The sequence below is a fragment of the Ursus arctos genome, unplaced genomic scaffold (assembly GCF_023065955.2).
Source record: "Ursus arctos isolate Adak ecotype North America unplaced genomic scaffold, UrsArc2.0 scaffold_22, whole genome shotgun sequence".
Lineage (NCBI taxonomy): Eukaryota > Metazoa > Chordata > Mammalia > Carnivora > Ursidae > Ursus > Ursus arctos.
Genome location: NW_026622897.1, coordinates 7,174,267 through 7,462,624, shown reverse-complemented (window position 1 = coordinate 7,462,624; position 288,358 = coordinate 7,174,267). Strand labels below are relative to the sequence as shown.

Sequence of the window (288,358 nt, the reverse complement as noted above, 5' to 3'; positions counted from 1 at the left end):
TGAAACCATAAGGCAGTGTCCAGCCAGCCCACATCTACCCAGGACACACAGGCTCTAATGGAGCCAAGCCTTTCCACCACGTCACTGACGTGTGCCTTATATGCTGCACAAAACAAATAAAACCTGTATTCAGTGAAAGACAAAAATTCTGCATATGATTTTCTTTTTTTCTTAAGATTCAATTATTTATTTGAGAGAGAGAGAGAGAGATCAAGCAGGGGAAGGGACAGAAGAAGAAGGAGAGAGAATTTCAAGCAGGCTCCATGCTGAGCGTGGAACCCTGAGATCTCAGTACCCTGAGATCAGGACTTGAGCCGAAACCAAGAGTCGGATGCTCAACCAATAGAACCACCCAGGAGCCCCTATGACTTTCTGTTTTAACATCCAGAGGACATTTATATCTGTGGTACCAAAATGTTTTCATGCATTGTACTAGGTGATTTTCTGACAGACTCTCAGCCATTTGCTCTCTTGGCCTCTGCGATTTTTATTAAGAGAGGGAGGAAGCTAATGAGATATTAAGTATAGCTATAAATGTCACTTGAAACAAGGAGCTACGCTGTACACATGTTTCAGGCTCCTTAGAGGAGAGATGTCTGAGAAGCTATTCCTTCAAGACCTTTCCCTTGGTAACTCAACAACTTCTCTTGGGAGCGAGTCTTGGTAATATCCTAGTGGAGACAAAAAGCTTACTGGTTTCCCTCTTCCAGGTTGTATGTTTACATTCAACAGATCTTTGGGAAATAATGTTTTAACCCAAAGTGGTGTTATTCAGAATACTTTTGCCAGATATGTCAATAGGTATGCCTGGAAAAAGGATCCATGGGTCAAGAAGTTTAGTGAATTCTGAAATCTGTGCCTCCTTTGTAGTGATTCAAAGTGCATCTCAACAGTTAAGGCTCTGAGAAGTCCTGCAGTTAAGAAAATTTCTTGACGTCTGTAACCCAGGTTTTATCAAATTTTTTTGTTTGCGTATTTCTTTCGAACCCTATGAAACAATGTTCCAGAGAACTAACACTTATAAAATGCTGGTTAACTCACTGGCCCCATTCAATGGGCCATAAATCCTGGTGACAAAGCACGAGGTATGTGCAGTGGGAAAGGAGGGAGTAAAAATGCAGACTTAGAGATCCATGAATCCATAGGTTTGCAAAGCATTATCCCTAAACTTAATAAATAGGGCTCTCAGATACATGGGTGACTATTTGTCAGATATATTAAGGTGTTATCACAATCTACTAAATATGAATCTGTGTAGAAGCACCACTGAGATTTTAGTGGTTTGTTTTGGACCTTTTTTCATTCATCAGAAACTGAAAATATAGCTATTAATAATGTGGGATATCCATAAATTTTTTTGATGTTAAAAAGGGTTCCTTGCACTAAAGAAAAAAAAAAAGAGGTGGGGAACCACTGTCTTAACCCAAAGGAGGGACTCTAATGGCTGGAAATTCAGGCAAAGTGCCAGCAGATGGGGAGACTCTGAGAGCACAAGTGCCAGTTCCTCCCAAAGCATAACACACAGCATCATTTGGTCCACACATGAGCGGCCTGCTGTGTAGAATCCAGCGCTGTGGCTAGATCTCCTGGAGGCCGGGGTTCTGTGGGGTGCTTGGCACAGCATGCACAGTGAAAGTGGTGTTTCTGGATCCCAGCTGTATAAATTGCTGCAATGGCCAGATGTGACCGAACTGACCCTGTTTGTGTGCAGCGCGCACATGCAGCCTCGGGGACCCTCAGGGACCTTGCTGACTCTGGGAGTCTATGACAGCAGACTTCTGCAAGTTGTGCATCAAAAAAGTAAGACAGACTCTCATGGAAAAGGAAAGTGTATTCACAGATGCCACTCTCTCCAAAGAAAGGGCAAATGCAGGTCTACCCAAGGAAAGCAAGTTCTACAACGCCCTTAATCACAAGGACGATCCCTCCGATCAGCCCAAAGAGTATGGCCAGCATGGTACAACCTCATCATTACTCCACAGTCATTACAACCCTGGTGCTGAGATGATCATGGTGATTATCATAGCATGTAGTTATGCTAATAGCATATTCTGTGGCTTGGATCACTTTTTTCCCCTAGTCCAGCTGATAGACAACATTTAATTTTGTTCTTGGTATAAGAAAATCCTCACTGCTCTGCAGCATTTGGGCTTCTACACACACTCTGGATGAACTGAACTTTAAGAAAATGTCCACATTTAAATCATAGCCCCTCACTCTGAGGTCGAAAATGCCAGCTGACCAGGAACACAACCAGATGCAGCCGGATTCTGCCTTTGCTCTTCGGAGCTGGTGTGCACGCCCTGCGGAGGTGGGTGAGTCAGTGCTATTGGCAAGGGCAGAGCTCTAACTCCATCTGGGGAGTGCAGGCCTATCACAGGCAATCAGGAACTCTTGGACTCTAGTTTTTCTTAACGACTCAGTAGTTGTTGACCTGGAAAGAACCCAATTCAGAGGAGCAACTTTTTATTTAATTCCTTATTTTATCCTTAGCTGCTTGCTTTTGACATTTTCATCTGTGACTCGGGATCCAAATTCTTTGATATCTTACTTTGCCAGGTTATTTCTCCCCTCGATGGTTTTAAATTGCTCTTGTCACGTGGGGTCTACAGTTTCTGCTGGTTTTTCTATGCTGCGTATTCCAAACTGTGGTTCTAAAGTTTTCAGTTTTGAATCTTGTTTTAGGGTCTCTTGAAGAAACACATTAGAGCTTTAGATGGCTACCAGTGAAAAGACCAAGGAGACAGAAATTTCTTTCAGAAGGAACATGATTTCTTCCTGGCGTTGCCTAGTTTTTATTTTATTCATTTGCAAATAAAAAGATGAACATTTATAGCTAAAAGTCCCAGCCTAAAAGCCAACTAACAATAATAAGACTGTCAACATAACAGAAAGCACCAGATTAGTACAATATGAAGTGAAGGTGGTCTAGAACAGAAAGGAATAAATGAGTCAGTGATTCAGAATTCCTGTCTATACAGAATGCCAGGCATCTGGAAGAAAACCGAACATTCCAATTAGAACTTAAGGGGTTTTCAAATACTTAGATTAATTGTAAGTAAGGTTTTTTTGGGCTTTGTTGTTGTTTAGTTTTAAGTGCTGGGTATTTAGTGGACAATAGCCTTTCATGAAAAAGTTTTTATTCACAATCTTGGGAATTATTAATTCTTTACTCATTGGGCCATTTACCCAGCAGTGACATCATTTTAGATTTTGACCATGTGTACATGATACCAAATGCTTTTTGAAGGAACTGATCAATTCCTTTGGCTTGGTTATTATGTGGGGTCTCATGGACGTGTCTGCTCAAACACAGAGCTCTGCTGGCCTGAGTAAAGGTTTCAGATGAAAATATGTTTGACTCTCCAGGGATCTGAATAAACCAGTTGAGCTTTGTTTAATCCAGGCCTTATTTTGTTACTTGTTTCAAAAGAGTGGAAAAATTATCCCTTTTAGGAAGTTGGATTAAAGTATTACCAAGAGGGAGAGGCCCTGAGTGAATGAGTAAGGAATGGCTGAGGGGAGATATGGTGCAGTTTTATGTATGTCCTTTTTAAAAGGCACTTCAGAGGCATTTGGAAACTGAAAAAAGAGCTATCGATAGGGGAGCTGGTTCCTGGGGCATTCGATGTTGACTGGGAAGCAGGCTGGCAGAGTGACGTGTCTCTCACACTGTGTCCCTTCCACAGACCATGTTCCTCTGAGTGTTAAAAGATGTGTTAAGGAAAAGGTACATCATTCTCAAGTAAGTTTGGAAACTGCTGGGTTGCACAGAACTAAGCAGGTTTCTTTATTGCAGAACTTGTCAGAGCCCTAAGTGTACTTGTGCATTGTGCATTTCCAAAAAGATTATAGTATCAAGTTTCCAAAGGTACCTTAAGCACAGGACAGTCTTTTAGAGACGTGCCTCTTAATATCTCCTTGTGAGATGTTTCTAGAAACCTGTTTTAGAAAGTTGTCGCGTAGTGCAAAGACTTGGCTTTAGAACCAAGATCAGAGTGTAAATCCCAGCTCCATCTCCTACTAGTCATAAGATCTTAGGCAGACCACTTCCTAGTATGAGTCTCAGGTCTGTTGGTGTAAAATGTAGATTTTGATCAGTACAGTACAGAATTTTCATAGGAAGAGTAATAAATAGAATTGAAATTATAAACAGTAAAATACAAAATAAATATTAATTCATATTATCATTCATTCAGGTGATGCATTATAAAAATCATCCTTAGATATTTACATTAACAAGTTTTTCATGTAGAAGGTTTAGTTCTGTTTTAAGGACATTGCCAATAAGTTGGATATTTAACTGAAAAAGATGCACTCTTATGCTTGACAATGTTCTGCAGAACAGTTCATTTCTGAGTACCCCCAAACAGTTAGCAAAGTAGCCCCAAAGGAGGACCTTACTTTTTATTAAAAAATAGTTGGGAAAAATTTGCCCAATTCTACCCACAAAAATGTTGCAACCAACTCCCTGAGTGTTTGGAAGGGACACAGCCAGTTTAGGATTTATGTCTGCTCTTTAAAGTCTGAAATAAGCTGAATTGTGTAAACATTTTGGCACTGTATGCAGGGAGTTAAATACATTACTCTTGGCATTATTAACAGGTGGTGTGGGAATAAGTTGCTATGGAGAGTTCATGCTGCAGTGTCAGCAGAAGAAAATGTATTTTATAGGCTTATAGGGAGAGGGGAAGGGGGCAACGAAGGTTCCATGAGGTCTGATGCATGAAGATGACTGAAAAATACTTTCCAGCTGTCACAACTGCACACGGGGTCGGATGATTTCTTGTAGTGTTATGAATGTAAACGCTATTCAATTAACTGTTTCAAAAGCATAAAGGTTGTTTCTAAAAGAGAGCAATTTCTAGGCACCTGAAATGCTTGAAAGCCTGTTATTTTCCAAGTCGTTCAGTCTCTGGAGAGAGATCGCCTCCCTTCCAGCGAAGGCTTGCTAGTGCTCCGAGGATATAAAAATAGACATACAAGGAATATATTCTCTTTAATAAGCAGAGCGCCTGTCAACTTCTACAAAGCTGAGCTCGGGTCAGGATTCAGTATACTCACAAAGCACCTCCTTCTCTTCCATCCACCCCAGTTTCCAAATAATAATGCAAGAAGGACAAGAAGGAAAGAGCTTAAACCACAGAAAGACAAACCGAGGTTGGGATTCAGAAAGGATGTTAACCACGGCATGGAAGATGAGGAAAATGACAGAATCTCCTTTCTGAAGCGCATAAGGCAAAAAGACCCAACTTAGGATGATTAAAGGGTCCCTGCAAGATCTCTTTATATTTTTTTCGAGAATGAGCAAAAGGAAACCATTAGCTGTTGGAAGGGAAGAACTCTAATATTCTCCATTGTGGTCTAGGTAGGGATAGAACCCAACAGAGTGCCTGACAAGAGGAAAAACAAGGGCTGGGAAGGAAAATACACTGGGTCCTGAGCATGAGTGGGGCTGTGCAGAGAGCGAGCCAGCACTGGATCCAGGTTCGGGATTGTTCCCTGTGCCTCGTTCAAGTCCAAACCACCTAAGTGTCCCCTGGCTCACTCTGCAGGGATTTTTGCCAAGCAGGTGATGAGTTTTCATAGTCCGTATTATTTCGTTATCCTCGCGTGAGGGATGAAAGGCGATTTTTTTATGAAGCTCACCCTGTGACTACAGCTCTCTCACTCAGGAAGCCACAGGGCCCCATTCCAAATATCTGTCTACCAGCACTGAGGAGTTCCCAACGGCCTTGGAGCTATTGGCTGTCCTCGGTTTTACAGCACTACATGCTCAGTGGCAGTAGGCTTAGGACAATTCAGTCCAAGGTTAAGAATGTTGGCTTTGGAACCTAAGAAAAACCTGAGTTCAGGCTTAAGTCTCCGTTCTGCCACTTAACTTGCCATGTCCTGCTGGGCCAGTGACTTCACGTCTCTTCACCTTTGCTTCCTCATCTGTGACATGGTGACAGCCAGTCCCCCCTCCCAGGGATTTTTCAGGATTAGATGAGACAAAGCATGGTGACTGGTACTTAGCGAACACTCGATAAATGGTAGCTCCAGTTCCTGTCGGAAGTGGTACTCTGTGAAGAAAGGATGGCTTTGGGGGCTTGCCATGGTTTTGTGAAGACACAGGCCCCACCCCAGGATGAAGTTACCCAACATCTCTTTTTATTACAGAAATGAGGAGAGAGGAGACAGGAAGAAGCACTGACACTTATGCCCAGCTTTCCAGATCTTTAACTCCTATAACTCTCCTCTCACCTCCATCTCTAATTGCAATCTGAGGCCCGAGCCAAGCGCTCTGGTCTTGTAAGCATTTATAACAGCTGAGCTGGGTGAAGACTCGTGCTTTCATCCGGTAATTTAAATAACTATATTTGAGTTTCTCACAGTATGTTTGGGATAGCACAGGACCTGCCAACATACATCTGTGTTTTTCCAATGAGAATTATTCAGTTGGCAGAAAAACCACCCAAGTCCTTGAAACCAGGAAATATGATTACAGCATTTGAAATTGTCATTTAATTTGTTTTAGTATTCAATCTGTCCTGCTACATCCAGAAATTCAACACCTAAGCAATGAGCAAATGAGGTCAATTTATATTTATTGCACTTGCAATGGATGTATAATATATGTACTGTGGCCCCTCCGGGCACTGAGATGGGCCATGAAGAGCCTGAACACGAGGGCTTTAACCACAAACACAAATGCAAGGCTTCCCCAGGTACCTGCTTCCTGCCACGTGGAAAGCCTCTCTCCTGGTCCCCAGGTCTTGGCCTGCCACATGTCATCTAGTGCTGTGAACTGCGCTTCTGCCGCACAAGGGTGACAGATTGGTTCTGTGCGATGCCAAAGCCGCCCATCCAACTGAACAAGGATGTTAAATTTTTTTTTCTTACGTGTACATGATGTTAAACAATTAAATGAGTTTGCTTTTCATTAAGTTGGCAGATTTAGAGGTTATTAGACAGAACTCAAATCCCAAGTCTCTTAATCCCTCATTGTGCCAACTAAAAAATGTTGAGGTTTAGCACTCTTGTGGCTCCCTCCTGAATGCCTCCCAATGTCACATAAAATTGAAATTAATATTAAAATCACTCAAATATGGTGCTGTTGTAGCAGCAGAAAAAAAATGTGGTTGACTCCATTTCAGCCTTTTGAAACTGCCTGCTTATGATCCATCATCTGATATTTACCATCTTGTTAACTAATAATTTGCAAAACTGTGCTCAGCCCTACTCCTAGCCTAGCCCACCAATCCCCTCCCTGCTAAAACCATGAACTTCATCCTTCTCTGCTCCCTAACGTCTGGTTCATTTTAGTTCAGTCCTCACTGATCACTTATTTTGTGTGAGCATTGTGTAAGGAGGGCTGGGGTCCATGACAACAGGCTGGTAGGTTTGGATGAGGAAGAAACTACTCTTCTGGAACCACATGGCAGATGTGGAATTGGGGAAGTGCCTACTGGTGACAGGCATTCATGTGCATTATGCCACTTAGTCTTCCCAATAGCCCTGTGAGGGCATGGATGATTATTATACTTCCAGAGAAGAGAAAACATGCTAAGAGGAGTTAGGCAGTTTCTCCAAAGTCACAGATAAAAGCGGAAGAACAGCAATTTGCACCCAGATCTGACAGAATCTAGTCCAAGCACCGTCCACCACAAGCTGAAGAATCACCATTCTCCCAGTCTCCAGGGGGAAAGCTTATCCTCCCTTTAAACTTCTCATCTCTCTTACTACATCAGGATGCTTCAGCAGCCAGCTGCAGAAAATCCCAACCCAGGGAGCTTAAACAATAAGGAAATGTATTATCACACATAACAAGAAATTCAAAGACTCATCTTCAAGGTGCCATCTTCACTTCTCTGCATTCCCTTGGCTCTGCCATCTTCTGTGCTTTGTCTGATAACAAGATGGTGGCCCACAGATTCAGACACCACATCCAGACACCACAACATCCAGAGAAAGAGAGTGGGACATGTCTACTGGAGTTTTCTCCTTACAAGTAAATGAGACATTTTCCAAAGCCCGAGGACAGCTTACTTCACTGCTCTGGTTAGACCTGGACACATGCTCACCTCTAAACCAACCCCTGGCAAATAATTATAGGTTAACCAGGATCTACTTACTGGTGCTTGGGACAGATGGAGTCAGCGCCCTTCCTCCTGAAGCCCAGGATTAGGTGGAGGAGAGGAATTCACTGGGAAGAAATAAAATAGAAAGGAAATACTGGGTCCACTACACTCCCCATCTCTCCAAGTTCTGCCTCTTCTATTTCTTAATATTTCCCATGTTTATTCTCTTATTCCTGTGGCTCCAATGAAGCCCTTTTAATCTTCTCCCTAGGCTATTCTAACAGCATCCTAACTAGGCTCTCCATCTCCAATTTCCCCTTGTGCCTATGCCACATTAAGCTTCCTAAGGTGCACTATGATCAATTGCCCCTTTTCCCCAGAACCTACAATGACTGTCAAGCAGGCACTAAAGACCTTTTAAGATTCAGACCCACTTTCTCTTTCCAGCTTTATCTCATGTAAATTCTCATTCACTAATCAGAAGGAAGTACAACTCAACTATTTTGAACAGGTAAGAGGATAACTTTCAAAAGGACAAGGTGAGGGCCAAGGAAGCTCAGAGATACCTTACCTTTAATGTTGATTATAAGCCACGTGTTAGGACATTGGTCCAGCGTGGAGAGATGAGGATGAGCCCCATCCAGTATAACTGTTTCTAATGAAATGCCTATTTGTCCTGCCTTTAGGGTGGGACACCTTCAGGAACAAACTCCACCATGAAATTCTAAGAAGAAGATCCTGACATCCTTTCAGAACTCTGTGGGTCTGGATCCACCCAGATCCATGCTGCCATCCGTAGGAGACACCTACTCTTTTACCAAAGCAAGTTCACCAGCGACTCTTCTGAGAAGCAAGACTTGGAAGGGATACATTTCATTAGAGAAGTCGTGGCCTTTGTTCTTTAGTTATCTCTAACATTGGCATAAAAAATGATCTATTACAGAAGTAAATTAAGATAGCCTGGTTGGTTGAAATTCTCTTCAAATCCATTCATATGCTATCATAGGAACATGTGTTCTCCATGTCACTCTTCCCTAAACACACACACACACACATATACACACACACATGCATGCATGCTAGACAGCTGTGACTTGGGAGTATGGAATAATGTACTGAGTACAGACACCAACCTGGTAAAAGAATCTTCAGAAATTTTATGCATTTCATGATTCCCACCAATAATTCAGAGAACATACAATGTGATGTCTCTAGCCCAGGTATTTAAGACTTATGCTCTCATTTACTTTCTGCAGCCCCTCCTGGGTTAGCCCCACCACTGCCCTACCTCGTAGTCTCTACAATGACCTACTTCTCAGGGAAAGCAGCTGAGGGGTGAGAGGGGAGATAAAATGATTGAGTTTCTACATGTGACTCTTACCACAGATTAGAATAGCTCATCCTGGGGCAGAAGGAGGAGAGGGCTATCTTCAGAGGCCTCTTTTGAGGGTGGAGATAATAAATCATCTCCAACTAGGACCAAGGCACTCCAACTTCTTAAAATGAGGGGACAATACTCAGAATCATAGTCCCCTCCCTGATGTCCAGAATCATTAGATAAAACCCACATAACAAGTATGGGAGAGCCACAGAACTCCAGTACTACTACTATAAATGTTCTAAGGAAAAAGGCACACAGGTTTGCCAATCCCAACTACTTCTTTCTTTTTAAAAGATATCTTCACATCCAAACGAAGTTGATGGCTAATGATTGAACTAATTTTCAAACTGACTGAAACCTAGGACACTTACCAACTCCCATGTGCTCCTACCCACCCCCCATCACACACAAACATCTATAGTAGAATGTCTATTATAGGCAAAAGAAGAAAAAGGAAGAAAAAGGTATTAGCGTGAAATTACTTGCAGCATAAAAAAAAAGCTTAGTAACAGGGAATTAAATCCAAACATAAACCTGAAAGGTTCAGACTGTTTGCTCACTGCTGTCTCTACTTTTTTATCGTCTGCCAGATAGAAGGGTCTGGCTCTTGAATTAACCAGTCCTGCCTGCTCCTGGCTGTTCCGTTTTTAAGTTCTGGTCAAAACTGAGTCTAGAGTTAAGGCTCAAAGAAACAAAAAATGATTACCTATAAACTGGGAGCTTCTGTCCAAATCAGAAGATTTGGAGTTGGAATTGAGCCATCCATGGAATGGGACCCTCTACTGTTTGTTTTGTGTGAGCTGAGGTGTGACAGACAGTATAGTGCAGATGTTAAGTTCAAGGTCTGGGGGAGCCAAACAGGACTGGGTTGATTCCAGCCTTTGACACTTAGCACTTATGTGGCCTTGGATAAGTCATTTATCCTTGGTCTCTGCTAGTGGATACAGAGAGCAGATTGGTGGTTGCCAGAAGCAGGGGACCGGGGGCAGGAGAAATGGATGAAGGGGATCAAAAGTTACAAATTTCCAGTTATAAAATAAATAAGTCATGGAGATGTAAAAAAAAAAACAACAGAAAAAAAAAACTGGGTATAGTAGGAAATCTATTAAAAAAGCTTCTACCAAAAACAAACAAACAAAACTTCAAGAAGCATGATACTTAATGATGAAAAATGAAAAGCTCTGTTTTTGAGATTTGGAAGGACAATGATACCTGCTATCATTATTTTTATTCAACATGGTATTAGAGATTCTAGCCAGAACAGTTAGACAAGAAAAGAAAATAACAGGTATAGAAATAGAAAGAAACAAACTGTTATTACTCACAAGTTATTTGATCCAGTACATGGAAAATCCTAAGTAAACTACAGATAAATTATTAAAATTAATAAAACAGTTTAACAAAGTTGCTGAATAAAAATCATACTGAAGTGAATCACATTTCATATGCCAGGAGCAAATAGAAAATTAAATGTTGTAACCATTTACAATGTTGTCAAACATATGAAGCATCTAGGAATAAATAGAACAAGATAGTTATAGAGAAAATTATAAAAGAATCTTGATTGAAAGATGCTTTGGTGTTCACAATTATGTTTGGTTTTCTTCCATCCTATATACTTTCCTGCTCCTGGTGTGACCAACGTGACTTGCTTTGAATGAAGAAAGATGAGTGGAAGCTTTACAAACTAGCATGCTATTCAGCTATCTTTCTTTCCCACCATCCCTACAACCAGATGTTGATGCTTCATCAGCCCAGGTTCCTGAGGATGACACAGATGGGTCCCCAGCTGACCTACAATGGACATGTAGCATAGGCAAAAAATAAACCTTGTGTTAAGTCACTGAACTTTCAAGGTTGGCAGTAACGACAACATAACCTGGCCCATCCTGTCCAATACAGACACTAAAGAATCCTCAAATAAATAAAGAGATGACCAAATTCAAGGATTGGATCACAAAACTCAATAATCAAAAACACATCAATTCTTCTAAAATAGTATAAATAGAAATGAATCATGGAACTTTACGTCAAAAACTAGGGATGTACTGTATGGTGACTAACATAACATAATAAAAAATTATTATTAAAAAAAGAACTTGATAATCTGATTCTAGTAATTCAAAAGGTCAAGAAAGGCAAATCACTCACAGACGAACAAAGGTGAGGAAACTGTCATTCAAGATGTATTATAAAGTTACAGTAATTAAGACACTGTTGAATTGGCACAGGAATAGAAAAAGATCGATGGGACTCAGTCAAGAGCCCACAGTCAGACCCATACATAGATATACACTTAACCTATGACAGAAGTCAAAGCAATGAGGGCAGGATAGACTTTTCAACTCTTTCAAGAGAGGTACTGGGACAACTGTTTATCCACAGAGGAAAAAATGAAATTTGACCTCTACTTTCTATCATCCACAAAAGTCAATTCTATGTGGATTGAAGATATACCTATGAAAAACAAAACTATAGACTTTTCAGAAGATAATGTAGGAAAATACTTTCACAACCTCATGTTGTAAGGATTTCTTAAGATATAAAAGCACAAACAGGGTAAGAATAGAAAATTTAACATAAAAATTAATAGCATCTATTCTTGAAAGGATACTATAAAGAAGATGAAAGGTAAGCCATAAATAGAGAAAATTTTTGCAACACATATAATTAATAATCTACTAATATTCAAGCTGTACAAAAAGAAACCTTTCAAATCAGTAAGGGACAAAAACCCAGTAGAAAAAAAATGGACTAAAGACTTAAATGAGCACTCAATAAAAGAGAAACTCAAATAGCCAATCAAATTCTTGAAAAGATGCTCAACTTTGTTAGTAATGAGATGAATATATATTAGAACAAAAATAAGATATCATTACGCATGCATCAGACAGAGTAAAAATCAGTATGATAATATCAAGTGTTGGCGAGGCTGTAGAACAATGGAAACTCTCATCCAGTACTAGTGGGCTAGTAAAGGGGTACAACTCTTTGAATTTTTGTTTGGTATCAACAGGTAAAGTTGAATATGTGCTTACAATCCACTAATTCTACTCCTAATTAAATACACTAGAGAAAATTCTGTCTGTGTACATTCAAAAATGTGTACCAGAATATTTAAAGCACCACTGTAAACAATGGGAACAAGCCAAATGTCGATCATAAATAGGCTGGATGAACCATGGAATAATCATAAATTGGAAGAGCATACAGCACTGAAAAGAAAGAAATGACTGTTACTTCACAAACTGGCCCCTGTTCATGGAGGGCAAGGAGTGACCAAAGAAAAGCCAAACACTCCAGGTCAGTAGGCAGAAAGTTTAACAAGCAAGGGAACTTACATATGAGACTTGTCTTGAGCAGCCACAAGACAAGTAGATCTCCACACCTTCCCACCAGAGTCTTAAAAAAAAAAATAAAGTTTATGTAGAGGCCTTAATGGGATTCAGTCTCATGTACTGTACAGATGGGCCCAACGACACCTTACTCTCTCAAGTACAGGTCCTTGAAAACAGCTCTGGCTGTGGGAATGGTAAAACGTTTCCCCTTGATAACCTCTCCAATTACATCAATAAAATGGATAAATCTCAGGAATAAAAAAATCCTAGAGAAGTTCCTACAATGCAGAATAATTCCATTGATATAAGCTAATAAACATGAAAAATTATCTAGAGATATGAACATTTTTGGTAAGTCAGTAAAGAAAAAAATTTACGGTAAACATAAAAGTCAGGAAGGTGGTACCTCTGGGGAAGAAACAAGGGAATACAACTGGGAAAGGGAACATGACACTGTGGGAGGTAGGCTTCCAATGCACTGGGGATATTATATATATATTTTTAAAGATTTTATTTATTTATTTGATAGTGATAGAGACAGCCAGCGAGAGAGGGAACACAAGCACGGGGAGTGGGAGAGGAAGAAGCAGGCTCACAGCGGAGGAGCCTGATGTGGGGCTCGATCCCATAACGCCAGGATCACGCCCTGAGCCAAAGGCAGACGCCTAACGACTGCGCCACCCAGGCGCCCCGGGATATTATATTTTTAACCAGGGTGGCAGGCACATGGGTGTTCACTTTAAGCCATACATATTCCTTTATTATGTGTGCATTTCACAAGTTTTTAAAAAATCATTTTGAAACGATTATAGATTCAGAGGAAGTTGCAAAAATAGTACAGAGAGGTCCCTGTATTTCACAATTTAGAAAAATGCCTCTCCCTCTCCCCCCTAAAATAAAAACCAAACATCAAAAAAAAAAAAAAAACTAGTGAGGAAATGAGATTTGTAGAATGCAAATTTTGCTGAGCAACAAGCTTGGGGAAAAGCTGGTAAACTACAGTGATTTTTTTTACTTGTCTTATTTTTCACCTTGCAGATGAAAGTGTCAGGGAGCTATGGACAACATTATCTAGATAAAAAGAAATGAAACAGGACTGAAGAGACGGTATTGGAATGTCACATTTACGTAGTTGAGAAGTGATGTGATTTTCTAAGGTGACCTAACTTCAATTGAAATGTTCTCCCTAGAAAGGCAAGAGAACTTTTATTTTGAAGCTATTTGGAAATTATTTCTTCTGAAACTGACATTAAGATAGAAACATTCATGAGTACATCCAAGATATACTTATGTGGTCTTGAATACATCAAGCCCTCTGGATTTTAGATGTAGAAAACTGGGTTAGCCTTGAGACAAAACCCCCCATTTTCTTTGTCAGTTCTCCAGAAATTAAAGATGTTACTAAAATTAGGCTTGCTCTTAACCAGAAACATTTACTTGAATCAAGAGCAACAAGCACTTGAGCACTTCTGGTTCAGCCTGGGAGGAAGTATTATTGGTGTCCTCCACAAGAGACAGCCAAATGACCTGGATTGAAACCCTGACATGGCTATGTGAGTTTGGTTAACTTCTCTGAGCCTCTGTTTCTGTCATAGGAAAATGTGAATAAGAAGACCTACCTCAAAAAGTTGTTGTGACTATTTGACTACTAGAGTGCCTAGTACTTATTGTTCAAAGTGTTAGCTGCCATTTCAACTCCTACTGAGAGCTCACTTTGTCAACAGAGAAACACAAATAAGCCTACCTATTAAGATCTATCTTCTCACTAGCATGTCATGATCAATGGAATCCCTGACCTTGGTGTCTCACCTGTGAGCCTTCCAAAGGTTTGAGCATTCTTTGTATGTGTGAGGGAGAGGGGTAACAGTCTGAATTATTTTATGTTTGGTAGATTTTTTGATAATCCAGTAGCATGTGTTGCCTTCTAGCAACAACGAGGTCTCTGAGGGAATGAGACTCAAGGCAGTTACATTTCAATAGAGAGAAGAGCTATTCAAGAACAATTCAAAGCTCAGGATATCATAGAGCTTACTGACATCTCTTCATAAACCATGGGGACGAAGACAGAGACGGTAGAGCTAGGATTACAGCAGCAATCACTTGCCCGACAGTTCTCTCCCATTTGGCCAGGCTAACATGACTCCACACTTCCCCTTCTCCATTTGGCCTAGTCTCCTTTGGACTCCACTTAAAAAGGAGGCCACAGGTGAATTCTTCCCTAAGCATCTCCCCTTTCTGGTCTCAGATACTGCCCATGTGCTCAATCCCCAGTGTTGCCATTGAATCTGTGTGTGTCTATTTGCTTTTGTCTTGTTCCATTATCATCCATAGGTGACTTTATGTGTCAATTCCAAGTGCCCTGCTAAATCATGATCCTAATGGATGCCAGAGGGTCTAAGCCGCGGTCATCCTTGGAGGTTGGCCTTTTGTAGTACTGACCTCACTTGTAATGGAAAGTAGAATATGGTAACTCACGTTTCACAACCAAAATGTCCCCTTCTCTCATTCTCTGCCCAAAGTTCATTTGATTAAATAAGGTGGGAATAATTAGGATAATGCAAGGTGGGGAGGGAAGGAGGAGAGAAGCCTTTGCCCTCTAAGCTCCTGATCAGAAATAATGATGTCTGATGTTAAGTCTACATTCTCTTTACTGATTGTAATCAGAAAGAGCCCAAGAAATGAGTTTAATTATTAAGAGTAGTGAGACGAATTTGTCATCAAAAATTAAGAGCCAACAAATGCTGGTGAGAATGAGCACTGTTGGTGAGAATGTAAATTGGTACAGGCATTATGGGAAACAGTACAGAGGTTGCTCAAAAAATTGAAAATAAAAATATCATAGGATCCAGAAATCTCACTTATGGGTATATATTTGAATGAAACAACCATATCCCAAAGAGATGTCTGCCCCTCCACGATAATGGCAGCATTACTTACAATAGTCAAAGCATGGAAACCACCTAAGTGTCCATCAACAGATAAATGGATAAAGAAAACGTGATTGATTGATATAAATATAAATAGTTATGGCACACACACACACACACACACACACACACACACACACACAGAGTCATAAAAAAAAGGAAGGAAATCCTGCCATTTGCAACAACATGGATGGACCTTGAAAGCATTATGCTAATCGAAGTAAGTCAGACAGAGGAAGAAAAATACCATGTAATTGCACTTATATGTGAAATCTAAACAAAACAAAAGTCATAAATACAGAGAACAGATTAGTGGTTGCCAGATGTGGAGGATGGTGGGAGGGCAAAATGGGTGAAGGCAGTCAAAGGGTACAGACTTCCAGTTATAAGATAAAGAAGTTCTGGGATGTAATGTACAACATGATGACTATCGTCATCATACTGTAGTGCATATTTGAGAGTTGGTAAGAGAGTGAATCTTAAAAGTTCTCATCACACACACACACAAAACTTGTAACTATGAGTGGTGATGGATGTCAACTAGATGTATTGTGGTGATCATTTTGCAATATATACATTTATCAAATCATTATGCTATATACCTTAAACTTAGAGTTATATGTCAATTATATCTCAATAAAACTGGGCTTGGGGGAAATGTGTCCAACCTGAAGGTGTGGAAGCGGCCACGCTCCTGCTAACATGGCAACTCCTTGCTGTCCACCTCGGCATCCTGGCGTTGCCAGCCTTTGCCCTGGGTTGAGCAGTTCTTCCCTGCCTTTACTAACTACTTTCTCAGACCTGGTTTAAGCAGGAGGAGTTCAGGCTTGAGTAAGGACCCACAACTGGGTCATCAAAGTGCTAGAGGGTAGTTCAAAAACTCTTGTATTCTGTGAATGTGCTATTTTGGGACTCCTCCTTTGAATTCTTACTTTCTTGACAAGTTTCACGGCTGATTTGGTGATGGAGCCTCAGGGTCTAACGTGGCCTGAAGCAGATGCTTGCACCCTCTTCTAGCCGAAGTCAAAAGTATCTGGTAACTGAGAGCCCCAGATGGTAATACCCAGCATTCCCTGTCCTACAGTGTCCTCTGTATGTCTAACTTCCTGGGACAGAGTTGGGGATGAGGCAGTGTTTGAGCACAATTCAGACTCCAGACCCTGGCAGTATTCACATTACTGCCATTGACCACCTGGGCCCTGGCTGTGCCCATCAGACTTCTTCAGGATACTTTCTTCTATCTTCTGGGCCAGCATTTCCCCCTCTCCACCCTGCACTGGTCTACCCAGTTCCAGGGACACAGAAAAACCCTAAAGTTTGACTCTGTTAGCCCCAAGGAAATCCCATGGCAACAAGTTGTTACCCTCTGAGATTTTACATGAAATGAATAGATGTGCTAGTATTGTTACTAATAAAAATATCTACCATTTGAGAAGTGTTGTTGTGTTTCAGAAGCTGCTTTGCTAAAATAACAGCTTTGTTCACAAGGATCTTGTATTTTGGGAAGAGATACAGATAATTTAAGCTTAATCCATTTTCTTTTAAAAGCGAGGTAATTACATGAAAAGGCAATTTGACAGTGTCGCTTCAAATTTAAAATTCCTATTCTCCTCGAACCAAAAATCCTGTTATTTTTCTCCTCTAGACTGTTTTGTGGCCCAGACACAGATATATGTGTACATGGATGTTCACTGCAGCGTCGTTGGTAAAAGCACAAAAGGAACAAACAGCCCAGTATCCATCAGTAAGGGAATGGTTTAAAGAAATCATGATATCGCTAAACAATATGATTAAGACATTAAAAAAAATTACATAGATCTACATGTACAGATAAGCTAAGTGGTAAAAAAAAAAAAGAAAGAAAAGAAAAAAGAAAAAAGCAAAGTGGAAACAGTATGTACAGTATAATTACAGTTTGGTTAAATAAAAAGCTCTGTGTGTGTGTGTGTGTGTGTGTGTGTGTGTCAATGTTTTTATGTGTGTAGTTAGCCTTGACACATAGACACGAAACTGTTAACCTTGGTTACTGCTGGGCAGTAAAGAGGACTTGCATGTTTCATTTCTTAAACTTCTGTACTATTTTCATATTTATAGATGTATCAACACTTGTAGTTTTCAACAAAACACTGAAAATAAATGCAACTTTGACAAAATATAACAAAAAATAAAATCATAAATATAAATAAATAAATGTCAGATAATTACAGATAATGATAAATGCTGTGGGGAAAAAATGTGAAAGGGGTTATACTATATATAAAGGCCAACATATGGGCCTTTTTGTATAGAGTGACCGCGGTGGGGGATTAATGGCGCTATCCAGGGAAGAACCACCAACCGGGCAACATCCCAGACACCGGAACAGCTAATGCAGAGGCTCTCAAGCCAGAAAGAGCTTTTCATGTTCCAGGAAGAGAACAGAAGTCTGTGTGGCTGGAGGCAAGCCACGAAGAGAAGCAAAGCCCAGAAAGGCAGGGGACAGCTCATGCTAGGCTTTGTGGGATTTTATCCTAGAACTAGTAAAAAGAAAGGTTGATCTGATTTATGTTTTAGGAAAGTGCGTTTTGGCTGCTGAGTGGAGAACAGATTACAAGGAGTAAAAACCAGGAGGCTCTTCAGAAACCACGAAAGGGATTATGGGGATTTAGATTAGAGAGAGTGATGGCAGGGGTGGTGGAGCCAATGTAATAATCCTCGGTGTTTCATAGAAAACTGAGGCTCAGAAGGCTTCAGGGAACTTGACAAGACTGCACAGCCAGCAAGTTGCACGCAGAGCCAGGATTCAAACTTTTATCTGTCTGATGCCAAAGTATGTGTTCCTTCCTCAGCATTTCCTTGAGTGTGTGTTTTCTCGTCTGTAAAATAATGGTTTTTGGATTAGATTATCTATGAGATGTCTTCTGAAGAGTTCTAAAATATCAGAACTTTCCAGTGAATTCATCAAAACAAAAGCAATCAAAAGCAAATTCCCTCTGCTTAGATATGTTTGGTCCTTGGATACAGTCTCATCATATGTGCCGCTCTGTTCAGTTTTTGTCTCTATGTGGTGAGGAAGCATCCACAGTGTAGAGAACACCCACGTGGTCTTCAGGTTTCAGGAACGTTCAAGATAAGGGTGAGAAAGAGACCACGTCTAGTCAGTGCATCAGCAAGGAATCTCAGGTGTCTGCAGAAAGGAGTCCAGCCAGGGAGGAGGAGTGGTGGAGGGCAGCGGGGAGGGAAGGGCTGAAGGGGAACAAGGTCATCAGAGAATCACTGGGAATAAATAACAAGACATAGATAAAATGAGCAAATCCATCACCTCTAAAATCCTTTAAAAGTCAGGCTGTGGATCTTGTTTTTTGTGTTTAACACACTTTCATTATTCGATAAACATATACATTTGTATAAAAGTATTGAACACTACATCAAAAACTAATGATGTACATGACAGTGGCTAACTGAACATAATAAAAAAAGTATATTATTTTTGTAGGATAAAAGAGTTCTCAACAAAAGAAAGAACAGCCAGTTTATGGTAACTGTTACTTTAAAGTGAGGATTTCAGTAGCCTGGCTGTACACTCTGGATATTCTAGGAGAGGCACGATGTCAGATATTTTGGTGGTAGAGCAGTGAGAGAAAGGATGACGTTGAGAAGCCACTTACAATAGTGATGACCGGCTCAGGTCCTGCAGCCAGACCACCTTCCCCAAAATCCCCGCTCTACCACTTACTGGCTGTGAGACCTTGGGAAAATTACAGAATCCACCCGGCCTCTGTGTCTTCATCCACAAAATGGGTTCAAGAGCCTCATGCCATAGAGTAGCTATGAAAACTAAATGAGTTAGTTTATATAATTTATGTAAATATCTATATATCCAGTTTTGCAGTTTCAGGAGGCACGTCACTCTAGCACTGGGACTCATTTTTAGCTTTCCTTTTCTTTTGAGAATTTCCTGTTATATTTGAGACATTCTGAGGGAAATGAGTAAAATGTGCTGCATAAATAGGAAAAAAATCATTTTAAATCAATCAATGCTTGAAGGCAGAAAATATTTTCTAGGTAAGTTAGTTTACTCACATAAGAAAGTATATTTATCTTGAATTAAAATAAAACTTTTAATCTGCTCTAGAATCAGACTATGGTTAAACTCAATCTCATATATGTTCTTTGAAGGAGTTTAATTAAGTTTTCATTTCTGTTTTTTAATGTTCCTGTAGCTCTGGTAAGTTGTGCGAAGAGGACCTCTAATTAAAACATGCATGATTAGTGATTACAAATGTAAGAAGAGAAGAAGCACATCCCATGGCATTTCCTCCTGATAAAATTCTTGCACACAGCCCTTTGAAGTTCACTTTCCCCTTTGTTGTGGCAAAAGCACTACAGGAAAGAGGGCCACCAGCAGAATGCCTTTATCCTAAGTCAAGGGCAGAGTTTGGCCAGCCTTTCAGTTACCTGAAATCCTTTCCTTTCATCAGAGGTTTAATATGGGTGAGTCAAGGCACCTTCTTGTTGTTTTCTTGTTCCAGGCCCCTTCAGAGCCCGCCAGGTCCTTCTGCTATGAGGTTAGACCTTGGTACACAGTCCACATGCTCTAGGAGACTGGAGTATGGTCTTTTCTTATAATTGAAACTCTAAGTAAAAAGAAACCTTGGGATTGAGGAGCTCTAGGGTCAGATGGGAGTTCTTGCCCATCACACCATGATTTTTAGTGAAGTGACATGAATTTCACTATGCAGGATCATATATAGAGAATTTTATATTTTCCCTGAGCATAGTTTCCTAGTTGAATGAAGTGTCTCATAGCTGATGTCACTATAGCCATTACTAAGGGAGTTCAGAGATAGTAAAACCATGTTGGATGGGATGCTGCCAGTGCATTAAGTCAAACGTCAGGAAGTGCTATCCATCCTGACTCATTCTCATGCTTCAAGACTAAAATGATTAGCTTAAGGGAAAGTCCTTCTGAGAAAAGAAAAGAACTTCCAGAAACTCAGAATAAGAGGGCAAGCAGAACTCTATCTATTTCTATGATTCTCAATAGCTTCTTCATGGTCTTACCATGTTTGCCCCCTAAATTCTACTTCTTATTTTGCTACTGTAGGTCTTTGGAGACCCTTTCGTTCTTTCCATTGACAAGGAAAAGGCACGCTGAAAAATCAGTTTGCTTGTTCTTCCTCTTCTAGAAGGGCCAGAGGGAAAATGAAAACAACCAAATCTCTGGTGATGTTCACTTGTCCATCCAGACTCCTCTGTGTGTTAAGGAGCCTGGGCTTGAGCTCCCATATTTAGAGCCTCTCAAAAACAAAGTACAACATAGCACCTAAGAGTCTAGGTTCTAGAAGGGACACACATGGATTTGACTCTACCACTTGGCAGCTATGTGACTTTGTCCCAACTACTTAGCTCTGTTAAGCTTCAGTCTCCTCATCTACAAAGGTAGGACATAATAGCACTTACTCTGTAGAGCTGTCGTGGCAAATATGATAATGGACTTAAAAGAATCAGACATAGCAATGTTAGCTAGTTTTATTATGTTCTATGTTCTAACAATAACAATCAAATTAAACTGCTCTTCCTTTTCTTTGCTCTGCTCCAGCCACAACAGCCCTCTTTTCTGCCTTCCAATTGCATGGCCATTCCCGTCTAAGACCTTTTGCTCTGACACCTCTATTGAAAGGAGGAAGAGGCATCAGAATGCAATGTGCATGATGCCACCTGAGTTCTGTCACACAGAGGCCCTAGGCTGTCTGGAAATGGCTGAGCTGTGATTGTTTTTCTTTTTTTTTTTTTTTTCTTTCTTCTTCTTCTGTGTGTGTGTGTGTGTGTGTGTGTGTGTCTGTGTCTGTGTGTGTGACTGGTGAGTCTTACAAGGAATAGGGAAACCATAGAGCTGGCCCTTAATCTGTCATCAACTTCTGACAGGAATCTTCTTCTCCTTCCCAGGTCTTCATATGTTCTTCTCAACATTCTACTTCAACTAAAATGTCATCTCCACAGAAAGGCTCCCCTGACCTCCTGAGCCTAATCATTCTCTATACTATTTCCCTGTGTGCCTGAGAGCAGTTGCCACTCTCTGGGATTATCTTGTTTACCTCCATATTTGTTTGTTGTCTGTCTCTCTCTCTGTGATAATGTAAACTCCATGAGGACAAAGCCTTTATCTATTGTATACATGCTGTATCCTCAACGTCTGGCAACAAGTGCACACTCAGTAAATCTTTGTTGAGTAAATAAATGAATCAATAATTCTTGTGTATTCCATGGAGGTTGACGCATTCTTCAAGGCCATGGCCACTGCAGGTCTGAGGCATCCTCCACGTGTGCAGTGACAACATGACTTCCCTGTCTCCAAGCCTCCCCTTCTAAGACCTCAGAGGGTCTTTTCCTGTCCTGATTCAGTGCGCGTGCAATAAGTCAAAAAGCCAAATATGGGTCTTGCTCCCATTTCACAAGATCTGGTATTTATGATGTGGAAATGGCCTTTGAAATTATGCATTAGGGATGTCTGTGCACTTCAGATGATCTTTCAGGGAACCACATAAAGATGCTGAGTGGTTCTGAGTGAGGAGAAAAATGTCCTTTGGCTAGCAGTACTCTGCATGTTGAAACTCCCAAACTTCAACCTCAAGAAGAGGGAGGAAAGAGAAGGGCCAAGAAGACAAATGCCCACCAGTGAGTTGTCCATGGACTTCTTGCACAGGCCCTTGGAAAATGCATAAATGGAAATTAATTGAGATAATCTAAGAAATGCTGAGGGAATGATTCCTAATTTGATGTCAAAGTTAGCAAGAGGCTTCAGTGTGGGGTTTACTTTGCATTGCAGCTCTATGGTGAGAATTTCCTCATGAATGGCAAGCTCCTCAGGATTTTGACATCTGTCGAGATTAATATATTTTGTTCATCATTTTTCTTTCATAATTCTTACTTCATTGCAGCAAAAAATTAGCTGCTTAATTTTGGAGGGAAAAGTTGTGCCCACATGTTTGCACCTCTAATGATTCTCTATTTGAAAAGGATAGAACATTTGGAAGGGGAAAAACTAGGATTGGGCTCTGAGGAAGGGCTACAAGATGAGAAAAAGGGGTGCTTTGGAGTGAGTCCCTGTTCTGTCCCAAGCTACATTGTTTGTTTAGTACACTTTCCCTGAGCACCTATTATAAACCAGATCTTGCTCTAGATGTTAGGAATACCAGGATAGAGGACAAAGAAGCAGACCTAGCCATCCTGGAGCTGACAGCCTGACTGGGGAGACAGACAAGTAAACAAGTACAGTGTCATGTGACTGGTATCACTAAGGGATATGGAAACATAACAAGGAGAGCAGCTAACCAAATCTATCAGAGACAATTCACAGAAGAGGTGTTGGAGAAATGATAATCTGTCATCTGGTGAAGGCAGCAAACTTGTGAACCTGTGTTTCTTGCCAAATGAATCAGGCAACATGAGAACATTAAATTATTTGAGGGGATGTGTGCCAACATCACTCCTGTCTCCATCTTTACACATGTCCCCCTCTTTCCTCAGGCTCCAAACATCCCGCCCACCCACTAGCCCCTCCTCCCTTTTGCTCTCAACTGAGATGTCACTCTTTGGGAGGAAGCCCTCCCTGACACCCACATGACAAAGTGCTCTGCTCCTTGTATGTACTTCCACACCCGTCTGTCTCTCCATTGGACTATCACTACGTGCCAGGCTGTGTTCTGGGTGCTTTATATATATTAACTCAGCCATTGTCTTCACCAACTTATGAAGTATGATTACTACACCCACTTCATAGATGAGGCAACTGAGGTCCAAAAAGGTTAAGTAATTCACCTTAAAACATGACAGAGCCCCAGATGCAAACCCAAGAATATAGCTTAGGTGTCTGCTTTTTTATTATTCACTCTGTAGCTCCTCTTAAGATAAATCTCCCTGTTACATCCTGTTCTCTTTCCCCTGCTCCAAGCTTCTCAAATGCCTTACAGTTATATTCCCAATGTCTAGCTCAGGGCCTGATGCATAGCAGGCATTCAATGACACATATTGAATATATTTTTTTTTAAGAATACCACATTGTCTACACTATTCATAAAGGAGCCACTATCTCTGGCAATATTGTAATGGATGCTGTGAGAGCCTGTCCTCCAAAGTGATGGGTCCTCTAATAAACAGATTTCTTTCTTTCTTTTTTTTTTTTTAGTTTCAGAGGTAGAATTCAGTGATTCATTAGTTGTATATAATACCCAGTGCTCATTACATCAAGTGCCCTCCTTAATGTCCATCACCCAGTTACCCACCCCCCCACCTACCTCCCCACCAGCAACCCTATTTTTTTCCTAGAATTCAGTGTCTCTTATGGTTTGCCCCCCTCTCAATTTTCACCTTATTTTATTTTTCCTTCTCTTCCTCTATGTTCATTTGTTTTGTTTCTTCAATGCCACATGAGTGAAATCATATGACATTTGTCTTTCTCTGACTGACTTATTTCACTTAGCATAATACCCTCTAGTTCCAGCCATGTTGTTGCAAATGGCAAGATTTCATTCTTTTGATGGCTGAGTAATATTCCATTTTATTATATATCAATCAATCACATCTTCTTTATCCATTCATCTGTCAATGGACATCTGGGCTCTTTCCATATTTTGGCTATTGTAGACATTGCTGCTATACACACTAGGGTGCATATGCCCTTTTGAATCACTGTTTGTATCCTTTGGATAAATACCTAGTACTGGATGCGGAGAAAGGGGACCCCTCTTACACTGTTGGTGGGAATGCAAACTGGTGCAGCCACTCTGGAAAACAGTATGGAGGTTCCTCAAAAAATTAAAAATAGAGCTACCTTACAACCCAGCAATTGCACTACTAGGTATTAAACAGATTTCTTAAGACTCAGGACCTAACTCAAATGAAAGGCATCTGGACCTCTGGAATACAAAATCTGGAGAAATATCTGGGAGCTTTTTGCTATAGGTGCTGTGTGAAATCCTCCCAAGTATAAGTAAGGTCCAGAAGGTTTCTTTTTCATTAAATTTCTTTTGCTAAGATAGTTCTGTAACTCAGAGTGGTACCCACCTGCCTCCGCCCTGAAACAAGGTTTTGTTTTCATCTTTAGTTTGTGCTTGTGGTACAATTCAGGTATAGAAGTAAATCCGATCCAACACTTGCTGTGTATTATTAACTGCCGTCTGTACGACAGCTTCCAACAGGAAGGGTGCGTGCTTCACTGCCTTCCAGCTGAGGCCTTCTCGCTACGATATGTCATGCATCATTTTGCCTAGCTGCCTTCTCTTTGCTGCTTGATCTATTAATTCCTGGCCTCACTGGCAGTTCAGATTATATACCCCCATCTGGATCTAGGCATGCTCAGTGTCTCTGGGGAACCTTTGGGAATCAGGCTGCGTAGATGAGATGTCTCCTGATTTTTTATTTTTTCTGATATGTCAGAGGTGATCACATTTCAAAGGTACTCAGAAAATCATGGCCAGACATTTGGTAAAGGTAACAATAGCAATAGTAAAGGAGCCCTTTAGTGCAACACAAAGCATTTTTGGCTGGGGGTTTGAGAGAGATTTTGCACTTAAAAAAAATAATAAAATCAGCTAAGAGTCATTGGCCATTGCTTAGAATTCAAAAAGGATCAATGCAAAAAGCAAGATGAGGAGAACTTTGAAAGGGTACTATTGTAAAAATAACAATCTATAGGCACCTATGATCTAGTCTGGAAAGTAAATGATGTCAGTCAGGTAGTTCTGATTAACTCTATGTCCTTAACTGAATGATGATACCATGTGGATTATTAATTCTCAAAAAATTAAATTGAATTCTATTATCTTAGTCCCCAAACCAGGCATCATTTATTGCTTAATGCTTAATCAATCTTTGTTACAGTAAGTGCTCTAGTGAATTTAAAAAAAAAAAAAAGGAGCATCATTTCTCACTGGGTGAAGCTTGAATAGACGGGATAGAACACTGCCCAAATCTGTTCCTATTTGCTCTGACTTTGCTCATAGTACCACATGTTTAGCACCCAATAAAAATGAGTCTTAGGTGCCGTATTCTCAACTTGCTTCAAGATCCTATCCTTTCCAGGCCCTCACATAGACCCCGAACACTTGCTCTGCTCTCCGTTTTCAGAATGAATGCCTAGAGTGGCTTTTCTGACTATAAATCTTCCATTCTGCTCTTAAGCAGAGTTTCACTTGGATTTACGTCTGGGTGACCAGTGTCCTTACAACAAGTCTTGGTCTCGGGGACCTTGCCTGAGCCAGGCCCCTACAAGGGGGAGATCAGATTTACTGGACCCACTCCCTATACACCTTAGAAGCTGTCATATTCCCAGTGTGTTAAATAGTAAGAACACAATAAAAGTGATGTTTTGATTATGAGTTCAGAAGACCAGGAATTTTAAAGAGAAGGTAAGGAAGAAAGAAGAAAGGCTTCCGTTCATGGATCGGTCAATACCGAGAAGCCTTAATAGAAGAGATTTGGACAGATGCAGTTTTGTTACAGAGCGTGGCTGTTCCATCAGAGGACTATTGGAGGTTCTTGAAAGATTAATGATTGTAGGGGGAAATGGATGCAATCCCCTTAGGCATTAGCCTTGGCTTGGGAGAGGGAGGCCGAGGAGGTGTAAATGATGGACAGTCCCCTAGCTCTCCACTGGAAGTCAGAGACAGTGCGCAGGAATTGCAATGCTTCCAAACCACAAAACACCTTCATAAAGACGTTCAATGGAATGTGCCCAGGATTTTTTTTTTTTTCACACAAATGATAAATTGCCAAGTCCCTGGCTCCAGCTCTTACTAGGCACTATTTTAACACTTCCTGTCCTTGAACAAAGCTACCCTGAGTTTTGTGCGGCATTCTTATCCAGACGCCTTAAAGACCACTTCATTTTGGCTCCTCGCCTCGGGCATTCCTCACAGGCTTCAGCTCTTCTCAGTGGGGCCATTTCTTTCCCAAGCTTATTTCTTTTAGAATGAATCATGTTCAAATAAGTAGCTTGTAAAGCCACCTTTACCAAGTGACAGAACTGTCACTTCTCCGAAGGCCTCTGGCAGCGGGGTTTGCTACACTCTCTATTCCCTGGGTCCTTTATCTTTTGATAGTCTTCTGCTCTGAGAGAATTGGGTTGACTTCCTCCTGTTTGCCCAAGGGATTGAAGGAAGCAGTTACCCTCTGGAGTTTCTGGAGTCCTTGAGGAGGTCATAAAACCACACTCTTCATGGTCTAAATTTTTCCAATATACCTAGCCCCACTGAGGACAGTGGCTTTTCACGGGTTTTCCTCTGGGGTTTTTGCAAACATTATTTACTCTGTGTATTAGTTTCCTACAGCCACAAACAAATTACCATACACTTGGTGGCTCAAAACAACAGAAATTCATTGTCTTACAGTTGTGAAGGCCAGAAGTACAAAATCAAGGTGCTGGCAGGGCTGCGCACCCTCTGAGGGCTCTGGGGAGAATCCTTCCTTGCTTCTTCCAGCTTTTGGTGGCTGTTGGCATCCTTTAGCTTCCAGTCTTTGCCTATGTGCCTCTTCTTCATGTGATTTGTCTCCTCTTCTGTCTCTTATAAGGACACTTGTCATTGGACTTAGGTCCCATTCAGGTAATGTACAATGATCTCATCTCAAGATCCTTAACATAATTATACCTGCAAATATCCTTTTTCCAAATAAGGCAACATGCAGAGTATCTGGGTATTAGGACATGGACATATCTCCTTGGGGGCCACCATTCAACTCCCTACTCCCCACATTCTAATGAAAATTCTCTATACACAACTGACACTTACCCTCTCATGTTCACAATAGATGTCAAATGTCCATTTTAAACACAATGCACATTGCCATTCATGGAGAAAGGTGCATGCGATCTTTGCAGATAAAAGCAGCTAGAGCTGCTGGTGGCTCTCAAACTGAGGCAGGTTAGTTGAGAGCTATCTGTGGGGAGCAACAGAGTTTCCCTAATAGATCTGGCTTCTGTCAAAGTTTGGGTGAAGGCTAAGACTTCTCCACAGCCATGTTTAGTTTCATCCCAGGCCCAAGTCAACATTCAGAGGCCTCTTCCTTCCTATCACTTCCTCCGCTATTGAAGTTCAAAACAGATCTCTGCAACACTTTTTTTTTGGTAATCGTTAGAACAAATAGACTAAAAATCAGTACGGCTACAGAACATTTGGACAAAATGGGTTTTGGACAGAAAACTCCCCATTAGGGCCTCTGCTGACTATGTGTGATACATGTTGGTCTTCTGTTATTCTGAATCCTTACTAAGTGGGTCCTCTGTTTCCTACACTTTTGAAGAGCTGACTCTCAGAAATACATGGAAAATGATCTTTTCCATCCATTCATCCAGCAGATCTATATGAAACAGCTCATTTATTTAGCACTTATTACATTGTGGAGGATTTAAAGATGAATCATAACAGCACTGAATCCTGTACAAAGACATACAAAGTGCTTTCTGGCATACGATCCCATTTGATTCCCCCAAAGAATCTCATTTGATCCCCATAATTTCACAAATTATGAAACTGGAGCAAAGAGAGGGGAAGGGAATACCCAATATTCTACAGGTAGTGAGAGGCAGTGCTGGACCACACGTCAAAACACCTCATCCCCTAGCCCTTCCTTGTGCCATGCAAACAATGCCTTCAAGATGGGTATCAGGTAAGGGAGTTTATCAGTCAGGGTCTCAGGAGGAAACACAACTCACTCTAGATGATACATATGAAAAGACTTTAATGAAAGGACCATGTACAGAGGCGTGGGTGTGTTAAAGGAACTGACAAGGACTGCTGAGGCACCCAGATAACCACAACAAATGGTGAGCCATTACTAGTTCTATGGCTGAAAGAACAAGGGGAGGAAGGAGTGTAACTGAAGCCTGATGAGAGCTGAAAAGTAGAAGAAGGGCCGCTTGGCAGAAGCTGCAATCTGGGAGAGATGTAGTGCTAAAGCAGGACAGAGAGGGAAGGGCTCTTCTCCGCAACCTTGATCTTCCTACTGGTACCTCCCACGAACTAAAGTCAAATGGAAACTGGCAGACAAGGGAGCCAGCTGACAATGTGTTTAAGGATCAGTATCCCAGAGCATGGAACAAGGTGCTTGTAGGTGAAGGCGGGGGTGGTGCAAACAGAGAACCAGCCCAGAAAGAAAAAACATGTACATAAACAATGGAATCCAGATCAGGGAGAGAATTTCCAAGTTATAGGTGGGTAGGTGGGTTAGCATGAGCCTGGCAATCAGGGAAACCCTCATCAAGAAAAACAGTGGCTGGGTCTTGAAGAAAAGGTAGAATCTAGAAATATAAAAATAGGAAAGACAGTATTTTTTGGCAGAATGAACAATAAACAAAGGTGCACAGACACACGGTACGTGTGGAGTTGGGAGCACGTATGTGGGGAATAACTCACTCTTCTGTTTGGAATATGAATATAGGAAGGGGAATAAGGTAGCAGGTAGGGTGGGCCCTGGAAGTGAGGAGCCTGAAATGTGCTGGTATCATAATACCACAGTCAAAACTCCTGAGAACCATCTGGTTCCCCAGCTACGGTTGGATGGTGAGGTATAGGGCTAGCTTCTCTTCTCTTGAAGTAACATCTTTGTCTGTTGTTTTTTCTTTTATAGTAGCTACTGGTCTACTATTTTTTGGTAGCCACTTATCTCCTTAAAGCAGGAGAATCAACCCTCTATTTGGAGATTGCTTATTTATTTGTTTGTTTTGTCCTAATAGAAGTTTGGAATGTGTAACTTTTACATAGCCATGTGGTCCAGATTCCCGGAAGCAAGTCCTCTACCAGAGTCCAAACCTCTCTCAATCGGGTTCCAGTTGCTACAAGTGCTAGCAGAATTCTGAACGGAGGGAAATGGGATAGAGATTAGAGATGTTGCAATGTGCCAAGTCCTAGGATGTTGTCAGACAGACACTCATGAGTGAAGAATTATTGCAAAGTCACAGATTCCCACACAAATGTCTGTGTTCACAGAGTAGTTTATCAACCTCAGAAAAACTGGTTGGTTTTCTGATGCCCAGACTTCTAGAAGGAAGCATTATATCAATATCTTATGCATTTGGGACCATATAAGACACTGAATTGTTTTTCCCTTATCTCATTTGGGTCAGGCATCATGCAGATAAGAGCATGCAGTCTGCAGAGGACCCTGACTCAAGTGCTCACAAGCCGTGTGATCTAAGACCAGACACGTAATCTTTCTGAGCCTCAGATTCCTCATCTGTAAAATGAGCAGGATGATGTTCATGCCACAGTGGAAAGATCAAATGATAAAGTCTGCTGTCCTGCTTTTTAAAAAACTGCAGCAACTTGTATAAGCCATAGTTTGTTATTATTGTTATGATTTCTTGGGAATATAATTTAGTTTATCTGATCAGAAATTATGATAATGGGGTTTAGGAGGCCACTGGCTATCTCTCTGTATCTTGGACTTTGGTCTTTAGACATGTGGAAAATGATGCTGTGTAATTCAGTTCTTCAAATATTGTCTGATTCTCTGGTGAAGTGCTGGGGACGCAACAAGTATAGGGACGCAAACACAGTCCCTATACTTCTGGGGCTTACAGTGGAGTGGATAGATGGATAGATAGTACATAGATACATAGATGGATAGATAGATGTGGAGACTGATAGAGATAGCAGGTGTGCATGCAGACACAGGTGCAGGTGCAGCGGTAGATAGAGATGGAGACAGAGATACAGAAAGGGAATGCCTTCTCTTAGATGGATTTTGCTAATGAATAGCCTTTGCAAATAAAGCTTTGCTCTCCACAGCTTCCATGACAATGGATACCGTTGTGAGAATGGAAAATGAGAGGTTCTCCCAGAAGAACAGGTTTATCAACAGCCATGCTTGACTAAGTGCTTGAGATGTCATTTCCCTCATAGATAATTGGCAGAAGAGTTCTTAAATCTTTACTGCAAGCAGATAAAAAAGGTGGTTCCCTAACTATGGATAAAGGAATCTGTCCCATTTTTGTCCTGGTTAGTGAAGGCAGTATCATAGAATCTTGGATGTAAAAAGGAAAATCATTTAAAAGACTAGAGAATGAAGTCTAATATTTTTACCTTATGAGTTTTTCCTGGGGTACTTTAAAAAAACTAACAACAACAACCATAATAAAAAGGCTAATTCTTGATGCCTGGGTGGCTCAGTTGGTTAAACTCTTGCCTTTGGCTCAGGTCATGATCCCAGCGTCCTGGGATAGAGTCCGGCATCGCATTGGGCTCCCTGATCAGTGAGGAGCCTGCTTCTCCTTCTCCCTGTGCCTGCCACTCCCCCTGCTTGTGCTCTTTCTCTGACAAATAAATGAATAGAATCTAAAAAAAAAAAAAAAAAAAGTCTAATTCTTACTTTTTAGGTAGTGGTGTCATTTGGCAGTACATATCTCAAGGCACCCTTTAGAAACACAGACCTGGCTTTACAGACCCTAAAAAATGATCCATTTCTTTAACAGAAGGTATTCAGATTAAAAGAAACAAACTCCAGTAGAATTAAGATTGGTCGAGGCACCAAGGATAAAAGAATCTGGATTTGTTAAAACATCTTAAGGTATTTTTATGGCAGAAGAAAAAGAAAGAGAGAGAAAGTCAGACAAGATAAGATTTAGATTTCTGACCTTCAGTAAGACCCAGCACTTGATTAACTCCACCTGGAGAAGAGAAGGCTTATGAGGATTCTGAGCTATTCCCAATGAGATACAATGTACAAAATGTGATTTTAGGTTCTGTACATAAAATTTCAGTGAATTGTCTCCCATTGTGCTAACTAGCATGCCAAATGGTAAAGAAAAAAATCCAAACATTTACCTTTGACTTCGGGATCTTTGGGATGTTTTCTCTGAATGAAATAATACCTAATCTGGGCACTTTGGATACTACAAAATAAAATCAATATTTAAGGAAGCATAAAGGGGGTAAATATCATGAAGAAAAGTGTATGATACATTTAAAGCATCGGTTCTTAGAGGAACCTTTTTCTTTTTTTTTTTAAGTAGGCTCCACGTCCAGTGTGGAGCCCAGCACGGGGCTCAAACTCACAACCATGAGATAAAGACCTGAGCTGAGATGAAGAGTCAGATGCTTAACGGACTGAGCCACACACATGCCCCCCTGGGAGAACTTTTTAAACTGCAATGGTAATTTCTAGAGAGGGAATAAAGTTGGGAGCAGGGTCAGTGATGAACAAACAAAGTGTGGTAAATGAATGGACACAAAAAACAGCCATTTTAAGCACTTCGGCGTCCCTCCCATCCCCCCTCCTGCCCCATGGGTAAATCAGGGATTGCCCTCTTGGTGAAGAAGAGCACTGAAATAATTATACAAAATGTTATGACCAAGAGGACACTTAGAGATCATCTAGTCAAAGGTTTGTAAGCTCTTTTTTTAATCTATGGACACTTTTCCTCCAATGAAATCTTGCATGGAAGCTACACGTGTATATGAAATCAATCAAAATGGAGCTTCTCTAGTTGAAGCAGGGACTGGGAGCCCCTACTCAGGTTATCCCCACCTCTGCAGACAGCAGGACACTATGACATGCAGTTTGAAAACCATACATCTCCTCATTTTATTCATGTGATATCATGACGGTTAGAGCCCAGAGGGGTGATGTGATGTGCTTGAGATCATACAGTAAGCTTGCAGCATAAGTGAGACTGCAGTCCTACCTTCCAAGTTCCTCATTGTGATTTCTTCCCACTGCATCGGTCTGTATCAGTCTAATCATTATTATGAGGCTTATTTATATTTTCTTGTGGAAATATTTCATATGTCCCACAGAAATTTTAAGCAAGTGTTTGAGTGTCTGAGTCATATTTTTTTAACTGTATCCTTCCTTTGAAGGCTCACACAAAGCTCTCTCCTCAAGCTCTTCTTAGATATGCAAAAATACCAGCTGCCATTTTTAACAAACTTGCTGACATGCATACCTCCCAAACTATGACAGCATAGGAGTGGGAACTGATATTTTGAGATGGGGCATATTCCACTTTTTCCCCCCTGTAAAAGCCACCAAAAACCCTAGGTATAAACTCTAAACCTCGGTCTTACCCCCATCAAACCAGAAAGAAGGAAAGCAGTAACATGAACTGCTTCTACCTTCATTCTTTTCCATGTCCCATAAGCATCTTCAATTTGAGTTGTGAACTAGTACTAAAATAACCTGCAAGCGGGTGAACAGCTAGAGATACCAGTATTAAAGAGCCTAAATAATTGGCAAATTAGACAATCAGACCCAGGATGGTCAAGAATTCACAATTGCTTTGAAGAAATATTTCTTGGTCATCTGCTCTACACTGTTATCTTCTCTAAACAAGAAACTCCCTATAAATGAAGTTTTCATACCCAACAACCCAAGAAAGATTGGAGGGGAGAAGGGAGACAATCATGTTAGCACATGATAGCCCCTGCCATTTAAACCTTCTGTGTGATAGGACTGAAGCCCCCACTCCATGCGGTGAGAGAAGCCTCACTGTGAGTAAGACACTGGGTCACAACACACAGCTCCAGACCATGACTTTGTTAGGATATCCATCTTGTCTTTTATCATGACCTGAACATTGAGCCTGGGAAAAACATGACAAGAGGCCTGTATCAATGGGGGTTCTCCAGAGAAAAAAAACCAATAGGAGAAATTTATCTACCAACTTACTTATTTTAAGGAATTGTTTCACATGATTATAAAGGCTGATAATTCCCAGGAAGTTCAGTCCAAAGGCTTGAGAACCAGGAGAGCTGATGGCATAAGTCCCAGTCTGAGTCTGAGTCCAAAGTCAGGAGATGACTAGTGCCCCAGCTTGAAGACCATCAAGCAGAGAAAATGAATTCTCTCTTACTTAGCCTTCTTGTGCTATTCACGCCTTCAGAGGGCCTCAACCCACATACAGGACAACAATCTGCTTTACTCAGTCTACTGATTCAAATGTTAATCTCATCCAGAAACACTTCTGCAGATACACCCCAGAATAATATTTAACCAGGTATCTAGGCACCCCATGGCTCAGTCAAGCTGACACATGGAACTAAACATAACAAAGCCTGAGAAAGGAGGAAGGTCCTCAGCGTGTGCCCCTGAAAGCTTGTCACCACAGACACAGACACGGGTCCATCTCAGCAGGTGTCCACCTTACAGAGCCCATTTTGGAGCCCAACACATCTGTGGATGAGGGCACTGTGACAACTCCTAGACTTGACTTTAATATTCCTCTTGATTGAAGCCATTGTCCATATGGGAAGAGATATAGAAAGGATGAAAAAAGAGACTGTCTTTTTTCCATTGGATATTCTTTCCTGCTTTCTCAAAGATTAGTTGACCATAGAGTTGAGGGAAATATAAATCAAAACCACAATGATATACCACCCCACACCAGTCAGAATGGCTAAAATTAACAAGTCAGGAAACAACAAATGTTGACGAGGATGTGGAGAAAGGGGATCCCTCTTACACTGTTCATGGGAATGCAAGCTGGTACAGCCACTCTGGAAAACAGTATGGAGGTTCCTCAAGAAGTTAAAAATAGAGCTACCCTATAACCCAGCAATTGCACTACTGGGTATTTGCCCCAAAGATACAGATGTAGTGAAAAGAAGGGGCAGCTGCACCCCAATGTTCACAGCAGCAACGTCCACAACAGCCAAACTGTGGAAAGAGCCAAGATGTCCTTCAACAGATGAATGGATAAAGAAGATGTGGTTCATATATACAATGGAATATTACTCAACCATCAGAAAGGATGAATGCCTACCATTTACATCAACATGGATGGAACTGGAAGGTATTACACTAAGTGAAATAAGTCAATCAGAGAAAGACAATTATCATATGGTTTCCCTCATATGTGAAACATAAGTAATAGTGCAGAGGACAATAGGGGAAGGGAGGGAAAACCGAATGGGAAGAAATCAGAGAGGGAAACAAAACATTAGAGACTCTTGACTCTGGAAAACAAACTGAGGGTTTGTGGGTGGAAAGGGAGTTGGGTAGGCGGATGGGGTAACTGGGTGATGAACATTAAGGAGGGCATGTGATGTAATGAGCACTGGGTGTTATACACAACTAATGAATCAAATGAACATTATATCAAAACTAATGATGTATTATATGTTGGCTAATTGAATTTAAATAAAAACAAAACAGAAAAAAGAAAGGATGAAAAAAGTGTTCTGGAACATTTTTGCTCATTGGTTCTTTTGCTCTTTTGTTCTTTGGTTAATAAATTTGGGGAGATGTGGAGATGCAAATTTGGAAACATGTATATCTCACGATGATTTGGCAGGAGAAAGAGCATGCTCTTGACAGCTTCTTGACTTGGCTTCAGTGGCTTAAGAGGACACCAGATTTCATCTGTGAAAAAGGTCCCAGAACATGGAAAAGACTCAAAGGCTGATTCTTCTTTAGAACAAGTTGATTATTTGATGTTAATGGAAATTCTAACCATTTCTCCTAAGAAGCTGCTTCAGAATTTAAGAGCCTAAAGGAGTCTGTACCCCTGCAATATCTGGCAAGAAAATGTAAGGCAGGAGGGCTTTTATGATCATTTTAAAGAGGATTTTTGCTGTCCTGGTTAGTCTGAGTTGGCCTCTTAGATACATGATTTGGCAAAGATCCATAATTCACTCATTTTCCTAACTTGGTTCAAGCAAACATAATTTTCCATTGACCTAGAATTTCTCCAGATCAGGACAGACCTCAGCCCAACAGAGAACAAGGGAGCCTGAATGGCAGTTGAATTGAAATACAGTTGATGCTTGAACAACGTGGGTTTGAACTGCACAGGTGCGCTTACACACAGGTTCTAATTTTTTTTGATAAATACAGTAGAGCACTGTAAATGCATTTTCTCTTCCTTATGATTTTCTTAACATTTCTTTTTCTCTAGGTTACTTTATTATAAGAACACAGTATATAACAGACATAACATACAAAACGTGTGTTAATCAACTCTATATGTTTTCAGTAAGGCTTCTGGTCACAGTAGGCTATTAGTAATTAAGTTTTTGGGGAGCCAGAAGTTATATGCAAATTTTCAACAGCACAGGGGGAGGTGGCACCCCTAACCCCCACGTTGTTCATGGGTCAACTGTACTATCCCTTTAATGCTGCATTACAATGTCTATTTAGACAAGGATTTTCTCCGCTTAGTAAATAACAGATTTTTGGCATAACCCATCCCTAAACCACTTGTCAAGAACCTGTGGCAGGCAAATTTATCTCAAAACTAGCTTAAATTGACAATGTAAAACAGAAACTATAAAGTTGGTGAAAGCCTTTCTACTGTGCAGAAACAGCTAGGTCTTTGGCTCTACACCTGGATGGAAGCGAAAAATCAGAAATATTAATTGTCTGAAAGGATTACCCTGACTCCTTCCTCCATTTTCCTGAGCCCTTCAGTAGACTCACAAAGGAAATGGTGTGTTTCTGCTGGACTGGGTGACTTGAGGAACAAATCTGAATTATAAAGTGTTATGGGCTTTTGGAAGAAAGAGGTGCTGTCAGAATAAAGGATGTTGTTCTTAACTTTTTCCGTGGCACTTGTATATAAGTCCACGGTTTGTGACCTGTTTTACAGTTGGCTGACTGCTCTCTCCCTCCCCCAACCTCCGCCCTCTTATTAAACAAAAGAGTTGCATGTTCTGGGAAGTGTTGGCAACATGGCCATGCCACTGTCATCCAGGCTGTGCTGTGATGTGGTGGAAAGAGCCCCCAGTTGGAGCTTGAGAACAGCTCTGGCCACTGTGGGGTGTGTGTGACGGGCTCTGGACAAGGGTCACCCCAGCAGCCAGTGCAGGTGGAGGGCAGCAAGGGACAGCTGCCAGAAGAGCCGTGTGCTGCAGCTTCCATCACAAATGCTGGAATATCTTCTTTTCCCCTCCTCCTCACCAAGACCCTGGGCTCTCCACTCTCTGTTAACTACTTCTCTCTTCTTCCAGCTGTAACCAATGCACCCCTATTTCATTCCATTTCAGCGTCATTCAACACATCTTCATTAAGAACCTACCATGCAAGCTACGGCTCTTCACCACACCTCAGTCCACTGTTCATGCTCGCTTCTCTCTCAGAAACGGCTCTGGACAAGGGCCGTCTGTGTACCCTTAAGCCAGTCCCAGTTCTGTCTCCGAGGCAACTGAGAGTGCTGATCCCCTGTGTGTCTCATGAAATCTGTTCATCCTTTGCCTCCCTTAAGAACCGTTTCTTGTGGTGTTGCTCCTTCGTCTGATGCTGCCTCCTGGCCTCTTCCTTATTTCCTGTCCTTTTTAGACATTCAATGTTGATATGTCCCAGAGTGACTTCCTAACGCTCTCCTCTTTTAATTCTGCACACTGCCCTGGGTTACCTCATGTCTTCTTAGGGCTCCAGTCATCATCTGCAATGCAGAAAACCCGGAGGGCTACATTTCTAGCCCGAATCTCTCTTCTGAATTGCAGACATATTTAGTCAGCTCCTTGCACAATACAACCACCTATTTCAGTTACTATAGCTGCATAGCAAGTCATCCCAAAACTTAGTGGCATAGAACAACTATTGGTTGGGTCAGGAACTCAGGGCACAGCAAAGACCGTTGTTTCTGCTATATGATGTCTGGGGCTTCATCCGGGAGGACTTAAAGACTGGAGTGATTTAACAGCTGAAGAATGGAATCATCTGGAAGCACCTCCACTCATATGTCTAGTGGTTGATATCTGTCATGATGTCACATGTCTGTTGGCTGGGATCTCATCTGGGACTGTCAGTCAGGATACCTACAAATGACTTCTCTCTGGGCCCAGACTTCTGCACAGCATGGCAACCTCAGGGTCACTGGACTTCCTACAAGGCAGTTCAGGGCTCCAAAGGTGGATATCCTCACTGACAATAAAGAAGCTGCATCACCTTTTGGGACCTAGCCACAGAAAGCGCTTAGTGTCACTTCCCTCACTTGACATGGGTACAAGGGAGTCACAAACCCGCCATATTCAGAGGGAGGGAATGAGACCCCATTTGGTGACGGGGGGGGGGGGGGGGTGGGTGGAAAAGCTGTAGGAGAGCACGTAGAACAGGAGGTGTTCCGTCTTTAGAAAGCACAGTCTGTCACATCACTCCTCTCCACCCCCAGCCTCACACATGCTCAATCTACACAGATGTATCGTACTGCCACGTACACTCTCTTCCCTCCGGGCCTTCACACATACTGTTCCCTCCAACCAGAGCATCTTTTCCTGTCTTCTAGCTCCCACTAGTACCTGATTTTTTATCTCACTTCTATTTGTCCTTCAAGCCTCATCTCAGATGCCACTTCATTCAGATCCAAGTTTGTCCTTACAAGAGTGGCAGTGTCCCCCACCTCATCTTGCTTTCCTCCCTGTCAGCCCCCTTTCTCATTCAACAACCAGATGTGGAGGGACATCCCATGCCTGAACGCTGAGTCACTAACCTGAGTTCAAAGTCTGGTTCTGCCACTTGCTGATTGTGTGAAACTCAGCAATCTGCTTAACATCATAAAACTTAGTTCCCACATCCCACAAATGAGAAAATTATTATATTACCTTTTACAGCTGAGGATTAAATGGGATGGTGTAAAGATATTGGCCCATAGGTGCTAGCTATTAACACGATCCTCAGCATAGCTGTTTGGGTCAAAGATTAATTTTAAGAACTGGTGTTGCAATGCAAACATTTCCCTTCCAGCTCTAAGAGCTAGATTGCTCAAAAAAGTAAATTTCTTGAGCTATACTTAATATACAGCCATTTATTGTCTCTATTTCTATACTTTCTTACTTTAATGGTTACATTTAATGTACCTTCAGTATTTAGACAGCCATTCTTAGGTACAAGCACTTGTATAGTATGTCCTATATTTGGTACAGCTAATTATTTCTCACCAAACATATACTTTTACTCCTACTGATGTTAGGGAGAATCCTCTGCTTTTAAAAAGACACTCGCCCCAGTTGTCTCTCTTACGAAGGGTACCTTTCTTTCTGCTTGCACCACTGACCCCAGAAGGGCAGCTAATTCAGCATAATTACAACCCACATGACTTCTCCTTCTCCCTTTGGCTCCATTAACCACTGTGCTTGGTGCTCACCATCCATGGTTTTGGTCTGCTCTGGGGATTACATATCGGGTTCCCCAACACTGTCCTTGGGTAGAAAATAGGTCCCGTTGAAATACTTACAGTGAGAAAAGCACATGCTTCTGGTGATACTGCAGTGGTGTTTTTGGTTTTGGGGTGTTCTTGTGTTTATTTCTGTTTTTGCTTTGCTTCTTTTCATTGAATTTTTCTAACTTGCCAGGCAGTTACTATTTATTGCACAATTTGGGTGGTTGGTTGTTTTATGTATCACTATGCCAAGGAAGAGAAGCTTTCAGTGTTGTTTAATTACCACATGTAAAATGACCCAAAATCCCAGCTCCACACCTGTTTAAGCAGAGCACAAGAATAAACAGGAGCAATGGAGAAGACATTATAGGGACACAGATATGGGTTAAGCCTATGGATAGAGCCATTCAAAGACTGGAATGAGTCGCTTGCCTTAGGAAGCAAGGAGCTTTCTGTATTGGCTCACTGAACCACTGGTTAATCAGCAAATTGTAAGGAAAATTTAAAAATCAGTGAAAAGTTGGATTAAGATATCTTAATCTTCCAAGATTTCATACTAAAATGCCATGAAGATTTACCACAATTGCCGGACAGCACCTCTAGGCTTCACCGTCTGGGTTCTAGAGAAGAATAGACTTAGAAGAGCCACGTTTTCAGCTGAAGAATTTAGTGTCCTCCGGTTAGTGTGAAGGTAAATACCATAAGTGTGACTGGGCCCCACATACACAAAAGGAGAACTCAGAAAAATAACTTATTCTACAGCTGCTTGAATCTTCACCAGTACCTAGAGCCTGTGCATGAGAATTATCTGAACTTATTCTTTCAAATTCCAAATCATGTTTGTCACCATCTCCAAAAGTGTGCTTCTGTCCTCGGTCATGTCCCTTCGGTATTCAAACTAGAGATATACTGATGGGTTAACAGAAGAGTCAAGACAGGCCAACAAGAATGAGCACACAGGAAATTAGAAAACTGGTGGGACAAGTACAGACACATCATGACCTTGTGTCTTTAAAGTCCTCAAGACATTCTTGCAGGGAACAGTGTTGGGTGATCTGGGCCAGGAACCTGTGTGCCTCTTGTCACAGAGTCGTCTGCAGTGCAAGAAGTTGGCTTCATAATTTACAGCCACAACCCACCAGTGCCCAGAGATCGGCATAAGAAATTTAAACAGTGTTTAAAGTGGGAATATAGTCACAGGATTTCAAAGCCGAAGAGGAAATTGCCAAATATTTAATTCAATCATTTTACTTTATATGTTTCAATGTAAATGTTACTTTGTCAAATGAACTTTTTCTAGATTTCTGGACTAGACTAGGTCTCCAATTATATGCTTGATGACACACTGTACTTTGACTTTATAGTATTTAATATAATTATAATTTAAAAGTGGATCATGTAATAATTTGTGCAGTAGTATCTCTATCCCCAACAATCTTTATGTTCCAAGAGGGAAGGGATTGTGTCTCTTTCTTAGCCCATGTATCCCCATATTCTCATCGGAGTGCCTGACACTTAGTAAGTGCTGGATAATATTTGTTTAATTAGTTAAATAAAAGTTAAGCTCAGGTAAACTAACAGAGAAAAACTAAGTGAATGTCACAGGCCCAACACACACCTCATTCCCAGTTCCCAGCTGTAGCTTGGGCAGAGAGAGAGAAAATGAAAGAGAATCAAGGAAGGTTATCCGGTACCTTGTATTTCCCAAGAATCTAAGAAATAATAAAGTATATACATTTCATCCCATCTCTGCATATTTGCCATATTTCCTACCTCACTCACCCAATAAGTATTTCTCAAGTGTCTGCTAGAGTCAGACATGGAGTTAAATGCTAGAGATACAAACTGAACAAAACGCAAAGATGTTTAATTTCATCTTGCTTGCTTATATTCAGTCTGCAGGAGCAGTTTGTAATTTACAAAATCTATTCACAAGTTAAAGCTTTCATGTTGCCTCCTATGCCTAGAAGTCCATAGAAAAATGTCCAGGATGCACTCAATAAATGGGTCCTCTGACATGATCCCGATAGCCAGTGCGATTATCATTAGCAGGATTTAGGCCAGATATCCTCTCTAATAGGGTGGGTTACCTCAGAAGCAGAGTCTGAGACAATAATATGAGTGCCAGGGGTGTAGAAAATGGGACAGAGAGGAGGCTAATAAATGGTCCACTATCAAGCAAGATTCTTCTGTGGGCAACTGGGGCTCAGTCCTACCGGGGAATTCTGGAAAGCCATAAACCATGTAGAACACATCTGAGCTATCCCACGTGAAGGGCATGGGAATTTGAATATTTATCTTGCATCTTTCATCTGGTCTTTGGCAGAGGGCTGCTTCCAGGGGAATATTTCCCCCAGCAGTTTGGGACCGCCTTCCAGCCAGGCAAGTCCACGATGCCCTTAGAATGCTCACGGTGGCGCAGACTGAGGGCATACGGACAAGGTACTCGCAGTGTCAACTATATTTTCACCTCTAGCCAAACAAAGTCTCAATGTCCAAAAAATTGTGCTTTGGTTTTCCCTCTTCACCTTCTCTGTTTCCACTCTTCTCCTCTCAACACCCTGCAGTCCTAGAAAGCTGGCTGGTGTCTGGTATGAGAATGAAAGACAAGCCTCTGTCTGGTGCAGGGATTTCCTGTGCTCAATGGGTGACAAAGACCGTGCAAGGGAATGTCTGAGAGCCATGTGGGTACAGCCCATTATCTTCATACCTATTCTTTGCATAGCAGCACATAGATTAACAATGCCTTTAAAATGTGGACCACAGGGGCGCCTGGGTAGCGCAGTCGTTAAAGCGTCTGCCTTCGGCTCAGGGCGTGATCCCGGCGTCCCAGGATCGAGTCCCACATCGGGCTCCTCCGCTGTGAGCCTGCTTCTTCCTCTCCCACTCCCCCTGCTGTGTTCCCTCTCTCGCTGCCTGTCTCTCTGTCACATAAATAAATAAAAAATCTTTAAAAAAAATAAAATAAAATAAAATAAAATAAATAAAATGTGGACCACATCATCGGAGAATAAATCCTTCCCTTATGCCACGAGGCCCTCTAGGATTTGGCCCTAGCCAAATAAACCTAGTAAAATAAACCTCTCTGACTTCATCTCCTGTAACTTTGTCCTTGCTCACTCTGCTCCAGCCTCACTGGCTTTCCTTCTCTTGATTGAGAATGCCAAAATTTTCCTGCCATAGACTCACACACTTGTGGTTCCTCTGTCTACAACACTGCCTCTGGGTCTTTACATGGCTGGGTCCTTCCCCTCATTTACATCATGGCTCAAGTGTCACTTCTTCAAATAAGATGGCCTTAACTATCTCCTAGTCATTACCTATCCATCAATCCTATTGCATATTCTTTATAGGACTTATCACTTCCAAAATTTTTCTTATTGTTTATTTGATCATAGTTTATTCCTCAAATACACATACACCCCAACTAGACTGTAAGCTCCACAAAAGCAGAGACTTTGCTGTCTTATTCCCTAAATATTCAGTGCCTGTTCATCCATGAACATTTGTTGAATACGACTGTGGCCTAGGTCACTGTCCCTGCTGGAGCACACAGGGGAGTGAAAAGCAATGCAAGAGTCTAAGAATATCCATACAGACATACCTCTGTCTGACTTTTATCAGCTTCAATATTCTCCTTTAAAATCAGTTTGCTATATATTGCTGTTTCCTTTGACACAGGATAATTATATTATTCAGTAACCAGGATGCCCACTTTCACCTCTCCTATTTAACATAGTACTGGAAGTTCCAGACCGAGCAGTTAGGCAATAAACAAATAAAAAAAAATACGGTGTGCAAATTGAAAAGGAAGAAATAAAATGATCTCTGCAAACACCATGGTCTCATATATAGAAAACCGAAAGACTCCACAGAAATACTGTTATAATAAATAAACAAACGAAGCAAAGTTACAAGATACAAAATCAACATAAAAAATAATTTGTATTTCTACACACTAATAATAAACAATCCAAAAGGAAAAGAATTTTATTTATAATAGCACACACACATGCACATAAATATCTGGAAATAAATTTAACTCAGGAGGCAAAAGACCTGTACACTGAAAACTCCCCAAAAAATGCTGAAAGAAATGAAATACAGATAAATGGAAAGACAGCCCATTTTCATGGACTGGAAGACTTAATATTGTTAAGATGTCAATATTACCCAAAGCACTCTATAGATTTAATGCAATCTCTGCCAAAATCCCAGCAGTATTTTTTGCAGAAATAGAAAAAATCCATCCTAAGATTTATGTTGAATCTCAAGGGACTTTGAAGAGACAGAAACAATCTTGAAAAAGAAGAGCAAAGTTGGAGGCCTCACAATTCCTGATTACAAAACTTATTATGAAGCTACCACAATCATAACAGACATATAGACCAATGGGATAGAATAAAGAGTCTGGAAATGAACGCTTGCATACATGGTCAAATGATTTTCCACCAGGGTGCAAAGACCATTCAATGGAGAGAGGGCAGTCTCTTCAACAAATGGTTTTAGAAAAACTGGAGATCCACATGCAAAAGAGTAAACATAGATCCTTACCTTATACCATAGACAAAAATTAATTCAAAATTAGTGAAAGGCCCAAACCTAAGAGCTAAAACTCTAAAGCTCCTAGAAGAAAACACAGAAGAGAATCTTCATGACATTGAATTTGGCAATGATTTCTTAGATATGACACCAAAAGCATAGGCAACAAAAGAAAACAGTAGATAAAATGGACTACACACACAAAAAAGAAAGCTTCTGTGCTTCAAAGAACACAATCAGCAGAGTGAAAGGGCAACCTACAGAATGGAAAAAATATTTGCAAATCATATGTCTGATAAGGGGTTAACATCCAGAACATAAAGAACTCCTACAAGTATGGGGCGCGTGGATGGCTCAGTTGATTAGGCATCTGACGGTTGATTTCAGCTCAGGTTATGGTCTCAGGGTCATGGAATCAAGCCCCGTGTCAGGCTCCATGCTCAGTGGGGAGTCTGCTTGTGGGTGTCTATCTCTCTGTCCTTCAGCCCTCCCCGCCTCTCTAAAATAAGTAAAATAAACCTTTAAAAAAAAGAATTCCTACAAGTCAACATCGAATAAATAAATAAATAACCAGACTTAAAAATGAGCAGAAGACTCTAGTTGATGTTTCTCTAGTATGATACACAAATGGCCAACAAGCATAGGAGAAGATGTTCAGCACCACTAATTATTAGGGAAATGGAATAAGAACCACGGTGAGATGCCTCATACTCGTTAGGATGTCTACTTTGTAGGGATGTGGAGAAATTGGAACCCTTGTGCAACCCTTGTTGGTGGGAATGTAAAGTGGTACAGCCACTGTGGAAACAGTATAGCAGTTCCTCAAAAATATAAAATAGAGAGTTAACTACGACCCAGCAATTCCACTTCTGAGTATATTCCCAAAAGAACTGAAAGCGGGGTCTTGAAGAGATATTCATACAACTGCATTCATAGAAGCCACTATTTACAAAAGTCAAGAGGTGAAAGGAACCCAAGTATCCATCAATAGATGAATGGATAAATGAAATGTGGTATATACAGACAATGGAATATTATTCTGTTTTAAGAAGGTAATTTTGTCAAGTGCTACAACATATATGAATCTTAAAGACATGTTAAGTGAAATAAGGTAGTTCCAAAAAGACAAATACTATATGATTCCACTTATATGAGTTAGCTTATGAGGTACCTAGAGTAGTCAAATTCGTGGAGACAGTAGAATGGTCATGGCCAGGGGTGGGGGAGAGGGGGAAATGGGGAGTTGTTATTAAAATGGGTATGGAGTTTCAGTTTTGCAATAAAAAAACATTCTGGAGATTGGCTGCACAACAACGGGAATATAATTAGCATTACTGAATTGTACATTTCAATTGGTTAATTTTATGTTATGTGTATTTTACAATTAAAAATTCGTAATTGAAAAAAATTACTAGCTTCTTAATTCATGAAGGAGAAAAGAAAGAGCCTACATACCAAATAATATTAACTCAAGCTTATAAAAGATATAAAGTCAGTCTTTAAAATGTAATGTCCTCTTTTAGGTGAAAAGCTCTTCTGGAAGAGACTTAGAATCTTACACTCCAAGCTCCCCAGCTCTTTAGCAGATCCCAAAAACTTCTGGACATTTCTTCAAGCAAACCTCTCTTACAAGACAGAGAACTGTATACTTTTTAGCAGGTGTTAAACTGAAGAGTAGCATGTAACACAGGACAAATAAGGGAACAAGTCCAAAACTCAAAAAGTAACTCTTTTCCAACATTTATTTAGCTGAAAGTATGTTGTGGCCAGAGCACTATTCTGAGAGTTAGAGGACTTGAGTTTTAGTCCCAACTCTGCCACAAAAGAACTTCCTGAGCTTAGACAAGCACTTCATTGTCTCCTTTGTAAAAAGAGCAATCGGGCAAAATTACTAAGGACGCTGCCCACTCCTCCTCAACACACAGGAAGACATGTTAGGCATCTATTTAAAGCAGAGATTAATCATCTTGCTTGTGTATTCTCGAACTTATAAAAGAGTAGCAAAGACAATTCAGTATACTGAAATCTTCAAAGAATTGCTAGAGAAATCTGGCAAAATCCCATCCTGTAACACCATTACTGCTATTACAAATTGACTTGAAGCTGTGTGGTGTAAACTGGAAGTTGGTGTCACAAAATGCAATTATGTACACTCTGCATCACATATCCCTACTGAGGGTAATTATGTCTGCACTCTGGGACACGGAGGCCTCTTCCAACTACAGAGTGTATCACTGGTGGGGTCATGTTCTCGGGGAAAGTAATTTTCACTTGGGTAGGTTTATCCCCAGAAACTGCTCCCAGTCTCTGCTAATGTGAGTGTTATGACAGGACTCAGGCCCCACCCCTGGTGCGCAGGAGGGGCATGGCAATGTTCCAGGCAGTCCAAACAGAGCTCAGGGCCTCACCTCCCACCTGCCCCTCCTCCCACCACTACCTCCTGCCATGTACAACACTCCACGGAAAGGACTGAGGAAGAAAATGTGTATTTCTTTTCTTTCTGAAAAAAAAATAAATAAACGTTCATATCATGTTTTAGAGTCTCCAGCGAAGTTTTCACATGCTTATCTTATGTAATCCTCACAAGAACGAGATGAGGTAAGTGGTATTTTACCCTTTTCATAGACAGAGAAACTCAGACTCGGAGGGTTGTGTGGACTGTCACAAATGACAAAGCCCATAAATGGGGCATCCTTACCAGAGGTCACTAATGAGACCTGAGATCTATCAAGTTCTTGTCTTCAGTCTCTGAAAACATTGCTGCTGGGTCCAACCAACAGTGTGTACTCAATGCCTGTGGACTTTATAGCAGACGGTCACAAGCTGCTTTTAATATAAGGAAGAACGGCTGGAATACCAGCTCCACCTCTTGCTAATTTATAACTGGGTTTGAGTTACTCTTTTCTTCATTCATTCAGCAATATTTACTAAGTGCCCTCTGTGCCAGGGGATGAACATGCTAATTTAAATAGCATGGTCAGGAGACTCTAAGGCAAGATGAATTTGGGGTTTCAAACAAAGAGAAGCCCCCTGAGACCGAAGCATAGAGAAGGAAGAGAAGAAATAAGAGAACTAAGCTGGGCCATATTATAGAAGATCTACAGGCCAAAGTAGGGAGGTTGGATTATTCTAATCACAACAGGAAGCCACTAAATTTTTAAGCAAGAGAGTACCACCATCTGATTTATATTAATTGCTCATAATGCAACTTTTCTAAGCCTGAATTTCCTCATCTACAAAATTTTTATAATAATAGTAGCTACTTGATATTTTCATTGAGAAAACTCAATTTGACCAATGACAGTTCAATATATAATAGCTACCATTATTATTATTATTATTGTTATTATTATTAAGAGATGGATAACATTTACATATGATATCATAATAAGGAGTATAACAATCAGAATATACTATATAATACTCATAGCTCACACTAAAGGTGTAAATTTGCGTATAGACACACAAATTTCTAGCCAACTTCAGTTTGTGAAATCCAATTAGAAAATCTGGAGATATCTGCTGCTTTGTGACTCAGCCTTATTCCCTGGGAGACGTGAAGGAGAACTTAAACTGTTTCAGTAGAGATTATCTTGTTCTCTTCCCTCCAACTTTTTCTTCTTTCAGGTTGGGTCTCCAGAAGGCATCTTTGGCTTACTTGTACCATCCCCATCAAAAACTGTTTGCTATTCACCAAACCATTTCCTCTTCTTCTTGGAGTCAAAGCTGGATTGCCTTTCCCAGCTGCCGTTGGCCCCTTAGCAGTACCCTGGAGACTAAATGTGACCAGAGGTGATTTGTACCACTTTCTGCTCAACCTACCCTGTAAAATCTTCCTACATAATATCCTCTGTGCTCTTCCCCTTACCCTGGCTAGATGTCTATGCCCAAAGCAATGATGGAAACTATGAATTAAAGATGGTGGAACCTCCGTGAACCTGGGTCCCTAAGTGATTTGCAGAGCCGAGTCCTCATGCCAACCTGGAACCACCTGGGACTTGCTACATGTTTAAGTCCAAGGTAATGGGATCCTGCACTCCATTTCTACAGTCTGGTTATTTTAAAAATCTCAAATGTTTGCGACCTAATTTCTGAAAATACATCGTTCTTAATAAGAAAGCCCTCAACTGACCCTCATAAGACCCTGAAGGGTCTTCTCTGTTTTGATGGCATATTTTTCACCTTCCAGCTGCCTCTGTCCATAAGCTTCTCTCTTAGATAGCAACCTAAAAATTGCTACGCTGGATTTGTATCTAGTTCAGTGATGAGTATACAGAAAAGGAATGCAGAACCTCTATTTAGGGACCTTCAACCATAAACTTAACTCCTCCTTGAAATTATTTTAGGTTCAGCCCACTCTGTGTGCTCAGTGCACTGTGCTTCCCCCAGCAGAGCTGTATTTTTGGTGTGTCTGTCTCCTCCTCACAGCTCCCGAGGGTACACTCAGTGTCTAGTGCAGCTTTGCGTCCTCAATACCTAGCACTGTGACTGGCCCCTAGGAGGTTCTTAGGGATTGAATTAATTGAGGGGGAGGGTGTTAGAGTTTTCTAATTTTACTGATTTGACACAGACATTAAGCTCTTCTGCCCCGGCAGGTGTCATTAACTAACATCCAACAACTAACTACAGGCAATATCTTAGACTCACTTTAGCAATGTTCCCAAGGCAACAGTTCTCAGTCATCAGTGCCCCCACCCAAGCTTCCCAACAGGGCTGTGATGTCTACATCATGTCCACAATGCTTTCTTCTGTATGAATCATGAAGCTCTAACTGGAGGCAGGGACAGTGGTGGCTTACCACCATACAGAGCCTGGTAAACACCTTTGCAATTCCTGGCCTGCCCTTGGTGCTAACAAGAATGTGAGTGGTGCCCATCTTCCCCTTGGTACAGGACTAGGCTTCCACATGTTAGAGGATCACTTAAAATAAAAAATTGGCCTTGTTCACATTTTTAAAGACTTTTTGGCTCTCCAGCAGTCTTATTTGATTTTGGCAAGGGGAGAACAAATCACCATGGTCCTGTTCACTATAATTTTGTTGTTGTTGTTTCAAATTTGAAAATGTCAGAAAGAAGTGGTAGGGACCTTGAGAAATAGTGCTCCAGTGGAAGGGCAAAGGCTTGGGAGTTTGATAGATCTAGATTTGAATTCAAATGCACCGTTTTCTAGCTTTTGAACCTGGGCAGCTTGTTAAATTCTCTGAGCCTCAGTTTTCATGACTGTAAATTGGGAGTGAAAATAGCACCCACCTCAAAGGATTGCTGATAAAAAAGTGAGATAATGTATATGCTTAGCACCATACCTATCATGTAGTAAGTAACCCATACACATACTAACTATGATGATTATTATAAGCATCATTTTGGTTTTTTTGTGATTATCTTGGTCCTTAATTTTATAATTGAGTGAACTGAGGCCTGAAAAGATTAAGTGATTTACACAACTAATGAGGAGCAGAGAAACTGCAGTAAATCAGATTATTCAGAGCCTCACTCTGGGGATCTGCCCATCACAACACGAGTTTATCCTCATGCCCCAGGTTCTCAAGATCCATACAATGCTCCGTCCATTTGGAATACGATTCCATTTGCTTTCAAGACTTTCAAACATTGTCAGGAGAGAGTTTTCCTGCCTTCAAGGCGGTCTAATCTCAGCACAATCTAAAGATGTAAATAAAATATATTCCAATCACACACTGAGTTGGAAAAACAGATGTTCTAATATTATTTCCAAGATAATGTCCATAGGAAGAACCTGGAGATAATTAGGAACCTTTCTAATAGGTTTTGTAGGTGAAGAAAGTAGACACTCAAGCCAAGTAAATAAATGAATTCAAGGGACACTAGGATCAGAGATATGTAGAACATATCTCCCTCAGGGAGGAGCATGGGGGAAAGCCTGGAGAAGGATAGTAGCCACTGATGGTGAGAAAACTCAAGAAGTGAGCTACTCACATACCACAGAAGTCTCACACTGAACTCACATTCAATGTGTCTTTAACTGAATCCATTATACCCAGCTCCTCACTAGGCCTTCTGTCACTGACTCTGTGGATTGCCTTTCCAATCTCCTGTCCCCAAGCCAGAAATCTTTGCTTCACCCTCAAATGCTCCTTTTTCCTCAAACCAAGCCATCAACAAACTCTGTTTTTACAACCAAAAAAACTCAATCCAGACTTGGAAACTGGCCTCACCTCTCATGTCCCCTGCCATTGTTACGTTGGAGCATGGGCTGTACCTGTTGGAGATAGTCCAGCAGCCTCCTGTCTCACTCCCCTCTCTTCTAGAAGTCATCACAGCATGGCAGCTGATACAGAAAATCAGCCATCCTTCAGTCGGGTCATGCATGTGCTTCTGTTTCAAATGGAAAAAACAGACATAAATAAGGCAATTAGCACCAGAGAGTGGGAGATCTTGTCAGCCACTAAATCAGTGAGAACATTTTGTTTTGTTTTGTCTTTAAGTAATAAACATCTATATCTGATTGCAGAAGAGAATCTTAGTTTTGTTTCTTAAGCTGCAGGAATAACTAAACATTTTGATGTTAAGAATTCTCCAGCTCCTTCCACACTTGTAAGATAGTAATAAAGAAATTTTGGGGTTTTCATGTGAAATAAGAATGAATTAGTTGGACAATAAGTCTGAAAGAAAGATGAAATATTTCAATCTCTTTCTCTGAAAGACAACACAATCTCATCCTGGTGACAAAATGGAGACACGTGATATCATTAGAGAATAATACAAGTTGCCATTTGTAGTATGAAGTGCAAAAAAAAAGAAAGAAAGAAAGAAAGAAAGAAAGAAAGAAAGAAAGAAAGAAAGAAAAGAAAGAGATAGATAAAGCCCCAGAACAGTACATGAAACTCATCTGTGAACAACTTGTTCCAACTTCATAATGCTGTGTATTTCCAGAACATTAAAAACTGCTTCAGTCCATTTTTTAATGCTTGTCAAGTTTCCGGGTCATTTTAGGTGAACACTATTATCTGTTATTTCAAAACACTGCAAATCATCATCCCAAGAAAATGTAGAATTTCCTAGAATTTAGCTTGTACTGTTTTCAAACCGTTTGTTCTACTATAGTCAGATAATGGAAGAAATATGCATCTTTGGTCATGACTATTTGCTATAAGGCAACCATGAATGCTTTAGTAAATTGAATTTTCTTCAAAATCAATTTTCTTTTTCTTATTACTAAAGCAATCCATGCTAACTATGCAGAAGAGACAGAAAATGTCGACTAGCAAAACAAACAGAAAGAGTTAGAATCATCTTTTATTCATATGCATATACGTATTTAAACAAGAATAGGGTAACATAGCACACCATTTTGTAACCTTTTGCCACTTAATATATTATGAATATTTTTCCTTAACAAATACATTTCTGTGGTGTTTTTGATGACTGTATAATATTCCATATGGAATATTTCAATATTCCATATTGGCCCATGATGCACCAAATCCAGTGATTTTCACACATTTCGGACTCAGGACTCTTTATGCTCTTAAAAATTACTGAGGACTCCAAAGAGTTTTTGATTATGTGGGCTGTAACTATCAATATTTACCATATCAGAATTATGAGATATTTTAAAATATTTTACTAATTCATTTTAAGATCCCAGTAATAAACCAACTATATGTTAACTCAAATAACACTCTTATGAAAAATAACTATCTTTCCAAAACAAAAAACTTATAATGAGAAGAATAACATTATTATACATTTTTGCAAATGTCTCTAAAGTCTGCCTTAAAAGAAGACAGCTGATTTCCCATACCTACTTCTCCATTCAATCTCCTGGTGATATAACACATTGCATAGCCTCTAAAACACTGGTGACAGAATGAGAGTAAAGAGGACAAATGATGTCATAGTACTATTAGGAAGAGAATGTAATCTTATGGATCCCATAAAAGTATCTTGGGGACCTTGCTAAAAGAGTCTTTGGGACCCCCAGGAATCCCTGGACTATGTTTTGAGAAATGCCGATCTAACCAACGTCCAATTTGTGAACATCTGTAGTTTATAAACTGCATGATAACAGCAATACTTTCAAGAATTTTGAGTACTTTATTTGTTTATTTTTTAAAGATTTTACTTATTTATTTGAGAGAGAGCGAGCATGAGCAGGGGGAGGGGCCAAGGGAGAGGGAGAAGCAAACTCTCTGCTAAGCAAGGAGTCCAAACCCCGCCTCAATCCCAGGACTCTGGGATCAGGACCTAAGCCAAAGGCAGAAGCTAAACTGACTGAGCCATCCAGGTGCCCCTGAGTACATTATTTAATAAGCCAACAGAAAGGTTAGGACATTGCCAATCATCAACATGCAGCAAAAAATTTTCAATCATTGAGAAAATAATAACCATCTATTAACTACCTTGCACATAGTAGACCCTTCACCAAGAACTTGAGGCATTTTTGCACTAAATTCCTACAACACTGTGAGCTGAAGTATCCCATTTTTTAAAAAAGATTTATTTCTTTACTTTAGAGAGAGGGAGAGTGGAGAGGAGGGGCAGAGGGAGCGAGAATCTCAAGCAGATTCCATAAGGAGCACAGAGCCTGACACAGGCTCAATCTTACCACCCTGAGATCATGACCTGAGCTGAAACCAACAGTAGGCTGCTTACCAACTGGCCATCCAGGCACCCCTGGAGTATCCCATTTTTAATGATGAAAAAGATTCAGAAAGTTTAGCAATCACCTATGGTCTTCCTAACTGGAAAGCCCATACTATCAATCCCAACATTATATACCACCTCCCATGAGGCAGAGAGAAGGGGAGGGTGGGAGATGTGGCGCAGGGGGAGTGCAGGTGACAAGTGGAGGGGTGAAGTATCAAATCATGCTGGGTTAGCATATTGACATACCCATTTCATGTTGATCTGTCAGAGCTTAACTAAGGAATTGGGAGAATTTGATTTTTCTAATACTTTTAATTTTACCTACGAGATAGCTGAATCACTCTAGATGTAGCAGTGACATAAAAATCAAAACATTTACATAGTCTCCATGATGCAAATAGTTTTTGTGTAGATGTTTCTGTCACATGTTTTTTACTGCGCCCTCTTATTATTTCCATATGTTTGCTTCTTCACACCACTGAATAATTTCATTGATGCACTGATAACAGTAGTAACACATACTAGCTTCCCTTGTTGAGAGGCATCTACGTACTAACCCCAGGCTAAATGCTTTGTATATTATCTGCACTTTATCTTTACAACAATTCTGCAAAATAGGTGTTAATTATCGCCATTGTACAGATGAAGAATCTGAGGCTTCAAGAGGAAAGAGGCTTAAAGTAGAGGAAACTAGGACTGAACCAAAGCCCGTGTCTTTTTTTTTTTTTTTTAAGATTTTATTTATTTATTTGACAGAGAGAGACAGCCAGCGAGAGAGGGAACACAAGCAGGGGGAGTGGGAGAGGAAGCAGGCTCCCAGCGGAAGAGCCCGACGTGGGGCTCGATCCCAGAACACTGGGATCACACCCTGAGCCGAAGGCAGACGCTTAACGACTGAGCCACCCAGGCGCCCCCAAAGCCCGTGTCTTTAACTGCTCGCCGCTGCCTCCGTCTCTTTCTGCTCTATAGCACACAGTAAATGCCAAAGGACTGAATGAGGAGAATGTGAACCCACTACCACCTGCATCCCTAGGCACCGCCAACCTCCAGTCCAAGAGCCATGAGCCTCTCCGCACGAAGGACAGCAACTCTGTGCTCACATCCTGTTTGACTAGGTCCCAGGTACAAGATCTGGCCAGTGTCTGCCTTCTGATCCACAATGGTGACAAGCCACTGAGCACAGCATGCACTGTGATTACTTCTTTCTTTTAAAATAGCATCAGTCATTTCAGAAAGGCTGGATTATACAATATGTTGGAAATTCATAACATTTCTTTCTGGAGTTGACACTGACCACTGACTCAGATATCTATAATCAGGTTCTGGCCCTGGGCCATGTTTTTAGAAGAAAAACAAATTCCTGTAAAGCATTCAAAGTGGGATGATCATAGCAACCCCATGACAATTACAGAACATAAGGATGGAGCTTCTAAAATAGGTTGAAATGTATAAAATACACTGAAACTTCTAAAAGAGCCTGAAAGGCTTTGGAAGAAAAGTTCTGTGTAAGATTTTTAAAAAATTATATATAAAGCCAAAGACTCTAATATGTATATGCAAAACTATTTATTCATGTTAGCACATGAATGAAATGTAGCGTACTGAGAATATTTAATAGAAGCAAAAAACATCTATACAGACCAGATATCATCTTAGGCCCCTTGTTCTTAAAAGATCTGGAGCAACAGGAGTTGAGCCCAAATCCACAGCCTGGGGAGAATCCAGAGCCTCCTCCCCATTTTCTATGACTTCAGGGACATCCTTTCCCAGGCCTTACTCTGCCTTTCCATCTGTACTGTCTCAGTTCCATATCCTGTCCATCCAGGCACAGAATACAGCCCCAGCACTACGTCTCCCTGACCCCCACACATACAAATCCACCTGCACGCAAGCACTGTGAAGGTCTGAGGACTTCACTAATGATTTGGGGATTAATGGCATCTCATGCCCTCCTACCTCACCTCTTCCCTCCTTTCTTTTTCCTCCTCCTTCTCCCACTGGATTAATAAGAGAATTCTTTCCTTTCACACGTAGAGAAATTTGACTTATACCCAGCTGTCTCGGTTCTCTCCCTCTCAAATAAATGCTATGGCTTTCCTAGGAGGAACTGGAAAATCAAATTGTCTCCATCTCCTTACATATGTCCATGTCCATCCACAACGCATGAAGAGTCCATGGCTCTTTGCAACTGTGTTGCATATTTATGGGTTAGGACTCCTTGGTTTGCAAGGGGTAGAGAGGCAGATCAAACTGGCATAAGCACACAAGAGAACCCACAGGCTCATGCAATTAAAAAATCTAAGAGTCCGCTAACCACGAATAAAGCTTGATGCAGGGGCTCAATGGAGCCAGCAGGGTCTCCCTACATCACTCAGGTCTGTTTCCCCTCTAAGGCAGGTCCTCTACAGGTGATGGGCCTTTAGATTCCAGTCTTGGAAAAGGCTACAGTCTATTACTAGATCATTATGCAGTTGGTCACATGATGTCTGTTTATGCTTGGTGCCTCGTACATTGCCTGGAACATAATGAGAACCCAATAAATATTAGCTGAATTCAATTATTCGTTTAACTAATATTTATTCAGGGCTTATATGTGTCAACCTTGAGAATACATTAGCACACCAAAGTTTCTGCTCTCATCCAGCTTAGATGCTGCTGAACAAAGTCATAAACAAATTAGTTAATTTCACATAGTGAAAGTGCTGTGAAAAAATTAAATGAGGCAATACAATAGAAGGTGACCAAGGTGTGACAGAGGGCTCCCTTAGAGAGGGTTAGGGAAGAATCTCTTTGAAGAGGCAATATTTGACCTTACATCTGGATGGTAAGAAGGAGCCAACTATGTGAAAACAGGGAAGAAAATTCCAAGCAAAGAGAAAACCAAAGCAAAAGCCTTATGGCAGGAAAGAGTTCAGCAGGTCTAGTAGATGAGAAGATCAGTGACACTGGAACATTACAAATAAGGACAGTGCTATCATATGAGGTCAGGGCGGTGGGCAATTGACAAATCAGGGGGGCCGACAGCTCATAAGGGGTCATTTGGATTTATTTTGGTGCAATGAGAAGCTATTAGAAGATTCTACATGAGAATGATGTGATCTGACTTACTTTTTTATGGTAAAATACACATAACACAAAATTTACCATCTTAATTTTTAAGTGTACAATTGTTGTGCAACCAATCTCTGGAACTTTTTCATATCACAGAACTGAAACTAGACCCACTAAACCACTCTTCATGTCCCCCTCCCTCTGCCCCTGGGAACCACCGTTCTACTTCCTGTCTCTATGAATTCGACTATATTAGATCTCTCATATAAGTAGACTCATACAACATTTGTCCTTTTGTGACTGACTTACCACCTAGCATAATGTCTTCAAGGTTCACCCATGTTGTAGCTTGAGTTTGTGTCAGAATTTCCCTCCTTTCTAAGGCTGGATAATATTCCATTGTATGTCTATACCATACTTTGTATATTCATCTGCTGACGGACACTTGAGTTGCTTCCACCTTTTAGCTATTGTGAATACTGCTGCAATGAACATGGGTGTACAGATATCTCTTCAAGACCCTGCTTTCAACTCTTTGGGGTATATACTCAGAAGTGGAATTGCTAGATCATAGGTAATTATATTTCTAATTTTTAAGGACTTCCATACTGTTTCTCATGGTGGCAGCATGATTTTACATTCCCACCAACAGCGCATATGGGTTCCAATCTCTCCACATCCTCATGACACTTGTCATTGGCTGTTTTTCACATTCATCCTAATAGATGTAAGGTGATATCATGTTGTGCTTTTCCTTTGCATTTCCCTAATGTTTAATGATGCTGGGCAGCTTTTTATGTGCTTGTTGGCCATTTGTGTATCATCTTTGGAGATATATCTTTTCAAATCTTTTGCTCATTTTTCAATCGGGTTGTTTGGTTTTTGGTTGTTGACTTACAGGAGATCTTTATATGTTCTGGATATTAACTCCTTATCAAATATATCACTTGCAAATAGTTTCTCCCATTCTGTAATTGCCTTTTACTCAGTTATGCCCTTTAATGCACGAGTTTTTAATGGTAGTCCAACTTATCTGTTGTCGGTTTTTTTTGTTGTTGTTGTTGTCTATGCTCCTGTTGTCATATCCAAGAAATCACTGCCAAATCCGATGTCATGAAGCTTTAACCCTATGCTTTCTTCTAGGAATTTTATAGCTTTAGCTCTTACATTTAGGTCAACTTACATTTTTAATATATCACATGGCCCCTAGTGGGAAATGGACTGCAGAAAGGCAAGAATGGAGGCAGGGAGATCTGTTAGGAGGCTCTCCCCATAACAAGAGATTATGGTGACCTGGACCAGAAAGGCAGCGTGATGGTTTAATCCAACTGAACAAGCAAACACTGAGTGTCTTCTGCAACTAATACCAACTGTGGAGAGTTTATTGTGTGCTAGATGTAGCAGAGGCTGCTGGCTACTATTCATGTTCCTTCTCTTTTTTTTTTTTTTTTTAAAGCAGTTGTTTTATTTTTTTTTTATTTTATTTTTTTTAAAGATTTTATTTATTTATTTGACAGAGATAGAGACAGCCAGCGAGAGAGGGAACACAAGCAGGGGGAGTGGGAGAGGAAGAAGCAGGCTCATAGCAGAGGAGCCTGATGTGGGGCTCGATCCCGTAACGCCGGGATCACGCCCTGAGCCGAAGGCAGACACTTAACCGCTGTGCCACCCAGGCGCCCCTCATGCTCCTTCTCTTTACTATGAGAACATCGGTCTTGCTTATGACGCCAAAATTGTCTCCTGAAATATCTGCCCTCTCAGATTCCTTTACAATCAGGAGAGGCTTGTTGAGGAAATGAGGAAAGTTCTGGGCTGTGACACATAAACAGAAGTCTCATAGAGATTTCTGGGCAAGTTATGGCTTTCCTGATAAAGGCATTATCCTTTCCTTCTTCCTTCTTCCTGAATAGGACATGAGGCTGGAGGTGGAGTGGCCATCTTGTTATCATGAATTAACAAGCATAAAAAAGAAAGCCATATGCAAAGAAAGGCAGAGCAGAAAGTTCGCAGGAGTCTGCGACACTGGCACCATCCTAGTCTCTACAACAGCCCTGCACTGCTTCCCACGGGACTTCCTGATATCCCAGGAAAACAAACCCCAGCGTGGTGAAGTCGAGAGAGTTGGAGCTTTAGGACACGTGGCCAAACACAAGTCTAACTCATACACAGACACAGTGCTAAGCATTTAGACACCGTATTTTTTTGGATCCTCAAAACAACTTTATTAAATAGGTTCTAGTAGTTCCCATTTTATAGATGGTAACACTGACACTTACACACAAAACTGTGTTCTGTATGTGAGACACTGGCTGAACAATAAGAAAACACAGAAAAACATAAATTCATGAGCAATGGCATCAGAAGATCCAGACATCTCAAGAACTATATACAAGTAGAAAAAAATAAATAATTCAAAAGGAAAATGAACAACAATGATCATCTCACTCATCTGGCACACTCCTACTCATCTGTAAGACCCAGCAGAAATGCCCATTCCTCAGTAAGATCTTCTGAGACCCGCCCCCCAGGTCTGCTGTCAGTGCTGCAGTCCTCTCTCCTCACAGAGCCGTGTAGTCACATCTGTCCTGTTATTGTAATTGATGTGCCTATACCCCCTGTCTCAACCACCAGCCTGTGAGCTCTTGAAGGGGAGTAACCAGGTCTTTGTCATTCAGATCTTCCTACAGGCAAACCCAATACTTGGTACAATAGGTGGAGTGCATGGTTTTGAACTGAATTAACTAACGAAGTCCTCATTCATAACATTTAAAAGGTGATGTTTTCTGATTTTCACACTGAGAGCCCCTGCAAATGATGAGGTGCCTTGAAGCAACTCTGAGAACTGACAACAAATTACAAATGTTACAAATTAATTATTAGGAGGAATCATGAAAGAAATAAACTGCAGTAAACTAAAAATTGCAATAGTGCAAATCAGGAGCTTCCCTGAATTTACGTGGAAAGACGATGTCTGCAGAATTTACAGCAAACTGAGCAACTGCCTCAGTTTGCTTTGATTGTCAATTACCTGAGAATGTTTTTTTAGCAGCTGTCCTCAGTAAGACCAGAGTCATGACTGCCTTTTTGCTTTTCCTTTTTTCTTTTTTTCTTTCTTTCTTTCTTTCTTTCTTTCTTTCTTTCTTTCTTTCTTTCTTTCTTTTTTTCTTTCTCTCTTTGGCAAGGTCTACAAAAATAAATGTTTGAAAACTTTAATTTATGACAGGTATCAAAAGTTAGATCAGGGTTCCCACTAATCTTGTAGGAACACATATGCACTGTTTACTGGAAAATTATAAAAGCACAAACAAGATTCCAATAGGAAAATAATACTCCCACACATCAGGCAAGTGGGGTCCTGTCTTCAGCTCCACACTTCAAAGGCTACTACACTCAGACTTCCTCTATCTGCTCCTCCCCAGTAGGCAAAAAATCCACAGAGCCTACTTCCATGTTCTTGGAACTCCAGAATTTCCTACACAAATGACCTCAATCCCACTTCAGGGACCAACTGCAGTTCTTTCCTGGGTCAGTTCTCTTGAGAGCAGACCAGGCTAGGCCCAAAGGATGGCCAAGAAGTGGCTACTGGTGGTGTGTGGGAGGTGAACAAAGCTGAAACATGCAGGCAGTATGGCCCCATGCATGCTCCCAAGGTTCTTACTGGGCACCTGAGGCAGGGACAAGATGGGCCATAGGCTGTGCTCTCCCTGAAAGTTGCCCTCTTCCAGTGCAGAGCTCCAGGCTGAGTAACAATGGTAAACTCAAACCTGGCCTCCCAAATGCTTATAGGGTATTTTTGTCTAAGTAGGAAGATAGAACACCTTTTATTTAAGTTTGCTATCCTGATTTTAACTTTAAAAATTAAGATGTATGTAGTAACTAGACTTCTGTTTGTACTCTCACCCCAGGAACTAATGTGAGCAATCAGTAAAGACAGAGACAACAAGTAAAATTGAAAGAGGAGAAGATAACACCTAAAGGACTAACAGATTTAAAGCCTTTTGCTCCAAATTCACAATAAGCGTGCGCTCTGGGAGGGGAAGGACCTCAGAGCCTGCCTAGGAGCCCTTGACAGAAAATAGATGCTCATTAAACATCTGTGGAGGGAATCAATGAGGAACAGGCATGTTCACTGCACGTTCAGTTCAACAGCCAACACTGCCTAGATGCTATATTTTGGGGTCCCTAGAAGGAAGCTCACCATGAGCGGCACCACCTCCCACTGGGCTCCAGCTCCTCTGCACCCCTCATGCAGTTAGCAGGAGCCCCATTCTCTTAACCTCTGACCTGATGCCCCACCAGTATCTTTGAGCTCTCCCCTCCTGCCACATCAGCAGCCGACACCATGAACTCCCAGTCCCTGCTCATCCCCCAAATTCCTATAGCAATCTCCATATACCTCTCCTCATTAGAGTGAAGCCAGTGGCTTTTTCTTCCTATTAAATGTGACAAAATGTACTCTTTTCCTTTCCCACAGCCCCTAGCACAGGGCTTCACAGCCAACTGACACTGAGGCAAGTTTGTTGACTATTCACTGAGTGAATCTGGGATGCTGCAGACCCATTTTGAAACAGTTTTAGGTTGCTGATGCCCTGCATGAACACTTTGTGTGCACAGCGTAGGTTCTGGGGTCAAGCTGCCTGGATCCCAACACCCACTCTGCTACTTCCTACCTCCGCCACCTAGCACAAATCAATCTCAAGTCTCCTCTGGAAAAGGGAAATGACGCCAACTGTATACGGTTGTGCTCAGAATTACATGAGTCTGTGACTAACATAATAAAAAATATTATTTAAAAAAAAAGAATTACGTGAGTCGTATGTGTAATGCAGAAAGTGCTCAGAACCATGCCTGGCCCATAATAAGCACCTGATACATGTTAACTCTTATTTTTATCTTCTTTAATCTTTTCAACAACCTTACTTGGTTAAGTACTATTGTCCCCATTTTACAAACAGGGAAACTAGTGTTTGGAGGACTCAAGCGAAGGTCTAGCGTCACAGAGCTAGTGTGACAAAACTGAAATACGAACTGAAATCCCCCCACACCGGCCCTCAAGGGACTGACCCCTCCCTACACTGTTGTGACCCACAGGACAGTCACTAATGCCCCGTGACTCAGGGTGACAGTAACAATGGTGCAGACACCCAGGCAGGTGCAGACAAATCAGCCCAAACTGCCCTGTGGTTTTACTCTCTGGGAATAGGGAAGCACGGCTGGGGTAATTCCTCAAATCACGCAGCCCTTTTGAGTCAGGCCTGGGAATAAATGTGGACTGAATATTTGCTTCCCACGATCCTTCAGATCTGCCCCTCCACTTCCTCTGGCACGAGAAGCAGGCTGTGCCTGGAGTGCCCAGATTTGGTTGCACAACACGCCACTTGGGCTATATAAAGAGTCACATGGCAACCGCAGGAAAAGAAATTTGAGGTTTTGCAATGTGTACCATGACAGTTTAACATTTAATGGTTTTAGTAGCATGGGGCTGGCTAAGAATCTCGTCATCATTCGATAAATACCTGAGAGCTTGCCTACTTGATGGAACACTCCTGACCTTGACAACTGGCCACATCGTTGCTGGTAAAAACCACCTCTGCTCCTCCTCTCCAACATTTTCATCCCCGCCCACAACAAATGAAGCCTTTAATCAAAGAGCCAAAGAAAGTGGAAGAAGCTGTTTTTACCCTAATATGAGGTTTTAAGTTCTCCAAGTCGTAAGGATCTGACATACTAAATTTCTTTGTGGTAAAAAACTGTTTCATTTATTTAGAGTGAGAGCGAGTGAGCGAGCTGGTGGAGAGGCAGAGGGAGAGAGAGAGAATCGCAAGCAGACTCCAAGCTGAGAATGGAGCTCAACATGGGGCTCGATCCCATGACCCTGAGATCAAGACCTGAGCTGAAACCAAGAGAGTTGAACACTGAAATGACTGGAAAGGGCCCCTGTTTTTTTTTTCAACAGGCTCCCCTGTTAAAAAACGATTTTGTAGAACATACACACTGTGCACCCCTTGACAGGGAAACATACCAGGACACTACAGTAATGATTCCTGATGCCAGTAAAAAGCACGAATGAGTACGGATATTATTTTACTTTAATCTTTTAGAATTTCTTATTTTCAGAGGCTTTCATTAATCATTTAGTTCTCTCCTGTTCGGGTACTTTGACAAATCAGATTTAGCAATTTCTTTAAGGTCAAATCTTCAGAAATAGGCTGTCACTTAAGTAACAGTAACCAAAGCTAAATTGATCCAAATTTAAAGGGTAGTACTGAACAAGAAATAGGGTTCAATTTTTCTAAAGTTAAAAGAAATAACTAGAAAAACTTTTTCCATTTGAGTTCTATGCTTAGGTGAATTATGCAAATGACAACAAAACAGGCCAATAGAAGAGATTTGTTTTTCAAAACAATTTTTCAAATTATACATCATAGTTCATTGACAGGCCAAGAAATCAATTTAGTTGGTCACAAATAGCATTCTTTTTAAAAAGGAAAGAGAATAGATTAGGGTAAAAATAATCAGCATGCATTGCAGCTGGTAAGTATAGTTTTGCAAATTTTTTCTTTCAATTATTTATGTGTGTGTGTGTGTGTGTGTGTATTGGTAATGATTTGCAATCTAAAATGTATTCTTTACTGCGGGTTGCTGTAAAATGGTTTGAAAGCCCCTAGAGTACATCTCACAGTTAACACATCTTCTGCCCAGTCTTCTATACTATGTATCACTATAGTTTAGTACACTCAACAAATGTTTCTTGAATGCCTTATATGAGAATTAACATTCCTGTCCCTGACCCGGCACCCCGAATTATGTAAGAAAAATTCATTTATGTTCACCATCCTACAGTAAATTTCAACATGGATCAAAATGAAAAGAGTATTAGAGTTAATTCCCAAGTAAGCAAAAATTAAATTAACTAGAAAACACCATTGTTCAAACATACTGGTTGTTATTTATAATAACCCTTTGGAAACTTGAAACTGAAAACTACTTCCTTAGCTTTTTTTTTTTCCATCCTGTGCACACACTGATAAGTTATTGCAGGGCAAGGAGTGTTTGGGGAGGATATGAGTTAGCACAGAATTTTTCATTCAAGGAAAAAAATGTTTGTTTTGAGAAGAAATGTCATGTAAAAAATTGTACAGATTCAAAACTTTTTTTTGTTTTAATGTTTTTTTATTATATTATGTTAGTCACCATACAGTACATCCCCGGGTACAGATTCAAAACTTTTAAGCAATGTGTGCTTTCTGAAGCTTGACCGTGTCGCTTTCAGCATAATTTTCCAGTCTATTTAAATACTATGAACTTTAGTCATTACTTAAAAATTTACTTCAAGAAAAATTCCATCTCAATTACATAGATTCACTATCACAAACTTTTTAAAAAAGAATTTCTTTAGTCTGTAGCTTAGGACAATATCCAAACTCACTGATACTATAAGATTGTGCATTTGTGGGGGCTTTGTTCAAAAAATTAGCAGTGTTAGTAGAATGGTTGTTAAAACTTTTAAATCACTTTAATGTTTAACATTTAAAATCATTTTGGGTGCCTTAAGTCCTTTGGTGAATATCTCGCACAGGATAAGCTCTGAATAAATGTTGATTAAGTGGCATGTTGGGGTAGTTAATAAGTAAAATAATCAAGGAATCACAATAAAAAATAGCTAAAACACACTGAGCCTCTGCATGTGCCTGGAATGGGTTTAAGCACTTCATATGTGTTATCTCATTTCATCCTCGCCGAGTATGGAGGCAGATGTGATGCGACATTATGCCCGTTACACAGATGAAATCACCCTCTCAAGGTCTCACAGGTGGTAACTGGCAGAATGAGATCTGGGATTTGAGAGGGAGGGAAACAATCTTGTTCATAGTAGAGGTGAAAGGATAAGCGCATTGTGCAACTATGAGATTTGAGGGGGCCTCTCAAGCTAAGACAGTGCTCAAAGCAATTTCCCTCCCTCAGGCTCACACACCTGACACTTGGGTGTCCCGGATCTGTCAGTCATGTTTCTCTTCTACTGGAAACCTGTAGACATGCCCCTGCCCAAGGAGGCAGAGCCAGGCTGTTCTCCGCAAAGCACTGGCTGCCGGATGAATCAAGGGTAGGCGAGGTGGACCAGACACCCACTAGGTAAATTAACAAAGAGCCTCACCCAACAAGGGTAGTAATGGTGAGCCAATCTAGCCAAGCTAAGCTCCTCTGGGGTTTGACCTGGGAAGGATGAGAAGGCAATGAAGAAGAATGTGGGTAGAAGCAGAGACAAGAGAGCAACTATGTAATGGGCCACGAGAGAGACAAGGAGGTGAAAAAGAGACTACTACGTGGTTTTCTTATCCACGCATAGTTATATATTTAATTTTTGAAAAAATTGTAAATGATTCTTTTTTACTTAAGGTACTCACTAAGTTTCTTCTCCTAGCCAGCCTGTTTAAACTCTTGCTGTGGATATGAAACACAGAATTAAAACCATAGATGCTACTCCACGAGCATTTATTAACAATGATCTCATATTAACTGTGTCACCCAGACCTTGTCAAAGGTTGAGAGAGGTCTGTGTTTTTTCCAGTGTGTTCCTGGTATATGTAAAATTGTCAAAACACCTTTAGGCAAGTCGTAGAAAAGTTAAAGCTTCCCAGTGGACCTTTTATCCCTCGCTCTCATCAGTGGATCTCTGTGACCAAATAAACCTCATCCAGAGATCAGATCGAAATTCAGGACTTGAGGCTCTGGGTGAATGTGAAGCCGAGTAATGCTTTTTTTCTGCCATTCTGACAAACCTTGGAACTGTTTCAGGCAGGAGAGGACAAAGCCCAAATGGAAAGAAGGGGACCCAGGATGGATGTGTGGGGCGGAGGGACGTCTGGTTCCAGTTCTGGATGCAGGAGACTCTCAGCAGGGTCTGAGCACAAGTGCTGGGAACCCGTGAGAAAGACAAGGTTAGGAAGGAAGCATGAACACCTCATAAACATTGGGAGATGACAGGAAGAAGGCAAAATTAAACTGCTCACTTCACATCTTTGCTAGGGTCTAGCTCTCATCACACAAACATTTTGCCTTGGGTTCGTCTCATGACAGTAGACCTCATAACTCAAATTTCATAACATCAACATCAAATTTACAGCTTACAAAGGCTTTCACTCACCATGCTTAATTTTTACAACCATCACAGCGGGACAATATTGCTATTAACTCCATTTTACTGATAAAACAGAGGCCACTGCTATTAATTTTGGACAACACAGTGACAAACCAACTCCAAATCTGGGGATCTTTTCCAATGTGACACCCTGGACCCAGGGATGAAAACCTTCCCCAGACATCACTTCTGCCTTTGCCTGTCCATGTGAGACGAAGATAGAAGAAAAAAAGAAAATATCATTTCTCCAGAAAATAGAATCTTGATTCAATATAAATGGATGTTTCTGCTACAGCTATTTTATATCTAGGACTTTTTAAGGATTTACCTTCAGATGACTCCATCCCTTCTTAGTGCCCAACTATATATAGCACTTGTTATTTTGACACAAAAATGAATATTTCATTTAGGCAGGCTGATTGAAAAGGGTAACACACTATCTTGGTTGCCCTATTTAAAAAGAGATTCTTTATGCTTTCTTGAGGTTAAAAATAGCTTGATTTTGCAGTGAAAGCTTGATAGCACACATATACCATAGGAAGGGTACCCGACTGTGCCCCAGAACTGGTCTTCCTCGCTCTTTCTAGTCTGTTACTTGCTTTCAAGCTCCCTATCCAACCTCACAAATTCTTGATACAAAACAAGTAATTTTATCTTTTACTCATTTTTGTTTGAATCTCCATAAAAGTGCATGGAATTTTTACCAAAAGGAATGACAGCTAGCATATATTCATGAATTCATGGTTTATAAGATGGTTGTATAAGCATCACATACTAATAACACCTGGAGATCATTATTATTCCCTTTGTGTAAATGTTGATACTCAGAATAAGAAAGGTTGAGTAACTTGTCCAAAAGTGTCACAGCTAGTTAGTGGCAGATCTGGAATCAGAATCCGGAATAATGTGCTCAGTGTCTTCTCAATATTCCATGCTGATTTCTACATCAATAGGAAATCCAGTCAGGGCAATTTACTTAACAAAGAAGCAACAAAACCCTATTCATTTATTCATTCACTCATTCATTCATTTAACAAATATTTTCTGAGCCCTTGCTATATGCACTTTTCTAGGTACTGAGGCTATGGCATGGAAAAAATAAACTCTTCTATTTCAGTCAAGGATCCAAGTAATTATTAAGACACATACGTGTGTGTGTGTGTGTGTGTGTGTGTGTGTACATGCACCCACATAATACAAGACAGAGATAAATACTAAGGAGAAAAATTAAGCATGGATGGAAGAGCAACAGCTCCTTAATCACATACACCAGGAGAATACAGGACTGATTGTGGATGCTTTGATTTTGTGGTTTTAATAGCAAAACCACCGCAAACAACCCAACAACAATGAACAACCTATATTCATTTTCATGAAAATGGATAATGTGTGACATATTCATAGAATGTACTATTATATAATAGCAAAACTGAGTGATCTATATTTATAAGCTACCACGTTAATACTATAATTAATGTATATTAAAACATTATTGATTAATTACAATAATACGTCATTAGTTATAATTAATATAATTATGTGTTATGTATTATTTATATCATTTATAATAAATCTTATTAATATATATTTTACTAATGTAATTATGTGCAAATATAACAAATTACATAAATCTATAAGTTATCTATTACATAAATTGTAGGTGATTTATATAGTAATATGTAAGTTATATGTAATTAATATTTAAAATTGTAATATAACAATATTAATAACACTAATACCTTGATGTTATAATTTTAATAATAAAAATATAATGTTAAGTGGGGAAAACCAGGCAGTCTCAAAAGACTACATATGGTATGATGTCATTTTTATAAATCAAAAACAAGCAAAACTGAACAATATACAGTTTAGGGATATATATATATATATATATATATATATATATGATAAAATTATTTTTGAAAATTAAAAACGCATGGGGCACCTGGGTGGCACAGTAGTTAAACATCCAACTCTTGGTTTCAGCACAGGTCATGCTCTCAGGATCATGAGATGGAGCCCTGGGCGGAGCTCCGTGCTGAGCGTGCAGTCTGCTTGAGATTCTCTCTCCTTCTGCCCCTCCTGCTCATGCTCTCTCTCCCTAAAATAAATAAATCTTTTAAAAAAATTAAAAACACAAACTCTAAAGAGAAAGTAGAGTTGAATCAGAGAAAATCACACAGGGCTGTTTCAATGATGTCGAGAATGTTCTAGTAGCTAGGATGGGTGGTGGGCTTGTAGATGTTCATTTATTATTATGCTTCAAAATTTAAACATATGTTACATATATATTATTGCATATTTATCAAAATTCATATAATAATAAATAATTTTAAGAATTAGTATAGGAAGAATAATGAGAATTGTCATGTTTGATAGTTTCCGACTGTTTATATCAAAAAGTAGCATTTTATGTTTGAGTAGCCGAGGTCCAAGGATATTGGTACAGTATATTGAAGTTCACAAAGGTCTTTCTCATAAATTGTCTTTTTAAAATCTAGAACAGCAGTTATTATTATCCCTACCTTAAAAGCGAGTAAACCAAGGGAGAGCTTAAGTGATGTATTTAATTCCACATAGCTAGCCAATGGCAGGATGTCTTAATTGTATAAAATTAATCCTCCTATAACCATTGGGAAGCATAGGGCTTTCCTGTTGAACAAGAGACTAAATGAATCCTAGAATGTTAGAGTGGGAAGAAGCTTGAAATCAGACTTTTTCATCTATTTCACAGATGGAGAAACTAAGACCCACATATTAAGGATTTGCCCAGAATAACACAGCTAATTTAAATGAAAGAAAGTATAGTCGACTCATATTTTCTGACTCCAAATCAGGCTGTTTTTCAATTTGCCAGACTACCTCTTAAGTAAATAGACATCACTATTTTGTAGACCATGAGTTCTTTAAGTGCCAGGATCTCACAGAGATCTCGCAGAGCCCAACAGTGCTGGGCCCACAATGGGGGTTCAGTAAATGAGTTGCTGGCATATTTTTAAAGAAGGCTTGTGTATGCTTTCCAGATGAGAGGGTGGGGAATAGAAGAATACCTGTACAGAAAATTGCTTTAAATTAACAAGATCATTGGTAAGTGGAAACCAGTATGTTTTCCCACAAACTTTGCCATTCTTTCCATAAATCTTATGTTTTCTGTTTTGCAAAACAGTAGAGTTATTACTTTGCTTTGAAAAGAACATACACACACACACACACACACACACACACACACCGCCAAGACAGGAAGAGCAAGACTTGATCTTGAAAGCTGATGGGTGACTTGTGTTCTGGATGCCAGCAAAAAAAAGCTGGGAAATAAGGTTTTTCTCAGGGTTTTAAGGATTCTTTCCCAGAGTGAACCTCTTAATCTGAATTCATAGACACTCCAGGCAACAAGCCTAATATCAATTTGATGGATGTTGAAGTGTATGGCAACATCTTTCTCTTGGTTTTGGTTCTTTCCGTAATTATATTGCATTATTATTAGAGAGATCCTTGATCTGTTCCCTGTCCTTCAAGCAAGATAGTTGAGAGTGAATCCTAATATCAAATCCAGAACACTTGGTTTGAATTAGAAGTTGTAGGAAGATTCATTTTCAATATAAAGTCATTTGTAAGAAAAATATTCCAAGACACTGTATGTGTAAATTACTAGCATATGCATTCTCAGTGAATCTTTTTTCTCACTCTTTTGGTCCTGTGAAACAGCAGGAAAAAAATATATTGCCAATAGAAATATTTGTGTAACTTTATTTTTATTCACTTTGAGATATATCTTAGAGTACAAATTTTTGAGATGACCTCAGCAAAAAGAGGCTACGTATATCATATATGCTAACAATTATTCTATGGTTTGATTTTGCACAAAACAAGAGAACCCATTTACTAGAGACTTGGTATTGATATTTTTATAAAGAAATAAATGCCAAGCAATCATACAATATTACTCTAGGGAAGTATTCTGGCCTAAGGGTTTAAAAATATTTTTATTTGTATAAAAGTACAAAGTAAGATCAATTTTGTTTCCTTTTCATTAAATAGCAGTAGGCAATTTGTCTGCATTGCATTTGAGAGATACTTGTCTTTTTGCTTTTGGCAACATATGAAATTGTCTTGAAGACAGCAATGGATAGGAAAGGAGACATCTTTTCATATTTGCATCAATATTTTGGATTCTAGAAAGCATTGCGCTTAAAAAAGGCTCCAATTTGATTTTTGACTTTTTAAAAAGCACACCAGAACAGAGTGAAGAACTAAAAAATGTATCCAGTAATTTGAACTCTAAATAGTTTACTTGGTTACTTACTCCATCCATTCACCCAACAAATGTTCCCTGAACTCCCTGGTGCCAGGCTCGTGTTCAGCCCTGGAGATACAGTGGGTAACAAGATGGACAAAGCCCTGCCCTCTGGATAGTAAATGATCCTCTCAGGACTCTCACTCCTCCCAATCATAAGAAAATCATGTTCTATTCAAGGACAGAGGGAATGCAAGCAAGAAAGCCTCCGAAAAAAATGTTAATGATAATAATTCTGTAAGGAGTGCTTGTGCTTTACATTATAAAACCATTTCTGTCATTACATTAGTCAAAAAAATGTGCCTGAGACTTACTGCTTCTAAGTCAGGAGGCTTCAAGCTGATTATTAAACGACTGTACTATGTACAGTCAATATCAGTGTAAGTTCAAGTTTTCAAGGGTAGCCTTATAGAATATTTTCCCATATACAGAATCCTTCTTATTGGGGTAGCTGTATACAGGGCAAGGAGAGGGAAGCTGAACAGAGCATCTAACCCACATTTCCCTAATGATAATATACATATAATTTAAGAAAGACTATTATAGAGAGCAAGATGAAGGAACCTATATAACATAGCATTTCTTTTAATCACTAAACTTTAGTTTATGATAAACTGTAGTTATCTCGATTCAATTCAACCCTGATCTTCCCTACTTCACTTCAAAGAGAAAACACTGGCCTTAACTTTTCCTTATGAAGTCAATAGATCCTTTTCTGTACCCCTTCCCCAGAGACTAGAATCAAAGGGGCTACTGGTCCCATTCTTCAAGGCTGGCTCTGAGTGCCCAAACAAAAGCCACGTAATAGTATCTGCTGATCCTGGAAGGTCCTAATCATGCTGTCCTCCACCCTGATAACTAGCCTGTGTCTTTCTGCTTCCACCAGCAGAAACATAAAATTTCCATATGCCTTGGAGGCCTCATTTAGAAAATGGGATTAATGCTGATTCCTATCGTACTGTGCAAGGCTCTCCCTAAACACAGTGAGAACTGATGAACTAAGAAAACCCCCAAGTGCTTAGAATACATAATTTTCTAGCATAAGGCTTACGCACCCCAATAACTTTTCTTTCAGGGATATTTCATGTGTAGTGGCTGAAATATACTGAAGACGTATCACACTACATTTTAAATGGTACTATCAACACTGGGTTTTCCTATATGGCATTACTGCTAATAAGACAGCAAATGTAATTATTACAAAGTATTACACAGATTTAGGAGTAGGTGGAAAAAACATTTAGCTAACATGTCTCCTATGGATGCCGGTGATGTATTACCTATATACACCTGTCCTAAAATCAGGCGCTGCCCTATAGCAAAGCCGATTCCAAAAAGAACAGGATGACATCAGTTCATGCCAGACAAATCTATATAAGAGAAGGATTTATAGACCCTCGCTGTTGACTTCTGTTTTAAATAATAATGTAGTAGTAATAATATATTACATTAATTACATTATACTAATTATATTAGCTAATATTTGTGAGCAGAAAATGTGGAAATCACTCTTTACACATGAGATCATTTAATCTGCACAGCAGCCCTACTGAGGAAACTATCATTAACTTCCTTTTACTTATAAGGAAACCGAGGCGCAGATAGATGAATTTGCCCAAAGTTATGCTGCTAATAAGTAATGGACTCAGACCTCAAACCCAGGCAGTCTACTTTCACCATGCAATAGAACTAACACCCAGAAGAAGAAAAAGTTCTGGTATTTGGCATTTATTATGATGGAGAGGGACAGGGTAAAACCTAAAGAAAAAGACTTACAGTCCCTGGAAGGGGGGAAAGAAACTAACGCAGCATCTTTCAAACATTCCTTTATAGGAAATTCTTCATAGGAGAAACTAAAAACAGTTCCGTGATTAAATAGGTTTACAAAATACTGGCTTAAGCCCAGTGAAACAGAGTTTCTCGCTGGAGTGTGTCTCTGAGTCTTAACACACAGATGCGTACCCCGAGTCTCTGAAATGGAGAGGTGGAAAGGAGCAGTTATGTAACTGAGAACACTTGTCTTTTTATGGAGCATGTCTGAAGAGATGAACTGAAGTCTCCCAACACAGGTTTGAGAAAAACAGATCTAATGCACGAACTAGAGAAGCAGAGCCTGGTCAAGGAGAGCAGAGTCCGGGGTGAGGGGAGGGGCCGCAGATGCCAAGTCGGTTGCTTATCTGGAGGGTCAGTGAGCAAGCCCGCTCACAGTCACTTTGTGGGTGGACTAAGTCACCTCATAATAGGTATTAGTGAAATAGATAACATAGCAAAATATAATATAATATATTTTTATCACTGAAAGTTCAAAAGGAATCCAGGAGGTCAAGGAATCACTCTTTCGTCAGTTTCTTCTCCCAGGAGGAGGGAGTGAGGCTGTTTGCTCCCTTGACCACGATGATGGCTGGAGTCCACCAACTGACAGCCCGAGAGGCAGCAGGCTGGCACAGCCCATGCTGGAGGGGACAGAGAAGCCACAGAGGCTGGGCCACTGTCCAGTCTGCTAACATGGCTCGCCGTTTTGGAGGATCCATGGGACCAATATCAGAGAAGGAGAGAAGGCTACAAATGGCAGCTTTGGTGGCCAATTCCTGTGGAGGCACCAACTGGAATGTCAAGGGCTCTATAAGTGAACACATACACAATTCTCCTTAAGGCTTCCTGAACCAGGTGAGGGGAACTAGCTGAAGACGCCTCAGTTCTCCAGGTGGAAGCCTGAGCCAGAAAAACAGGAACAACTGCAGCTACCATTCGCAGAGCCCTCAACCTGGTGCTGGGCACTGCAGTTGTCATCTAATACCTTTCAGTCCCCAAACCACCTTAGAGTGTGGATACTCTTCTTCTCATTTTACAGTTAAAGAAACCAAGGAGAGTTCAGTTTACTTGTACAAGGTAAAGAACTAGGAACCAGAGACAAATAGCAGTCGTGGTAAGTTTTACAATTTGGTTCCTATAAGCCCCTCACCTCTTGCATAAGCCCTCCCATGAGACTTCACCCATCTCAAGCTGAACTCTTTTTCCTGCTCAAGGTCAAAATAACCTGACTCCAGCCTACCTTTTTGTTCTGGATGTTATTTGCGGAGACACAAACTACCCCAAAATTTAGTGGCTTAAAACTTATGAGAGGGGTGCCTGGATGGCTCAGTTGGTTAAGGCTCTGACTCTTGATTTTGACTCATGACCTCAGGGTCGTGAGATCAAGTCCCGTGTCTGGCTTCATGCTCAGTGGGGAGTCTGTTTGAGATTCTCTCTCTCCCTCTCCTGCTGCCCCTCCCCCACCACATGTACATGCTTGCTCACATGTACTCTCTCTCAAATAAATAAATAAATAAATCTTTAAAAAAAATTTATGAGATAAAATTATATCTCATGATTTTGTGTGTTAGGACTTCAGACAAGGCTTTGCTAGATGGTTCTTTTCTTTTATGAGGCATTTACCGGAGTCATTCAGCGGTATTCAGCTGACAGTTAAGCTGGTCTGAGGTCACTTGTCCGGTACTTTAGTATCTCAAGGAATGGGCGGCCATCTTGTTGACCTGCCACACTCTCCAGCCTCACCTGACCTACTCTTCCCTCACTCACAGAGCTCCAGCCACACAGGCTTTCTTTCAGTTCCTCAAATAGGCCAAGGTTATTCCTTTCAGGGCTTTCTGTGTGCCTATACCAGGAGTGATTTTATCCTCCTGGAGCCTTCTTTGTCATTCAGATCTCCACATAAACGTCACTTCTTCATAGAACCATCCTCCTCACCACACTGTGGAGGCCTTCCCTGGTCACGCCTCTACCTCCCTAACTGATTTTCATAGCATTATTGCCATCACTCTGAAATCGTCTATTTTTGTTTTTGTTTTTCCCTATTTCCTCCAATTAGAATGAAAAAGGGAACAGGGGCCCTGTCTATCCTTCTGGTTCCTACATTCTCAGCACTTAGAACCATGCTTGGTACAAAAATAAGTCCTTAATAAATATTTGTCAAGTCAAAGTATAAAATAGCGAGTTGGGATTCAAAACTAGATCTGACTGACTTCGGTACTAAAACCAGACTGTCCTTGTATGTATTCCAGGCAGATACGGTCAGCCTAGGCCCTAGGGCAAAGATATTGCATAAAGGAGACGTAGTTGAGAAAGGACGCACCAGCAAGGAAGCTCTGGCCAGACCAAAATACACTGAACACTCAGAGAGAAGACCCCATTCCAGCATAGCCCAGACATCTCTTTGTCTGATTTCATTTCAGCCACTCTTACGCTGACTCCTGGAGATGAGAAATCTCCAAGGTGCGCTGCTGCCTCAAGGCCATGCGCAGCTCAGACCTTGAGGCTGGCTGGGCCCCTCCAACACTCGGCTTTGCTGGGGCCATTCTACAGAGTTTTGCCCTGGCCAGTTTGGAATTGGGCCACAGCCATGTTTGTGCTGAGGCTTTAGGGAAACATGGTTTATAAACGCTTGTTTCCTCTGAGTCACTGCACAGACTTGTCCCTTCAGTACAAACATTCCTTTTGGTTTTATAACTGGGGAAAGAGGGGGTGGGAGCCAAGGCTAACTGGATCAGGTTTGAAAGGAAAGGGGAAGTGAGAAAATTTAAATAGAGTTTTCTATATTAGTGAGAGTCACAAAGGAACCCTTATCTGGGTTTCAGATGCATGCACAAAGTTTCATCGTTATTTATTTATTTGCTTTAGTTAAAAAAAAAAGTTCACAGAGTAATTTTTTCCCCTCAAGCTTCCATAAAAATGCTGGAAATGTGGCAAAAGTTTTACAAAAACAATTTTAGAACAATTAGCACACATATAACCATGTTTTGAAGTTTATATTAAATGCCCTTTCCTAAATAAAAAGGAGTTTTGCTTCTAATTTCCTGGCATTGTTGACAATATTATCCTTTAAATAACCACCTATTAACTTTTATCATTACTGTGAGTTTTCTGTGAATTATGCATTACAGACCAAAAGAATTAATTTTTTACTTTCTGCCTTTTAAATAAATTTTTCTACCTCATAACTTAGTGCCAGGCTTCTCATCTATAGAATTTGGCTAATGATAACAATACTTCCTCATAAATAACTCATAAAGTTCTTATGAAACTCAAATATAATTAAATAATGGGTATAAAAATATGGTTCCTAATTCATTCATTAACCACTTGACTTTGTGTAAACTATCATCATAATAATCGAGCTCAGACATTTAAGGAGCATGAGTGAGGTGTGGAGTCCAAAGCCTGGCAGGGGGAATTATGAGAGTGCAGTCATGATCCCTCACCTCAAGAGGATTACATTTCAGTACAAAACTAGGTATGACTCCTCTGAGCCATGGGTTCTTCATCGGTAATTAAGAGTCCTGTATGTGAGAATACTGAATTCTGTGCTTGACAGATAATTCAAGTACCACAAATAAATTTTATAGCAGATTCTGTCAGCATCCTGTCTGTATACTCCCCACAACCTCCAATAAGACCACTGTTTCCAGTTATAGTGTGTGTGTGTGTTGGGGCAGGGGGGGCGGGATATGGACTCCAGCTGGGTGCCCTACAGTCCAACTCAATTCTGACACTATCTACCCAGAGACAGCTTCAGATGGGCTCTGTCCTGCAAGACTGTTCCCACCTTGCAACCCCCTACACTTCAGATGACAGTCACAATTTCAGGTTGTCAAATGTGCTTCTGATTGGCTGACTATAGATTGAAGGTTCCAACAATCCCTTCCTTGGGTTCAATTAATTTGCTAGAGCCACTCACAGAATTCAGAGAAACGTTTTACTTACTATATCACGGGCTCATTATGAAAGGATATAACTCAGGAACAGCCCTCCAAACCTCATCCTTTTGGGTTCTTATGGAGACTTCATTACAAAGTCATGATTAATTCAATTATTGGCCATTGGTGATTGATTCAACCTCCAGCGTCTCCTCCCTTCCCAGAGAAGGTTAGAGGGTGGAACTACAAATTCTAACTCTCTAATCATGTGGTTAGATTCACTGGTGACCAGTCCCCATACTTTGGTTACCTACGTGCAATAAAAAAGTCACCTCACTGACATAACAAAAGACACCTTTATCACTCTCTGTACTTAGGAAATTCCAATGGAATTAGGATTTCTAATTTCCAATTGAAACAAGAAAGAAGACCAAATACATATTTCTTATTATAAATTACAGTATCACTGCCACTTAGGGATCTGTAGGTTTTTCCAGAAGGCTGCTCTTATCACCACACACAATACCCTCCCCACCTCACACACAGCAGGCTGGAAGTACACCCCCACTCCTAGAAGCCTTCAAGCAATGAATAATGGGAATGAGTGCATAAATACCCCCAGCTCCCTCAACTCTCAGGTGGGATAATTCTGAGGCATGTGTTTTATATTTTTCCTAGAATTTTCCCGTGAGAATAAGTTTCAGTCACCCTCTTTGGTAGCTGGCTTAATAACATGCCGTTCTTCACTGCCTTCCCTTTCCTGTATCACTTCCTCTTTCCCCTATTGGTGTTTCATGGGATCTTCTCCCTCATACAGCATTTGCACTTGAATCCTTGTCTTAGGAATTAGTTCTGGAAAAAAGTCCACACGGAGAGTTGTCTTCTGTACAAATTTATGGTTGAATGCCCAGACGAGCCAGATGGCTTTGCACAAAATTCAAACTCCACTGTATGACCACATCTTGCTATCTTATTAATCAGTTATTGTTATTCCTTTATAAATACCTAGAAATATAGTAAGCAAATTTATATTTAAGTTCTTTCAGATAATAGCATCATTTAATCTGCACAAACAGCCCAAAAGACAGAGAAAACTGAGACTGGAAGAGAGGTGCAATGACTTGTGAAAAGTTTTAGGGTCAGTGAGTAAGAGAACTGGACCTCAAGCCAAAGTCTTGTAACAACAGATCTTTTTCTCGCTAACCCCAGACTGCAGGGTGAGACAATGTAGTTGAGAGCAGACTTCTCTCCATGACTGGAGAAGGAACTCTGTGTTTTCCTGTTAAGGTCAGGAGTACCACCTGTGTTTATAAATGTGAACTTTTCAAGCTGTCCTTTTTATATGAGAGAATGGTCGTCATTTAATACCTCTGCAAAGGACTTTAAGTGGCAGTGTGTTCTGAGGAAAGACAGAGTAAGTATACTAATCTGATCTTGATTGTTTCAGAACACTCTAAGCTATGAAGATCTAAAGTATCTTGATAGGTGAACTTGAAAGGCCTTAAGTCAGAGGCATTGAAGGATTTGGAAGTGAGGATGAACTTGACGGCAGTAGGCTATCAGGAAGCACAGCACGGCTCCTGACTGCTCTGGCATTCTCCTGCCTTGCTAAGTGAAGCTTTAGTGTCTCTTCCATGGAGTGAAGCCCATATTATCAACCTCTATTGCCGATATTTCTTGTTATATGAAAAGATTTGAGAGACAAATGCGTGTTCTTCATTGTTAGTACTACTGAGTACCCACTCCATTGCAATCATAATCGCCGTGAGCTTGGCTAAAAGGCATACAAGGAACTCAGTCACATGGTTCAATGAGAAAAGTGGGAAACTGACACCAGGACTGAGGCAAATGGTCCCTGAGCCTCGGACTTTGCTGTTTAAATGCCAGTATTCAAAACTACAAGGTCCTCCAGAACCAAAGCAGTGGGTGGACCCACTGTCAGGGGAATATAGGAAGAGGTCATAATACACTCAACCAGGTAGGAGCAAAACAGCTCTATCAATTCAGAATTCCATTCAGAAGTTGGGTGACATGGAAAACAGAGTCCAGCCTGGCCATGGATTCCACATTTTGTCAAATTCCACCAGTCTTCAGGAAGGGGATACAGCCCTAGTGGGAAAATGGACTGTTGAGCAGGAAACCAAAGCATATGCCTGAGTGTTCTGATGGGACCTATGCAGGCGGCCTGCAGGGAAGACTATGGCTAAACGGGCAAGTGTCCAGAGCTCCCTCCAGGCATGTCATTCATGGGTCGATGTAGCAGCATAAATTCTAGACTATGACACCTGGTTGAGATGGGATATAGGAGAGTGGGTAGGAAGTCTCCTAATATACTCTTTACCTGGACTGTTTCAGAACCTCCACAGCGATGAGCTTCTTCACTGATTACAGGGACTGAAAGAGGGGAAGAAAAGGGCTCTGTGAGGACAAGAGAGGGATGTGTGCTTGGCCCCTGTCCTCAAGGAGCTAACAATTTTGTTAAGGGACCAAGCCATGCTCTATGAAAGAGTCATGAACAGTATCAAAGAACTTTATAACTGAAGGACAAACTATAAAACCCAACGGCCAGTGATGGATTGATTAGTTTGGGCTGCAGTAACAAAAGGTAGTTTTGTGGAGAGAGAAGCCGGTGAGATTGAGTAGCCTCAGAGCAGTAGCTACACAGTAAATGACAGCTACACTAAATTCCCTTACTCGAAAGGCTTATTGACATGTAGACCTTTGGAAGAGCAACTGATTTGGCTCACTAACACTTCCTATAAATAGGAAGAGCTAAAGTTGCTCCCACCCACAGTTTCCAAAGGATTCTGAAACAGACACACATGGTATGCAGAGTGTCATACTCTACCATCTCTCTCTACCATCTCGTCTCCTGAGAGCTGAGGAGAACTGCAACAGGATGTGAGCTCTGAAGCTTTCTAGACTTGGCCTCAGACCACTATTTGGGGGTGTTTTGTTGATTGCCCAGGAAAAACTCACAAGATGCACTCCAGAACAGTACTCTGAGGAAGGAAGCGGCAAGGATATTGTTGCCCTCACCTATGAGAAGATATCGTACTTGGCATCTGCCAACAGTGTCTCTCTGGGTTACTGTGGAGACCCAGATCCCATACACCGTGAGTTCCCCTAACCTTTCTCATATGAACACAATGCAGAGTAGCCTTTTCATTATCATCTGAGCCATTCCAAGACCTCAGAGGGAGCATAAGGGAATGGAAACCCTAGAGGAAAGGAAATGACAGAAGCTCTAAAGTTGCAGAGATCGGGAATCAAATTTTGCTCAGCTGGGTACCCTAAGGCCAATTACATAATGTCTCTATGAAATGGGAAAATTATTTACATCTCTAGTTAGAAGAATTAATTGAGATAATTCAGGTAGACATTATTAAGCAGCTCTTATGTTCCAGATTTGCAATTAGATACTGAGATACAAGGATGAATTCATTCATTCATTCATTCACTCATTCATTCAGAAAATGTTTACTGAGTACCTACTATTAGCCTAATGAATAAAACAAAACTCCTGCTTCTGTTCTGTTGAAGGATATAGACAAAAAACTACACTTAACCCCATAAATATGCACAATGTGTTTATAGTACAATTAATCCATTTTATAAATAAAAACAGAGCAGGATAAGGAGGCAGAGACTGAGTGAGGAGGTGTAGGCCTACTCTAAATGGAGTGGCCAGGGAAGACTTCTCTGAGGAGAGGACATGTAAGCAGAAGCTGAATGAAGTAAAGGAGCAAGCCGAGGGATATCTTATGGAAGAGCATTCCAGCACAGAGGAGAGGAGACGTGAGCCTGATGGCAGGAGCATGCCTGCCATGTTCAAACAAAAGCTTGGCTGCCCCTGCAGTTGAAGCAAAGCGGGCAAGAGTCAGTGTGGCAGGGCCAGACTGGGTCTTGGAGACACTGGGAAGAAGTTGAGTGTTGTAAGAAGGTACCAGAGGATTTTGACCAGGGAAGTGACAAGACAGGGATTTATATTGCCAAGGGATCACTGTGAAGTTGCAGGGAGAAAAGGCTGGAAGAGGACAGATAAGAACAGAAGCAGGAAAAGCTGGGACAGGTTAGGAGAGAAGATAATGACTAGGACCAGGAAGTACTGACAGACATGCTGAGAAGTGATTGGGTCTGAGACAGATTTTGAAAATAAAATTAGTAGAATTTACTGATGCATTGGATGTGAGTGTGAGAGGACTCCAGAAAAGTCAGGAAGGACTCCAAGGTTTTTGGTTTGAGCAACTGGATAAAAATTTGCACAATTCACTGTGACTGGTAAGGGCAAGGAAACCAACAGGTCTGTTTTGTACAGGTTGGACTTAAGACACCAAACAGAGATGTCCAGTAGGCATCTGGGTATGTGCGCATGGACTCGTGGGGAGAGATAGAGGCTGGTGATATAAATGTGGGAGACTTCAGGTGATATAAATGTGGGAGCCCTCAGGATAGAGGTGACATTTAAAACCATAACAGATGAGACCATCCATGAGTCAATACACATGAAGAGAAGAAGTGCAAAAAACAAGCCCTATAGAACTCCACTGTTTAGAATTCGGGAGAAGAGAAGGAAGAGACAAAGGTAAATAAGTCTTATCCTCAAGAAGCTCACCGGTATGTAAAGTAACTAGCATGATATCTGGGATGTATCAGATTATCAATGAACATTGCTTTTTCTGCCTTCACCCTTGGTAGAGTCACAGGACTTTAAGCAGATGCAGGTGAACCTGTGAATTAAAATGGCAATAACATCTATTTCTCACCAGGCATATCTGTGCATTGGGGGAAGGAAGCCTCTGTCCCTGTTAATTACCAGACTCCTTGTCTGCTGGCAGCCCTGAGCACCCCAGTAGCTGACAGCTGTTGCAAGACTGCATGACTGAGACACTGGAGCATTTGCTCACTGAAGGGCAGAACAGCAGGAGGTAGAGGTGGGAAGTAGACTGAAGGTCAAAATGTGTGTTGACCTGTTGATAGAAAATATTACATTTTAATATCTACTTCTTCTTAATGAGCTATGAAAGTATGTAGATAAAAAGGGACATATTCTATATCCTTCTTGCGTTTGCTCCCTAAGGACCCACTGGTATTGGGAAACAAAAAGTCAAAGTGGAAGATAAAACAGAGCATTTGTTTTGAAGCCACAAAGATTAGATCTGGCAAGCTTCTTAAGGCCCCTAATCTCACTTTTGTTCTCCATAGAATTGGGCTAATAATAATAATACCTGCTTTGCAAAGCATTTATGAGGTTAAATGAGATAGTGTATATAAAAATACATCATGAAATGCAAAATGCCATATATATGTTTGTTGATAATTGCTCTAGCTGTTATGTTTTTAAGGCATGACGCAGTGGTCTTAAATATGTCCAAAAATTCTTTAACACTCTTCCTTTAAAAGGTGAAATCTAATCCTCCACCCCTTGGATGCAAGCCAGACTTGGTGAATCACTTCTAATAACCCAAATACAAAGGAAGTCATGCTAAGCAAATTCTAAGTCTAGACTACAAAAAGGAAGGCTTTTGCCTATTGTTCTGTCTCGGATTTCATGATCTGGGAGAAATCTGCCACCATGTTATGAGGATACTCAAGCAGCCCTAAGGAGAGAACAAAGGCCTCAACACCAACAGCCAGTACCAGCTTCAACCCTGGAAGTGTGTAGTCCAGCCCCAGTCGGTGTTCAGATGACCGTGAACCCAGTCAACATCTTGACTGCGACGTGGGAGACTACGAGCCAGACACGGTCAGTCAAGCCACCTCTGAGCTCTGATGGACAGAATCGTGAGAAATAATAAATGTGTTTTCAGTCACTAGGTTTTGGGTAACATGCTACCCAGCAATAGAGAACTAACGCATACAATCACATCAGTGTGGAAGGTGAAATTTTTCACCAATGGTTTGAATGTACGGGTGGCTCAGGTGAAGGAGAGAAGAAAGAAAGCTGAACGAGGACAGAAGCAACGTGAACTCTGGCCCCCCATCAGTCATGGGGGGCTGCATCAGAGCCCTAACTTCATACACTTTAGTCTCTGCTGTCTTCACCCCTAAAGTAAAGAATACTTTCTGGGAAGCCTCTAGCTTTCTGATTTCTCACTCTCTGAAGGCTAATTTGACTCCTGGGGTTATGATGAGTTGTGTCCTGATCTGAAGATGTATACATTTGAAACTTTCTGCCTCGGAGGCCTCACTAGTGCTTACTTGTCATGGGGCCAAACAGTCTCATAATCTCTTGATGTGTTGGCCAAAGCCTACCTCCTTCAACCAGCTTACAGATACTTGAAATTCCACAATTAAGAATTGATTCCTTGCTTAGTCTAATATTAAAATGTACATTCCAGCAAAATCCCCTGTATTAATTTCCTATTGCTACCATAAGAAATTACCACAAAGTTAGAGGCTTAAAACCACACAAGTCTCTTATCTTCCAGTTCTTGGGGTCTGAAGTCCAAAATTAGTGTCGGCGTGTTAAAAATCAAGGTGTCGGCCAACCTGTGTTCCTTCCGGAGGCTCTAGGAGAGAATCTGTCTTCTTGTCTTTTGCAGCTTCTGGAAGGTCCTTGGCTTCTGGCTCCACATTACCCCACCTTTTTCTTCTGTCACCATACCTCCTTCTCTGACTCTGGACCTCCTCCTTCCCTTTTATAAGGACACTTGTGCTTATATTGGACACACTGATAACCCAGGGTAATCTCCCCATCTCAAGATCCTTAACATCACATCTGTAAAGTCTCTTTTGCACACGTAAGATAATATGTTCCAGGGATTAGGATGTAAACATCTTGGGGGGGGGGGCATAATTCAGCCTACTCTACTTACATACTGTGACTTTGAAGTTATTTATCAGTCAATCTCCATTATGCAAGCTCTAGCAGAGAACTTGAAATTACTCAAAAAAATCCTTTAAGGTGCCAAAATACATTCATAAAGTCCATACAATTTATTCATAAGAGAATTCCCTCAGGCTTTCACTCTATTAAGTCTGATGAATAAAGATAAAGCATTTACTATGTATAATATTATTAGATGCTCTAAGGAATAATAAGAAGTTTAAAAATTAGTTCCTGCCTTTTAAAAGACTTGCTATCTAAGAAGTATAAGACGAGCACATAAATAAGTTTGTACAAAGCAAAACATGATCAAGCTATCTCAACTATACAACTTTCAGTGGAAGGCAACACAAGGAAGACTACTATCAGATGAAAATTTTAAGAAAACTGTCAGGAGAAATGAGAGAAAGGAAACAAAGACAACTTTAAGTATTGAAACCCAGGTAACTAAGTAAAATGAAGGAGTTGCCGTCAATATAATCATGGAAGTCAGAATGGCCACAAGGCATAGTGGTGGGGGGGCTGTCACAGGAATGCAATGGGTGCAGTTTGAGACTTATTCTAGAATATCTAGGTCAGGATACCAGCAGATAGTTGGAAATGAGATATGCCTTCAGAGCCCAAAAGAGAAGCTCAGGCTGGAGATAGAAATGAGAAAGTCATTTCTACAGAGAAGTAGGTGAAATCACTAAAAGTACGATTAAAGGGCCAAAGAAAGAACTTCTAAAAGACAGGAAGATAAAGAGGAACAAGCGAAGGAAAGAAAATAGGCAGAGAAACAGGGAAATTAGCACAATGAAAATGACAAAAACTAAGGAGGAGTTTCACAAGAGAAGAGGAGGTTGGCGCTATGATCAATTTTCAGTCACTGGTGTGAATGCAGGTTTGGAAGAGAAGCTCACCATTATAGAATATTTCCATTCAGAGGCAATGGATGAAAGAACCTCAAGACCATATATAACAGTAAATTACTACAAAATAATTAAGAAGTTATGAGTCTTGACAATTTATGATCTTTGTTTTAATATAATGCATTTAGTTGTAAATTTATATGCTTTAAGTTTCAATAATTGTGTGTTTAACAAGCTCAGGTAATTCCTGAAAACAGACGATTGGCAATTGCAAGCCAGAAAGAGCCTGCTGCAGCACATCAATGATCAAACTTAAAAATTTCCAAATCCATTCAATCATTGATTCATTCATTCATTCATTCACATTGATTTCATCTCTGCACTTTGCTGGGCACTGAGCCAGTTACTGAGAAGACAAATATAAATAAAAGACAGTCTTTCCACTGGAGAACCTCAGGTTAATGGGGGATACATACTTGTAAACAAACACAACGAATAAGTATAACAAGTGCTATGATAAAAGTATATGTAGGTCTGACATGGGCACACAAGAGGGAATAACCCGTCCAGCTCCATTAAAAATAAAAAGCCATACTCTAGCATAAATTATAAAGACCTCTATGAGCTGGTCTCTCCTTATCTCAGCTCCCATAATGCTCTCCTTTGCATCTAGCTGAGAGTAAAAGGCGATGTTTGGGGCACTGGCTATGTAGTCAGGAGGATCTGCATTCAAATACACACTCCACTGCTTATCAGTAATCAGTGAGTAAGTAATCTTCCTCCACGAAATGGGGGCTAATAATACCTACCTCACAGGTTGTTGTGAAGACTGATGGCAAGGATGCCTAGAAAACATTTAGCAAGTACTTGATACCTAGCTTGCAATAAATTGTAGCAGGTGTTCTTATTTTATCGGTCCCCCACTGCAAGCACGCAGTTTTCTGAGCACAATGTGCTTCTCTGGGATCTATGCCTTTGCCTGGTGAATTCCTGCTTTCTCTTCAAAACTGAATGCAAACATCTGCTCTCCTCTGCCAAGAGTTAGTCATTCTCTCCTCTGTGTCACCAGTACACCAAGTAAATACCTCATTGTGGCACCAATCTCAGGATAACTCTGAACTGAGGACCCCTCGAGGCTAGGGACCATGCGCTATTCCTCTGGGTCTCCCAATGTCTGACACAAAGAAGACACAAGATAAAGGCTCAATGAGTGAGCATAGTTAATAGGGAAAGACAACAATGTAAGTGAAGAAGAAGGAGTTAAGATTCTAGAGACTTCATGTGTTTTAAACGCTCTTTCCATTTGATCAGTAATTCTAACTCTAGGAATAAATTAGGAAATAATCTTGAGAGAAAATGTATAGATACAAAAAGGGTTTTTTTGGTTTTTTTTTTGCAGTGTTACCTACAATATCACAAACCATAATGAAGAAAAGAAGCTAAATATCTAACAACAAAAACATGATTAACATTGAAAATTTTGGGGGCACCAGGTGACACAGTTGGTTAAACATTCGCCTTTTGGTCTCAGCTCAGGTTGTGATCTCAGGCTTGTGAGATCAAACCCTGCATCAGGGTCAGCACTCAGCATGGAGTCTGCTTAAGATTCTCTCTCTCCCTCTGCCCCACCCCCCATACTCACCCTGCCTCTCTCAAATAAATAAGTAAATCTTTAAAAAAAAATTGAAAATATTTATGATATAATGACTTGGCAAAATATTCCACAATCTTTAAATATATTGGCTATAAAAAGCATACAATGACAAGGGAACATGCCAATGATACAAACATAAGTGTACAAAGAAGAATGCGAAATTAAAATTATGATCTAAATGCACACAAATGCACATGCACTTGTGCATACACACACAGAAAAAGGACTGGAGAGAAATAAACCAACCTGGCAAACAGAGCTTGTGTAGATAACAGGATCATAGGTGGTTAGTGATTTATTTCCTTTACTGGGGAAGGGACCATTTTAAAATTCGTCTTCTACATTTTTATAAATAATGTATTACTTTTACAAAGTTTTAAAATTATAATGCACAGGGCACCTGGGTGGCTCAGTCAGTTGAGTGTCTGACTCTTGGTTTTGGCCCAGGTCATGGTCTCATGGGTCATGGGATCGAGCCCCAAGTCAGACCCTGTGCTAAGTGGGGAGTCTGCTTGAAGATTCTCTCCATCTCCCTCTGCCCCTCCTCTCTTTCTCACTTTCTTTCTCTCTAAAATAAACAAACAAACAAATAAATAAATGTTTTTTAAAATTATCATGGGCTATTCAACGTGTTTTCCTGAATTTCTCCGGGAATGTTCAGTGGCCTAAGGGCAAGATGGGAGGAACCTGATCACCGGACTTCCTCGGAAGTGAGGAGATGTGGGGATCCTAAGGAAAGCATCATAGGCTTGGCCCACAGTTAGATCCAGTCTGAATAAGGAAGGATACAAAAACCAGAGTAGAGTCATGGTCTCAGGAAATGTGGTGAGAGAGGAGAATTTTAAAGCTTTCTATCTCAGAAATAAAGTCATTCTGAAAGCAAAGCTGACATAAAAGGAAGGATTGTTTGTCAAGTGTCTTACTGGAAGACACCATTCTAATAGGCTAATCATCCCAGCCCACAAAAGGTTAGAAGAAGTTAGTTAAAGGAAGAGTAGTGAACCAGATGGGATGGCTTAAACTGCTGGGTACAGCTTCTCCAGCAATGAGAAATAGGAGCTACGTCTGCAGAGGCGGGAGGCACAAAGACCCAGAAAGCGTTGCAAACAGATGAGGACCTCAAGAAGGGGCAAATGATGTACACTCATGAACGGGCATGAAGGACACCATTGTATCACAGCGTGGTATGAATTACGGTAGAGCAACTTGTACTTGAAACAATGGTCCCCATACTACAAACAGGAGCTCAATGTCTTCCTTTAAAAATTGTCAAAATCAATGAGAAAATGTATTTGAAAGCACTATGTGAGGTGTAAAATGCTGCACAATTAGTCAATTATTTGCAATCCCCTTAGCATACGAAGACAGGGAAGCACATAATGCATCTTTAAATGCTACCATCCAAGGCAATTCATTTTTTTAATTGGCACTTAAAACATATAATTTTCATTTCTCTGGAAATTTTATTTATGTATGTATTCTACTTATGCCTCATTTTCTAATATTGCTGAATAAAAAAGACATTATTGTCCCACTGAGATGATGTCTCATAACTTAGAACAAATGAGTTATTCAGGTTCTTTCCAGAGCAAATTTGGGGGGTGGTGGAGAGAACATAATAGCTCAGGGCATCTGGGGGAGGGGATGCCACAGATGTGGAAAGAAGGAGGAGAAAGAGGCAGTAGGGTTGTCTAAAATAAACTTTCCTTATTCCCCACTTTTGCTAAGTGTTGGCTAGTGACTGGCTGCCAGGCTGCATGCCAAATCCCAAAGGACAAGTAAATAAACAGTTAATGCGAGTTATTCTGCAAATTTGCACATGCCCACCCACACAAGCACTAAATTAAACTTTCCCCAACTGAAGTCAAGCTGCAGGCAAATAAGAATTGATTAGGTATCCTTACTATGACTCTGGCTATGGGGAACATTTTGGTTGTCAAGCAAGCAGATAAGTTAATTTGAACCCTTTTTCTGAAGTCAACTTTACTTGTTGTCCTTGAGGAGAAGCTGCAGACAGTGGTGTGGTCAGATTTATGCTTGCAGAAAAAACAAACCCAAATTCCCTGAAATGTCTTAACTTTGACCAGCTCAAACTGGATTTTATTGCTGTTTGATTTCCAGAGGGCCATGTGCCTGGCTGCCCAGGGGAATAGACAGTGCTCAGAATGAATATTGAAATACCGAGTCATTATTTGCTCTGGGGGACTGCCAGAGCTGCCTGCTGCCTGGGTTTTAGGGGAGCCGAATAAATGGTTCCTATTTTAAAGACCCAGAGTAAAAGAATTCTCTGTAATCCTTTCCAGAAAGAACAAAATGAAGCCACTGCAAACAGTGATGAATCAAAATAATATATATGATGAGAAAGAGCATTTTTTATTGTAGCCAAAAAGTTGGTGGTAAGGCCTAGGACCAACAATTCTAAGTGGCTCCTTCACCTGCCCTGCCCAATACTTGCGTGCAGATGAAATTAGCAAAAATTAATGCCAAGGGCAGATTTGAAAGGGGGCAGGGAGTACTTTAGTGGCTCTACCAACAAGCTCCAACTTCCTGTCTGAGTAGCTTGAACAGAGGGGGCGAAAGGGGGTAGCTGATTGTAGATGCGTAAAGCGTATGCCTGTTTTAGAGCTCACTGCATCTTAGCTAGTGCCCTCTGAATGTCTAATTTATCACAGGCAGAGGCCGTTAGGCAACAGAGCAGGAGAATGGGCTAAGGCTTCCCCAGCCACTTTTCTGAAGATTGGCAGTTCCAAAGGTCATCCTGCTAACATGGGAAGTAATTTCACAGGCTGGTGGTGATTCTGCCTTGGGTAATCATAGACAAAGTTGAGACCAATCATGATATTTGGGGTCCCCCACTATGTAGTGATAAAGGAGAGTAATTCTGTTGAATTCTGATTACTTTGGAGGAGAAATGCAAAGAAAACTAATTTTCCCCTTGGAGGTAATGTGCTCATTTGAGGCAAATGGCCCTTACCTGAGGCAGATCCCAAGCTCCTAGAAGGAGTATATATCCTGCTTTCCTTTCAGGTAGTAACATTTTATTAATTACAAAAGCACATCATAAAACATTAAAAAAAAATAAGGCTTCCTTACTCAAACCCCTGCTCTTGTACACTACAATGCACAGGGAAGTGGGCCCCTGCGTAGATGGGACCAGATTGGAATGTTGGATCAGAGTGCAGCATTCACCATGGAAAAGATGGGACCCTTGATTTGAGTGAAAGCCAACTCTGGAGTTTCCTGTAACCATAGGAACCAGATCAGAAGCACACATTAATGATAAGCAAAAACAACTGGCAGCCTGCCTAGGCATCACTTAGAAGCATTAGCTTCCCAAGGTGAGTGTTGCAAATAAAGAGCGTGCAGAATGATGGTTCTGGGACAGGCGCACAGTTCGGCGGCACTCCTTTGTTCTCACTGAAAAAAGCACTTCTCACGCTGCCACGGTGCTGAGGGTCTCACCAGCACTTGCAGATACAGAAGTGCTGTGCGAGAGCAGGAAGCAGAGCTACTCCTGGACTGATGTCCAGGATTCTGTGCCTCTTTCTTATCGTGTTCCAGTTACAGATGTATAGTTCCCTCATATGGCCTTATTAATCCAGCTGTACAAGTCCACTGAGATGTTGCAATTTCCACCGTAAGTAACAGCAGGGTAGGCCCTGACAAATCTGAGGACAAGGCACTGGCTTCACATGGAGCACGTGGGGTTTCAGGAGCCCTACAACAGGAGTTTACAGGTTCCCAACCCAATTAGGATCATCAGCGAAACGTGTTGAACAGAATACAAGTGTCCGCTCCTGAAGACATGGGTTCCAGTCTAAGTTTGCTCACTTATATCCTGTGTAACTTTGGGCAACTTGTCTCAGGCTCAGTTACTTACTCCATCTCTCAAATGAGGATTATCAGTTTCCATGTTGATGCCTTCACAAGATTAAATGAGATATTGTATGTTGGGGCATTTGTTCTGCCCCATCAAAAACAACCACTTTCTTCTGTGCCCTCTTAGTCCACTTTTTAAAAATGTCTCTTATTAAACAGCCTGCAGCCTAGCCCTTATTCATAGTTTTATGTAAGTCTATCTCATTAAATTGTGAGCTCTTTGAAGGGAGAAATACGTTAGATTCATGTCTTTGTGTCTCCAATCCTGAACCTAGTTCATTCACATGGATTAGCACATTCATGTAATTTGTATTATTAGGGACTCAATAAATAAATAAATGTTGAACTGAATTTAACTGCCCTATTTGCCCATCACCTATATTTCCTACTCCTTGTAGGATTGAGCAAAACTGGACAGCGTGGGCAAATGGGAATCTGGAGTAGATTCTAATCAGAGTTTGGGATAGAGTTGAAGCAGTAAACCATAGGATTGGAGGAGTTGTGTCTGTCATGACCTTCTAGACAGGCGAAAGGTATATAGTCAAATTCAAACATTTGAGCCACGTTCCTGATACCACTAATGCTCTTCTTACCGAGATGACCCCCAAGAAGATCCTTTCAATAATTATATTTGCCCAAATTTATTTCTCTATTTCTAGACCCAGGTTGTTATCTCTTTTAGAAAACTGTACTCCAATGGATAGGAGAAGAAAGATTAGAAATGACTTTGGAAGTGATAAGTGAATTTGTATCTTACCCTTAATAATTATTTTTATATTACACATTTTTAATGAAGATAACCACCCTTGATTTCTCATAGCTGAATTCACAAGATAATGTACTGGAAAGAGTATCTGCAAACTTCAAAAGACTCTGCCACATAAAGCTATTGTTATAAGAATAAAAACGTAGCCAGCCACAGTTGCCTCTGTTCCATGTCTTTTAATTTAAGGAATTTGTAAACTTGGATTCATATCCTGGAGCCAGCTCCTAAGTCCAGCTGTCAGGAACGTCACAGCTGAGTCAGGGTGTTTGGTGGGACCATCCTCCCATCCCCAGGATCTCCTCTCCATAGCTGGGGCCACCCATTAGTTGGACCTTTGCCCATCTCATACCAGTTATGCTCTCGAGCATAGGACAAATCTAAACCAAGTTTCTTCGGCTGTTTCTGCGGGTTACACATTCTTGACTTTGCAATCATATGGTACTGCATTATCTTCTGTGAGCATGGCTTTTGTACCCAGCATTGCTCTGGGAAATACAGAGTGCCCTGGCTAAAAGTGAGTCCTGGAGTGTTTCCAGTAATAAAAGGGCAATTGATGCTTTAGTAGTAGCTGGCATTTCAAACTTTGCAATCCCAGACAAGAAATACAATCTTTCAGAAGCAGGGCTCCTAATAGCAAACACTTCTTTAGTACTATATACATGTGCCAGGCACCACTCTAAATTATTTCTAGATATACGAATTTAGTTAATTCATACTACAACACTATGAGGCAGGTACTTTTATTAAACCCATTTTATATGATGAGGCTGGGACACAGAGAAATAAATTCCTTGCCCAAGGTCATACAGCTATGCAGTAGTCGTGCTAGCATCTGAATCCAAATAGTAAGGTTTCAGACTCTTAATTACTAGGTTCTTTATGCATAGAAAGGGAGCATGGAAAAGCAAAAGACAAATTCCAAAATCTCATTATAGCAAGCAATTTCAACTATTTTCTCCTCATTAAGACTCTTTCAAGATGCAGTTTTGTCATCTAAGTCTTTTTTCCTACTGTCTTTCTGGTAATGACCAGCAATCAAATGGACAAAAGGAAAAAAAAAAATCCTTCCTCTTTCCCTTTCTTCTTTCCTTCCTTGCCATATTTATTTACTAAATCCTAATATTTACTTGTAATTGACTTCAGAGTGGAAAATGAGCTAAAGAGCGTCCAAAAATAGATCACAACCTACAGGTGGCAACATGTAAGTAGTAGGTCAAAGTTTCAGGTAGAAATATAAAGAAAATTACCTTTTGCAAGGAACACTGAGGAAGAAGAGTTAATTCTGCCTGGGGTCCCAGAAAGACAGAAAGAGAAAGAAAGGAAGAAAGGATTAGGGAAAAGTCCAGAAGTAGATATTAATCCCAACAATTGAAAATTCTTTCAATTCAGCAGTTACTTATGTAGAATCTATTATGAATCTAGCATTATATTAGGGGCCAAAAGAATATTAAAGATAATATGACCAGGTCCTTACCTCAAAATACATACAATTTTACTGAGGGGTAAAAGTTATAACCATAAAATTATTAGAAGTCCATGATAAAGTGCCAAATGCATCATGTAGATGAGAAATGCAATAGAAGGTAAAAGATGGGAGCTATAAAGATAGCTAGCTAGTCACAAAGAATTTCATGGATATAGGACCTCACTATATGGGTTTTCTGTCCTAGCCTTATCATGGCTCCAACTTATTTACCCACCCTTCTTTTCTCTTAGCTGGAATTTCTCCCTCTTTTTCCCCATTTTGTTACATTTATTTTTATAAGCCAATTTAAATCCATTTATTTATTTATTTATTTATTTATTTATTTATTTAGATAAAAGGGTAAGGAAAGGGAGGGAAGGAGAGGGGGAGGGAAGAAAGACAAGTATTTCCGTTAACCCCTGGACCTTATTATGCTCTAAGCTATGCAGTCCAATAGCATAGTATTATGTAGGCATTACATAAACCTCAGCTCTACCACTCATAGGCATGCGATCTTGGACAAGTTGTTTCTTGAAAAAACCTTGAAAAGTTTGAAACTATTTTCTATACTAAGATTTTGGAAGTTTTTGTGTATTTTGCTTTTCTATGTCCCCTATTTCATAAACCACGTACTGAAGCCCCAAGTTCCTCATCTATAAAATGGAAATAATAAGAAAACTTTCTTCAATAGGTGTATTGGGAGGATAAAATGAGTTAATTACATTAAAATGCTCAGGGAAGCCTCTACACATAATTATTATTCTTATTCATTCAACAGCTATTTCCTGAACATTACTATATTCCAAGAATCGAGCTAAATCCTGGGAATATATAAATAAACAATTTACAATCCCTATGTTCAAATGTTGCACAATCTAGTGGGAAAAACACTAAACAAATAATTTTAATACAGCTTGGTATTTGCTAAATTAGCAGTATGAACAGCAGTATCTTCATGGCATACTTTTCCAGTGCAGCACATGAACGGACTCACTTTTTACTAGCCATCTCAAACTACTGACTAAAATTGAGCTTGTGGTCAACTAAAACTTCCAGATTTTGTCCTAGGACCTACTACTTATTCAAGTCTTCTCCTTCCTATAACATGCAATCAAATTTTTATGTGTTTTTTTTTTTTTCTGTATAACATTTCGTCTGCTTTAAGCACATCACTCCAACTTTTTAGGATGGCTTTAAATCTAAGTGTCCTTTCCCACCCTAGCTCCCCCTCAACCCACCACAAGATTTGCTTCTTCTGTAGATTCAATGAGCATGTCTTCCACATTTTCACTAGGTTTACTGAAGAGAACATTCATGAATAGAACCCCATAGCACCATGAAAGACATCCTTTCATGTTAATACCTAGTTATTAATCATCCTTTTGAAATTCAACCAACTATAAATTTTACCTCACTGTGCTATCAGTGAATCCATGTTTTTCAGTTTTGCTCACCAGAATATTTAACTGAGGTGCCATGTTAGGTAATAAGAACTATGGCGTTTTATTAAAATCAAGATATATTCCCTGTGTAGTACTCCCTGGTCTACAATGAAGGAAAATAAATCCTTTTTTATGGTTCACTCTGCCTCCTGACAATCGCCATCTTCTTTTCTAGTATTAAAATGCCTAATGATTATCCCACCTCTCCAACTCCCCATCCCACCCCCTTCGTACCTCCTAAATTGTGAGCTCTTCTAGGTCAACACCATATAACTTTTTGTGTATAGTGCCTACCTTAATTCTTGACATATAACAGATAATCAATAAATAGTTGTTGAATAAATGAGTGAAACCACCTGTCCTATTTGGTTTTGGTTCAAGTTTTAACCAGGATATTTCTTTGCTAAATTACAAGAACTATTCCATGCCAAGTATGTGATCACACTTTGGAATTTATTAAGTTATGGGTTATTAATAATAAAAATAATTTCAGGCATTAACTTAAGAATGATGTTGTAATGTTAACAGATAACAAAGAAAAAATTAGAGCACAGTTTCTGTTTTACTTCTGCCTTTTCAGGGAAAATTATCTCCATGTTGAGAAGGATAGAATAAAATGGGTGAGGTAGATATAGAGATTGTAAGAAATAATCTGCCACTCCCAGTGAGTTCGAGTTCCCCAGTGGATTAAAACCAGGGAACTCAGAAATCTTGCAGGCAAAATCATTGTATCCATACTAGGGAACTCTAAAGTAGAGAAGGAGTCTTAGCAGATATAAGAAGTAAAGGTAAATAGAATTCTAATTTTCTAAAGGTGAAAGAAATTGGATTGGTATTTTATTCGATTTATTCAACTTATTTATTGGTATTTTATTTAATTTATTCTCTTTGTCCAGATTTGGTCATCACTATTATAAAGGTTATTTAATATTATAAAATGAGTTGGGAAAATTTTTTCTATTTTTTTTCCCACTGTTTTGAAGTCTTTGTATAAGACTGAAATGATCTGTTCTTTAGAGTTTGGTGGAACTCGTCTATAAAATCATTTCAAAATGCTTTTATTCTAGGAAGATTGTTGATTCCTGGTAGTGTTGTGGGGTGTTTTTTTGTTTTGTTTTGTTTTGTTTTTCATTATAGGACTTTTTAGGTTTTCTATTTCTCCTTGAGGAGTATGTTCATCTTGTATATGTTTAAATTTTATGGGCAAAATATAAACATATTATTCTCTAACTAACTCTGCTGTACTGTATTATGACCACTTTTCATTCCAAAGAGTTTCTTTTACCTTTTTTCATGATCAGTTTCACCAAGCTGTGTCTGTTCATTTTCAGCTATATTGATCTAAATGATGGTATATTTATTTTCTGTTTTCTACTTTCTGCTTTTATTATCACATTACTTTTATTTTCTTTAGATTGGTTCTATCATTCCTTTTCTAACTTAAATTTTACCGTTAGGTCATTAAATTTCACTTTTTCTTCTTTTTTTGATAAAAACATTTAAAGCTATAAAATTCTTTATACCTGCTCTTTTAGCTATATCCCACACATTTTGAATCATATTTTTTATCACTATTTAGTTCTAAGTATTTTCTCAGTTTTTTGGAGGGAAAGGTTAGTTTATACTTCAATTATGGTGTAGACATATGATATCATCTGTAGGATACTGATCCCTTGATAGTTGAGGGTTGGTTTCTTCTACCTAGAATGTACTCAATATTTGTAAATTCTTCTTGTGTGCTTAAGAAAAACCTAGTTGATCCTCATTATTTGTAGATTTCATATTTGTGAATTCACCTACTCACTAAAATTTATTTGAAATGCCAAAATCAATACTCATGATGCTTTTGCAGTCGTTTGTGGACACTCACATAGCAGTGAAAACTTTGAATTGCCCAATGTGCACATTCTCAATTGAGGTCAAACAAGGTGATAGCCAGCCTTTTTGTTTCAGCTCTCCTAAACTAAATAGGTATCCTTTTTAGAATCTATTTAGTGTCACATTTTTGCATTTTTGTGCTTTCTGATGGTGATCTTTCTATCTAAAATGGCCTCCAACCATAGTGCCCAAGTGCTCTCTGGTGTCCTACAGTGTAACTCAAGTATGAGTTGCAGTGCTTTTGACATTAAGCTCTGTGGTAATGAATCAACAGTTTATATAAATAAGGTGTCTTTAAAGAGAATACACATAAAATGAGCTTATGTATTATTGATCAGCTGATAAAGATGTCATGTCAGAAGCTTACAGGAACTTATCCTTGTATTTCTCCTTGGACCCATGATTCAGTATTCACTACGTGTTGTTGAGGGGAGGTAGGTAGGGGTGGGCAAAATAGATAAAGGGGATTAATAGATAAAACTTCCAGTTATAATTAAATCATAGAAATGAAAATATAGCATAGGGAATATAATCAATAATATTATAATAACATTTTATGGTGACCGATGATGACAACACTTATGGTCATCACTGAATAACGTACAGAATTGTCAAATCAATACGTTGCATACCAAAAACTAATATAACACTGTTATGTCAGTTATATTTCAATATTTTAAAAACGAAAAGAAAAACAGTGCTGCTGTGATGTTATAGACCATAACTACCACCAATAACAAGAATCGACCATATATACTCGCTAATTGTTGGGTAAAGATTTCTAAATATACTGATTAAAGTTTTAAAATGGAATATGTGGACACAGTGTCAAAAACATGGCAAATCTGGACAATAGCAGGTTATTTCACAAGGTCTCATAACTTTAGGAATAAGATTAAGGAGGCCCACTCAAAGGGAATTGATTAATGGATCAACATCTTATTTTGAGGGAGATTTTTAGTGGCTGGCTCTAAGGCTAAGGCCCTGTCCCTTCAACATATTTATCATGGTATAAATAAGAACAGTTAGAGGATATGTTCTTAGCAACTTCTCTAATCCTACTAGTTTCCTATATTTTTTCATCTTCTTGACCTACCAATTTAAATTTTATCACCATTCACTTCCTTGATATTCTTCTTCATTCAAGACGCTAAAAAGTGAAATGCAGTTTCACTGTTCTCTTGCTATTTCTAGGGACAAGTATACAAATCCTCTTGTTGGGGCATCTGGGTGGCTCAGTCGTTAAGCATCTGCCTTCAGCTCAGGGCGTGATCTCAGAGTCCTGGGATCAAGCCCTGCATCGGGCTCCCTGCCTGCTTCTTCCTCTCCCACTCCCCCTGCTTGTGTTCCCTCTCTCACTAGCTGTCTCTCTTTCTGTCAAATAAATAAATAAAATCTTTAAAAAACAAAATAAAACAAATCCTCTTGTTTTAAGAGTTTTGAGTATTACTGCTATAAGGAAATACAAAATAAATCTGAGAAAGTTATCATGGCTTTTCCAAAGAGCTAATAGTTAGGGTCCCTAGAGTGTGTTTAATTCATTTTGACTTAAAGAACATGCTTCTGAACATTGAGCATAGGCCAGGCATTGTGCAAACTGCCTTCAGGGATGTGAAGAGAATAAAATGATTACACTGCCTTCAAGCAAGCTGATGTTTCTGACTTCATTAGAGTTTGTGATACCTGCTGGGAGGCCAGCAATCCTGAGGCATTCCTCCCAAAGCCAACTTATATGAGTGTTGCCTTTTCTGAGTACCTCAGGCCTGTGTGATTCTCATTACAAAGGATTTCAGCACAGTGAGGGAGCACTCCCTGGGACATTTCTTCAGCCCTATTTACCAATGTATAGATGACCAAAACATACCAACCACCACCACTACTCCCACCAACAATAACAATTTGTAGGCAACTTGAATCTAGAAGAGAAACCAAATATACAAACTGAAAAGAGTTAGGATCTAAAAAAAAAAAAAAAAAAATGAGAGTTAGGATCCAAATATAACAAAGTTACATAGCCAGATGTCCACAGGGCAAGGTTAAAAATGGACAATTTTTGGTTATTTAATTATGTGACCTCTGTACCAGTTTATCTTGTTGATTTTTAGGAATAATTACTTGAAAGCTACACTGGGGGCTGAAGAAGGAAAGAATGGGTATACAGTCTCAGTTACGCAAGTTGAAAAGAGTTCTGGAGATGAATCGTGTTGATGTTTGCACAGTGATACAAATGCACTTAATACCATTAAACTATACTTAAAATGGTTAAAATGGTAAATTTTATGGTATATGTATTTTACCACAATAAAAAAATTTAAAGGAAGAAAACTATACCAAATGTTGAAGACAAGGCAAATATGTAATTTTCAAATTTCATTTCCATGTCATAGGATTCTGTCCTCCACTCTCTAATCCTCTCTGTGTACACTCTCTAGGTGATCCCATCTAGTCCCAAATGTTTTAAGATAAAGACTTTGACATTTTTAGTTCTATTTCAGGAATTCTTAAACTTTGGTTCCTTGAAACCCTTTGGCAGCCTGCTAAAGTCATTCACAGGGTAACATTTTTAAATGTATAAAATAAAATACAGAGTATTACAAAAAAATAAATTTTATTAAAACTCAGTTATCAAATATAAAAAATATTTATTATATTGCAATAAAAGGTACTTCTTTTTTAACTAATTAAATAATGTGACACAGCAGAGGGCATTAGCCTTAGAGCCAGCCACTAGAACTCTCCCTCAAAGTAAGATGCTGATCCATTAATCAATTCCCTTTGAGTGGGCCTCCTTAATCTTATTCCTAAATGCAATAGTGAGTATAAACAATATCCAAGATATTTGCAACTGCAATAAGATATGAAAATATCTCATTTTTACTGGCGAATATACCGTAAGTATTGCTAATATTACTATGGTTTATTGCCTATAATCATAATTGAGGGAAATACTAAATTTTAATTTAAAAATATCCAGTAAGACATAAGATAATGAATCATGATGAAGTGGGATTTATCCCAGGAAAATAAGACTAGATTACTATTAGTAGAAACAATAACTATAATTTACTACCTTACAGATAAAGGAGGAAATTATGTAATCATCTCAAAAGATGAAAAATACCAGAAGCATTTGATGAAATTCAATATCCACTCATGATTTAAAAATAAAACTTTCTTCAAGCTAGAAATAGAAAGAAATTTTCTCAATCTCATAAGGGGCATCTATGAAACAATCTACGGATAACTCCACAATAAATACGAAATATCAAACACCCTCCTCCTATGATCAGGATGAAATAAAGGATGTTTGCTCTCACCACTTTCAGTCAACATTGTTTTAGAGATCCTAGCCAGTGAAATAGGCAATAAAATAAAGGCATAAATGTTAAAAATGAAGGTACATAACTTAATTCACAGATGATTAAGTATATAGACAATCAAAAGAAATCTTAAAAAATAGCCACCTGAACTGATTACTAAGTTCAGCAACATCGCAGTATACAAGGTCAAAACACAAAAACCAATTGCATTTCTATATACTAGCAACAATCAATTTAAAATAAAAAAAATTACCATTTATAATAGCACAAAAAATATGAAATGCTTAGAGATAAATTTAACAAAATATTATAAGACTTGAAGAATAAAAACTAAAAAAACAAACAAACAAAAAACTACATGTTCTAGAGGGAGGCTGGGAAGATGGCAGAGTAGGAGGACTCGAAGCTCACCTCTTCCCATAGATACAACTAAATAACACTCACATCAGTGTAAATAACCCAGAATACAACCTGAAGTCTGGCAGAACAAACTCCACAACTAAAGGTAGAGAAGAGGCCACATGGAAAAGGGTAGGAAGGGTGGAAACACAGTGGGGAGCTGAAAAGGCCCCAAGTGTCCGCAGCCAGGAGACAGCCACGGGCATGGAGAGGAGAGATAAACAGACCATTACACTGGGAGCCTGTACTGGGAAGAAAATCACCATAACATTTGGCTTTGGAAGCAAGAGGGGCCAAATTTCATCATTTCTTACAACAAGCATGTCCTAAAAGCTAGAATTTTAAAAATCAGAGGGCTGGGCTCTGGGAGAACCCAGTGGGCATTGGGAAGGTGAGTCCCTGCCCTTAAAGAGAGAAAATGACAAACAGCCTGTGGAGACCCAGGATAAAAGTAGCAGTTTGAAAAATGCCTGAAGCGGACTGGTATCATCTCAGAGCATGTCCCCAGAGGCAGGGATCCCAGGGAGACCCCTGCAGGATCACAGGAGCTAGCAGGTTTCACTTCCCTCCCCTGCCGCTCAGCATAAACACCTGGCCACCTACAGGAACCAGCACACTGCAGATACTTACTACCTAGCTGGCTTACACCAAGCTCCATCCCCTCTTCAGCAGATCCACCCTTTCTAGTCACCCTTGCCTCAGTCCCAGAGCTGCAGGTCCCCTCTCCCAGAAGACCTGAATAAACCTGGCCTAAACTATGTCTCCCCACCCCTGCATTTTGTGGGTCCTTGGTCCAGGGGTGGCATAGGTGGCAGCAGGTCCCGCAGAAGCCTGAGATGCACCATGTTAAAACTCATGCCCAGCCCCCACAGCCCCAGTCCTGGCTGCAGCAGCAACTCTAATTTCACAAGCAGCCTGGCAAGCCCCTTATTCAAACTGCACACACCACCCCAGCCAGGGACCAAACACTGCCCATAACAAGCAAAGACAGCCTCTGTAGATGACTGGACTGAAGGAAAAAGCTGCCAGGACACAATAGCAGGGGAAACACAACATGCATAGAAGATACCCCCTAAAGTGCCAGGTCCTGGGGAATAGGGGACACAGCACTGCAGGGCACTGCAGCACCTCTTCTTCATAAGGCCATTACCATCAAGAGCCGGGGACATAGCTGACTTTCCTACAGACAGAAAGAGACACGGACAGTTAGATTAAATGAGGAGACAGAAGAATATATCTGAGATGAAAGAACAGGACAAAACCACGGCAAGAGACCTAAACAAAACGGATATAAGTAATGTGACTGATACAGAATTTAAAGTAATGATCCTAAAGATACTCACTGGACTTGAGAAAAGAGTGGAGAACATCAGTGAGACCCTTAAAGAAAAAAGAACAAATCTGAGATGAAGAACACAATGAATGAAATTAAAAATACACTCAATAGAAAAAATAGCAGGTTAGAGGAAGCAGAGGAACAAATGAATGACCTGGAAGACAGAGTAATGGAAAGTAATCAAGCTGAACAAAAGAAGGAAAAAAGAGTTATGCACGAGAATAACGTAGGGAATTCAGTGACTCCATCAAGTGTAATAACATTCACATTACAGGGATCCCAGAAGAAGAGAGAGAAAGGGGGCAGAAAATTTCTTTGAAGAAATAATAGCTGAAAGCCTCCCTAATCTGGGGAAGGAAACAGATATCTACATCCAGGGAGGACAGAGATCCTCCAACAGAATCAACCCAAGGAGGTCAACACCAAGACACAGAGCAATTAAAATGGCAAAAAGTAGTGATAAAGAAAAAAATTTTAATGTGGAAAGAGAAAAGAAGACAGTTACATACAAGGGAAACCCCATAAGGCTATGAGTGGATTTTTCATTAGAAAGTTTGCAGGTCAGAAGGGACTGGGAGGATATATTCAAAGTGCTGAAAGGAAAAATCTGCAGCCAAGAATACTCTATCCTGCAAGGCTATCATTCAGAATAGAAGGACAAACAAAAAACAAACAAAAACTGAAGAAGTTCATGATGACTAAACCAGCCTAAGAAATGTTAAAGGGAACTTGAGTGGAAAGGAAAGACAATAAGTGAGCATATAAAAAGTAGGAAACACAAAAGCAGTAAAAATAAATATATGTGTAAAAATCAGTCAAGGGATTCACAAAATAAAAAGACGTAAAATATAATACCATATATCTAAAAAGTGGGGAGGAGAGGAGTAAAGAATGGGTTCAAATTTAAGCGACCATCCACTTCATATACACTGCTATATACAGAAGATGAAATATACCAACGAAATAATAACCACAAATCAAAAACCAATAATAAACACACAAAGAATAAATAGAAAGGAATTCAAGTATATCATTAACAAAAGCCAGCAATGAAATAGAGAAAGAGAAAAAAAGATCAGAGAAAAATTATAAAAAACCACCACAAAAAAAGTAACGGATGACAATAAACACATATTTATCAATAATTACTTTGAATGTCAATGGACTAAATGCTCCAATCAAAAGACACAGGATGACAAAGTTGCTTAAAAAAGACAAGATCCATCTATATACTGCCTACAAGAGACTCATCTCAGACCAAAAGACACCAGGAGATTGAAAGTGAGCGGATGGAGAAACATTTGTCATGCAAATGGATGTCAAAAGAAAGCAGGGATACCAATACATATACTGGACAAAATGGACTTTAAAACAAAGACTATAATAAGAGACAAAGAAGGACACTATATGATAACAAACAGAACAATGTAACAGGAAGATATAACAATTGTAAATCTTTATGCATTCAACATAGGAGCACCAAATACATAAAATAGTTAATGACAAACATAAAGGAACTAATAGAAATAGTAGGGGACTTTAACATTTCACTTATATCAGTGAATAGATCATCTAGACAATAAATCAAAAAGGAAAGAGTAGTCTTGAAAGACACATTGGACCAGATGGATTTAATAGATATATTCAGAATATTCCATCCTAAAACAGTGGAATATACATTCTTTTCAAGTGTACACGGAACATTCTCCAGAATAGATCATGTACTAGGCCACAAAACAAGTGTAAACATATTCAAAAAGATCGAAGTTATACCATGCATCTTTTCTGAGCATGATGCCATGAAACTAAAAATCAACCACCAGAAAAAGGCTGGAAAAAGCATAAATACATGGAGGTTAAATAACATGCTACTCAACAATGAATAGGTTGACAAAGAAATTAAAAAAGAAGTTAAAAATTACATGGAAACAAGTGAAAATGAAAACACAGCAGTCTAAAGTCTCTGGGATGCAGCAAAAGTGATTCTAAGAAGGAGGTTTATAACAATACAGTCCTACTTCAAGAAGAAAAATCTCAAATAAACAACCTAACCTTACAACTAAAGGAGCTAGAAAAAACAACAAACAAAATCCAAACCCAGCAAAAGGAAGAAAATAATAAAGATTAGAGCAGAAATAAATGATACAGAAACTAAATAATAATAATAATAATAATAATAATAATAATAATAATAATAGAACAGATCAATGAAACCAGGAGCTGGTTCTTTGAAAAGGTTAACAAAAATGATAAACCACTAGCCAAACTCATTTAAAAAAAAAAAAAAAAGGAGAGAGAGTGACAGAAACAGAGAGACAGAGGACTCAAATACACAAAATTATTAGGAAAAATAATTGCCAACACCACAGAAATACAAACAATTGTAAGAGAATATTATGAAAACCTATCATCTAATAAACTGGACAATCTAGAAGAAATGATAAATTCCTAGGCACATACAACCTACCAAAACTGAAGCAGGAAGAAGTAGAAAACTTGAATAGACTGATAACCAGAAAAGAAATTCAATCAGTAATCAAAAAATCACCAACAAACAAAAGTCCAGGACCAGATGGATTCATAGGTGAATTCTACCAAACATTTAAAGAAGAGTAAATACTATTTTTCTCAAACTGTTCCAAAAAATAGCAAAGGGGGAAAATTTTCAAAATTTGTTCTATGAAACCAACATTACCCTGATACCAAAACCAGATAAAGACATCAGTAAAAAAGAGAATTATATGCCAATATCCCTGATGAGCATATATGGAAAAATCCTCAACAAAATACTAGCAAACTGAATTCAGCAGTACATTAAAAAAAAAAAATCATCCACCACAATCAAATGGGATTTATTCCTGGCTTGCAAGACTGGTTCAATATTCACAAATCAACTGATGTGATATACCACATTAGTAAGAGAAAGGATAAGAACAATATCATCATTTCAATAGACACTAAAAAAGCATTTGACAAAGCACAACATCCATTCATGATAAAAATCCTCACCAAAGTAGGTTTAGAGGGAACATACCTCAACATAATAAAGGCCATTTATGAAAAATCCATAGCTAACATCATCCTTAATGGGGAAAAACTGAGAGTTTTTCCTCTAAGGTCAGGAACAAGACAAGGACTCACCACTTTTATTGAACATAGTACTGGAAGTCCTAGCCACAGCAATCACACAACAAAAATAAATAAAAGGCATCCAAAAGAAGTCAAACTTTCTCTGTTTGCAGATGACACAATACTCTATATAGAAAACCTGAAAGACTCCACCAAACACTGCTAGATCCAATAAATGAGGTCAGTAAAGATGCAGGATACAAAATCAATGTACAGAAATCTGTTCCATTTGTATATGCATCAATAATGAAGCAGCAGAAAGAGAAATTAAGAAAACATTTACAATTGCACCAAAGACAATAAGGTACCTAGGAAAAAAGCTAACCAAGGAGGTGAAAACCTGTACTCTGAAAACTATAAAACACTAATGAAAGAAACAGAAGACAACACAAAGAAATGGAAAAACATTCCATGCTCATGGATTGAAAGAAGAAATATTGTTAAAATGTCTATGCTACCCAAAGCAATCTACACATTTAATGCAATCCCTATGAAAACGCCAGCAACACTTTCAAAGAACTAGAACAAACAATCCTAAAATTTGTATGGGACCACAGAGATCCCTAGTAGCCAAAGCAATCTTGAAAAACAAGAACAGAGTCAGAGGTATCACAAGCTCAGATTTCAAGTTATATTACAAAGCTGTAGTAATCAAAACAGTATGGTACGGGCACAGAAATAGATACATAGATCAGTGGAACAGAATAGAAAGCCAAGAAATAAAACCACAATTATATGGTCAATTAATTTTCAACAAGGGAGGAAAGAATATGCAATGGGAAAAACATAGTCTCTTTAACAAATGGTGTTGAAAAACTGGACAGCAACATGCAGAAGAATGAAACTGGACCACTTTCTTGCACCATACACAAAAATAAATTCAAAATGGATTAAGGACCCAAATGTGAGACATGAAACCATAAAAGTACTAGAAGAGAATACAGGCAATAATTTCTCTGACATCAGCTGTAGCAATGTTTTTCTAGATATGTCTCCTGAGGCAAGGGAAACAAAAGCAAAAATAAACTATTGGGACTACATCAAAATGAAAAGCTTTTGCACAAAAAAAGGAAACAATAAAAAGAAAAGACAACCTACAGAATGGGAGAAAACTATTTGCAAATGACATATCTGATAAAGGGCTAATATCCAAAATGCATAAAGAAATTATACAATTCAACACCAAAAACCCAAATGATCCAATTAAAAGTGGGTAGAAGACATGAACAGACATTTCTCCAAAGACATCCACACGGCCAACTGACATATGAAAAGTGATCGACATCACTCATCATCAGGGAAATGCAAATCAAAACCAAAATGAGATATCACCTCACACCTGTCAGTGTGGAGTCTGCCTCAGATTTCTCCCTTCTGCTCGTGTTCTCTGTCTCTCTAAAATAAATAAATAAATCTTTAAAAAATGTTAAACCACTATATTGTACACCTAAAACTAATATAACACTGTATGTTAGCTATACTGAAATTAAAAACTACATGTTCTAGGAAAAATTAAATAAGAACTAAATAAAAGTAAAGATACACCATGTTCATAATAATCTTGAAAGCATCAAGATTAAAAGATCATTCTAGTCTACTTAATTGATCTATAGGCCCAATGCAATCTGAATTAAAATCAAAGCAGGGTTTGTTTGTTAGAAAATTAAAAGCTAATTCTTAAATTTAGTGGAAATTCAAAAGATTTTTGAATAGTCCAAACAATCTTGAAAATGGGGCACTTCTGTGGCTCAGTTGTTTAGGCCTCCAAATCTTGGTTTCAGCTTGGGTCATGATCTCATGGGTCATGGGATTGAGCCCAGTGTTGGGCTCCCTGCTCAATGGGGAGTCTGCTTGAAAGTTGTCTCCTTCTGCCCCTCCCCCCACTTACATTCTCTCTCTCTCTCAAATAAATAAATCTTAAAAAAAATCTTGAAAATAATCAACACTGAAAGCCTGATCTATAAGACTTTAAAACTTACTATAAAGACACAGCAGTCAAGATAGTGTTCTACTGGCATAAAGAGAAATAGATCAATGTAACAAATTAAAGAATCCAGAAATAGGGCCACATATATATAATTAATTTTTAGCAAAAATATTAATGCAGTTTAAAGGGCAGAAATCTTTCACACAATTGGATAATCATATATTTTTTTAAAAAACCCTCAATTCCTCTATCTTACACCATATACAGAATTAATTTGAGGGGTGCCTGGGTGGCTCAGTCGGTTAAGCATCTGACTCTTGGTTTCAGCTCAGATTGTGATCTCATGGATTGTGAGATCAAGCCCTGTGATGGGCTCCACCCTCAGTGGGGAGTCTGCTTGAAGATTCTCTCCCTCTGTCCCTCCCCCACTTGTGTGTGCACACGCACTCTCTCTCTCTCTCACTAAATAAGTAAATCCTTAGAAAAGAAAAAATTACAGAGAGATTATACACCTAAATGTAAAAGCTAAAACTACAAAGCTTCCAGAAGAAAACATTGGACCTTATTTTTGCAACTTGACATAACCAGAGTTCTTAGAACACAAAAGCACTAATCGTAACAAAACTTTTTTTTAAAGTTCATGAAAATACAAAACTTTTGCTCTAAATAAACATCATTAGAGAATTTAAAAATAAGCCATATACTTCAGTTGATATATATATCAACACATACATATGACTTTTATTTAGAACATGTAAAATTGGTACTAATAAAAATATAAACAACCCAAATTTAAAACATGCAAAAGATTTGGTGTGATCATTCATTTCATGTGTCTACTTGACTGGGCCATGGGGTGCCCAAATATATGGTCAGACATTATTCCAGATATCTCTGTGAAGGTGTTTTTGGATGAGAAAAACATTGAAATCTGTAGACTGACTAAAGCAGATTGCCCTTCCTAATGTGGGTGGACTCCTTCAATCCATACAGAAATCCCAAATGGAGATGGAGATTTACATGTTCTGGATACAAGTCAAGTTCTGACCTTTGGTGACTGACAGACAGGTAGCGCCACTGAGAGAAAAGGGGGGTCTGCTTGAGATTGTCTCCCTCTGCCCCTTCCCCCCTCACTGCTCATACTCTCTCATGCACGTTCTTTCTTTCTCTCAAATAAATAAATCTTAAAAAAATAAATAAATAAAAATAAATAAATAAAGTGGGCTGGTACTATTTGTAAACCTACCAGGTAGAGAGATTTATAAAATGAGTAAGATCATAGCTTCAATGGATTCATAAAAAAAAATATTTCTCTGAAGTCAAAGTAGAATATCTTTATTTGGCAGAGGAAAAAAATAGACTTTTCAAGAGCACAGAACTACTGAATGATTAAGACAGTTGGAGCAAGTCAGCCTATCCTGGTATGAATTACCTTCCTCAGTCCATCCACAGTTTGGAAAAGCCTGTTTTTGAAATTTTATTCTGCTGAGCCCCTCTCTTATATGCTCTTTTAGGACATGAAGCTCTTTATCTGCGATAGACTTCCTTCCTTAGGAAATGTGGCCACACTAGTTACAAAAGATATTCTAATCAATTTGCACTAAGTACTGGAGAGGAGGTGTAAGAGCTTGGGTGTCTTTCTTCTCCACCACCAGCTATTTCTAACTGATGCAGTTAAAGGTCTAATCTTTTTCTGCCTGTCAGTCATAGGCAAGTCCTTCACATACTTCTTAGAGATTTGGTAAATCAGTATTTGCACACAATTTATCACTTTTTTCTTTTCCTTCCCTTCCTTCTTTTCTTCCTCCCTCCTTCCTCCTTCCTCTTTAGCGTGCTCTCTCTCTCTCTCTTCCTCCCTCCCCCTCTCTCTCCCCTTTTATCCCAAACCATAGGTCTGGGTGTTTGAAGGTCAGTGAGTTGACAAGGACAGTTAATGAAATGTGATTGTGTGGGCCATGGAGACACTCATCCCAATTCTGTGTCTGTGCCTGTGTAAATGAGACAGAAGACAAATGTGTAAAAGCATCAGCCAATAAAATACTTAAATTCAGAATTCTCCCCAATTTCTCTCCTTGTATTTCATTAGCATTTGGGAAGAGTGTTAATATTTTGTTAAGCTAAGCCCTGCTGCTGTTCTTGCCAAGATAACATAAAAATGCAGTATCAGCTGTAATTGTATCTTGTCCCCTCTTGATATCCCCCTACAGAGCAACAGTATGCCTTTAGCAACATAGTCTGTGATGCACTCGAGATATCTTTACTTGTTTTCTTTCTAGAAAGCATTATTTTCTCACCTTGTCCTTGGAGCCAATGTAGGTGGTGCCTAATGATTCCTGTTAACCAAAAGACTTAAAAGATGGATCACTGCTCTAATGCAGCCATCACATATTCCTCAAGAAGGAATATATATTTTTCCCCTTCCCTGCCACACAGTGTGCAAACAAGACTGTCTGATCACCTGACCTGATGGGGCCAGCTCTTAAGCAATGCCACATGCTTAAAGCACATTTCTGCAAAATTTAATTGCCTAAAAACTCCATTAAACATTCATGTGCACTTTATTCCCTTCCATTCCTTGCTGATTACTAAAGCCTTTCTGTGTGTCAACATAAGCATTCTCTTTTCTCATCACTCTCCTATTCCTGCTCCATTCTCTGCATTATGGCATCCTTCAGTAATTTAACTTCTGTAGTGCTTTACATTATTCGATGCCTTTAACTACATCTCATAGATGCTAAGCCAACAAACCCTTGAGGTAAGTGTTAAATTTATCTGAACTGAAGTTCAGAGTTTGCTCATGCTTACACAGTTGGGAAGTGGAACCAGGAAACAAACTTAGATCTCTGACTCCAAACAGAATTTCTCTGCTTAATTCCATGCTTAATGATTCTTAAAGAAAGTACCAGCAGCAAATTCATAAATTTAGGTAAGATTTTTTTTTTTAAGATTTTATTTATTTATTTGAGAGAGAGAGAGAGAGAGAATGAGTGAGAAAGCACAAGCAGGGTGAAGGGCAGAGGGAGAAGCAGACTCCCTGACAAGCAGGGAGCCCAATGTGGGACTCAATCCCAGGACTCTGGGATCATGACCTGAGCCAAAGGAAGACACTTAAGAGACTGAGCCACCCAGGTGCCCTTTTGTTATTGTTTTAAATTGAGATAAATTGACATATAACGTATTAGTTTCGGGTGTACAACATAAGAATACAACATACGTGTATATTGCAAAATGGCCATCACAACAAGCATAGTTAATATCCATCACCACACATAAACATATTTTTTTTTCTTATGATGAGAACTGTCAGGACTGTCTTAACCACTTTCAAATATACATTACAGTATTAACTATAATCACCATGCTGTGTATTACATCTCCAGGATTTAATATTTTATAACTGGAAATGTGTACCTTTTGACCACTTTCACCCCTCTTAGGCATTTCTTTAATTTTATTTTTAAGGATAAATTAGTTTCTAGTTTAAATAAAATGCTAGTAGTCAAGTTATTGGATGTCCACATTGTACATGAAAATGCCAGGAATATCCAGTGAGTGCAAAAAAATAATGTAAATATGCTTGGGGAGATTAAAAAAATATTTTTATGCACCAGCTACTTGTTCTTCTCTAGAATAAATATTGCAGGTTTTCTTGATTTTTTTGGAATAAAACAGCTTTTAGGATTCATACTTTAAATCAACCATAAGAGGTCCCTTCAAATGGCCACTTCATAAAATGATTTTGTTAGCCCACCCTAGGTATGAAAGGAATGAAGTGAACAGACTCAAGGTTAATTGCTATTTAAGTGTTCCTTACCGAGAGACAGATATATTTGCAAAGCTATAATCCTAGACCAGTTGCTTCCCTGAATCAACCAGTTAACATTTACTATTCTAGGAAATCAGATCAATTTTACCATTAACCTAAAAATGGTACAATCAGCACACACACACAAAAACTCTACTAGTATTACCAAACAAAATTAACACATTCTTAAACTAATTAGGAATTACTTTTTGGCTTATTTGTGGTTTGGGATTATCTACATTTTAGATCTATTAGTTGATAATGTAAAATTTACTTTGCTTAAAGAACTTTTTTTTTAATTGTATTTTGTTTAATTTTCAAAGGAGCATCTATGATTTTTTTTCATCCACGATTCTATGATTCTTACAGGGCATACATACCATTCTGTCTAAGAAACTAAAAACTCAATTCAAAGCATGGTAGAAGTTTCTGTCCACAGCCTACTACCTCAGAGTGTGAGTTCATAGCACAGTAGAATAAAATCAGGACATAAATTACAAACAGATATGTTGGTCTATAACACAAAAATAAAACTTATATTCATTGATTTGCTCATTCCTGAAGTAATTTGACATATATATGTCCAATTTGACATATATATATGTGTATATATATATATATATATATATATATATATGTCCAAAAAGAAGAAGAAGAAGAAGACGACGACTAAAGAGAGAAGAAAGGACAAGTAAGGAACTATCTGAACAGGCAGAGAAATCAGTTTATAGACTTGTTTTGTTTTGTTTCGTTTTCCTCAGGAAAAATTTGTTTCCAGCCTATGGAATTAAGTAGAACAATAGTATTGAGTTATATTGTGAGAATCTCACTGCTTTCTTCCCTTTTCCAATTTCTTTGGCTTCTGAAGCACATCTAGAACCATAAGCTCTGTAGTCACCAAGCTCGGTTCTGATCTTGAATAAAAATTGCCAAGGGCATGTTTACTAGATCATAAAATCTGGTTAAGTGAGTCTTAGGAATTAAGACTTCTCTGTATAGCATGCTTTCCAAGAAAAAGTGAAGAGGGGGTGACAATAGATAGAATCAGATGAAATTAGTAATTAAACCTACACACAAACACACACACAAACACACGCACATAATACTAAAGGTTGGCACCCTGGAAAGCCCATGATTGGTGGAATTATATAGGCTGAATTGAATTCCAGTCCCATAATGTCTTTGGGGGAAATTATTTCACCTTTTAATACTTAAATTGTTTTTCTTTTTTTAATCTGAGGGGGGAAAAACATCCACAGAATTATTATGAAAATTCAATGAGAGAATTAATAGAAAGGCAACTGAAGTCATATTACTGGGATTAGATTCCTGGCTCACACAATCCTGGCAAGCGATTTAACGTTACAGAACCTCGGACTTCTCTTTTTTAAAAACCGGAATCATAATAATGTCTCTCTCATAGGTTTATTGTTAAGACTAAATGAGATAATGTGTAAGGACCTAGTCCAGTGCCTTTATAGCAGTGTGTCAGTTTGGCTGGGTATAAATTTGGCTACTTTTCCTCTCAAAACTTTGTAGATATTAGTGTGTTTTCTTCTAGCTGTGTAGAAGCCTGAATGCAGCCTCAACCCTTTTCCCCTTGTAGGTAATTTGCTTTTTTTTTTTTTAAGGTTTTTTTCTTTAGAGTAATTTTAGGTTACAGTAAAATTGAGAGGAAGGTACAGAGATTTTTCATATACTCTCTGCCCCCCAAAATACATAGGCTTCCCCAGTATCAACATCACTCATAAATAGTACATTTTTTATTTTTTAACCAAAGATGAATCTATATTGACACATTATAATCACACAAGTCCGAAGTTTGCCTAAAGGTTCATTCTTGATGTTGTACATTCAATGGGTTTGGGCAAATGAATAATGACAAATATCCATCTTTGTAATATCATACAGGGTGTTTTCACTCCCCAAAAAATCCTCTATGCTCTGCCTGTTCATCTCCTCTCCCCCACCCCCACTGGCAATCACTAATCTTTTTATTGTGTCCATAGTTCTGTATTTTCTAGAATATCATATAGTTGGAGCATACTGTATGCAGCTTTCTCAGATTGGCTTTCACTTAGTAATATGCACTTAAGTTCCTTCCTGTCTTTTCATGCCTGAGAGCTCGTTACTTTTTAGTGCTAAATAATATTCCATTATCTGCTTGTACCACAGTTTATCTACCCATTCAAGATGCAGGACATCTTGGTTGCTTTCAAGGTTTGGCAATTATGGATAAAGCTTCTGTAAATGTCAGCATGCAAGTTTTTATGTGGACATATGCTTTCAACTCCTTTAAGTAAATACTGAGGAGCACAATTACTAGATCCAATGGTAAGTATATTTAATTTTGTAAGAAAACGCCAGACTGTCTTCCAAAGTGGTTATGCCATTTTGCATTCCCACTCAGCAATGAATGAGAGTTCCTGTTGTTCCATATCCTTGTCAGCAATTGGCATTGTCACTATTCCAAATTTTGGCCATTCTAATAGGTGTGTTGTAGCATCTCATTGTTTTAATTTACATTTCTCTGATGACATATGATGTGAAGCATCTTTTCTTATGCTTATTGTCCATCTGTATATCTTCTTTGGTAAGTGTCTTTAAGGTCCATTTTTTAATCAGTTTGTTTTCTTATTGTTGAGTTTTAAGAGTTCTTTGTATATTTTGGATAACAGCCTTCTAGCAGATGTGTCTTTCACAAAAATTTTCTCCCAGTCTGTGTACTCTCCTCTCATTCTCTTGATATTGTTTTTTGCAGACCCCGGGTTTTAAATTTATCAATTTTTTTAATGGATCATGTCCTTGGTGTTGTATCTAAAAAAGCATCACCATACCCAGTCATCCAGATTTTCTCTTATATCATCTTCTCAGAGTTTCATAGTTTTGAATTCCACATTTAGGTCTATAATCCATTTTGGGTTAATTTTTGTGAAGGATGTAAGGTCTGTGCCTAGATTTTTTTTTTTTTTTGGTGGGGATTGGTGGGTAGACGGGATATGAATGTCCAGTTGTTCTAACACCATTTGCTGAAGAAACTATCTTTGCTCCAGTATATTGCTTTTGCACTTTGATCAAAGATCACTTGACTATATTCATGAGGGTCTATTCCTGGGTTCTGTATTCTGTTCCATTAATCTATTTGTCTATTTTTTCACCAGTATCACCCTGTCTTGATTGCTGAATCTTTACAGTAAGTCTTGAAATCAGGTAGTATCAGTTCTCCAACTTTATTCTTCACCTGCAATATTGTGTTGGGTATTCTAGATCTTTTGCTTCTCTGTATAAACTTTAGAATAAGTTTATCAATATTTATAAAATAAGTTGCTGGGATTTTGATTGGGATCGTACCGAATCTATAGATCAAGTTGGGGATAGTTGACACCCTGACAATACTAAGTCTTCCTATCAATTAACATGGAATATCACTTCATTTATTTAGTTCCCCTTTAATATCATTTATCAAAATTTTACAGTTTTCCTCATGTGGATCTTGTATATATTTTGATATACTTACACTTAAGTATTTCATTTTTTTGGATGGTAATGGAAATGTTATTGTGTTTCTAGTTTCAAATTTCACATGTTCATTGTTGGCACATAGGAAAGCAACTGACTTTTATATATTAACTTTGTATTCTATATCCTTGCTATAATCACTCATTGGGCCCAGGAGTTATTTGACGGATTTTTTTCAATGTTCTACATAGATGACTATGCCATTTGGAAAAAAAAAATAATAATAAGGAGGAGGAGGATGGGGAGGGGGAGGAGGAGAAGAAGAGAAAGAAAGAAAGAAAGAAAGAAAGAAAGAAAGAAAGAAAGAAAGAAAGAAAGAGAGAAAGAAAGAAAGAAAGAAAGAAAAAGAGTTTTAGTCTTCCTTCCAATTTGTATACTGTTTATTTTCTTTTCTTGCCTTATTGCATTAGCGAAGACTTCCAGTATGATGTTGAAAAGGAGTGGCGAGAGGGAACATCCTTGTCTTTACCTGATCTTAGTGGGAGCTTTGAGTTTCTCACCATTTCTCACATGTTATCTGTATATGTGTGTGGGTATGCATATATATCCATATCTATATATCTGAGATATACATAAGCATACATAACTGAATATATCACTACTATTGTTTTTAACAAACTGTTATCTGTTAGATCAGTTAAGAATAAGAAAAAAGTTTTGTTTTCTCTTCACTTGTTCTCTTTGATGCTTTTCCTTTTTTTATGTAGCTCTGAGTTTTTGACTTGTGTTATATTCCTTCTCTCTAAAGAATGTCTCTTAACATTTCTTGCAAGGCAGGTCTATTGGCAAGAAATTCCCTCAATTTTTGTTTGTATAAGTTTTTACTTCTCCTTCACTTTTTAATAATAATTTTTCAGGGTGCAGAATTCTAGGTTGTTTTTTGTTTGTTTGTTTGTTGTTTTTCTCTCAATACCTTAAATATTTCACTCCACTGTCTTCTTATTAGCATGGTTTCTGAGAAGTCACACGTGATTAGCTTTGCTCCTCTTTAGGTAAGGTGTCTTTTACCTCTGGCTTCTTTTACTATTTTTTCTTCATCTTTGATTTTCTGTAATTTGAAAATGATACACTTAGGTGTAGTTTGTTGGTATTTATCTTAGTTGGTGTTCTTGAGCTTCCTCCATCTGTTTTATGTATGACATTAATTTGGGGAAATTCTCAGTCATTATTGTTTTAAAATATTTCTTCTGTTCCTTTCTCTTTTTCTTCTCCTTCCCACTGGGTATTACAATGGGTATTCTCATTATATGTATGTTACACCATTTTTAGTTGTCCCATAGTCCTTAGAAACTACATTCTGTTTCAGACTTTGTTCTCTTTCCTTTTTGGTTTTCAGGTATTCTGTTGATATATCCTCTAGCTCAGAGATTCTTTCTCCAGCCATGTCTAATCTACTAATGAGCCCATCAAAGACACCCTTCATTTCTGTTACATTTTTTTTTTATCTCTAGCATTTCTTTTTGGTTCTTTCTTAGAATTTCCATCTTTCTGCTTACATTGCACATCTATTCTTGCATGCTGTCTTCTTTATTTAGTAGAGCCCTTAGTATATTACTCATAGCTGTTTTAAATTCCTGGTCTAAAAATTGCAATGTCCCTGCCATGTCTGGATCTGATACATACTCTGTCTCTTCAAATTGTGGGGGTTTTCGTTTTGTTTTGTTTCCTTTTTGTTATGCCTTATAACTCTATCTTGATAGCTAGACATGCTGTACTGGGTAAAAGGAACTGCAGTAAATAGGCCTTTAATAATGTGCTGGTGAGGTGTTGGAGAGGGAAAACATTCTATAGTCCAATGATTAGGTCTGTGTTTTAGTGAGCCTATGCTTCTGGACTATGAACTTCACAAGTGTTTCTGCCCTCTTAGGTGGGACAGGATGGCTAAGGAGGCCTGGAATGAGGTATCCTTTCCCCAGGTCACTTAGGTTCTGATAATACACTAGGTTTGGCTCTGGTTAACTAGTTTTCCCTGAAAGGCAGGTGTTACTAAGAAAAATGCTCTGATGTATTTCAAAATGGTTCCTTTTGGGGATGCCCGGGTGGTTCAGTCGATTAAGCATTTGCCTTCAGCTCAGGTCATGATCCCAGGATCCTGGGATTGAGTCCCAAGTCGGGCTTTTTGCTCAGCAAGGAAATGCTTCTCCCTCTGCCTGCTATTCTCCCAGCTTGTGCACTCATGCTCCCTCTCTGACAAATAAATAAATAAAATCTTAAAAAAAAAAAAAATGGTTCCTTTTCCCCCCTCTCTCAGTTGGGAGACCCAAGGGATTTTTCTCTGATACTTAGCATCCTGGAAATCTTACAATCTTGTGGGACCCTCCACCCCACCCCACCCCACCATGTCTAGGTCTCCCTGGAGATTTTAACTTTCTGAGTTGTCTACACTGAGCATCTAGCTATTCATCAATTACAATCAGGTTTTTCTACCCTGGCATGTCAGCAGCTTCTGCTTTTGAGTGTCTGCATCAGTAATCTCTGGCTCCCTGTATTTTCCTGTCTCTCCAACCTTGTGTACAGCACTTTCCCCTGTGTGTTCCCCTCCTATAGATCCAAGAAGAGTGGTTAATTTTTCAGTCTGTTCAGCTTTTTACTTGTTTTTAAGCTCTAGTGGTGACTTCCAACCTCCCTATAAGTGGAGCCAGAAATTAGACAAGTTGGTTTTCACGCCTGAATAAGCGAAGAAATCTTTCTTCATCCTGTCATCCATTCAACAAATGCTTACTGGGTACCTCTAACTTGCTCAATAGCATTCCAGGCACTAAGAATATCACGGTGAACAAAACAAACTCCTGCCTTCATGGAACTTGCATTATAGTGGAACCTTGAAGTTTAACAGTTTAATAAGGATATATCCTAGTGCTAAGTATTCTGTTTTTAATTTACCAAGAACACAGGATGTACTTTTGATCTTAAAGTTAAGTTTTTGCATCTAGTTTACTTATTTGTTCTGTAATGGCATTGATTTGGGTCCTTGTTTTATTTTAAGCTTGCAACTTCTCTTTTTGTCTGTCATTTCATTTTTGAGCTCTTATTCATTGAACACTGGTTCTCATTAAGTTCTACAGAATGCAGCATTTATAAATTATTTTCTGTTCCTTTAGTTTATATTTTCATTTAGGTTGGACTCTGTCTTTTGCATGCAGTGCATGATCTCATGTTGTGCTATAGTATTTCTGCATCACTGCCACATCATTTTGTTTCATCTTGCTCATTCTCTGCTATCTCTTTTGAGGTTTTATTATATATTCTATACTAGGACTCTCTGCTTCTCTCTGCTTATAGTTGGGGTGGAGGGTGGTACACCATTCAACGAAGGAATACCTTCAAGTTTTAGAATATTTCTTGAATTTAGCTCTGAAGTCCTCCCTTCCATGAGCGAGAGGTAGCTACATTGTTCATTTTTCATTATCACCAGTTTCTTTCTAGCAGCAGTTCCTACTAATCATTGATCAGGAGGAAAAGAGAAAAACAAGAATACTTACTCACTGAGTTTCTTTCTGGATTTAGTGATATTAGCAAGAATCATATTTAGCCAATTCAGAAGCTTGCCCTCTAGGATTTGGAGTGAGGTAAGGAACATAGCATAACTACTCTTCTTTACTACCCTCTGAAATCTTTTTTACCCCCTCAATAACCACGTTTTGGAATGTTTTACTTAGATTAATGCTTTTTAACCTTGGACACAGGCATGGAGGTTTAAAAAAAATGCTACATTTAGGCTGCACTCCAGACCAATTTAATTAGAATTTCTGGAGAAGGGGCGCCTGGGTGGCTCAGTCGTTAAGCGTCTGCCTTCGGCTCAGGGCATGATCCCAGCGTTCTGGGATCGAGCCCCACATCAGGCTCCTCCGCTGGGAGCCTGCTTCTTCCTCTCCCACTCCCCCTGCTTGTGTTCCCTCTCTCGCTGGCTGTCTCTCTCTGTCAAATAAATAAATAAATCTTAAAAAAAAAAAAAGAATTTCTGGAGAAGAAGCCCAAATATTATTTTTAAAAGTTCCCAAGGTGGCTTCAATGCTTGAGACCTAATCTTGAGAACTGCAGGCTTAGGCATGTCCCTTTCCTTCTTTGTGGCAGTGATTTTTAAAAACTATTTTTGCTCATTTTACAGATATGCACTTCCAGAGAAATTTTATGGTATGGTAAAATTTTCATCTGACATCTTCCTAATCACTTCTTAACAGAAAATTGAGAAGGTCTCAATAACTATCTGCTAGTTGCTTACGTGTCTTTTTCATATGTATGATACAGTCCTCTGAAATCCACTTCTGCCTTTCCCTCACTCAACACACACTATCTTTCATAGGAAAAAAAAAAAACTTCCCATTTCATTCATGTAACAATCCTCATTTTGAATAAAAATAAAGTACAGGTTCTATAGTTATATCCAGTATTAGGAAAATCATAAATTCACTTATTCAACATTTGTGAGATCAAAAGTCAATTCTCCTCTTCAACACCTTGTGTGTGTCTGTCTGCACATACAAGTCTGTCTGTCTGTCCGCACATACAAGTGTATGTTGGAAAAAGAGAACTGACAGGGTCTTAAGAGATGCATAAACATGTGGGTAAGAAGGAGTATCCAGTGAAGGTGACTTAAAGAATTCAGAGAAATAGAGAAACTAGAATATAAGCTTTTGAAGATTAGAAATAGAAAGCATGTCTAAATTGTTCATTTTGTATCTTCCATGGTTAGCACAACTGAGTAGTGGATAAATATTTGTAAAATTAATGAATGAATACAAGACGAGTGTCATGGCTGCCAAGAGAAGAGTGGCAGACATATGTTACAAAGTGTCATCTTTGATTATAGAAGCTATTGCATTTGCTCACTGGGAAATCATGAAAGGGATCTCCTATTTGCAAAGAGGGAAGACAATGAAAAAACAGAGGCAGTTTATATGGATTCCTTTCTCCAAAAGTCGGCAATGAGAGAAAAAATAAAGTGGGGGGGGGGCAGTAGTGATAATTCAAGAAGGAAGCATGATGGGAGAAGGTTTTATTTTAATATTGTAAGGATGTGAGCACATTGTCTGCCCAGAGAAAGAAACAATAGAGAGGAAGTGACTAAAGGGGAACATGTTCCATTCTCCTGTCTCCACTGCATTAAAATCCATTGCATACCCGGCAATGTATTAACATGTTAAACATATAGAGGCAGAAAAAGATCAAGCAGAGATTAAGCAGGGTTTGGTTGTTTTTTTTTTAACTACAGAATTTATCAAAGATTTATTATACCACATTTTATAGTGTACATTATCACATCAGTGGCATTTCCCATGGAACCATGATTATGGAACCCCTCTTTTTAAAAGAAAAAAAAAGTATCCTAACGGACTAGTGTTGAATATAACATGCTTTGGAAAATATGTTTTAAAGTAAAGATTCTTTCAGAAATTCTTTATCTAACTTCTTTTCAGTTGACATAAGCACTATTTAAAAAAAAACAAAACCTTTTTTTGGTTATGTTGTTTTATTTTTTAATTCAAGTGTAGTCTCTCATGGTTCATTTCCCCTTCTGTTTACCCCTTCATTCTTCCCTTCCTTCTCCTACCAATCTCCCTGCTATTTCTTATGTTCCATAAATGAGTGAAACCATATAATAATTGTCTTTCTCTGCTTGACTTATTTCACTTAGCATAATCTTCTTCAGTCCCGTCCATGTTGCTGCAAATGCTGGGTAATCGTTCTTTCTGATGGCTGAGTAATATTCCATTGTATATATGGACCACATCTTAATCCAGTCATCTGTTGAAGGGCATCTCAGCTCCTTCCACAATTTAGCTATTGTGGACAATGCTGCTATGAACATTGGGGTGCATATGGCCCTTCTCTTCACTACGTCTGTATCTTTGGGGTAAATACCCAGTAGTGCAATTGCTGGATCATAGGGTAGCTCTATTTTTAACTTTTTAAGGGACCTCCACAGTGTTTTCCAAAGTGGCTGTACCAACTTGCATTCCCACCAACAGTGTAAGAGGGATCCCCTTTCTCCATGTCCTCTCCAACATTTGTTGTTTCCTGCTTTGTCAATTTTTGCCATTCTAACTGGCATAAGGTGATAGCTCAATGTGGTTTTGATTTGAATTTCCCTGATGGCTAATGATTTTGAACATTTTTTCATGTGCCTGTTAGCCATTTGTATGTCTTCAATGGAAAAGTGTCTGTTCATATCTTCTGCCCATTTTTTGATTTGATTATTTGTTTCTCGCGTACTGAGTTTGAGAAGTTCTTTGTAAATCTTGGATACCAGTCTTTTATCTGTAGTGTCTTTTGCAAATATCTTCTCGCATTCTGTGGGCTGCCTCTTAGTTTTTTTTACTGTTTCCTTGGCTGTGCAGAAGCTTTTTATCTTGATGAAGTCCCACAAGTTCATTTTTTCTTTTGTTTCTCTTGCCTTTGGAGATGTGTCATGAAAAAAGTTGCTGTGGCCGATGTCAAAGAGGTTAAACAAACTGAGGGCTTCAGAGGGGAGGGGGGTAGGGGAATGGGATAGGCCGGTGATGGGTATTTAGAAAGGCACATATTGCATGGAGCACTGGGTGTTATACGCAAATAATGAATCATGGAACACTACATCAAAAACTAAGGATGTACTGTATGGTGACTAACATAACATAATAAAAAATTATTATTAAAAAAATAAAAAATAAAAAAGTTATGAAAGATAAGAATACTGAATGACACAGAAAAAAATAATTCAAGTGTAGTTAACATACACTGGTATATTAGTTTCAGGTATACAACCTAATGATTCAATAATTCTATACATTACTCAGTGCTCATCACGATAAGTGTACTCTCAATCCCCGTCACTCATTTCACCCATCCCCCCACCCACCACCCCTCTGGCAGCCACCAGTTTTTTCTCTATATTTAAGAGTCTGGGGGTTCTTGTCTCTTTTTTTCTTCGTCATTTGCTTTGTTTCTTAAATTCCACATATGAGTGAAATCATATGGTATTTGTCTTTACCTGACTTATTTTGCTTAGCATTATATTCTCTAGATCTACCCATTTTGCTGCAGAAGTCAAGACTTCATTCTTTTTATGGTTGAGTAATATTCCATTGCATATATATTCCACCTCTTCTTTATCCATTCATCTATTGATGGACACTTGAGTTATTTCCCTAATTTGGCTATTCAAAATAATGCTACAATAAACATATTTTTGTTTTATTACCATACCATCTTCTGTTATTTCCCATTGCAAATATGCAACAATTGATTTTTATTTATAATTTAAATAGGATTTAAGGGAAAGGATATAAGTTTCATACTTTTGAGAATCAGAACTGGACTGGAATGCTGTTGCACTACTTACTAGCTGAGCAATCTTGCACAACTTACTGAACCTACTCATGTACTGAACTCCCTAATCTCTACTATATCAGCACAGACAATAATCAGCTGTGCAGCAGATATAGCCATGTAATAGGAGTCTAGTTAAAAGGGCTAATTTCCACAAATGCCTAGGGAGGATTATAACATAAACATGTAGACAGAGCTAAAAACATGCAGGCAATTGAAATGCCCAGGAAAAACAAAGAGAAAAAAAAGAAACCTAAAGTGCTTTGTGGGGAGAGGTATCACAGATTGTGCTTACCCTTGAAGAAAGGGCAAGAACATAAGGCATGTGATAGACAACAAATGATAATCACTTAATTAATTTAATCTGGCTCACAGAGCAACCTAAACTTTGATGAAAAATAGACATTTCTCCTTTTCACTGTTTCTTATTAAAATATCAAGTTGCTTTGCAAAATATACTTTAAAAATAATTAAGCTGTGGGGGAATGGGATAGACCGGTGATGGGTAGTAAGGAGGGCATGTATTGCATGGTGCACTGGGTGTTATACGCAACTAATGAGTCATCGAACTTTATATCGGAAACCGGGGATGTACTGTATGGTGACTAACATAATATAATAAAAAATCATTTAAAAAATAATAATAATAATTAAGCTAAGCCTCTGACCAGCAAGCAAGTTTACCATGGACTAAGTGGAAGCGTTTAGGGGCATATCTAGTTTTATCTCACATGAAATGAATGGAACACAATTTAGGATGCGCTTCAATCATAAGGAACAAAAATAAGACCATACCATCAGGTGTAGTGGTTAAGCGTGTGAGTTTTGGGTGTCCTGACTGTGATTCTGGCTCTTCAACTCATAGCCATATGATCTTTGCTAAGTACTTTAATATCTCTGAGCTCTTCACTTGTAGAGTGGGAATAAAAATACAAAACATTAGGGTTGTTTCAAAGCTTATGATACTGTGTAAAGTGCTTAGCTTAGAGGTGACTACCTCCATACCCTTCAAAGTTAACTCTCAATAAGTGATAGCTGTTATTAATATTGTAATACTGTGACATCATAAACATATGACCTTTGAACTCAATCAGATCTAGGTTCAAATCCTGGTTCCACCACTTTTTGATTAATGATCTCAGAAAGTTGCTTAACTTCCCTGAGCCTCATCTTCTTACTCATTTATTTATTTTTAAACTTTCTTTTTAACTTTATATGGGTTTTTTTGTTCTGTTTTGTTTTGCATTTTTGGGGGGGGGGGAGGGCAGAGAGAGAATCTTAAACAGGCTCCACATCCAGCGCAGAGCCCAATGCAGGGCTCGATCTCACAACCCTGAGATCAAGACCTGAGTCAAAATCAAGAGTCAGATGCTTAACCAACTGAGCCACCCAGGCGCCTTTCATTTTCATATTTAAAATGAATATAATAATACCAATGTCTTTGGTGATGCTAAAGGTTAAATGAGATAATGCATGTAATGTATATCTAACACATGGCAGGCACTCAACAGATGACAGTCATTTTTACCACTTTCCCCAAAGAATAATGTCTAATTTTTTTAACCATAGAATCCAAGGTCCTTCATAATCTGGCCAAGCTCTTTTTCCAGCCTCAGCTCTTAACATCCTCCTACTATATTCCCCCTTCTTCCTTTCTTCTTCTTCTGCTTTTCTTAACTCCTCTGTCTCCTACTTCATAAACTTTCACTCTCAGAACTGGGATTCTGTTCTTTAAGGAAATAGCCCCTTTTGAGATTCTAACCAAGAGATGAGAAAGAAAGCTCCCACATCTGATCTTGATACTTAACTCAGTCAAAACTTCTCTTATATCAACGCTCATAGTCACCTTGGGGAGGGCTTGATCTCTTACACCAATAAGACACTGTCAACTTTTTCTCTTCCTGAAAAATTCTCTTAATTTAAAACACACGCATGCACACACACACACACACACACACACACACACACACTTGGTATTTGTCATTCTTCTCTGGCCTCATTAGCTCTCTTGCCAGTATTTCATCTTCCACTACCTTACCTGTTACTAGTTCCCCAGCACTAGAGACAGTGATGATTATGACAACCATGAGCATTAAATGTAATAACACAGCTACAACTCAGTTTTAGCTGATGTTGCCTTGGAGAAATTTAGTCCAGATTTCCATGTGAAATATCTTGATTTTTAAGATTGGCAACAAGTTTGAAAAAGAAAAAAGCATGTATATTGTAGAACACCCCTGAATTCACTCTGTGGCCCATCAGTTCACAATCTCTGCTCTAGAATATTCAGATGGCACTGCCAATGATTCTTGTGTGCACCTTGGGGCTTACAGGGATGACACTTGTGGACTCGACTATATTCCAAGCACCTGGCACAGTGTCTGGCACATAGCAGACATACAATAAATACACATTGGATGAATGAGTTGTGCAGACATCCCCTTTCATAGTTAAATTTATTCACTGTTACTCAATCTAATGGTTGGCCAAACATTTTGGTTTCATTCTTAGACTAGTTCCTGTTAAAGGTCTGCTATTGGTGTTTCCCAGCTGTTAAGCTATGCTATTCTTAGTACTTTGCTTTACAGTTTGTTTCAAAATATTCTGGATGCATCCTGCTTGTGTCAGACATGGTCATCACACTCCTTCAATTGCCTTGTCATCACTATTGTTTTCTGGCATCACACTTTCTACAACGTAACATTCCCAGTGCAGGAAAAATGCTTTCACTGTCTAAGGAATGATAGGACTAGTCCCCGGATATTTCTCCCACATCAGAGCATCTTCTTTAAGCTGTATAGAGAATGAAAATGGTTATTTTACTACTTCACTCATTCATTCAAAGCTAAGCCATTGAAAAAAAAAATCGTTGAGAGGGTAACTCTGTGCTTGACACAAAAAAGAGAAGACAAAACACGACCTTTAATTTCAAGGAGCTTACAGTCAAGTAAAACAGTTGGTAACAGCCTAGTATAATGTGTGCTGTAAGGAGAAGGAAGCACACAGGAGAGGCAGTATGGACAAGTGGTTAAGAGCACTGCTTCTGCAGCAGACTCCCAGGTTCCAAGTTTGGCTTCACTACTTACCAGCTGTTTGAACAAGTTATTTAACATCCTTGTGACTTGGGTTTTCCCATCTGTAAAATGGTGTGTGAAGGAATCTACCTTGTAGATTAAGATTTAAGTGAATTAAAATGTGTAAAATGCTTAGACTAGTACCTGGTATAAAGTAACTCAATGTTATGTTAATACTACAGAAGGTGTACTTAACCTTGTGTGTGTGGTTGGTCTATGGAGGTAGCTAGATAAAGAGAAAGAAAGATTTTCCTGAGGTAAGTATAGATATAAGCCTTGAAGATTTCTTTCCTCAACAAATATTATCAGGTATTTGCTGTGTGCCAGGCCCTCGATGAATACATGTAAAACAATAGGGCTTAGAACATATAGAAGGAAAACTTCCTAGGCAGCAAGAAAAACAAGTTCAAAGCCATGAAGATGTGAGAAGTCAAGGCGTTCTTGGAAGTGCACATAGTTCAGTGTGAGGGAGAACAGGATTAGAGTTGAAGTAGAGTAGAAGATAAGACAAAGAAGTGGGGGTGAGGTGTCAGATTGTAGACAGCCTGTATATCACACTGTAGCATTTGATATTTATTCCATAGACATAGGAGCAAAGGAAGGGTTTAAGTTGGGGAATGATTGTGATCTTATTTGTGTTCTTACAACATTACTCTGGTGATAATATTAATCTGAGCAAACACAATGTTCTTTAGGAAGCAAGACCTCCCTCAAAACTCTTTACAGGAGAGGGGTGGGATGGCTTTTTATGCAAATCAAAACTAATGGAATTTGAAATAAAAGCACTTACAAATTCTGAAGTGAAAGGGAGTTTTCCACATGTGATTGGAGCATGAGGTATCATCTCAAAAATATATGAGGCTCTCAGTGTAAAATAACAACTCAGGCCTGGCCCTTCTGGATCGATCCTTTTTGTGTCTCATTCACTCATTTAATCAACAAACATTTATTGTGCCAGACACTGCTCTAGGCACCTGAGATAGAACAGTAAAACAACAATAACAAAAAGATTTCTGACTGCTGGAAGAGAGACAGATAATAAACATTAAAGATAATAAGTTAGTTACATGAAATATTAAAAGGAGATAAGTATTACGGAAATTTAAAAAATGAAGCAGAGTAAGAAAAACTGGGATTGTCCATTCATGATAGGAAGCATAATAGCATGATTTCAACACAGAATGAAAGGAATTGCAAAGATGTCTGCAGCATAAAATTCATGATAAACTCTACATTGGGTGCAAAGTCCTGTCACTACACACGGGTCCAAGCTGCAGAAAGAGAGCCACCCCTGAAAAAATGCATCTTTGCACATATACATACATATATAGTAGGATGCTTCATATATATATATATATGTATATATATATATATATACATATATATATATATATTATTTAAATCATGATTTTCACAGCCTATATAAGTCTGCTTTGAACAATGGGATGTGGACAAGGCTTAAAATGGGCTGGAACATTTTCTCCCCATTACTTCCACAATAAACAATGCCAGAGTTTGAGGGTGGGGGGTGTAGTATGTAAGTGTATGTATGTGTGTGTGTGTGTGTGTGTGTGTGTGTGTTTTGGATAGCATCTCCTGCTTGGAACAGAGCCGGCCAGAGCCCTATTCTTCTACAACCTGTCCTGATAACAGCCCAACCCCACAGGAACCTCAATTTAAAAAAAAAATCACAAAAACAAACAAACCCCCTTCAACAACATAGTATCATGGAGTGGTGTCCTTCATCACTAATCCACCCTTTATGAAGTCTGGACTCCAAGGGAAGAATGCCACCTACCGAATCATCCGCACCAGTCTGTCCTACAAAATGCAGCAACACTCAACTCCACCAGGGTTGGCTCCAAATCCCCTCCCTCTGATTATTCTCTGGCCTTAAAAAAATTTGCCACTATTTGAGCTGTCAGGAAGTTATGCTCTCGGCGCAGATATCTGATAAACATTTCCACATATTGTAGCCTTCTCAATGGCTAAGCCAAATTTCAGAGTCCTCTCTCTTGCCTGCATTTTCCTTAATTGCGCTTTGACGTTTGGAATGCCCATGTCTTTGCAGCCGCAGACAGCGGAAACCGCTGGTGCAAATTTTGCAGGGGCCGCTGACCCGAGGCTGAAGAAGCCAACGAGGGCTACCCGAACAGCCTAACGTTCAGGATTGCTCAAGAGGTCAGCCGATGCTGGGGGCTCCCAATGTGCACAGCCACGGCACCCTGCGAAGCGCAGCTCCAGCCCGAGGCCTCGGGGGTGGGAGCCTGGGGGCCGGGGGGGGGGTGCGGGTTGGGGTCGAGGGGACCCCTCTACAGTCCATTGAAAGCGAGACAGAAATCACCGCAGCTCCTCGGTTCGGGCTGAGGTCGCCGCGACTGCGCCGCCGCACGCGCTGCCGCGTCGCCTTCCCCCGCGGGCGCAGCGCGGGCAGGAACGGGGTCGGGTGCGCGTGGGCTGGGCAGAGGGAGAGGCGCGCGTCCGTGCCCTAGAGTCCCCCGTTCGTGACACGGGCCGGTGAGCTCCTGTGGGCTGGGCCTGCCCGGAGTCGCGGGTTGGCAAGGTCAGTCGCTCGCTTATACCCTAGCAGATTTCTGCGAGCAGAGAAAGACGCCCGGCCCCGTGCGCCTCAGTCCGAGGTAGCCGCTGGGAGCGCCGCGGCCCGAGGACGGCGGCCGGGGGCGGGTCCCGGCGCGAGGCGCCCGGCGCGGAGGGGGCGGGCCCGAGGCGGGGCGGGCCGCGGCGCGGACAGGCTCTCGCCGCCGCAATCGCCTGCAGCCTGCGGTGCCGAGCACAGCGGCGGTGCATGGCCCCGACGGGAGGCGCGCCGCCCGCACCCGGAGCCAGGCTCCCTGCCTGAGCGCGGCAGCCGCCTTGGGCCCGCGCCTCCTCGCCCCTCCGGCCGCCGTCCCGCGGACATGACCGCGTAGCCTCCTCCTGGGCTGGGATTTGCGGGAAAGTCTTCTTCATGGAAGCGATGTCCCCCCAGCAGGAGACTCTAGGGGGGCAGCCGGGGCGCTCCTCTTCCCTGACAGGCGTGTCTCGGCTCGCGGGAGGCCCCGGCACCAAGAAGGTGAGGACGTTGAGCGGCGCCCCGTGCCCGCCGCCGCCGCCGCCCCGCTCCCAGCGCGCGCCCTCCGCGCCGCCACCGCCGCGCGCGAGCCGGCCGCCTCGGGATTTAACGCTCTAGGCTCGCGGCCCGCTGCGTGAGTCCCGGGACGTTCCCGCCTTCCCCGCCCTCACGTCGCCGCGGTCTCCCAAGTCACCCCGAGACCCCCGGGCTTCGCGACTAGAGTCGTAATAGCTCTCGGAACGGCCCCCGCAGGCTCCCTCCCCGTCTCCATCCGCCGCGGGACCCGCGGCCGGCCTCCTCCTCCTGTCGGGGCGCGCAGGCGGGCATTGGGGCCTCGCCTTTCCCCGGTCCCCCCTCCCCGAGGGCTCGGCCCCTGGGCGCCCCCGAGGTCCCCCTGGCGCTCACCGCCTGCGGACGGGGTCAGCTCCGAGTCGTCAGGGCCCGCGGCGTCCGCCCGGGCACGGCAACCCGCGCTGAGGAAGGTAGGCGGTTGGGCTGTGGCGCTCAGCCTCTCACCTGGACGTTGAGGCGCGGCCGCTCCGCGGTTTTGTTTTGTTTTTTTTTTTTTTTTTTTTTTGGAGGGGGGGAGGTTCCTGCGCCCAGGGCGGCGCTTCCGCCACGACTCCGGGGTCTCCGAGGTAGTGGTCAGACTCGCAGGTATGCTTGGGATGCTAACGGTCCGCACCGCAGGGGCACGGAGGTTTGGTTCGGCCTCGAACTGGGCTGGGCGGGGCCCGTGGGCTGCGGCGGAGGGTCGCGGGGGCCAGGCACAGGGGCCTTCGCCCTGCGGGGTCCCCTGGCCCCCGGGCGCAGCGGGGCCGCAGAGGGGCGTGGGCGTGGGCCCTGTCAGAGCCGGGAGCGGGAACGCGGGCGACAACTTGTAGTGTTCCGTTCCGGTGCACACGGCCACCGTGCGGCGTGCTGTTGCCGACCCGGCCGGGCTTCTTGGAAAGGGTCCCCTGAGCAAGTGCACGTGGCCGCGAGCCGCTGGCCTCTGCTGCCCCGCTGTTTGCAGACAGGATTTAGGGGTTTCTGACCGTGTCCGCTCCTCCTCCACCCCGAGACCTTCTGCTATGTGGCCCTTTGTTGCCCTGTGTCCTGGTGGTGCCCTTCCAGCTTCTCTGGAAACGAATTGGGATTAGGGGGATCACCGAACTCTTCCCTAAGAAATGTCTGGAGGCACTGCGTTTACATCATTAGAGCCTAGAGGGGCTGCGCGGGCCTTTGGATGGTCTGGACCTCACAGCCTTTCATGACTCTGCACAGCAGGATCTCGGGTTGGCTAGAGGTCAGTTGAGGAGAGGTGAGATGGTGCTCCGAGTATGGAGGGAATGGGCGCTCCCCAGGACCTTGACCATGTAGCAGGGCCACCTAGGAGTACCCCTGAACTTGGTGATGTTTGGGCTGAAGTGCTGGCCAGCCTTTGATGTATTGTGGTGTGTCCTTGTCGCTTTTCCGATTCTGAGGTGAGATGCAGGGATAGCTTGTGTGTGTGTGTGGGGGGGGGGGGGAGAGAGAGAGAGAGAGAGAGAGAGAGGGAATTGATAGAGAGAGAGAGAGAGGGAATTGATTGACCAGGCTAGCGCCACATTCGGGAAGGTGAATGAATGTTCAAAGTAATTGACACAGACTTTAAAGAATTTTTTTATTCTTGTAAAATTAGGGAATTGGGAAAAATCAAAGATTTATATTCCTGGGCAGTTGTCTTCCTTTACTAAGGAAAATTAAGCATACTGGCAGAGGGCATTGGAGTAGCTTGATCATTTATCAAGTACTAGTCCAATAAATGAAAGGTTGCCTTGCATCCTAAGCCATTGTCCTTAAGGTGCTGTCCCTTCATTATACGTAGTAATGGACTGTCACATTACCAGTAGTCTTTCTCTTTCTTTCTTTTCAGAGGAAATAGATTTTGCTCGTTTGGGCATTTTTTAGCTTTTTACTACCTTTGGGGCAAAGATGAGGTTGAAGAACTTATTTCTTTTGCTTTTAATATTTTTTCCATAAAAATATTTTTTCCATTAAAATCTTATTTTAAATATTAGCAGACATGCCTTGATTTCAGATCTCCATATTAGCAATAGAAATTAATCATAATAAAAAATATTTCCAAAGTGTAGTTCATTAAATCATTGCCATTTATACTCTTATGGACTCCAGTCTTCATGTAGCCTAAATACTCAACAAACTGATCTTTATGTTCTATCTTGCCTTCTTGGTGTTTGGTAGCTTTAGTGAGTCATGAGACTTATTTCTTTAAAAGTCTATGTGGTTGTAGTGTTAATTAACAAGGCATGGATCAATGTTGTTTAAATTGCCAGTTACAATCGAAATTATAAAAAAATTAAATAGAAATCCTAGCAAATTAGTAATGGTAAATAGAGTTTTGTATTACTTCTTTTTCTCTATTTCATATATGTATGTGTATTTTGGGTAGTGATGTAAAACATGTTTTTTTTTTCTGAATGGTCTGAATTTTTAAAGGCAAGTTTATTGGCCAGGTCACTATATGGAGTCAGTTCATCTGGCTTTTAGTTCTGATTCTATTACTATCTTGATGATCTTGAGGAAATCACTTGACTTGTTTTAGTTTCCTCATTTGTAAAATGGGAATCAAAGAGATGATGCTGCAGAAAGTGCTTTGAAAAGTGTATAGATGACAATTACATCTATTATCCTATGAAAACAAGGTGATGTTTAATAGAAAAAGCAAAACAGCGGCATCTTTAAAGCTCGCATCCTGAGAGACTGTTAATCCAGTGGTCCTGCCATTCCTAGAATGTAGTTCATATTCCTAGAGATTACTGTTAAGGAGCCCATTTCATACAATGTGGTGGAATTTGTGGAGTGTGATGACCCAGGTTCAAGTCTCCACTGTGTTGGTCCTATCTTTCTGACCTTAACCTTAACCTTCAGTTTCCTATTTATAAAATGAACATAACAATAGTACCTATCTATTCAAGATGGTTGGGAATATATGAAATTGAGTGAATACTATCATATAATAAGCATTCAATAAGTATTAGCTCTTATTGTTTGTAGTTTCTCCCATATTTGTGGTTCATACTGTTGTCCCATTTGCTCAAACTAAAATCTGGGATCATTTTCAACTCCATTTCCTTACTGTACCACAACCATCAGAAAGGCTAGTCAACTATTACTTCAAAACATATCTTGAATTTCTACACTTCATCTCTCCCGCTGCCACTGTAGCCACTCCATCTCTCACTTGTACCTTTACAGAAACTCCCTAACTTTTCTAACACCGTTCTTGCTCTTCCCTGCCCCAGGTTCCACTTAGCAGCACTAGAGTGATCTTTAAAAGTGTAAATTGATCCTATTGCTCACTTGCTTAAAATCCTATAGTGGCTTTTCGTCATATTTAGAATAAAATTCAGACTCCTTTTCTTAGCCTTCTGTATTTCTCTCATCTTATCTACCTTTTCTACCTTGTGTATTCTCCAGCCACATGGGCCTTCTTTTTCACATATCAGATCTTCAAATTCATTCTTATTCTGAGGCCTTGGGTGTTGCTCTTCCCTCTGCTTGTGCCACAAGTCTTTGCAGTGTTGACTCTCTGTTGTTCGGATGTCCGGTCCTCTCAGAGGCCTATCCTGACTATCTATGTGGAAGTTGCCGCCTATACCTATAGAGTCATGCTCTATACCTGTGTTTTATTTTCATGTTAGCATTCATCCTTGCCTATTTTCTTATTTACTTCTTGTTATGTTACCTGTACCCTTCACCAGAGTGTGAAAACCATGAGAACAGGGATCTTATCTGTATTGTTCAAGGCTGCCTCTCCAGTGCTTAGGACAGTACACGTATTAGGTACTCAATAAACACTAGTTGGGTCATACAGCAGTGAACAGGACAGATATAGCCCCTGTGTTCAGAGTGTTTGATTTAGATCAGAATCAGCAAATCTTTTCTTAAAGGGCCAGATAGTAAATAATTTAGGTTTGTAGACCATAAGGTCTCTGTTGCAGCTACCCACTTTGCCATTGTAGCGATAAAGCAGCCATTGACAGTATGTAAATGACTGGGCATAACTGTTCCAGTAAAACTGCATTTAGAAAAACAGGCAGTGGTGGGGCGCCTGGGTGGCACAGTCATTAAGCGTCTGCCTTCGGCTCAGGGCGTGATCCCGGTGTTCTGGGATCGAGCCCCATGTCAGGCTCCTCCACTGGGAGCCTGCTTCTTCCTCTCCCACTCCCCCTGCTTGTGTTCCCTCTCTCGCTGGCTGTCTATCTCTGTCAAATAAATAAATAAAAATCTTTATAAAAAAAAAAGAAAAAGAAAAACAGGCAGTGGGTCCCTGGTGTATAGTTTGCTCACCCCCTGATTTAGAGCATTGCTGTTGATGAGAGCTTTCTGTGCTGATGGGGCTGCTCTTTATCTACAGTGTCCAGTTTGATAGCCACTAGCTACACGTGTCTATTGAGCACTCGACATGTGGCTGGTACAACTGGGGAACAAAAAAAATTTTAGCAGCTTCACTGAGGGATAATTGACATACAGGAAACTGTACATATTTGAAAGTATATGAATCTGTAAGCTTTGGCACATGTATGTACTTGTGAAACCATCACTACAGTGAAGAGAATGAACATATTTATCATCCCCCAAAGTTTATGTCCCTTGCTAATCCCTTGGTTTTTCTCCCCCTTCCTAGGCAACCATTGGTCTGTTTTCTGTCCCTGTAGATTAATTTGCATTTTTAAGAATTATATATAAATGGCGGGCGCCTGGGTGGCTCAGTCATTAAGCGTCTGCCTTCAGCTCAGGGCGTGATCCCAGGGACCTGGGATCGAGCCCCGCATTGGGCTCCCTGCTCGGCTGGGAGCCTGCTTCTCCCACCCCCCCTGCTTGTGTTCCCGCTCTCGCTGCCTGTCTCTCTCTCTGTCAAATAAATAAATAAAATCTTAAAAAAAAAAAAAAAAGAACTATATATAAATGGAATCATACTATGTATTTTTTCTGGCTTCTTTAATTCAATATGATTATATTAGGATTCATCCATGTTTTTGCATATATCAGTAGTTCATACTGATTCCATCATGTAGAGAAGCCACAGTTTGTTTATCCATTCACTTATTAGTGGGTATTCGGGTTGTTTCCAAGTTTTGGCTACTACAAATAAAGCTGCTGTGAACATTCATGTATAAGTCTTTGTATGGACCTATGCTTTCCTTTCTTTTGGGTCAACACTTAGGGGTTGAATGGCTGGATCGTATTTTAGATGTAAGTTTAACTTTTTAAGAAAATGTCAAATTGTTTTCCAAAGTGGTTTTACATTCCCATTAACAGTGTATAAGAGTCTAATTTCTCCACATCTTCACCTACACTTACTATCTTTTTGATTGTAGCCATCTTAGAGGGAATCATAGGGTATTTCACTATGGTTTTGGTTTTCATTTTCCTAATGACTAATGATGTTGAGCATCTTTTTATGTGCTTACTTGTCATCCATGTGTTATGTTTAGTGAAGTTCCTATTCAAATATTTTGCCCAAATTTAGTTGGATTTTTTGTTTTTATATTATTGAGTTTTGTGAGTTATTTATATATTCTGATTCAAGTTCTTTATCGTATATGTGATTTACAAATATTTTCTCCCACAATGTAGCTGGTCATTTTATTCTTTTAACAGTGTTTTTCAAGGAACAGTGTTCTTAATTTTGATGAAATCCAATTTGTCATTTTTTTCTGTAATTTTAGTTAATTATAACTTATTTGAATTTAAATTTGAGTTGCCACATGCGTCTATTGGATACTATACTGGACAGCACAGGTTGAGAGAAAGACAAAAGCGATAATAACAAAAATTAATAAATAGTGATAACTATTATTAAAAAAACAAACATGGATATGGAGCTAGGCCACTCTGGCATTAAGTTTTCAGGGAAGGCCTCTCTTAAGTGAGGCTTTACTCTTTTATGAGTGAAAACAAGATGCCATAAAAAGATTTCAAGAAGTAGGAGCAATTATTCAAAGATCCTGAGGTAGGAAAGAACATGATGTGTTTGAAGAGCCAGTGTGTAGATGCTGTATAAGAAGCTATTCTCTTTATTTTATAGCCACATTTAGTATTTTAACCTGAAGCAGAATTACCTACCTGGTTCATTGACCTTAAATCCACTAGTCAGATGCTTTGACTATTTCCAGATATCAAGGATTTTCTGTCGCTTAGACTCTTCAGAATAATACACAATAAATTTGTAGAGTAATTTCTAAAAATGTGGTTCTAAAAGATAATAGGAGCATATGGATAATGCTCCTAGATAGAATTCTGAATTAATCTTATGGATAATGTGGGGCGCCTGGGTGGCTCAGTCATTAAGCGTATGCCTTCGGCTCAGGGCGTGATCCCGGCGTTGTAGGATCGAGCCCCACATCAGGCTCCTCTGCTGGGAACCTGTTTCTTCCTCTCCCACTTCCCCTGCTTGTGTTACCTCTCTCGCTGGCCGTCTCTATCTCTGTCAAATAAATAAATAAAATCTTTTAAAGAAAAAAAATCTTATGGATAATGTATCCTTGAGGATATACACATTTGGATAGAACAGTTTTTATGAAATGAAATGGAAGCACATATTAGAGTCATTTCGGTTAGGGAACATTTGTGTCATACTTAAGCACTCTGACCCTTTGGTTTTACATACTAATTGAAAACTCCTTGATAGGGAAGAAAGACTTAGAGGCACAGAAAGTCAGTTGGAGCAATAGGATTTTAAAATAGCTCCAACATATTAAAATGTGGCAGCTGTTATTGTACACTTCATTCTGTCTTGTCTTTCTGCATTCTCTGGGTCCACATCTGTTTATAGCAGCTCATGGTAGAACACCCCGAGAGCCAACTTTGGTCATGTGTGTGTCTTCTGCTGGGGTTTGAATGAAACATCTTGGTGAGTAAGCTTCAGTTTTACTCTATAATACTGAGAAAATATTATGCCTGTGGTTAAATCAATATCTTTCTGAATCCTTTTCGTGTGTTATTCACCGAGTGAATTGATAAAATCAGGTACATGAGGTTATTTTGGCTCAGAGGAGTCTGAAATTATCAAAATCTGAAATAGATTAATCAGAAATGGCCTCTGTTATCACTGGTGTGATCTCCAAACTCGTGACTGTACTTTGCTTCTTTGTCTGTAAAATGGTGGTAATAACCCATATCTTGTATATTTCATAAGTTGTTTCTTATGGGTCAAGAGAAGAAAGTATATTCAGCACTTTAAGTTCAGAAGCCAATTAGTATCTTTTACCAGGTGAAAGGAGGTGTAAAGCAATAAAAAGAGTTTTATTTCTTTGAATTTGTTAAAAGAACATTTACATGCAAATGAGTGGATGCTGTCTGTCTCATTCAGCTCAAACTGCCATAACAAAATACCATAAATTAGGTGGTTGAAACATCAGACATTGATTTCTTACAGTTCTGGAGGCTGTGAATTTCTATGATCTGGGTCCCAGCCAGTTGAGGGTTCACTTCTTGGCTTGTAGTTCACCATCTTCTTTCTGTGTCTTCATGGGAGAGGCAGGGAAAGGGGGAGAGAGGAAGAGAGGTGGAGATGGAACTAGATGTCTCTGGTCTGTTCTTATAAGGGCACTAATCTCATCATAGGGACCTCACTTTCATGACCTCATCTAAACCTAATCACCTCCTAAAGACCCCCACCTCCTAATACCATCGCATTGGAAATTAGAGCTTCAACATATGAATTTGAGGGGGGAACATTCAGTCCATAACACTGTCCTTCAAAGTAATCATCCTTGAAGGTCAGAAATATCAAATAAGATAGAAACTTAAGCAGAAAGATAAGAATTTAATGTTTATAATTTATGGGGTAATAAAAGGAAATTTTAAAACCTCTTTAAGTGAATGCCTAACTATATATAATACACATCAATTATATGAAGTAAGTAGTATTAACTTATTTTTGCAGAAGAAGGAACTGAGCCCTGCCAACGCCACTTGTAGTAAGCAGCAAAGCTGGAATTTGAACCAGATCTTCCAACTCTATTTCTTTTTCTAACTAGATTATAGATGCTTTTGTTACTATTTGTAACATAGGATATAGGAGAGAGTAAATTTGAATTCTATACAACCAGCTGAGAAAAGCACATTTGAGAGGTTTTTCTCCTGAGAGGTAATTTCCTTCTTTGGGGAGCAGAATCTCTACTTTCTCCATCTACCATTGAATGTTATGTTCACTGCTGCCATTAGGTAAATGTTAGGTAAATGTCTTAGTCAGGGTTCTCTAGAGAAACAGACCAGTGACAGTCCCGTGATCTGCCATCTCCAAGCTGAAGACCTAAGGATAGTCAGTAGTTCTATTCACCACCATCTTTTCCTGAGGCAAGATGAGATGAGATGTCCCAGCTCAACAGTGAGGAAGGAAAAAAGGGGCAAATTTCTCCTTCCTCCATTCTTAATTCTGTGAAGGCCCGCACGAGATTGACTGATGCCCACCCACTTTGGGGAGGGCTATCTGTCTTATTAAATCCGGTGATACAATATAAATGGTAGTCTCATCCAGAAAAACCTCATAGACACACCTAGAAATGTTTAATCTGGGCACCCTGTGGAGAGTCAAAATAAAATTGATCATCACAGTAAATGTTAACTAATAGTGAAAATAAATGATACAATCATTAGTCTGATTACCTTGGAAATGTGTGATTTTTATGCTTCGGTCTCTGTCATTTTTGGAAGTTTTATATAAGGCAATCATCGTACTTCTGGAGTTCCTTAGCCAGGTCTGCTTTCCAGGCTGATATCTCAGTCATTTGCTGTTGGAAAGCTTGGCATATTCCCCAAACTTACAGAACTGTATTTCAAACTTAAGGGTGGGTGCACTGAATTCTATGCCTCTGTGGACAGTCATGTGTTTGGCACACCCAGTTGAAACTCTCTCAGTTCAGAAAACTTTATGTCATGATCTTGAGCATAGGAAAAAACTCTTGCTTCCATAGTTATTTTTACCTACAATGTGAACATAGTCCTGCGGTTTTTTTTTTTAAAGATTTTATTTACTTATTTGACAGAGAGACAGCCAGTGAGAGAGGGAACACAAGCAGGGGGAGTGGGAGAGGAAGAAGCAGGCTCCTAGCGGAGGAGCCCGATGTGGGACTTGATCCCAGAACCCCGGGATCACGCCCTGAGCCAAAGGCAGACGCTTAACGACTGCGCCACCCAGGCACCCCTGCATTTTAACATGGCAAAAGAAAAACTAATTTTTTGTGACTCCAACATTCATATGTTAGAACAGAATAAATTGTATTTTTTATAAAACAAAACTTAGGGATAATCTTATTTTTACACATTTGTGTAAAAAGTAATTATCAATTTAAAGTAAAATAGTTAAAACAGAGAATTGCAACTTAGAGACTGAAAATTCCCAAGTCACAGATACTAAATAGTGCAGTTGTTGCTCTTGGTTGCCAAGTGAAGATGGCAGTGAAGCAATCTGTCACTCTCTGTGATTCACCATTGTCCCAGGCTATGACTCAGGGAAAGGACTGCAGGACAAAAGTGGACAGTGTTCAGAAGGTAGTTCCCTACCCCCCAGCCTCCCCCCCGTGTTCAGTAGACGGGGATAGGTGACACAACTTGATGGCACCTACAGAAAAGGAGACTTCAGTAATTGAGGTGTCTGAATCCTTTCAAAGTTCTCATCTCACCATCCAGGACTTGGTGGCTGTTCTTTCCAAAGTAAAGACATCTTTAGAACCACATAACAACTTAACAAAAATATGTGATTATGAAGCTTGCCTTCCTAGGAGTTATCAGTAGTTGAAAATATACTAGATTTCAATTTAAATTGCCACTAATACAGGTTGTAAACTATAAAATATCACAGAAATAAATGGGTATATAACTAACACCAAGGTTATATATGCTTTGTATACACACTTAAACGTACATACACTTGTGTGCATAGTGCTTTGAAGAAATGTATCTACATTTTGTTACTGTGATTTATTCGAGTTTCATGACTCATACCTTTCTCATCCCCAGAGCATTTGACAGAAACCTCTGATACGGACTCGGTGTGCCCGCTCTGCAAACTCATGTTGAAGTACTAATCCCCCTGGGTTAGATGAGGTCATGAGGGCAGAATCCCCGTGATAGGATTAGTGCCCTTATAAGAGACCAGAGAGCTTGTTCTCTGTCTTGTCTCTGTCCCCCATGTGAGGAGGATACAGCTTTAAGGCAGCTATCTACAAGAGAATGAGGGTCTCACCAAGAACTGAATCTGCAGGCACCTTGACTTTGGACTTCCCAGCCTCCAAGACTATGAAAAATAGATGCTTGTTGTTTAGACCATCCAGTCTGTTATTCTGTTGTGGTAGCCTGAGCATATTACCTCTGCAAGAATTTTTCCTCAAGGGGAAAGTTTTCTTTCCCATTCTTTGTGTTGGTTTCCCAAGTGTTGTAGATCGCAGGGACTCTGAAGGTTGTGGTTTGTGCAGAAAGCCTGTGGGCTGGATGCTCAGTTTGGTATTGGCAATTGCAGTGGTTTTCTAAAGCAGCCTTGGACGGGGGTGAGGGTTAGCCTTTGTTTACGTACGGAGGACTTAGCTACATACAGTGTGGGAGGCTGGAAAGGGAGCAGAGGAAACTGCCTTCTGTCAGCCACCAATAATGGGGATTACAGGCAACAGCCCAGTTTATTTTATAATTTTGTTTCAGTCTGATTTTCTTTATCTAGGACAAATTTAGATTAGAAACATCCGAACAACAGCAGAAATAGTCCTATCAGCACTGTGTGTCAGTGCTGTGCTGAGCAGCCCTGACCTCATTTTGACAGACAGCTGTCACATGGCACAACTGAAAGGTAAAACCTATTTCTGGATGTTTGGTCACTTGTGTGTGGACTCTGAAAATGGAATGTATGTGTGCCCACATCAGCTCACATTTCAAAGATGTGGAAAACCCAGCTGCTCTGTGGCCTTTTGCTTTCCTTGTTTACCTGGGTCCTAATTTACATCTAGGAGAGAATCTGTATTCCCACTTCTACCCCTGCATTTACCCTCTTGAACCTCAGCTTTGGCAGTAGTCTTTGCTAGGTTAGACTACATCTGAATCTGGATAGACCTAGGCCTGTTTTCCATTTTCATTTTATACATTCTGTTTTTTTACCATTATGGTTTCTGGATCTGATGACCACACCCTTTCCCTCTGCATGAGGAAAGTGAGAGGTTGCTGTAAGGCAGAGCTTCCCAACCGTCACAGATGTGTCTGCTACAATCAGCCCCTCAGCTGCTAGGCAGGTAGATGGCTATGAGGGCAGCCAGAGAGCCTCATCGTTTATCATAGCGTGCTGTGGATGTGTAAATCATATCACCCTGTATGGCCATGATGTGAGAAATGTGAAGCCCCGCCATGTGAAGGATTATTAGGGAGAGGGCATTGGTGTTTGACCCTGTCTACTCCAGGGTGCTACTAAAAAGGAATAGTGACCAGAGGTTGAAACTGGTGACTTTACCAAAGAAGAAAGTCCAGCCAACTTCAAGGCCCACAGTGATACTCCGGAAGCCTGCATGGGTCTGGTGGAGGCAGAGGAACAAAGCATAATGTATAAGGGGAATTTTGCTATCCTCGTATTTATTTACATACAGTACTCATGCGTTCTAAAGTATCACTCTATGTTACACTATTGCAGTGTTTTCCACATCAGAGGACTTTTCGCATATAATCTTACTGTATTCTTTGTGGTAGGTTGGATGATTATGTCATTTTTCAGAGAGGACTCAGAAGTTAAGTGCTGGAACCAGGGTGCAGAATTTAGGTCCATTGTCTCCTAGCCCATTGCCCATTCTCTTACGTTACATAGATTCTCGTGTTTATTGTTTTATTTCAAAGTGGTTGTCTCATAGAAAGAGGAAAGACAGCTAAAAATATTTCTTTCTTAATCTCAGAAAAGAACTATCCTTCTACAAAGGTCTCCTGTGATGACATAAGTTTTAATTAAATACTCAAAGTGACTCTGGATGGAGTGATTGTGAGTAAATAGAGGATCACACACATCACAGACCAAAGTGACAATAGTGAGAAGCTTCAGCTCACCCGGTGGTCAAAACCTGGTTGTGATAATAGGACCTAGAAGCAAGGTGCAAGTTCAAAAATTTTCTTGTTTCCTCGCAGAGCCAGTGTCGCTGAGGTATGTCTCCACAAATTAAATACTGCAGGTGTGTCAGGAAGACAAGAAAGAAACAGTTTATTGATTACAAAATTGTATAGACTAGCCACAAAAGGATTAATGATCAAATTTGAATAAGCTAATTTGTAAATCTGATTAATTTTTTTCTAGCCTCGAAACTTGAATTCTTTAAAAGCTTTCCTCAAAGCCCTTATGTTAGTGTGTGTGCTGCCGAAGCAAGCACTCAGAGTTCTCGTTTTTAATGGTATGCTAATTTTAAATGTTTGGAAGTGACTTCAGCGCAGTTGACTTAAATTCACCTGAAATGCTTAGATGTTTTTCTTCATAAAGTGACTGTAACAGAAGAAAGGATGAAAAGTTGCAATTCACCTGACTTAAATCATTCATCTTGTTCCTTTTTTTTGATAGGCATTCTTTTCCTATAATCTCTGTGAGAATTAAGAATGACCAGATTCAGAATGATTTAGAGGTTCCGAAAATAGTACTGTATCTCTTGGTTGATATGAAGTTAAACTTCTAATGAGAGACTACCTACAGATTTTTATGTAAACAGTGTTTTCTGAGTTGTTGAAAATAAAAGACCAAAGATTTTTTTCTTCAGTTACCTGTTTACAGTTTCATTTTCCTACATAGGCACACTTGTATCGCCACCTTAAACTCTCAAGATATGGGCAGTGTTAATTCACTGACTTAATATACTGCTACTAAAAATTTACTGTGTGAAAATGGTAAGGCTAGGGCACTGGAGTGGTGGGGGAGGGTCAGTGGGTATATTCCTCAGATCTCTGAGAAATTCAAATGGAGAGCCACTCAAATATTTTGTACAAAAACATGTTGGACAGAAAGCAAATAATTTTCATTTTCTCGTATTGTACTACAGATGATTATTATACAAATAAAGAAAATTATGGCTCTTGGCTATGAGCCAGTTTGCTGGGATAGAACCCAGTGGCTTAGTAGTTTGGTAGTTAGCTCTTTGTTTTTCTTTTTCACAGCTTTATTGAGATATAATTGACATGCTATCGTATATTCAGAGAATTGTGCATCTGTTGTCGCAGTCAATTTCAGAACATTTTCATTACCCCAAAAAGAAACACCACACCCCTTTATCATTATGTCCCAATTGCCTTATCTCGCCAAACTCTGGACAAACACTAATCTACTTTAAGCTTCTATAGATTTGTTTATTCTGGATTTTTCATGTAAATGGGATCATATAATATGCGGTCCTTTGGGACTGACTTCTTTTAATTAGTATAGTGTTTTCAAGATTCATCCATATTGTTACACATGTCAGTGTGTCTTTTATTACAAAGTAATATTCCATTATGTGGATATACCACAGCATGTTTATTCATTCATCAGTTGATGGACATTGGTGTTGTTTTCCACTCTTTAACTATTATAAATAATCCTGCTGTGAACATTCACATGCATGTTTTTGTATGGACACATTTTCATTTTTCTTGTTTATGTACCTGGGAGGAAATGCAAGATCCTGTGTAACTCTGTGTTAAGCCATTTGCAGAACTTCTGAACTAGGTCCCAAAGTGACAGCACCATTTTATCTTCCCACTAGCAGTTTATGAGAGTTCAGTCTATCCATGTCTTCGCTGGCACTTTTTACGTCTTTTTTATTATAGCCATTCTGATGAGTATAAGGTGATATGTCATGGTTTTGATTTGCATTTCCCTGATGGCTAATGATGTTAAGCATCTTCTCTTGTGCTTATTGGCCTTTGGTATATCTTCTTTAGAGAACTGTCCATTCAGATTCTTTGCCCATTTTAAAATTGGCTTATTTATCTTTATTTAATTGTGCCAATTCAATAACAATTCTTTATATACAAATCCTTTATCAAATATATGATTTGTAAGAATTTTCTTCCATTCTGTGGGTTTTCTTTTTACTTTCTTATTAGTGCCCTTTGAAGCATAGAAGTTTTTAATCTTAACAGTGTCCAATTTATCTATTCTTTTCCTTTTGTTGCTTGTGCTTTTGGTATCACATCTAAGAAACCATTGCCTAACCCAAGGTCACAAATATTCTGCCTATGTTTTTTTCTAAGTTTTTTTTTTTTTTTAATAATTTCAGCTCTTACTTTTAGATCTTTGTTTCATCCTTAGTTAAACTTTATATATGGTGTGAGATAGGAGTCCAACTTAATTCTTTTGCATGTTTATGTCCAGGTGTCCCTGCACCTTTTGTTGGCAGGTAATTAACTTTAATCATCAGATGTTTACCCTGTAGTTCAAAGTAGTAAATGTCAGCACTGTGTTAGAAGATGTAGTTTGCAGTATACAAGGATGACTCTTCACCATCCAGTTCCACAGCAATGCTTACATTTCCTTAATGACAGCATTCCAGCAGAGCCCCTTAAAGGTTTGTTTGTTTTCTTGTGTGTGTGTATGGGGATAGTGATACAGGTATGGAGGATAGTGGATTTTAAAATTCACCTAAAGCCTTCACTTATTGAGTATATAGTTTGTGCCAGGCGTTGTACTAGGCTTTGGGAATACAAAGAGAGGCCTACTACTGAGCAAAATTCCAGTAAATAATTGTCGAAGGACTGGAGAAAGCTGGAAAGAAGTTACAGTCCCTGCTCTCTAGAAAGGTGCAGAAAGATAAATAATATAATACGAAATGCCATAACCGAGTCATAATATGAGAAGCAAGATAGTAACACAGGGAATTGAACATACAATGAATACAACTGATTAAAAAAGAGTCAAAGTGGAAAGCAACTTGCAGATTAGCTGGAAATATTGCTGCAATTTTGCTATTATTGAAATATTTTTAAAAAAGGAATTATAGGTATTTGGTTATTTTCAATTATGACCTCTATTTTACTTTTTAGCGGAATAGGTCTTTGCCCTTATTACCAAATATAACTGCAGAAGAGACAGCTTAGAAAATCAAAGATCTAATGACTTTCTTCTGTTCATGTTACACTTCCCTGATAAATTGCTGTTAGTAAAAACACAGATGTTTTTAGAATGTAATCACCTTTATTTCCTTTTACAACTTCTTCCAAGGTCCTCTTTATCTTTCCCAGTTGGAAGCGGAGGGGTAAATAAATGCTACTTCAGGTTTGTCTTTTAGCTCATATAAAATTCCTTTTTAGTTTTTTGGGCCCTTGAAGACTAGGTAAGTGGTACAATATCAAGAAAATCATTCCCAAAAGGTTAATGCAATTAATTGTTTAACCTAATATGTAGTTGTCAATTTAGAAAAAAAAACTGAGCCTGGGTGGCTCAGTCAGTTAAGCATCGTGCTCTTGATTTTGGCCCAGATCATGATCTCAGGGTTGTGAGATCGAGCCCTGCATCGGGCTCTGCATTGAGCATGGAGCCTGCTTGAGGTTCTCTCTCTCTCCCTCTCCCTCTGCCCCTCCCTCAGCTCTTTCTCCCCCCGACCTCCTTCTCTTAAAAAAAAAAAAAAAGAAAAGAAAAAAAACAGATTACCTCTTTACAAATACTCAGTTTCAGAATGGCATCCAGTATTTGTGAGGTCATCTAGATATGAACATCAAGCATGTGGGCATTCTGAAAAATCATACTGTACATTGTGATTTTTAAGCTAACAACGACAAAAAGCATTGTTTTAAACCTACCCTCTGTTTTCTGTGAGGCGAAGAATCAGTTTTTACTGTCATTGAACAACTGAAATTTGTTGGTGCTTGTATAGGCATAGCCTCAACCTGCCCCGACAAGCTTACACAGTAATCTATTTGTAGAGGAATCAATAGTCTCTATCTCCATGTATTATATTTCACACAGTTGTTATAAACGAAAAAGAAAATCCAAGTCTATTGCCTGAGAACAGATTCTTTGATAGATAAGTGAATTTGTTTTGAAGTCATCATTGCCCCTTTGTTTTGTATTCTTTTGAACAAAAGAAAGAGATCTGTGTATTTTTAATGAATTGATACCTAAATCTATTTATTAAGCTCCTATTAGCCATCGTAACATTTTTTTTTTTTTTAGAGAGAGAGAGAGAGCTGGAGGGAGGAGTGGAAGCAGGGGGAGGGGCAGAGAAAGAATCTTAAGCAGGCTCCACAGCTAGCACCGAGCCCAACACAGGGCTCAGTCTCACGACCCTGAGATCATGACCTGAGCTGAAATCAAGAGTACAACGCTTAACTGACTGAGCCACCCATGTGCCTCTAAGACTTGTAATTATATACAAGAGGAATGAATCCTGTGAATCTTAAATTGGCACATATAATGTTTAGTTCCTTATATCCAGGGTAAATCTTTGGTGGACATTTAACATGAGAATATAAGAAATAGAAGGGATCTAAGAGACTGTACAGTCCAAATTTTCTGATTTTCTAGATTAGGAAATGAAAGCCCAGAGAAGTGACTAAATTGCCTTGGGTTACATATCTCATTAGTGCTGAGTCTTACTACAAACAGTAGGATCTCAAATAAAAATAATATTCTTCCTATAGTTTGATTACATTCTGTTGCTTATGAATCCATTAGATGAAGTAAATACACTCTGCATTTGACTCCTTATACATCTGACAATTTTGTAACTAAGGAAACATGGGCTAATTAGTGTGGATATGGACCTCTGTGTTAGGTCTTCATGAGAAACTCCTATTTTAAAAACACTTTTACAGAAGAAAATTGGTCATCTTTATTTGAGTATTCATTCTCATCTTTAACAGCCATCACTCTCAGGAAGATTTCTTTATGTCAGAAGGTTTCAAATTTGGAGTCCATGAATCCCTGAGAAATCCATGTTATGCAGGTCTCTGAACCCTTTGAAATTATGTGTACAATGCAATTCACAGCTTTTTAAAATTTTTCAGAGAACCATACCCAAGATCAATCTGCTTTCTCAGTCTATGGTTTAGCAGCATTTCTTTTTATGTTCTCTTCTTTGGAAGACACTTTCTATCCTCCATATGATGACTCTGCATTAATTTCGAGATTATTTCTCCTTCCACATGAAGAACTTCAGATCATTTTAGCTTTTCTCACAGACTCTTCTTCCCCCAGCATTTTAAGTTCTTTTATGGCTGTCTTTTGAACATTTCTAAATTCTTTGTAAACCTGAAGGGCAAGGAGCTCAGAATTAGAAATTCCATATGAATGAAGATTCAGTTAGGAGTTTGGGTCTGCTGACCGTGGTGTCAGAGGGTTAGGGGCCGCAGAGGCAAGGCTGCTGAGATAGATCCAGGAATGTGGTTCCACTAAGGTAGACTAGGCGCACCCTAGTCTAGCTCAAAACTGAGGCTAAGGAGCTCAGGTAAAGCTTAAAGGATTGGGCACATTTCAGAGTTCAAAGCACAGTAAATAGATGTTGAAAAAAGGGAATCAGAGGATTGGGGGGTAGGAATCTAGCCCAGATCCGAAGGTGAAACAGAACCCTCAGAAAATGTGCATGTGAACAAACTGCCACCTTTCTTAGTAAAATCAACCAGTCTTTTAGTATTGAGACTCTTCACATGGGGACAGGCCACTGGGCCTTACAATACAAATACTTGTCTCCCAGATTTTCCTTCTCCCTGCCACCTCTGCGGTCACACCAGCCTCAGAATGGTGGATTCAGGAGACTTGTGTTCCCGAGAAGTGTGAGTAATGGCAACAGTGAGATGGGGCTGACAAGCTGTAAGATATCACATAGGTTATCAAAATCACAGACTTTTCTGGGAATCTGATGAAAACTGTGGGCTTTCTCTCCAGAAGCAAGGCATAAATAAATATCATGTAAATAAGAAATTGTACAATTTAACCTTCCCTGAAACTCATTCCTGATTAATAATACCTGATTGAGAAGTATGGTGTTCTTTCTTTCTTACCCATTTGCTTCCTGTGTTTTATTCATGGTTTATGTAATTGGACCAGTTGTTGTCTGAGCTATACTAAGAAGGTTTGGGCATATAGTTTCCACATATGAGCCAAAAGATTAATGGGGGGACGGCAACACTGAGGCAGGACACTGGTGACAGTAACTGTGGAGAGATCCTGGGGACATGGTGAATTTTGGGGATAAGAATTGTGCCAAAGAAGGCCAATATCCCCTTCTCACTGGATGATTATTCCTCTGTTCCTGTGCCAGGATCTAAGTTTGATTTTACTAGAAGCAGTTCCTTTATAAATAATGTAATTAGGTACTGATCCTGAACCAGTTAGTTTTCTGTGGTTCCTGCTAGAGCAGCACCCGGCTCCCAGGACGGCTGGCCTAGGCCCTCCAGCGGTAGGTGAGACCTCTGGCCAGGATAAGGTGAGAGAGTAGAGCAGGAAGAATGGCCACAGCCTGAACTTCACTCTGGCTGTTGATGAGCATATTGGTGATTTTACTCCTCCATTTCTGGGGGCAGGCCCTCTGACTCTCTCTAGAATTGTTAAATATATAAGATTGAATTTAGAGAGTGATTATCTGGATAATCCAAGTTGAATAAATCCTCATTTACCAAAAATCGTAGGTCCTCTGAAACAGAGTGCTTGAATTATCCAGTTAATCCTATGTTTATATACCACTTAGAAAAGAAGAAGAAGAAAAAAAAAAAACAACGATCTTTTTGGTCTTTTTTTTAAGTTACAGAAAAAAAAATCTGTTTGGAAGAAGGGATCCCCAAATGTGTAAATATTTAAGTTTAAAGGTCTATTAAATGTGTAAGAATCTAGTCTCTTTTGCTTTAACTTTCTTTCTTTCTTTCTTTCTTTCCTTCCTTCCTTCCTTCCTTCCTTCCTTCCTTCCTTCCTTCCTTCTTTCTCCTCCCTTTACTTGATCTCTTCAAATCTTGACATTCCTTGAGGCCCAGTTTGGGTCCTGTCCCGCCTATGAAAGAGAGACAGAACTACCCATATGACATTTTGAAGTATAAATGAGATACTCTAGTCTTGCCTTTAGCAGAGGGGCTGGAACATAGTAAGCAATATATTTGTTAGCTACAGTTGATGATAATGGTTATGATAATGCTTTTCCGAAATACTCTGATCAACATTTGACCTCCTTATTCTCTGGCCATAAAAAATATTTAAAGCCTCTACCACTTTTTGACACTATCCTAGTTAAGATGTTATTATTTTGTCTCTACAGTGAGATTGCAAGCTCTTTGAGAGGCAAGGATAGGCAATACAAAGCTTGCTGAATTGGTTGAAAGTTGGCATTTACTGGCTTTACAAGTCATGTGGTCTTCATTTGAATTTTTTTTTCCTCAACAGAAAATGAAAACACTAGCAGAAAGGAGGAGGAGTGCCCCATCTCTTATCCTGGATAAAGCCCTACAAAAAAGGCCCAGTACCAAGTAAGTGAAAAGCCTTGTATTATGCATTTGGTATGTGCTGTGTTTTTTTATATTTTTTTATGTGTGAGGTTTTTTTTGTTTGTTTTTTATCAGCACCAAAATTCTCTGTTTAATAATATAAAATATGACTTCTGATGTTATTTAGTAAGGTCTGTATTTTATGTGACTCATAAAGCCTTTTCAAACTGGTCTGTGTGATCAGTTGCTTTAAAACTAACTCAAAAATCTCATATCACCTAGTACATAAATGTGCAGTCTCCACATATTGCTGAAATTTATTTATAGAAATAAGTAGCAACCAGAATACTCAGAGGTGAGTTATTTTAACCACAATTTATCTTGGTTATGAGCAAACTTTAGCTTATTTTTTATTGTAAGGTGATACCTGTGCCTGGGCATGAGGCAAATTTTTACCGATTTTATATATGAAGAAAGATAACCAAACTGAGATTGTAAAAAATGGAATGCTAATGTCTTGTATGCGTTTTTAAATTAATTAGTGAATTAACCAGTAGCACTTGAAGTAGGAAAACAGGCTAACTCACTATGGAAATGACCATTTCACCTCTAAGACTAAGTACCATTTCAATAGACATTTTAAGCAAGTCTTTCATAATATGTAGAAACAGAATGATTTTCAATCATTAACTTATTCATTAATTTTCAAATGGCATTTTAACCAGGAGGAGTTTTTATGTTCAAAGGAATCCTGTGATAATTTTCCTCTAATCTGTGAATCCTTTTATATAAAGTGAAGTCCTTATCACCTTTACTTAAAATGAGGTTATATCTATTTTTTCTATGAATGATGTGCTAATTTAACATAAAATCTGTATGAAGCCATGGTGTGGTTTTTTTTTTCAGTGCCAAAAATAAATTATAGAACCAAATCCCAGTTAGTGAAACTTCCAAAATACTTTGGTCACTCTCTTACTACTCAGCATGTTCTCAGACTTAGCATTTCCCCCACCTGCCCCTAGAAGACACATACTTTAGTCATTGGGTTGATCAGGAAATGTAAATCACTTTTAACAGATGCCTAATCAAAACTTAATTAGGAAGATACTCTTCTTCCAAATAAATAATACATTCCAGTGCCATATATAAATGACTTTTGAATTATTTGTATTAATGTGTCTTTGCATTAGTGTGGAAGAAAGAGGATGGTTGTTTTCACAGTTTGACCTTGATTAGCTGGAAAACTCAGGAGTATGTATTTTTCGGGGGAGGTAGAGAGAGGAGGCAGAATTATTAGTACAACTGTGTATATGGATGTTTTATACATGTAAAAACAGCTTTATTATCTACTTTTTTAAAAACAGTTTTAGGTATAATTTCTTATTGGAAGCTTCTAGGGTAGATGTGTCCTAGGCTTTTCAATTATAAGTAGCCTTTATATCAGAGAATCTTTAGCCCAAGATCAGGGGTCAGTAGTGGCCCACTTACCCCCAAGCCTATGAGAATCTGTAATAGTATGCATGTAGATACTTTAAGTTTGTGTAGACTAGTGGTTCTCAGTGGGATGGTACTAACTTCTAGAGGGCATTTTGGAATTTTCTGGGGCATTTGAGTTTATCTCAGCGATTTAGTGGGCAATGGCCAGAGATGGTAAACATCATGTAATGCACAGGGTATCCTGCACATTAAAGAATTGTGGGATACCTACATGCTTTGAGGGTCCCGTGCGTGGCATTTTTGTGAAGGGAGCTGAAAAATTTTATATGATTGTCTCTGCCTATAACCTAACTGTTTTATATATGAAGCCAAAGTATTTGTATATACTTTTGTTTTAATAAACACTAAATTTTCCAGAAATGCCACTAGCTTGCATATCAGAAGATAATTATACTTGTATTGTTTGGGACCATTTCAGAAAATTGTTTGGCTTTACTTCATTTTCATGTACTTGTGTGTTATGGTTTTTTACTGTCCAACTTCTCTTAAATTTAAACGTGTGAATTGTAAGTAGTGTAAGCATCTGACTACTTCACTGACTTTTAGTATAGTCATGCAAGAGCATATACCTATTGAAATACCTAATTTATTATTAATTACCTTTATTTTCCTTTGTATTACTGTTAGGGTATTTTATTGATACTTTTGAAATTCTGTTAAATATCTGAATTTCATTTCAGGGTAGAAAAAGCAGAATGGAAATGAATACGTATGTGTAGATGTTGGTATCACATTGCGGAATTGGGTCTAATAAGGTTGAGAAGGATAGAGGCAGATAAAGTACCGGGTCGGTGACACTGACAACACTTCCCCACCTTACTGGGATTGTTGTGAATTAGAGAACCAATGTACTAATACATAGCCTTTTCGTTCCCCGTTCCTGCCTTCCCATTACCTCTGCAATAATTAGTGCTTACTTACACAATTAGTGCTTACAGAACCAGTTCCCCAAATTTCTGCCTCAGAAATAATGAAATATGATGGACTTGTGTCAAAATAACCACAGGAAAAAGTATATTTAAGTTGAAGTTGTATATGTTTTAATCTTCAATTTATTTCTTATGAGTTTCTCCAGGTCTGTAAAGTGAGGGCATAGCGCAAGGGAATAGGGCTTTCATATATCGTATGGAAATAGTGCTTTTACTGTGTGTAGTGTTGGACACTTAATGTGTGCAAAAAGAAAGCTGTTGGATGTTGAACATGTACGAGGTATTTGTAAGTAATGTAACCTCTGGATTGGAAAGAATCGTAAAGGTCATCTAGTCTGGTGGTTTCCAAAGCTTCTAGTTAGTGTTCTGCAGTGGGATCCAGATAGCTGCATAATTGTCAAACTCTTCATGGTTGATTCTGATACACCCTCCACTCTTGGTGGAGAAACACTATGGCAAGCTACAAAAGAATCCCTTTTTTAAAAGAATGCTTTTAGAGAAACCTGGGTGGCTCAGTCAGTTAAGTGTCCAACTCTTGATTTCAGCTCAGGTCATGATCCCAGGGTTGTGAGATCAAGCCCTGAGTCGGGCTCCATGCTCAGCACCAAGTCTACATGAGATTCTGTCTCTCCCTCTCCCTCGGTGCCCTCCCACCCCCTCACACATGTGCTTGCACTCTCCCTCTCTCTCTCTCTCTCTCAAATAAATTAATTAATTAAATAATCTTTTTAAAAAATTTTGCTTTACTATTAGTTGCACCCGGGAAACATGAAACCTTCTAAAGTCCAAGCTGAAAGCACACTTGTTTCAGAAGTAGAACTTCGTACAATGAAATTCTAGTTCCTAAAAAGAATCTTTACTATTTCATTACATAAAATATCATGGGAACTAATCTGTAAAAGAAATAGAGTACTTTAGCACTTATATTTCTTGAATTAAATACACAGTTACCATACCATTGAATATTTCTTGTATTGTACCCTTAGTGATTTTGGCTTTGTGACAGAATGTCACTGTTTCTGCTGTGGCTTCCCAATAAGGTATTGCTTAGTAATTAATGATGATAAAGTTTTTGTCCAAAGTTTAGCAAACATCCACAGGGGATTTAAAAGAATCCCTTCACTTAATAGCTGTTGCACCTCAATTTTTATTGAATTTAATGAACAAGAGCTAGTTTTAAAAGAGTGGGAAGACTTAGGTTAATTGGTGAGTTAACTGTATGTGTTAAACAGTTTCATCTCCAGTGTTCTTGGATCAGCCCCTACAGTTCATAAGGAGGGGTGGTTCATGGATTTTAACTTTTCTTTTTTTGTATGTGAATACCATTCAGATCAGCTAGAGGTGATTTCTCTAAGTAATTATTTTAGTATGTATCATAGCAGATGAGAGGCCTTCACACTAAGAAGGTTAGTGGTTTTCCAGCACGGCTGCATTCAGCTGTTTTTACCCTCAAACACAACACCATTCCATTCTGTATTTAGGACAGCCTCACCTCGCTTAGTGGTCGTCCTCATGCTAACACTCTGGGCACCTAATTAGAGGACTTAGTTTCCTCAAATGTAAAATGAGAGCGTTGAACTTATTATCTGATAAAAACCTACATCTTGTTCTATGGTTACATAATTATGATTTATGAAATTCAGTCAGTCAAAAGACTTCCTTATGCATACTCTGAACTCTAATCATTCTTAACTACTTGCAGTTTCCCAAGCACACTACACTCTGAGTTGGCTCAGATGGCACTTCCTTCAGGCACTCCTCTAGCCCGTCATACAGAACAGTCATGCTTCTGGAGCTTTTCATTGTAAGCACTCCTCCCACTGCATTAGCATCACCATCTATGTCGTGCTCCCTTGAATGTCACTGCCATTTATCAATAAATACATACCTGCCATTTTGTACAGACCTGGTGTTCAATTATTATTTGTTGGATGAATTGGTGAGTGAATAGTGTCTCCATTTCCAAACCAGAACAGAAACTTAGTAAGTTTGCACAGTTTAGTAGTTTCATAGGTTTCTGCCTTTCCTGCCCTCCTTTAAGTAGTCAACACCTGAGAGAATTTTCTTCATTGGTATTATTGGTGAAATTCTGGCTAGGGAGAAAGGCACATTCCTTTTGACAAAGTGATTCTGAATTATTGTTAGGAAATTATCTCATGCGGCAAAATACACCACGAACTCACGTATATGATCTGGAAATGCCACATATATTGGCATTCTCATGGTATTTCTTCACTTTTTCCAGGGATAGATTCAAATCATACAGACTTTCCCTCCAGAAAGTCAGTTGTTTTGATAGGTACTCAGCCCACCGTGTAGAAGTTACACAAAAATGTACCCACTTTTGCTTTAAGTTACAATCTGTTAGCACTTTTAAGTTGATAATTCACCTATTTCCATCCCCATATCCAAATTAATTTACTGCATATATGCTGTTTGCAAGACTTTGTGCTAGGGACTTTATATAAGTTACCTTTTCGATCTCTGCTCACTGCTGCCAAGACAGGCAGCACCAGGGAAGCATTGTGGTGCCGCAGGAAGGGCCGGGGCTTCAGCTGCATTCACTTGCCAGCTGTCCAACCTGACTTTCTGTATGACCTTGAAAAATCACCTAATCTCTGAATCTCAGTGTTTTCCTCTGTAAACTATGAATCTAATGCTTGCATCACAAAATATGAAGTGTGAAAATTCTTAAAAGATTGACTTAGTTATTATTAGTTGCCTCTTTCCTTCCCTTAGATATATTTCATTTCCAAGCTTTAAACCTCCTGACTCATCCAGCAAAGTCAAGTTTGTTAGTGAAAGTTCCTACTTTAATCATTATAGCATTGTATAACCAGAAGCAAATCATTGAGCCTGGCTCATTATATAGTGGAAATTGAGTTAAAGACTTGCCCTAGGTCATACAGTTGATGATAGACTTAGAGACAGGATTGGAAATGCAGGCCTCTGGTTTTGATGGTATATTCTTCGCATTATTCAAACAAAAGGGCTATGATACAGTGTCTAAGACCATGGATTCTGGAGCCAGATTGCCAGGTTTGAATCCTGATACTGGTCCTTACTAGCTTTATGATGTTGGGTATGTTTTTAAACCAGGGGTAATAACCTATCTTGGAAGATTATAAGGAAAACTAAGTGGGTCTTATATATGTAAATTTATTAATGTAACCACCAACATGTAATCAGTTCTCTATGTATGAAGACTATTATTATTACTACTACTACTAGTAGTAGTAATAACAACAGAAATAGAAGTACACAGAATCCTCATAGAAAGACTGAGGACCACAGCAGATTAGAAATAAAGAAGATGAAAGATGCAGTCTAGAAGCCAGCTGGACTCTAATATTAAATTCATTTTAGCAAGACAATTATATTTCTAGGTCTGGCCTAGAACATTTTGGATTTATTCTTGGTAGACCCTGGCAACTCTTGAGGTCTCCCTAGGCAAAAAGTCAAAGTATACCTAGAATGATTCTGGGAAATGAGGTCCTGAGACATGGAGGATTGACTTGGTTTCCTTGGCCTCTCCAGGCGGAGAGTCTCTCAGGGAGCCTTGTGTGCCAAAGCTAGGAATCAAGATGAGACACATACAGAATTGGCCGGTTTGGGATAAGGATGCTAGGATGAGTGAGCCACATCAGAAGGTGTTAGAGAACTAGGACAGTAGCTGTTTGCTGACTGGCTTCTGCTTCTTTTTGGTCAGTTCACTCGTGTTGTGCATGACTGCACACATACAAACACACGCACACGCGCGTGCTCAAGCGTGCTAACATTGCCTTACCTTGACTATCCCCCATTGTGTTCTACAGATTTCTCATTATTACCCCATTTTCCTTTTTTCTCCGTATGTTAGCATTATAATTTTAATACACATCTAAAGTATATGACAGCCCATCATCCTCTCATATGCAAGGAGTACATTTATACTCTGGAGTGGTTTACTGAGGATTGTGGTCAAATCCACTTTTTTTTTTTTTAAAGATTTTATTTATTTATTGGACACAGAGAGACACAGTGAGAGAGGGAACACCAGCAGGGGGAGTGGGAGAGGGAGAAGCAGGCTTCCTGCTGAGCAGGGAGCCCGATGCTGGGCTCGATCCCAGTACCCTGGGATCATGACCTGAGCTGAAGGCAGACGCTTAATGACTGAGCCACCCAGGCGCCCCAAATTCACTTTCATAACAGAATGAAAAACCACCTCTACCTGTGATTGTTTAGTGTGAACTTTCCAGATACAGTAACTGGAACGAATTGAATGACCTTATAAAGGCCATTCTCATACCAAAGACTCTAAGATAGTTGTGGTAACAGTTTGATATAATTTATAGGAAAGGTCAGTTTAAAAGAGAAGTTACTAGACTTTCTTTTGGAATTCTGTAAACCTTCCATATCTAGATACAGTTTCTTGGTACAAGACTTTGAAAAAAATTTAGAATTTTAGAGGAATTTTTAAAAAAATCCTTAATACCTTTTCAAAATCACAATAAACTATATAGACACATTCTCTTAGAAGAAAACCTGTGCCAAATACTCGTCATCATGCTGCCTTGCACTCTATGCCAGGCCTCTTCCTATAGTTTGGGACCATGTGTCCATAGGTTTTCATTGAGAGACCCATAGATAATTCAAGGTGTGTGATCAGAAGAACACAAAGTAGAAATTTGATACATTAAGATTGCCAGCGCCCTGCAAGATCCTTCTTACCTTGTGAAGAACATTTTCCAAAGTTGTAAAATTTGGTTGTAAAGGAAAGAGACAGCTATTGCTTTATAAGGTGGCAAAGTTGGCAAATTTTTACCAAAATGGAATTAACTGCTTTATTAAGCAAAAGGCTTTCCAGACCCACAGATCACCTTATTCTTTTCAAACTACTTTTTATATTCTTTTAAAATTATCAAATACATCTGTTCCTGGTGTATTGTGCTGTTTTCCTTTGGCATGATGCTGGGAGGACATCATTAGAAGATCATATTAAGTCTGTCCACATTCTAGTGGGCTTTGACAGAGTCAAATTGATTTATTTTTGCACTTGCAGTACAGTCATCCATTTAATTTCTTCTTCCCAACTATAGCCTAATTTGCTAATTGCATTCAATTTTATCTTTCATATTGGCACCAGGAAAGCACTGACTGCCTCATTGGTGATGCTTATTCCCCCTTGCACACCCCTCTCCACAGGGCTAGCCACTGTCCTGAGACATCCTTACTATACTGGGCTAGGTCGTCCCTCCCCCTATGCAGCTTGAAAGCTAGGATTTCTCAGAGGATCTTTAGAGTTCCATTATCAGCTTTCCTTCAGAACCCTGAAAAAAGAACTTATGAGGGAGAAGGGAGAATAACTGTCACTATTATCAAGAAGCTTCGTAGTACGGTGGTTAAGAAAGTACAAACCCTGCAGCCATCCTACCTGGGTAGAATCTGGCCTGGCTTCTTAACAGGAGAGAGAACTTTGACAAGCTCCTTAACGGATAAGGCCTCACGTTCCTTATCTGTAAAATGAGGATAACCTCATAGGGGATTCAGAAAGTTGATACCATAATGTATCTGGCACACTGTAAGTATTATGTAAGTTTTTTTGTTAAATAAGACTGTTGAAAATACATAAATCCTTGCTCCGCCCTGTCACATGTTGTATAATTTCTTAGTGTTCCATGTTTAGGTCTTGTTTTCTCAACTTGACTATCTGCTTTGTGAGTGAAGAGACCATGTGTTCTGTTCTTCACATGGACATGTTCAGTGCTGGGTATGGAACAGATACTCTGTAATATTAGCTGAGCTGAATGAGTGATTCCTTCCTCCCCGCAGCGAAGTAGGACAACACTCAGTTGGAATGGAAAGAAGGGTAAGAGTCCACTACTGCCTGAGAAAGTAACACAGCCAGCCTCAGAAAACCACAAAAAGAAGTATCAGTTCTGGAGTGACTGGCTGTTTAATGGATGTGATGCGATGCTCACATGTTTACTATGAGTCACTGCCATTGATTCTCTGAGGTATAGCTCCTAGTGTATTGAGAAGACACAGAGAATGGAGTCTAGTTTCTGCTCCATCACTGTATGACCTTGGTAGAGTCACTTAGCCTTTCTGCAACAAGGACTGTTTCCTCATCTGTCAGTGGTAGGGAGGAGGGGAGAGTGAAGCTGACTAAATCATTTACGGACTTCTACCAGCCCCCACCTGTTTGTTTCTTTATGCTAATTGTAGCTTTGGCACATGGAGAACAGAAAATGGTATGACTGCTCCTTGCAAAACTTTTTATCACAACTCTTAAATCCCGGAGGGTCTGTCACACTACTAAGGACTACGTATCCCTTCTATCCTCTCATTGCAAAGGTCAAGCATTTGCTTGTGTGGGATCTTTGGTCTGTTTATTGTTACAATGTCATTTTGGTAGCCAGCCTCCATAATGGCCCCAGTGATTCCCACCTCCTGGTATTCACACTCTTGTCTAATCCCCTCCCACATCGTACAGAATTGATCTGTGTAACCAGTAGAATATTGCAAAAATGATGGTGTATCACTTTTAAGATTAAGGCCAAACTTCTGTCTTCATTGTTGTCAACACTCTATCTTTCTTATCACTTGCTCTGTGGGAAACCACATCCTGAGCAGTCCTATGGAGAGGCCTATAGGGGAGGAACTGAAGTCTCCACCCAACAGCCATATGAGTGAGCTTGGAATCAGATTTTCCAACCCCAGTCAAGTTTTCAGGGATTACAACCCCAGCCTGACTGCAGCCTCATGAGCAGTCTGAGCCAAACCCAGCCGGCTAAGCCTGGTTCCTGACCATTAGAAACTATGTGAGACAATAAATGTTTGTTTTAAGCTGCTGTGTTCGGCTTAAGTTGTTATGCAGCAGTAGGTAACCGATAGTCATCCTCAGTTTATTAAACTAGCTTTCTAGAATGTTTATCCCATGTACCTTTTATGTATTCTTATAGCTAGAGGTGGAAAGATGGAAACAGATCCTGTTTCCATGTGTAAATGAAAATGCTCCAGATCATGTAACTTGTTGGAAAGGAGCCAACGGTTTATACCATATAATTCATCCATTTAAAGTATACAATTCAGTTGTTTTTAATATATTCACAGAATTGTGCAGCTATTAACACAGTCTTCTTTTTTTTAAGGTATTATTTATTTATTTATTTATTTGAGAGAGAGAGAGAGAGAGAGCAGGCACAAGTGATGGGAGGAGCAGAGGGAGAGGGAGAGAGAATCTGAAGCAGACTCCACACGGAGCAGGGAGCCCGACACGGGCCTCTGTCCCAAGACTGCAAGATCATGACCTGAGCCGAAACCAAGAGTCAGATGCTAAACCAACTGAAGCCACCCAGGCACCCGTATTACCACAGACTAAGGCATTCTCATCCCTCCTAGAAGAAACCCCATAGCCATTAGCTGTCCTTTCTTTTTACCTCCCATGTCCCTTCTTCCCCTGTCTCTAGTTCTAAGCAGCCACTCATCTCTTTCCTGTTCCTATAGCTTTGCCTCTTCTAGACATTTCATATAAATGCAGTCATGCACTGTGTGGTCTTTTCTGACTGGCTTCTTCCAGTTAGCCTAATGTTTTCAAGGTTCTTCCATGTTGTACCTTGTATTAGTACTTCATTACTTTTAATTATGAAATAATATTTCATTAGGTAGATAGATACACCACATTTTGTTTATTTGTTCATCAGTTGATGGACATTTGGGTATTTTCTACTTTTCAGCTATTATGAGTAATGCTGCTGTGAAAATTCACATACCAGTTTTTTTGAGGATTTATGTTTCATTTCTCCTGAATATATACCTGGGGCGGAATTCCTGGATCATGTGATAATTCCATGTTTAGCTTTTTAAGGAACTGCCAAACTGTTTTCCAGTGCAGCTGCACCATCCTACGCTCCCACCAGCAACATGTAAGGGCTCTGCTTCTTCCACGCCCTTAAAAACCCTTGTTATTTTCTGGCTTTTTGACTATAGCTGTCTCAGCCAGCACAAAGAGGCGCCTCTTCCTGGTTCTCACTTCCTTATGATGTTGAGCATCTTTTCATGTGTTTACTTGCCATTTGTATCTGTTTGGGGGAAATGTTCTATTTAAAACTTAGAGCATTTTTAATTGGGTTATTTGTCTTTTTACTAATGAGTTGTAAGAGTTCTTTATGTATTGCCAAACAGTATTCTTAATATTATGTGCATATATACAAAGCAAACCACAAGATTGTGGCACTAATTTGAGGCTTGTGAGGCCCCCAAAGCACTTGAGCCTGGAACATTTGGATAACTGAAGACCAACCAAGCTTCAGTTGTCTACTTCATTTTGCATTTATATACCTTTGGTTTTGGTTGCTTTTTTTTCTCCTTCATTGAAACTAACCTGCCTTCTGTTTTGGGGGGAAAAAATTAATTTCTACAACATGGTCCTTTAGCAGATTTCTGTGATGCATACTCTATAAATTAACTTTAAGAGATTTAATAATCCTAACTTTTTTGATAACTCTGGCTTTCTGAAGTATCTATTTTCTTAATTTGCTCTTTAAAAACATAGTTGTTGGCATCGAGCCTTACATCGAAAACCGGGGATGTACTGTATGGTGACTAACATAATACAATAAAAAATCATTATGAAAAAATAAAAATAAAAAAAATTAAAAAAAAATAAAAACGTAGTTGTTGGGAAGTTATATATGTACATTTTAGAAAATCTGAAAAATGTAGGGAGGTAAAAATGAAATTTTGGTCTGTATTCACGGATATCCATCTTGATACCTTTTTCTGTCATTTGGCTTCAAAGTTTACGTACATAATTTTGTGATTGTGAACCATCAGCATGATCATATATGATGCTGTGTGTGGTAGAAATATTCCCTACTTACTGTATTTATGTGTCATGTATGTAAGTATATTGAAAATAAATTCTGTGGATTTGCTTTATCTTATAACACAAAGTATGGAGTTAAGGAATAAATATGCTAAGCTTTTGGAAGTTGTAACAACGTATATGTTTTATTTATGACATCTCAGCTTTTTCCTACAAAAATGTCATTTATTCAAAGACTGTCCACCATGTGGGAGGTACTCTTACCAAATAAGAGTTTTTTTGTGTTAGCCTTCAGGGAGCTCACAGTCAAGTAGATAAGGAAAAAAATGTCAGAAATAAATTACTTTAATAGACTGTAAGTGCTAGGATGAAGGTAGAAATAAAATAACAAAGCAACTGCCTTAGGTCTTAAGGGAAACTGTTGTAGAGGTGATACTGTCCATGCTGGGGTTTGATGAATGAATACGAGTTTCTTAGCAGAGGGTACAGGTGACATAATGCTCTACTAATGAGAATATAAATTAGAGCTCAGAGTTCTCTAGGAAGGAGTGACAGTGATGAGGCTAGCAAAACAAAGACCAGATTGGGAATCACCTTTGTCAGGCTGAAGACTTTGGATTTCTAGGTAGTAGAGCAATAATCTAAGAAAATCAGAGTTAATGATGTGACTTAATTTTTGTTTTTGAAAGACAGCTTTATCAAAGAATTGATTGGAAGAGAGATGGTCAAGGCAGGTAGACTAGGAGACAGCTGAAAATAATTCGGGCAAATGATAATGAAGAGCTTATGGTGAAGGGGAAAAATTCAGAGAGTGAGAATCAGATTTGAATATAAGGAAGTGGAAGGAGTTAAGAATGAAGTTTCTAGCTTTTGAAGACTGGATAAATATGGTGACATTAGCAGATTGACTAACTGAGCAAATTTTCAACATGGTGAATTTTAATGGCATAGGACAAAGTGTTAATGTTAGCAATACTAATAAAAGCTATAATTTAAATTGAATGCTTACCATTTACCAGGTTCTTAGTTTTTTGTGTATACATTTTTAAGTGACTTTTTCATTTTATAGTAAAGATATTTAACCTTAGAAATTTAAAATAATGTAGCTTAAGCCTCTCAGCTATTAAGTGAAGCAGTTGAAATTTAAATTTATTTCTCTATGATGTTACAATTTATGACCTTACTCAAAATACTATATGCTGCCTCAATAAAATAATTTTGATTTTGAGAATTTCCTATCTCATAAGATAAAGAACATTTCTAGAAGCTAGGTTTATGAAACTTCATTGTCATTATTATAATCTCTTTGTGGCCATTATATTCTGTCTATTGTAGTTCCACATGGACAGATGAGAGATCATCACTTTAAAGGAAAATGATAGAATGGCTCTGAAATGATTCTGCTATTTTTATCTCCAAGTCTTAAAGAAGCTAAAATTTCCTATAAATTACATTGTTTAATGTAATTATTTACTTAACTCTGGGTATTTTCTAGTATAAAGCAGGGCAGTTGAAATGTTATATATTGCATTTATATTACTTGAGTTTGTTTTCCCTTTTTACTATAATTGTTAATGTTAATGTCTAAGTTTCTGGCCTATGCCAGAGAATATGATTGTATGGTATATGATTTCTAACTTTTCTTTATGACTTGTTACATAGTCAGATTTTTAAAAGTATGACATGTATGTTGAAAAGTATGTTACCAGTTATGTAAATCATCAGTCCCTTCTGAATATTTTGTCCTCTAGTTCTGTCACTCACTAAGAGAGCTGCAGAGTGTTTTCTGCTTCGGTTGTGGACATGTCAATTTCTTCTTGTTCTATTAGTTTTAAACCTATATTGTGAGGTCCATAGAGCTCAGGATAGTTATATCTTTTGTCAAGTGGAAATATCTTTCTTTTGCCCTATTTATTGCTTCTGTCTCTGTCTCCTTTGGCTCAGGAGAATGTGTTTGAGATTCATTCATGTTACATTCATCAGAAGTTTGTTCCTTTTTATTGCCAAGCAATATTCCATTTGTGGACACACCACAGTTAGCTTCTTCATTCGCCTGCCAATAGACATTTGAGTTGTTTGCAGTTTGGGGCTGTTACGAAGAAAACTCCTGTGAACATTTGTATGCAAGTCTTTTCTGTTTTCACTCTATTGGGTAAATGCCACAGAGTTAAATTACTGAATCATATAATAAGTGTTTCTTTACCTTTAAAATAAACTGTCAGACAGTTTTCTAAAGTGTTTACTCTATTTTACATACCCACCAATCATGCATGAGAGCTCCAGTTGTTCCACATTCTGGCCAAAACTTAGTAAATGAACGACAGTTTAAAAATGTGTAGCCTTCCTACTGGGTATATAGTGGTATCTCATTATGGTTTTCATTTGCATTTTCCTGAAGACTAGGATATTGGGCATCATTTCCTGTAATTATTGCCCATTTTCCTTTGTGACGTGAACTTTGGTGCATTTCTTTATTTGTAAACCTAGGGAATTGTAAGAGTTCTTTATATATTCTGGGTATATAAGGTCCTTTGTCAAATATATATAGTGAAAATATTTCCTCTAAATCTGTCTTGTCTTTTCATTTTCTTTAATAGTGCTTTTTGAAGAGCAAAAATTTTTAGTTATGATGAAGTCTAATTCAACAAGTTTTCTCTTTTTTAGCTTGTATATATGTGTCTTATCTAGGAAATATTTGAAAGTCTCAAAGATAGTATCCTATGATGTTTTCTTCTGTGCTAGCTCTGTGATCAAGTTGATTTAATTTTTGTATATGGTATAAAGTAAGGGTAGAAGTTTATTGTTTTTCCTTACGGATATCCAGTTGTTGCAATACCAATGACTGAAAAGACTTCCTTTTGCCAATTGGGAAAATAGGGCCTATGTTTTCCTTCTGGAAACTTTGTGAGATACCAACTCACTGTATTTGTGTAGGTCTGCTTCTAAACTCTGTTCTTCTCCATCAGTCTATATATCTGTCCTTGCCCGTATCATAGTATCATTATTACTGAATTTTCTAATAAGTCGTTCATGTTTTGTTGATACTGTAACTTTTTATGGCATGTTCCATTTGATCATTGCTAATATATAGAAATACAGTTGAGTCTTTGTTTATTGACCTTTAATCCTTTGATCTTATTAAATCCACTTATTAGTTGTTAGCTTTTAAAAAAAAAAAACTCTATTAGCTTTAATGTAGATTTCTCAGAATATTCTATGTACACATTCATTTCCTTTGTGAATAAAGACAGTTTTACTTCTTCCATTCTGACCTGTTTAATTTTTCTTTTCTTTTCTTACCTTAATGTACTATGTAGAACCTCTGATATATTGTGTAATAGAAATGGTATGAACAGACTTAATTTCTTTTGTTCCTCATTTTATTTTTTTATTTTATTTTTTTAAGATTTTATTTATTTATTTGACAGAGATAGAGACAGCCAGCGAAAGAGGGAACACAAGCAGGGGTAGTGGGAGAGGAAGAAGCAGGCTCATAGCGGAGGAGCCTGATATGGGGCTCGATCCCAGAACGCTGGGATCACGCCCTGAGCCGAAGGCACACGCTTAACCGCTGTGCCACCCAGGCACCCCTTGTTCCTCATTTTAGGCAGGAAGATACGTAGCTTTTCACCGTGACATATGATATTAGCTACCTATAGAGTGTTTTTGTAGATGTCCAGTATTAAATTGAGGAAAGACACTTAAATTCCAATTTTTTTTAGTGTTTTGTCATGTATGGGTGTTGAATTTTGTTAAACACTTCTCTTGCAACTTTGAAATGATCATATGTTGTCACTTTCTTTTTTTAGCCTAATATAGTGAATTACAGTGATTTTTTTAAAATAAACTTTTATTTTAGAATAGATTTAGATTTACAGAAAAGTTGCAAGAATATTAGAGTTTCTGGGTACCATCAACCAGTGTACCTTGTCAACATCTTAAAATACGGTAGTACATTTTTCACAACTAATGAACTAGTATTAATACATTGTTATTAACTGAAGGTTATACCTATCAGATTTTTACCTAATGTCCTTTTTCTATCCCAGGATCTCATCCCAAGTACAATATTAGATTTAGTCATTATATCTTTCTTAAGCTCCTCTAGACTATGACAGTTTCTCAGACCTTTCTTGTTTTTGATGACCTTGGCAATTTTGAGGCATTTGGTAGAATATCCTTCCTTTTGGATTTGTCTGATGTTTTCTTACAGTTAGAACGGGGTGATGTGTGGGTTTATGAAGTATTTTCAGTCCATATACATTAAGGGTAGGGCTGCAGTTTTCCTGTACTATCTTTGTCTGGTTTTGGCACCAGGACAACGGTGGCCTCATAAAATGAGCTGGGAAGTGTTCCTTCCTCCTTCCAGAAGGGTGTATAAGGGAATGCCACTATTTCTTCCTAAATTGCTTGGTAGAATTCACTAGTAAAGTTATCTAGGGTTTGAAGGTTTTTTTCTGGGAAGGTTTTAAATTATGATTTTAATTTCTTTAACAGAGATAAAATGTTCCTTCTTGATGAGTTAGTTTTTGTAATTTGTTTATTTCCAGGAATGTAGGCTCTTCATCCCAGTTGTCAACAATCACCACAAAGTTATTCATAATATTTTTTATGTTTTTAATATCTGTAAGAACTGCCATTACAGTTATTTCTTTCATTCTTGATATTAGTAATTTCTGAATTCTTTTTTTCCTAGATCAGTCTAGTTAGAGATGCATCAGTTTTATTTATCTTTTCAAAGAACCAGCTTTTGGTTTTGTTGCTTTTCCCCTTGTGTGTTCATTTTTTATTTCATTGATTTTTTTGTTTTTTAAAGATTTATTATAGTATAATTATGGACAGTAAAGTACTCATATTTAAAGTATTGAGTTTGATGAATTTTTACGTATTATGTCCATGAAACCACCATTACAATCAAGATTATGAACATTTTCATAACCTCCAAAAGTCTCCTCATGTGCCTTTGTGATTCATTCTTTCCTGCTACATTGACATTTTAAAATTGACATTTTAGCAATATTGAGACTTGCCATCCATGAACACATATTTCTTCATTTATTTCAGTCTGCTTTTATTTCTCTCAACATTATTTTACAGTTTTCAATGTCTTGCATATATTTTGTCAAATTTATCCCTGGGTATTCCAGATTGTTTTATGCTAATATAGGTAGTACAGTTTAAAATTTTTAATTTCCAATTATTCACTGCTAATATATAGAAAAATCACATAGTAATTGTATCTGACAACTTTTATATTAAATGTACTGTTAGTTCCAGTAGCATTTTTTGGTAGAGTCCTTAGGACTTTGTGCATTCACAATCACATCATCTTCCGCTCAATGCCCCTTATATTAATGAGGTTTCTCCACTTTGGCTGTTGGGACATGAACTATTTCCACCGCATATTAGTTCTACCTGCTTTTTTCCTGGCAGTTATTTCCCTGGCGTCGGGTCACTTCCTCACACACATGCATTGATCAGTTGTCAGATGAAAACGTGAGCAGAACCCTTAGCAGATCTCTGAGCTCTGTCTCTCAACACTTCTTTCCTCATTGGTTACTCCACCTTTTGAATTTTAGCCACTCTGACCTCCTTGAATTTTTTTTTTAAGATTTTATTTATTTATTTGACAGAGACAGACAGCCAGCGAGAGAGGGAACACAAGCAGGGGGAGTGGGAGAGGAAGAAGCAGGCTTCCAGCGGAGGAGCCTGATGTGGGGCTCGATCCCACAACACCGGGATCACGCCCTGAGCCGAAGGCAGACGCTTAACGACTGTGCCACCCAGGCGCCCCAAGCCTCCTTGAATTTTTAACTTTGTCTCCTCAAGCTGGGCTCTGTTTGGCTTCCTCTTCCCTGAACTATGGAGAAGAATGTCTATCTATGCAGCAATCTGGGGCAATCTTAGAGCTCTCTTCATTTATTTCTCTTCTCTTAGGGACCACTGTTCTGTGCTCCTGTTGTCCAGTTCTGAAATGGTTGTTTCTTCCTTCCTCTATTCTTTGTTTCTCTCTTTTCCTTTTTCTCTTTCTTTCCTTTTCTTTTTTTAGTTGTATAAGTCTTTCTAGCATGGTTGAGAACAGAAATCTCTTAATGATTTTTTGCTCTTTATTATTTCCATTCTTTCACTTATTTTGGTGTTTTTTTTTCTTTTTTTGGTCCTTTTCCAGGTTCTTAAAATGGAAACTTGGATTAGTGATTTTAAACCTTTCATCTTTTCTAACGTGACATGTTTTTTTTCTAACCACTGTTTAAGCTGCATTTCACAAATTTGGATATGTTGTACTGTCATTCTCCTTTAGTTCAAAATGTTTTCAGTTTCCCTGTGATTTCTTCTTATACCCATGATTATTATATTGTGCTATTTAATTTCCAAAAATTTCTGGACTTTCCCAATGTTTTTCTATTATTAATTGCTATTTTAATTCTATTGTAATTGGAAAACATAGTCTGTTTTCATGATTTCTGCAAATTACTAACTAGTATTCTGAATCTATAGATCAATCAGGGTAGAACTGATATTTTAATAATAGCATCTTCCAACTCAACATGAACAAAATGTATTTCTCATTTATTTACATCTTCTTTAATATTTCTCAGCAGTGTTTTATCTTTCTTGGTGTACTCATATTTTACATATTTTGTCATATTTACCCCTAAGTATTTCATTTTTACTGCTATTTATAAACAGCATTTTTTTCAAGTATTTGTTGCCTATATGTAGAAATACAGTTGGTTTTTGTACATCGTACATTGTCTATCCTGCAACTTTGCTAACTCACTTATTAGTTTTAGTAGATTTTTTTGTTCATTCTATTGATATTTCTACACAGATGATCATGTTGTCTGTAAATAAGGATAGTTCTACTTCTTTCTTCCAATCTAGATTCCCTTTATTTCCTTTTTTTGCCTGATTTCTCTGGCCAAAGCCTGAGTACATTGTGGAAAAGAAGTGGTGATGGTAGACATCTTTGTCTTACTCTTGATGTTAGGAGGAAAGAGGAAATTCCCTTCTATTCCTAGATTGCTGACTTGTTATCATGAATATTGAATTTTGTCAAATGTTTTTTCACCATCTATTGAGATAAACATAAGATTTTTTATTTTAAATTTGTTAATATGTGAATTATATTGATTGATTTTAGAATGTTAAAGCAACTCTGCATCCTTGAGATCAACCCCACTGTGTCGTGATGTAACATCCTTTTCATGTATTATAGAATTTGATTTGCCAAAGAGTATTTTTAGAATTTTGGCATCTGTGGATTTCAGGCTGTACTACAAAGCTGTGATCACAAAGACAGCATGGTACTGGCACAAAAACAGACATATAGACCAATGGAACAGAATAGAGAACCTAGAAATGGACCCTTGGCTCTTTGGGCAACTAATCTTTTACAAAGCAGGAAAAAACATCCAGTGGAAAAAAGACAGTCTCTTCAATAAATGGTGCTGGGAAAATTGGACCTCTACATGCAAAAGAATGAAACTTGACCACTGTCTCACACCATACACAAAGATAAACTCCAAATGGATGAAAGACCTCGATGTGAGACAGGAATCCATCAAAATCCTAGAGGAGAACATAGGCAGCAACCTCTTTGACATCAGCCACAGCAACTTTTTTCATGACACATCTCCAAAAGCAAGAGAAACAAAAGAAAAAATGAACTTGTGGGACTTCATCAAGATAAAAAGCTTCTGTACAGCCAAGGAAACAGTAAAAAAAAAAACTAAGAGGCAGCCCACAGAATGCGAGAAGATATTTGCAAATGACACTACAGATAAAAGACTAGTATCCAAGATCTACAAAGAGCATCTCAAACTCAATACACGTGAAACAAATAATCAAATCAAAAAATGGGCAGAAGATATGAACAGACACTTTTCCAATGAAGACATACAAATGGCTAAGAGACACATGAAAAAATGTTCAAAATCATTAGCCATAGGGAAATTCAAATCAAAACCACATTGAGCTATCACCTTACGCCAGTTAGAATGGCAAAAATTGACAAGGCAGGAAACAACAAATGTTGGAGAGGATGTGGAGAAATGGGATCCCTCTTACACTGTTGGTGGGAATGCAAGTTGGTACAGCCACTTTGGAAAACAGTGTGGAGGTCCCTTAAAAAGTTAAAAATTAAGCTACCCTATAATCCAGCAATTGCAATACTGGGTATTTACCCCAAAGATACAGATGTAGTGAAGAGAAGGGCCATATGCATCCCAATGTTCATAGCAGCTTGTCCACAATAGCTAAATCGTGGAAGGAGCCGACATGCCCTTCAACAGATGACTGGATTAAGAAGATGTGGTCCATATTACTCAGCCATCAGAAAGAACGATTACCCAACATTTGCAGCAACATGGACGGGACTGGAGGAGATTATGCTAAGCGAAATAAGTCAAGCAGAGAAAGAGAATTATCATATGGTTTCACTCATTTATGGAACATAAGAAGTAGGAAGATTGATAGGAGAAGAAAGGGAAGAAGAAAGGGGGGGTAAACAGAAGGGGGGATGAACCATGAGAGACTATGGACTCTGGGAAACAAACTGAGGGCTTCAGAGGGGAGGGGGGTGGGGGAATGGGATAGGCTGGTGATGGGTATTAAGGAGGGCACGTATTGCATGGTGCACTGGGTGTTATACGCAAGTAATGAATCATGGAACCTTACATCGAAAACTAGGGATGTACTGTATGGTGACTAACTTAATATAATAAAAATAAAAATAAATTTTAAAAAATTTTGGCATCTGTGTTCCTGAGGGATACTGGTCTGTAGTTTTCTTTTCTTATAATGTCTTTGTCTAGTTCTGGTAATCAGGTTAATGCTAGTAGCTTCTATGCATGAGTTGGGATGTTTCTTCCCTTTAGTTTTCTGGAAGAGTTTGTGTAGGATTCGTCCCTTTCTTTCTTTCTTTCTTTCTTTCTTTCTTTCTCTCTTTCTCTTCTTTCTCTCTTTCTTTCATGTTTGAGAATTCACCTGTGAAGCTGTATGGGCACTGAGTTTTGTTTTGTGGGAAGGCTTTAACTATATATTCTATGTCCCTAACAGAACTATTCACGTTATTTATTTCTTTTTGAGTAAACTGTGGTAGATTACATAGTTTAAGGATTTTTTCCATTTCATCTCTGTTGTCAAATATATAGCCATATAATTCTTCATAATACTGTTATTGTCCTGTTAACATCTGTAGAATTTGTAGTGATATTTTGCCTCAAATTTCTGATGCTACTAATTCTAGTATTAGTATATTATATATTAGTAATGTTAGTGTCTTTTATCTTTTATGCTTGATCAATCTACCAAAAGTTTAACAATTTTTTTAAAGATTTCATTTTATTTATTTATTTGAGAGAGAGAAAAAAAACATGAGTAGGGTAGAGGGGCAGAGAAAGGAGAAGCAGACTCCCCACCGGGCAGGGAGCTCAGCATGGGGCTCGATCCCAGGAGCAGGACCCGGAGATCATGACCTGAGCCGAAGGCAGACGCCCAACCGACTGATCCACCAGGTGCCCCAGATTTAACAATTTTTATCAATATTCTCAAAGAACCAGCTTTTGATTTCATTAATTTTCTCTATTTTCTGTTTCCCATTTCAGTGATTTCCACTTTGATGTTGAGTATTCCTCAAGAATTCCTTGAGTATTCCTTATTTTGGGTTTAATTTGCTATTGTTTTTAAGTTTCTTAAGGTAGAAGTTGAGATAGTTCTAAGATCTTTCTTCTGTTCTAACATAGGCATTAAACAACAAAAATTCCTCCCTAAGTGCTACTTCAGTGGCATCCACAAATTCTCATATGCATTGTTTTCCTTTTCATTTGGAAACACTTTCTAATTTTCGTATTGATTTATTTCCTCTTTGATAAATGGGTTGTTTAAAAGTGTAGTTTTCAGTCTGACAAGATGTTCTCGGTACATCTTGTGTATTTCCTGCTTCAGACCTGGAATCAGGTATTTCTTTAAAACTATAATTTGGGCAGTTGGGGCATTCATTGCTTCTGGGTGGGCCATCATTTTTAGTGGATATCAGTGGATATCATAAGGAGACTGTAACTTATTTAGAGATAAAATATGTCATAACAATATAAATTGATTTCCAACTCAGATTTGAGACTACAGGTGTTTTACTTAACATAGTCTATGTTAATATTTATATTTCCTTTCTGTCATGCTGAGAATACCACTCCCAATGACTCTGGGAATGTAAGAAGTAGAATATCAAATAATCACATTATCTTGAAATATGTACATAATAACACTTTCAGAATAACATTATCAGCGTTACCAATCAACCACAAATGATAGTTGAAAATAGTTTGATTTTTTTAAGCAACTATCCTTATCTTTATGGCATATACCAGCAGTGATAGTTAGTTATATTACTGTTTTTTATAAAGTCACTTAGAATAGTTTTTCTTTAGGTGGTTATTTTGGCTAATTTGTTTTAATCTTATTTTTTCTGATTTCATGAAAAATCTATTGTGTGAATAAAACTATAAAATTTTACAAGATATTTATCATTTTTAAATTGTAATTTTACAGTTTTGTATAAAAACTAAATTTGTATAGCTTTATAAAATTTTATAATTATGTAAATATTTACATAGTACAAGTTGAATCTATTAAAACAAGATATATTCAAATAAGTTTAGTTTCTATTTTTGTCTCAACTTTGTTTTTTTTCCCTTTGCCATTAGTAACTTTGAAAAAACTCAATTTCTTATATAAGCATATATGAATATATATATATGTATTTATCCACCTTCTGAAACAATAATACACGATATACTCTCTACCCCACTTCTTGTAGATAGCAATATATCTGCATGATCACTTTCTACCTGTATATAGAGATATTTTTCTTTCCTTTTTATAGCTTCCTGGTAGTCTATTGCTTATGTACCAAAAGGCAGTCCCTTACTGATGAATGACTGATTACTTTCTTTCCATTCTTTTACTGTAAGAGACTGCAGTGAAAATCTTGTACGTACCTAAAGTGGAAAGCCATATATAATTTTTCTAGATACTGCCACATTTTCCCTTTGTAAAAGTTGTGCCATTTCTTTTCACCCCACCAATGCAGAAGAGTTCCTATTCTCACCACAACCTCACTAACAGAGTATACTGATGTAATATATCAGGGTAGCTTTAATTTAATTTTCTATTGGTGTGAAGTAAAACTTATATTTTAAGTTATATGCTATACTAAATGTAAATTTTAAAATATTTGCTATGCAAGCATAATTGGAAATGCATGATAAAAAACAAAACTCATCAGTACAGTGTAGAAATATAAAATGTTTTTTACGTAAAAAATAAATGCTAAGGTATTGTTTTGACTACAAATTGGCTGTGTCAGTTTTTTAAAAGCATAATTTTGATGTGTTAATGATGAGAGTGTCACTGAATTTTTCTTAAACTGAGAACTTACACCCAGATAGTATCTTCATATTAGTATTACATTAAGAAGTAAAATTTTATTTAACGTGCAAATTAACTGATTGGTTTTAAAGTACCTTTTTCAGTTAACTTCTGTACGTGAATTCCTTGTCTGCCTGCTGTTTTTTCCCCCACTGTGTTTTTCTTCCAGTGTTTTGGATAAGCACATAAGTTCTTTATTATATAAAAATGAGTTTACAGTTATGTTTGTGCACCTGGATACTGAGATGGACTAATTCCTCTTGGATTTAGTAATTGTCTACTTTTTATGAAAAAGAAAATAAGATGAAAACAGGAAAAGAAGACAGAGGAATCAGTACCAACTTTGTATTTTTTAACCACCAGCAAACATTGGACAGATAGGACAGCTTTTAAGTGGAACTACAGGTTCAACAATAGTCCTCTGATATATTTGTTTGGGAATTGTGCGAACTTCTGAACTGAATATCAACAGTCTGTGGTGTAGAAATCTGGGCTCAGTTCTCATTGGGCTGAAATCTTTTATAACCCATTGACAATTATACATAACTCTAATTTGGAGGGGTCTATTCCTTTGTTTAACATTTTTAATAGGGAAGAATTGTAAACATAAAGATTATAGAATAGTGCATTGAACACTTCCATACCCATTAACCTGTATTTTATTTGTAATTGTTGACATTTGTCTCATTGTTTCATCTGTATTCATCTGGTTATGTCTGTATCTGTATTTTTTGTGAAGTATTTGAAATTAAATTGTAGGCATAGTGATTTCAGCCAAATACTTCAGCATAAAACTCTTAAAAATAGAGCATTCGTCTATACAAGAACAAAATCATTATTACACATGAAAAAAATTAAAATTTCCATGAGGTCATCTAATACATGTTTATATTGAAATTGTCCTAACAGTCCCTACATTTTTTAGTAGCTACCATTTTTTTAAATCAGAGTTCACAATTTGGTTGTTATGTCTCTTTACTCTCTTGTAATATAGAACAGTTCCTGAAACTTTTTTTAATTCTTATTTTTTTAAAAGATGTATTTATTGGGGTTCCTGGGTGGCTCAGTTGGTTAAGTGTCTGCCTTCAGCTCAAGTCATGATCCTAGAGTTCTGGGATGGAGCCCTGCATCAGGCTCCCTGCTCAGTGGGGAGCCTACTTCTCCCTTTCCCTCTGCCTGCTGCTCCCCCTGCTTATGCTCTCTCTCTGTCAAATAAATAAATCAATCTTTTTAAAATATAGGTATTTATTTTAGAAAGAGAGAGAGAGACAGTAAAATTTAGGGGCAGAGGGAGAAGGAGAGAGAAAATTTTAAGCAGACTCCCCACTGAGCATGGAGCCTAATATGGGGCTCAGTCTCAGCACCATGAGATCATGACCTGAGCCAAAATCAAGAGTTGGTCGCATAACTGACCAATTCACCCAGGTATCCCTAAGTTCTTACTTATTAACTTTTTTAAGAGAATAGTCCTATATCTTGGTTTTGTCTGTGGAATAGCTGACTGTTTCTATGTAACAAGTTATTCCAAACTTAGAATCTTCAAACAACAAACATTATTTCACACAGATTTTGAGCATGAGAAATCTAGAAGCAGTTTAGCTGGGTGGGTTTGGCTCAGAATCCCTCATGAGGTTGTAATCAAGATGTCAGCTGGCCCTGTAGTCATCTGATGTCTTGACTGATACTGTAGGATCCACTACCAGTAACATTCACTCAATAGACTATTGCCAAGAGGCCTCATTTTTTGTCATGTGGATCTGTCCACAGGGTTGCTAACAGCATGGCAGCCAGCTTCAATCCACACTGAGCAATCCAAGAGAAAGATACACACACATACGCATGTGCATATGCACGTACACACTGACCAAGATGAAACCTAGACTATTTTTTATAACGTAATCTTGGAAGTGACCTGTGTCACTTCCGCCGTATTATCTTGGTCATGAGGACCAACACTAATACAGTGTGGGAGGGGATGAAGAAGTATGAATACCAGTAGGCAGCTATCATGGCATGCCAACTTAGAGGCTGGCCACTGTAGCTTATGTTCTGGATTTGTCTCATTTCTTTGTGTTGTCATTTAATTTGTTCCTTTATTACTCCCTTATTTCTTATAAATTGGAAGTTATATCTAACTGCTCTATTGTACTCAAGTCACCTCTATGTGCAAGAAGACTGCTTCGTATGTATTTCATATTGCATCACTATAGGAGGTACATAATGTCAGGTTGTCATACACAGCCAAGGTGATCTGATATCATTTGTAAAGGTGCAATTAGAAAGTAATCTGTGAGTTGATAGTTTGACACTTTATCAGATGTCTTGTTCTTAGGGCAAGAATTTGAATTTCGTGTGATCTTTAATAGCAGTAGCTAACTTTTTTGTCCGTTTGTTATCTGCTAAGTGCTTTTAAATACATTTCATCATTTTAACTTCCACAGTGCTATATTTCTCTTAATTATCACCATTTATAGAGAATTTTAAGCTCCTAGAATATAAATGTTAAGGTCCACAACTAGTAAATGACAATGTCGATATTAAAACTCAGGTATGTCTGACTCCAGAACCCACGTTATTGACAATACTGCTTATAGAAAGAAAGGGAGAACTTACACAGAGAATTTTATACATGATGCAAAAAGGAAGTCTCTTGAATATACAGGTGGGAACTCAGAAGTATGAGGAGTAAGCTATGAAGGTTGTTATCTATGCTCCAGCTACATGACATTACAGGCAGAATCCCTAGCTGAACAGCAGAATCACACCTAAACTATTCTAGGCAGATGAGAAGCTGTGCTATGTTAAGGATTTCTAGAGGCTATTGTACTACTTAAGAACTCATTTCTAATCATTTTCTATTCTAGAAATAGAATATTGTTATAAAGTTACATATATCTGATGCATACTTGTGGTTACAACTGTAACATGAAGTTAAGAGTAAGGCAAATACTTAAGTGATTCCAGACAGTTTATATTGGTGGGGGTGAGGGAGTGGAGAGAGGAGGAAAGAAACGTGCCTCAGTGGAAAAGGAAAGAAAACCATTTACTCTTTTATGATTAGGCTTCCAAAGCAGTGCTGACAAATAGTACTTTTTCTGATAGTGAAAGTGTTCTATCTGTGGCTAGAAGCTACTGCATTGAACCAGGCAACTTTACAGGGTCATTACAAAGTCTAGTAGAATTCAGTGTTCCTTTATTGTGCCTCTTCATTTCAGATACAGATATTCCTCTTTTCATACTAGGAAGGAAATGTGGAATCTTAGGAATCATGGGGTTTTAGAATTGGAAAGACTTTTCTAAAATAATCATGTAGCTCTTTCCACTAGTCTTTTTATTTTATGAATAACGAACCTGAGAGTGAGAGAGATTGCATGCCTAAGGTTACCCAGCAAGAGAGTGTTAGAACTAGGGCTGGGGCTAGCGCTAGGACCCAGGCTTTCACTGCCCCACTCTAACCTCAATTTTTCTTTCCTATCTGGCCTTACAGATAGGAAAGTGGATATAAAAGAGACCCACATATTCAAATACGGGACAGTCGTAAAGAGAAAAACAAAAGTGCCTGCTTGTTTTCTAAGACATTGAAAATAGGTACCCAGAAATGTGAGTAAGCTCTCTTAGTTCTGAGAGGAATGACCTTTGGGGAAAGATCAGGATAATTGTCCTTAGCAACAGTGTTCCTGAGACTGTCCACTGAACCTTGGTGTAATAAGTAGGATGGAGCTATTTTGATGGGTTTTGATATATTGGCGTTGTGCTCCCAGGTCTAATGAAAATTATATGGGGGAAAAAAAAAAGGCTGACCTGCAAACATTCCACGGGCCTCCAAGCTAAGCCTCAGGCTTCAGCCCCCTTTAAAAACTGATGGAAGAACTGTTTGTCCCTCTTTCCTTTCTGCCCTTGCCTTACCCTGTTGTTATTTATTCACTGTCTCTCCCATTCTCACAGTTCCCTCTATAAGCCAGTGACAGTGGGTTCTTCTAACACATACCGTAGGTAAGTAGACCGTATGCCACTCTGTGAAAACAAAAACCTCTGAGGGTAGTGGTCCTCCAAGGGTGGTCTTGAGATCCGGAGCATCAGCATCACCTAGGAATATGTTAGAAATACTGATTAGAGCCCCCACCCCATAGCGAATCAAAAATTCCAGGACTAGGGCCCAGCATTCTGTGTTTTAACAAGTCATACATATAATTCAGATACAGCCTAAAATTTGAGAAGTGCAGTCCTAGGGCATTCTCTAGGTGAAGTCTGATTCTCAGAAGTGATTGAGCCATAGTCAGGTAACATAGCTTATCCAAGGAATGAAATTTGTGCGATATAGTTAATTCTTAGCAACACTAGGGAGGCAATTTCCAGGCCTCTTCAGAGTTACGAAATGTTTGGAGAGAGCTGCCGCAGGCTCTGGTAGCCCAAGACAAAGGCAAGCAAACAATAAACAGTAGCCTGAGCCTTGGATGTTGTGTACATGGGCTCTAACCCTTAGTTCTCAGTATAGAAATGGAGTCCTTGCTGAACGGTTTACCTGTGTCTCATTATATTTGTATTATGTGAACCTGGGTTTAACTCTGCCCTGTAAATAAAAATGGTTTTTGAGCACATACTTTTTTAAAATCTGTTTCCCCTCCTACATAGACATACTGAAACAGATTAAATTAGTAGTTCTTCCTACTTGCCAGGCATAAATTGTTACTTGCTGCTTCTAGTAGGAGGGTCTCTGAGCTACTTTAAAATATGTATTCTGGTTTTTGTGCCAGGGAGAAGGTAGGAACTGTAATATCTTCAGGAAGGAGAGGATTATATTCAGGCCACACAGAGGCAATTGTTTTCCTAAAACAGGTGACCCTCTGGGCTTCATAAGTGTTCTCAAAAAGTCCCAGGTGACTACTGCTGCAGAGGCTGGGTGCTGGAGACCCACTGCCGCGGTAGTAACAGCTGTGTGTACTGAATGCGGATGTGTTCCGGTTGTGCTTAGCTAGACCTTAGGTGCATTATCTCATTTAATCCTCATAACAACGCTGAGAGGTAAACATTAATACTTTAATTTGACAGACTGGTAAAATGCAGTTTTCAGGATTAACCACCTGTTCAGAGTCACACAGTCTTGAATCAGCAGACCAGGTTTCAAACTCAGGTCTGTCTGAGTCCGTGATTTCTGTTCTTATCCTTACCTCCTGGCACTCCCTTCTCACACCATCAGCCCTAAACTATGCTGGTTTATTTACCTCTTTTTGCCTTGAATATACTTCTCTTCTGCTCTTCTACCTAGAGAACTACCTCAAGACTCAGTTCAATTTATACCTTATGATTGCTTTCCTGGCCAGATTTTCCTGTCTTTCCTCTCCAGCCTCCCCCAGCTCCTCACACTAAATTCCCATCGTGATTCTTCATTTAAGCTACGTTGTATCTTTCTCACCACACACTGTAACATGATCATTTCCTAAGTATCTGTCTCTCTCAATGGTCAGTGACTACCTCATAGCCAAATTTAGTTTCTTATTATCTTTCCCCATAGCTCCAGCCTACATTTATGTTTCCCTTCTATGATATTTTCAGAATCTTACAAAATTAGAACTGGAATGGACTTAACAACAACAACAAAAAAGATTTAATTCATATCTTCAAGGACTGAGGGTTGAAAAAGTACTAAGTGTCTGATAACTGCTGCTTTCCTTAGTAAAACAAATACTCAGGAGACCATCATTCCCATCATAACAATAAGTAAAGGCCATGTAATCTTCAAAATTATAACTGTTCTTGAACCCACTATGAAAACTGAGTTTGTAAGACAACCAGCTGAACTAAATTCCGGAGGGTGACATGCCCTCTAAGAAGAGATGGGATACACAGATTGTTTGACCTTCAAAACACAAAGTTTACATTCTATACAGACTATTTTTAATGGGCCTCCATTGGTTTTCTCACAAGAAAGATTAGAGATATGTCAAGAGATAGAAAAGAGCCCACCTGAGTGGCACAGGCCTGCAAGAGTTGATTGGTTGCCTCCAGGAGACAGGCATGAAACCCTGCCTTCTTTGTCAGAATCTTCTTTCTTATTAAGCAAAAGCCTTAAGCCACCAAGGGAGACTCAGCAAATCCTCTCAGCCCCAGGACCCAAGTGAAGTTGCATTGCTTCCTGAGGAGGGGAAGAAGCAAAACCCATCTGCTTCTTGGAGAGGAACTTCTTCCTCACCTACACAACTCACAAATACCCATTGCTGCTGGACCCTCTGCCCTTATAAGAGGGACAGAAAAACTTCTTGGTCCCAGGATTTTGCACCAATAAAAGCTAGAGGTGTGCTACTACTGGGGAGGAGCTGGAAACTCTATTCTGCCTAAGAGCTGTCACAGATTCAAAGCAGAATTTGGCTATCATGGAGATTGAAGAGGGGCAGAAATATAAAACCCCACTTCAGAGGCCCGGGTACATAGACTCTGCCTAAAATTGAGACAGACCCAGGGGTCTGAGAATCCCATATGCTCCTCCCCACCGAGAACCTAATGCTAAGTAACAAGCACAAGGATTCTACTGCTAGAACAAGAGCTGCCAAGAGACCCCCTCTCTCCCACATCGTGCAGGCATTCAGGGACTGCTAAAAGCTGCAAGTGGAGCAGTGAGAAAAACTCTAGGCCTCACACTAAGCAAGGCAACAGTGGCCTATCACTGGAAGAATCTGAAGCCTATAGTACACTGAGGTTAAAAATAGCAACACCAAAATTCAAGCCCAACTCAATGATTGAATTGACTCAACCTCTCTTGCTAATGTCCTAACAGAAGAAGAAGCATACCCATTTCCATGAGTAAATACTGTTTACCTCAGTCCCCATTGTTCTATCACAATGTCCAGTGTTCAATCAAAAATTTCACAACACATCATGTAGTAAGAAGGAAACCCACTGTTAAAAGATAAGGCAGTCAGGAAGAGTTTGGGAAGATGACAGGGTAGGAGGACCCTAAGTTGATCCTGTCCCACATTTACAACTAGGTATCATCCACATCCGTGTAAATAAACCGGAGAACTATCCAAAGACTGGCAGGACAAACTGCACAACTAAATATAGAGATGCAGCAACATCTGAAAGGTTAGGAAGGTCAGAAAGGTGGAGGGAGGCTGCCTGCAGGAGGTAGGGAGCTGTGCACACAGAGAGGTCAGAAAAAATGGGTCCTCATATGGGGGAACTCACACTGGAAGACTAATTCCCGTAACATTTGGCTCTGAAAACCAGAAGAGCTGAATTCAGTAAGGTTGTATAACCAGTGGGACTTGGAGCCTGGAGCTTCAAAAGTCAACTAACTGGGCAAGCTGGGAAGGCCAGTGATAGCTGGGCTGCTGCCCTTAAAGAGGTAGCAGCCTGCATGGAGAGGCAACACAGAAACGGCAGATTATACAAAACCAGGGGCAAATGGGAGACAGATCTCTTCATACTGATTTTGGAGTGTGTTGGGGGACTTCTGTGAAAACAAGGGAACTGGCAGGTGCCGTTTTCCTCCCTCATGTCCCAGTGTAAACACAAGGCCATCTGGGGGAGGCAGGACTGTACAGACCCTTGCGACCTAACCTGCTAGCAGTGTGACATACCCATGAGTTCTCCTGAGGACTTGCCCACTCCCGAGCCTGCTAGCTTCCACCCTGGGCTCAAGACAGATTTTGTTAAAGCCATGCACCTGCAATGCCCAGCCGCCACACCCAGCTGCCCTGGCACCTAGCCCCTACCCTGCTACAGCGCTTCAGGGGATCTGGCATAGGACTACTGGCACAGAACAAATTTTGCTAACAACACTGCCCACCCCCAAGTTCCCTGGCAAGCACACTGCCCCCACAGAGCTGGCCTGCCTGGGTCCCACTAACACCACAGACAGAAAACACAGCCCACAATAGACAGAGAGTCAGTACAGATAGCTGCACTGAAAGGAAAAGTGACTCAGACAACAGCAGGGTGTAAGCAGCACATGTAAGTGCCAGGTCATGGTGAAAAGGGGACACTACACTGCAGGACACTCCAGGACCTCTTCATAGAGTTACTACTTTCAAGAAAAGACATAGCTGACCCTCCTAACACACAGAAACAGACATAGACAGGCAGACAAAATGAGAAGACAGAGAAATTGAAACCAAATAAAAAAACAGGACAAGGCCATGGCCAGAGATCTAAGCAAAACAGATATAAATAATATGCCTGATAGAGAATTTAAAGCAATGTTCATAAGGGCACTCACTGGACTTGATAAAAGAGTGGAAGGCATGGGCGAGACCCTTAACAGAGAGATAAGGAACAGCACAGCAGAGATAAAGGGCTCCATAAATGTCATGAGGAACATGCTTGACAGAATGAACAGCGAGCTAGAAGAACAGAGGAATGAATTAATGACCTAAAAGACAAGGTAATGGAAAGTAATTGAGCTGAACAAAAGAGAGAAAAAAGAATTAGGCAAAACAAGAATCAACTTAGGGAACTCAGTGACTCCATCACACATAATAACATTCATATTACAGGAGTCCCAGAAGGAGAGAAAGAGGGGAGCAGAAAATTTATTTGAAGAAATAACATCTGAAAACTTTCCTAATCTGGGGAAGGAAACAGATAGCCAGATCCAGAAGGCACAGAGAACTCCCATCAAAGTCAACAAAAGCAGATACACACTAGGACATATTGTAATTAAATTGGCAAAATACCATAATAAAGAAGAAAATTTAAAAGCAGAAAAACAAGACAGTAACATACAAGGGAAAACCCATAAGGCTAGCAGGGGATTATTCAGCAGAAATTTTCTAAGCCAGAAGACAATGGCATGATATAGTCAAAATGCTGAGTGGGAAGAACCTGAAGCCAAGGAGCTTCTATCCAGCAAGGCTGTCATTCAGAATAAGAGGAAAGATAAAGAGTTTTCCAGACAAACAAAAACTAAAGGAGTTCATGACAACTAAACCAGCCCTGCAAGATATATTAAAGGGTACTCTTTGAGTGGAAAGGAGAGACTCAAAGTGACAGTATAAAGGTAGGAAACAAAACAGTAAAAATGCATATTTCTGTAAAAAAATCAGTCAAGGAATTCACAAGATAAAATGATGTAAAATATGACAACATAGGGGTGCCTGAGTGGCACAGTTAGTTAAGCATCCAACTCTTGGTTTCAACTCAGGTCATGATCTCAGGGTCCTGAAGTCAAGCCCTGCATCCATCTGCTTAGGACTCTCCCTCTCCCTCTGCTCCTCCCTGCCCACATTCGTGTGCACTCTCTGTCTCTCTCTGTCTTTCTCTCAAATAAATAAATATTTTTTTTAAAAAATGACAACATGTACATAAAACATAGGGAGTAGCAGAATAAAGAATGGGTTCAAACTTAAACAACCATCAACTTAATATAGACTGCTATATATAGAAGATACTATATACCAACCAAATGGTAACTGTATATCAAAAACTGCTAATAAATATTGCAAAGAATAAAGAGAAAGAGTTCCAAATACATCACAAAAAAATCAACAAAGCATAAAAGAGAGAAAGACAAGAAAGGATAAGAGAAAATCTTCAGACACAACCACAGAACATATAATAAAATAATAAATACATATCTATCAATTATTATTTTGAATGTAAATGGACTATGTAATGTAAGTGCTCCAATCAAAAGACATAGGATGTCAAAATGGGTTACAAAAAAAAAGACCTATCCAAATGCTGCCTACAGAAGACTCATTTTAGACCTAAAGACACCTGCAGATTGAAAGTGAGGGGATGAAGAAACATCTATCATGCAAGTGAATGTCAAAAAAAGCTGGAGTAACAATACTTAAATCAAACAAAATGAACTTTAAACAAAGACTGTAACCAAAGACAAAGACTGACACTATATAACAATAAAGGAGACAATCCAACCAGAAGATATAACAATTATAAATATTTATGCACCCAACATAGGGGTACCAAATACATAAAACAGTTAACAAACATAAAGGAACCAATTGATAATAATACAGTAATAGCAGAGGACTTGAATACCCCACTCACATCAGTGGACAGATCATCTGAACAGAAAATCAACAAGGAAACAATGGCTTTGAATAGTACACTGGAACAGATGGATATAACAGACATATTCAGAACATTCCATCCTGAAACAGCAGAATGCACATTTTTTTCAAGTGCATATGGAACATTCTCCAGAATAGGTCACATATTAGGTCACAAAACCAGCCTCAACAAATTCAAGAGAATTGAGCTCATACTACACGTGTTTTCTGACTACAGTGATATAAAAGTAGAATTCAACCACCAGAAAAAGTCTGGAAAGACCACAAATACATGGAGGGCAAATAACATGCTACTAAACAATGAATGGGTCAACCAAGAAATAAAAGAAATAAAGCACATGGAAACAAATGAAAATGAAAACACAATGGTCCAAAACCTTTGGGATGCAACAAAAGTGGTTCTAAGATGGAAGTTTATAGCAGTACAGACCTACCTGAAGAAGCAAGAACAATCCCAAATAAACAACCTAACCTTACACCTAAAGGGGCTAGAAAAAGAACAACAAACAAAGCCTAAAACTAGCAAAAGGGAGCAAATGATAAAGATTAGAGCAGAAATAAATGATATACAAACTAAAAAAGGGGGGTACCTGGTGGTTCAGCCGGTTAAGCATCTGCCTTCAGCTCAGGTCACGATCCTGGAGTCCTGGGATCAAGACTCCCATCATGCTCCCTGCTGAGTGGGGAGAAAGACAGAAGAAACTTAAAGAAAAAAAAAAACTCAATAGAACAGATCAATGAAACCAAGAGCTAGTTCTTTGAAAAAAATCAATAAAATCGATAAACCTCTAGCCAGACTTACCAAGTAAAAAAGAGAAAGGACTCAACTAAATAAAATCACAAATGAAAGAGGAGAAATAACAACCAATACCACAGAAACACAATATAAGAGAATATAATGAAAAACTATGTGCCAATAAATTGGACAACCTAGAAGAAATGGATAAATTCCTGGAATATAAACTACCAAAACTGAAACAGGAAGAAATAGAAAACGTGAACAGACTGATTATCAACAAAGAAATTGAATCAGTAATCAAAAACCTCCTGAAAAACAAAAATCCAGAACTACATGACTTCACAGGTGAATTCTGCCAAACGTTTAAAAAAGAGTTAATACCTATTTTTCTCAAACTATTCCAAAAAAAAATGGAAAAAGAAGAAAAACTTCCAAATTCATTCTCTGAGGCCAGCAGTACCCTGATGCCAAAACCAGATAAAGACACCACTTAAAAAGAGAACTACAGGCCAATATCTCTGATGTTCATCACTGATGAACATAGATGCAGAAGTTTTCAGTAAAATACTAGCAAACCAAATCCAACAATACATTAAAAAAAAATCATCCACCACAATCAAGTGGGATTTATTCCTGAGTTGCAAAGTTGCAAATATTTATTCCTGATATTTTCAAATCATTCAACATGATACATCAATAAGGAAAGAATAAGAACAATATGATTATTTCAGTAGATGCTAAAAAAAGCATTTGACAAAGTACAATATCCATTCATGATAAAAACCCTCAACAAAGTAGGTTTAGAGGAAACATACCTCAACATATAATAAAGGCCATATATGAAAAAACCATAGCTAACATCATCCTTAATGGGTAGAAACTGAGAGCTTTCCCCCTAAGGTCAGGAACAAGACAAGGATGTCCACTCTCACCATTTTACTCAACATAGTACTGAAAGTCCTAGTCACAGCAACCAGACAACAAAAAGAAATAAAAGGCATCCAGATTAGTAAGGAAGAAGTCGAACTTTCACTATTTGCAGATGACATGCTACTCTATATAGAAAACTCCCACCAAAAAAAACTGCTAGAACTGATAAATTCAGTAAAGTCATAGGATATAAAATCAATGTACAGAAATCTGTTGGATTTGTATATACCAATAATGAAGCAGTCGAGAGAGAAGTTAAGAAAACATAGTTATACCCAACATAATAAGATACGTAAGGAATAAGTTTAACCAGAGTGGTGAAAGGCCTGTACTCTGAAAACTGTAGAACACTGATGAAAGAAACTGAAAATGATACAAAGAAATGGGAAGACATTCCATGCTCATGGATTGGAACAACAAATATTGTGGGACACTGGGTGGCTCAATCGGTTAAGCATCTGCCTTCAGCTCAGGTCATCATTCCCGGGGTCCTGGTATCAAGCCCTGTGTCAGGCTCCCTGCTCAGCTGGGAGTCTGCTTTTCCCTCTCCCTCTGCCTATGCCTGTGCTCCCCCTCTCTCTCAAATAAATAAAATATTTTTTAAAAAGAAAGAATACTGTTAAAATGTCTATACCACCTAAAGCAATCTATACATTTAATGTAACCCCTATCAAAATGCCAATAGCATTTTTCACAGAACTAGAACAAATAATTCTACAATTTGTATGGAACCCATAAGACCTCGAATAGCCAGAGCAATCTTGAAAAGCAAAGCTGGAGGTATCACAATTCCAGACTTCAAGTTATATTACAAAACTGTAATGATCAAAACAATAAGGTACTAGAACAAAAACAGACACATCATCAGTAGGACAGACTAGAACACCCAGAAATAAACCCACAGGTATATGGTCAATGAATCTTCAACAGAGCCAGAAAGACTATCCAATGGGAAAAAGTCTCTTCAACAAATGGTGTTGGGAAAACTGGACCACTTTCTTACACCACACACAAAAATAAACTCAAAATGGATTAAAGACCTAAATGTGAAACCTGAAGCCATAAAAATCCTAAAAGAGAACACAGGCAGTAACTTGTTTGACATCAGCTATAGGACTTTTTTCTAGATATATACCCTGAGGCAAAGGAAACAATAGCAAAAATAAACTATTGGGACTACATCAAAATAAAAGGCTTTTGCACAGCATAAGAAAGAATCAACAAAACTAAAAGACAACCTGTTTAATGGGAGAAGATATTTGCAAATGACATATCGAATAAAAGGTTAGTATCCAGAATATATAAAGAACTTGTGCAACTCAACACCCCAAAAATAATCCAATTAAAAAATTGGCAGAAGACATGAACATATGTTTCTCCAAAGATGACCAACAAATACAGAAAAGATATTCATCATCCCTTACCATCAGGGAAATGCAAATTAAAACTGCAATGAGATATCACCTCATACCTGTCAGATGGCTAAAATCAATGACACAAGAAACAACATGTTGAAGAGGATGTGGAGAAAAAGGAACCCTCATGCACTGTTAGTGGGAATGCAAACTGGTGAGCTACTGTGGAAAATAGTATGGAGGTTACTCAAAAGGTTAAAATAGAATTACCCTACAATCCAGCAATCACACTACTGGGTATTTACCCAAAGAATAGAAAAACACTAATTCAAATGGATACATGCACCCCTATGTTTATAGCAGCATTATTTACAATAGCCAAAAGATATGGAAGCAACCCAAGTGTCCATTGATTGGTGAACAGATAAAGATGTATACACACACACACAATGGAATATTATTCAGCCACAAAAAAGAATGAAATCTTGTCATTTGCAACAACATGGATGGAGGTAGAGGGTATAATGCTAAGCTAAATAAGTTAGAGAAAGACAAATACCATATGATTTCACTCATATGTGGAATTTAAGAAACAAAACAAATGAGCAAAGGGAAAAAAGAGACAAATCAAGAAATAGACTCTTAACTATAGAGAATAAACTAATGGTTACCAGAGGGGAGGTGGGCAGAGGGGGATGGGTTAAATAGGTGATGGGGATTAAGAAGTGCACTTATGATGGGCACTGGATGATGTATGTAATTGTTGAATCACTAGATTGTACACCTGAAACTAATATAATCCTGTATGTTACCTAAAAAACTTTTTTAAAATGTTATTTTTAAACATAAAAAAAAAGGTAAAGCAGTCAACCAGACCGAAAGGAACTGTATGTTGGAACTTTCAGGCAGGAACATTTAAACAACAGTGATTAATATATAAAGAATCTAGGAACACCTGGGTGGCTTAGTTGGTGGAGCATGGAACTCTTGATCTTGGGGTTGTGAGTTCAAGCCCCAATTGAGGCATAGAGATTACTTTTAAAAAATATGTAAAGAATTTAGTGGAAAAGATGAACAGCATTCATGAAGAGGTGGGGAATTTTAGCAGAGAAATGGAAACTAAAAAAGAGTCAAATGGAAATCTTAGAGATAAATGTGATATCAAAATGAAGAATTTTTTCAATAGGTTTATATGCAGACTTGACACAGCTAAGGAAAGAATCAGTAAACATAAAGATAGATTAATAGGAATTTTCCCAAGTAAAACACAACAGAGAAAAATGTGAAGCATCCAGGAGCTGTGGAACAATAGCCAATGGTCTAACATACATGTAATTTGGTCCAAGAGGAAGAGAGAGAAAAATGAGACAGAAAAAATATTTGAAGATTATGGTCAAGAATTTTACAAAATTAATGAAGGTGTTCAGAAACCCTCAAGCTGAATAAATAAAACCCAGATCATCCTGCAGTGGTGGTGGAGGGAGAATATCCGAGCAGGGAGGGAAGGCCACAACTCTCAATTTAGTCTTGTCTTCTGAACACCATGGAGGATCTCTCTCAGGTATCACTGATACCACTATACTGACAACTTACAACTCTGGCCCAAGGATCTTCCCCTAGTGCCAGCATCACAGCCCAGGGAGACTAAGTGGGATTACCTAAGTAAGACGTGAGACTGCATTTCTCAGCGTGTCAGTGTAAATGAGAAATATTACTCCTGTCAGATGTTCAGTTGTGGGGAAGAAAGGTTTTTCATCAATTTTCACTGTGTTTATAGCATAGTAAAAGCTCTGTAAAATAGGGAAATAAAGAAACCCCTTCAATCTGGTTTTTTCCCCCAGGTTTCTTTTTCCTGATAATATATATTATGTCATCATGGAACACAAACAGGACAGGCATTTTGTTGGTCTCATCACTTAGAACATTGCCTAGCAATTGTTAATTTACTCCACAAATATTTAAGTGACAACTACATATCAGGCACTTTTCCAGGCCTTTGGATATATAGCTGTAAGGTCCCTGCTTTCATGGAGTTTACATTTTAGTGGGGGCATGTGGATAGCAAAACACACCAACAAATGAGAGTATTAGAAAGTAGTACCTAGAGACCGCCTGGCTGGCTCAGTCAGTAGAGCATGTGACTTTTGATCTCGGGATCCTGAGTTCAAGCCCCATGTTGGGTGTAAAGGTTGCTTTAAAAAATAAATAGTAGGGGCCTCTGGGTGGCTCAGTTGGTTAAGTGGCTGCCTTCTGCTCAGGTCATGATCCTGGGAGATTGAGCCCAGCATTGGGCTTCCTGCTCAGTGGAGAGCCTACTTCTCCTTCTCCCTCTGCTCCTCCTACCACTCATGTGCACCCTTGCTCTGTCTCTCTCTTGCTTTCTCTCTAATAAATAAATAAAATCTTTAAATAAATAAATAAGGAAAAAAGAGAAAAAGGTACCTAGTATGAGAAGATAAAATGGGGCAGTTAGAGAAGGAGTGATAAGGGAGGACAGTCAGGGCAGTCTTCCTTGAGCTGGACACCTATTAACATCCCAGGGAATATACTCAGAGAAATGCTGGGCCCTACGGGAAATAAAGACAATAACATACCATTAGAAAATATCATTTGTAAATTAGAACTTGTTCTTTCCTCGCTTTCTTCTGGTCATCTCAGTGTCAACCCCAAGGAGGTCTTTTATAAGGCACCAGATCAAAGAAAGAGTGAGAAGGCAGAGCTGGGCACTCACCCACTTCAGAGACCTGCCTCTTCCCATGTCACCAACCCCGACAGGGTCTGCCACCTTCAGAAAAGACCCATGACTGTAACAGTCATAATAAGATAGGCATTCATCACCATAATTCATTTAGCAAATATTTTATTGAGTGTTTCCTGTGGCCAGGAACTGCTAGTAACACAGCAGTGAGCAAGACAGACAGAAACCCTTGTCCTCAAGGAAGGTAGGGACCCTGATTTTGTTCTGAATATTTGGGATACATTAAGGTCTGGTTCTAGAAGAGATGTCTTTTCTCCTCTCCTCCCCCACTACCATCACCACCCTTTTGTTTTCCTCTTTTTCCAGAGGTTAAATCTACTTAGCTTCCTGATTATAAAACGGAGAATAGAGTCTAGGCAGCTCAAATGTAGTAAATTCGACCTGATTTTGTTGAGTACTAACATTTCATGTAGCTATCCAGAGTTGAGGTTAGTGGGGAAGCTTTTTCTGAAGAATCAGGAGAATGACACATCCATTGGAATTTAATCATGTTCTGCTTAAAGATTTATTCTCAAATCTTCTCCAAACCCAAGATTCAGAAACCTCTGGAATTTATTTCCAGTGTAATTTTATTGGGAATGATAGAAACGGTAGAGCACTTTCTCACTAATCTCTCTTTCCATCAAGGCCTCTACACAGGGCATATTGCTTTAGCACTTGTGCTGAATGGTCAGAGAAAGCACCTCAGAGCAGTGGATTAAAATTTTCACAGTCTGGAAATAAATCAAGCCACATGTGTGTTTGCTCAGCTCTACCAACACAGATCCAATGCGTGCTTTTTGCTTTGTTAAGGCAATGATGTCATTTTAGCTATGTGAAAAATGACTTAAAATGTGGTTTGGTTTTAGTTGAGCTGTCAATTTTTATTTTGTCTAGCTTTAAATATGTGGGTTTCACACTTTAACATGCACCAGCGGTTATTTGTTAAGTATCATTTTTAAAGACTTAGAGGAGAAAAGAAATTAAGCATTTGTTATTTAGCATTAATTTATGATCATTGTGATCTTGATAACTTGAACATGAGAGAAAAAAAATTTTTGAGAATGATAAAAGGATTTTTAATATGATTTCAATAAGATGGTTCCCCATGACTGGGATCTGTTTGAAGAGTACTTTAATGTGTCTTGTGTTTCTTTATTTTGGGTTTCAGTTCAGCAAACATTTGTTGAGTATATGCCAAGCTTTGTATTTTGTAAGGAGCAAAATTGAAAGATTTGCCCTTGCGTCAGGGGTTAGAATTTTAAAACCACCATTTTACATTCCCACCAGAAGTGCAGGAGAGTTCCAGTTGTTTCACATTTTCACCAATATTTGCAGTTCAGAAAATAGTTTGACAGTTTATTAAACATGCACCTGCTATATGACTCAGTCAATCTTGATATTTACCCAAGAGAAATAAAAGCATATATCCATGCAAAAACTTGTACACAAATGCCCCTAACAGCTTTATTTATAATAGCCAAAAACTGGAAGCAATCCAAAAACCCATCAACAGGGGAAAGGATAAACAAATTACTGTATATACACAGGATGGACTACTACTTGGTAATAAAAAAGAATGAATTCTTTCTATAGCAACAATACATGGATGAAACTCAAACTAATCATGCTGAGTGAAAGAAGTAAAAAAAAAAAGTACGTACTAAATTATTCCATTTATATAAAGTTCTAGGAAACACAAAGTAATCTATGCTTGGAGAACACATGTTGTTGGTTGTCTGGAGATGACGAGGGGGCAGACGGGAGAGGAGGAGCAAGATGGTGGGGTGACAAAGGGGAATGATGCAACATTTGGAGGTGATGCAGATGTTCTTGATCATGGAGATCGTTGCATAGGTGTATGCTTATGTCAAAACTGATCAAATTGTGCACTTTAAATACATCCAATTTCAGGGCGCCTGGGTGGCTCAGTCAGTTAAGCGTCTGCCTTCGGCTCAGGTCATGATCCCAGTGTCCTGGAATCGAGTCCCGTGTCAGGCTCAGTGGGGAGCCTGCTTCTCCCTCTCCCTCTGCCGCTGCTCCTGCTTGTGCACTCTCTCTCTCTGTTAAATAAATAAACAAATTCTTTAAATAAATACATACATACATCCAATTTATCAAATGTCAAACATATGACAATAAAGCTATTTTTAAAAATTAAAAAAAAAAAAAGAATTTTAAAACCATGCTGGGCATCCCAGTACATGCTTTTGTACATGTGCACACAGCCCAAGTCTTTGAGGGGGTGAGTTTGGGTTAGAGTCTGTTAACTTGGGCAAGAGAGACAGTTGGCTTAGGTTATTTCTAATAGCTTTTAGCTTTTTCTCACTTTTTGGAATGCTTTGCTCGCTTAAAAAAAGCCCTGCCACTATGAACTAAATTGTGTGAAGTCAAATATTCATCTTTCTGGAATTCTCCTCCCCTCCTCTTTTATTTTTATTTAGGAGCAGTGATGGAAAAGAATTCCAGAAGTAGAGTGGCATGGATGTCAAGGTGTGACTGCAATCACAAAGTAAGGTAGAGAACAGGAGCAAATAGTGAAATAGGTCTGCCTTCCCTCAAGGGAGTTAGTCCTGTTGTTTACGCACTGCTGCCCTGGCTATTGGAACCATGATAATCACCAGCCAGAAGCCACCCCTGCCCTGCTCCAGCTAAAAAGTCTTAGTACCAATGCAGATTCAGAGCCAAGTGGCTTTGGGGTTTGGTTTTGGTTTCTGAATGATCCAGATAAATTGAGGGATTTCTCCACTTTCCTTGTTTTGTAGGTAGAGAAGAAACTAAGGTTGTTTTGTTTAGCAGTTTATTCTGCAAACATTTGAGGCCTCTGTACTAGCAACAGTTGTAGAAATGGGATTCGAAATAAGACTTGGATCCTACCTTGACTTACAGTACGAAGTGCTCACTGGGAAGCGTGTACAGACAGTAAATAAGTAGAAGACATAAAAAGTAATAGATAATTAAGTGCCACATAGCACATTTGTAGTACGTTCTGTCAGCAAATAGTTATAATACCTATTATGGGTCAGATACTGCTGATATACCAGGATACTGACATTTTAAAAAAAGATTTCATATAGTTTCTGTGTTTAGAGAGAAGGAATATTCTGTAAGTTATTTAAACATTAACTGAAATTTTTCCTGTTCTCCGTGTCCTTTTTGCTAAATATTTGCCAATACCTTTTTTACTGTGACCTATTTTAGCCAGAAAAATGGAAAAATAGACAAAGGTCATTTATTATGAGAAAAACTATATGAAAAGTACTGCCAAAACTGCTGCTTCTTTACCAAATATAATGCCTAATCCAAAGCCTACTTGCTTTGGGCATTGAAACCATTGTTGCGGACTTGACTGTGCAGTGAGTAGTTTTATGACCTTTAGCAAATCACCTATTGTCCAAAACATAACTCTCCAAAGGACTCAAATCAAATGCTGACTCCTCTGTGAAACTTTTTCTCATCTCTCCTCTTCCTCCTGGCGCATCTCTCTTCTTCCCACTTCACTACCTAGTTGTCTTGAAGGACACTTTCTGACTCCTAAACTCCCTCAATATTGGAGGTTACACCTCTTTTCTGTGACCTTATATCTTTTTTATATCTAATTACACTGTTTTCAACACATCTAGATGCCAGTCAACACATGCCTGGTCAATTTAGAGGATTTTTTGTGCTTCATTTCTTGTTTTGATGACAGATGTTAAAATTGTACTGGCTAAGAGGAGTTATTTAAAATACCAGGCTTTTGAAGTGCTAGGTTACATCATAATTTCATTCAGATACTTGCACCAATGGTGACAGTCCCAGGTGAAAAGGATTAGTAACTGGTAAACAGTTTCTTATGCAGTAGTAAATATAAAACTTGTTTTACTTTACTGTTTAAAAAAATGTTAGCACAACATTTGTTGACAGTGTATATTTAGTATACGTTCCACACAAAGCTTTTATTTTATGGCTTCAGTTTACTTTTGTTTGAAATTGGAAGGTATGTTAGAATTAACATAAAAGGTTTTAAAAGGTTAATAGTGTCAACATTAGATTTCCCAACATGGGCTTGCATAAAACACTTGAGGTATATTAAGTCAGCCCTAACTCAAACAAACTGTGATATCTTTTTAATATGTTACTGTTTTTATTCTACAATAAGTGAGTTTTAGGACAGTAAAATAACCAGGTTATCTGGAAAGCTCAGTTACTTGAACTTTGGGTACTTTTATCAAAAGGAGACAAAAGAGAATTTTATTGCAAGATAACAGCAGAGATTTACTTATTTTAAAAAGCATTTCAGGGGTGCCTGGGTGGCTCAGTCAGTTAAGCATCTGACTCTTGATTTCAGCTTAGGTCATGATCTCGGGGTTATGGGATTGAGCCGCACATCAGGGTCCATGCTGGGCAGAATGCCTGCTTAAGATTCTCTCTTTCCCTCTCTCTCTCTGCCCCTCCCCCCACCATGCACCCTCTCTAAAAAATAAATAAATAAATAAAAATTAAAAAATAAAGAGCATTTCATGTTATGGCATGGGACTTATGAGATCATTTCTTTTTCTGGAATTATAATTACTCGTGTCCTTAACAATTTCTAAATTCTATTTTCAAGGATTCAGTCACCTATATGACTGAGTTTGGTAGACAGAAAGGTTATTCAGTCCTAAAGGTTGAATGAGACAGCATCCCAGGCTTTTTGTTAGTTATTCAAGTACCTTTCATGTACATAGTAGTTTTAAAACATATCCTTCTCACGTATTGCATGGTGCACTGGGTATTGTGCGCGAGTAATGAATCATGGAACTTTACATCAAAAACTAGGGATGTACTGTATGGTGACTAACATAATATAATAAAAAAAAAGTATTATTATTAAAAAAATCCTTCTCAAAAACTGAAATGTCTGTCAAAGAAAGTTCTGACATCTTTTTATAACATATTATCTAATTCTTGACTTAAACACCGATTTTATGAAAAACTGCTAGTGTTTGATAGAAGTTTCTGCCACTAAGCACAAGAAAGTATATTTTGCATTATCCGAGGAAAAGTACTTCTTAGCACTTTGAGGGAGAAATTTCTGAAACATGAAATTATGAGATAGCTTTTATGTTCTATTCAGCTTAGTTGCTTTATCTCTTATAATGAGAGAATAGTGTTGGAGCTTTGTAATAGCCCTCCCAACTAACGACCAAGGCCATTTTATTAGCACTTCCTTGGGTTTAGATACTACTTTTGTGTGTTTCCAATTTTATTTGGCATCTTTTCACCAATTTTCTTTCCAAAAGTTGAATGTGCTTTTGGACAAGTTGGAATGAGACTGCAGAATCATCAGTTCCCCAAAATTTGATGTTAATCAGATTGGAATCATTTCCTCATAAATGCCCACCAAAATTGTTCTTGACAGGGTCACTGGTGAATGCCATAATGCTGGGTCCAATGATCAAATCATCTCCCTTGACATTGGCATTGGACGCTCCAGTCTCTCCCTTCTTCCCTGGGCTTCTTGGTTCTGTTTACTGACGGCCAGTTCATTCTAGTTTGCCGGTTTCTCCTTTGCAAACTAATAAATGTTTGTGGGCCTTAGGGCTCAGTAATTGATCTGTTCTCTATATTAACTCCCTAGATGGCCTGATCTCCTTCATAGCTTTAAAATCTCCATTTTAACATCTAATAGGTATTTCAAACTTAACGTATCCAAAACCAAATTCCTTATCCCCACCCCTCCTTCAGTTGCTTACACCAGTAATCAGTCTGTCATCTAATCCCGTTAAGGTCTACCTTTGAAATACATCCAACCACTTCCACAGCTACCAACCACCATGATTTCCCTCCTAAGTTACTACTTTTCAGAAAGCCTCTAATGAGTTTTTACTTAAGGAACTTCAGCTAACTCATTACTATTATTTTCTTTTAAATTTTCTTCAAGCAAGTATTAATGCTTACAATTTTGCCTTCCTCCATTCTGTTCTCCATATACGTCCTGTCACTTCTCTGTCTAAACCATCCCCTCTTCCTGACTCAGAATGAAAGGTGGAATTCTTTCATGGCCTCTGGCTGCTTCACTAACTTTTATCCCTAGTGTCTTGAATAGTGCTTAATGCACTGTAGGCAATCATTAATATGAGACTAAGCAAATTATTTGTAAATATGGAATATGATTTGGGATTTAAAAAATAAAGGTTAAACTTCATCAAATAGCTTAATTATCTCAATGTAGAAAACAACAAATTCGACTGAAATATTCCTTTAACATTGAACTTTCTATTTAGCATCCACTAAAAAAATTATTTTCTCTTTTATTTTCCAAACTGACATAATTTGAAATGAACTTATCAAGACCAAGAAGGTGCTCAAAAATTTATTTCAAAACCTCTCGAGAGTTTTTTCTTTAAGACACTTCAACTCATTGCTGTGATTTTCTTTGAAAAAAAAAAAAAAGCTTAAAGTAAATATCTATTGTGTGGTTTTTTCTTACTCTGAAATACATTATGTAAGTATTTTGGTAAAATAGTAGTTTAAGTTTCCTATCAAAGGTAACTCTTCTCTGTTAGTTACAAATCAACTAATTGAATCAGTTCACTTATGTATCAACCTGAATATTAATATTTTGGCCTAAGTGAGCTGGAGGTGGCAGATGACTTAAGTCCCTTCCCTTAGTGTACTGCTGTGAGGACTTTCTAGTTTGCAGGTATATAATATGATATTTTTAGATTTTCTAACTAGAGGTTATTCAGCGATATTTTTTAACTTAAGCAGATCCAGAAACTGTAGTTAGAACTACCTTTAATCAGGTACGGTTCTTTTGTTCTTTTCAATGTACCGTCATTATTACCTGAACCAAACTAGTCAGAGTACTGGAGCGCCCAGCCAGCGTATTGGTGACTTGGTTCATTGTTGCGTCAGTAAACAAGCTAACGTAGAACCATATCACATTGGAATCACCGCACCCAGAAACTTCCTTGCATAGCTTAAATATGGTCAGCATTCTTACCTGGTTCAAGAAGATGACTCAAACTGATTTTAGTTGATAATTAAGATATACAGTATTTTTAGTCAACAGGCCATATAAGTGACTAAATTGGTCTAAAGTTCTCTCCAGGCTTTAGTTGGAATCTCTCTGCTCCTGCTGATTATTTCATAATCAAATAGAGTTGTTCTCAAAGAGTTGCCATTTTCACCGGAGTGTTCAGCGTTCTAAAGCTCAGGTTTTGCTGTACTTGAGCTTACATCATTGTGTATCATTTGTATGTAAACTGGTTTGTTTTGTTGTTTTTTTAAACTCTCAGAGACAATGCTCCAGTGGTCTTGTTCTCTCCTTTCTTTTTATAATGTCTTGTCAACTGCTTTGTACTAAGTGAATTCCTAATAGCTGTCGTTGGGCAAACTTCTGTGTCAGGGCTGTAAAGAAGTTCTGTAGTTTAGTCCCTTTTTTGGAAGCAATATCTCTGTGTGTATGATCATGCACTGTTAGCATAACTACTTACAGTGTCCTTCCCAGTCCTTCACTCTCTCTTTCCATATTGCTATTCTGTCTTTGCTTTGTAATGTTTATGTTTTCCTGGCTCTTTAAATATTAGCATTGTTGGCATAAGATTGTTGGTCTCATTATATCACTTATGCTGCTTGTTCCGATCAGAATTTTGATAATTTAAAATTCTCCTTTTTGTATTTCTTGCTTTTAAGGCCTTGCTTACACTGTTTATCCAACCATTTCTCTGTGAACTCTACAAACCCTTGTCCAGCTTCGTTCATGTTGATCTTGGTTATCCACATCATCACTGAGCTCTATTCTACAATACCGAGTCAGAGTTCAGACTGTGTGATATGAGCTACGGGATGCAGCTCGGGTGCGAATTTGAGGTGGGCATGAGAGCACAAATTGCATACAGCCACATCACGTTACCATCTATGTACAGTTTTCTTCAGTAATTTGAATGAAATTTTTTCTGGATGATGACTGTTGATGTGTAACAGGCTTTCCCATGTTTTATCCTGTCAATAAAACAGATAATTGCTTTAGACTAGATTTTCTGAAAATGTGCTTTTAGTGTTGACTGTTTGAGATGAATATCTAATGGACAAATTTTTATTGCTGAATAAGATAAAATTTTGATGTTGATGGGTTTTGTGGCTTCATTTCGGTAGTCATCTCCTTTCGTTCTAAATTACTTCTGGACTAATTCTCTTAAGACTCAAAGGGTTACCTTCTACATGCAATATGGAGAGATCCAACCTGGGATATCCTCAACCAGTTAGGTTAAAACAGATGTTAGAACTTGAAAGCTAAGTTAATAAGTTGGGCTGACTCTTCAGACAGTGTGCATGCCCTGATCATTGGCAATGTGCATCAGGAAGATTGATGAGATAGAAGTAAGAAGTGAGTAGTATAGATTGAAGAAGGGAGAACAAGAAGTACAGAGTCCAGTTAAGAGTTCATTACACACTATAGGAGAGGTTGTGAGTATCTAGACTCAGGAGATTTTATTTTTCATTTTATTCTAATATCCTTAGAAGATGAAATGTGGGGGTGCCTGGGTGGCTTAGTCGGTTAAGCGTCTGCCTTCAGCTCAGGTCATGATCTCAGGGTCCTGGGATCGAGTCCCACATCAAACTCCCTGCTCAGTGGGGAGCCTGCTTCTCCCTCTGTCTGACGCCCCCCCTGCTTGTGCTCCCTCTCACTCTCTCTTTAACAAATAAATAAAACCTTTAAAAAAAAAAAAGATAAAATATGATTATATGTGGAGACCAAAGAGAGAAGAGTCAAAAGTATGGGCCCTCATACATTGCTGATGGGAATGTATAATCGTATAGCCGCTGTGGAAAAGAGTTTGGCAGTTTCTCATTAACTTAAACATAGAATTACTGTATGATCCAGAAATTCCATTCCTGGGTATATACTCAAAAAAAAAAAAAACCCAAAAACAGATGTTCAAATAAACTGTGTACATGAATTTGTAAAGCAGCACCATTCACAATAGTCATAACGTGGAAAAGCCCAAATGACCATCTACTAATGAATGGATCGACAAATGTGGTCCATCCATACAATGGAATATTATTCAGCGATGAGAAGAAATGAAGTCCTGACAGATACTACAATATGGATGAACCTGGAAAACATGATGCTGGTGAAAGAACCAGACACAAAAGGCCACATATGATGGGATCTGAAATATCTGGAATAGGCAAATTCATAGAGACAGGGAGAAGTTTGTCACTGCTGGGACTGGGTAGAGTGGGGAACAGGTAGTACCTGCTTCCGAGGTCCAGGTATTCCTTTGGGGATGGTGAGCATATTGGGAAGCAGAGAGTGGTGATGGTTGCACAACACTGTGCATATACTAAATGCCACTGAATTATACATTTTAGAATGGTTCAAGTGGTAAATTTTATTTTGTGTATATTTTATCATGATTTTTTAAAAAAAAAACTAAAAATCAAGCTAGTTTAAAAGACAGTAACACTAAGGCTTGAATCACAGACTTAAATGCTTTCAGGTCCCTGGGAGGTGCAGTAAACAGAAAAGAAGTGGCAAGAGAGGGAATGTGGTGAACTGGATATTCAAAACCAAATGTTTTCGAAACCTCTGGGTGGGCCAAATAAAATATGATTGTGGGCTGTGGTTTTCAACCTCTGCTACAAATGGAACTGAGCCAAAATGATGGGTGATGTCAAGACCATAGCTGATTGTAGAGCTAGACTCAGAGTTTCGCAAGATTAGAGGATGAATCTAAGTTGCTTACCCCATTTCTTCACCGTTTAGCACGATGCCTCGCCAACACATATAAATGTTTAGCAGATATGTGTTGGATGAAAAATAAAAATAAGTAAATACAGGCTGGGCACTGAATTTATATTTTTTTTCGTAGTTCTCTCTATCTCACCCCCATAACTAAATCAGTTTGCAGATTTTCACAGTTTGTATTTTTAATATCTCTTTGATATTTTTTCCCTGTATCTTCTGTCCTTTTCTACTGCCATCTCATGAACAACAGGTTCATGACATGTCTTGCCCAAGATTATTGCAGTAAATTCCTAATGGTCTCTTTTCCTCTAAGCTTGCCCTCATCTGTTTTCTTCAACAAATTGCAAAACACCTTGTCTTGCTTAAAATCTTTCAGTGCTTTCGCATAAAGTCTAAATGTGATGGGGAAAACATCCATAACATGGTCCCTTCCTCATGTGCTGCTCCTCTCCTCAGGCCTTTGTCACCCGGGTCTTCGGAACTTCCCACAGTTGCTGCAGCACACCAGGCATGGTTGCTGTGCTCTTCATACTTGGACTGCCCTTCAGCCTTCAGTGATCAGTCCATCCTTTAAGACTTTGGTTCCTCCAAGAAACTTTTCTAACCAATCCAGTCTCAGATAGGGGTTCCTACTGTTGCCCCTCTCTGTGCCCCCCAGTCCTTTGAAGTTCTCTTACTGCACTTCCCTCACTAGTCTGCCCTTGTGTTACTTGTTTGATATACCTGTCACACTAACTCCTTGACACTAGGGACTGCGTCTGTCTCCAGCACCTGGTACAGTGCAGGCACGTACCAAAGACAACCCTTATCACTATAGCAAAGAATTAATTTTTATATGGTGATCATAGACTCAGTACATGCTGAATGAGAATATTTCAGAGGTACAAGGCAGGATCTAAGTGCTAGATATCAGATAAGAGATACCAATCAAGAGTTCAATTGAAAGAAAATTTTTATGGAAGAGATGACATTTGGAATGAGCGGTGACCATGTGCTAGGCTTTGAGATTATCAAGATCCTACCTCGTACTTGCCATCATAATTACTAATTAATTATCACTCATAAACATAGAAATTTTCAAAAAATATTCTGAATTTTAGTTTCGTTTCTTCTGTGATTTAAGATGAAGCAACACCACCTCTAAAACTGTACCTAAAAGTAAACTTGCTTTTACAATGAGACTTAGTAATAAATGTTAAGAGGTATTACTGTGGCCAAGTTTCATGAAAGCTATTATCTAATTTTAGTAAAAAATTACTAAGGTTCTAAAATTCCTTTTTGCCTTTTAGAAATGGCTTCACAAACTTTTTTGAAATGGAATGTTAATATATAAGAAACCAGCAGCATGTTAATTCTTAGACTCAGCTTGTATTTGGTAGATCATTTTAGAGCTCTGTTAATTATAACTTATAAATCCTAATCAGGCTATATTAAAAGGCTAAATAGAAGGTTACAATCTTGCCCTCCTCCCCATTTCCATACTCTAAAAGACTAAAATAAACACATCTACATTGCACTCAGAATAAAAATAAACACTTCAGAGTCACATAATTGAGAAATACATTTTTAAGTAGGAAACACTGATTAAGATTGTAGTTTTAAAAACACAAAGGTTATTTGTGCTTTTGTTTCCTTCTAGGAGAGATTTTTTTTTCATTTTAAATTATGTGAGTACTGAGATGTTTATCTTTACTCCAGACTACTGCATGAATGTTGGTTGTATTTTTTTTTTAACCAATGCTTAGCTTGCTAAAGTTGTGAGGTATCTCTTGCCATACTTATATGTGAATCCTCAAAATAACAGACTGCAGACATGTACATTGATAAATCCACACTGAAAAAGAAAAATATTTTAACTTCATTGTGGATTCTTCCCCACACTACCATCAAATCTAGTTATTTGGAAGTATTATTGTGAGGTGGAAAATTAGTTATTATGTATGAAAATCCTTTGGAATTGCTTTAAAATGCAAAACATTTTTTAAAAAAATAACCTAATTAAATTTTGGCCTACACTAACCCCAAACAAAAAAGTCTAATTCCCTAATTATTTCAGATTAGCCTTTATTTCTGAGCATTTAAATGATTTAGAACTATTGTTTAAACCAGGGGCCATCAAACTATGGCCCAGACAAGCAGCCTGTTTTTGCAAATAAAGTTGGATTGGCTCACAGCCACACTTGTTCATTTAAGTATTATCTGTGGCTGATTTTTGAGATACAGCGGCAGAGCTGAGTAGTTGACAGCAGAGACCATATGGCCCTCAAAGCCTAACCTATTTACCGTTGGAACCTGTGAGTAATAGTTTGAAGATCCCTAGTTTAAGCCATACTGCTATCGGATGGTTTATTTAAAAAAAAAAAAAAAAGATTTTATTTATTTATTAGAGAGAGCACAAGCTTGTGGGGGGGAGGCAGAGGGAGAGGGAGAAGCAGACTCCTTGCTGAGTAGGGAGCCTGATATGGGGTTCAGTCCCAGGACTCTGAGATCATGACCCCAGCCAAAGGCAGATGCTTAAATGACTGAGCCCTACCCAGGTGCCCCGATCTGATGGTTTATAATTATAATTAAAAAGCAGTTACTTATTGAACCTAAAACCTAAATGCAAAAGATGACTTTTCTCCTTGCAAAGTTTTTCTGTCTGGAGATGGAGAAACTAATGCTGTGTAGGATGCTGCCTGTGTTAATCATTCCTTCATCTATTCATTACTTGCTAGCCTATCCTTGCCCAATTTTCATAACAGCAAGTGAAATTTCACTCTTTTTCTATAAATTTGAAAATCACTACATAATAAAAGATGCCATTATGCCTCCTTCCACTCCCCATCCCAAAAGAATTTGAAAAAGAAATGAGTTTTCTCTATGATGGGCCTTTTCTCACTGCTTAATTTCAATCTGCAGTATTAAGTAGAGAAACTCCCTTTCCCTTTTCTTTCAAAGGACTCTGATTGGCTTACTGTCTTTGTTCCTCACTTATACATCTCTTTAAATTACACATAGTATGTGCTTAATTAGTAATTAGTGAGCATAATGGAATTCACTTCCTTGGAGAGGTTAACTATAGCCCCAAAACTACAGGAAATGATGGAACACCTCTCAGAGGTTCACCTTACCTGAAGTAGAAATACAGACTTCTAACACTTACTTGGAATACGGAGTTGTAGACTTTTAGAACGTTAGAGCCAGAAGGTGTTATAGAGTCTTGGACAGCAGTGCTTCAGCATGCATTAGAATTATCTGAAGAGCTTGTTAAAATACAGAATGCTGAGCCAGCCCTTCTGAGTTTCTGATTCAGTAAGTCTGTGGTGGTCCTGAGAATTTGCATTTTTAAGAAGTTACCAGTTGATGCTGATGCTGCTTGTTGGGGACCACACTGTAAAGACAACTATAACAGAGGAACGGATGGCTGACCACTCAGACATTATCTCAGAGAGCCCTCAGTTGTGTAGTATACCCAGGGGAGATCAGCCCCTGTGACCCATACTATTCCAACCCAAGAAACATAGATGACCGAGAAGCTCAGCTTACTGTGGCTATCCCCTGAACCAGATACTTGGGATGACAGGCCATGGCCTTTTAGACCCTATACTTTGATGGAGACACTGACAAATTCTTATTCTTTGAGCTCCTTTATAAAAATTAGACTAATAAACATTTTTCAGTTCTGATTGCTATTTTTGTTATTACTGTCTCTTGGTTTTTATTTTATTTCAACTCTGACTTATTTCCCTGAGGTGACTCTCAAGTATGCTTATCTCTGTATTTATAAACTGTAGGTTAGGGTTCCTTGCTAACCATATCTATTATCTATTTCCCTCTCATTAGTAATGTTAATTCTACTTTTTGAGTACGTGTTTTTATACTTAATCCCGTATACAAATTATAAAAACAGTTTCAAGATCTCCCAGTCCAGCTGCCTTTACAGATGCAGAAACTGAGGCAGCCAAATAAGTCACCATCTCACACTGCTTAGCAAAAAAAGCTTGGATGAGCCCACTTCTCCCACCCCCATTAAGTCCTAAACTACTAAGCTCAGTTAGCCTGGGAGGATGAGGGATGAATCAATATGAATGAAATGCTTGTCCTTTTGAAATGCTACATGGAATTTTTTTAAGTACTGTTTTGAAACCATACTTACTTGTAAATCCCTTTCACTTAGTAGCTGTGTATTTTAACTGCTCTGAACACCAGCTTCCAAATCTGCAAAATGAGGGGTAATAACACCTACCTTCAGGGCTGATTGTTTCTTTCCTCTTCCTGCCTTTCCTCTTAAAGTCACCTTGTAGTATTAAGCTGCTAAAAAATAACCAGTACCAGACTTCAATTCTTCCTTTCTCATTCCTTAACTCCTCAAGCCCCAGGCTATTCACGTTCTGCAGAACCTCACTGATCTCCCGGAACTATTTTCTTGAAGGTCTTAATGACCAACTGATTTTTTTCCCAGACATCTTTTCAGGCTTCAACTTGTTACCCCTCTACCAGTTTCAGCACCCCAGATCACCACTGCTTTTCATTCTTTTTTTGCTACTTTTTCACCAGCCTCCACCTTGTTCACAGATTCTCCTTTCCCCGCCACTTCAAATCACATCTTTTCTCAGGGAGGTGTTTTCTTCATATTCTGCGCTCCGTCCCTGTGCAGTTCTAGCCATTCCCATAGTATTTATGCACCTATCTTTCTATGATCACCAAATCTACATCTCATTCTGACATCTCTTCTAAGTGCTAGCTGCCTGCCTGATTTCTCCATACCACCTAGTCCACTGATAATTTCAAACAAAGTATATTTGAAACTGAGCTCATCTCTTCTTCCCCTTCCACAATAGCCTTTCTCTCTTGTATTCTTCATCTTTATTAATTGCTAAAATGTATATGGAAATACAGAGGACTTAGATTATCCAAAGCAGCCTCAGAAAAGAAAAAGTTGGTAGATATATACTACCTGATTTCATGATTTACTGTGAAGATAAGATTATAAGACAATGTGTATCTGGCATAAGAATTAACAAATAGATCAGTGGAACAAAAGAGAAAGCCCAGAAATAGACCCATGCTTTATGCTCCTGTAATTTTAACAATGGTGCCAAAGCAATCCATTGAGGAAGGGAAAGTCTTCCATGCACATGGTGCTGAGTAATATGGTATCCATATAGAAAAGCAAAATGAACCCTAGCCCCTGCCTTACACCATAAGCTGCAGTTAATTTTGGAGAGATCATATACCTAGATGTAAAAACTGAAATTATACAGATTTTAGTGGGAAACATTAGAAAATATCTTCTTTAACTTGGGGATGGGTGAAGATTTCTCTGGTTACCTGAAATGATAAATTATGATAAATCAGACTCCATCAAAATTTTAAAACTTCATCAAAAACACAAGAAAATATATAGGCAGCAGACAAAGAAAAACTACTTATAAAACATACCTGACAAAGGATGAGTATCCAAGATATATAAAAAATTCCTATAACTCAGTAATAAAAAGAGAGATAATCTAATTTTTCTACATAGGCAAAAGATTTTAAGATGATTCACAAATGAAGATATACAGACTACCAAAAAGAACATGAGTGTTCAACATCATTAGTCATCAGAGAAGTGCAAATTAAAGTTGTAATGAGATGTTACCATATACCCGCTGGAATGGTCAAAATCTAAAAGACTGACAACGCCCAGTGTTGGCAAGGTTGTGGAGCAACTGGCACTGTCTGGCAATGTTGCTGGGAATAAAAATTGGTACAACCACTTTGGAAAACTAACTGGCAGTTTTTCCTAAAATTAAACATCTACCTACTCTGTGGCCCAACAGTTCCATTCTTAGATATTTATTCAAGAGAAATTAAAACATAGGTCACAAAAAGACCAGTACAGTGTTTAATAGCAGTTTTATTCATAATAGCTAAAAACTAGAAAAAGCCCAGGCCCATCAATAGGAGAATTAATAAGCAAACTTTGATATATTTATGTAGTGGGATACTATTCAGCAGCATAAAGGAATGGATTACTGGTAAATGCTGGCTTAAAAATAGCTTACACAAAGAAGTATATATGGCAGCTACATTTATGTGAAATTGTAGAACAGGTGAAACTAGTCTTCAGTGGAAAAAAAGCCAGAAGAGTGGTCGCCTTGAGGGTGATGGGGTGGGGATTGACGACTATTGTAAGGAATTTGAGGGATTTAGGAACTGAACAAGGAAAAAGATACCATTGGGCAAGGTTGCAGGAGAAAGGAAGTCACTCATGGCATGAGACTGTCTTGAGGTTTGTGGTCAAAGGACCACCATCCAAAAAGGGAGAAGGGCAAGGGAACTCCTGAGGTGAGGAAGAGTGAAGAGAGTGTCCCTGGATCTTACACATGGAGGGGATATAGCTCCGTAGCACAGCAGGGAATCTCTGGGTCGGAGAACTCTAATGGGCAGCAGTGACTTGGAGTCTATGATCACTAGGCTCTGTCTTACCAAGGCTAGCAGATATGGGTGTCATTATGTGACATATACAAAGCAGTCAAGCTACAAACGCTAAAAATCTGCTCGTTTGGGTGATTTTTAAAATAATCGGGTGGGTAAAAATGTAAGTTTGGTGCCAGTATACTTTTGAGCTGATGGTCTCAGCCTGCAGTGAAGAAATAAACAACCCAGAGGCCAATACATAGAAGCCATTTTCAGCTAAAATATAAAACTGAGAAGGGACAAGGGGAACATGATAATGTTCCTCACTTGATAAAATTTTAGACTACGCAGGTGAATACATTTGTTAAAACTAAAAACTAAAACCTGAGATTTCTGCATTTCATTGTACACTCATTTTTTAAAATTATAAGTAAATATTGAGCTTTAGTTAATGGTGTTGATGCCAAAGTATTTAAGGAGAAATTACTCCTGTATACAGTTTATACTGAAATGCCAAAAACGGAATGGATTATTAAATAGATAATAGGATATATAGTTGGATAGATATATGATAAAGCGAGGGCAGTAAAATGTTAATGGTAAAATCTAGGTTGGCATATATGTGTGTGTGTGTGTGTTTATTATAAAACTTACGACTTTGCTTTGTGTTTGAAAATTTTCATAATGACACGTAAAAGACCACTGTATAGAGAAAGACTGAAGGACCAATTAGGAAACTATGCCATTGCGTTAAAAAGATACAGAGAGCTTTATATTTCTTGACCAACTTGAAGCTATAATTTTATAGAACTTGATCCTATATTTAATCATTTGACTAAAGATCTGTGGTGTTTGATCTCTTACAGGGAAAGTCCTTCTGCCAGCGTGGATACTTGTACATTTCTCTCCTCATTTGTGTGCTCCAGTAGGACTCTGCTAATTGATGGCCGGGTAGAACTCAAAAGAGGCTTGCAGAGGCAGGAGCGGCATCTTTTCCTGTTCAATGATTTGTTTGTTGTGGCCAAAATCAAGTAAGTTTACTCCCAGTTATCATTATAAAATTGCATTCCCACTAACAAAAATAACCTTTCTATTCAGTGCTTACTGTAAAGAATGTCTGGCCTCTGTTGCCATAACTAATATCTAAAGTGAGTTTTATGGTTTGGTTTTATTTTTGCAGAAAAAATATAGTTTCAATTGTTTATTCATTCAATAAGTGTTCATTTGGGTCCCACTCTGTGCCATGTTCTGAATACATATAGGGGATACAGTACAGAATGTGTTGGGTATGGTCCCTGCTTTTTTGGCACTTTTATTCTAACATGTAGAAGAAATTACAGATTGTGATTTTTGCTATGAAGAAAATTGGGTACAGGGTGAAGTAAAATATAGGATATATGTTAGGTAGAAATAGTCGGGGGGAAAAAAATAATTGAAGTCTGAAAAGCAACCAGCCATTCAGATACTAGGAGGATGAGGATTCCAGGCAGAGGGAAGAGCAGATCCAAAGGTGGTGGGAAAAGCTTGGCCCTTCGAAGGAGCCGCAGGAAAGCCTCTGTAACTGGAGCATAATGAGCAGGAAGAGAATATGAATTGAGGTTGGAGAAATAGACAAGGACCAGGTTATCAGGACCTTGTCAGCAGTATTATCTATTCCCATCTAACGAATTACCCAAAAACCACCATTTATAACTACAAACATCTCATACTCAGGAACACTCATCTCACACTGAGAAATCTCATACTGAGGAATGGCTTTGCTGGTGGTTCTGGCTCACAGGTCCTCACGAGGTTGCAGTCAAGCTGTTGACTGGATTGTAATCTTCTTACAGCTTGACTGAAGCTGGCGAATCTGCCTCCCCGCTCACTCATGTGGACGCTGGCAGGCCTCGGTTCCTCCCTGGCTGTTGGCCAGACCCTGTAGTTCCTCTCCATGTGGGTGTCTCCACAGGGCTGCTCATAACATGGCATTGCTTCCTCCGAAGTGGAAGATCCAAGAGTATGAGATAGAGTGTAGGCAAGCAAGAAAACACCCCAAATAGAAGCCACAGTCCTTCGTAATCTCATTTTGGAGGTGGCATACCGTCATTGCTGACGTATGCTATTGGCCACATAGACCAAACTTAGTGCAGCATGGAAGACAACTATGCAAGGGTGTGAATATCAGGAAGCAAGGATCGTTAGGCACCATCTTGGAGGCCAGGTGTAACAAAGGCTGTGATAAGGAGTTGGGATTTTATTCAAAGGGATTTTAATTAGGGGAGTACTATAATGCAGTTCATATTTTAAGATCTTGTTTCTGGCTCTGATAATGGATTAGAGGGTAGGCATGAGTAGAGAAGCAAGGAGACTGGACAGGAGAATACATATAGTAGTTCTGATGAAACACAATGAGGACTTTATCTGGGGAAGCGGCAGTTAGATGAGGGAGACACACATATTTGGAGTATACTTGAGAGGTAACCAAAAGAATTTACTTTCCACTCAATACTACATGCCCATGCATTTAACACTCCGCCTCGAACATGGTGGTTGCTATTTGCCCCATCCCCCACTTTCATTGTTCGTCAAACCCAATATAATCCAGTGCCATCAAAGAGATTTTTAGTCACTAGAGCATAGTAAATACTTTTTTCTGCTATCCTCACTCGCACACCTAAGTTATACCATGTCATAAGTAAGGCATGGGCACAGCTAAATTCTAATTTCGCAATGCAGGATATTTAGTATGAGTGGGGTTAATAACAGTAGAGACCTCACATTTATTTGGATCTTATTGTATGTTAGGTATTTTTCTGGAGAATTTAACCTGTATAACTGTTCTATTAGGCAGATATTATTTTCTCTTCTTACAGAAGAAATTGATACTCAGAGAAGTTAAGTGACTTCACCAAGATCCCAAAGGTAGTGATTAGTTGAGCCCACATTTGAACATAGGTCCATCTTACTTCAGAGTCTGCTGTCTCTGTTACTTACCCCTTTTCTTATGGATTTCATAGAAAATTCCTCCATAGAAAGTTTTTGTTTGCTTTTATAGCATTATAGTCTTTCTTATGCGATGAGTAAAAGGATCTAACTACTTATGTAAGAAACTGTATAGAATGCTTAGTGAACTATTGATATATTTTTTTTGAAAGTTAGAGGCAAAGATAAAAATAAGAAAATGGTTTCAGAATGTGTTGGGGTTTTTCCTTAGGGAACACTTAACATGAGATTTACCTTCTTAACAAATCTTTAAGTGTACAATCCAGTAGTGTTAACTAATACCACAGTGTTGTATGGCAGATCTCTAGTATGTATTCATCTGGCATGACTTTATGCTTTTATGCTTGTTAACTAGCAACTCCTCATTTTCTCCCTCCCCCAGCCCTTGGCAACCAACATTCCACTCTGATTCTATAACTTTGACTGTTTTAGATACCTCAAATAAGTGGAATCACGCAGTGTTTGTTCTGTGACTGGTGTATTTTGTTAGCATAATGTCCTCCAGGTTAATCCTGGTTATGGCAGATTGAAGGATTTCCATCTTTTTTAAGGCTGAATAATATTCTGTTGTGTGTGTAGACCACATTTTCTTTATCTCATTCATTTGTCCGTGGACATTTAGGTTGTTTCCACACCTTGGCTATTGTAAATAGTTCTGCACTGAACATGAATGTTAGTATCTCTTCAAGATCCTGATTTCAGTTCTTTGATAAATACCCAGAAGTGGGACTTCTAGATCATATAATATTTCTTTTTTTAATTTTTTGAGAAACCTCCGTATTGTTTTCCATAGTGTGGCTGCACCATTTTACATTCCCACCAGTGGTGTACAAGGGCTCCAGTTTCTCCATGTCCTTAACAATATTTGTTGTCTTTTTGGTTTTGGTTTGTTTGCTTTGTTTTTTGGGTTCTTTTTTTTAATAACAGCCATTCTGACAGTGTGAGTCTCAAGTCTTAACAAAATTAGTAAGACTGAAATCTTACCACATATCTTTTCCAGCCACAGTGGAGTGAAACTCAAAATCAGGCAAAGCTTAAAACATGTTTTGAATATAGCTGATGCCTACAATGTAGGTTTGGAAGTAGATTTGATGTTATAAAGAATATATAGAAAGGAAATTCTTTCCCTCCAAGCCTTTGTACTAAGTCCATTTGAAGCTATATGCTATTGATAGAGGAACAAATCATTTTTTAATGTAGATTAGTTGCCATTTCCTTACTTAAAATGTACTAGGTGGGTTCTCTATGCTGGGTATAATGATAAGAGAATGACAGAGATCTTATTACATTTTCCTAACAATCCTCCAAGACAAGAGTTGTTTTAGATAATGAATACTGAGACTCAGGGGGGTTTGTCCAAGGTCATAAAATAGGAATGACTGAGCTGGGGTTTTAATCTAGGCCTTAGTTCCAGTGGCTGGCCCTTTGTGCTGTTCCCCCATTGTGCCCATTATGTGCCTAGTTTTGTGTTCAGCCTGTAGGTAGATAAGCAAACAACAAAAATTTATTTTAATAATCCATTTCCTGGACTTTAGGACCTTAGAGACTCTTTACTTGTAACATATATTCAGTTCTTATGTAGGAAAGTGTTTTCCTTCACCTTTTTTAGATGATGTTTTTTCCTGTCATTATTTCTTTTGTTTTCTTACCTGTTTTGTTTTCTTACCTGTCATTTGTTGTCCTGATTTTTGCTAATGTCTAAGTGGTTTTATGTAACCCATGTAGTGCTTTGCTGAAAAACCTTTTATATAAAGATAGTTTCTTTAGCACTAGAAAATTGCTGTTTTAAATATATGCCAAATCTTTGCCCATCATTTACTTGTAGAGCTGACTTTTTGACTTGCTCCCTTTCTCACATAAGATGTATGCCATTTATTTTCACATACTGCTTTTGAAAGAACTCTGTGTCTACTTAAATGTTTTTATGAATGACAAAATCTATTAACAGTTGATTTAATTCTGTTTTTATTTAAGAGAGTCAGTTCATGAAAGGTTATTTTAAGTACTTTCTACATTTTGGGGGGATATTAAAGTGTGAGTGATCTACGTTAATTTGGGGAGTAGGTGGGAATAATAAGCCCAAGACTCTTGAGATAAAGAGGACATATAGATTTGAAAAGGTAACCATTATTATTGAATACTGCCACCTTGCAAAAATGTTGCCGAGAATTTATCATTATATGGTCATTCTGATAGATAACATTTGATACATTCACAGATCCTTAATAAGAACTTTATGTTTTTTTCCTGAAATAAACAGCAACCCAGAAGAACTAGTCCCTTGTAATACTAAACCTGTGTCTTCCCTGTCACTTCGATGGAGGATTGGGTTGTACCCTTGATCATTAATTTGTTGAAATGTGTGAGTGTTTAATCATGTACTTGGTGAACAAATTTACTACATTAAGTTCGATATTACTTCAGCTTATCTTCAGGCTCCATTTAGAAACTGCTTTCAGTCCGTAGGTTGATGGTATAGAAATAAATTCAAGTGGGATAACTGATTACCAGCTGCCCCATATTTATTTAGTGAAACTAAGTGGATTTTAGTGAGTGAAATAGTGCAAAGGGTTTTTAATTTTTTCCTTTTATTGGCTAAGATATTTTATTCACATTGTGCTGAATGTTGACAGTGTTTACCTAAAATTCTGTTGAGTTTATTGTCCTTCTTTTCCATACTTCATTAGAATAAATATTAGAACTGAATGGGACCTTTGTGACCACTTTTGATATTCAGTAGAAAGCTAAATGAAAAGCTATTTTTCCAATAGAATTATGGCTTTTCATTTTTTAACATAATGTTTAAAAACTTCAAAGTATTTAGAAAGAAGTTAATATTCTGTCAATAACTATTGGAATTTACTGAAAGGAAGTGACTATAGCGACTTTATACCTTCTTAAGCTTCCACTTTCTCATATTTTATTTCCTGAGCAAGTAAGGAAATAATGATGAGTTCTATTTATGTCAATAAGATGAAGAGAAAAAAAGTTCTGATTATTTACTCATTATCAGTAGAATTACCATCAGACACTTGTGGAATACACCATGTCCTCTACTCCAAACATACTTTGTAAAACATCTCCATCTTTGAATGGAGGGAAATCTCCCTAGAATCCTGTGTATTTCAACAGTTCACTGGGATTCCTTCCAGTATAGAGATTAGAACATAGGAAAATAAGGAAATAGATCTCTCATCTTAATAAACCTGTAGTAAGGGACTACATTGTGGAAATAAAGAATTACTTTTTGGGTTGTTATTTTGTGTTTTTTTCAGCCAGTTCACATTAGATTCATACTTTTAAATTTCTATTAAAATGGTCTAATACTACTGGAAATTGAGTGTGAAACATGTGAAGAAACACACTGTGACACCAGGACTAAATATAAAATTTTACTTAATACTGGTTTTAAGTATTTTGAAGCTACTCCATTTATCTTTGTGGACATAAGTGTTTATGAGATTCCTCTCCACCTCCATAGTAAACAGTCTCATCAGAAAGCCTTGTAGGTAAGTACAGAGAGAGAAAAAAGTAAGACTGGGGGCGCCTGCCTGGCTCAGTCAAAAGAGTATCCAACTCTTGATCTCCAGGGTCCAGAATTCAAGCCCCACATTGAGTATAGGGATTACTCAAATAAATAAAACTTTAAAAAAAAAAAAAAAAGCTGAAAGGCGGAAAATAGAAAAGCTGAAGGGAACTTCCATCCAGGTGCTTTATAAGACCAACAATATCCAGGGCTTTTTATAGATACATAGTAGTTAAGAGCATTAAATAAGTTCAGAAGTCAACACTGCTCAAGTTCAGATTCTAGCTGTGCTAGTTAAGCTGTTTGACTTTTGGCAAGTTACTTAGCTAAATCTCTCCATGGCTCCATTTCTTTATCTATAAAGTGAGAATTAAACTAAATAACATGTATAAAGTGTTTACCAGAATGGCTGACAGCCACTTGGAAAGTTCCCAGTAAATATTAGCCAATAGAAGGAAGTGATTGTTTACATGTTTAGATTAACTTCTTATATCAGGAGGTGGATAATCTTGACAATTTACTGATCTAGGGAAAGAATTATTGCAATGACTTTTTTCCAGGGCAATAAATGTGAAAAGTTCCCACCTGGTACCTGAAGTGTCTGATATAGAGAGAAGCCTGCATCAGGAAACACAAACTGTAAAAAGAGAAATGGGAACATGCCTTACTTTCCAAAAGATTTGTCGTTTCAGTTTTATATTACCTAAATAGTCACTATCAAAAAATAAGATTTTTAACAAGAAAATAAAAAGAAATAATTTTATCTTCAATTGAGTCTGTTTCATTTTTAAAAATCTAAAGATTTGTAGCAACAGAATGAAAAATATTGAAATGAAACATAGACATTATGCCACAAAGCTCTTTCCTATTACACTTACATGAAATGTGCCCTATAGGAAGTATAAATGAAGCTTTGAATCGAGACTATCGTTCATGCGTAGTTCCTGTAAGATCCTTTTTCATTTTATAAATCCTACTGAACAGTTCTGGCTTTAAATAGTCCATGAAGGAGTCTTAGGAATACTGCCATTTGAAGTATCTTTGATTTCATGTTAGCTTTTTCTGTTTCCACAAATGGTTCTGAATGGTAGGAAGTATGCAAGTTTCCCTGGGCATTCTCTTTAGCTTTCCTGGTGCCTTCTAACTCACTAACTCTCGGGCCCATTATGAGCATTAAATCTGTGAATTTAGGTCAAGAGATAATCATGGTTTCAATATCAGGTTCTAAGGGAGATTAGGTAGAAATTGCCAAAAAAGCAATTTCATTGCCAACTTAAAGTAAATCACCTTCTTGGCCTTTGGAGATAAATATTAAGTGTGTTAACTCCACTTAGGTATAGTACTTCCTACTTCTTTTTTTCCCCCCCCAGTTTCGGTTAGGGTCTGTTTTAGGCTATAGTTTTTAAATTTTAGTCAGAATATAAGGGAAAATGATATGAATGGAAATTTAAACTTCGCTTGTAAAGACTAGAAAATATTATAATCATTCAGTTGGAAATACATTGAAAATTCCTCTAATTAATTCCAGATAATATTTTTAAGTACATCTATCTCTCCTAAAGTGAAAATTTTATAAACATTTTCATAAATAGTGTGTACTTTTATCTTTTGTTCAGCCACTCAAATTTTTTTGTAAGCAAATTATAAATAATAAGCGCATTTTTTAGAATAGCAGTAAATTTAAAACCAGATTTTTGATCCAAATGCAATGCTCAACATAGAAAAATAAAGTAGGCAGTTCATGGCCATTTGCTGCCCATAAACACAAGCATGAGGACTAATACACCAAATGTTTCAAAGGCCGTTTCAGACCAAAGGTAACCAACCAGCTCACAGTTTCCTATGGTATGCACTGAAGTTACAAACAATGAATAAGACATTCTTTGCCTATGATTATTGAAAACTGTCATCTTATCACATGTACAGAAGCTCTCATAAAATTTAAGAAACAAAATAACAAGAAGTCTTGTCTGGTTTTTATCTTTCTAGATATAACAACAACTTTAAGATAAAAAATAAGATAAAATTAAGTGACATGTGGACAGCAAGTTGTGTGGATGAAGTGGGAGAAGGCAACACCAATGCCTTGAAATCCTTTGTGTTGGGCTGGCCCACAGTGAACTTTGTGGCCACTTTCAGGTAAGAACCATAGCTTCTCCTGTATTGACATATTCAATAAACTCAACTAGGTAATTTCTAGGATGGAAAGAAAAGTGTTAATCAAATTTTGTTCTGATTTTTTTAAGGAAAATATTTTATTCTGATTGAGTTATTCTGAAGTCAGTAACATCTTTTGACATACCCTGAATAAAGACACTTGTAGGCCTTATTTCTCCCCAAGAGCTTCTTATTAAAGTCTGGAGAGTGCTGGTAAATATTGAGAACCTTGGAGTTGTTTATCTTGGTTTGACCAGTAATTTTTAAAGGGGCTCTACTGAAGCACCTAGGGCCTGTGGAAGAGGAAGCAGTGGTCAGAGTTCTGGGGCCACCACACTCCAGCCTCCCCTTCCCTGGTGTTCAGATACTGTTTTACATAGTGAGCTTTCAAATTGGTCTTTTCAACCCTCTGAAATAGAATTTTACTGAAAAATTTTATAAAACAGTCCAATTAAGTTTGAATAACTGTTTTATACTCCCAAATTTTCTTTTTTTAAGATTTTTTCTTTATTTGAGAGAGAGAGCAAGTGGAGGGGGTAGCAGAGAGAGAGAGAGAGAGACTCCCAAGCAGACTCCCTGCTGAGCGTAGACACCCCCCCCCCAGTGTGGGGCTCCATCCTACGACCCTGAGGTCATGACCTGAGCCGAAATCAAGAGTCAGACACTTAACCAACGGAGCCACCGAGGTGCCCCTATACTCCCAAATTTTCTAAAGAAATAGTTTTTAATTATAGAAATAAAGTTAATGCCATAAAATAATGGGGTGCCTGAACTGAACATCAGGTTCTGATTTGGCATGGAGATGTGACCATCAAAAGCAAATTTATGCCTCAGGAAGTGAAAGTTAGTTTCCTAAGACTCACCCCTTGACTGGGATACAGTTGGAGAATATATAAACAGAGATTCTCTGTACTCTTATCCTGAACATGCTAAATTGGCACTTCTCAAGTCAGGGTGAGCATATCAAAATTCACACTTGTGATTTTGAACAGCTGCACGCTCAAGTCCAGTGTTTGTTTTACACTTAAAGAGTTAGAGTTCACATGCACATGATTTTCTTTCAGTTTCTTCCCTCCCCACTACCACCAGACACCTCAGACATCATTCTAAAGCCAGATAACTAAAATTTTCCAAGTTGTTAATCTTCTAATAAAAACAGGCATGTCATTAAATTCTATTATGCATTATTGGCCTACTACAAGATTTTAAGAACTTACTTGGAAGAAATATATGTTTGTATCATTCTCTGCATATCTTGTTTTCCATGACATATTTCTCTAGATATTATCATTTTCTGTTGCATGACCTCCTTGGAGTTATAGGTAAAAGGAAGTAATACCTAGTAAGGGGCAAAACTACATTATGTCTTTTTTTTTTTTTTTAAGAGGGAGAATGGCAGGAGGGGCAGTGTGGAGAGGGAAAGAGAGAATCCTCAAGCAGACTCCCCATTGAGTGTGGAGCCTGATGCAGGGCTCGATCTCACAACCCTGAGATCATGACATGAGCTGAAATCAGGAGTCAGATGCTTAACCACCTGAGCCACTGGAGGTGGCCCATACATGATGTCTTTAATTCAAACGTTTCCATGAAACTTGTTTTAAGAAGTGAAAATGTGGAAACAAGTTTTACACACATTGTATTCTTCAAGAAGTTTAGTACTTTAACCAAATGATTAAGGTTAATTAACATCACTTATGATGCCATGTAGCCTTTGATAGAATGTGATGAGAAGAGCAATTCACCTTTGTGTTATTCCACCTCAAAACCCATAGCCCCAGTACAAACATGAGAGAAACTTCAAACAAGCCAAACTGAGGAATATTCTATTGGTTAAACTGACCAGCACTTCTCCAGATTATCACGGTTAAAAAAAACAGAAAACAAAATAGGAAAAGACATAGAAACTGTCCTAGAACAGTCACTAAGGAGACATGACAAAAAAATGCAATCTGTTATCCTGGGTTGGGTCCTAGAACAGAAAAAGGACATTAATAGAAAAACTGGCAAAATCTGAAGAGTCACAAACGTGGTTAATAGTAACGTACCAATATTGGTTTCTTAGTTTGACAAGTGTGCCATTGTAAGAGGATAACTTTAGGAAACTGAAAAGTCAAAGGTATCCAAGGACTCCCTGTATATCTTAGCAACTTTCCTGAAAGTCTAAACTTATTTCAAAATTAAAAGATTTTTTTAAGAAAAAAAGCTGTTGAAGAGTTCTGGCCCTGGTATGGCAGAGTGAGGTCTTAACAGACTGACCACCCTACAGATAACAACTGTAAACTCTGAGCAAAATACAAACAACAACCACCACCACCTAAAGGTTCTCCAAAGTGAACACGAGTTGGCAGATTTTGGAGAGGAATTGAAACTTGGAAGGAGGCACCAGCATGGGGTGAGTTTCCTGTGTTTAAGGCATTGGCCCGAGGGCAGGCTACAGTCATATCATGGTGCAGGGCAACTAAACCAACAGAAACCCCCAGTCTTTCTGGCCAAACAACCAGAGAACAGAATCTGAGTCAGCCACAGCTACAAGAAAGTGAGGGAGGAAATCTCAAAAAGGAGAGTATCAAAGGAGGGAAACCCCAGATTTGGTATACAGATTCTACCCGAGTGTCTGACTGATTGCTGACATGCATGGAGCAGACTCAAAGCAACTTGACTAAGGCTAAAAGAATTGTACCAAGGTGCTGTTGAGTCTAATCAAGGTAGTTCTGTTGATGACAAAAACATCAACACTGCAAATATAACAGCACTCAGTCTCCAAAACAAAATATTCATTATGTCCAGAATACAATCTAAAATTTCTTCACATACAAAGAACCAGAAAAGATAATCAATAGAGGCCAATCCTGAAATGATCCATTTTGGAATTACCAGAAAAGAACTTTAAACCAACTTTTATAATTATGCTCACTAGGTAAAAGGAAAAGCCAGCTGAAATGAATGAAAAGATTTCTCAGCAGAGAAGTAGAAAATATAAAAAAGAGCCAAATGAAAATTTTAGAACTGAAAACTACAATATCTTAAATTTTATATATGTATCCCCTATGTAGCCTTAGTTGCAGAATAGAAATGAAAGAGGAAAGAGTCAGTGAATTTGAAGATACATCAATACAAATTGTCCATTCTGAAGAATAGAGAAAACAGACATTTTTTTAAAATTTATATACTTTTCTATTTATTTGAGAGAAAGAGAGACAGAGGAGGAGAGAGAGAGAGAGATAATCTTAAGCAGGTTCCACACCCAGCATGGAGCGAATGCAGGGCTTGATCTCACGACCCTGAGACCTGGGCCAAAATTAAGGGTCAGATGCTTAACTGACTAAGCCACCCAGGCACCCCTAAAACAGACATTTTTTAATTTAAAATGCATCGGAGATTTGTTAGAAAATACCAAAAGATACAATGTACATGTAACTGGAACTCCAGAAGAGGAGAGAGAGGGAATAGGACAGAATATTTGAAGAAATAATAGTTTAGAAATCTCCCAAGCCTAGTGAAAGATACAAATGTACAGATTTAGTAAGCTCAGTGAACCCCAAACAGGAATATGAAGAATATTTCATCTAGTCATGTTATAGACGAACTGCTATAAACCAAAGATGAGAGCAAATCTTCTAAGCAGCCAGAGAAAAACAACACATTATATATAGGGGAACAATAAGGTGCCTCACTGGCTTTTTCATCAGAAACTATGGCAATTTCAGAAGACTGGAATGGCATCTTTAAAGTGTTGAAAGAAAAAACTTTCAACCTAGAAAACTATATCCAACAAAAATATCCTTCAAAAATGAAAGCGAGATAAAGATTTTTTTAAACTCTAAGAATTTATTCCAGCAGAACTTTGCTAAAAAAAAACAAAACAAAAAACACACAGACAGAAGTTTTTCAACCTGAAGCGAAATTATATCAGAGGGAAGCTTGAACCTTAAGGAATGGTTGAAGAACATCAGAAATGGTATATATCCATCAATATTAAGAAAAATCTAGGTCATGATCAGTTTAAAATGCCATCAGACTAGCAGCTCAAGAAGCGGGTTCTCCTTGCCAGTCACTGTAATATCTATAAAGAAACCAAGAATGTAAAGACTAATAGCTTTGAAATCTGAGACTGACAACTGCCAGAATCAGTGAGGAATTCCCAATTGTGTCAAGTTAGAGGAAGAGCAAATAATAAATATGAACTTTTCGTGCTTTCCCTTAGGCCATGCAGTAGATCATCACATCTCAACAATGGCCAGAAGGAGCTCTTGTACCCTGATTCTCAAACCTATATCTGCCTGAAGAGCAGGCACTGAACCTTGATGTTACAGATAACAGCACAGTAAAATGAGAGCATTGTTCAAATATGCAGGAAGTACCGAAATCTGACAAGGACCTGTCTATAAGAGGACTCAGAACAATGATATTTTAACTTAAGTACCTAGTATGAATCTTTGTCTACAAACTCAGGAAGGCAAGAAAAGCCTGTTTATTTATAGATCGAATGAAAACCCACCTTGAGCCTCCATTGTGCCAGCAGATTTCTGTGATGTCTTCCAAACAGGTGAAAGATTCTGACCTTTAGCCTGTTGTGGTCACATCTTTTTCTGTGTCCTTTAGGTTCTGAGATACTCTCTGATTCCTGCCCTATGTGGGGTGCAGGTATTGTTGCTGATATAAAAACTCAGGAACAGGCCTCCCTGGTTGCTGCTTACAGTCATTTCCTGTGGGGTCTTTCTCTTTCCTGAGGCATCTCAGCCGAGTAACATATGGTTCCCTGTTCACTCTCAGCGGTAACAGACTCCATCCCCTCCCAAATTTGAGGGTCTCTTTCCAACCTGCCTTGCCTTTTCTCTTTCTCTAAGATATCCTGCTTTGTCCTCTTCCTGCTCTTACCAGATAAGCTTAGGTATTGATAAAACTCTGAGATCACCTTGATTTTGCAGTACTTTTGTTTTTAGTTTGGTAAAAAGGCCTTAAGAATCACTAAAGAGAAGTTCTGGATTCTTCTTGCACAGAGTAGGAGAAAGGGGAGAACACAAGAAGACTACATAAATCAATCTCAATGAGTTAGCCTGACACACTTCATAAATTGTTTATTTTTGAAGTACCACGTGCTGTATATTCAAACAATGGAACACTGTACAGCAATGAGAATGAACAATCTAAAACCACATGCAGTAATATAGATAAGTCTCATAAACGTAGTGTTGAATGAAAGAAGGCAGACACAGAATTGTACATACTATCTGGTTACATTTATAATAAAGAAAATGTAACTCTACTGTTCTGTTAGAAGTCAGAATAGTGGGAACTCGTGCCTGAAAAGGAGCATAAGCAGTCCTCCCGAGGTGATCTTCTATTTCATAATATGAGTTGTAGTCATGCGGGTGTGTTCAGTTTGTGGAAAATGTTCAAGCTGTGCACTTAAGCGTTACACAGTTTTTTCTGTGTATCTTCCATGTCAATAAAGAGTTAAAAAAATACTAAGTGTTTTAAAGGGGCAATTTTCTTTAGCTGCTTTGAAAAAGGTTCACAGGTTCAAAGAAAACTCACCTATTTTTCAACACAGTTTTTTCCTAAATAAATCCAAGATTTGACACAAATGAACCTAGAAAATTTTCTGTTTAGGAAGGGTGAATACATTAAGAGTTTGTAAGGAGCTATGGGAGATGAAAATTGGATGGTTGGTAAAAGAGATATAGTGTACTTTCTGATGCCCAATCCTGGGAGTTGTGTATGGAGAGAATTGCTAAGCAACAGACTTAGAAACAAATTATAAATACTTGTTGAGTGTATTTTTCTGGAACAAGAAAATAACAAGGGTTTCCAACTTTGTTAAGATTAGAAATATGGTTCAAAAGCTAGTAACAAGACCATCCGTAGAGAAATAAGCGCTGAATTATTTTCAAGTTTAAGAATTAAATGTAGCAGTAACTTCAGAAAAATTATTAAGAGTGATTTAGTTGTAAATGAGCTGATCTTAGAAGATTGTAGTAATTAAGAATAGGTTTTCTATGAACTAATTAACTAAATTAAAATCCTGCTATATGTAGAAATAGTTCTTTTCCCGACAGAAAACTGGTTTCTGGGCCAAGATATTTCCATCAATATGCCAAATTTCTCTTTAATCTCAAATTGAGCATACTTTCTGTTTGTATGGCATTTAAAGCTACAAAAACACTCTGAGACAATTAGCCCAGTTTTACAGATGTGGAAACAAGCTTGGAGATGTGAAGTGATTCACTCATGATCAGATAGCTTGCATATGTTTTTGAAAACCAGGTGTTTAGATTCCGGATCAAATACTCGTTCCACCGTAAGAGTTATGCTTGTAAAAGAGCCATAAAGTAAGAAAACGGCCCTGTCTTGGATCGATTCAGGAGGTTTTAATAGAACTCTACTTGACCACATAGTGTTTCCTGATGGGGATTTTCTACCTGCAGATTCTTCAGAGCGCCGTTATGCCAGAGTTGCCGTACTGGGCAGCTCCCTCAGTATCAGGCTGTGGATATTTTGTCTGGATTGACGGTCTCAGATATGTTAGCATAAATGTGTAATGTGTTTAATTTTTCTCTCCTATTTTCTTTGATTGCAGTTCTCCAGAACAAAAGGACAAATGGCTCTCTCTCCTTCAGAGGTATTTTTTTCAGTATAACATATTCTTAATCTTCACCCTGTAGTTAAAAGAATTAAATTCTTCTATGCAGAGATGTGCCCCAAACTATTCCCCTTTTCCTTAGCAGAAATTACTCATATATCCTCAAAATAAACTATTGTTTGAACTGTACACTAGCTACTACTTCCTGAAAACAGTGTTCTCTTCATTACATGTATACCTTACTTTCTAGGAAGGAGAACACTGAGGTCTGGTTAGATAATTCTAGACAGAAATGAGTCAATAATCTCTCCCATTTCCACATCTCCAACCTACCATTTGGAGCAAATGGTTTCCTCAGAGCATCTATTAAGTTTCCATATATGGGAGGTTTTCTGCCAAGCACCTCAAAAATTGATTATTATCCTCACCTTTGAGCATACAGGATAAATGGTCAATTTAGGTTTCTCTCTAATTTCCACAACCCTTCCCTCCTTCCTCCCCTTACTACCTTCCTAAGGGAAGACTTACACTCTACCAGAGAGCTAAATGAGAAGTCAAAGCCCACTGTCTTGGTTTGGTGTAGTCAAGTATGACATATGCTCCTGCACTTCTCCGTAAGACCTGGGCCTGTCCAGGGAAGGTAGGAAAGCTTGGAAGATAAAACACCACCCTGAGGTGCCTAAACCTGACTGCGCTTCTCCATCCTCACTTGAAATAGATCTCCCATTCATTTCCATGCCCATACCTAATGTCCTGAGAATTTTTTTTAGTTCTCTTCCAACCCATAGTGTAATCAGACTTTGCTGAGTCTTTCCATCTGTCTTTTAAAACATAGCATATAAGTATATTGAAAATATTAGCAAAATAGATTGATTTTAAAATAAGCCATTAGTGAAATCCATCTGACTCGGTGCTGTTTTGGGTTGTTGTTGCATTTGATTAGATACATCAATCTAGAGAAAGAGAAGGACTACCCGAAGAGCATTCCCCTCAAAATCTTCGCCAAGGACATTGGGAATTGTGCCTATGTAAGTGTTTCTAAGCCAGAAAATTAAATTCCAAGTCCCTGCATAAAGCAGAGCACCATGGATGAAAAGAGACAGGCAGGCAGGCAGACAGACAGACTGTGGATGTGCTGTGGAAGGCAGGCATTTAGAAATACCGTTGTGGGAAAATGCATTTTCCTGGGTCTATGTATGTCTTTGTATATGTGAAAAGTAAATCCTAGAGAAAATGAAGCAAGAGAAATTCACATTAACTACAGTATTTCATATTTACACTTGGAAAGAATACTGCTTGTCAGATGTCTCTTTCCTCCCTCTGGCATTAATGTTTCTCTGGATCCTTTCAATAGCAGCTGCAGAGGCTTGTAGTAAAGCCATTTTCACAAGGATAGATTTCCTATTAGTATTAAGCAATCTTTTCCAACTTGTCACTTCTTAAGTAGAAGGTGGTTTTAGATAGTTCTTCATTCTCTGAATTTTTAGGGTTTGAATCCCTTGGGTTAGTAAATGGATGAGCTAGGAGAGATGACGTTTTTAAGGGACAGCATGTTTCTACCTCACAGTTTTTATCATATTGGTCAAATAAAAATTAAGCCTATTTAGCCCTAGTTATTAAGTAAAATTTGATGACAGCAAATATAGAATAAATGCGAAAATGTTATCAATGATGAACAAAATGGAAACTTATGGATATTTTTATGATACTATGCATTGCCATACCTCACAACAGCTCTGGATCACACTGGAAAAAGATCTAGTACAAAACAGTTACGTTTTGGCCAAAAGCAAAGTTATGCAAATGTTCTGGCATCAGTGCCAGATGTCACTGCTTGAGGGAAATACTCAAATTTTTATGGTGTGAAACTGCAGAGATCTGTAGCAAAGCAGCAAAAAACAAACAAACAAAAACCCACCTCTGTTTTTCTGCCAGCTCTGATTCAGTTGTTGTGGCGGTTGGTTATAATTAGCATTTTCATGGAAAATCCCTTGAATTTTTTAAAACATTTTCATTGTATGGAAAGTGTGTGCTTGAGGAAGGACCAGAGTTCATTCTCTTTGGAAGAGAAGACAAGGGATATGGTCAGGTTGGGTGCTCCGTTTTTATCACAAGTACCCTGGTTAACTCAAAGATGATGCAACACACTGTGCTTGGCTCTCTGACGTTGCATCGTGACAAGAGCCTCCTTTCAGGGAGCCCTGCTTCCAGAAAGATTGATTCCCCCCAAAATAGGAAAGTATGTATGGAAAGCATTCTTTATCCTTGGCCTTTAGTTATACACAGCCTGTCAGTGAATTCTGCTAACGTGGAAAAAAAGCCACATTCTCATTTTTGTCTGTTTATTTTATTTGTTTACTAGCCAAAGAGGACTATCTGCTGAAATTCAGTTTTGTCTGCCAGAAAGGCATGCAAGGAAAAACACACACCTATAATTACTGTTTTGAATGAATGTGTCTAATATTAAGAAAAATCATTATCTTAGAAATCAGGTACATTAGGAGATACTATTAGTATTACAGGAAAGATTCTTCATCTTACAAAAGGCTTCATAAGAGAATTTCTTTAAAATTTAATTTAAGGATACGTTTTCAGACTTAAAAAAAAAAAGCAGTTGTTTTTCATAAAACTATATCTCAAGTTAAAGCCCAGTGTATAAGACATCTATGCCACTCTGGTAGAAGACAGACACTGGGGTGGGTGCTCTAAGCCCTGCCTTTTGGCTTCTGAGAGACTTTTGCGTAATCTTTGGAGCACAAGAAGCACAATTTGAAATCAATTAGCAAACAACTTTAAGAGGCAATTTGTCATGTCAAATAATCAGCTCACAGAGGTAAAAAAATACTATAATGGAAAGATAAGTGGTGAATTGTCAGTGGATTTCACTTAGCATTATTCTTTTTCATTTTTGTTTTTATATCATTTTGGTTTTACCTATACTACTTATTTATACCATTTAAGCCCTATAAGGGACACAGCCCTAATTGCTGATTCATCTGATAATTATAATATGTAAAACCCATGTGCATAGTAAATATTTTTTTGAGCATAACATTGTCTTACATTTCAATGTCTTAGAATTCAGTGAACTCTATATAGATATCTCAAAATCTTGTTAATCTCTTTTCTGTTTATAGCAAAATATTTTTAAGCAGTAATTTCTAAATGTAGTTTAGCACAGATATATCAGAGATCACCTCTTCAGTAGCAGAGTTGGCAACAGAATTGAGCTTTCTAAAATTCTGTCCTGTTTGCCAGACTCATGGTTTTAAGGTGTCTGCAGATTTCAACACTGAAAATCTCAGTAGCCACAGGGTTCGGCATAGTGCTCAATAATAGTGGTTTTTAAAAATTCAAAACTTTAAATGTCTTTTTGTAGCCAGTTTTTATTCTGATTTTACCTCAACTTCTTAACATGAAAGTAAATGACTGTGAAACCCACGCTGTGAAAACAGTACTCAGGAAGAAGGAGAACTTTCTCTCCCTTTTTTCTCACACTTTGCATTACGGAAATACAGTTACGGAGATGATTCAGTGCACCAACTGCACTAGGTTTTTGTCGGGGATGGGGATCGGAAGGGTAGTCCATGTACTCTCTCTCAGATGTAGTTAATCTTTTTCTTTCTTGCTGAAGGTCTTATATTTTGTGAGCTACATATTCTTTATATTAAGAGAAATAGATGTTTTATCAAAAGGCATAAGATGTAATGGAATGAAAGTAAATTATTGTCAAGCGTTTGTTGTTCTACTTAAGTCATATGCTTTATGCTGTTAATACTTGAAATCAAAATTTGCCTTTGGGTAATCATCTCATAATAGTTATTTACTCACCTGATTTAATACCCTTTATGTATAACTGTATTTCTTATTTCTTTTTTTTCTGCAGTCGAAAACTATAACAGTAACGAATTCAGATACAGCAAATGAAGTTATCAACATGTCACTACCAATGCTAGGGATAACTGTAAGTTACTCTACTAGATAGTCTTCATTAAAAACAAACTTTGATACTTTAGAGCCATATAAATGTTATCCCTCTCATCATAAGACACCTGATTACTAGCGACACCAAATTCATGTTTTATTCCCAAAAATGGAGAAAATAAGGACAGTAAAGCTTTAGTATTAGACACTACTCTTCGACTGACATTGTAAGACCTAAGTAAACTGGAAACCATAATAAGATAAGGCTATAATTTTAGAGTGATGATAATATGTATTTTTATTGTATATGCTATATGCATATACAGGTGGGGAGGGTTCTTGGTATAAGATTCTAATGAGAAAGTTCTAACCTCCTTCCCACTTGTCACTCAATGGCTATTCTTTCCCTGTCTCCTTTTCTGATTCTTCTCCTTTACCTAATTATTCTCCTATTATCCCAAGAGTCCATCAGTCTCAGGATGATGAATTCTGAAGGATTTGCTCTGTAGTAGAATTTATACATGAAGAACGCAGAGCTAGAATCCATATTCACTGGCTGTTGATCCAAAAGATGAGATGGCTGGTACCTCTAATGAATTGGCAAATTAAAAAACAAGCTTTGAATTAGATCATGGAGTTAAAGAGCTTTAGTGTGCATACCACATGTTCCCCCATTTTGCATTTAGTTTCTGCTTCTTTCTGTTTTGTGGGGCAAAGGTAAGTTTTTGAAATTTTATTAATGGAGGAGATTGGCATGTTTGAGGATGAGATAGGGAGAACATAGGAAAGTTCTCCTTGTCTCCTCCCTACCAGTATATAAACGCCACACGGTGGGTCTTGTATTAAAAGGAATGACTTTCAGAAGGTTGGAAACTAAAGGAAGCACTTGAATAACACCATTTCTTGAGTCAGATTCTCTATAAATATGAAAGCACAGTGTTACTATGATGTAACATGTCATATGTTTTAGATATGCCGTAGTCTGATAAGTTATATTTAGATTTACTTATACACAGTGCTATCGTAAGCCCTTAAGCACTCAGAGAAATCAGACTTTAGGTAAGAAATCTGATTTTTTTTTAAATATGATTTAAGTTAAATTTAATAATATATTTAAGATATAATTAGATTTATATACACTGGGTAAAACAGGCACTTCTGCATTGATTTCTAAGCTTATGTGTTTATGTCTTGGAAGAGAGTGAGTAGTTTAAGGGAAAGGGAGATTAATTAATGACAAAACTCATTTTATTTATGCATTTCCTTTGAAAAAAGTGATCCATCTCCTGAGACCAAAAATACTTCTATTCATTTTAAGAATTGAGGCTATTTGTTCTATTCTAAGGGATTATTGCAATGTTTTCAGACAGTACCAAAAAAGAAAAGAAAAGAAAAGAAAAGAAAAGAAAAAGGAAAGAGAGAGAAAGAAAGAAAGAAAGAAAGAAAGAAAGAAAGAAAGAAAGAAAGAAAGAAAAAGAAAGAAAGAAAAAGGATTCTCATTAGGTGCTTGCTTTCCCCATTTGCAGTAAAATGTTTTGAGTAGAGGATGGGGAGGGAAGTGACAAACAGAGTAGGGGAGGAAGCCAGAGACTATTCTCCACAGCTAGGACCTTCCATTATAAGATCAGGACCATGATTTTTAATCAAAAACTAAAGGTAAGAATATTGAATATTGCCATATTGCCCATCTCGTCTAGCCTCATTTAAAACAATTTTACTTTATCTTCTCCTAGAGGATGCAGCAAAGTCTACATAATTTAGTATTATTTCTTTCAAGTAAGATTTTTAGTATTGCTGGGCTATAATTCTGCTAGTGAACAATTTCATTGTTTTCTATGACTGGGCCTATTCTCTAGACAGAATTCTTGTCCTTTCTGTGCCCAGGACTGGACTTGCCCAAAATAAAACCAGTGTAGACTGTGCCAGCTACCTATCTCCTCAGAGCCTCTTGGTCATTCTCCTTCTGCTCAGAAATAGCTGAGCTAATAATCAGCCTCTGAGATTTTACGTTTTCATCACTGACACAGTAGTATTTTTGGCTTTCTGGATAACAAGAATGTCTTTGCAGGGGCTTGTTGGGGATTAAGTCCAGTATTCTCTGAGAAGTCCAGAGGCATAGCAGAAGTCAGGATTCTAAAGAAGAGATTAACCTTGTAGAAAACTAGGACATTTCTTTTTGCTTTGTAAAGAGACCTATAATTTTACATTCTGCGGTCTACCCATAATTGTGAGGGCCTGCTTCCATTGTGGTCTGTGGATCCCTTGTCATCACTAGGGAAAAAGGGCAGGACTCCTGAGTCCTCTGCTAAGGATGAGACAGGGGAAGATAGGTTGTAGCAATTAGCATTGCCATCTTCAAAAACTGTATCCACCCCCATGAACCTGAATAGCATTTATATCATCTCCACTTTTTTCAAAACATAAAAATGCCCCCCCAAAAAATGTGTCCTTATTCAATTACCAAACATGAAAGAATTATTATTACTTCTTTTATCCCCAAGGGCTCTGAGAGAGATTACCAGTTATGGGTTAATTCTGGCAAAGAAGAAGCACCATACCCACTTATTGGTAAGTTTCTTCAAAAATCTAAGATGAGATTGTGTTTTAATTATGATTCTAAATGTCTCAGAAAATTGGTCATGTGGTCTTAAATGTAAGCACCATCAACTATTAATCTCGTATATCTATTTATTCATTCGATACTTAACCTATCAACCATTTCCTAAGTGTTAGGCAAATAGTCAAGAAGAGAAATGTATATTTCCCTTTCTATTTTTTCACTTTACAAACAGAGCTATTTTTTTTTTTAAAGATTTTATTTTTTTATTTGACAGAGATAGAGACAGCCAGCGAGAGAGGGAACACAAGCAGGGGGAGTGGGAGAGGAAGAATCAGGCTTATAGCGGAGGAGCCTGATGTGGGGCTCGATCCCATAACACCAGGATCATGCCCCGAGCCGAAGGCAGACGCCCAACCGCTGTGCCACCCAGGCGCCCCCAAACAGAGCCATTTTGCATACCTTTTTAAATTTTTTTCTCTAAGAAACCAATATGTTTTGGTATTCCTTTCCCTATACATTTATTTTTCACATTCTTTTTTTTTTTTTTAAGATTTTATTTATTTATCTGACAGAGAGAGGGAGAGAGAACAAGCAGGGGGAATGGCAAGCAGAGGGAGAGGGAGAAGCAGGCTCCTGCTGAGCAAGGAGCCCAATGCTGGGCTTGATCCCAGGACCCTGGGATCATGACCTGGGCTGAAGGCCTCCGATTAGCCCTCACATCCAATTCTTGAATTTCCTGTTCCCTTTCCTCCCTACTACATTGCCTCTGTGGAAGACTATCTGTAATCCAGTCGTGTCTCTTAATTGATCAATGCGTACTCAAAACCTGCCCTAGGCATCATAATAAAAATGAGATTAACCCATTTAGAGTCCTAGAAATAGTCACTGACTTAGCAGCTAGTTACTATTTCACAACTTTTCTATTTCTCTAGATAGATTTTTCCAGCATTTGTTCTGAGGAATTATTGGTAAAAAGATTACATCTCACCTTGTTTAATTATTTAACTAAAAAATACTTCTTGGGGCGCCTGGGTGGCACAGTCATTAAGCGTCTGCCTTCAGCTCAGGGCATGATCCCAGAGTCGTGGGATCGAGCCCCATATTGGGCTCCTCTGCTGGGAGCCTGCTTCTTCCTCTCCCACTCCCCCTGCTTGTGTTCCCTCTCTCGCTGGCTGTCTCTCTGTGTCAAATAAATAAATAAAATCTTTAAAAAATAAGTAAATAAATACATACATACATACATACATACATACTTCTTGATCGGTAAGTTCACTCTGTGTGGTTAACAGAAATAGAGCAATTAAAATAAGGGGCAGTATCTGTAGCAGATCTTGAGATGATGACAGTAATATTGATGAAGATGATTTCTGCTAATAACTTTTAAATGCTCACTATCTGCCACATATTGTGCAAAGCATATTATATTGTTATCTCATGTAATCCTTTCATTTACCTGAAAGATCACTACTGTGTAATTCAGGGTGTTTCAAGTGATCTGAATAATCTAAAACCAAACCTTTCTGTAAAATATATATTCTCGGACTTAAAGTAAGCTGTCATGTATATAGCTGAGGCCAAAATTCACTGCATTTCTGGTTTCTTTTTTAATGTTGTCATTTTTGTAAAAATCAGTGAGCAACCAAGTTGTGATGAAAATAAAATAAATAGTTAAAATAATTGTTTTCATAAAATATATTAATTAAAACTACTTAGGTGGTCGCTTTCGGGCTTAAAACAGCTTCAAGCTTCATTGCTAACTCACTTAAAAAAAGAAAACCATGGGACATGATTTAGCAGCGATTGTCTTTTGTATATTTCAGTGTGTCTTGGAAACTTCATTTGTAGTTTAGCTGCTGGCTATTGGGGGGGGGGGGCTTAATCCCTGGAAGCAACTGTAATGCTCGATATTATTTATTGGAACGCTGATATTGTATACCTGTGCTAGATGGAAAAGGAAGAGTTCACAGGGTACATTTAGTGATAAATTAGGAATAGAATAGAACTTATTCTCTGTACTTAGAAGAAGAAAAAAAGCAAATCTACAGCACAGTGGTACGTGAAGGTTTAAGTTAAGAAAATGCAATTGTTGAAAATACTAAAGAGCAAAAAGTCATGTTGCAGTTAGATGTCCAGGGTTTAGTTTTTCTAGTTCGCTGATTACTTTTTGAATCCTGTTTCTGTGTTTCCAATGCCCTGCACAGTCTTCCTTCTGATTATTGCCTGTGAACACCACCCTCAGAGGGCAGCAGTGGGAGGGAAGCATAAATCAGACAAACCAGTCCTGATGCTCTGGAGTAACTCTGATGATCTAACTAATAACAAGTAATGAAACGCCTTTTTCAGACAGACATCTTGTGTTGAATAATAGTGATGCTGGAAATGCATAGTTCTTTGCCCTTACTATTTAAATTATATTAACCATTAAAGTTGACTTATTTGATCCTTATCACTGTGTGGTAAGGAGGGTAAATATCTTAAACCATGAATTTAAGGCCCAGAGATGTCAAGGATTTGCTGAAGATTTACATATATAATTAGTGTCAAAGGAGAACTAGAGTATCTTCAAATAGTCCTGGATGCAAACATAGGAAAAGTCAACATCCTGCAAGTCACAAACTAATATGTGAATTCCAAAGAAGGTATTCTTTAAAGATTTTTTTTTCTTTTTGCTTTTTTCTGCCCACCCTCCCCACCACCTGCTTAAAACTACTTTGATAGGGCCACCTGCATTACGTAGTGGTCTCCAAGTGTAGGAGCATGTACAGGGGTCATTCAGTCAACAAAAGGATTCTTTATTCCCAAAGTCCCAGGAGGAAACTGCCGTGCATTCTAGTACGTAGCACACATGCTCACAGTGCCAGTCAGCCTAAAGTCTACATTTAGATTTTTCTCTGTGTAGGGCATGAATATCCTTATGGAATTAAAATGAGCCATCTTCGAGACACTATGCTCCTGACACAGGGATTGAAGGACTCCACCACGCCTTCCAACCTCCAGGAGTCCTTCCTCATGGAACAGCTGCCCCGAGAGATGCAGTGCCAGTTCATCCTGAAGCCCAGCCGCCTGGCTGCAGCCCAGCAACTAAGTGGTGAGTTGCTTCTCCTCCTTCATGGGGCCTTTCTAGCAAAATTTTTATTCTTGAAAGCAAAGTTAGTACAAAGGCAAAGACCCAAACTTCTACCCAGATGAGATTTTTTTCTTTTTAATTTGCTGAGTGTTTTGAAGGAAAAGATAGAGTTTTAGAAGATAATTTTATAAACCGGCAGTAGGCGTGATTGACTTGGAATCAACAGCAAGGAGCAGTACAGTCTGTTTCTTCTTTCTTCACTCTTCTTTCCCCTTTAACCTTATGCTCACTGCAAGGTCCAAGGCACCGGGCCGTGCTGCAGGTGCTTCAATGCCTTCTTTGTACTGTAATACATCGACTGTGTGTTCCCCTACATGGTCACATTATAAGCAGGAGTCTGTTGGTGATGGGTGTCAGGAGACTGTGATGCCTTGCATGGATCTGGGTATGGATAGGTCTGGGAAAACTAAGATTTCCACAGAAATCTCTCCTTGTTCTACTAATCTACTCTGAATTCCCTGTGAATATAACCATCTCTTTTACCACTCCATAATAAAGACTCTAGAATGATAAAAATGATATTTAACAGTAAGAGGACCATTACTTACCCCGACCTAATTTTGTGCTTTAAGCCCACAGTCTGAAGGTGAGACTGTATAGGTAAGAGGAAATGTGTTGTATGGGTGGTGTGAGTGGGCTAGCAGAAAACTGATGTTGCGTGTCTGTGGCCGCCTTTGTCACTTTGAACCAGCTGGGGATCCAGTGAACAGTGGCAACCCTTTCGTCTGCATTCCCCCGCACAGGCACACTCCCCCATCACTCGGTGGTGATAACCTAGCCTCCAACTTTATAGTTTACCGCGGGCCGTCGGGGACTGCACCGTCTTGCCAGGGCTCTAACAGCTGCACACGTACCAGTCAGCTTCCCTCCTGGGATGGCAAACAGTCCTGGGGACTCCAGGGCTGTTTCCTCACATCTTTGGGCTGTTTTGAAGGGGTGTTACAGAGACATTACAGTTGTCCATCCACTAACGTGTGAGCTCCGTGAAGGCAGGTATTTTGGTCTGTCTTGTTCAGCGCTATATTCCCAGCACCTGGAACACTGCTTGACGTACGTAAGTACTCAATAAATATTTATCAGATTAATTTATTTATTAATAGGTCAGTTGTTACTGTTCTTCAAAGATACAAAAGGAATGTTGCTTGTATAAGTTGAGGAGAATATTTTATTCTTCTACCTTTATAATCAGGTTTTTCAAAACTGTTTCTCTGTGTCCCTTGTCAATTTTATTTTAATTAATTTGACCAATAATCAGGAGTCAAAAATCCTAAGGGTTTTACCCAATATTGCCAGTGACTTGCTTAATTAAATTGTAGGCACTGTCTGTTTATTAATCCTCTGGTTCTCCCTATTGGAAGTTAGGGTAATAGGGGTTGTAGCTCTAAGATGATTCATGGCAAATAGGATCAGGGATGGAGTAATTATAGATCAATGGTGCCAACGTAGCTGGGCATCAGAATAACCTGTTACAGGTGAACCAGCTCTGTTTTTTTTTTAATACATAAGATTTTGATGAATAGCTGCTTTGGAAACCACTAATTTAAATCAGGAATCAGCAGACTTTTTCTGTAAAGGACCAGATAGTAAACTTTGCAGATCAAGAAACAAAAATCGAGGAAATTATGTATGTACTTATATGACAAAAGAGATTTCCACTCATTTTTTGTTGATATTTAATATATAGTAATAATTGAGTGCAATTTCATGTAATATAGGTCTAGTAATGAGAAGAATTGAATTATTCTGGGAGAATAACACTTTGCATAATTGGAGTACTAAGTTCATAATTGAATGCAAAGTGTTCTGATCTGTAATAAGATTTTATATATTTTATCATCTTTGAAAATATTTTTTCACATAGATAATGCCAAATACTGATTTCATTCTACAAGCATATAATTTTATTTGAGCATATTCCCCTCTTTGAAGGCATTTGTAGAATTTCGTTAGATTATTCTTTTGATATTTGCCTTTTAGCACATCATTGCAGATTAATCACTTCCAATTGAAGATTAGGCAGAAGCTCCTCGATTGCACAGTTAAAGGATCTTGAAATATGGAAATTTCCTTTGCACTTGCATTGAGGTCGGTAAAATACCACTGGAACTATAGTTTGAGCAGAAAATATATCTGCTACAAATTTGTATAAGAATGGAGATCTTGCTTCTCTTAACTTTTGACAGCATGAGAACTGTAAAAACAGTTCGACGTTACTTGTGATTAAATGTCAGTTGTTTCAAAATGAACCTTTCAAAAGTTTTATATGTAAGCATTTTTTTTTTGCCTTGTAATTTAGGTTGAATTCATTAAGAAACATCATCAAGTTTGCAGTAAAAACTAATTTCCAAAGCCATTCACCACGAGGAAAATTCTTCTCATTCATAAAAATTTCAATCTCAGCCCCTAGTTCAAAGATTACTATAAAACTTTACCCCTGCTGAGCTTTTGAGCTGCTATGTGATGGCACAGGTCAGGCTCCTCAGCTTCTGTTTCTGAAAAAAAGTCACAGAAATGGCAGTGGGTAAGTCCAGGAGAGTGAATGAAGTTTACTGTTGAAACTACTGATCCAGTAACACCTGATAGATGCAGATGTTTCCCACACAGTACTACTGATGAATAATGCAGTAAATAACCATAGGCATTAAATACTACTTTTCGAAAACTTTGTAAATTTGTCAGATTACGTCTTTTTCTGCTCCACACACTTCGAGCACCATTGCAGATTCCACTTCAGGTTGTACTGAAGTATTATTAATTTCTCAAATCCTTTGAAAATATTCTCATCTTTCGTTGTTCCATGCAGACTAGTCAAGGCTAACACCTCAGTCACTTCAAACAAAGCACTGACTTCTCAAATAAACAACTGAGTAGTATTGGTAACATCTGCCAACTAATCAAGAACCAAGGACAGTGGCTTAAAATAATTTGTCTTGTTTTTTAGTTTCCTATTAATATTACTGGGAATGTCTTCAACTATTCAAGCAGCTGTTCTCACCATAAGGCTGACAGTCTTTTTTTCTTTTTTTAAGATTTATTTATTTACTAGAGAGAGAGCATGCAGGTGCACAAGTGGGGGGAGGGGCAGAGGGATAGAATCTTCAAGCAGACTCTCTGCCGAGTGTGGAGCCAGATGTTGGGCTCAATCCCACAACCCATGAGATCACAACCTGAGCCAAAACCAAGAGTCAGATGCTTAACTGACTGAGCCACCCAAGTGCCCCAGAAGGCTCATAGTCTTAAGTCCAGTTTCTCTGTACACATCCCTTCATCTACTGCAAGCACACAAAATTTAGGTAGCTCCACATTGGTAAATGGCTTTCCTTGCATTACTAACAATGAGCCACTCAGAAACTGACTTTTGTTGGAACCTCATTTTTGTTTTGTTTTGTTTTGTTTTGTTTTGGGGAAGAAATTCTGCAGTGCTGAAATATTTTATTTTTAATATCCTGAATTCTTATAATCAATAATTTCTTCTGAGTTGGAAATATTATGATGAGTTCTTGGTATGATCATGTCAACATTTATTGTGTTCTTTTACCACATCTGTTATATTGTTGCCTGATTAGCACAATACTTTGCCACTTATTGCAACAACAGAGTCATTTGCACTGCTCTGTGCCTTAAAAGCTCAACACTAAACATGACAGGTAATAAAAAATTTAAATTTTACAGTATCAGGATATACAAGGCACTCAAAACACTATCCAGGTATAAATGTGTCACTGTAGTTTGCTGTATTGAGCACCATTGCAAAGCAATGAGAGTACCACTGATGGTCTTTGTCACAAGTACTCAGCTCTGCCATTAAGCATGAAGTGAAAGCTCTCATGGATAGTAATACATAAATGAATGAATGTAGCTGTGTTCCAGCAAGAATGTTATAGGTTGTAGTAAAATTTGAATTTCATATAATGTGTATGTGTCACTGAATATTCTTCTTTTGATTTTTTCAACCTTTTCAAAAATGTGAAAACTTTGCAGACTATCCAAAAAGAGGTGGCAGGCCAGATTTGGCCCGTGGAGCATGGTATGCTGCCCTCAGATGTGGAATTTTGTCAAATGCCTTTTCTATGTCCATTGAAATAATCATATGATTTTTATCCTTCATTTTGGTAATGTGGTGTATCACATTGATTGATTTGCCAATGATAAACCATTCTTGCATCCCCGGAATAAATTTGAACGTGGTGTATGATCCTTCTAATGTATTGTTGAATTTGGTTTGCTAATACGTTCTTGAGATTTTTGCATCTGTGTTCATTAGGGATATTGGCCTGTAATTTTCTTTATTGCATCTTTGTCTGGTTTTGATATCAGGGTAGTACTGGCCTTTTAAAATGAATTTGACACGGACACCTAGGTGGCTCAGTTGGTTAAGTGTCTGCCTTCGGCTCAGGTTGTGATCTCAGGTCCTGTGATCGAGTCCCATATCGGCTTCTTGCTCAGCAGGGAGCCTGCTTCTCCTCTGCCTGCCATTCCCCCTGCTTGTGGGCTCTCTCTCTGATAGATAGATAGATAGATAGATAGATAGATAGATAGATAGATAGATAAAATCTATCTTTAAAAAAAATAAAGTGGATTTGATGTGAATTTGATGGTATTCCTTCCTCTTCTATCTTTTGGAAGAATTTGAGGAGGAATTTTATTAATTCCTCTTTGCATATTTGGTAAAATTCCCCGGTTAAGCCATTTGGTCTCGGACTTTTGTTTGTAGGAAGGATTTTAATTACCGATTCAATCTCCTTACTGTAACTGGTCTGTTTAGATTTTCTTTCTTCCATTTTTCAGATTTGTAAGATTGTATGTTTCTAGGAATTTATCCATTTCTCCTAGCTTGTCCAATTTGTTGGTGTATAATTATTTATAGTTATCTTTTGTATTTCTGTAGTATCAGCTGTAATGTCTCCTCTTTCCTTTCTGATTTTATTTATATGAGCCTTCTCTTTTTCTTGGTGAGCTAGCTAAAGATTTGTCAATTTTCTTTATCTTTTCAAAGAAGCAGCTCTTGGTTTCATTGATTTTTCTCTCATCACTTTAGTCTCTGTTTCATTTACTGCTGCTCTGATCTTTGTTATTTCCTTCCTTCTACTAACTTTGTGCTTTATTTATTCTTTTTCTAGTTCCTTGAAGTGTAAAGTTAGGTGGTTTATTTTAGATTTTTTTTTTCCTCCATTAAACATTTTTTTTTTTATGATTTTTTATTATATTATGTTAGTCACCATACAGTACATCCCCGGTTTCCGATGTAAGGCTCGATGATTCATTAGTTGTGTATAACACCCAGTGCACCATGCAATACGTGCCCTCCTTACTACCCATCACCGGTCTATCCCATTCCCCCACCCCCTTCCCCTCTGAAGTCCTCAGTTTGTTTCTCATAGTCCATAGTCTCTCATGTTTCATTCCCCCTTCTGATTACCCCCCCTTTCTTTATCCCTTTCTTCCCCTACCGATCATCCTAGTTCTTATGTTCCATAGATGAGAGAAATCATATGATAGTTGTCTTTCTCTGCTTGACTTATTTCACTTAGCATTATCTCCTCCAGTGCTGTCCATGTTGTAGCAAATGTTGAGAACTCGTTCTTTCTGATAGCTGAGTAATATTCCATTGTATATATGGACCACAACTTCTTAATCCAGTCATCTGTTGCAGGGCATCTCGGCTCCTTCCACGATTTAGCTATTGTGGACATTGCTGCTATGAACATTGGGGTGCATATGGCCCTTCTCTTCACTACGTCTGTATCTTTGGGGTAAATACCCAGTAGTGCAATGGCTGGATCATAGGGTAGCTCAATTTTTAACCTTTTAAGGGACCTCCACACTGTTTTCCAGAGTGGCTGTACCAACTTGCATTCCCACCAACAATGTAGGAGGGATCCCCTTTCTCCACATCCTCTCCAACAATTGTTGTTTCTTGCCTTGTCTATTTTTGCCATTCTAACTGGCGTAAGGTGGTATCTCAGTGTGGTTTTGATTTGAATTTCTTTGATGGCTAATGATTTTGAACATTTTTTCATGTGTCTGTTAGCCATTTGTATGTCTTCATTGGAAAAGTGTCTGTTCATATCTTCTGCCCATTTTTTGATTTGTTTATTTGTTTCTCGCGTATTGAGTTTGAGAAGTTCTTTGTAGATCTTGGATACCAGTCCTTTATCTGTAGTGTCATTTGCAAATATATTCTCCCATTCCGTGGGCTGCCTCTTAGTTTTTCTGACTGTTTCCTTGGCTGTGCAGAAGCTTTTAATCTTGATGAAGTCCCATAAATTCATTTTATCTTTTGTTTCTCTTGCCTTTGGGGATGTGTCATGAAAAAGGTTGCTTTGGCCGATGTCGTAGAGGTTGTTGCCTATGTTCTCCTCTAGAATTTTGATGGATTCCTGTCTCACATCGAGGTCTTTCATCCATTTGGAGTTTATTTTTGTGTATGGTGTGAGATAGTGGTCAAGTTTCATTCTCTTGCATGTAGCTGTCCAATTTTCCCAGCACCATTTATTGAAGAGACTGTCTTTTTCCCACCGGATGTTTTTTCCTGCTTTATCAAATATTAGTTGCCCAAAGAGCCGAGGGTCCATTTCTGGGCTCTCTATTCTGTTCCATTGGTCTATGTGTCTGTTTTTGTGCCAGTACCATGCTGTCTTTGTGATCACAGCTTTGTAGTACAGCTCGAAATCTGGCATTGTGATGCCCCCAGCTTTGTTTTTCCTTTTCAACAGTTCCTTGGAGATTCAGGGCCTTTTCTGTTTCCATACAAATTTAAGGACTGTTTGTTCCAGTTCTTTGAAAAATGTCCTTGGTATTTTGATCGGGATAGCATTGAAAGTGTAGATTGCTCTGGGTAGCATGGACATTTTAACTATGTTAATTCTTCCGATCCATGAGCATGGAATATCTTTCCATCTTTTTATGTCTTCCTCAATGTCTTTCAAGAGTGATTTATAGTTTCTAGAATATAGGTCCTTTACGTCTCTGGTTAAGTTAATTCCAAGGTAACGTATGGGTTTTGGTGCTATTGTAAATGGGATGGATTCCCTAATTTCTCTTTCTTCGGTCTCGTTATTCGTGTATAGAAATGCAACTGATTTCTGAGCATTTATTTTGTATCCTGCCACGTTACTGAATTGCTCTATAACTTCTAATAGTTTGGGAGTGGCTTCTTTTGGGTTTTCCATATAGAGTATCATGTCATCTGCGAAGAGAGACATTTTGACTTCTTCTTTGCCAATTTGAATACCTTTGATCCCTTTTTGTCGTCTGATTGCTGTTGCAAGGACTTCTAGTACTATGTTGAATAATAGTGGCGAGAGTGGGCATCCTTGTCGAGTTCCTGATCTTAAGGGAAAGGCTTCCAGCTTTTCCCCATTGAGAATAATATTTGCAGTAGGCTTTTCATAGATGGCTTTTATGAGATTGAGAAATGTACCTTCTATTCCTACACTCTGAAGGGTTTTAATCAGGAAAGGATGCTGTATTTTGTCAAATGCTTTTTCGGCATCGATTGAGAGGATCATATGGTTCCTGAGTCTTTTCTTGTTGATATGATGTATCACGCTGATTGATTTGCGAATATTGAACCACGCTTGCATCCCAGGTATGAATCCCACTTGATCGTGATGGATAATCCTTTTAATGTACTGTTGGATTCTATTAGCAAGTATCTTGTTGAGGATTTTGGTGTCCATATTCATTAGGGAAATCGGTCTGTAATTCTCCTTTTTGATGGGGTCTTTGCCTGGTTTGGGGATCAAGGTAATATTGGCCTCATAGAATGAGTTTGGTAGCTTTCCTTCTGTTTCTATTTTTTGAAATAGCTTTAGGAGAATAGGTATTATTTCTTCTTTGAATGTTTGGTAGAATTCCCCAGGAAAACCGTCCGGGCCTGGAGTTTTGTTATTTGGAAGGTTGTTTATCACTGACTCAATTTCTTCATAATTAATTGGCCTGTTTAAGGAATCAATTTCTTCCGGTTTCAATCTTGGTAGTTTATAGGTTTCCAGGAAGGATTCCATCTCTTCCAGATTGCTTAGTTTATTGGCATATAGCTGTTGATAAAAATTTCTAATAATCCTTCCAATTTCAATGGTGTTCGTCGTGACCTCTCCTTTTTCATTCATAATTTTAATAATCTGGGTCCTTTCTCTTTTCTTTTGGATAAGTCTTGCCAGTGGTCTGTCAATTTTATTGATTCTCTCAAAGAACCAGCTTCTAGTCCTGTTGATCTGCTCTACTGTACTTCTGGTTTCTGCTTGATTGATTTCAGCTCTAATTTTGGTCAATTGCTTCCTCGTGCGTGGATTAGGCCTGTCCCTCTGTTGCTGTTCCAGCTTCTTGAGGTGAGAATATAAAAACTGCATTTTAGATTTTTCTATTCTTTTGAGTGAGGCTTGGATGGCTATGTATTTCCCCCTTAGGACTGCCTTTGCAGTATCCCATAGGTTTTGGACTGTTGTATTTTCATTCTCATTGGTCTCCATAAATTGTTTAATTTGATTTTTGATTTCCTGGTTTATCGAGTCATTCCTGAGCAGGATGGTTCTTAGTCTCCAAGTGTTTGAGTTTCTTCCAAATTTTTCCTTGTGGTTGAGTTCCAATTTCAGAGCGTTGTGGTCTGAGAATATGCAGGGGATAATTTCAATCTTTTGGTATCGGCTGAGACCTGTTTTGTGTCCCAGAACATGGTCTATTCTTGAGAATGTTCCATGGGCATTAGAATAGAATGAGTATTCTTTGGTTCTGGGGTGTAGTGTTCTATATATATCTATGAGGTCCAACTCGTCGAGTATGGCATTCAAAGCCTTTGATTCTTTGCTTAGTTTTTGCCAGGGTGTTCTGTCTATTTCTGATAGTGGAGTGTTGAGGTCCCCTACTATTAATGTATTTTTATTTATATGTCTCTTTATTCTGGTTAAGAGTTGGCTTGTGTATCTTGCTGCTCCCCTGTTGGGGGCATATATATTTATAATTATCATATCCACTTGTTGAATACTTCCCTTAAGAATAATATAGTGCCCTTCTGCATCTCTAACTATAGTCTGTAGTTTAAAATCCAATTTATCTGATATGAGAATTGCTACCCCAGCTTTCTTTTGAGGTCCATTTGCGTGAAAGATGGTACTCCATCCCCTTACTCTCAGTCTGAATGCATCTTTGGGTTTGAAATGAGTCTCTTGTAGACAGCAAATGGATGGGTCATTTCTTTTTATCCAATCTGCAACCCTGTGGCGTTTTATGGGATGGTTCAAACCATTTACATTAAGACTGATTACTGAGAGATATGATTTTAATGTTGCCATGTTGCCAGTAAAGTCTTTGTTTGTATTGGCTGTGACTTTCTGTTCTGTATCACTCTTGGGGCCTTTTTACTTTTATAGAACCCCCCGTAATATCTCCTGTAGGGCTGGTTTCGTGGTTACGAAATTGGTTAGTGACTGGCGATTCTGAAATGTCTTTATTTCTCCATCAATTCTGAATGACAGCCTTGCTGGATAAAGGATCCTTGGCTGCATGTTTTTCTCTGAAAGAGCTTTAAATATGCTCCCCCAACCCTTTCTCTCATTCCAGGTCTGTGTAGACAGGTCTGACGTAATTCTGATGCTTTTGCCTTGGTACGTGAGAAATTTCTTTGCCCTGGCCGCTTTCAATACTGTATCCTTGCATCTAATATTTGCGAATTGCACTATGACGTGACGTGGCGTAGGTTTGTCGTGGTTGAGCTTGGGAGGGGTCCTCTCTGCCTCTTGGACACGAATGTTTGTTTCCCTTGCTAGATTAGGGAAGTTTTCAGCTACAATTTGTTCAAATATCTCTTCTAGACCTCTGTTTTTCTCCACCCCCTCGGGGATGCCGATGATTCTAACATTGGATCGTTTTATTGAGTCAGTAATCTCCCGTAACCTACATTCGTGGGCATGGATTTTTTTAAGACCATCTTCTATTTTCATTTTTTCCTCTATTAACCCATCCTCCAATTCACTAACCCGTTCCTCTGCTTCTGCGACCCTGGCCGTCAGAGCCTCTAGTTTTGCCTGCATTTGGCTCATAGAATTTTTAATTTCTGTCAGATTCGCTCTCATTTCTGTCCTTAGGGATTCTATATTCTCAGTAACCTTTTCGTTAATAGTTTTTTCAATTCTACTCATCATTTTGACCATCGTTACTCTGAATTCCATTTCTGATAATTTGGTTACATCCATATCCATTATTTCTGTGGCAGAGGCCACAGACTCACTGTCTTTTCTTTGCTGGGGGGGGGCTTCTCCTTCTTGTCATTCTGATGAAGAGAGGTTGCGGGGTTTCCAGAGCCCAAATTATTGACTGGGTCCCAGGCCGTGCCCCTTGTTTTATAGGGATCTTAGGGATGTAGGCTTCTTCTTTAAAGATTTTATTTATTTATTTATGTGGCAGCCAACCAGCGAGAGAGGGAACAGAAGCAGGGGAGTGGGAGAGGAAGAAGCAGGCTCCCAGTGGAGGAGCCCGATGAGGGACTCCTTTCCGGAACGCCGGGATCACGCCCTAAGCCGAAGACAGGCGCTCAATGACTGCGCCACCCAGGCGCCCGGGTTGTGGGCTTCTTGATTTTTCAGCCTGCCTTCTGGGGGAGGGGCCTGCCGCGCCGATACTCAGGCAGCCCTGTTTGGGTAGTGTCTCCGTGTCCCCTGCGAGGGGGGATGGGGATGGGCACTCCCTGAGCCAGTATTTCCAGGCTTTTGTTCTCTGGCGGCTTTCCCTGGCGTTCTGCTGTGCCTCTTCTGAGAGTCAGAGCAGCAGCGGCCAAATTTCAGCCTCTGTCACAGAACAGAGGGATTGCGGCCCGTTCTCTACTAATGTTCTGGCCACTTTAACTCTGTTTCTGTTGCTGCTGCTCAACCCTGCAGCGTCCCGGGATGTGCGCCTCACACCCGGCGTCCCAGCCCTCATGTCCAGGGCCAGCGCGTCTCTGTCCTTTGTGTTTCTAATGCCTCCAGCCGCCCCGCGCGCGCTCCCGGATCTCCCGGTCTCAGTCTGGATCCAGTGAGCGCACCGGGATTCCGGTGTTCCGCGAGATGCCTGGTGGCGCACGCACCCGGCTCAAGATCTCAGTCTGCTGTTTTGCGGGTGCCGTCCGCGAGCCCCGCCCGCTCTCCCGTGCAAGTGGCTACCGCTTCCCGGCACCCGAACGCGGCGGCTCCCTCCCCCTTCTGTTTATCTTCCGATATCTGTGCACAGTTTCATGGCTCCCTGCTTCGTACCTCAATACTCAGCGCTGGAGATGTTCATTTGTAGAGATCCAGATGCGTCTTCCTGCGTCTCAGGCTGGTTTCTGTGGTTGTTTAGGCTGGTCTGGTACCTATCCAGCTCGACTCGGAGGACCGGCTGAAAACGGTGTCTCCTACTCCTCCGCCATCTTAACTCCTTCTTCCTATTTTAGATTTTTTGTATTTCTTGGGATAGGCATTTATTTCTATGAACTTGCCTCTTAGAATTGCTTTTCTGCATCCCAAAAGTTTTGGTATGCATATTTCCATTTTTATTTGTCTCAAGGTATTTTTTATTTTTCTTTAAAATTTTTTTGACCCTTTAGTTTTTCAGTGGTTGTTTAATCTCCACATATTTGTGAATTTTCCAGTTTTCTTTTTGTAATTAATTTCTAGTTTCATATCATCTTGGTCAGAAAACATGCTTGATATAACTTCACCTTCTTAAATTTGTTAAGACCACTTTTGTGGCCTAGTATATGATCTCTCCTGGAGAATTTTTCCATTTGCCCTTGAGAAGAATGTGTATTCTGTTCTGTTTAGGTGGAGTGTTCTGTATGTATGTTAAGTCCCTCTGGTCTATCATGTCATTTAAGGTCAGTATTTCCTTATTAATTTTTTGGTCTGGATGATCTGTCCATTGATGTAAGTGGGATATCAAAGTCCTCTACTATTATTAGATTGCCATCTACTTAATTTCTTTAGGTCTGTTAATAATTTCTTTATATATTTATGTGCTCGTATTTGGGGTGTGTAAATATTTACAAATGTTATATCCTTTTGTGGATTGACCTCTTTATCATTATGTAATGCCCTTCTTTGCCTCTTATTACAGACTTTGTCTATTTTGTCCAATGCGACATAAGTATACCTTCTCCAGCTCTCATTTGGTTTCCATTTGCATGGAATATCTTTTTCTATCCCTTCATTTTCAGTCTGTGTATGTCCTTAAGTCTGAAGTGATTCTCTTAGAGGTTGCATATGGATGACTTTTGTGGATTTTTTTTTTTTGACCCATTCGACCGCTCTATGTTTTCTACTCTAATTGGAGCTTTTAGTCCATTTACATTTAAAGTAATTATTGAATAGATATGTGCTTCTTGCCATTTTGTAATTTTTTTTCTGGCTGTTTTTTAGTTACTCTGTTCCTTTCTTCTTTTCAGGCTTTCTTCCTATGTGGTTTGATGATTTTCTTAAGTGGTATGCTTCAATTCCTTTCTCATTTATCTTTTGTGTATCTACTCTGGGTTTTTGTTTGGTGGTTACCACAAGGCTTACATATAACAAACTTATAACATTCTAGTTTAAGTTGATATTAAGTTTGGACTCTTTCTGAAGCTCTACATTTTTACTCTACCCCTGCTGTGTTTTATGTTTTTGATGTGACATTTTACATTTTTTTATCGTGTGTAATGTTTAACTAATTATTGTAGTCATTTTTACTACTTTTGTCTTTTAACCTTCATACTAGCTTTGTAAGTGATTAATCCGCTATCTTATTGTATGTTTACCATTTCCACTGAGAGTTATATTTTTATATGCTACTAATTAGTTATCACCAATTAGTGCCCTTTCTTTTCATCTTGAAGAAGTCCCTTTAACATTTTTTGTAAGGCTGGTTTAGTAGTGATCAACTCCTTTAGCTCTTGCTTTTCTGGAAAACTCTATATCTTTTTTAATTCTGAATGATAACTTCACTATGTAGCATATTCTTATTCCTTGGAAATTTTTTTTTTTCTTTCAGCACTTCAGAAATATCATGCTACTCCTTCTAGGCTGCAGAGTTTCTGCTGAAAAATCAAATCTTAAGGGGGGTCCCTTGTATGTAGCAAGTGGTTTTCTCTTGATACTTTTAAGATCTCCCCCCCTTGTCTTTAACATACAGCATTTTAATTATAATGCGTCTTGGTATGGGTCTCTTTGGATTCATTTTATTTGGAACTCTCTGGGATTCCTGGATCTGGGTGTCTCTTTATTTCCACATCTTAAGGAAGTTTTCAGCCATTATTTCTTCACATAAGTTTTCTGCCCCATTTTCTCTTTCTTCTCTTTTTGGGAATCCTAAAATGCAAATGTTAGTCTGCTTGATGTTGTCCCATAAGTCCCTTTAACTGTCTTTACTCTTTTTTCTTCCCTGTTTCTTTTTGCTGCTCAGAACAGATAAGTTCCTCTGCCCAGTTTTCAGGTTCACTGATCCTTTCTTCTACTTCCTCTATTCTGCTGATGAACCCTTCTACTGTGTTTTTTTAGTTCATTTCTATACTCTTCAGCTTTGTGATTTCTGCTTAGAACTTTCCTGTATTTTCTGTCTTTTTTTTTTTTTTTTTGAAGTTCTGTGTTTTTTCATTCTTCTGATTTCAGTGAGCATCTTAATGGCTAATACTTTGAACTCTTTATCATTACTTATCTCTACTTCATTAAGGTTTTTTTTTTTTTGAGGTTTTATCTTGTCTTTTGCTTTTAATATATTCCTGTGTTTCTTCATTTTGCTTAACTCTCTATACAAGTTTCTATACATTAAATGAAATAGTTACCTCTCCCAGTCTTGAAGGGTTGGCCTTGTGTAGAAGATGAACCTTAACATTCACCCTTCTTGGTTGTCTCTCAGACCTTTGTGGTTGTTCAAAAAGCCTATTTTATTGTTAATGGCTCCCAGTAATTGAGTGTGTGCCAAGACCAGTCAGTGTTCCAAAGGGGAGGATCTCATTCAGCACCTAGATTTAAGCTGATTAGAAGCCAGACCCCCGGGGAAGCAGCTTTTAAAGAATGCAAACGTATGCAGTCCTATGGGACCACAAGCATAGGCCCATGGTCCCTAGAGCTAGGCCATCTGAAGGTGTCCCCTGGGCAGCAATAGCAAAAGTCAGGGCTCCAGTTGAATGTATAAGCTTCTTTCTGGGAGATAGTGGTGACCTATAGGGAAGCAGAGGGAAAGTGCAGAGATGGTGTCTCCTATCCTGTGTTCCCTGAGAATAACTTCAAAGCCTTTAGATATGGGCCAAATCTGAAGCTAGCCCCTAAACCTGAGTCTCCAGGACTGGCAAGTAGGCCTCTCTTACAGAAAGAATGGGGGTATATTTCAGTCTGCTGCCTGCAGTGCCCTGGGTGTGGTAGTCTGCCAAGAACTGTCTCTGACTATTACAGTTTCATGGCACCCAGAAATGCAGGTCCCCTTGGCCTCCAGTACCAGGCAATCATTGGGCATCCCCAGGGTGAGAGCCACAAAAACTGGTCACCTGATGTGTGTATCTCTGGGATTTATAGTAACACTTGAGCAAGCAGAGGGAGAGCAGATGGTGTCCACTGGTTGGAGCAAGGCAGAGGGGGAGTGCAAAGATGGTACTTGCCCAGAAAGGGGGAAAAAAGGAAAAATAAGAAAAGAAAAAAAGAGAAAGGTAAAGGGAAATAAAAAGAAAAATTTTAAAAAGGAGAAAATATGGCACCTGCCAGCTTTAGTTAGGCAGAGGGAGAGCGTAGAAGATGGTGCCCACCAGCTGGAGCATAAAGATGGCACCTGCTAGAAAGAAATATATATATAATTATAAAATATATGTATATAATATACATTCCTATTGGCTTTAGCAAGGTAGATGGAGACCAGGAAGCTTCCATTCCCAGAGAATATCCCAATGGGTCCCTACCCCTCAGGCCAATGCTTTAAAATTAGGAAATGAGTCTCTTTCACATGAAGTCTGTGTGCTTTTCAAAGAGTTGCTTCTGCACTGGGCTGTGGGGCCAGTGAGTCTGCATATGGGCCTTTCAAGAACTGTTTCTCAGTTCGGCACAACCCTGTGGGTTCATGGGTAATGACCCTGGTGGTTGTCAAAACCATGTTTGGGGACTCATCTCTCAGGCGCCAGCCAGTCTTACAAGTCGGTGTGTCAAATGTGGGGTACAAACCCTTCACTCCTCAGGGAGAAGCTCCAGGTGTTGGATTTCCTCCCAATTGTGGATCACTATGTCAGGGGAGAGTTTATGGTGAGATTGTGTCTCAGCATTTCCTATCCACTTTGGTTTGGTTTCCTTCTCGCTTGTCTAGTATGAAGGTGTTGCTCCACCAGATTTTAGGGTTTTTTACAGGAAGTGATTCCAAATATAGCTATAGACTAGGTGCGTCTATGGGAGGAGGTGAGTTCAGGACCTTCCTACATTTCTATCCTGCTAGAATTTTTTTTTATTTAAATTCAATTAGCCAACATATAGTACATCATTAGTTTCAGATGTAGAGTTCAGTTGCATATAACATCCAGTGCTCATTACATCATGTACCCTCCTTTATGTCCATCACCCAGTTCCCCCAGCCCCCTACCCATGCCCCTCCAGCAACACTCAGTTTGTTTCCTGTAGTTAAGACTGTCGTGGCTTGTCTCCCTCTCTGATTTCTTCCCAGTTTTCCCTCCCTTCCCCTATGATCCTCTTTGCTGTTTCTTATATTCCACACGAATGAAATCATATGATAATTGTTTCTCTGATTGACTTACTTCACTCAGCATAATAACCTCCAGTTCCAGCCACGTTGATGTAAGTGGTAAGATTTCATCCTTTTGATGGCTGAGTAATATTCATATATATATATATATATATATCACATATTCATATATATATACCACATCTTCTTTATCCATTCATCTGTCAATGGACATCTGGGCTCTTTCCACAGTTTGGGGTGTAGGTGCCCCTTTGGATCACTACATTTGTATCTTTGGGGTAAATATCCAGTTGTGCAATTGCTGGGTTGTAGGGTAGCTCTATTTTCACCTTTTTGAGGAACCTCCATACTGTTTTCCAGATTGGCTGTACCAGCTTGCATTCCCACCAACAGTGTAAGAGGGTTCCCCTTTCTCTGCATCCTTGCCAACATCTGTTGTTTCCTGACTTGCTAATTTTAGCCATTCTGACTGGCATTAGGTGGTATCTCATTGTGGTTTTGATTTGTATTTCCCTAATGACAAGTTCCATCTTACTAAATTTCTCATTAAGGTTTTTAAACTTATTTTTCTATAATAATCCATAAGCACAAACTTTTAAGAGTTGTAACTTTTGACATTCAGTTCCCTAATTTAAGCATGAAGAAAGACTAACTTGAATCTTGCCAGGATTGTTTAGTAAAGCTAGATTTATATAAATTTAGTTTCATCTACAATTACATCTCCTTCATATTTTTTGTAGTAATAGCATGTTTTTTCATCAGCCTTTGACATTTAGAAAGTAAGAGCTATGCATTGAAAGCTCTGCAAGAAAATAACTTTAATGAAATTTTTTTCTCTCGGTCCCAGAGTGAACATGAACTCTAAACTTGAATGTTGTACATAACAGAAGGTTTGGCTGCAACTGAAAGTATTTATAATGAAGTACAGGACTCAATTTCTACTTTATCCTCTGTCAACACTCATAGGATAGCTGGGTATATAACTTTATGATGAAGCATTTTTCCTAAGAAGTGTGTGAAAACTAAAAAGTCAAATAAATCTGATAGTTTTAGAAATAATGAAACCAGGTTAAACAAGCAAACTAGACTGAGTACAACTGCTCAAAATACATATTAAACAACCATTTGCAGACTGACATTGGTAAATACAGGAACCTCCCTCCTGGGTTTAAGAATGGGTTTCGTTTCCTCTGTTTTTTAAAATGGCAAAGATGGGGAATGTCAGGGCAGGAAGTGCTTTAGTTAAGCAGTCTGGTGTTCTGTCTGCACACTTCCCAAAGGGTGTTTCACTAAGTGGAGAATGGATTCGAGGAGAGGGTCCTCTTTGTGGGGAGGAGATCCATGTCTTCACAGTTTCAATGAAGACTGCGGTGACCCATACCCTTGCAAAGTAGTACTTTAACGTACATTATCCTTCTTAATCCTCTTAATAAGGCTTTGAGGTATAGGTCATATTCTTACTTTAAAGTTGACAAAACAGGCTAAGTAACTTTCCCACATAAATATCTGAACCAGGAGTCTAACTGGGCTCCTGACTCCAGAGCTTTATACCTGGAGGTACTACTGATGCACTTACCGTATTCTTAGGACGCCAAAGGTGGATGATGGCCTGAAGGCCGTTTGGTAAGATGTTACTTATTTGATTGTCTACCCACAACCTGGCTTTTATGGTGTTTGGTTTAAGTTGGTTATTCTGAGGAAATTAAATGCTAAGGGACATTAGAGCCAAACAATATAAAACACTTCTATAAAACTCTTACTTGAAATTAGCATTTGACGCTCATGACCATTTCTACCCTGAAAAGATAATCTCCTTCAATGGTCCCATTGACCAGCTGAACATCACCTGTGGTAGCCTGGTGCGCTGCCGATGTCACATAGCAGAGTTTGATGACTAATCCCCACGCACTGTCACTGGAGAAAAGAGTATCTGATCTTGTGTGGGCACCACCTGAAAGTTATACCACCTCAAATCTCAGTTCTGTTAATCTTAACCACAAGCCATTTTGAATCTGCGTCACACATGTGTGCTTAGTGGGCCAGCCAGAGATTCACGCAAAATTTATACACAATATCTGGGGCTCCTGCTACGCATTTTTTTCTCTTTTCTGGGATTACATGCTCTCTCTCTCACACACACACACACACATACACGCACGCACACACTTTCCAGCTGCTATGGTTACCTCCATCTCCATTCTGTAGTTTTTCAAGCCAGTGAGAGTGCATGTTTCTCCAGATTTTAGTGACCCTATCACCCTGGAGCCTGTCCTCAGGCTAAAAGCTATAAGAATGGGAAACTTACCCTGTGCCATGCCATTACCTCCAGTACTCACCTTCTTCTGGTCACTGTTTGGTGCCTTTAGGTAGGCTTTTGTATTTTTTAATTCTCATCTGGAGTTTAATTTGTTATCTGTGTGTATGTGCTGGTGCCTGGGGGATGGCAGTGGAAGGGTCCAAAAGAACTTTAGAGACGTGTCTTTATAAGTATCAAATCCTGTGCAAATCCATCGACTTTCATGTTAAAATTAGATACAGATGACATCAAAAATGTTTTAGCGCTATGATCTCACAAAATCATGATTCACTGTCGACCTTCTTCTGCCTGTTTTGTTCATGCTGTCCCTTTCCATCTAAATCTCCCCTCAATTCAATTACTGCTTGAGAATGATTTATTGAGTACTTACAAGGTGCAAGCCACGAAGTCAGGCGCTCTGTTGAAATTTTGTTCATTCAGAATCCAAATCAAATGCAAATGCCTCCAGGATCACTCCCTCCCTCTTAATGGGTAGGTGTGCTTTACCATTCTTCTGAATGCCTTTGGTGCTTTGCCCTTCCCTTGCTTTTCTCCCCACCATCATCAGACCTGTTCCCCGTTAGATCATAAACTTTATCATGCCAGGGACAAGTCTCACTAATGTTTGCACCCATCCATACGGCCTTAAACATGCTTTTTGAAGTCAAGAACTAAAAAGATACCTTAAAAAAAAAAGTCTTTGCAGCAGTGCCTGGGTGGCTCAGTCATTAAGCGTCTGCCTTTGGCTCAGGGCGTGATCCCAGCATTCTGGGGTGGAGCCCCACAAGGGGCTCCCCGCTCAGCGGGAAGCCTGCTTCTCCCTCTCCCACTTGCCCTGCTGTGTTCCCTCTCTCGCTGCCTCTCTGTCAAATAAATAAATAAAATCTTTAAAAAAAAAAAAAAAGTCTTTGCAGTTGGAAAGAAAGGGGTGGTGGAAATGTAGAACATTAGCTTCCTGTCTTTGTTTTCAGCAGTAGAGAGGGACAACAAGTAATAAAGCATTATTTGTTTCTAGAGAACATCTTAATAAAGACAACTCTTGGTTTTTTCCTTCCTCTTCCTTCTCCTCTTCTCTTCTTCCTTCTACCCCTCCTCCTCTCTTTCTCCCTCCTCCTTTCCCTTCCTCTTCCCTTCTTTTTCTCACCATTTAATTGTGATCTGATTTAATCTTCAACTTCTTTGTGTGCCTAGTCTCATTTTAAAATGGGATAATATATGTGTTGGTATGAAACACCTTTTGCTTTAAGTTGTTAGAGTAAAGAGAGGCTTTCCTTTGCCTTTGAAAATTCAGTGCCAAAACTCAAAAGACCAGTGATGTTCCAAAAATGGGACGGACATTAATCCAAACATTTGATTTTTCCTTAATTTATAAAATGTTACATGGAAATTTCTTAGATTGGATTGTCAGTAACAAAGGACATCTATAAGCATTTTTCTCTTTGAACCATAGTAATGAACATCCTGTACGTTGGAAACTATAAAAATAAGACTATGTGAATTAAAATAGTTTTCCTAATAATCTCACTTCTTCCTTAGACTCAGGTCAGAAGACATTTAAAAGGAGAAGATCTATCATAAACTGGGCCTTCTGGCGTGGTTCTAGCACTCACCTGGATAACTTGCCTGTGTCGCCAACATCTCCTATGCCAGGGCAACTCTTTGGAGTCTCTCTGCCAAATATTTGTGAGAATGACAATCTGCCCAAACCCGTCTTGGTAAGTCTCGTTTTGGCCTGTGACACTAATGGGAAAGGAGAACCCTGGGAGGGAAATCTGTTCTGAAATGGAAAAATTATAGACACGGCTTTGGCTTTGACTGAGAATATTATTATTACTTCAAAGGGAAAAAATCTGATTAAGCTCTTGCCGAATCCTAAGGGACACATAATGGGAGAGATCATGTAGGCTGCTGGTTTCAGGAAGGAGCCACATGAGCCTGCTTAGATAAATCAGAGCGTGGCTCTGTAGGCAGAGGCCACACTGGAGTCCCGTTATCCCCTACATTTCTCTCACGGTCTTTCTGGAACTCTACATTGTCCTGGAAGCCTCCTTTAATCACTCTAGAAGCAGAAACTACTCATTCTTGTACTTTTTAAAAATCTGACTGTGTCTTCTTTGTATTTCACATGTTTGCACATGTACATCCTCTGGCATTTAGTTAGCTTTCATAAATAGAATGGGTCAGATGAAACCACTGAATTTACACCGTGTCCATGATATCTGAAATGATCAGTGTTCAGTGGCATTCACTGAGCGTCCTGTATCCCACAAGTACTGTACGGGATGTACGGGATGTACGGGACTCGACCCTACATCGTGCCCTGACACATGCCACCCGCTGGCCTTGCCGCTGTCATGCTCACGCTGCACAGCGGACTGAGCATTTATTATCACTACCATTATCCCTACTTTACAAACTTAAAAAGCCTCAAGTTTACCAAAGGTCACAGAGCAAATACATGCTATAACTAGGTTTCAGATCCCATGGGTTGCTTGTCCCCAACACCTGTTCTCATTCCTACACCACAAGCAGAGGACATTTCTTCACGAGAAAGAAAGCAAAATGAAAGATTGATCACAATGCAGTAGAGTGGAGAAAGCTTCCTGGAAGAGGTGATTTTTTTAGCCTGATTTTGAAAGAATGAAGTAAATACAGGAGGTAGAATGAGGTACGGAGTCACATAGAAAGAAAGACAAGCAAGTGGAAAATGAGTCTGGCAAGAATATTTCCATATTTGGAGGAAAGAGTCTAAATTAGAGAATAATAGTATAAGAGGAGTGAGGAAAGGAGGGAGATAAGTTTACAGGGACCTTGAAGCAGTCAGAGAACATTGATTTTAAAGTGGCTGTTGGTTCATTGAACAAAAGACAGTCTCATTAAAGTAAAATGTTTTAGGTGTTGGATATAGCAAGAATAAGTAGGAGAAAGAGATTTAGAGATACCAAAACACAAACTGACTTCAGTCCTTGTAGCAGCCCCTCCTTCAGTGCTTTTCCCCTGGGACACCCTAGCCTTTGGCGGCCAGAGAGGGCAAGTATGTCTTTCCGTGCTTGTATCTGTGAAGTGCCATTTTGGTTTTTTCCTTTGCTTCCTTATAGGATATGCTTTTCTTTCTTAATCAAAAAGGACCACTCACAAAAGGGATCTTCAGACAATCAGCCAATGTGAAATCCTGCAGAGAGCTAAAAGAGAAACTGAATTCTGGAGTTGAAGTACACCTAGACTGTGAATCTGTTTTTGTGATAGCATCTGTCTTAAAGGTAGGAAAGGTTCTCCCTTCACCTACGCCACAGTGTAGCTCTGGAAAGAGACAACTGGTTTCTCTCATTACAACATTTTTCCTGGCTGCAAAGAACCATAATGGATTAAGAATCTAAAAAGTGTTTAAAATTTTTAAAAAACCCACTTCACAAAGCCAACATTGCCCTTTAAAAGCCCCTGACAATGATATGGCATGTCAGATACACTTTTTAAATTTTTTCATCCCACACCACTCTCATCTTCACTCTGCCAGCCCATACAAAAAATAAATAAATAAACTAAATTAAAAATAATCAAAGCACACACAGCATATTTACCAAAATAAACATTCTGATTATGATAACCTTCACAGTCTCATTCCCTTCCTAATAAAGGCAAATTTTCAAAAATAAACTTGTATTAAACTTTGAAACAGAGTTTACCATAATAAACATTTCCCTAACGATTAAAACAAAAAATTGCTCAGAGACCACTGAAAATTCCATTCACTTATACAGTCATTGTGCCTTCCCCTGTCCCCTAGTGCCTTTTTAAAGTAAAAGCAGAGTAGGAATGACTCCAACATCTGGGTCTTTTATAAAACCCTTACAACATTTGGCATTTTTTATGGTTCTTACCCTTTACCCCATGGTTACTTAACTCACATCCATAGTTGAGTTAGAACTCTTCTAAAATGTTTTCCTCCCCACATTCTTGCAAATGCCTCACATGTTTTGAAAACCTAGAGTCAGAATCAGCTTTTAGCAGAGGTTTCAACCCCAGCCATAGCTTCTGCAGACCTGTGTCAGGCTCCCAGCTCCCAGCCCACTTGGAATGCCCCAGGGCCAGGGGTGGAGGAAAGCCTGGTGAAGCAGACCCTTGCATGTCCCTCCTCCTGCTCAGCTGCTTACGGAATCTTACTTCATGACGTGATGAATAATCAGTTGTTTCCTGGCAAATGAGCCACATCTGCTCTTATTAACCCCTGCTGTAGACTTTTGCAATAAACTATCACTCAAAAAAATGGAGAGCTGGAGCTAGGGTCATCTAATCTGTTTTGCACGGGGTTTGTGACTACTCTTCAATCCTGAAATACAATAAAGATATGTACAGTGTGCTTAGCCAGATGTATGTGCAGGATATGTATGCACAATGCATTTTTCTTTTCTTTCTTCATATAATTAGGCTTTTTCCATCTCTTAAAATAAAAAGTTAAAGCCTACATTTTAGAAAATTTTCTTCACTATGCTATTCTTTACAGCACCACACTTAAATTTTTGTACTAAATTTTTGAGGCTATTATCAAGAAATATGGTTCTAGAGGAGTCAAATTGTATTTCAAATTACAGAAATATCACTAGTACAAAAATAAGCAAAAGACAAATGATTGAAAAATCTGGTTAAATGGGTTCCAAATAATTGAAGTTTTGTAATCTTGTAACTGTGTGTTACTCTCATTTCTTCCAAGTGGTTGCAGGAAAGAAGATACTTTTTGCCAAAAGTTTTTGAGCTTTTGGGTTGTTTTGTTTCTTGTGTTTAAGACTATCTGGAAGTGGTACTTAAGTTTTCCTTTAATTTTTTACTTATGCTGGTTTTGCTTAAATATAAGCTTAACTCTTTAAACTGTTATGGGAAGAAAATTGCTTGAGACACTGTAACTTTGATCCATTGGACCTTTGAGGGAAAGTTCATTTTTAATCCTGCAGGAATCTCATCTCAAATTAATTTGGGTGTTCTGCTGGCGACCCGGGCTCTGCTCTTGGAGGGGAGGAGACTTTCCTTTGAGTGCTGTGAGCTGGTGATTGTAATTCAGAACCAGCGCTCACATCCTTTCTCAGCTGTGATGGTGGTTGTATTTCGTAACTTGTTATTCCAGCTGTGGAGAGTTCATTGAGATGTTACGAGTTATTATCTTTCAAGTGTAGGTTTAAGATTTAATGATGTTTTTCTTCAAGACAGATCATAAGTATGTTTTCCACTGAGATTTAAAAAGAGAACTATTGTCACTGCCCCAGTTTAAAATAACAGATTTTGCCTCTTCTAAATCTGACTTTTAAAGTAGGTGCAGCAACTAAAATTAGTTTGGAATTATGAAAATTCAATAGCTTTACCCAAAAGGGATGACTTTTGTGATGACACATCTCAATTACAAGAATCCAAGTACATTTCTACAGAAGATACAATAGAACAAAGAAAGACTTTAAAGCAATCTCTTCCTACTTGTTAACCACTCTAAAAAAAAAATGTATGATAATAGGTGACATGACTACAAGGAGGTGTTTTAAATTATCTTAAAATCTCAGTTACAGTTAGTTGGCCTTCCCTTGTTCCTCATCAATATGTGGCCATGTGAAGAACAGCCACAGTTTAGTAATGACCTCTGTCTACTGTGTCTGGGACTCTGGCACTGAGGAGTACAAAGAAGAAGGTAGGGTCTGTGCCTTCCCTGGAGGAGCTCACACTGGGAAAGATGCACATCTCATCAGCAAAGTGTTAACAGTCAGATGCCACAGCTTTCCCTAGTGGGAATAGAAACACGACACAAGAGTAACAGGTTGTGTGTTGCCATTTGTAAGGCATACATAGGTGAAGTTGCTGACTCGGGTTTCCAGTGAGAGTTCGAACTGCTCACTTATAGACTTTCACCTGTCTCCATGTTGTAAGCAGGAATTTGCAAGACTATGGGTACAGTGCTTAGGCCTGAAATTGAGTTTTTTCTGCCTAATGTTTACTGAGGTAGAGATCAGACTTTGCAAGCCTGGCCTTGTTAATACTATGCCAAAAACAACAAAGAGAGTTGGCCTAGAACACAAATAAATATAGGTCCAGGACCAAATTTAATTTATTTTTAAGCTTTTTATAGACAAAAATCAAACAACAAATACCCTTGGTCATATCCTATTTGTGATATAGTCTGGTTTCACCACACCCAGCCCCGCCGGCAGTCTCAGCAGACTAGGGACTCAGTCTGTATCCTAGCAGACTAGGATAATGTACAGGGGACGTGTTGAGTATGCGTCAGGCATGTGGGTGCTGTCCAGGCCCCCAGAGCACAGCCATACATAGCCTGGAATGCTTCTTCCCCCTTCCCCAAATAAATGAGGGGAATGCCAGGAGAAACTGAGTACCCCTGGATGGAGTTGTTCACCAGTGCCACTGGAATATAAAGTTCCAAAATAACAGGGGCTTTGTTTTACTCACTTCTCTGTCCCTAGCCCCTCAAACAGTACCTGGCACATTGGTGCAAATACATGCGGAATGATCAGATGACTGACTAGCACATGAGGAGCCTCACAAAGGTCTTAGTGCATTTCTTTGAACTGGTGATTTGAGAGCGAGAAAAAAAGGACTTGGGATGGTTTGCCAGACCCTGTCATGTTGTACTAGTTGGCTAAAATGTACCCAAATGAGATTTCAGCCCAAACAGGTTGTCCTTATCTTTCCCACTATAGTCCAGACTCCAGTTTCCCTCTGGTTTTTGTTAGGCAAAAATCAAAGCCTGTGTTTCTATGTACGCACAACAGCAGAGTTGGCACAGAGCTCCCTGTGCCAAAGAAGGGAGGACTTAACTTTTGAACGAAATGTTTGCTTTCTGATTTCCCCAGTACATATTTAGCATGAGAATAATGACTTAAAATATTTATTTTCCTTCTGTGTAAGGATTTTCTACGAAATATTCCAGGAAGTATTTTTTCATCAAATCTCTATGATCACTGGGTCTGTGTCATGGATCAAGGAAATGATGAAGAGAAAATAAATACAATTCAAAGGTAATTATTCTAATTTAGTCATGTCTCAAAAATACTTAGAAAGAAAACTTTTATAAGCCTGTTGATTCAAGAAATGACGACTATCAAAATCATATCTATGAGGGCCAGTTTAAAAATAGATTTATGCTAGCCACTATCATTGTTATTATTGTTTTTCCCTAATCTTATTAACATAGAATGCTTGACCATTGTACACTTCTGTATATCTGAATCTAATAGGAGCTGACACCCATTAAACTAATAACGAATACCGTAGACTCAATCTACAATTTATGATCTCAATTTTGGTAAATACTTAACTAACCAGACAGCTCCTTGTAATCTCATTCAGCAACTGAATTCATTCAGAGAAAGTTCCTTCCGCTCAAGGAACTCACTGTCTTAATAGAGTTGATAGATAACCAAGAATTACAGTGTAGTGTGATCAGTGGGTCAAAAGAGATATGGAGGAGGGTACTGTGGAGAGACAGTTAACTACTGAAAAGTGTCAAGGAAAAAGGGAGTTGCAAAGCCTCAGTCTTATCACAAAGAATACATTGTCTATTCTCATGCAAAGGGAGATTGCTGGCAGAACTCACCACCCATATTCCTGAATGTTTCCTGCATTATAAAAGAATTGGAAAGAAATGTCCATTAACAAAATGTAATACTCCCAGTTCTGTAAAACCCCAAGAATCCTAGTATCATTTATCTGCATATGCTTATTTAGTATAGTTTTTTTCTTGAGCAACTTTGAAATATGAATTATTATCTGTACACTGCTATTGGTAGACACTTTTTATCAGTAGAACATAGTACAACTCTTGAAGATACCAGAAATCAGAGCCGCGTCATAGGTACTGTCTATGCTTCCATTATGGTTCAGTGGAATCCATACAGAGATAATGAACATCAGCTTCTCTGTGTTGTTGCTCATTGTCTAAAACTGTGTATCCTACAAACTGTTAAAGGATGATTTAAAAAAAATTAAATTAAATTAAGACTCGTGCAAATATAAAATGAACACATGGGAATATTTTTATTTAAATCTTTAATTAATGAGAGAACCAGTTAGGTGTTTTACTACCAGTTCGAAGGAGATTTCAAACTACCACAACTTACATAGTTATATCAGAAACACTGAAATGAATTTACACATAGATACAAAACTGCCTTTTTCTACTGGAGCATGAAGGGGGAGCAAATAAATCCTGTCTCTCCACCAGAGGGAATTTTCAAGTCTATAGACAAGTGTTAGATATAGTGCTTTCAGTAGTCGACAATCTACAGAGCTGTAAAATAGCTCAAAGGCATAGGACCCCTACAGAATCAGATAACCCAGAGGAGTACGCTAGATAGCACCTTACTTTCCATTGAATACACTCAGTAATCTCTTGGTTTATTTCAATATCTTTTATAACTTGTCCTTATAAAAACTGCACTCCGTATCCGTCCATCACACTGAAGAAATGCCTCTGTGTCATTTATGCAGCAAGAGTCACACTACCTTATTTTCCCTCCCAGGTTGCAGACTTTCGTTGAAAAGAAACAACTGTGAATATCAGCATATATGTCTTTTTTCTGGGTGGTAGTCAATATAATTTTCAATGAATGATAATTTTAAAATCCCATATCAATTACAAAATAGGAACAGTAGGAAATGTACTATTATAAGCCTGACTTATATGTGAAAGTAATACCAGTGAGAAAAAGAAATTTGGGGGAGAATGGACCTTGGAAGCTGGTAGAGCAGAACATAAGCTCTCAGAGTGGACCTGAAACTCTTAATAGTTAAGGTTTGGGCTCTCACCAAGAGACAGAATTCCTGTATTGCTACTTAGAAATAAAGAACCACTAAAATGTAATTATTATTTAATTTCATCAAAAAAAAATTTTGGGGGGGTCTTGGTTGAGAATATTCTGAATGTTACAGGATTTGCCTAAGTTAAAACACATTGCACTAATGTCAGGTAAATATTTCAGGCAGGCAGCGTTTTTAACAAGCCATTTTTCTGCATTGCTGTGCATCTTCGTTGGATTGTGAAGACAGTGTACAAAATAAATATATCCCCTGTACATATTTTCATTCTTTCTGTACAGGCAGTCCCTACTCTGCATGTACTGTATTAACTGAAACTCTTGCATATCTGAACTGTGTTCTTGCTTTGCATGGTTCCCCATGAAAAGCATGGGTTGCTTATCTACACAAGTTTTTTATGAAATGTCTTTCTTAAAGAGTGCGTTTTTCTGTCTTTAGGCTGTTAGACCAGCTTCCAAGAGCCAATGTTGTTCTCCTAAGGTATCTTTTTGGGATATTACACAACATTGAGCAGCATTCCTCATCCAATCAGATGACTGCATTTAATTTAGCGGTGTGTATTGCTCCAAGCATTCTTTGGCCTCCTACTTCCTCCAGCCCAGAACTAGAAAATGAATTTACAAAAAAGGTAATGAAGTTTTTCATTTTTATGCCCTGGGGGACTGAGTCCCCATTTTGAACCTAAAATTCAGGGTATTAATTCTGAAAGACATTTTCTTAAATAACTTAAATACACCCCCTTATAAGTTTGAGTGTATTGAGTATTTAATCCTATCCTGGTAGATTATAGAAAGATGATTTCTTGAGCAAAACAGTGATAGCAGTTGGGTTATTTCTCTTTTCCCTTCGAGGAGGCAAAACACTATGACTGACTTAAACGTTAGAGTTATAAGAAAGCAGATGATATAATTAAAAAAGAAGGACTTTGGACTTAGGCCATTCATCAGCCCCACCACGTGCCAGATGTATGTATAATCTTGGATAAGATTAGTTCTGTTGATCCATTTTCCTCATCTAAAAAACTAAGGTGGTGATGAAACCTACTTCACACCGCAGTTACTTGAAATCACACCCCTCTAAGTGCCTGGTAGTTAATATGGGGCTTAGGGGTATTAGTTGCCATGGCTCCCAACACTCTGCCTATTCCTTCACCTCAGCTACTGCGGCAAAGAAACTAAGAAAACGTTCCAGTACATCTTAGTGGAAGCACAGAGCTCCCTCATAAACTCTTACCTCCTCCCCCACCTCCTCCAGGGAGCCTAAGGGAAGGAAACGCATAGGTAGAGATTAGTGAGGCAAAATACAAGTTTTCTCTCTAGCTGTCTCCCTATTTCACAGGAAACCCGCAGAGGATGCCCACTTCCCACGCTTATGACAACTGCCTTTTACATATGAAATACATTTCATAAGTCTTTATCTAATGATATTTCATGAATTTTAATAAGAAAGTTTGTTTCTTTACCCCAAATGCCCTATAGAGAATACTTTGTTAGCCTAATTTTATTTTATTTTTTTTTATTTTATTTATTTAGAGAGAGAGAGAGTGGGAGGACGGGTCAGGGGAAACAGAAAATCTTAAGCAGACTCCATGCTGAGTGAGGAGCACAATGTGGGGCTCAGTCTCACACCCTGAGATCATGACGTGAGCCAAAATCAAGAGTCGATGCTTAACTGACTGCATCACCCAGGGGCCCCAAGTTACCCTAATTTTAAAGATGTAGTATTAGTATAAAAATGTTAGCATTGAGCTAAGGCTACGAGGAACTTTCGTCCACCAATTAAAATTAATTTCTACAGCCAAACTACTCCTTCAAGTATCATCGTTTTTTAGGAGGAACTGCTTTGTATATTTTTAAAGCAGACATGAATTTTTCTCAGGATTCTTTTTCATTTTTGGTAAAATCAGGATTTATATATGAAATGTGCTTTATAGACATGCTATATGAAAAGTAGCACTTTGTTTTTCTCCTTTTTTGTTCAGGTTTCTCTGCTTATACAATTTCTAATTGAAAATTGCTGTAGGATATTTGGAGAAGAAATCACTTCCCTCTTGGGACAGGTTTCAGGGAGATGCGATACGAGAGAGAATGCCTCAGGTATTGTGAATAATTGGATTGGTTTTTGTGAGAAACAGACATGTGTCTGTGAAAATGCTGAGACAGTGTCTTGGGGCCTGCCGCAGCTCAGTGAAGGAAGCCTCTGACCTCAGTCGTGGGCCTAGAGTTTCTGCTCCTCCTTGGACGACCTGCTAATAGGTCGGGTCATGTTAACACTGTGGTGGGGTTAAGAAATGCTTAAGATGAGGTCCAAAACTTCCAGAAGCATCAAATGGTATGTTTTAACCTTTTTTAAATAAACCTTTATAAGAATCTCTTACATACATAGCAGAACTGCTGTGGCTGAAACTAGAGTAAGAAGTCCCTGAAGGGGTAGAGGCGGGCCTCGTCTTCTCTCCCCTCTCCTTCCTCCAGGTGTCCCCCTGAGACACTTCAGCATGCTGTGGAACAGTGTAGAGACAACTAGCACTGTGGGGTCAGGGGGGATTTTGAAACCGTTCAACCTTCCAGAATACGAATTCCCGGACACCAATTACTAGTTATCTTTGACCAATCACTCTTTTTTTTTTTTAATTTAAATTCAGTTAGCCAACATATGAGTACATCATTAGTTTTTGGTGTAGTGTTCAATGATTCATTAGTTACATATAACCATTTTTGCCACTGAACATCAATATCTTCATCCATAAATATGGGTAACCATAATGTCTAACTCTTATGGTTGTTGTAAAGATTAAATAAAGTAGTGAACATTGAAGAACTTGGGTTAGTAAATGGTTTCTCTGAGACCAAGTCATGTGTGCTCACCCGCAGTCATGAGCCTGCATATACCTGGCGTTCATTCCTTTGTATTTTGTACCATTTCTTAGTAATAACAACATGTCGTCATTGCTTTAAGGAGATCTTAAGTAAGAAAGCCTATTTCTTCAGGAACTGAGATAAATTCAATATAACTCAACATATTTTTTTATTTTGGGAAGAGAGTGAAAGATCCTTTCTAAGAGTAGGAATCTGAACAATCTCCATGAAAAGAAAAGCAAACTAAGTACCATAGATTGTTTTTTTTAAGGCAGCATGTATTTTTGGTAAGTAAAAATGTTAATTGTGGTTTGATTTTTTGACAGATATCTCTTGCTTCCAACTGAATGACTCCTCCTATGACAGCTTGGAGAATGAGCTAAATGAGGACGTCGATGCTCCTTGTAGTGACTTGGTAAAGAAACTTGGTCAGGGTAGCAGAAGCATGGACTCTGTATTAACCCTCAGTGACTATGACCTTGACCAGCCTGAGGTGGAAGGCGTCTTAACCCTGAGCGACTTTGACTTGGACCGTTCTAAAGATGAAGACATTCAAATGGAACGGCCTCTTGAATCCAAGCCAGTGAACATTGCAGTAGTGTACGCAAAGGTCCCGCTGCGCGATCACGCCAGGGCCCCAGCTGGCATGAGCACACCCAGCTACCTGTCCACAGCTGCAGCAGATGTTCCCAAAAGCCTGAGGCGACACCGGCGCTGCTCAGAGCCCAGCATCGACTATCTAGATTCTAAGCTTTCCTATCTCAGGGAATTTTATCAGAAAAAGCTACGCAAATCCAGCTGTGATGCAATTCTCTCACAAAAAGATGAGGATTATCTGAAACAGAATCAGGCCCTCCAGGAAGAGGGTAAGACATACTTTAAACAGAGTTTAGTCGCAGGCACTGATACCAAGAAAAATGCCACTAATAAAAATGTTAAGAAGAAAAGCTTATCTGGTAATGAAGGAAATCATGTGAAACTTTTTTCTAAATCCAAGCCAGTGGCCATTTCTGTGGCATCTTACGGTCACACATCCTTGCAGGACCATCCCAGGAACCAGCCCTTTGGTGCAGATACATCTGGATACTCCCCACCACACACAGCAGATGCCCTCAAGGGTTCAAGGAGACACCGGCGCTGCTCAGAGCCCAACATGGATGACCAGCACTGCAAACTGACCTATCTCAGGGGAATTTATTCAAAGAAACAACATAAAACTAGCTATGAAGCTGGTCTCTTGCATGGAGAGGAAGATTATCTCAAGCGACACAAGTCATTGCAGATGGAGGGGCAAAAGCTCATTAATCAGAGTTTGGTCATGGGGATTGAGGTGGGCAAGAGTAGTGGCACAAACCAAAACACTGAGAAGAGTTTACCCCCAAGATTAAACATTTGCCCAAGGACTAGCTATTCCAGCTTGTCCTCCCCCGGCACTTCCCCATCTGGCTCATCAGTGAGCTCCCAAGACAGTGCGTTTTCGCAGATTTCTGAACACTCTGTGTTTACCCCCACTGAAACTTCCTCTCCAATAGATTGCACTTTTCAAGCTCAAAGAAAACAGGAAGAGCTTTCTTCTGATTTTAGCAATTCCAGCCTTGTTTCTGCAACTCCTGGTCCCTCATCAGGGCAGACCAGCAGCCGCCTGGCTTATACGAAGAAGGATACTGTAGAATGGCATTCACAAATACATTCTGTAACTCTTCACCCAAGCACATGGTTGAGAAATGGTGTGGCCAGTTTAAAAAACTGGTCCCTCAAAAAGAAGGCAAGGGCATCCAGACCAGAGGAAAAGAAAGTAAGTTCTCTAAAAGGACCCACGGAGACACCTCCACATGCTTCTGGTATTTCAGAAGCCAACCCACTACAAGAGAGCCAGAAAGACATGCCCCAAAGGGCACCTGAAGAAATTGGAACTGTGCAAACAGCCCAGTGGTACAGTTCTTACCCCAGCCAGGACTCAGAGAGACACTGTAGCTCTGCATTCAGCCTGGTGGAGGATGGACTCAAGCTTTGTGTGAAGTCACACAAGGATGGAGAGAATAGTGAGCAGTGCTCTCCAGGTACTCTGCCTTGTAAGAGATCCTCACCTAGCTCTTTGTCTGTGGATGATCTGTCCAGCCCAGACTTGGGGACTACAGTGGTTTGTGATACTGGGGACCAACATGTAGCCAAAGACATTTAACCACAGTAAGAATGTGATGTGTACAAGAACGGAGACAAGTCTAAGAATCTGATGTCTACAAGAACAGAAACTGGGCTAATAATGATATAGAGACAAAATTATTATGACCCCCTTTGTATAAATACATGGGATGGGTAGCATAAGGATAATCACTGCTAATACTTAGGACAACAAAAGAATTCTCTTTACTGAGACCATTTGACAAAAAGTTTAGACTAAAAAATTTCATCACCTGTTTGGGAGGCTTTTCCTTATTAGAGCATGGGATTGGTCCTGTCATGTGTTTTTAGAGATACTAGCAGAGGACCAGAGAAAACATCTTCTATAGAGGAAACATGCCTTACATGAGATTAGTATCCTGAAAAGGCCAGGATATTATAAGTGAAGAATAAGGACTGTGGAGAGAGGGGGAGGGTGCAGAGAAAGATCCACATTCCATGGAATGTTTTTTAATAACTACACAAGAAAAATGCCACTAATCAAAGTACTAAAAAAAAAAAAATGTCCAGTAATGAAGGAAGTCATGTAAAGCATTTCCCTGAATCCAAGCCAGTAACATTTCTGTGACATGCTATAGTCACATGCCCTCACAGGAGGATTCCAGGAATCAGCCCATCAATGCAGCTAGAATAGAATAAACTAGACTGATTCAAGAGCCATGAGTATCATAGTTGATTTGTTGGTTGTGTTCATTGATTTGTTTTTCCCTTGGTGTTCCACTGCTCTGCAAAGGCTCCAGGACATAGAGCTGTGAGGAGAAAGAAGGAAATGGTTGCTCATTTTGGTAACCTTTTCAAAGGTACCTGTGCTAGGAACATTCTCCAGAAATGCAACTTTTCCTATTAGAAGGTGACCTCCCGACAGCATTCACTGTCCCAGTGTGCAGGAGAAGATTGCAACACCAGTCCTTTCTGTATTAGACGAAGTTGTTGCCAACATAGGATGAAAGCATGGCTCCTCTTTGCTGAAACATGTTTTTCTACAGCCCTGCCTCTTAGATTAGCCAGCCAGAAAAAACTACTGATAAATCATCCCTTTTCTGGTTGTCATTGGCAGTTGAGAGAGAATTTTAAAGTTCTCAGGTTATAAAGAGTCACAGAATGGAACACCCACCAAAGCAGCAGTCAGGCCTTCTCAGATAGTCATTGGCTTTGGATTTTCTCACCTCCAGAAGTTTTACATATTTTTGTCCCAGATGATTCGTGGTTTATATACCATTAGATTATCTCATATCCATGAATACTTCTCTTCTCTCTTGCCTTAAAGATTATACCAGTACCCCCCCTGGGTTATCTCCATGGATTATTAGGCCTTGCCAGCCAGTAAGAAGGGATAGAATCATGAATGGATGTGCATTTCCTTCATTTTAACTACTTACTTATAAGAAGTTGCTTAGAACCCATTTGGCCTCTTTAGTTCACCATCAGATGGACCTTTCTCCCACAAACTAACTTACACCAAATTATTTTTCTTAGCCATTAGGAAACTTTCATGTCAAATGTTCTTTCCTTGTTGTCCTAAAGGTTGCATTTTTCAGTTATAGAAGAAAAAATAATAATAATAATGTTTTCTATAAAGTAGAAGTCCTTTCAGTATTAGCTATAGGTGCTACCTACCTCTACGGGACATGGCCCTGTTGGCCCTAAGCATTGTAATTAACTTTCAGAACTCTGTATCCAAAGAGCTCCTTCATGACACTGGCCATCTCAGTCACAGATGTGAAGTAGATTTTACCTTATAAACAGCCACTCCTATATTTAGACTCCTGAGTGTCCATATGCATCTTTTGTGGTATAATATATAAAGGCAACAGGGATTCACTCCCCTTACCCTTAGGGCATACTACTGTCAGAACTGCAAGATGTGAATAAAGTTCTTAAGGCTTGGAGTGTCTTTCTGGAAGAAGTTGTTTCTCCACTTAACAAAATAATAGTTCTCTCCTTTTTTCTTTCATATGGGTGAGTAGAAAATTATCCACCCAATTTGAAGCATAGAAGAAAATAGATGCTGAGGTTTTCCATAACCATTCCTATTCTCTGTGTTCCCTTAGATACTCCTGTAATACTTAATGTGAATAGTTTGTTAATATTGCTGTAAAGTATTATATTGTATGATTGGAAGACAGACTACATGTCATTTTATTATACTCTGTCAATCTATAATATATTAGACTGATGCTTTATCTAAAATGCTTTGAGTTTGTATAATATATCTTGACAAATTTTACTACCATATGTAATGTAATAAATGTGTATTTTTGTACTTGCAGAAACTGCTGCTAACTTTTAAAGTTGTTTGGTTTTCAAAGCACTGATAATGGATATGTATGAAGTCCATGCTGTCTATTAAATAAAAAAAAATTCTGTAGAGTTAACAGTCCCATCAGAGCAATGTTGCCCTTTTGTAGAATTGTTTTTGTTAATGAACCCAGTTTCTGCTTAACATTGGAAATTTTATAAAATGTATTTAATATTGAATTGGAACTTTGAAACTTTTAGTCACAGACCATGGTCAGTCTTTCTAGAAAAAGAGGAGTTTTTTTCACTTATATTTTCCTAATCTTATCATTCACCAGTCTTCATTTTCTTAAGCATTATGATTTCGTTTTGCTCCTAGGATCAGATATAGTCTATATTCTCATATCAAGAGAACTATTAACTCAGTTTGATTGATTGTATGAGATTCTCTTACCTAAATTTGCACCATTCTGACCAGAGTACCCAGTCGACCCCAGGCACATCTGGACACCCCAAGATACCTGGATTCAGACACCCGAACACATCAATACTTCTAAAGTCATACAAACTTACTAAATGTAATTGGTTTCTCATGGCTGCTGCGTATTTGCCTTCTCAAAATTCATTGAGGTTCACTCTGTGTAAGTTTACCACCATTTTAAAGAAATTCAAAAATGTAAACTACCTTAGTGCAGAAAAAGTGATTTGCTTTAATGGAACACTGAAGACTAGCAACTCCACTGTCAGAAATGGCACTGATTATACTTGGACAATGTACAGAGACACTGATGTTAATTCTCTCTAAATTTTACAGAAATACAAAGATAATTTTGCTTTTAAAAAAGAGTCTCAATCAACTAAAAACACTTTATTCAAGGAATTACCTCACATTGTGTTCTTCTACCTTTCATGGCATAAAATTGAATTGGAAGGATCTAATGTATCCTTGAACCACTGGCATATTTTGTCTGTTGAAAAGAAACTTTAAGAATATTATGTATCTTCATCAAAATTATGGTAGTGTTTAACAGATACTTTCCTACCTGGTCATGTTTTAATGGCTTGAGAGAAAGTCAATACAAAGAAAAAAATTGAATAATAAAGTTAGGTGAAATGTTAACTTTCTTTAATATCTATTCTGGTTATCAGGATATCTCATAAGCTAAGTTTCCTGCCAAAAGGAAGAGTTCTCTTGAGTTCCCTGCTGTCTGCCCCACATATGAGTCCTACTCATTTTCTGAGCCACCTGTGAGTATAAATCCTTCATCTTTATTGTTTGTGGGGTTTTTTAAATACAGTGAACTCCTTGAGTTTCAGTTCTGCATAATGTCAGATTTATGGTAGAATTGGCAGAAGATGTGTAATTGGGAAAATTTTGAAGTCCCAAAGAAACACAGAGGATTGTATCAGACGTATATTGTTCCTAACTTTGTACAGGACGTGTTCTCATTGTGCGTCGTGCACCAGAGCGCACATACGTATTTCAGTAGTTCAAAGTGTTTTTCTAATCTATTTAATTTGTTAGAGCAAAGTAAATACGTTTTCTGGAGGTTGGTTTTATTTTACATGGCAATATAAATTGCAGATTTCAGAGACATTAAGATTTAAATATTAATTATTTACACATAGGTTTGGTTTTAAATTACAGTAACTTGGAATCAGATTTAGAACTTCTTGCAGCTTCTTGATCTGATACGAACAGTGAATAAGTTGGCTAAAAATCTGTACTTAGGAGGTAGACCCATTTCTAAGCAAGTAAAATAGATGGTACAAATACTCTTCTGAGTCACAGGGGCTGTGATTATTACTGCCTAAGATTTTCAGGATAAAATGAACATTTATACCATTGTACAAGAATAAGATGACCGTGAAACAATTATCAAAATATATAAATTCAGAGAAGCTTACTGCTTGTACACACAGCAAATGGGTAGAGGAGAAGGAAAGCTATAGATGAGCTAGCTAATTCAAGCAAGAAACTGAAATCACAAGGAGTTCAAAGAAAATTGAAAAGGGGGAAAGAGCATGGCTTGGGGGAGATGAAGGTGTTACAAATGATAGAAATGCTATTCAGGCGGTTTAATTTTTATTACCAGGTACGGTTCTAGACCCTAAAGATACAAGGTGGGGCGCCTGGGTGGCACAGTCATTAAGCGTCTGCCTTCGGCTCAGGGCGTGATCCTGGTACTCTGGGATCGAGCCCCGCATCAGGCTCCTACACTAGGAGCCTGCTTCTTTCTCTCCCACTCGCCCTGCTTGTGTTCCCTCTCTCGCTGGCTGTCTCTCTCTGTCAAATAAATAAATAAAATCTTAAAAAAAATAATAATAAAGATACAAGGTAACAAAAGACAGATTGTTTCTGTCCCCAGGAACTTTAAACAACTAAGGAAAAAGTTCGGCTATGTAGAAGAAAGTTAACATTAATATTCACTGGGCACTTGCATGCTCTGCTAATCAATGCATTATATGTATTATTTCATTTAATGCTCACAGTAGCCCTATATAGTGGGTACATTCAGCTAGAGCCTGATTCTGACCCTAGGCTCTTCTTCCTAAGCCTTTCACCTTAAAATAGGGATGATAATAAAACTTCCTCCATAATAAAGCAGACAAAAGTTATAAACATGAGGACCAATACAAAATCTACTAAGTTATAGAAATATCTAGATATCTCTAATATAAAAATAATAACGCAGTATTGGAAATAATTCAGAAAGCTATGATAAATATAAAAATAATTGGGCTAAAAAGTTGTTCCAGAGTAAGTGGTGTAGACTTGTGTCTCCCATCTCCTCCCCACTAAGTACAACTACAAATCCTGGAAATAATACAAAGACGACCAAAGGGGAATTGTAAATGGTGGTAAGAGGAAGGTGAATTGGTTCAGAACTGAAGGACTAGAGAAACAGCACAATAACTGAGCATTTATATCCCCTCATTCAATAGAAAAAGGAGACCAAGGCCTGACCTTTCTCAACCTCGCAACAGAAGACAGCCCAGATATGTGCATTTTTCACCCCTGATCAATCAGAGTCCCTCTGACACCGTCAGGTAAGCTAGACACCACCAGCAAGTGGGATAGATGAAAGCCCCACTCATAATAAGTGGCCAAGAGGGGAGTTATCCTTTCCTTCTAGGCCTGAAATCCCCCCTTCCCTGCTGGGAGATACCAGAATGGCCAGGCAACAACATAAAGAGAGACCCAGTCAGAACAAGCAGCTCAGGGGCGCCTGGGTGGCACAGCAGTTAAGCGTCTGCCTTCGGCTCAGGGCGTGATCCCGGCGTTATGGGATCGAGCCCCACATCAGGCTCCTCTGCTATGAGCCTGCTTCTTCCTCTCCCACTCCCCCTGCTTGTGTTCCCTCTCTCGCTGGCTGTCTCTCTCTGTCAAATAAATAAATAAAATCTTTAAAAAAAAAAAAAAGAACAAGCAGCTCAGCATGGGAAACATCTTTGCTGCAGCAGGCATAAGACTCCCCTCCTTCTGAGACAGCCAGATGACAGGACAGGAGGCCTCTACCACAAAAAGCACTGAGCGAAGGGAATCTAAGGCCTGTGGGACAAAGAGGCTTCTCTGGCTGAGAAGAGCACAAAATAGCACCACAGAGTCTCTGGAAATTAAATGGTCCATGGACCCACAACCCCTGAATATAGGCCAGGACCTGTGGGGTAATAACAAAAGACCCAATATTTGTATCATTGGAGTTCCAAAAAGAGAGAGCATAAAGCTGAAATAGTATTCAGAGAAATGGTGGCTGAAAATGGCCCAAATTTGATGAAAGACACAAAACTGCATATCAAGAAGCTGAGTAAAACCCAAACTAGATAAAGTGAGGAATACATCTTAATTAAATGTTTAGAACCTAAAAACAGAGAAAGTTCTTGAAAGCAGACAGAAATGACACCTTATCTATAAGGGAACAGCAATTTTCAGATTTATCATTTGAAACCACAGAGACTAGAAGAAAGTGGTACATTCTACAAGTGCTAAAGGAACTGTCAACCCAGAATTCCATATCCAGTGAAACTATCCTTCATGAATTAAGGGGAAATAAGGACATTCTCAGATGAAGGGAATCTTTTAAGAATTTGTCACTAACAGGTATACCCTTAAAGGTTAGCTAAAAGGAAGTTCTTTGGACAAAAAGTAAATGCTAAAAGAAGGAAATACGACGCATCAGGAAGGAAGAAAGGACAATAGAAAGCAGAAATAAGAATACTTAATAGACTATTCTCGTGAGTTTTATAAGTCATATTTAATGCTTAAAACAAAAATTATAGCATCATTTGATACTCAAGATAATGATATTTAAAAGTGGGAAAAATAAAGGGACCTATATGGAAATGAGGTTCCCATACTTCACTTGAGGTGGTGGAATGATGATACTAATGAAATGGGAGACTATGTATGTGTATATTGTAGTACTTAGAGCAACTAAAGAAACTATATATTTAGAAAGTGTATCTCTCTAAAACACAGTAAATAAATCATGATGGAATCCTAAAAAATATTTAACCCACAGGAAGGCAAATAAATAGGAACAAGAACCAAAATTTAAAAAAGAAAAGGAAAAAAAACTCAAAACAAATAATAGAATGGCATACTTTAGGTCTAACGTATCAAAAATTACCTTAATTACAAATGATCTACATGTACCAGTCAAAAGACAAAGATTGACAGAGTGGATTAAAAAACAAGAAACTACCTAACTGTAGCCTATCTATAAGAAACTTACTTCAATGACATAGGTAGGTTGAAAGTAAAGGATGAAAAAGGTATACCATGCAAACATTGATGAAAAGAAAGCACGGGTGGCTATGTTAAAATTGGGCAAGGTAGACTTCAGAGCAAATGAAATTACCAGAGACAGAAAGGGATTATGTAACACTAAAAGGCTCAATCCACCAAGAGGACATCACAAGCCTAAAATGTGTACGCACAAACAACAAAGCTTCAAAGTATGTAAAGCAAAAGCTGACTTAACTAAAAGCAGAAATAAACAAAAACAGTTGAGGACTTCAGTGCTCCTCTCTCAACAATTGATAGAGCAACTATACAGAATACCAGCAATGATAAAGAACTCATCAATGCCATGAACCAAAAGGTTATAATCGGTCTTTATAGAACACTTCACCCAACAGGAGCAAAATACACATTCTCTGCAACTGCCCATGGAGCATAAATCAAAATAAAACCATAAAACAGACATCAACATTTTAAAAGAATTTAAATTATGCAGAGTATGTTTTCTGAGCACAGTGCGATCAAACTAGAAATCAATACCAGAAAGATGAGAGGAAAATCTTCAAACACTTGGATACCTAAAAACACACTTCTAAATAATCTATTGGTAAAAAAGGACAGTTCAAGGGAATTTTTTTTAAATACTAGAACTAAATGAAAATGAATATCAAAAATGGGATTTTTGACAGGCAGTTTTGAGAAAAATGTATAACACTGAATGCTTATATAATAAAAGGAAAGATCTTAATAAGCTAACTTCCTACTTCAAGAAACTAGGGAAAAAAAAAGAGTAAAGTAAACCCAAGACAAGCAGAAGGAAGTGAGAAGGATTAGAACAGAGATCTATAAAAATTGAATATGGGAAACAATAGAGAAAATTAATAAAACAAAAAGTTCATTGGAAGATTTAATAAAATCGATAAACGTCTATTGAGATGGATGGCAAAAAAATTTTTTAAAAAAATATAAATCACCGGTATCAGAACTAAAACAGGACATCATCATAGATCCTGTAGTCATTAAGAGGATAATAAAAGAATACTCCAAGTAATTTTTACATTCATAAATTTGACAACTTAAAAGAGATGGAAAAGTTCCTCAAAAAACACAAATTACCAAACTTCAGCCAAGATCAAATAATCTGAACATTCTTATAATCATTAAATAAATTGAATTCACAATTTAAAATCTCCTGAAAATAATAATAAATAAATACATATACAACCTCCTAAAGAAAAATTTCTAGGCCTAGATGGTTTCACTGGAGAATTCCAACAAACATTTAAAGAAAAACTAACACCAATTTACATCATGTCCTCAAGAAAATAGAAAGAAAGGAAGACTTTCAATTCATTTATGAGGCCAGTATTACCCTGATAAGGAAACCAAACAAAGCCAGTACCAAAATATAAAATTACTGACCCATGTCACTCATGAACTTAGATGCCAAAAACAAAAAAATTAGCAACCCAAATTCAACAGTGTATACAAAGAATTATACAATACAACCAAGTAGAATTATTTTCCAGGTATGCGGAGTAGTTTAACGTTTGAAAATCAATTCGTGTGATCTATATCAACAAGCTAAAGATGGAAAATCACAATATTGACTGACACAAAAACATCTGACAAAATTTAACACTCATTTGTATATTTTGAAATTCAGCAAATTAGAAGAAATTATCTCAACATCTACAAAAAGCCTAGAGCTGACATCATACTTAATGATGAAAGCTTGCTTGCTTTTTCCTGAGATTGGGAACAAAGCAAGGATGTCTCATCATACTACTATAAGGTATAGCCACTGGGATGGGGCAAGAAAAAATTTAAAAGATACCCAGATTGAAAAGAAGAAATTTGCAGATGATGTGATTATCCACAGAGAAAATCCCAAGGAATCTTTAAAAAAAAAAAAAAAACACCTTCTAGAACTAGTAACTGAATTTATCAGGGTCACAGGATAGAAAGTCAACACACAAAAATCATTTGCACTTGTATATGCTATAAATATGCAGAAAATAGCGGTGCCTGGGTGGCTCAGTTAGTTAAGTGTCTTGCCTTCAGCTTAGGTCATGATCCCAGGGTTCTGGGATCAAGCCCTGCAACGAGCTCCCTGCTCGGCAGGGAGCCTGCTTCTCCTTGCTTGTACTTTCTCTCTCTCTCTGATAAATAAATATTATCTTTAAAAAAATAAATATGCAGAAAATAAAGTTAAAAGCAATATCATTTATAATCACTCCAAGTTAATTTAAATAGATAAAAATCTAATGAAACATGCATTGGATATGTGTTCTGAAAATTACAAAATGTTGATGAAATTCTGGTGAAAGTAACCAAATAAGACCTAAATAAATGGAGAGATGCAGTGTTTATGGTTGGAAGACTCAACACAGTAAAATGTCATTTCTTTCCAAATTGATATATAGCTTTAATGCAATCCCAACCAAAATCCCAGAAAGGACTTTTGTAGACATAGACAAACTTCTAAAATATATGAAAAGGCAGAGCCCATAGAATAGCTAAAATATTTTTGACAAAGAAAAATAAAGTGAGAGGGATGACTCTATCCAACATTAAGACTTACTATATAACTACAGCAATCAAGACAGTGTGGTAGTGGTAGAAAGGCCAGTGGAACAGAGTAGGCCTACACAAATATAGTCAACTGATTTTCAACAAATGTGCATAAGGAATTCAGCACAGATAGGGTAGCCTTTTCTAAAAATAGTGCTAGAGCATTTTTATCCAAAGGCAAAACTAGAACCTCAACCTAAACTTCACATCTTATACAAAATGGAGCATGGATTTAAATGTAAATTTTAAAATATAAAACCTTAAGTAAACAAACAAACCAGTTAAAGATCTTTAGGATCCAGGAATAGATATAAAGGTCTTAGATTTGACATGAAAAGCATGATCTATAAAAGGAAAAAATTGGACCTCATAAAAATGAAATAAAAATAAATTGAACCTCATCAGAATTAAAAACTTTTGCTCTGAAAGAACATGTAAAGAGGATGCAAAGCTATAGGCTGGGAGAAAATATTTGCAAGCTATATATATGACAAAGGACTAGTAACTAGAATATATAAACTCTCAAAATTCAACAGTAAAAATTTTTTTTTAAAGTCTGGTCTGGCATGTAAGGAGTTTGAAAGTTTTCTTCACAAGAAGAAAGCTAACAAAATCAACAGTTCTTCTCAGATCCATCAAAGAATGGAGATCATAGGGAAAACTGCTGCCCCAAATTTAGATAGGCAAGTGGATACAGAGAATGACAGCTTGCCAGAACAGAAGCCCGGAAACAGAAAACCTTGCTGAAACCAGTCCCGAATATGAAAACTTACACTGTAATTGACATATTGTTGGAGGTCAGTGTAGACAAGTTGGAGAAGTAAAAGCTCCAGGGTTCCTAGTCTTAGGAGACCACCACATTTTTGTGAGTTTTACTAACAGAAACCCTACCAGGTTCTCATGGTAAAGATCAGAAAAAGATCTCTTGCACGGGTAGAGTCAAGATGGAGGAGTATGCCCAACGGCCTTGCCCTTGGCGAATTATAGATGATTGTGGTGGGGCCTTTAGGGTGGGTATCATAGGTGGTGGGACCTCTGAAGCAAACAAAGGTTTTTGCAATTCTCCAGTGGGAGTAGACCACAGACTATGAGGGAGTTTGACAGCTATTAACACCAAGGCTCTGCAGTTGGGAGGTAGGTTTGCAGTTGGGGGAGGTTTATTTTCCAGGACTGGCTGCAGTATGGCTCAAGTCAGAGGGAAAGAAGATCCCTGGCATTCCATCACGAGTGGAGGCTTAACAGGAGCCCTACTGGCAGCAAGAAATGGACCAGTGGCAATGGCTGGGTCAGCCACGATGGGTGGCATTCTCCTAGCTTCGACTGAAGCAGCTGGTATCTTGTTGACAGGATTGGCCTCTGCACAATTTCCCAGGGTCCTCAGTTTGCGGAAGACCCTTCGGCCCAGTTACCATCCTCCCCTTTTGGAGACTATCAACAATAGCAATTAGACTTCTTTCCCAGGATTTCTTTAACAGAATGAGCTGTAGTTCAAGAAGGAATTTGAGAAGATAAGTCGCAGTCTGTTTTTAAAAACATTCGGTGGGACGGCTATGGCCAAATAGGCTCTGAAGAGGCTCTCAGCTCTTTTTTTTATTTAAAGGAACGTGGCGGGAAGGGACAGATGTTAAAAGATAATGTATTTATTTATTCACACTTGGATTGCATTTGTGATAAAAATCAATGTCTATTACCTTTATCAGAAAATATAATAAATGCTTAGAAGACAAAGGACCAAAGGGCAAACAACAATGAAATGTAACTATCATTTCCTTGGGGACTTCTCTGCTGGTTTTATGTGTTCTCTCAGTCAAACAATAAAAAACTCCTGGAATTTGCTCTTTCTAGAAAGAAAGAAAGAAAGAAAGAGAGAGAGTGAAAGAGATTTCATGCTTCCAACAAGGAGAAGAGAAAAACAGCCATCTTAAATACGCCTGGAGCATTCTGTTCAACAAGGCCCACCCTCAAGGAAAACTCTTACCAGAGCCTAACCCAACAAATGGGAATGGTTGTACTCAACTTCAGCTCACTCTAGCCTTCTATGCTGGGATAGGGGCAGCAGGGGGATACCCAAGTCCAGTCCCCACAGCTTTCCTGTCTCACCTGAGGGAGAGGGGACAAAAGTAAAGACCCAGTCATTGGAAATGTTTTGTTTTTTTCAAAAAGCTAAGAGTCAGGAGCATAGAAATGCTCAGGCTCAGTGTCCTGATGTGTTCATGAAAGGTATTTGCTCTGCTTAAAGGACAGAATAACAATTGCTAACTCATTCAACAAATACATATTAATCACTCACTATGTGCCAGGTGCTGCCCTAGCCAGGTACAATGGTGAGCAAGCCGTGCTCTGGCCCTCGTGGAGTTTACATTCTAGTGTGGAAGGCAGACAGACAATAAACTGTCAAGACAAACAAGGAAATATTTAGTGTATTACATGATGGTAAGTGCTAAGAAGAAAAATAAAGCAGGAAGAGAGATGGAAGTGACAGGTGAAATCATTAATCAGCTGTCCAGTGAAGGCCCTTGAGAAGCCACATTTAGGTAACAAGTTGAAGGGCGTGAGGGGAGGCAGGCGGTGAGCTTTGTATATATCTAGGGCTAGAGCGTGACTGGCAATGTGGTGAGTGAGAAAACTCAAGAAGTTCAAAGCATTTACGTGTGTGCAGATGAGGGAGAAATAATCTGACGTCTTTTGTGGTCTTTTTTCCTTCTGTTTTCTCTAGCTTTTGTTCAAAAATTATTACCTAGAATCAGAGCCATTTGAAGTGACCTAAGAAACCAGCAGGCCAACCAACCTCAAATGATCCCCAGGGAGGCCACATCTGGCCCACATTCCACAGTTAGGAAGTGGCAGGGCGTTCCTCAGTGCTATCTCCAGGGTCCACATTCACCCCTGCATTTGCCTACCTGGGAAGCTGGTCATTTGAGGCTCACTTAGAAGCCACAACTGGGTTAAGCCAAGTCCAGGTTGTGACCCAGAGACTAGCTTCTCTAAGACATTTCTCAAATGCCAAAAACTTTCTTGCTGAGGATCTATTTCTGTTCAGCTCTGGTTTCTAATTCTCTTAGTTGCAAGCACAGCACAGTGTCCTTCAGCTTTTTGTCCTCTGCAACGCTTTCCATTCAGGGACAACCGCGGATGCCATGCTTAGACTCAGAGTTGTGGCAGTGGACAAAACAGCACTTGATCCTTTAAGAGCAAGCCTGCAAAAACAGCACCCGGGTCTCATCCAGGTTGGTTATGTTTGACTCAGTCTGGATCTGAGGAATTCTCTTACACATGGCTCTACCTTTCCTCTCCGTGGTGTCAGATGCAGGCTGTGGACTACGCATGATGTCAGAGTGGCTGATTTCAGTCAGAACAGCCCTTGGTGCCATGTGGCACCCATGTAAACAACTGGTTGGTATGGTGTCATGTAGACAAAACAACTCTGATGGATTGGGTTTTCACTTTTCACTCAGCTCAAGTTGGCATGAGTCTAGGGTGGTGCCTGCCAAGTATGTGGGCAGGTTGGGGCCCTGCACGAGTTGCTGTGTGTGGTGTTGGCAGCAGACCCGTTTTCCCACTGCCTTTTAGTGGTCTGAAGCGCTTGGTGTAGAGGGTGGGGCAACAGAAGGGAGCTAAGTTTGGGAAGCCAATAACTAGGATGGGGGCTGAGTATGTCAGTAACCTGAAAAAGTCTGATGTTTCTCAAGTTTACCCTCTTGACCAGAGTGGAATTTGCCAGGACTTTGACATTCACCCCAGCCTGTGCCTGTGTGTGACTGACCAGACTACAGCAAAGGAATCTGAGGTTAAGAAAGATGAAAGGCCATTGCCGCCTGTCTGTCTGCAATGGGCATATTGCATAATAATAGCTCTCTCTGATCTTTCTTTTGCATGTTCTTGGTTTCTCAGCTTCTTCCTTTCAGCTTTGTAATAGGACACCCAGCTGCTTCTTATCTTTGCTGCCTCCCCTCACCTCCCAACTCTCCTTTCTCAGATCCACACAGAACACAGACCACTCCTGCTTTGAAGCCTTAAGGACCCTGTCACTTCCCTTAACACCCTCTGTTTGCTGGACTCGTTGTTCAGTGATGCTCTAGCCAGGTGAGGACTGTAAACCAACCCGTCAACGCCTGCCTTTATAAGGTGTGTTACTCAGACAGGCTACATGCCCATAAGCTACATGCCCTAATAGACCCTGGAGGCCCCATCTCAAGGTAGGGACAGGACCTAGAATTGAATGGCTCCTTCATTAACTCAAGAGGTGTGAAAAACAAGACTGTTGACTTCCTTAGGTAGCTTTTATACTTTGTAAGCTTCTTGTAAGGGAGGATAACAAAGAGCCTAATACCATCAGGCCAAGCCCAGAGGAGATGGCATTTTCATTTGTGGGCCAGCTTCTGGGGTTACCACAGCCTGGTGGGCCCCTCAGTTCTGGCCAGTGGGTGTGATGAGGTGTGATGTGAATGGCCGATCCTGACACTTGTGCGTCTAAGGAGTCCTGAGCCATCAGCCGTAGGTATTTTCCAAGTACCCCAAACTTGGAAATCAGATCATTTCCATCACCAATTGATCATTTACTTTATGAAGAGAGTCCCTGCCTGCTTCCTTTGCTCCTTCCAAGAAGGAGGACTGTGCTTTAAAGCCAGAAAACACTACCCTCCACATACCTTTTCTCAAAGACTCTGTCTGCAATGAGCAGAAACTCCCTATCAGGGCTCCCACCTGCTTGGGCCTCTCCGAGGTAGGAATGGCAATAACCACATTAAGAAAAGCCAATTATAAAATCGCACAGGCTAATGGCAATAGCAGTAGCATCCTTTACTTTTAGTTGCAACTCACGAACCTAGTACGTTAACTTGTGGAAAATTAGGTCTGTCTCCTCACAAATCACTTAAAATCATGCAAGCGAGAGGTTATTTTGATGGAAAAGCATGTTAGAAACTGGGATGTGCAGGGAGCAGTAATAGAAGGAGTTGTTAAGGGGAAAAGGCAGAACGACGCCTTTGGCAGCTTGTCCAGGGATTTCTTGTGTGGCTGGCACCCTCTCAGGCTCCTGTGCGGCCGTCCCATTACACAGAGCTCTGGGACTGCACACAGTCCCAGGAGACTGGCACACTGCAAGGACTTTTTTCTGGAAACACAAATAACAAGAGTTGTATTTCAGTTTCACAATGTTTCCTTTCTGCCTGCCCCCAAGAAAGATGTAAGGATGCTTAGTAATGAGGACTGAGGGGGAGGAGGAGGGATGAGGTAACACAAGCAGGCTAGCAGACTGGAATAGGGCTGCTGATAGTAATAGTGGTGGTTACTAGGATATTCCTGATTACGTGTTGAATAGCTGTGAATTTCAGAGATTATTTAAATCCCATCATCCAAAGCCCATTAAGATATCAACTAAGCAAGCATGAGTACCCATTTTACAGATGAATAAATCAGTTACTCAGTTAGTAAATGGCTGAGCCAGAGCTTGGATCTAGACCTGATTACTCACTAACCTTGTATCTTTTCAAAATACCAAGCTGCAGAGCTGCTGTACAGTTAGAAGACAAAGGTTCTACCACTCCCACCCCACTCCCAATCATCCCAGATTCTTTCGGGGCTCCTAGACCTAGTATGTTTCGTGGCTGAAAACAACCTCTCACAGGAAAATTAGAGTACCCAGCTCTAATGATAAAAGAAAAAAATTGATAGCATCAAAATTAAACATTTCTCATAAAAAAGGAGATAAATTAAGGAGATAAATGGATAGTCCACGGACTGAGGGAAAAAATATACACAGCCAATATCTAACAAATCCAGGATATATAAAGAAACTCTACAAATCAAGAGTAAAAAGATGATGCATTTATTAAATGGGCAAAAGACCTGAAAAGAGACTTCACCAAAGGAGATACACAAATGGCCAATAAGCATTTGAAAAACTGCTCAGCATCATCAGTCATAAGAAAATGCAAATGAAAACCATAATGACATAGCAATACATATCCACTAGATTGCCAAAAAATTTTTAAAGTGACATCACTAAAGGATGCGGAGCCTCTGGAACTTTCCTATGTTGCTGGGGGCGTGGATAAAATGGTATAACCACTCTAGAAAACTGCCAGTGTCTTACAAGGTTAAACACACATTCACTCTAGATACTTACCTAAGAGTAATAAGAGCAACAAATACTTGTCCATACAAAGAGTTATACACAAATATTCACTGCAGCTTTTATTCATAATAGCCCAAGCCAGTAAACAACCTAAGTGTTCGGTGATAGAAGAATGGACAAATAAGTTATGGCATATTCATGAAAAGGAATACAACTCATCACTAAAGAGAAATAAATGCCAGACTCATACAGCTACATGGTAGACTCTCCAACACTTTGGGCTGAGTAAAAGAAGATAGACCCATACATACTGTATGAGACCCCTTGTGTGGAGTCCAAGAACAGAAAATACAGATACATAGCGATCGGAGTGGGAAAGTAGATAGGAGGGTGGTAGAATTGATTCGAGAAGGATATAAGCAAAATTTGGAGGGTAAGGGGGAAATGTTCTCTTATTTTGAGTAGTGGTTACATAGGTGTCTAAAGCTGTCAAAACTCTTTTAACTGAACTCTTAAGATCTATGTATTTTATTGTATGTTAATCATACCTCAATAATTGTTTTTTAAATGGACCCTGCTGGGTTAGCCACAAGGGTTATGGCCTTACTCCTTGGAGGCCAATTTCTCCCCCTCTGACTGAAACCTGAGATCTGAGCTCATGAACTCCCCCAGCAGCCTGGGCCTCAGGGGTGAAGGCAATGAAGAGTTTCAGCAAAACAACTCTAACCAAAAGGCCTTTCTGCATAGTGGTGCTGAGAAAGCTGCTTCTCTCTGTCCCTCACCCCAGGGATATACTGACCCCATATTTATTATCTTCATCTGTTAAAACTCGAAGGGCAAATACCAGAGGCTCTTGCCAGTCATTTCTCACTGTTCTCCAAAAAGGAATAAAGTACAACTCTCTGCAGAGTGCAGCTGGTTTAATAGGCCCCGGGTCACCCATCCTACTGGGCAGGGAGATACTTCATTGCTGGCATAGAAGTCAGCTCTAATGACGGACTCACTCCTAATTTCAGGATTCACCAGACCTCACACAGAGATAGACTTTAAAACTTTGGGAAGCGATGGTAAGAATATGTTCCTATATGTTTCTAGACCAAGGATGCACACTTTCCCCACAAAGGGATAGTTGGGTGGTATTTTAACAATCCCTGGAGTTTAGGAGTTCCCCAGCCAGGAAGACCAGGGGGCTTAGAAACCAGTCATATGAGAGACAAAGAATCAGGTGCCTCCTGATGAATCACGAAACTCTACCTCTAAAACTAATAATACACTCTAGGTTAATTAATTGAATTGTCAATAAATATATAAATACAAATAAGAATCATGTGGCTTTACCCTGGAGAGAATAGGGGAGGATGCCACAGCCAATAAGATACTTGAAGAGCTATGTAAAGAAAGAAGAAACAGGCTTTATGTATCCAAATGGCAAAACTTTAGCCAATGTATAGCACTCACAAGAAGCTGGATTTTGATGCAACATAAAAAGGACCTTTGTAACAACCAGAGGTGCTTAGCATTCCATTCACATATCCATTCATTCAGCCTTTAGTTTTTGAGTACCTACTGTGTTGCGACACACCTGACTGGCTGTGAAAGATGTTCACTGCAGAGCAGAGGACAAGGTGTGACCCTGGGTAGCACAGACACAGGGCAGCAAGAGAAAAGTACAGGTGAGAGGGCCACATCAAGAGAGGGAGGGATTCTTTCCAAGCTCAGCTGGGCCCTCCTTGAGGCGTACCAGTCATTTTGCTCCTCCTCATTTATTCTTGCATCCATTTAATAAATATTCACTGAGCTCTACTGTGCGTCAGGCAGTGTTCCAAGCGCTAGGGATTCAGAGTGTAGGCAAACGGACACAGCCTGTCAGTTGGTGACTGGTACCGCAGAGAAATAGGGCTGTTCCGGATCTTTAGCTCTCCCTTCAAGCGATCAGACAGCCCCTCTTCTCTTACTGTTGACTGTAGTGATCTCCCACCTCACTGAGAAAATTGCCTCAGCCCCCCTCCCCTGCACATCTCAACTGCCATCACCTCTTTCCATTCTTACCTGATTACTTTCTGACTCGGAGAAAAGAAAAATTCTTCCTCCAAGATTGACCTCTCCACTTATGTTCTTCCCCGACCTCAGAGGCCTTGCTCCATCATCTCTGCTGTCCCCATGCTCCCTACCTTTCTCTCCTCATTCATTGGCCTGTTTGAAATCCACAGATTTGTTCATTCCTTATAGTTCTAAAGCAGTATTCCTTGGCTACCCCCAAGATGGCAGATAGGTTTTAGTCAAGAGCTAGTTGGATCGATGGGTGGTAGAACCTTCCTGAGCACAGTGGCGAAGGGGAGTTCCCAGGATCATGTGTGGATGCACAGGAAAGATAGATCTGATGGGTTATTATGTTACTACCTATAGTCACAGAAAGCACCAGGGGTCTTGGGTTTCTTGATGGGCACCTGCAGATCCTGTCCTTCCCTGGCTCTCTCTGTCTCTCTCAAACTTTGTTGCCAAACTTCTTAAAAGCTCACGTTATACTTCTTGCCTCCACTGTTTCACCTCTCCTTTATTACCTCACCTGCCCCACCATGCTTCTGTCTGCAGACCTGCTCTTGCAGAGAACTCACAGTGATCACCTACGTGCCAGCACAGTACCTTTCCCCCTTGTGTTGGATGGCTTGGTAGCATGAACTACTGGTGTTCCCCAAGGTCATGTCCTTGGCCCTCTGCTCACCTTTCTGCCACTTGTGCTCTAATAGCTTCTCCATTCAGTCTCCTGTGCAGAATGCTCTCCGGAGCCCCTGCATTTCCACTCGGATCTTGCTGAGCATCACACGCTCTTCATGTCCAAAATAGGACTCATTAGCCTCTCTCCAAATGCTTCTTCCCCTTGAATACCATTTCACAGTTCATAGTATTGCTGATCTTGCAAACACTCCAGCCAGAACAGCTGGCCTCTTCCTCTCCTTTACCTTATACTTCAGATCCATCACAAACCCCTTTCTGTGAATCCCACTCAGAAATGTCTCTTGAGTTCATTATCTCCTCTCCATCCTCACTGCCATTTCCTTATTTCCAGCTGTCATCTCTCTCCTGTTATTGAAATGACCTCCTATTTGTCTCCTTTTCTTTATGCTAACCCCATATCAGTCCAATTCTTGTCTTCCACCACTAGAATTATTGTCTTAAGAGACAAACCTCAGCATGCTATTCCTTTAGTTAAAAATGTCTAGAAATTATCCAAATGTCCTTTAAATGGTGAGTGGTTAAACAAACGTATCATGGAATACTATCCAGCAATGAAAAGAAACAGCCTCTTGGTATATGACACAATTTGGATGAATCTGAAGGAAATAATGCCGACTGAAAAAAGAAAGCCAATCTCAAAGGCTACATATGTACTGCTTGATTCTGTTTATGTAACAATCACAAAATAACATAGGTGAAGTAGAGATTGGTGGTTGCCAAGTATGAGGGATGGGGGGCATGGGTATGGCTATAACACAGTGATGTAGGTAAGTCTGATGGTGATGACACAGTTGAGTATCTCTTAGTTACTCAAGGCTGTGCATGTGATAAAATTGCATAGAGCTGCGCACATGCACACACAGATTAGTGCATATAAACTGGTGAAACCTGAGGAAGCTCTATGGGTTGTGGGAATGTCAGTTCCTCGGTTTTGTACTGTGGGTGGATAAGATATTAACATTGAGGGAGGCCAGGCGAAGGATGCATGGGACTTCCCTGGACCTTTCTTTACAACCTCATGGGAATCTATGATTGTTTCAAAATTAAAAGTTAAATTATTTTTTTTAAAGTAAAAAACACAAAAAGACTTCAATGCTCTCCATTTTTCACAGAACAAAATACAAACTCCTTTGTTCAACATTCAGGGTTCTTAACAATAAGCCTCATTTCCCATTGCTCCTCCTTTTAGAACCTTCATTCATTCCTTCAGTAACCATGGGGAGCCCATAATGGGCTCGGACACTGAAAGTGCAATGTTCAGCAAAGAGATAAGGCCTCTGCCCTCAGAAACTTACAGTCTTTGGGGAAAACAGCCAATCAGGCAAGCAGTCCCACTGACGTGGGCAAGTAAGTACTATAACTGGGAAGTACAGAAGGCTGTCTCAGTCACTCCCCTCATCATTCCTTTTCACACCTGCTGTTCCCTTTGCCCAAATTGCCCTTCCCTGTACTAATGTACTTCCACCTCTGCTTCTATGAAATCTTCTCATTCATTCACTCATTCATTTGTTCAGCAAATATTTACTGAGTGCCATTTCTATGCCAGGCCTTGTTCCATGCCTTGGGGCTGCACTATGGACGACACAGCCCAGCCTCTGCCCTCTTGCAGCTGATGTTAGGGGAGACACACATGATAAATAGCCAAACAGGAAAAATGGCCGTGAGAAGCTACAAGAGCAGTTGGAGAGCTGACTTAAGCTGGATGGGTCAGGGAAGTTCTCACCAACCAGATGATAATGAAATGGATACTTAAACGGATACTTAAAATGCCAAGAGTGAGCAGGGAGGTATAGTGCAGATAAAGGAAAGGAGACGCTGGTGCAAAGTCTTAAGAAAGAAAACACTTTGCCTTGTTTAAGGAACCGAAAGGTTAGTGTGGCCCAGCAAAGGGGGAGGGGCAGATAGCAGAAGGAAGGCCCAAAAGGTGGCAAGGGAGCCACTTTGAAGGGCGTTATAAATCAGAGTGAGCAATTTCGATTTTATTCCAAGTACCACAGAAGGCTCTGGAGAGCTTTAAGTAAGGGGAAGGCATATCTGATGGACTTGTAAAATGATGATTCTCACAGTCGTGTGGAGAAGGAAATCTAAGAAAAGGGCAGTTTAGTCAAGAGAAGAATTAGACAAGTTAGGAGGCAAAAGATGAGGGGACTCTGGCAGCCCTGCAGGTCCTTGATCACATTGCTGTTGTCTCATTTGTTACTTGGTTTAGGGTCGGTCTGTGGTTTCTGTGCCTGCCTTCCTGACTAGATGTCTGCTGATGGAAGAGACGGACCATCTATTTTTTTTTTCCCTCGTGCCTACCTAGCTCAGTAGTTTCTTAAATAAAATTGAGCTGAATAGTTATGTCCAGCACAAGGGGAAGGAAAGTGAGTCCAGGAGGAATCTAGGAAACAAACAGCATGAAGTAGACCATGAAGGATGGGTAAATTTTGGACAGGTAGCAATGGGAGGAAATAACCTTCCCTGGATGAAGAGGACAGCATGATGAAAGAAACAAAGATAGGAAAACAGTGTGGATGGAGGAGGGACAGGACACAGTGATGTAGCCTGTTGGATGAAAACAATAGAAAACTAACTGGAACAATTAGAAAAATGGGTTGAAGTAAAATTATGGTGGTTCCTTGAACATTGAACTAAGGAACTGGTCTTAAATTTTTAGAACAAAGGGGAAGCTATTTAATGCTATAAACAGAGGAATGATAAAATTTTGAACTCTGTCTCAGAAAAATGAACCTGGAAGCCACTGGGTGAGAAGGGATAGGAGATGAGAAAAGTGTTTTCTGTGGATAGAAAGCAGTTTTCAAGGTAAAAAGGAGTGAGTGTTACCTTGACCAGCCATTGTTCTTCACCACCTGAAGCAGTGAGTTATCTTTGAAAGCACACAATCAGCATAAGACTTTATGAGGGGGCGCCTGGGTGGCACAGTGGTTAAGCGTCTGCCTTCAGCTCAGGGCGTGATCCCGGCGTTACGGGATCGAGCCCCACATCAGGCTCCTCCGCTATGAGCCTGCTTCTTCCTCTCCCACTCCCCCTGCTTGTGTTCCCTCTCTCGCTGACTGTCTCTATCTCTGTCAAATAAATAAATAAAATCTTTAAAAAAAAAAAAAGACTTTATGAGGTCTTCACAGAAGGTACAGGTAGGGTAGGTGAAGATTGTTTCCAGAGAAGCATGGACCATTTTATCCCATCAGTTTCCAGACAGAAACCTATGTACAGTTGAGCATTAAGGAGGATGGAACCTGCAGAAGGTGGACGGCAGGGCTGGGAAGCCCCCGGGGGCCAGGCACGGATTGGGGGCAAGCCTGCTTACTCCAAGTCCGGGGCAGGGGTGGCGGGGGGGTGAGAGGGGAGGTGTTTTTCCATCGCATTTCCTTCCAAGAATGCAAATGTGTTTTCTGCTCTTGGTCACCAGTTTGCCACGCTTCCCAGTTCATTCCACTGGATTGAGTTACCTGCTGTGTTGGGTTGTTTTCCCCTGAACGCTTCCAGCTGCTTCACTCCCCGCCTTCTGCTTTTGTGCACTTTCCCAGCCGTGGGGTGTTCTTCCCTCCCGTGACGCCATTCCCAGCACCAGTTGTGAATACAGCTCTGATTTAGCTTCCTCGCTGCCCTCCCCTGCCTACCATTTCCTACTCCTTCCCGTGTCTATTTATGTTTCACTGGCCTCAGCAAGAGGAGAGGAACTAAAATTTAATATTTATTCAGCACTGATTACACACCAGGCACTACGCTGAACAATTTATGTACATGATATAATCCAATCCTCACAGCAAGTCTATAAAATAGCTATTATTATTGTTCCCACCTACTAGATGAGGAAACTGATGTTTGGGGAGTTTATACAACTTGCCTGTGGCTATAAAGCTTGAAGCCAGGCTTGACCCAGGTCAGTGTGACCCCAGAGGTCATGTGCAGCACTAAGTACTTTAATAACCGTGGTATCTTTTTCTTTCTTTTTCAAAACTCACATGAATGATTTCATACCATGTGTATCCTTTTACAACTTGCTATTTTTCATTCAACATTATATAACAGATAAATTTTACCTACTTATGTTAATAACAGTATTTCATTTTATGAATATACTAGATTGATGGATGTTTAAGAGATTCCCAGCGTTTTGTTATTACAGTGTACGTTTCTGTGTACTTGTCTCTGTGTGCTGTGTGAGAGACTTTATTTAGGGTACGTACCTAGAAATGAGACTTCTCAGTTGTATGGGTGTCTCCATCTTTAACTCTATTTGAATTGCCTACAGTCTCTCCTCAAAGTGGTGGTATCAGTTTATACTCCAACATTCTCACCATCACTTGCCACTATCAAATGCAGAAGCAAATATGGCAAAATCTGGATGGTAGGTATGTGGATGTGTTGTGTTATTTTCTATATGCCTCTGTACTTGCAGAATATTCCATAATTAAAATTAAATTGTTATTATGACTACCTACTTTCAACAGTGGCTTGGACAAAGACTTAGGATTCTTAGTGATGGTGTCTGCAAATAACACAAAACTTAGAAAAGCAAGACAGGTGAGTGCTAGTGTGATATTGTGATTTATACTAAGAAATATATATTTGGCCTTCTACCCCATTCCCCGCACAGATCTCCTAAAACCCTTGGAATTTCCTAAGTGATGAGAAGGAGGACGGTGTCTTTTGTTATGTTAATGAAGTGACTTTCGGACCTAAGGATGGGAGCTTGTAGCCAGGAGAATCAACAGTGCAACTGAGGGATGGAACTTTCAGTCCCACGCCCTGACTTCTGGGACAGGTAGAGAGGCTGAAGGGTAAATCAATTGCCAATGAGCAATGATTTAATTAATTATGCCTATGTAATGAAAACCCAAAAGGACTAGGTTCAGAGAGTTTCCAGGTTGGTGAACACATGGAGGTTCTGAGAGTGACATTCCTAGAGAGGGCATGGACCCTCCATACCCTTCCCTTACACTAGGTCGGATGCATCTCTTCCATCTGGCTATTCTGTCCTTTTATAACAAACTGGTAATCTAGTAAGTAAAATGTTTCTCATCATTCTGTGAGCCACTCTAGCAAATTAAGTGAACCTAGGGAAGAGTTCACGGGAACCTCCAATCTAGAGCTGGTTGGTCAGATGCACAGGTAGCAACCTGAGCTTGCAATTGGCCTCTGAAGTAGGGGGCACAGAGGCAGTTGTCTCCCAGGACTGAGCCCTCAATCTGTGGAATCTGATGTCATCTTTGGGTAGATAGTGTCAGAAGTAGTCGAGTTCTTGGACACCAACAAGGTGTCCAAGAATTGCTTATTGGGGTGGGGAACCCCACACATACTTTGGAAATTTGGGTCCCAGAATACTCCAGTTGGGTCAGGCATCCACAGTAAAAATAACCTCAACAGAAATTGACCAAACCAACAAAGTTAAGTCTAATGGAAATTGATTCAAGGGTAAAGGTCACCTTCACAAGCGCAGGATGGAGAGACCTCGCTTGGGGGCAGCTTTGGTATAGAGGAGTCTGGTGGAGTGGATTAAGAATGAGTTTGGATGACCAGAATCTCAATGTGAGCTGTCAGTGGGCTATCTCTTTGTAATAAAGAGGTGAATGGCCTTGTATCAGCCAGGGCTCTTTGGCCACAGCAACAGAAACCGATTTTAGCTAATTTACAAAGAAAAAGGGTTTATTGGAAAATCATCTCTGCTCAGAAAGTTGGCAGGAAGGCTACAGGTTTAAAAATAGGCAAAAGCCTGTCTGACCTAGGCAGTAGGAACCCCAGGAGAGATCTGGCAGCAGGAGTGGTGGGGGATGAACCCCATCTGTAAACAGAGGTCCAGGTCCAGGGCGAGGGAAACATTATTCCTAGTAGGTCTGAGCTGATCAGACCAGACTGGAGCTGAAATCCTCAGTTCCTGCCTTGCTTTTCTTGCACAGCTAAAAGAGGTAACCTTATGAAAACTGGCTTTCACAGAAGACAGTCTGAAATCCACTGGCAAGACCTGCCTCTTGTTACCCCACAGACTAGAACTAGGGACAGTGAGTAGGAGTTCAGGGAGACAGAGTTGAGATCAGTATGACCAGCGACTTTCTACTAAATAGAGCCATTCAACAATGGACTTAACAGACCTCCTTGGGGATGAGCTCTCTGGTCACTGCAGTTGCTCAAGGCAAGACTGAATCACCTCTGGTAGAATATAATAATAGGGAATCGATGAGACAACCTAGAGGGTCACTCTCAACTCCCTGATACGTGATTTCAAGCAAGGCTTTGCAGCTCTTTATTTGCTGGAAATGAACATCCCTTATAGTCATTCCCCATCCCCTTCCCACACCTTTGTGGGCTTGAGTTGAGTTAGTCGTTGAGTTACGTGGCTATAAGATTAGAAGTGCAAAATCATTTTCAATCATTAGTATTATTCTCTTAGAACACGGTTCATTCATTTTTCCTATCATAAATATCATAACCACCCCCACAGAAAATCTGGGAAAAAGAAAAGAGGAAAAAAAAGCCATCTATGATCCCAATCAAAGAAAAAAAAAAAAGTGACCATTTGTGAGTTTTCTTCCAATTTTTTTACTTGTGTGCTTTTTTCATAAAATAGTTAATTTCTTCTGATTGTAAGAACAATACACAGTTGGTATATTCAATCATTATAGCAAAATATTAAAAAGAAGTAAAAGATTATTTAAAATGTCACCACTTCAGACATCTTGGAAAACATCCTTTGTGATATTGCTCTGCATATATTATGTATGTGACCTTGTATATCAGTGGAATCCTACTATACATGGTGGGTGGGGGGGTTGTGATTTTTTTTTTAGTGGGCATCATGCTGGGCTCCAATGTGGGGCCCAACTCACACCCCTGAGATCAAGACCCAAGCTGAGATCAAGAGTCAGACGCCTAACTGACTGAGCCACCCAGGCACCCTGAGGTTTGTGATCTTTTTATTTTTATCACTCTGTGTCACAGAGTTCATCTTATCCCAATGAACATATAAATATTATCTTTTTAAATGACCATATAACATTCTTCAGATGGTTGTTTCATAATTTAACTGATACCCTATTAATGAACACTTAGAACATTTAGATTGTGTCCAGTTTTCTACTCTTATGAACAATGAGGCATTGAACATCCTTGTACATCTGGCCCTATGTATCTTTCTGCTATCTTCTTGGGCTATATTTTTTTCAAATAACTCTGAGGGAATATCAGACCAAAGTCAAGACTAAAGTTGTAAACTGGGTAAGAGGAAGCTGCCCGAACTCCAGCATAGACGCAACAAGGGTATATTTTGTGTACAGGCAAAGCAATGGCAGGTCCTGACTGGTGTGATGCCCACCCCATAAGTGGACACTCTTAGAATGCTCTCTCACACACCCTCAACAGAAGGCTCCCCAAACTCACCACTGGTTATCTGAGTGCTAAAAAGATCCTCCCTCCACCCCCACCCCCAGTGAACAAAGCCCTGCCTGTCCTCCCTTCAGACCTGCCCGCAATGTTTCTAACCCTTTTCCCTGAGAACCTATCACTGCCACAGGTGTTTTTCCCTCTATGAAATGAGAATAAAGAAACCTGCTTTTTGCCCTCAAGGCTAGCTTCTCTCCATCCAAAGAGCAGAGCAAACTCACACCTTGTCAGGCCGGTACTTGGTACCCTCTGGGTTAGCCCAGGTCAGCACATCTGCCCTCCAGGAACCAGCAAGTTGGAAACCTCCTGGGAGCATCTGAAGGACTCTGACTTAGCTCTGGAGATTCACCTTGCGTGAGAGCTGGATTTTGAAGTCAACTCATAAGCAGAAACTCACTGTGGCAGAGAGGCTGTTTGCCTCCCTAATAATCATTCTCCTCTGCTTTCATATAAATAGAACCCCAATTTTATTCTGGGTAGCAGTATTCACAGCTACAGGATTATATTTCCCTTGAAGTTAGGTTTGGCCAGTGATATATAAGTTATAGTCATTTCATGGAGCTGCTGGGAAAGCACTGTAGGTGGGTTAACCTGGTTCGGAAGGTCATTTTTTTGGTCCTTCCTCCCTCCCTCCTCCTTCTTGCCTGGATTGTGGGGTCTGAAATGTTTCTGTAGTCATCCTGGGTCATGAGGTGACCTTGAGTTGGAAATGTGTGCCAATACTAGTACAGCCAAAAAAAAAAAAGTCCCTAACAGTCATGGATGGAGTCACCAGCCCACTTTTATCTGTGGACCCTCTTTTGGTTGGAAAGAAATCATCTTGCTTAAGTCACTTGAGTTTTCTATTTTATGCATCTAAAACTGAACTTAGACACAAGTGATTAAAAATAGTCTTGGAAATTCCTGAGGACAGTACCACATTGTAACCGCATCTCTCAGTAACAGAGATCTCTCTCCAACAGAGTCATGGTTTCCTTCACGGTTCCAACAGACCTGTTTCTTCAGCTGAGTATGAAATGGGAATAGATTGGTCGTGGTAAACACACACACACACACACACACACACACACACACACACACACAAACCTTTCAACACTGAAGTGACAAAGCACTCCCTCTCTGTAAGGTTCATAAAAACTGAGACCACCTGAGGAAAGGACATATTTAATTTCCCATCTGCTCATAGGTCTATAACCACTGAGTGGATTGGCATGGAGAATGGTCCAGATCATTTAAGTATGTATGTGTGTGTGTTTGCATGTGTACATGCACACCTGGGCAAATTTTCCTCTTTCTTTTTCATCTAGCAAATTACTGGATTTCCATATATTAAATATGTATTTGATGAAATTTCATTGCTTTTAGAAATCATATACTCATTAAGTCAATGAGATGTTTTTGAAATCCCCAGACAAATCTCAATATCTGTTCTTTACAGGTATTCGGTAGCTGTATTTTTAAGATGATATCTCCCAGGGGTCAATTCTCAGGCACTGGGCTCGATGCCTTGCAGCTGAGACTGGCCACAATGGTGAGCTGGGACAGGGCCAAATCTCCCTTCCAGGGAAGTAATTTAAAAGGTGAGTGTTCTTTTCTTTATCTTTGCCTTTGCTTGACCGCCATCAACAGAGACAAGAGGTTAACTTCATCTCACTCATTTAGCAAACTTTACTAAATGCTACTAATTGCTGAGCCAAGAAAAGTGTTAAAGAGAGGAGATGCCATTATAATGGCAGATAAACAAAACCCAATCTTTGCCCTTGTATTGTTCACAGGCTATGGGGAAGACCAAGCCTCAACTATCAGAGTATATGTAGTCTCAATACAATGGGTGTTCAGCAGAGGTCTGTGGGGGTCCAGGGGCATATGCCTTGGCTGTATTAGTTTTTCAAATAATAGAAATGGAATGCATTATTCAGTATTAGCATATCATTAGGTATTTTTTTTAGCAAATCTTTGTTGAGTGAATAATCTTTTTTGGAGTCACTATATGTCTTTGTCTTGCTCTGGTGAGTACAAATCCTGAGCTTTCTATTCCCACAAGGGGGACTTGGTAAATAGTTGCTGTGGAGATGAAGGAGGCTTTGTCAATCAGCATGCATTCTACCAAGTGCCGATGAACACAGCTACTCCCCAGACACTCATTTGAGTGGATTTCACCTGCAGAGCCTGAAGGAAGTCCATGGTGCCTCACTCAGGCTTTTCCTTCCATCCTACCCCATACTGGGCCCCGGCTGTATCCCTAAACCATACTCCTCTCTGGTCTCTCTGTTGTGGGTGCCTGCTCCCACATCCCTCCCCACTCTCCCTTTTCCCCTCTTCAGAGAGAGAGGTGCTGCATTTTGCTCCTTCAACAGGAGGCAACCCACAGAGCCAACAACGCTTGGCTGCCCTTTCCCAGAGCACAAACATCTTGAAGATACTTGTAATTTTACTCACAACTGGAGGATATAATTCATTGCTTGCTGAATCAAAGTCCACCAGCTGCCAGAGGATTCCAGAGACCATTTGTATGATACTTAGAAGTAAAAACAAAATGAAATGGTTCTACTCTCACCCTGTCCTCCCTCACATACAAATACACACACTGACAACTAAGTTATGGGCTTTTGCTATCAGACAGACAAGCCATACCACCTCCTGCTTACGCCTGCCTCCCACCCCTTGTCTCTAAGGGGAGATGGTTCCACTCATATTTGGGATATACGGACTTTGCAGATGCAAATTAGGCCCAGGCAGACTGCGAGGTTAAGAGTGAATTACTATCAGCTATGAGGGGCTTGAGGGATAGAGGGAATCCCAGGCAAGGAGAGGGATGCAGACCTTCTCTCCTATGCAATTAATCATTTGTAAGTGCAAAGGGAATGAATGGCTGCTGGGAAGATTAGGTGAGTCTCAGCAGCTTGCTAAGTCTCTGCTTTCCACTGGGGCCATGGGGTCAGAGCAATTTGACCAAGCCCTCTACCTTGCCTGGATCTTGGGGACTGGGAAAAAGCAGATTGCTAACAGACAGGAGAAACTGTGGAGAATGAGAGTCTTTCCCAGCCATCCGGGGCTAGCAGGCACTGTCCTGGTCACAGGTGCTCTGGCCTCGACTCTCCCCAAGGTTTCTACATGCAGAAGCTGAGTGAATGCCAATTTCCAACCACATTCAACTGATTATTCAGTAGTAACAATGGCTGCCTTGTACTGAAGGCTAACTATGTGTCCTGTACCATGTTATCCGTACACACACACACATACACACACACGCACACATGCACACAGTCTTTTTCAATCTGGACTGCAGCCTTTGAGGCTGGGCACCACATTTATCCCATTTTTACAGATGAGAAAAGTAAGACTCAGAGAGACTCAGTGACTTGCCTAAGTTGTTCAGTGATGGATTCAGGATTTGAACTCAGGCCTGTCTGTTTTAGAAGTCACTGTTTGGAACCATCAGACTACTGCCTCTCCCCAGAAACTGAAGGAAACCTCGTGAGATAAAGTATTTTTTGAACTGAGAACAAGAGAAAAAGGCTTTATTCCCCTGAATACATGGTAGTTTGTCTCTACTGCAGTGACAATAACCATAAAAATAACCAGGAGACAAATCTGTAGCTCAACTGTCACAGCAACCAGTTACGTCCTTCCAACATAGTCTGAGTTTTATTTCCCTGTTCTCATTCTAAACCTTCCTATTCCTCCGTGCATGTGTTTGCTTGTTTTTATTATGGTAAGTGTTTTTTGTGATCCACTGCAAGTCTTCCGTAGAATGAGATGGGGAATAGAAATCTGGAAAGAAAGACAGGTAGATGCTCAGAAAGATGGTAGGTCGATGGATGAACTGATAGATTGGTGGGTGGTTGGACATACACAGATACATGGAGGAAGGGACAGAGAGACAGATGAACAAACACGTGGACAGATGGATAGATGGACATGCAGATGGGTAGCTGGGTGAACAGACAAATAGATGGACAGACAGATAAATAGATGGGCAGAGCTGCCCTGACCCATGTGTAGACTGGCTCTGACTGACACCCACACCAGCTGCCTAGACCCTCTGAGCTGACCACAGGGTAACTACACCTGCGAGGTCCTCTGAGGTCACACCAATCAGGACCTGTCACTAGGAGTTGGCTCTCATCCCTGGTCAGTAAGAAGGGTATGGGAATGGCTTAATACAAACCCAGACCCACTGCTGCAGTCTACTTCCTCTGTCAGACCTTACTCCGCTGCCCTGGTTCTTGCCTCCCCATTCTCCTAAGGGGACCCCAAGGAGACCCAACCCTCTCCATGTGGCCAACATGACCTTACCTGGTTTTTCTTTTTTATGCATGAATTTTTGCACTCTTCCCCCACAGGCCAAATTGGAAGAACTCCGAGGGCAAGCAACACATCTCTTATCTCTGCTCGTCCAGCATCTACTCAGCACATGCTGATGACAAGATGGAAAATTATCTCATGAAGCACATCATAAGTAAGTACAAATCGCGGGTTTCTGTGCTTGATGCGGTTTCTTTAGCCTCTTTGAGCCATGTCACAAAATACATGCAGTGCTCAGTAACATCTGCAAATAGCAACAACTATGTATGAAAATGTCCCAGTGTCACCCAATGTCTGAGTGCTTACTAAACATATTACATAATAAGAGTTAATAACTATAGAGCACTCACTGCTGATCTAAGTGCAACTAACTCAGTCTTCATCAATAATAAGACCCAGAGAGAGGTCCTATTATCCACATTTTACAGAGGAGAAGACTAATGCTGTGCAAGATTAAATAATGTGCTCATGTTCACACGTTAGTAGGAGGCAGAACTAGGGTTCCAATCTTGGTCCAACTCTAAACCTCTGGTCTTAACCCCTGATTATAGGACCACTTTAAGTGGGACGATTGGAGTAAGCCCTCTTGACCTTGTGGAAAAGGGATGCTTCTGACCAGTTCTGACCACACAGACCCTCACTCTGATGAATCAAGAACTGCTGGAGTCCAATACGGAAATCCAAGCTGGCAATGGCTCACGGGGGCATTTCCCAACCAATAAATGGCCTGTCACTCCTGCTTAACTCCCAAAGTCACAGTAGAAAGGATGCCTAGCTGGAAAGTCAAGGCCTCTATTCATGGCAGCCATTCAGTGATTTTGTGATACGCCCAAGTCCTGTAACTTCTGAGAGCTTCAGTTTCCTGTCTACAAACGGGGACAGTCCCATTTCCCTGGGGTCCTGCACAGGGCTACTGTGAGATCAAATGAGGAATGGAGAGCGAATCTGCCTTGTAAAGAGAGGGGAGCTCCGTTCGGCCCTGCCAGGGCCCCTCGGAAAACACAGTCTAATTGGATGATTCAGACAGGCTTCCCAAATGCATTACAGATCATTGTTAGGAAATACCAAGTGGTGTCTGAAAGTTCAACCAGCCCCAAAGGTTACACTCAAGGCTGCTGAATAAAGCACAGTTCTAGCACTTTGGGCTCCTGGCCACTTGGCTGCGGCACTAGAAATGCCTCAGGCTTGCTCCATTCAGACTTGCTTTGACCACAATCATATTAAATATTAAATCATCTAGTGGCACTGGCATAGAAAAACACTGTGTCAGGCTCTGGCTATTCTGCCTTTTGTTACTACCCATAACAATTTCTGAAGCATTTAGAATGCTCCAAGGCTTTGAACCCAAGGCTTAAAAAGAAATTATATCTAGCCTAAAGGAACTTTGTCCCAATTTCACTGGAAATTAAAACTCAGTCCCTAGACACTGACACTGTGCTTCTTCATGCTCTTGGCAAGCAAAAGGCTCTTCAGCAAATGCAGGCCCTCTGCCCTAAGAGGGAGACTATGGCTCTTCAGTGCAGGACTCAGTCCCTGGCCTTCTTGTGCCATTCATCACACAATAATTCCTGGCCTTGTCTCCTCTCTTCGGGCCCTCAACCTCCCCTCCCCTGAAGCTGACAGCACTGCCTCTATCTCACCGAGAGCTGTGCTTTTCAAACCACGGGTCATCACCTTAACCTTGGAGTCCAACCCCGCCTCACCAGCAGAGGGACAAACTGACGTCAGGAGCCCTCTCCTGGCGTTTGAAAAGAAGTACACAAAATCACCTAGACAGTGATCACCAGGATGGAATCATGAGGAAGCCATCAGAGAACTCTAGAATGTGGGACATTCGAAGAGACAGTTGGCTTGAATTCTGCAAAAGTGTCCGTTCCATTTAAAAAAAAGGGGGGGGGTGTGAGACTGTTTAGATGAAAGGAGACTCAAGAGACATAACTAAATGCAATGTGGGAGCAAACCATGATTGGATTCTTGTCCCCCCCAAAACAGTCCTTAAAATCCTTGAGGACAATTGGAGAAGTCTACATATCAGATGATGTTATTAGATGAAGGTTAGTTTTCCTGGGGCACATAATGGTAATGGAGTTTCATTGTAGCACGTCCTTACTCTGCAGAGGTGCTTTCAGGGGTGAAGGGATAGTGTCTGCAATCTTCAAGTACACATACGGTCAATCCACAGTATTCTCAGATCCCATAGTTGCAAATCTGCCTGCTTGCTACGATTGATTTGTAACCCCCAAATCAATATTATGGTGCTTTTGTGGCCACCTGCAGACATGTGAAAACTTTGAATCACGCAAGATACACATTCCCAGCAGAGGTAGAACAAGGCAACACTCTGCCTTCATTTTGTTTGTTTCATGCCAAAAACAAGTCTATTTAGCACCATGTTTTCCATAGTTTTGTGGATTTAGTTTGTTGGGTTTTTTTTTTTTTTTTTTGAGATTTTGCTTTTTAAAATGGTACCAAGCATAGTACTCAAGTGCTGTCTAGTAATCCTAAGTGCAAGAAGGCTGTAATGAGCCGTACGGAGAAAATTCATGTGTTAGATAAGCTTTGTTCAGGTGTGAGTTATATAGTGCTATTGGCTGTGAGTTCAGTGCTAATGAATCAACAACATATATTTAATAAAGTGCCTTTGAACAGAAACATGCATAAAACAAGGTTACTGAAAATGTGATCGGAGGCTTGCAGGAACCCAACCCTATATTTCCTCTAGGAGCAATGATTCAGTATTTGCTAATTCAGTGTTTGCTGCAACTTTATAGAATATAACTACTGTGAATAAGGGGAATAGATTTTGTGTGTGTGTACATAAATACACACATCTATTTATATACATACATACATGTGTTATTTTCACATGCAGAAAGTGTGCACAGATGTAGCAAAATGGTAATTTGTGAATCTAGACGAGACTATATGTATGTTCTTGTTCTACTCTTCTATTTTTCTGAAGATTTAACTTTTTCAAAATAGAATGTTGGAAAAGAACACACACATACAGATACACACACAAACTGTGGCTTTGATCTGTTAATGGGTTATAAGATCAATTTAGAGAGTTTATCGGCATTTTTGTAATGAAAGAGAATGGGACGGGATAGGGATGGGATGGGGTGGGATGGAATAGAATGGAATGGAGTAGAATAGAAAAGAAAATATCAATGCCTCTCATGCATGTTTTGTGAAACTTGTCCCCAGGAAGGATATGATATATGTCTGCTGGGTTGTAAAGTAAAATCTTTGTCTTATTACAACTTAGAGTTCAAAAAAATTTGCAACTCCCAGGCCAACAGAACTGAAGACATCCACTTGGCACCCCTCCTTCTCCTCCTTTCTTCACAGTTCCTGTGCCAGCTCTATCCCTATGGGGAAGTTCTTATCCTTCCCCATCTGGCCCACTGCGTAGACTGCGGCTCCTGCCTCTCTGCTCTCGCCATGTCCTTTATCCTCTGCTTCTCTATTGCTCCACTGTTCCCCAAATGGCCATCTAGAATCATGCTGGAGTCTCCCCGGTATCATTCTTTGGCCCTGATACTTTTTGCTGTAGGCCTCTGCTAAGGCATGACTCCTCTATCATCAAGCCCTTGAGCTTACCTCTGATCAGTGCATCATGGAGGTGGTCGTGGAGTCTGTAAAAGCAGAGGGGAAACCCTGGGAGGGGGGAGGATGGCAGGAAATGCTTCCAGGGGGAGGTGCTATCTTAGATGTTCGAACTTTCTTTTACTAAGTAGTGACCACCAGAGTTCTGTACGGGAAATAAAAATACTTAGTCATGTTCAGGAAACTAGACAGGAATCAGCATAGTAATGAGTTAAAGGACAAGAGCACTGAAGGTAGTAGGAACCACTAGAACAAAGGCAAGCTGGAGGAGCAAGAAGTGAGTCTGGAAAAGTGTGA

General features: G+C 39.2%; 1 protein-coding gene and 1 pseudogene across 3 annotated transcripts; both read left to right on the top strand.

The window, feature by feature from the left end:
- The first annotated feature begins 123,462 nt into the window (after positions 1-123,462).
- Positions 123,463-256,773, top strand: ARHGAP20 (Rho GTPase activating protein 20). 3 transcript variants are annotated; one of them, XM_026505797.4, is made up of 15 exons: positions 123,463-123,780; positions 143,120-143,202; positions 198,595-198,759; positions 206,229-206,378; positions 212,977-213,018; positions 213,923-214,007; positions 216,866-216,943; positions 219,405-219,471; positions 222,363-222,551; positions 242,086-242,264; positions 243,648-243,809; positions 247,450-247,559; positions 249,796-249,985; positions 251,339-251,453; positions 252,539-256,773. In XM_026505797.4, exons 1-15 carry the CDS (start codon positions 123,676-123,678, stop codon positions 254,392-254,394), a joined length of 3,576 nt encoding a protein of 1,191 aa, XP_026361582.1. In that variant the 5' UTR covers positions 123,463-123,675; the 3' UTR covers positions 254,395-256,773. The 3 variants fall into 3 exon arrangements, with proteins under 3 accessions (XP_026361582.1, XP_057172680.1, XP_057172681.1); XM_057316697.1 differs by lacking the exon at positions 123,463-123,780 and adding an exon at positions 123,904-124,262; XM_057316698.1 differs by lacking the exons at positions 123,463-123,780; positions 143,120-143,202 and adding an exon at positions 189,308-189,456.
- Positions 256,774-264,252: 7,479 nt separating this feature from the next.
- Positions 264,253-267,274, top strand: LOC113260079 (mitochondrial import inner membrane translocase subunit Tim17-A-like; annotated as a pseudogene).
- The last annotated feature ends 21,084 nt before the right edge of the window (positions 267,275-288,358 follow it).

Excerpts from the sequence above, each read along its gene's own strand:
- ARHGAP20 (XM_026505797.4), top strand. The coding sequence starts at position 123,676 with ATGGAAGCGATGTCCCCCCAGCAGGAGACTCTAGGGGGGCAGCCGGGG. Across the intron at positions 143,203-198,594 it reads CAAAAAAGGCCCAGTACCAA|GGAAAGTCCTTCTGCCAGCG; the intron begins GTAAGTGAAAAG and ends GATCTCTTACAG. Across the intron at positions 198,760-206,228 it reads TTTGTTGTGGCCAAAATCAA|ATATAACAACAACTTTAAGA; the intron begins GTAAGTTTACTC and ends TTATCTTTCTAG.